Genomic DNA, 288,358 nt, shown 5'->3' with positions numbered 1-288,358 from the left:
CTGTCTAAGAATCTGTGGTGAATTTCTGCAGTGCATCTTGTAGATAGTACACACTGCTGCTACTGAGCACCAGTGGTGGTGGGATTGGATACTTGTGGATGTGGTGCCAATCAAGTGAGTTGCTTTGTCCTGGATGATGTCAAGCTTCATGAGTGTTATTAGAGCTGCACCCATCCAGGCAGATGGGGAGTATTCCATCACCCTCCTGACTTGTGCCTTGTAGATGGTGGACAGACTTTGGGGAGTCAGGGGGTGAGTTATGCACTGCAGGAAAGCTCTGGGCATAGTTCTTAGGCTTAAAGAGAACGGGGGACTGAGTGAAATGATCATATTGAATGGCAGAGTGGGCTTGAGGGGTTAAGTGGCCTCTCCCGCTCCTGCCCCATATGTTGCAATGTTTCTGTGAGATGACTTCCAAAAAGCTTTTGATACAGTCACACACAGACCTGAGAGGAAAGTTACCCTACATTGTATAAAAGGGACAGGAGTAATGTGGGTGCCAAACGAGGCTGAGAGATACAGATCAGAGCGGAATGGTCAATGGGTACTTTTCAGGCTGGAAAAAGGTTTCTCACGGAGTTCCACAGGGGTCAGTAGTGGGATTCTTTCAATTCTTGGTTACATGGTGATGATTTGGATCTTGCTGTGCTTGGCGACAATTTCCGGATGACGCTGAACTTGGAAGAATTGTAATCTGTGAGGATGACAGTGTGTAACTCCTAAAGGACATTGAGAAGTTAGTGGAGAGGGCAGGCAGGAGACAGGTGGAGCTCAATGCAGAGAGTGAGAGGTGATGGACTTTGATCGGAAGAAGATTGAAAGACAATAGGAACTAGAGGGTACAATTCTAAAGGGGGTGCAGGAGCAGAGGGAGTTGGGGGGGTACATGTGCACAGACCATTGAAGGCAGCTGGACAGGTGGAGAGCAGTTAATAAAGCATCCAGTACCCTTGGCTTCATTAATAGGGACAAACAGTACAAGAGCAAGGTGGTGATGTTGAACTTATACAGACGCTAGGGAGACCTTAACTTGGGTGTTCTGCACAGTTGTGGGCACCACATTATAGGAAGGATGTGAATGCATTGGAGAGAGGGTGGAATAGATCCACGGATGAGAAACTTCAGTGATGCGGTTAGATTGAAGAAGTTGGAACTGATGATTTGGAGACTGGGGTGTTGGACAGGGGTGGACAAAGTTAAAAACCACACAACACCAGGTTACAGTCCAACACGTTCATCAAGTGGTTGTGAAGAATAAGATTGTAAGACACAGAATTTATAGCGAACGTTTGCAGTGTGATGTAACTGTGTTAAATTTCCTTTTGTTTCAAAGTATGATTTCAACCTTCAGTCAGGCTGTGCTATACTTTGCATCAGACATTTGATGGTTTTTGAGCGATTGTGAGTGATTTTTTTTTCATTGGTCTGCCCCTAAACCCACTTTTCCCACACCCCATTATTTCCATGAAGCGAGGCTTAGCTGGAATGCAACTATGGCCTTATAGGAGAGCTACCTGGATGGAGCTGCAATAACTCAAGGCAACAAATGAGTTGTATACAAACACACAGAAGAGGAAAATTTACACAGTGATGTGCATTGAATGTCTGTTTCCAAATTTAAACAATTAGAAGATCTTAAACAACAAATGTTTATTTATAGGTAAGGAAAAGCCATTCTTGGTCCAAACTTCTTCATAATTTCTGGTTGTCGATAAAATACGCGGGATAGCTTTTCGTCAATAAAGGTAATCAGTTTGCATTTATTCTGCAAGTCTTATTTTGGTTGTTTTTCAGAAATAGATATAGGCTTTAATGTATGTCACAGAGTCATAGAGATGTACAGCACGGAAACAGACCCTTCAGCCCAACCCGTCCATGCCGACCAGATATCCCAACCCAATCTAGTCCCATTTGCCAGCACCCGGCCCATATCCCTCCAAACCCTTCCTATTCATATACCCATCCAAATGCCTCTTGAATGTTGTAATTGTATCAGCCTCCACCACTTCCTCTGGCAGCTCATTCTACACAAGCATCACCCTCTGCGTGAAAACTTTGCCCTTTAGATCCCTTTAAGATTTTTCCCCTCTCACCCTAAACCTATGCCCTCTAGTTCTGGACGCCCCGACCCCAGGGAAAAGACCTTGCCTATTTATCCTATCCATGCCCCTCATGATTTTATAAACCTCTATAAGGTCACCCCTCAGCCTCCAATGCTCCAGGGAAAACAGCCCCAGCCTATTCTACCTCTCCCTATAGCTCAAATCCTCCAACCCTGGCAGCATCCTTGTAAATCTTTTCTGAATCCTTTCAGGTTTCATTCCAATAGGAGGGAGATCAGAATTGCACGCAATATTCCAACAGTGGCCTAACCAATGTCCTGTACAGCTACAACATGACCTCCCAACTCCTGTACTCTGACCAATAAAGGAAAGCATACCAAACGCCTTCTTCACTATCCTATCTACCTGCAACTCCACTTTCAAGGAGTTTTGAACCTGCACTCCAAGGTCTCTTTGTTCAGCAACACTCCCTAGGACCTTACCATTAAGTGTATAAGTCCTGCTAAGATTTGCTTTCCCAAAATGCAGCACCTCGCATTTATCAGAATTAAACTCCATCTGCCACTTCTCAGCCCATTGGCCCATCTGGTCCAGATCCTGTTGTAATCTGAGGTAACCCTCTTCACTATCCATTACGCCTCCAATTTTGGTGTCATCTGCAAACTTACTAACAATTCCTCCTATGTTCACATCATGTGGGTTGGCGTGGTGGCTCAGTGGTTAGCAGGGGCCTGGGTTCAATTCCCGCCTTGGACAACAGTGCAACTCCACACAGACATTCTCCCCGTGTCTGCGTGGGTTTCCTCCGGGTGCTCCGGTTTCCTCCCATAATCCAAAAATGTGCAGGTCAGGTAAATTGCCCATGGTGTTCAGCGATGTGTAGGATAGGTGCATTAGTCAGGGGTAAATGTAGGTGAATGGGTCTGGGTGGGTTACTCTTCAGAGGGTCGGTGTGGACTTGTTGGACAGAAGTTGAAACTTTATTGCTGGAACAGCACAGCAGGTCAGGCAGCATCCAGGGAACAGGAGATTCGACGTTTCGGGCACAGGCCCTTCTTCAGGATTCCTGAAGAAGGGCCTGTGCCCGAAACGTCGAATCTCCTGTTCCCTGGATGCTGCCTGACCTGCTGTGCTGTTCCAGCAATAAAGTTTCAACTTTGATCTCCAGCATCTGCAGACCTCACTTTCTCCTTGTTGGACAGAAGGGCCTGTTTCCATACTGTAGGGATTCTATCCTAATTATTTATATAAATGACAAAAAGTAGAGGACCCAGCACCAATCCTTGTGGCACTCCACTGCTCACAGGCCTCCAGTCTGAAAAACAACCCTCCACCACCACCCTCTGGCTTCTGCCTTCGAGCCAGTTCTGTATCCAAATGGCTAGTTCTCCCTGTATTCCATGAGTAACCAGTCTCCCATGGGGAACCTTGTCGAATGCCTTACTGAAGTCCATATAGATCACGTGCACTGCTCTGCCCTCATCAATCCTCTTTGTTACTTCTTCAAAAAACTCCATCAAGTTTGTGAGACATGATTTCCCACGCACAAAGCCATGTTGACTATCCCGAATCAGTCCTTGCCTTTCCAAATACATGTACATCCTGTCCCTCAGGATTCTCTCCAACAACTTGCCCATCACCGACGTCAGGCTCACCGGTCTATAGTTCCCTGGCTTGTCCCTTACCACTTTTCTTAAATAGTGGCACCACATTAGCCAATCTCCAGTCTTTCCACATGTCAGCTGTGACTATCGATGATCCAAATACATGTCTGAAAGACAATATTTAATCGAAGCTGTGGCTGTCGTTCCCTGGGACTCTATGTCTCAATTCTCACGTAATTAGTGAAGACACTTCCCGAGCACTTGCAGTCTGTTCTCCCACATTTGGATCCTCCTACACGAAATCTCAGAGACAGTTTGTATTCCTGTGCAGCTTAATCCAGATGATTAGAGGATATCAATGTCTACAAATTGTTACACAGTCATTAAGATTAATCCGATTATAACGGTTACATTTTGTCAATGAGCATACTATAATCCCTTAATAAAACTCGACAATCTTGAGAATATTGTGTCTCTTCTTTGACCTCGGAAGATCAAATAAATGCAGACTCTCAGTCTTGCAGCTGCAGTTACAACCTTAACTTGTCAACATTTTGCCTTCTATTTGCATGCTCGTAGTTGGTTTAAAATGGAATTTTGGTTCCCTCATGGGCTGTCTGTCCTCACTGGGTTTAAATTGCCTGTTCGGGTTCTGAGCTATCTCATATATTCTGTTGCATTAAGATTGGAGGATCTTAATGCAAATGGCTTTATTCTGATTCCACTGACTCGACTTTCGATGTGATTTCATCCACTTTCCCTTTACTTTGTATGATAACCCACATTCAGTCATTTCACTGGTGTTACTGTAACTGCTGAGCAAGTCGCTGAGCTTATTCTCATTGTTACGAGATGAAATCAAATAATTTTCTGAGTTACAAATTGTCTTTACAACCTGAGCGAGTTTTAAATGAGACTTCCTTGGAACTGTCAGCTGTTCCAGCATACGACCTTACAATCTCACTGTCGTCATATAATAGTTCTGTCACCCTTTCTGTAATCTTTTAGTGTGATGTCCTGCTCAAATTATGGACATTTATCTTTTTTGCTGTTGATCTACTCTCATAATTTGTTCTACAATTTACCATCTTCTATTATCCATAATCTCCGAATAATGCCAACTCAGGTTTCTGCTCCTTAATTTGGTCTGTTGTTCTCAGATTCTCTACCTGCTCATCACTTCACTCAATCACACTTAAATAACGTCACATATAAGACATAGGAGTGGAAGTAAGGCCATTCAGCCCATCGAGTCCACTCCGCCATTCAATCATGGCTGATGGGCATTTCAGCTCCACTTACCCGCATTCTCCCCATAGCCCTTAATTCCTTGTGACATCAAGAATTTATCAATTATGAACTTAATATTCTCCGCTCTCTTTATATGTATCCAGCTTACTAAGTGTTCCTGTTCCAAAGCCCTTGTTTAATGTGTTATATACCCCAAGCCCACCTGACCTATACTAACCCACTATCCTCCATATACCTATCCAATGCCCGCTTAAATGCCCATAAAGAGGGAGAGTCCACCACTGCTGCTGGCAGGGCATTCCATGAACTTACGACTCGCTGAGTGAAGAACCTACCCCTAACTTCAGTCCTATATCTACCCCCCCTTAATTTAAAGCTATGCCCCCTTGTAATACCCGACTCCATACGCGGGAAAAGGTTCACACTGTCAACCCTATCTAACCCCCTAATCATCTTGTACACCTCAATCAAGTCACCCCTAAACCTTCTTTTCTCTAATGAAAACAGCCCCAAGTGTCTCAGTCTATCCTCATACGATCTTCCTTCCATACCAGGCAACATCCTGGTAAACCTCCTCTGCACCCGTTCCAGTGCCTCCACATCCTTCCTATAGTATGGCGACCAAAACTGCACACAATATTCCAGATGCGGCCGCACCAGAGTTTTATACAACTGCATCATGACCTCAGGACTCCGGAACTCAATTCCTCTACCAATAAAAGCCAGTACGCCATATGCCTTCCTCACCGCACTATTTACCTGGGTGGCTACTTTCAGAGATCTGTGTACATGGACACCAAGATCCCTCTGCTCATCCACACTACCAAGTATCCGACCATTAGCCCAGTACCCCATCTTTTTGTTATTCTTCCCAAAGTGAATCACCTCACATTTAGCTACATTGAATTCCATTTGCCACCTTTCTGCCCAGCTCTGCAGCTTCTCTATATCCTGCTGTAACCTGCCACATCCTTCCTCACTGTCAACAACTCCTCCGACTTTCGTATCATCCGCAAACTTGCTCACCCAACCTTCTAACCCCTCTTCCAGGTCATTTATAAAAATGACAAACAGCAATGGTCCCAAAACAGATCCTTGCGGAACACCGCTAGTGACGGCACTCCATGAAGAAACTTTGCCATCAACTACTACCCTCTGTCTTCTTCCATCCAGCCAATTCCTAATCCAAACCTCCAACTCACCCTCAATGCCATATCTCCGTATTTTCTGCAGTAGCCTACCATGGGGAACCTTATCAAACGCCTTACTAAAATCCATATATACCACATCTACCGCTTTCCCCTCATCAACCTCCTTCGTCACCTTTTCAAAGAATTCAATAAGATTTGTGAGGCACGACCTGCCATTCACAAAACCATGCTGACTATCCTTGATCACATTATTCCTATCCAGATGTGCATAAATCCTATCCCTTACAATTCTCTCTAAGACTTTGCCCACAACAGAAGTGAGACTCACCGGCCTATAGTTACTAGGGTTATCCCTACTCCCCTTTTTGAACAAGGGAACCACATTTGCTATCCTCCAGTCTTCTGGCACTACTCCTGTAGACAAAGAGGACATAAAAATCAAGGCCAATGGCTCTGCAATCTCCTCCCTTGCTTCCCAGAGAATCCTAGGATAAATGCCATCAGGCCCAGGGGACTTATCTATTTTCACCTTTTCCAGGATTTCCAACACCTCTTCTCTACATACCTCAAAGCCATCCATTCTACTTATTTGTGACTCAGTATTCACATCGACGACAATGCCCTGTTCCTGAGTAAATACTGAAGAAAAGTATTCATTCAGTGTCTCCCCAATCTCTTCCGCCTCCACACGCAACTTCCCACTACTATCCTTGACTGGACCTATTCCTACCCTAGTCATTCTTTTATTCCTAACATACCTATAGAAAGCCTTAGGGTTTTCCCTAATCCTACCGACTAAGGACCTTTCATGTCCCCTCCTTGCTGCTCTTAGCTCTCTCTTCAGGTCCTTCCTGGCTACCCTATAACTCTCAATCGCCCCAATTGAACCTTCACGTCTCATCTTGAGATAGGCCGCCCTCTTCCATTTAACAAGGGATTCCAATTCCTTATTAAACCACGGCTCCCTCGCACGACCCTTTCCTCCCTGCCTGACAGGTACATAATTATCAAGGACATTCAATAGTTGCTCCTTGAACAAGCTCCACATATCATTTACACTCTTGCCTTGGAGTCTACTTTTCCAAGCCACACATCCTAAGTCATGCCTCACCGCATCATAATTTCCCTGACCCCAGCTATAACTCTTGCCCTGTAGTGCACACTTATCCCTCTCCATCACGAGAGTAAAAATCACCGAATTATGGTCACTATCCCCAAAGTGCTCACCTACCTCTAATTCTAACACCTGGCCTGGTTCGTTACCCAGAACCAAATCCAGTATGGCCTCACCTCTTGTTGGCCTGTCTACATATTGTGTCAGGAAACTCTCCTGCACACATTGAACAAACACTGACCCATCTAACGAACTTGAGCTATAGCTTTCCCAATCAATATCAGGAAAGTTAAAGTCCCCCATAACCACCACCCTATTACTGTCACTCATCTCCTGAATCACCTTCCCTATCCTTTCTTCTACGTTTCTAGGACTATTGGGAGGCCTGTAAAAGACTCCTAACAGGGTGACCTCACCTTTCCTATTCCGAACCTCAGCCCAAACTACCTCAGATGGCAAGTCCTCATCCATCGTCCTTTCCACCACTGTAATACTAAAATTTATCCTGCTTCAGGAAGAACCGGTTGATCAATCCAAAACCAACCCTGCCAATTTTAAAAAATGATAACGCATTGAGCATTATAAAGTCTCAAAGCTTGTGCAGTCAGCTTAAGCTAGCAGTCAAGATTCGAGTGGTGCTGGAAAAGCACAGCAGGTCAGGCAGCATCCGAGGAGCAGGAAAATCGATGTTTCAGGCAAAAACCCTTCATCAGGAGTTCCCCCTGACCTGCACATCTTTGGACTGTGGGAGGAAACCCAGGCAGACACAGGGAGAATGTGCAAACTCCACACAGACAGGCAGGAATCGAACCCAGGACCCTGGTGCTGTGAGGCAGCAGTGCTAATGACTGAGCCACTGTGCCACCCATGGTCACGACGGAACAGTGATGAATGGAAGGTTCCAGAAACATTGAGGAGGTTATGGTGATGGTGTTGATGGTGATGACAAAATGTTGCACAATTTCCAACATGCAGAATCAAACAGAAAATAAATCTTCTTGGTAAACCTTTTCACACACAGGGTGGTTTGCATGTGGAACGAACTGCCAGAGGAAGTGGTAGAGATGAGTGCAAATAGAATAGTTAAAAGACATTTGGAGAGGTATATGAATAGGAAAGGTTTAGCGGGATACAGGCCAAATGCTGGGAAATGGGCCGTGATTAGTTTAGGGAGCCTGGCTGGCATGGACTGGGTAGACTGAAACTCTCCCTGTTTCCATGCTGTTGAATTCTGTAACTATAATTGAGCTCTTTTTGCGAATAACCCAGTAGCCCAGTGGTTGCCAGGGGCTCTGAGGTATTTATTGGCTCTTCCAAACCCTGTAGCAGCTGGCTCCATGTGCGATGTTGGGCGTCTGAGAGGAATGTAACCTAGTCTGAGGGGTCTAGCCCAGAATCCATCAGCTCTATCCAACACTGTGAATGTTGGATAACTGGGTGCCATGCTATTAACAACAGAGTGACAGAGAAATAGGACCATTCAGCCCATCGAGCCCACTCCACCATTCAACATGAGCGTGGGTGATCTTTCAACTCAGTCCCCTGTTTCTCCCCCATACTGTTTGTTCCCTTTAGCCCTAAGAGCTATATCGAACTCCTTTTTGAAAACATTCAATGTTCTGGCCTCAACCACTCTCTGTGGCAGAGAATTCCATAGGCTCCCCACTCTCTGGGTGAAGACATGTCTCCTCATCGCAGTCCTAAAGGGTCTACCCTGTAGCCTTAGACTGGTTCTGGACTCCCCAGTCATAGAGTCATAGAGATGTACAGCATGGAAACAGACCCTTCAGTCCAACCTGTCCATGCCAACCAGATATCCCAACCCAAACTAGTCCCACCTGCCAGCACCCGGCCCATATCCCTCCAAACCCTCCCTATTCATATACTCATCCAAATGCCTCTTAAATGTTGCAATTGTACCAGCCTCCATTAGTTCCTCTGGTAGCTCATTCCATACATGTACCACCCTCTGTGTGAAACATTTGCCCCTTATGTCTCTTTTGCATCTTTCCCCTCTCACCCTAAACCTATGTCTCTCTAGTTCTGGACTCCCTGACCCCAGGGAAAAGACTTTGCCTATTTATCCTATCCATGCCCTCATGATTTTATAAACCTCTATAAGGTCACCCCTCAGCCTCCAACGTTCCAGGGAAAACAGCCCAGCCTGTTCAGCCTCTCCCTGTAGCTCAAATACTCCAACCCTGGAAACATCCTTGTAAATCTTTACTAAACCCTTTCAAATTTCAAAACATCTTTCTGATAGGAAGGAGACCAGAATTGCACGCAATATTCCAACAGTGGCCTAACAGCTGCAACATGACCTCCCAACTCCTCTACTCAATACTCTGACCAATAAAGGAAAGCATACCAAACGCTTTCTTCACTATCCTATCTACCTGCGACTCCACTTTCAAGGAGCTATGAACCTGCACTCCAAGGTCTCTTTGTTCAGCAACACTCCCCAGGACCTTACCATTAAGTGTATAAGTCCTTCTCTGATTTGCCTGTCCAAAATGCAGCACCTCACTTTTATCGAAATTGAACTCTATCTGCTGCTCCTCAGCCCATTGGTCCATCTGATCAAGATCCTTTGTTGTAATCTGATGTAACCCTTTTTGCTGTCCACTACACCTCCAATTTTGGTGTCATCTGCAAACTTACTAACCATACCTCCTTTGTTCACGTCCAAATCAGTTGTATAAATGACAAAGCGTAGTGGACCCAGCACCGATCCATGTGGCACTCCACTGGTCACAGGCCTCCAGTCTGAAAAACAACCCTCCACCCCCACCCTCTGTCTTCTACCCTTCATCAGGAACTTCCTGTCTAATCCTGCTTGAGGTTTCGAGGTGTTTGTGAGATTCCCCTGTTGTTCTGGTGCAAATAACAGCAATAGGGGGAGGTGGGTGTCTGTCAGGGTTAACTTCCTGCTGTTCCTCGTTGGTCACACCAGGGTGTTGGTGTTTACTGGGATGGGGGGGGGATGCAGGACCCTTCTCTGTTCCATGATCTTTTGGAGGATCAGGATGGTTGCTTCCTGGGCTTGAGTCTTTACTGGATATTGTCGGTGTGGCCTGTCAGTGGGACAGATTTGTATCATCCTTAAGCACCCACCATCTTGTTTACCCTGTACCCACACCCTGGGCACATCCTGGCCAATCAGGCTCCTTCTCCTCCCAGTCCACATCGAGGAGGCTGGCTACACCTCCCGTCCTGAGTGAATACACCCCTGTCACAATGGGATCTTTCTGTCGCTGAGGAGTGGCCACTTTGTCTCTCTCTCTCTATACTTCAAGGTTGTCTCACTCAAGTAGGCTGTTATTATCACGTCCACCCAGGCCTCTTCCTCGTACAATAGAGCCAAAGAGTCAGTACATAGTCAGTGGTGGGTAAGCAATGGCGGGTTACGGGGAAGCGATGACCAAATGGTATTATTAATCTGACCATTAATCTGAGATCCAGGCGATATTCTGGGATCTGGGTTCGAATCCCACCATGGTCAAATTTGCACTGAATGAAAATTTGGATTTAGGAATCTAATGGTGATCTAAGGGCAGCACGGTGGCTCAGTGGTTGGCACTGCTGCCTCACAGCACCAGAGGACCCAGGTTCGATTCCAGCCTCGGCCACATTCTCCCCATGTCTGTGCAGGGTTTTCTCCGGGTGCTCCACTTAAGTCCTACGATCCAAAGATGTGTAGGTTAGGTGAATTGGCCACACTAAATTGCCCGTAGTGTTCAGGGATGAGTAGGTTAGGTGCTTTAGTCAGGGATAAATGTAGAGCAATAGGGGAAATGGCTCTGGGTGGGTTACTCTTCAGAGGGTCAGTGTGGACTAGATGGGACAAATGGCAGTTTCCATACGGTAAGGATCCTATGATAATTGAACTATTGTCAATATTTGTAAAAACTGGATTAGAGTGGTGCTGAAAAAGCACAGCCAGTCAAGCAGCTTCCAAGGAGCAGGAAAATCGATGTTTTGGGCAAAAGCCCTTCAACAAGAACGTTTGCCTGAAACGTCGATTTTCCTGCTCCTCGGATGCTGCCTGACCTGCTGTGCTTTTCCAGCACCACTCTGATCCAGACTCTGGTTTCCAGCATCTGCAGTCCTTGTTTTTACCTTCGTAAAAACTGGTCTAGTTCACTTCAAGGAAGGAAATTTGCCATCTTTATGTAATCTGGCCTACACTTGACTCTTGACCTTCTGTAATGTGGTTGACTCTTAACTGCCCTCTGTGGCAATTAGGGATGGGGTGATATATGCTGGTCTGGCCAGTGATGCTCACATCCCGTCATCAAATACAGAAATGGACAGAAGTCCCAGTTGGTATTGATAACCCATAATGCTCAGCCCCTTCACAACACATCAATGCTCACCCTGGGATCACCAAGACTCCCTGCTTCCGGGTGTTATCCAATTCAGAGAGCCACCACGTTTGTCTCATGTCCATTTTTGTCAGGGTGTGAGGTGGGAGGTGTTGGGAGATGTCTCGGTTACCCCCGCGCCGCCCCCACCTCCCCAATCACCCTTCTCACCGTGGTGACCTGTTGGTGCTCCCACAATGCACTTCTCTCACTCTGCCTTCTCACTTTTCTCTGGTTTGCTGTCTATCTCCATCTTCCACTTGGCTACACCCAAGGTAACCGTGTCTTGAGGATGTGGCTGGTGGTGGTGGTGCCCTTTGGTGTTCCCCACTGGACCCTCCCTTCAGCTTGTTCAAGAGCACAGCATCAGCCCAGCCCCAATCATTCACCTTGCTGGGGGAAGGGGGGAGGGGATTGTGGTACTTTCTGCCTTTCTCAGATGTACACGCGGACCCTTTTTCTCCCAGTTTGCCCCCAGTGTGACTGAACCCTCCTGGGCCCTCTTTGGCAGGTAAGTTCCAATCTCTGACATGGAATTTTCCCCTCCCCCACACACTCTTTTTGCCCACCTCCCACGCGTCAGTAGAGAGCTGACCTCTGACCTCCGAGTCTGGTCCCCTTGGGCTGGAGCAGGATGGCAATGTCCGCTCCTGGATGTTGGTGGCCATTGTCACACCATATCCCCCCTTCCCCCACTATCGCCACTCATTGTCCCATCATACCCTCTTGCTTCATTGTCTACACCAGCCTGTAGCCTTGTCTACTGTGGCATTACAAATTACCAGCCAATTAAATCCCACATGTCTTCATGCTTCACATCTCTCCCACTCACTGGGACAGTGAGTTCCAGGCACTCACATTCTTTCCTTTCTCTTACCCACCATCGTTATTGACGTCTTGCTCTTTCTATCAACTAAATGCTTTGATTTCCTTCACTTAAATCTCTCCCCCCACCCCCTCCCCCCCAAGGAACGACGTTTCTTCCTGTTGAACCTATCCATGCCCCTCAATCATTTTATCCATCTCAATCACGTCCCCTCTCAATCTCCTCTGCTGCAAACAATCCCAGGCTGTTCAATCTCTCTTTGAATCACAGAATCCCCACAGTGTGGAAACAGGCCCTTCGGCCCAACAAGTCCACACTGACCCTCCGAAGAGTAACCCACCCAGACCCATTCCCCCTACCCTATTACCCTCTATTTACTCCTGACTAATGCACCTAACCAACACATCTCTGGACACTACGGGCGATTTAGCATGGCTAATTCACCACAACTTGCACATCTTTGGATTGTGGGAGGAAACCGGAGCATCCAAAACTCTCCAGCCCAGGCAACATCCTGGTTAATCCCCTCTGCACCCTCTCCAGTACAATTCCATCTCTCCTATCATGTCGATTCAGAACTGTAGGACTGAATTGGTGACATTTCAAGGGGGTTTGAGTGCAGTCATGTCAATCCCCAGTAAGGAAACAGCTTATCTCTGTCTCTCGTAAGATCACCTCTCATTTTTCAAAACTCTCATGAATGCAAGGCTCAGATTGCCCAATATCTCTTCATCGGATGGCTCTCTTCATCCTGGGATCATGTCTAATAAACCTTCATGTTCTGTATTATTCCAGGGGCTGGTGGACATGCAGAGGCCTGTGTGACCCTTAACCTCCAATCTTCTGATCATGTCACATTGAGTCACATGACAAACTGTTCAGCATTCATTTGGGTTTGTACAGACCCGCCTGATTCAGGGGGGACAATTGATCATGTGGCATCTGATCTAGAGGCATCTGATCACAACAACACCAATTCACAAACGATAACACCCTGGGAGATCCCGTGACCAACTCATCACAGACCATTAGATCGTGAGACCCCAGAGTTCGATCCAATCAGATTGTACGCCTCCGGATCAAGCAACTGAAGCCCGTGTCACCAAGTCTCATCTCAACTGACCATGAGACAGGGCTACAAGTCATCAGGGCACGAGACAGCCCCATCGTCCGGCTGGACCCCAGCTTGGTGGGAATTGAAAACTGATTTAATCACAGCACGCTCTGTCCAAAGCCCAGTACATAACCCTCAGCACAGTCAGGGTCACATCTAGAGGGATGTATCTAACCCCATGCAGTCGCTGTCCTGGGAATGCTCACTGGGTATAAAGTGAGGGACACCCTGTCAGGATAAAGTGCAGGCAACCCCACTCTGTCCCTGTCCTGGTGCAAGGTGCTGCGTTAAGAATTCGAATACATGAGGCAGAAGAGAATCTTTACCATTTTATTTGACAGAGGACAATTATAGACAATAGGTGCAGGAGTAGGCCATTCGGCCCTTCGAGCCTGCACCACCATTCAATATGATCATGGCTGATCATCCACAATCAGTATCCTGTTCCTGCCTTATCCCCATAACCCTTGATTCCACTATCTTTAAGAGCTCTATCCAACTCTTTCTTGAAAGTATCCAGAGACTGGGCCTCCCCTGCCTTCTGGGGCAGAGCCTTCCATACACCCACCACTCTCTGGGTGGAGAAGTTTCTGAAAGGTGTAATTCACACATTACCCCTGCCAGAAAGGGACATAAGAGTCATGTGATTGGACGCAAGTCTCAGTTAAGCCCTACATAACTGTCCTGCAGGTTATGACCGAGGACAGAGCTGGCACACGGGGAGAGACGCGCTGTTTGAAGTCAGCTAGCCCTAAGATTGTTTGCCTGACATGTAACCCCACCTCATCTCTTGACGACATACTACAGAAAGATACCAGAGTGTGTCCCAGAGAGAGGTGCGAATTACTGCTGGAAGTGATGCACACTCCTGGCTAATATCCTTCCCTCACGGCTTCAATCTGGCCAGCATTACACAGTGTGTTCACGCGATCAAAGCTGTTGATCCTTTGTCCTGTTGAAGTGAAGACAGTCGCTCACCAGCCACTGACCATCTGATAATGAGGCACTCCCGCAGTGCTGACTATCTACATCAATGGCACACCCTCAATTCTGACCCCATTACATTGAGGAACTGCCTCAGAATGGACCCTCTGACAGTGAGTCTCTCCCTCAGTGTGGACCCTCCGACAAGAGGCATTGCCTCAGAACTGACCCTTAAACAATGAGGCACTGTCTCGGAACTTCCCTGTCGATGATAGTGCAGTCCCCTTGTGCTGACCTGCTGACACTGAGGCCCTCGCTCAATGCTGATCCGCTTACAAGAAGCCCGTACCTCAGTCTGACAATAATGAGCTCCCACAGTTCTGCCCCTTTGACAGTACCTCAGTCCTGACCCTTTAAGGATGTGGAACTCCCTCAAGGTGAGTTGAAAAAGAGGTACTGCCTCAGAACTGATAAGAAATGCATTCCCGCACACTCACTGTCTGATGATGAGGCCCTCTCGCAGTGCCGACACTCTGACAATGCTGCACTGCCTCAGTACTGTCCCTCTGCACACCCTCAACTCTGACTACATTTCACTGAGGCACTGCCTCACACAGCACCCCTGACAGTGTGGCACTCCTCAGTACATACCTTCTAATAAAGCTGCACTGCTTCAGAACTAACATTCTCACAACGAGGCAATCCATCTGACTAAGCGGCACTCCCTCAGGATTGCAATCAGTCACTTCCTCAGTCCTGACCCTTTGACAATCAGGCACTTCCTCAGTCCTGACCCTCTGACAATCAGGCACTTCCTCAGTCCTGACCCTCTGATCGTGTGGCCTTCCCTCAATTCTGACCCTATTACAATGAGGTACGGTCTCAGTACTAACCATCTGACGATGATCCGCACCTTTCAGTCCTGACCCTCTGACAAAGAGACACTGTCTCAGCACTGGGCGAAAGTGAGGACTGCAGATGCTGGAGATCTGAGTCTAGATTAGAGTGGTGCTGGAAAAGCACAGCAGGTCAGGCAGCATCCGAGGAGCAGGAAAATCAACACTTGGGGGAATGATGAAGGGCTTTTGCCCGAAGCATCGATTTTCCTGCCCCTCGGATGCTGCCTGACCTGCTGTGCTTTTCCAGCACCACTCTAATCTAGACTGTCTCAGTACTGACCCTCTGATTCTGAGGCAGTCTCTCAGTGCTGACCCTCTGGCAGTGCTGCACTATCTCAGTTCCAAATGAGTGGCACTCCCTCACTTCTGACCCGAATAAAATTAGGTAGCGGCTCAATTTGATCCTCAAACAATGATACTCAGCCTCAGGGCTGACCCTCTGGCAATGGAGCACTACCTCAGGACTGACCTGCTGACAGTAAACACACCCCTTCAGTAATGATGATTTGACACTCCTTCACCTCCTCTGTAGTGACCCTCTGACAATGAGGCACTCCCTCTGCACACCCACAGACACGAAAACAGAAATTGCTGGAAAAGCTCAGCGGGTCGGGAATGTCTGTGGAGAGAAATCAGAATGACATTTCGGGTCCAGTTGATGGTAGCTAGTAATCTATCATATTTAAGCAGAAGATAGAGTGGTGGGAGGTGGGGAGGAGTAAACAGTAGATTAGATTCTCTACAGTGTGGAAACAGACCCTTCAGCCCAACAACTCCACACCGACCCTCTGAAGAGTGACCCACCCAGACCCATTCCCCTACATTTACCCCTTCACCTAACACAATGGGACAATTTAGCATGGCCAAACCACCCTGACCTGCACATCTTTGGACTGTGGGAGGAAACCGGAGCACCCGGAGGAAACCCACGCAGACACGGGGAGAATGTGCAAACTCCACACAGTCAGTCACCCGAGGCAGGGATTGAACCTGGGTCCCCTGGCGCTGTGAGGCAGCGGTGCTAACCACTGTGCCACCGTGCCGCCCCAGGAGCCCAAGGAGAGAGAAGAACAGTCAAAGGAGTGGATAATGATCATCAAGCAGAAAATGAGATGCTGCCAGAGGATCCAATGTGAGGCAGTATCTCAATGTAATGGGGTCAGAATTGAGGGAGTGCAAGACGTTTCGAAGGTCAGTACTTGGGGATTGCAGCACTGTCAGGGAATAGGTCCTGAGGGAGTGCATTACAATCAGAGTGTCACGCTGAGTCATGGCCTTATTGTGAGGGAGTCAGAATTGAGGGAATCTATCACGTTTAGAGAGTCATTACTGAGGGAGGGCCTCATGGTCCGCTGGGCAGTAGAAAGGGACTGCCTTATTGTCACTGGGTCAGTCCTGAGGCAGTGCCGCATTGTTAGAGGTCAGCACTGAAGGAGTGCCTCATTGTCAGAGGGGTCAGTACTGAGGCAGTGCCTCAATGTCAGGGGGTCAGACATGAGGGAGTGCCTCACTGTCAGAGGATCAGTACAGAGGTAAAAACATTGACTGCAGATGCTGGAAACCAGATTCTGGATTAGTGGTGCTGGAAGAGCACAGCAGTTCAAGCAGCATCCAAGGAGCAGCGAAATCGACGTTTAGGGCAAAAGCCCTTCATCAGGAATGATGTGCTCTTCCAGCCCTTCCAGCTGTGTTCTTCCAGCACCACTAATCCAGTACTGAGGGGTTGAAGCCCTATCAGAGGGTCAGAAATGGACTGTGTTATTGTCAGCGGGTCAGTTCTGAGGCAGCACCTCATTGTTGTAGGTTCAGTCCTCAGGGAATGACTCGCTGTCAGAGGGTCAGTCTAGATGGAGTGCCTCAATGAAATGGGGTAAGGGCTAAAGCAGTGCAACATGATTAGAGGCTGAGTGCTGACCTCATTGTCAGAAAGTCTGTTCTGAGGCAGTGGCATTTTGTCAGAGGGTCTGTTCTGCCCTGATTTGCCTTTCCAAAACTATAGCCCCTCACATTTATCTAAATTAAACTAAATCTGCCAATCCTCGGCCCATTGGCCCATCTGATCAAAGTCCCGTTGTGCTCTAATATTGGTAGGTAGGGGACGATTGCCACATTTGCAGATGCCATTAAACTTGGGAGGATTGTAAATTGTGAGAAAAATAGTGTGGAATTCCAAAATGACATCGACAAGTTGGTGGAATGGGCAGATAGGTGGAGGAAGAGGTTTCGTGCACTCTAGTGCAGCCGCACTTGGAGTATTGTGTCCAGTTCTGGTCACCGCATTATAGGAAGGATGTGGAAGCTTTGGAAAGGGTGCAGAGGAGATTTACCAGAATATTACCTGGTATGGAGGGAAGGTCTTATGAGGAAAGGCTGAAGGACTTGAGGCTGTTTTCGTTAGAGAGAAGAAAGTTGAGAGTTGACTTAATTGAGTCTTACAAGATATTCAGAGGGTTAGATAGGGTGGACAGTGAGAGCTTGGATGGTGGTGGCTAGCACGAGGGGACATAGCTTTAAATGGATGGGTGTTGGATATAGAACAGATGTCAGAGGTAGTTTCTTTACTCAGAGGGTAGGGTGGGCGTGGAACGCTCTGCCTGCAGCAGGAGTAGACTCGCCAAATTTAAGGGCATTTAAATGGTCATTGGATAAACATATGGATGAGAATGGAATAGTGTAGGTTAGATAGGCTTCAGATTGGTTCCACAGGTTAGTATCGAGGACTGAAGGGCCTGTACTGCGCTGGAATGTTCTATATTCTAAGGGTGAGGTGATGTACTTTGGTTAGAAGAAGACTGAAAGGCCATGTAAAATAGGAAGGACAAAGCTAAATGGGGTACAGGAGCAGAGAGACCTGAGAGTGTATGTGCACACATCAACTGAAAGTAAAGTACAGATAGAGAGAGCAGAAAATAAAACATACAGTGCTCCAATTCCTGATGAATGGCTTACCCCGAAACTGACGTTTCCTCCGCCTCCGCCGTATCTGCTTCCAGGAGGAGCAGTTCCACCATAGAACACACCAGATGGCCTCCTTCTTTAGAGACCGCAATTTCCCTTCCCACGTGGTTAAAGATGCCCTCCAACGCATCTCGTCCACATCCCGCACCTCCGCCCTCAGACCCAACCCCTCCAACCGCAACAAGGACAGAACGCCCCTGGTGCTCACCTTCCACCCTACAAACATCCGCATAAACCAAATCATCCGCCGACATTTCCGCCACCTCCAACAGACCCCACCGCCAGGGATATATTTCCCTCCCCACCCCTCTCCGCCTTCCGCAAAGACAGTTCCCTCCGTGACTACCTGGTCAGGTCCACGTCCCCCTACGACCCACCCTCCCATCCTGGCACTTTCCCCTGCCACCGCAGGAACTGTAAAACCTGTGCCCACACCTCTCCCTCACCTCCATCCAAGGCCCTAAAGGAGCCTTCCACATCCATCAAAGTTTTACCTGCACATCCACTAAAATCATTTATTGAATCCATTGCTCCCGATGCGGTCTCCTCTACATTGGGGAGACTGGGCGCCTCCTAGCAGAGCGTTTTAGGGAACATCTCCGAGACACCAGCACCAATCAACCAAACCGTCCCGTGGCCCAACATTTCAACTCCCCCTCCCACTCTGCCGAGGATATGGAGGTGCTGGGCCTCCTCCACCGCCGCTCCCTCACCACCAGACGCCTGGAGGAAGAATGCCTCATCTTCCGCCTCGGAACACTTCAACCCCAGGACATCAATGTGGACTTCAACAGTTTCCTAATTTCCCCTTCCCCCACCTCATCCTAGTTTCTAACCTCCAGCAACACGATCCCCTTGACTTGTCCGGACTTGTCCGACCTGCCCAGCTCCTTTTCCACCTATCCACTCCACCCTCTCCTCCCTGACCTATCACCTTCATCCCCTCCCCCACTCACCCATTGTACTCTATGCTACTTTCTCCCCACCCCACCCTCCTCTAGCTTATCTCTCCACTTCAGGCTCTCTGCCTTTATTCCTGATGAAGGGCTTTTGCCCGAAACGTCGATTTTGCCTGTCCTCTGATGCTGCCTGAATTGCTGTGCTCTTCCAGCACCACTGATCCAGAATCTGGTTTCCAGCATCTGCAGTCATTGTTTTTATCCCCGAAACGTCAATTTTCCTGCTCCTCGGATGCTGCCTGACCTGCTGTGCTTTTCCAGCATGTGGGAAAAGATCTGCCACCCTGCCTCCCCACAGCATAGACACAGGGAACACAGAAAATCAAGCCTGTCCAAACCATACAAGAAATACCCAGAATGCCTCAGCTTTGACCAAACAAGCTGACAAGAGAAACCAGACATGGCCACAGTCACTCCCAATACACTTCCCAAGACAAACTAACAATAAGCTTCCTGGACCCGATCAACGCAGCTGTCCCAAAGCCTTAAGGGCAGTCTCATACCTCAGTGATATCAAAGCCACACAAAGGACAGTTCAGACGGAGAGGCACCAGAATATCTCGCTCACGGGAGAGAAACAGTGGAAACACCTTACTGCCAAGAAGATATCACCCCCCTCGAAGAGAACTGGAATTTCCTGATCCCACTAAAAACTGTTTGATGCTGCTAGGATGCTTCATTGTATCCACGCTCAGGACATTCTTCTGATAACTGCTTTGTGATTATCCCCATTGCAACTGCATTACTTGACTCTCTTCCACCTTGGAACACTTCAACCACTTTGTGGGCGGCACGGTGGCACAGTGGTTAGCACTGCTGCCTCACAGCGCCAGAGACCCGGGTTCAATTCCCGCCTCAGGCGACTGACTGTGTGGAGTTTGCACATTCTCCCCGTGTCTGCGTGGGTTTCCTCTGGGTGCTCCGGTTTCCTCCCACTCGGGAGTATGTCCAAAGATGTGCAGGTCAGGTGAATTGGCCATGCTAAATTGCCCGTAGTGTTAGGTAAGGGGCAAATGTAGGGGTATGGGTGGATTGCGCTTCGGCGGGTCGGTGTGGACTTGTTGGGCCGAAGGGCCTGTTTCCACACTGTAATCTAATCTAATCTAATCTAACCCCAGGGCATCAATGTGGACTTCACCAGTTTCCTCATTTCCCCTCGTCCCATCTCACCTCAGCACCGTCCCTATGACCTGTCCTACCTGCCTATCTTCCTTTCTCCCTATCCACTCCACCCTCCTCTCTGACCTATCACCTCCATCCCCACCCCCATTCACCCACTGTACTCTTTGCTACCTTCCCCCACCCTCCCCTCTAACCTATCACCTCCGTCCGCACCCCCCATTCACCTGTTGTACTCTTTGCTACCTTCCCCCCATCCCCACCGCACCCTCCATTTCTCCTCTCCACGCTGGAGGCACCCTGCCTCTATTCTCTGCCGTCCTCACTTTTGCCTACTTGATTATCAAGACCAGAGTACATTCACTATTTTTAATTAGCATCATTGCACAATATTCCTATAAAAACTGGCTTGATTCTCTGCTCAGGGAAAGGAACCCTTGATCCACCTGTACAGACGGTCAGTTCTGTATCAGCCCAGCCGATTTCTCTCCCAACAATATCGCTTGTAATAAACAGCTTGTCAATTTCACCCGATCTGGCTTGTCTGATCTCTGTTCAATTGGGCTCAACTCTCCACTCTGCTCGCCAGTATCTGCAGTCCTAACTCTCTCCATACAGTGTTCTCAGTTTTATGAATAGGGGCACAGAGCAGAGGGGTAAGAAGCTGACATTGAACTTGTGCGAAGTACTTGCTAGGCCTCACCTGGCTGATTGTGTCCAGTTGTGGGCTCCACGTTGGAGGAAAATGGCAAACGCATTGACATCCCGAACAATATCAATCGAATGGTTCCAGGTATGATAAAGCTTCAGGTACCAGAATCGACTGAAGACGTCGGGAACTGTTCTCTCTCAAGGGCAAGGGCAAAGTGAGGACTGCAGCTGCTGACGATCAGAGTCGGAGAGTGTGGTGCTGGAAAAGCACAGCAGGTCAGGCAGCACCCGAGGGGCAGGAGGGTCAATGTTTCAGGCAAAAGCCCTTCATCAGGAATGAGGTTGGGAGCCTCGGGGGTGGAGAGATAAATGGGAGGGGTCTGGGGCTGGGGGGAAGGGAGCTGAGAGTGTGATAGGTCGATGGAGCTGGGGGTAGTGGTGATAGGTCAGAGAGGAGGGTGGAGTGGATAGGTGGGAAGGAAGGTGGGCAGGTAGGACAGGTCATGAGGGCAGTACCCAGTTGGAAGGTTGGATCGGGGATAAGGCGGGGGGGAGGGGAGATAAGGAAACTGGCGAAGTCCACATTGATGCCATGGGGTTGGAGGGTCCCAAAGCAGAAGGATCAGTACTGAGAGAGTGTCTCATTATAAAGGGGTTAGAATTGAAGGAGGGCAGCATAATTCAAGGGTCAGTACTGAGGGAGTGCCTCACTGTCAGAGGGGTCAGAATTCCATGTATTTAGACAGTCCTGAGGCAATGCAGCAGTGTCAGCAGGTCAGTACTGAGGCAGGGCCACATCGTTACAGGGTCAGGAGACAGGGTGGGCCTCTGTGGCACAGCGTCAGTTCTGAGGCAGGCGTTTCTTGGTCAGGTGGTCGATACTGAGCCGATGCCTTATTTAAATCGTGTCAGTTTAAAGGGTGTGCCTCACAATTAGTGGGTCAGGCCTGAGGTATTCCAGCCGTATCAGAGGGGAACATTTGAGGTAGCACCTCATTGTGAGAAAATACCTCAATGTAATCAGATCTGAATTGTCAGTGTGCATCATGATTGCTAAGAAATTGCATCTCTGTCAGAGGATCAGTGTGAAGGGTGTGTCATTGTCAGAGAGACAGTTATAAGGACTGCCTCACTGTCGGAGAGACTGTGCGAGGGAGTGCCTCATTGTCAGAGAGACAATACTGAGGGAGTGCCTCATTCTCAGAGGGACAGTTATAGGGAGTGCATCATTGTCAGAGAGACAGTACTGAGGGAGTGCCTCATTGTCAGAGAGACAGTTCTGGGGGAGTGCCTCATTCTCAGAGGGACAGTATTGAGGGAGTGCCTCATTCTCAGAGGGACAGTTATAGGAAGTGCATCATTGTCAGAGAGACAGTACTGAGGGAGTGCCTCATTGTCAGAGAGACAGTACTAAGGGAGTGCCTCATTGTCAGCGAGACAGTTATAGGGAGTGCATCATTGTCAGAGAGACAGTTATAGGGAGTGCCTCATGGTCAGAGAGACAGTACGGTGGGTGTGCCTCATTGTCAGAGAGACAGTTACAGGGGCTGCCTCACTGTCAGAGAGACAGCTATAGGGACAGCCTCATTGTCAGAGTGACATTATGAGGGACAGCCTCATTGTCAGAGTTACAGTATTGAGGGAGTGCCTCATTGCCAGAGAGACAGTACTGAGGGAGTGCCTCATTGTCAGAGAGACAGTTCTGAGGGAGTGCCGCATTCTCAGAGGGACAGTACTGAGGGAGTGCCTCATTCTCAGAGGGACAGTTATACGGAGTGCATCATTGTCAGAGAGACAGTATTGAGGGAGTGCCTCATTCTCAGAGAGACAGTATTGAGGGAGTGCCTCATTGTCAGAGAGACAGTACTAAGGGAGTGCCTCATTGTCAGAGAGACAGTTATAGGAAGTGCATCATTGTCAGAGAAACAGGACTGCAGGAGTGCCTCATTGTCAGAGGGACAGTTATAGGGAATGTCTCATTGTCAGAGAGACAGTAATGAGGGAATGCCTCATTGTCAGAGGGACAGTACTGAGGGAGTCCCTCATTGTCAGAGAGACAGTACTGAGGGAGTGCCTCTTGTCAGAGAGACAGTTATAGGGATTGCCTCATGGTCAGAGAGACAGTACGGTGGGTGTGCCTCATTGTCAGAGAGACAGTACTGACGGAGTGCCTCATTGCCAGAGAGACAGTATTGAGGGAGTTCCTCATTGTCAGAGGGACAGTTATAGGGAGTGCCTCATTGTCAGAGAGACAGTTCTGAGGGAATGTCTAATGGTCAGAGAGACAGTACTGAGGGAGTGCCTCATTCTCAGAGAGACAGTTCTGGGGGAGTGCCTCATTCTCAGAGGGACAGTATTGAGGGAGTGCCTCATTCTCAGAGGGACAGTTATAGGAAGTGCATCATTGTCAGAGAGACAGTACTGAGGGAGTGCCTCATTCTCAGAGGGACAGTACTGAGGGAGTGCCTCATTGTCAGAGAGACAGTACTAAGGGAGTGCCTCATTGTCAGAGAGACAGTTATAGGGAGTGCATCATTGTCAGAGAGACAGTTATAGGGAGTGCCTCATGGTCAGAGAGACAGTACGGTGGGTGTGCCTCATTGTCAGAGAGACAGTTACAGGGGCTGCCTCATTGTCAGAGAGACAGCTATAGGGACAGACTCATTGTCAGAGTGACATTATGAGGGACAGCCTCATTGTCAGAGTTACAGTATTGAGGGAGTGCCTCATTGTCAGAGAGACAGTACTGAGGGAGTGCCTCATTGTCAGAGAGACAGTTATAGGGGCTGTGTCATTGTCAGAGTGACAGTTATAGGGATTGCCTCATTGCCAGAGAGACAGTACTGAGGGAGTGCCTCATTCTCAGAGGGACAGTTATAGGGAGTGCATCATTGTCAGAGAGACAGTATTGAGGGAGTGCCTCATTGTCAGAGAGACAGTACTAAGGGAGTGCCTCATTGTCAGAGAGACAGTTATAGGAAGTGCATCATTGTCAGAGAAACAGGACTGCAGGAGTGCCTCATTGTCAGAGGGACAGTTATAGGGAGTGCCTCATTGTCAGAGAGACAGTAATGAGGGAATGCCTCATTGTCAGAGAGACTGTTACAGGGACTGCCTCATTGTCAGAGTGACAGTACTGAGGGAGTGCCTCTTGTCAGAGAGACAGTTATAGAGATTGCCTCATGGTCAGAGAGACAGTACGGTGGGTGTGCCTCATTGTCAGAGAGACAGTACTGACGGAGTGCCTCATTGCCAGAGAGACAGTATTGAGGGAGTTCCTCATTGTCAGAGGGACAGTTATAGGGAGTGCCTCATTGTCAGAGAGACAGTTCTGAGGGAATGTCTAATGGTCAGAGAGACAGTACTGAGGGAGTACCTCATTGTCCGCGGGAAACTTAGAGGGAATGCCTCATGGTCAGAGAGACAGTACTGAGGGAGTGCCTCATTGTCAGAGAGACAGTGATAGGGAATGCCTCATTGTCATAGAGAGAGATATAGGGACTGCCTCATTGACAGAGAGACAGTACTGAGGGAATGCCTCATTGTCAGAGAGACAGAACTAAGGGAGAGCCTCATTGTCAGAGAAACATTATAGGGACTGCCTCATTGTCAGAGAGACAGTTATAGGGAATGCCTCATTGTCAGAGTGACAGTGCGAGTTAGTGTCTCATTGTCAGAGTGAAAGTTATAGGGACTGCCTCATTGTCAGAGAGACAGTTATAGGGTCTGCCTCATTGCCAAAGAGACAGTACTGAGGAAATGCCTCATTGTCAGACACACAGTTATCGGGAGTGCCGCATTGTCAGAGAGACAGTTATAGGGACTGCCTCATTGTCAGAGTGACAGTACTGAGGGAGTGCCTCATTGTCAGACACACAGTTATCGGGAGTGCCTCATTGTCAGAGAGACTTTTTTTTTATTTCAAAAATATACTTTATTCATAAAATAATTTGATGGTCTGTACAGTTGGTCATGCCATACATATGTAAACATGTACATACACAGATCAGAATTTATCATTTTTATACAGGTCTGTACATTTTTCAATCATATGCCCATATAATTAGCTGAGGCGTCAGCGGAGCCCAAATGACTGCATGGGCCCCCTGTTCTTCGTTAGGCAGGCAGACTTTACACAGTGGTCTTTCCCCACCGCGCCTTGGCGGCAGCTGCCCCAAGCTTCAGCGCGTCCCTCAACACGTAGTCCTGGACCTTGGAATGTGCCAGTCTGCAGCACTCAGTCGGGGTCAACTCCTTCAGCTGGACGATCAACAGGTTTCGGACCACCCAGAGAGCATCCTTCACCGAGTTGATGATCCTCCAGGCACAGTTGATGTTCGTCTCGGTGTGCGTCCCGGGGAACAGACCGTAGAGCACGGAGTCCCGCGTCACGGCACTGCTCAGGACGAACCTCGACAAACACCACTGCATTCCTCTCCAGACTTCCTCTGCGTAGGCACATTCTAGAAGGAGGTGTGTGACAGTCTCGTCCCCCCCGCAGCCGCTTCGAGGGTAGCGTGCGGTGCGGCTGAGAGTCCGGGCGTGCATAAAGGATCTCACAGGCAGAGCCCTTCTCACCACCAGCCAAGCCATGTCTTGGTGCTTGTTGGAAAGTTCTGGCGATGAGGCATTCTGCCAAATGGCTTTGACAGTCTGCCCAGGGAACCGCTTGATAGGATCCGCCCTCTCCTTTTCCCGAAGGGTCTCAAGGACACTACGTGTTGACCACTTCCTGATGGACTTGTGGTCAAAGGTGTTTTTCTTCATAAACTTCTCCATGAAGGACAGGTGATACGGAACGGTCCAACTACTCGGAGCGTTCCGCGGCAGCGAGGCCAGGCCCATCCTTCGCAACACCAGGGACAGGTAGAACCTCAGTATGTAATGACACTTGGTGTTTGCGTACCGGGGATCCACGCACAGCTAGATGCAGCCACACACAAAGGTGGCCATCAGGGTGAGGGTTGCATTGGGTGTGTTTTTCCCCCCATTGCACCGCTCTTTGTACATTACATCTCTTCGGACCCGGTCCATCTTTGATCTCCACACGAAGTGGAAGATAGCCCGGGTGACTGCAGCGGCACAGGTTCTGGGGATAGGCCAGACCTGTGCCACGTATAACAATACTGAGAGTACCTCACACCTGATGACCAGGTTCTTACCCGCGATGGAGAGCGACCGTTGCTCCCATCTGCCCAGTTTCTGTCTCACCTTCCTGATCCGCTCCTCCCAGGTCTTGGCGCACGCCCCAGCCCCCCCGAACCAAATACCCAAATACCCAGCACCTTCAGGTGGTCGGTCCTGACGGTGAAGGGGATCGAGGATTGGTTGGCCCAGTTCCCGAAGAGCATGGCTTCACTTTTGCCTCGGTTTACCTTGGCCCCTGAGGCCAGTTCGAACTGGTCACATATGCACATGCACAGGGAGGCCTTAACCTGCAGGCCCCCGCTGCCAGGAATAGTCACCCCTCTCAGGCTCGCATCCTTCCTGATGGACTCGGCAAATGGCTCTATGCAGCACACAAACAAGGCAGGAGAGAGGGGGCAGCCCTGCCTGACTCCAGATCTGACTGGGAAGCTATCTGATTCCCACCCATTGATTGAGACTGCACTGACAATGTTGGTGTAGAGCAGTCTGATCCAATTAGCGATTCCCTCCCCGAAGCCCATTTTGGAGAGGACATCCCTCATATATGTATGCGATATCCTGTCAAAGGCTTTCTCCTGGTCCAGGCTGATCAGGCAGGTGTCCACCCCCCTGCCTGCACGTAGGCAATTGTATCCCTGAGGAGTGCGAGACTCTCAGCGATCTTCCTGCCCGGTACAGCACAGGTTTGGTCAGGGGGAATCACTGACCCCAGAGCAGACCTGACCCGGTTGGCGATGACCTTTGACAAGATTTTGTAGTCTGTGTTTAACAGTGAGATCGGTCTCCAATTTCTAATTTCCTCCCTCTCCCCCTTCCGCTTGTAGATGAGGGTGATGATGCCTTTCCTCATGGATTCGCTCATGGTACTTGCCCGAAGCATACTGACATCCACCTCCAGCAGGTCCTGGCCAATCAAGTCCCACAGAGCGGAATAGTGCTCGACCGGTAAGCCGTCGCTTCCGGGAGTTTTATTCTTTTCGAAGGACTCGAGCGCCTTGGTCAGCTCGTCCAGAGATAGCGACTGGTCCAGCCTCTCCCGTGTTCTGTTGTCTAAGACCTCCATGATAGAGGACTGGGAGGCTGTGCTGTCGGTTGGCTTCGCGTCATATAGACTGGTATAGAAGGATTTGCTGCTCCTCATGATGTCAGCCTGAGATGACGTTACCGAGCCATCTTCTTCCTTCAGGCTGCTGAGCACGGAGCTCTCTTTGTGCACCTTCTGGAAGAAGAAACGTGAGCACGTCTCGTCCTGCTCCACCGAGCGGACCCTGGACCGGAAGATTATCTAGGAGGCCTCCGAAGCAAAGAGCGAGGCGTGCTGGCCCTTCACCTCCTTGAGGTCCTCCGTGACATCGACCCCCATCGTCTGCAGCAGGAGCAGGTTCTGCATACTTTCCTGGAGCTGGGACAGTTTTCCCTGCCTCTCTCTCGCCTCCTGAACACCTTTGAGGATGAAGAACCTCTTGATGTTCCCTTTTACTGTTTCCCACCAGTCCGCTGGGGACTCAAAGAGGGGCTTCACGGTTCTCCAACCTGCGTAGTCTCTCTTGAGCTCCTCAATGTTTCCCGGGGTCAATAGCTTTGTGTTCAGCTTCCACGTTCCCATACCAGCCCGCTGCTCATCCTGTAAGTGACCGTCGGCCAGCAGGAGGCAGTGGTCAGAGAAGAACACCGGCTCGACGTCGGTGGATCTGACTGAGAGCGTTCGGGACACAAACAGGTAATCTATCCTTGAGCGGATACACCCGACAGTGCGAGGGAGTGCCTCATTGTCAGAGGTACAGTACTGAGGGAGTGCCTCATTGTCAGAGAGACAGTACTGAAGAAATGCCTCATTGTCAGACACACAGTTATCGGGAGTGCCTCATTGTCAGAGTGACAGTACTGACGGAGTGCCTCATTGTCAGAGAGACAGTACTGACGGAGTGCCTCATTGTCAGAGAGACAGTTATAGGGAGTGCCTCATTGTCAGAGAGACAGTACTGAGGGAGTGCCTCATTGTCAGAGAGACAGTACTGAGGGAGTGCCTCATTGTCAGAGAGACAGTACTGAGGGAGTGCCTCATTGTCAGAGTGACAGTACTGAGAGAATGCCTCATTGTCAGAGAGACAGTACTGAGGGAGTGCCTCAATGTCAGAGGGACAGTTACAGGGAGTGCCTCATGGTCAGAGTGACAGTACTGAGGGAGTGCCTCATTGTCAGAGACAGTACTGAGGTAGTGCCTCAGTATCAGAGAGTCAGTACGAGGGAATGCCTGATTGTCAGAGACACAATACTGAGGGAGTGCCTCATTGCCAGAGAGACAGTACTGAGGGAGTGCCTCATTGTCAGAGAGACAGTAGTGAGAGAGTGCCTCATTTTCAGAGTGACAGTAGTGAGAGAGTGCCTCATGTCAGAGGGATAGTTATAGGGAGTGCCTCACTGTCAGAGAGACAGAACTTAGGGAGTGCCTCGTTGTCAGAGAGACAGTAGTGAGGGAGTGCCTCATTGTCAGAGAGACAGTTATAGGGTGTGCCTCATTGTGAGAGTGTCAATGCGAGGGAGTGTCTCATTGTCAGAGAGACAGTACTGTGGGAGTGCCTCATTGTCAGAGAGACAGTTATAGGGAGTGCCTCATTGTCACAGAGAGAGGACGAGGGAGTGCCTCATTGCCAGAGAGATAGTTATAGGGACTGCCTCATTGTCAGAGAGACGGTACTGAGTGTGTGCCTCATTGTCAGAGAGACAGAACTAAGGGAGTGCCTCATTGTCAGAGAGACAGTTATAGGGAGTGCCTCATTGTCAGAGAGACAGGACTGAGGGAGTGCCTCATTGTCAGAGAGACAGTTATAGGGACTGCCTCATTGTCACAGAGAGAGGACGAGGGAGTGCCTCATTGTCAGAGAGACAGTACTGAGGGATTGCCTCATTGTCAGAGAGACAGAACTAAGCGAGTGCCTCATTGTCAGAGAGACAGTAATGAGGGACTGCCTCATTGTCAAAGTGACAGTGTGAGGGAGTGCGTCATTGTCAGAGAGACAGTACTGAGGGAGTGCCTCATTGTCAGAAAGACAGTTATAGGGACTGCCTCATTCAGAGAGACAGTACTGGCGGAGTGCCTCATTGTCAGAGAGACAGTTATAGGGAGTGCCCCTTTATCAGAGAGAGCGTTATAAGGACTTGCTCATTGTCAGAGTGACAGTACTGAGAGAATGCCTCATTGTCAGAGAGACAGTACTGAGCGAGTGCCTCTTGTCAGAGAGACAGTACTGAGGGAGTGCCTCATTGTCAGAGAGACAGTACTGAGCGAGTGCCTCTTGTCAGAGAGACAGTACTGAGGGAGTGCCTCATTGTCAGAGTGACAGTACTGAGCGAGTGCCTCGTTGTCAGAGAGACAGCACTGAGCCAGTGCCTCATTGTCAGAGAGACAGTACTGAGCGAGTGCCTCGTTGTCAGAGAGACAGAACTGAGGGAGTGCCTCATTGTCAGAGTGACAGTACTGAGGGAGTGCCTCATTGTCAGAGTGACAGTACTGAGGGAGTGCCTCATTGTCAGAGAGACAGCACTGAGCCAGTGCCTCATTGTCAGAGTGACAGTACTGAGCGAGTGCCTCGTTGTCAGAGAGACAGTACGAAGGAATGCCTGATTGTCAGAGTGACAGTACTGAGGGAGTGCCTCATTGTCAGAGTGACAGTACTGAGGGAGTGCCTCATTGTCAGAGAGACAGCACTGAGCCAGTGCCTCATTGTCAGAGTGACAGTACTGAGCGAGTGCCTCAATGTCAGAGGGACAGTTACAGGGAGTGCCTCATGGTCAGAGTGACAGTACTGAGGGAGTGCCTCATTGTCAGAGAGACAGTACTGACGGAGTGCCTCATTGTCAGAGAGACAGTTATAGGGAGTGCCTCATTGTCAGAGTGTCAGTACTGAGGGAGTGCCTCATTGTCAGAGAGACAGTACTGAGGGAGTGCCTCATTTTCAGAGTGACAGTACTGAGTGAGTGCCTCGTTGTCAGAGAGACAGTACTGAGGGAGTGCCTGATTGTCAGAGAGACAGAACTTAGGGATTGCCTCATTGTCAGAGAGACAGAACTGAGGGAGTGCCTGATTGTCAGAGAGACAGAACTGAGGGAGTGCCTCATTGTCAGAGAGACAGAACTGAGGGAGTGCCTGATTGTCAGAGAGACAGAACTGAGGGAGTGCCTCATTGTCAGAGAGACAGTACTGAGGGAGTGCCTCATTGTCAGAGTGACAGTACTGAGGGAGTGCCTCATTGTCAGAGAGACAGTACTGAGGGAGTACCTCATTGTCAGAGAGACAGTACTGAGGGAGTGCCTCATTGTCAGAGAGACAGTACAAGGGAGTGCCTCATTGTCAGAGGGACAGTACTGAGGGAGTACCTCATTGTCAGAGGGACTGTCATAGGGACTGCCTCATTATCAGAGTGACAGTGCAAGGTAGTGCCTCATTGTCAGAGAGACTATACTGAGGGAGTGCCTCATTGTCAGAGAGACAGTTATAGGGACTTCCTCATCGTCAGAGAGACAGTACCGAGGGAGAGCCTCATTGTCAGAGAGACTATACTGAGGGAGTGCCTCATTGTCAGAGAGACAGTTATAGGGACTTCCTCATCGTCAGAGAGACAGTACAGAGGGAGTGCCTCATTGTCGGAGAGACAGTTATAGGGGCTGCCACATTGTCAGAGAGACAGTACTGAGGGAGTGCTGCACTGTCAGAGGGTCAGTACTGAGGGAGTGTGGCACTGTCAGAGGGTCAGTACTGAGGGAGTGCTACACTGTCAGAGGGTCATTACTGAGGGAGTGCCGCACTGTCAGAGGGTCAGTACTGAGGGAGTGCCGCACTGTCAGAGGGTCAGAACTGAGGGAGTGCCGCACTGTCAGAGGGTCAGTACTGAGGGAGTGCTGCACTGTCAGAGGGTCAGTACTGCGGGGGTGCTACACTGTCAGAGGGTCAGTACTGAGGGAGTGCTGCACTGTCAGAGGGTCAGTACTGAGGGAGTGCTGCACTGTCAGAGGGTCAGTACTGAGGGAGTGCTGCACTGTCAGAGGGTCAGTACTGAGGGAGTGCTGCACTGTCAGATGGTCAGTACTGGGCTGTTGTTACGCTGTCGGAGGGTCAGTACTGAGGGAATGCTGCACTGTCTGAGGGTCAGTACTGAGGGAGTGCTGCACTGTCTGAGGGTCAGTACTGAGGGAGTGCTGCACTGTCAGATGGTCAGTACTGGGCTGTTGTTACACTGTCGGAGGGTCAGTACTGAGGGAATGCTGCACTGTCTGAGGGTCAGTACTGAGGGAGTGCTGCACTGTCTGAGGGTCAGTACTGTGGGAGTGCTGCACTGTGAGAGGGTCAGTACTGAGTGAATGCTGCACTGTCAGAGGGTCAGGACTGAGGGAGTGCTGCACTGTCAGAGGGTCAGTACTGAGTGAATGCTGCACTGTCAGATGGTCAGTACTGGGCTGTTGTTACGCTGTCGGAGGGTCAGTACTGAGGGAATGCTGCACTGTCTGAGGGTCAGTACTGAGGGAGTGCTGCACTGTCTGAGGGTCAGTACTGAGGGAGTGCTGCACTGTCAGAGGGTCAGTACTGAGGGAGTGCTGCACTATCTGCGGGTCAGTACTGAGTGAATGCTGCACTGTCAGAGGGTCAGCACTGGTGTGCAGCTACACTGTCAGACGGTTGGTACTGGGATGTTGCTACACTGTCAGAGGGTCAGTACTGAGGGAGTCCTTCATTGTCAGAGGTCAGTATTGAGGGAGTGTGGCACTGTCAGAGGATCAGTACTGGGGTGTTGTTACACTGTCAGAGGGTCAGTACTGGAGTGTTGTTACACTGTCAGAGGGTCAGTACTGAGGGAGTGCTGCACTGTCTGCGGGTCAGAACTGAGGGAGTGCTGCACTGTCTGCGGGTCAGTACTGGGGTGTTGTTACACTGTCAGATCGTCATTACTGGAGTGTTGCTGCACTGTCTGAGGGTCATGACTGAGGGAGTCCCACACTGTCGGAGGGTCATTACGGATGGAGTGCTGCACTGTCGGAGGGTCAGAACAGAGGGAATGCTGCACTGTCAGAGGGTCAGTACTGAGGGAATGCTGCACTGTCAGAGGGTCAGTACTGGGGTGCATCTGCACTGTCAGAATGTCAGTACTGGGGTGTTGCTGCACAGTCAGAGGGTCAGTACTGGGGTGTTGTTACACTGTCAGATTGTCAGTATTGGAGTGTTGCTGCACTGTCTGAGGGTCATGACTGAGGGAGTCCCACACTGTCGGAGGGTCATTACGGATGGAGTGCCGCACTGTCGGAGGGTCAGAACAGAGGGAATGCTGCACTGTCAGAGGGTCAGTACTGAGGGAATGCTGCACTGTCAGAGGGTCAGTACTGAGGGAGTGCTGCACTGTCAGAGGGTCAGTACTGAAGGAGTGCTGGAACTATCAGAGAGTCAGTACTGAGGGAGTGCTGCACTGTCAGAGGGTAAGTACTTGTGTGCTGCTACACTGTCAGTTGGTCAGTACTGGGGTGTTGCTACACTGTCAGAGGGTCAGTAGTGAGTGAGAGCTGCACTGTGAGAGGGTCATAGAACATAGAAAAATACAGCGCAGTACAGGCCCTTCGGCCCTCGATGTTGCGCCGATCCAAGCCCACCTAACCTACACTAGCCCACTATCCTCCATATGCCTATCCAATGCCCGTTTAAATGCCCATAAAGAGGGAGAGTCCACCACTGCTACTGGCAGGGCATTTCATGAACTCACGACTCGCTGAGTAAAGAATCTACCCCTAACATCTGTCCTATACCTACCCCCCCTTAATTTAAAGCTATGCCCCCTCGTAATAGCTGACTCCATACGTGGAAAAAGGTTCTCATGGTCAACCCTATCTAAACCCCTAATCATCTTGTACACCTCTATCAAGTCACCCCTAAACCTTCTTTTCTCCAATGAAAACAGCCCCAAGTGCCTCAGCCTTTCCTCATACGATCTTTCTACCATACCAGGCAACATCCTGGTAAACCTTCTCTGCACCCGTTCCAGTGCCTCCACATCCTTCCTATAGTATGGCGACCAAAACTGCACACAATATTCCAGATGCGGCCGCACCAGAGTCTTATACAACTGCAACATGACCTCAGGACTCCAGAACTCAATTCCTCTACCAATAAAAGCCAGTATGCCATATGCCTTCTTCACCGCACTATTGACCTGGATGGCAACTTTCAAAGATCTGTGTACATGGACACCAAGATCCCTCTGCTCATCCACACTACCAAGTATCTGACTATTAGCCCAGTACCCCATCTTTTTGTTACTCTTACCAAAGTGAATCACCTCACACTTACCGACATTGAACTCCATTTGCTACCTTTCTGCCCAGCTCTGCAACTTATCTATATCCTACTGTAACCTGACACATCGTTCCTCACTGTCAACAACTCCACTGACTTTCGTATCATCCGCAAACTTGCTCACCCAACCTTCTAGCCCCATCCACCAGGTCATTTACAAAAATGGCAAACAGCAATGTCCCAAAACAGATCCTTGCGGAACACCGCTAGTACTGAGGGAATGCTGCACTGTCAGAGGGTCAGTACTGGGGTGTTGTTACACTGTCAGAGGGTCAGTACTGGGGTGTTGTTACACTGTCAGAGGGTCAGTACTGGGGTGTTGTTACGCAGTCAGAGGGTCAATACTGAGGGAGTGCTGCACTGTCAGAGGGTCAGTACTGAGGGAGTGCTGCACTGTCAGAGGGTCAGTACTGGGGTGGTTGTTTCACTGTCAGATGGACAGTAATGGGGTGTTGTTACACAATCAGAGGGTCAAACTAGAGTGTTGTTACACTGTCAGAGAGTCAATACTGGAGTGTTGGTACACTGTCAGACGGTCAGTACTGAGAGAGTGCTTCACTGTCAGAGGCTCAATACTGAGCGAGTACTGCACTGTCTGAAGATCAATACTGTGCGAGTACTGCACTGTCAGCCGGTCAGTCCTGCGGGAGTGCCGCACTGTCAGAGGGTCAGTACTGTGTGTTGCTACACTGTCAGAGGGTCAGTACTGTGTGTTGGTACAGTGTCAGAGGTTCAGTACTGAGGGAGTGCTGCTCTGTGAGAGGGTCAGCACTGAGGGAGTGCCGCACTGTCAGAGGGTCAGTACTGAGGGAGTGCCACACTGTCAGAGGGTCAGTACTGAGGGAATGCTGCACTGTTTGAGGGTCAGTACTGAGGAAATGCTGCACTGTTAGAGGGTCAGTATTGAGGGTGTGCTGCTACACTGTCAGATGGTCAGCACTGGGGTGGTGCTACACTGTCAGAGGGTCAGCACTGAGGGAGTACTGCTCTGTCAGAAGATCAATACTGTGGGAGTGCTGCACTGTCAGCCGGTCAGTACTGCGGGAGTGCCGCACTGTCAGAGGTTCAGTACTGAGGGAGTGTTGCACTGTGAGAGGGTCAGTACTGAGGGAGTGCTGCACTTCCAGTGGGTCAGTACTGGGGTGTTGTTACACTGTCAGAGGGTCAGTACTGAGGGGGTGCCGCACTGTCAGAGGGTCAGTACTGAAGGAATGCTGCACTGTTAGACGGTCAGTAATGAGAGAGTGCTACTCTGTGAGAGTGTCAGTACTGGGGTGTTGCTACACTGTCAGAGGATCAGTACTGAGGGAGTTCCGCACTGTCAGAGGGTCGGTACTGAGGTGTTGTTACATTGTCAGAGGGTCAGTACTGAGGGGGTGCTGCGCTGTCAGAGGGTCAGTACTGAGGTGTTGTTACACTGTCAGAGGGTCAGTACTGAGGGAGTGCCACACTGTCAGAGGGTCAGTACTGGGGTGTTGTTACACTGTCAGAGGGTCAGTACTGAGGGGGTGCTGCACTGTCAGAGGGTCTGTACTGAGGGGGTGCTGCACTGTCAGAGGGTCAGTAATGGGGTGTTGTTACACAGTCAGAGAGTCAGTACTGAGGGGGTGCTGCACTGTCAGAGGGTCAGTACAGGGGTGTTGTTACATTGTCAGAGGGTCAGTACTGAGGGGGTGCTGCGCTGTCAGAGGGTCAGTACTGAGGGAGTGCCACACTGTCAGAGGGTCAGTACTGGGGTGTTGTTACTCTGTCAGAGGGTCAGTACTGAGGGAGTGTCGCACTGTCAGAAGGTCATTACTGAGGGAGTGCTGCACTGTCAGAGTGTCAGTACTGAGGGAGTGCCACACTGTCAGAGGGTCAGTACTGGGGTGTTGTTACACTGTCAGAGCGTCAGTACTGAGGGAGTGTCGCACTGTCAGAAGGTCATGACTGAGGGAGTGCTGCACTGTCAGAGTGTCAGTACTGAGGGAGTGCCACACTGTCAGAGGGTCAGTACTGAGGGAGTGCTGCACTGTCAGAGGGTCAGTACTGAGGGAGTGCCGCACTGTCAGAGGGTCAGTACTGGGGTGTTGTTACTCTGTCAGAGGGTCAGTACTGAGGGAGTGTCGCACTGTCAGAAGGTCATTACTGAGGGAGTGCTGCACTGTCAGAGTGTCAGTACTGAGGGAGTGCCACACTGTCAGAGGGTCAGTACTGGGGTGTTGTTACACTGTCAGAGCGTCAGTACTGAGGGAGTGTCGCACTGTCAGAAGGTCATGACTGAGGGAGTGCTGCACTGTCAGAGTGTCAGTACTGAGGGAGTGCCACACTGTCAGAGGGTCAGTACTGAGGGAGTGCTGCACTGTCAGAGGGTCAGTACTGAGGGAGTGCTGCACTGTGAGAGGGTCAGTACTGAGGGAGTACTGCTCTGTCAGAAGATCAATACTGTGGGAGTGCTGCACTGTCAGCCGGTCAGTACTGAGGGAGTGCTACACTGTCAGAGGGTCAGTACTGAGGGAGTGCTACACTGTCAGAGGGTCAGTACTGAGGGAGTACTGCTCTGTCAGTAGATCAATACTGTGGGACTGCTGCACTGTCAGCCGGTCAGTACTGCGGGAGTGCCGCACTGTGAGAGGGTCAGTACTGAGGGAGTGCTGCACTTCCAGTGGGTCAGTACTGGGGTGTTGTTACACTGTCAGAGGGTCAGTACTGAGGGGGTGCCGCACTCTCAGAGGATCAGTACTGAGGGAGTGCTGCACTGTGGGAGGGTCAGTACTGAGGGAGTGCTGCACTTCCAGTGGGTCAGTACTGGGGTGTTGTTACACTGTCAGAGGTCAGTACTGAGGGGGTGCCGCACTGTCGGAGGGTCAGTACTGAAGGAATGCTGCACTGTTAGACGGTCAGTAATGAGAGAGTGCTACTCTGTGAGAGTGTCAGTACTGGGGTGTTGCTACACTGTCAGAGGATCAGTACTGAGGGAGTTCCGCACTGTCTGATGGTCAGTACTGAGGGAGTGCCGCACTGTCTGAGGGTCAGTACTGGGGTGTTGTTGCACTGTCGGAGGGTCATGACTGAGGGAGTGCCGCACTGTCTGAGGGTCAGTACGGAAGGAGTGCTGCACTGTCTGAGGGTCAGTACTGAGGGAATGCTGCACATCAGAGGGTCAGTACTGGGGTGTTGTTACTCTGTCAGAGCGTCAGCAATGGGGTGTTGTTACACTGTCAGAGGATCAGTACTGGGGTGTTGCTGCATTGTCTGAGGGTCATGACTGAGGGAGTGCCGCACTGTCAGAGGGTCAGTACGGATGGAGTGCCGCACTGTCTGAGGGTCTGAACTGAGGGAATGCTGCACTGTCAGAGGGTCAGTACTGGGGTGCTGCTACACTTTCAGAGGGTCATTACTGAGGGGGTGCTGCAGTGTCAGAGAGTCAGCACTGGGGTGTTGCTGCACTGTTAGAGGGTCAGTACTGGGCTGTTTCTACACTATCAGAGGGTCAGTACTGCGGTAGTACTGCACTGTCAGAAGATCAGTAACGAGGCAGTGCTGCACTGTCAGAGGGTCAGTACTGAGGGAGTGCTGCACTGTCTGAGCGTCAATACTGGGGTGTTGCTACACTGTTAAAGGGTCAGTACTGAGGGAGTGCTGCACTCTCTGAGGGTCAGTACTGGAGTGTTGTTACACTGTCAGAGGGTCAGTACTGGGGGAGTGCCGCACTGTCAGAGGGTCAGTACCGAGGGAGTGCTGCACTGTCAGAGGGTCAGTACTGGGGGAGTGCTGCACCGTCAGAGGATCAATCCTGAGGGAGTACTGCACTGGCAGCCAGTCAGTACTGCGGGAGTGCTGCACATTTAGAAGGTCAGTACTGGGGTGTTGCTACACTGTTCTAGGGTCAGTACTGAGGGAGTGCTGCACTGCCTGAGGGTCAGTACTGAGGGAGTGCTGCACTGTCTGAGGGTCAGTACTGAGGGAATGCTGCACAGTCACAGGTTCAGTACTGGGGTGTTGTTACTCTGTCAGAGGGTCAGTACTGGGGTGTTGTTACACTGTCAGATTGTCAGTATTGGAGTGTTGCTGCACTGTCTGAGGGTCATGACTGAGGGAGTGCTGCACTGTCAGAGGGTCAGTACGGAAGGAGTGCCGCACTGTCAGAGGGTCTGAACTGAGGGAATGCTACACTGTCAGAGGGTCAGTACTGGGTGTCCTTCCAGTGTCTGAGGGTCAGTAGTGAGGGAGAGCTGCACTGTCTGAGGGTCAGTACTGAGGGAGAGCTGCACTGTCTGAGGGTCAGTACTGAGGTGCTGCTGCACTGTCAGAGGGTCGGTACTGAGGTGTTGTTACACAGTCAGATGGTCAGTACTGAGGGGGTGCTGCACTGTCAGAGGGTCAGTACTGAGGGAGTGCCGCACTGTCAGATGGTCAGTACTGAGGGAGTACTGCTCTGTCAGAGGATCAGTACTGCGGGAGTGCCACACTGTCAGAGGGTCAGTACTGAGGTGTTGTTACTCTGTCAGAGGGTCAGTACTGGGGTGTTGTTACTCTGTCAGAGGGTCAGTACTGGTGTGTTGTTACGCTATCAGATGGTCAGTACTGCGGGAGTGCCGCACTGTCAGAGGGTCAGTACTGAGGGAGTGCCGCACTGTCAGAGGGTCAGTACTGAGGGAGTGCTGCACTGTCAGAGGGTCAGTACTGAGGGAGTGCCACACTGTCAGAGGGTCAGTACTGGGGTGTTGTTACACTGTCAGAGCGTCAGTACTGAGGGAGTGTCGCACTGTCAGAAGGTCATGACTGAGGGAGTGCTGCACTGTCAGAGTGTCAGTACTGAGGGAGTGCCACACTGTCAGAGGGTCAGTACTGAGGGAGTGCTGCACTGTCAGAGGGTCAGTACTGAGGGAGTGCCGCACTGTCAGAGGGTCAGTACTGGGGTGTTGTTACTCTGTCAGAGGGTCAGTACTGAGGGAGTGTCGCACTGTCAGAAGGTCATTACTGAGGGAGTGCTGCACTGTCAGAGTGTCAGTACTGAGGGAGTGCCACACTGTCAGAGGGTCAGTACTGGGGTGTTGTTACACTGTCAGAGCGTCAGTACTGAGGGAGTGTCGCACTGTCAGAAGGTCATGACTGAGGGAGTGCTGCACTGTCAGAGTGTCAGTACTGAGGGAGTGCCACACTGTCAGAGGGTCAGTACTGAGGGAGTGCTGCACTGTCAGAGGGTCAGTACTGAGGGAGTGCTGCACTGTGAGAGGGTCAGTACTGAGGGAGTACTGCTCTGTCAGAAGATCAATACTGTGGGAGTGCTGCACTGTCAGCCGGTCAGTACTGAGGGAGTGCTACACTGTCAGAGGGTCAGTACTGAGGGAGTGCTACACTGTCAGAGGGTCAGTACTGAGGGAGTACTGCTCTGTCAGTAGATCAATACTGTGGGACTGCTGCACTGTCAGCCGGTCAGTACTGCGGGAGTGCCGCACTGTGAGAGGGTCAGTACTGAGGGAGTGCTGCACTTCCAGTGGGTCAGTACTGGGGTGTTGTTACACTGTCAGAGGGTCAGTACTGAGGGGGTGCCGCACTCTCAGAGGATCAGTACTGAGGGAGTGCTGCACTGTGGGAGGGTCAGTACTGAGGGAGTGCTGCACTTCCAGTGGGTCAGTACTGGGGTGTTGTTACACTGTCAGAGGTCAGTACTGAGGGGGTGCCGCACTGTCGGAGGGTCAGTACTGAAGGAATGCTGCACTGTTAGACGGTCAGTAATGAGAGAGTGCTACTCTGTGAGAGTGTCAGTACTGGGGTGTTGCTACACTGTCAGAGGATCAGTACTGAGGGAGTTCCGCACTGTCTGATGGTCAGTACTGAGGGAGTGCCGCACTGTCTGAGGGTCAGTACTGGGGTGTTGTTGCACTGTCGGAGGGTCATGACTGAGGGAGTGCCGCACTGTCTGAGGGTCAGTACGGAAGGAGTGCTGCACTGTCTGAGGGTCAGTACTGAGGGAATGCTGCACATCAGAGGGTCAGTACTGGGGTGTTGTTACTCTGTCAGAGCGTCAGCAATGGGGTGTTGTTACACTGTCAGAGGATCAGTACTGGGGTGTTGCTGCATTGTCTGAGGGTCATGACTGAGGGAGTGCCGCACTGTCAGAGGGTCAGTACGGATGGAGTGCCGCACTGTCTGAGGGTCTGAACTGAGGGAATGCTGCACTGTCAGAGGGTCAGTACTGGGGTGCTGCTACACTTTCAGAGGGTCATTACTGAGGGGGTGCTGCAGTGTCAGAGAGTCAGCACTGGGGTGTTGCTGCACTGTTAGAGGGTCAGTACTGGGCTGTTTCTACACTATCAGAGGGTCAGTACTGCGGTAGTACTGCACTGTCAGAAGATCAGTAACGAGGCAGTGCTGCACTGTCAGAGGGTCAGTACTGAGGGAGTGCTGCACTGTCTGAGCGTCAATACTGGGGTGTTGCTACACTGTTAAAGGGTCAGTACTGAGGGAGTGCTGCACTCTCTGAGGGTCAGTACTGGAGTGTTGTTACACTGTCAGAGGGTCAGTACTGGGGGAGTGCCGCACTGTCAGAGGGTCAGTACCGAGGGAGTGCTGCACTGTCAGAGGGTCAGTACTGGGGGAGTGCTGCACCGTCAGAGGATCAATCCTGAGGGAGTACTGCACTGGCAGCCAGTCAGTACTGCGGGAGTGCTGCACATTTAGAAGGTCAGTACTGGGGTGTTGCTACACTGTTCTAGGGTCAGTACTGAGGGAGTGCTGCACTGCCTGAGGGTCAGTACTGAGGGAGTGCTGCACTGTCTGAGGGTCAGTACTGAGGGAATGCTGCACAGTCACAGGTTCAGTACTGGGGTGTTGTTACTCTGTCAGAGGGTCAGTACTGGGGTGTTGTTACACTGTCAGATTGTCAGTATTGGAGTGTTGCTGCACTGTCTGAGGGTCATGACTGAGGGAGTGCTGCACTGTCAGAGGGTCAGTACGGAAGGAGTGCCGCACTGTCAGAGGGTCTGAACTGAGGGAATGCTACACTGTCAGAGGGTCAGTACTGGGTGTCCTTCCAGTGTCTGAGGGTCAGTAGTGAGGGAGAGCTGCACTGTCTGAGGGTCAGTACTGAGGGAGAGCTGCACTGTCTGAGGGTCAGTACTGAGGTGCTGCTGCACTGTCAGAGGGTCGGTACTGAGGTGTTGTTACACAGTCAGATGGTCAGTACTGAGGGGGTGCTGCACTGTCAGAGGGTCAGTACTGAGGGAGTGCCGCACTGTCAGATGGTCAGTACTGAGGGAGTACTGCTCTGTCAGAGGATCAGTACTGCGGGAGTGCCACACTGTCAGAGGGTCAGTACTGAGGTGTTGTTACTCTGTCAGAGGGTCAGTACTGGGGTGTTGTTACTCTGTCAGAGGGTCAGTACTGGTGTGTTGTTACGCTATCAGATGGTCAGTACTGCGGGAGTGCCGCACTGTCAGAGGGTCAGTACTGAGGGAGTGCCGCACTGTCAGAGGGTCAGTACTGAGGGAGTGCTGCACTGTCAGAGGGTCAGTACTGAGGGAGTGCCACACTGTCAGAGGGTCAGTACTGGGGTGTTGTTACACTGTCAGAGCGTCAGTACTGAGGGAGTGTCGCACTGTCAGAAGGTCATGACTGAGGGAGTGCTGCACTGTCAGAGTGTCAGTACTGAGGGAGTGCCACACTGTCAGAGGGTCAGTACTGAGGGAGTGCTGCACTGTCAGAGGGTCAGTACTGAGGGAGTGCCGCACTGTCAGAGGGTCAGTACTGGGGTGTTGTTACTCTGTCAGAGGGTCAGTACTGAGGGAGTGTCGCACTGTCAGAAGGTCATTACTGAGGGAGTGCTGCACTGTCAGAGTGTCAGTACTGAGGGAGTGCCACACTGTCAGAGGGTCAGTACTGGGGTGTTGTTACACTGTCAGAGCGTCAGTACTGAGGGAGTGTCGCACTGTCAGAAGGTCATGACTGAGGGAGTGCTGCACTGTCAGAGTGTCAGTACTGAGGGAGTGCCACACTGTCAGAGGGTCAGTACTGAGGGAGTGCTGCACTGTCAGAGGGTCAGTACTGAGGGAGTGCTGCACTGTGAGAGGGTCAGTACTGAGGGAGTACTGCTCTGTCAGAAGATCAATACTGTGGGAGTGCTGCACTGTCAGCCGGTCAGTACTGAGGGAGTGCTACACTGTCAGAGGGTCAGTACTGAGGGAGTGCTACACTGTCAGAGGGTCAGTACTGAGGGAGTACTGCTCTGTCAGTAGATCAATACTGTGGGACTGCTGCACTGTCAGCCGGTCAGTACTGCGGGAGTGCCGCACTGTGAGAGGGTCAGTACTGAGGGAGTGCTGCACTTCCAGTGGGTCAGTACTGGGGTGTTGTTACACTGTCAGAGGGTCAGTACTGAGGGGGTGCCGCACTCTCAGAGGATCAGTACTGAGGGAGTGCTGCACTGTGGGAGGGTCAGTACTGAGGGAGTGCTGCACTTCCAGTGGGTCAGTACTGGGGTGTTGTTACACTGTCAGAGGTCAGTACTGAGGGGGTGCCGCACTGTCGGAGGGTCAGTACTGAAGGAATGCTGCACTGTTAGACGGTCAGTAATGAGAGAGTGCTACTCTGTGAGAGTGTCAGTACTGGGGTGTTGCTACACTGTCAGAGGATCAGTACTGAGGGAGTTCCGCACTGTCTGATGGTCAGTACTGAGGGAGTGCCGCACTGTCTGAGGGTCAGTACTGGGGTGTTGTTGCACTGTCGGAGGGTCATGACTGAGGGAGTGCCGCACTGTCTGAGGGTCAGTACGGAAGGAGTGCTGCACTGTCTGAGGGTCAGTACTGAGGGAATGCTGCACATCAGAGGGTCAGTACTGGGGTGTTGTTACTCTGTCAGAGCGTCAGCAATGGGGTGTTGTTACACTGTCAGAGGATCAGTACTGGGGTGTTGCTGCATTGTCTGAGGGTCATGACTGAGGGAGTGCCGCACTGTCAGAGGGTCAGTACGGATGGAGTGCCGCACTGTCTGAGGGTCTGAACTGAGGGAATGCTGCACTGTCAGAGGGTCAGTACTGGGGTGCTGCTACACTTTCAGAGGGTCATTACTGAGGGGGTGCTGCAGTGTCAGAGAGTCAGCACTGGGGTGTTGCTGCACTGTTAGAGGGTCAGTACTGGGCTGTTTCTACACTATCAGAGGGTCAGTACTGCGGTAGTACTGCACTGTCAGAAGATCAGTAACGAGGCAGTGCTGCACTGTCAGAGGGTCAGTACTGAGGGAGTGCTGCACTGTCTGAGCGTCAATACTGGGGTGTTGCTACACTGTTAAAGGGTCAGTACTGAGGGAGTGCTGCACTCTCTGAGGGTCAGTACTGGAGTGTTGTTACACTGTCAGAGGGTCAGTACTGGGGGAGTGCCGCACTGTCAGAGGGTCAGTACCGAGGGAGTGCTGCACTGTCAGAGGGTCAGTACTGGGGGAGTGCTGCACCGTCAGAGGATCAATCCTGAGGGAGTACTGCACTGGCAGCCAGTCAGTACTGCGGGAGTGCTGCACATTTAGAAGGTCAGTACTGGGGTGTTGCTACACTGTTATAGGGTCAGTACTGAGGGAGTGCTGCACTGCCTGAGGGTCAGTACTGAGGGAGTGCTGCACTGTCTGAGGGTCAGTACTGAGGGAATGCTGCACAGTCACAGGTTCAGTACTGGGGTGTTGTTACTCTGTCAGAGGGTCAGTACTGGGGTGTTGTTACACTGTCAGATTGTCAGTATTGGAGTGTTGCTGCACTGTCTGAGGGTCATGACTGAGGGAGTGCTGCACTGTCAGAGGGTCAGTACGGAAGGAGTGCCGCACTGTCAGAGGGTCTGAACTGAGGGAATGCTACACTGTCAGAGGGTCAGTACTGGGTGTCCTTCCAGTGTCTGAGGGTCAGTAGTGAGGGAGAGCTGCACTGTCTGAGGGTCAGTACTGAGGGAGAGCTGCACTGTCTGAGGGTCAGTACTGAGGTGCTGCTGCACTGTCAGAGGGTCGGTACTGAGGTGTTGTTACACAGTCAGATGGTCAGTACTGAGGGGGTGCTGCACTGTCAGAGGGTCAGTACTGAGGGAGTGCCGCACTGTCAGATGGTCAGTACTGAGGGAGTACTGCTCTGTCAGAGGATCAGTACTGCGGGAGTGCCACACTGTCAGAGGGTCAGTACTGAGGTGTTGTTACTCTGTCAGAGGGTCAGTACTGGGGTGTTGTTACTCTGTCAGAGGGTCAGTACTGGTGTGTTGTTACGCTATCAGATGGTCAGTACTGCGGGAGTGCCGCACTGTCAGAGGGTCAGTACTGAGGGAGTGCCGCACTGTCAGAGGGTCAGTACTGAGGGAGTGCTGCACTGTCAGAGGGTCAGTACTGAGGGAGTGCCGCACTGTCAGAGGGTCAGTACTGAGGGAGTGCCGCACTGTCAGAGGTTCAGTGCTGAGGGAGTGCCGCACTGTCAGAGGGTCAGTACTGGGGTGCTGCTACACTTTCAGAGGGTCTGTACTGGGATGTTGCTACACTGTCAGATGGTCAGTACTGGGGTGTTGTTACACTGTCAGAGGGTCAGTACTGAGGGAGTGCCGCACTGTCAGTAGGTCAGTGCTGGGCTGTTTCTAAACTATCAGAGGGTCAGTACTGCGGTAGAACTGCACTGTCAGAAGATCAGTAACGAGGCAGTGCTGCACTGTCAGAGGGTCAGTACTGAGGGAGTGCTGCACTGTCTGAGCGTCAATACTGGGGTGTTGTTACGCTGTCAGAGGGTCGGTACTGAGGGAGTGCCGCACTGTCAGAGGGTCAGTACTGAGGGAGTGCCGCACTGTCAGAGGGTCAGTACCGAGGGAGTGCTGCACTGTCAGAGGGTCAGCACTGAGGGAGTGCTGCACTGTCAGAGGATCAATCCTGAGGGAGTACTGCACTGGCATCCAGTCAGTACTGCGGGAGTGCTGCACATTTAGAAGGTCAGTACTGGGGTGTTGCTACACTGTTATAGGGTCAGTACTGAGGGAGTGCTGCACTGTGAGAGGGTCAGTACTGAGGGAGTGTGTGGCACTGCCTGTGGGTCAGTACTGAGGGAGTGCTGCAGTCACAGGTTCAGTACTGGGGTGTTGTTACTCTGTCAGAGGGTCAGTACTGGGGTGTTGTTACACTGTCTGAGGGTCATGACTGAGGGAGTGCTGCACTGTCAGAGGGTCAGTACGGAAAGAGTGCCGCACTGTCAGAGGGTCTGAACTGAGGGAATGCTACACTGTCAGAGGGTCAGTACTGGAGTGTCGTTCCAGTGTCTGAGGGTCAGTAGTGAGGGAGAGCTGCACTGTCTGAGGGTCAGTACTGAGGTGCTGCTACATTGTCAGAGGGTCAGTACTGGGGTGCTGCTGCACTGTCAGAGGGTCGGTACTGAGGTGTTACACAGTCAGAGGGTCAGTACTGAGGGGGTGCTGCACTGTCAGAGGGTCAGTACTGAGGTGTTGTTACACTGTCAGAGGGTCAGTACTGGGGTGTTGTTACACTGTCAGAGGGTCAGTACTGGGGTGTTGTTACACTGTCAGAGGGTCAGTACTGAGGTGTTGTTACACAGTCAGAGGGTCAGTACTGGGGTGTTGTTACACTGTCAGAGGGTCAGTACTGAGGTGTTGTTACACTGTCAGAGGGTCAGTACTGGGGTGTTGTTACACTGTCAGAGGGTCAGTACTGGGGTGTTGTTACACTGTCAGAGGGTCAGTACTGGGGTGTTGTTACACTGTCAGAGGGTCAGTACTGGGGTGTTGTTACACTGTCAGAGGGTCAGTACTGAGGTGTTGTTACACTGTCAGAGGGTCAGTACTGGGGTGTTGTTACACTGTCAGAGGGTCAGTACTGGGGTGTTGTTACACTGTCAGAGGGCCAGTACTGGGGTGTTGTTACACTGTCAGAGGGTCAGTACTGAGGGAGTGCCGCACTGTCAGAGGGTCAGTACTGGGGTGTTGTTACACTGTCAGAGGGTCAGTACTGGAGTGTTGTTACACTGTCAGAGGGTCAGTACTGAGGGAGTACTGCTCTGTCAGAGGATCAGTACTGAGGGAGTGCCGCACTGTCAGAGGGTCAGTACTGGGTGTCCTTCCAGTGTCTGAGGGTCAGTAGTGAGGGAGAGCTGCACTGTCTGAGGGTCAGTACTGAGGGAGAGCTGCACTGTCTGAGGGTCAGTACTGAGGTGCTGCTGCACTGTCAGAGGGTCGGTACTGAGGTGTTGTTACACAGTCAGATGTCAGTACTGAGGGAGTGCTGCACTGTCAGAGGGTCAGTACTGAGGGAGTGCCGCACTGTCAGATGGTCAGTACTGAGGGAGTACTGCTCTGTCAGAGGATCAGTACTGCGGGAGTGCCACACTGTCAGAGGGTCAGTACTGAGGTGTTGTTACTCTGTCAGAGGGTCAGTACTGGGGTGTTGTTACTCTGTCAGAGGGTCAGTACTGGTGTGTTGTTACGCTATCAGATGGTCAGTACTGCGGGAGTGCCGCACTGTCAGAGGGTCAGTACTGAGGGAGTGCCGCACTGTCAGAGGGTCAGTACTGAGGGAGTGCTGCTCTGTCAGAGGATCAGTACTGCGGGAGTGCCACACTGTCAGAGGGTCAGTACTGAGGTGTTGTTACTCTGTCAGAGGGTCAGTACTGGGGTGTTGTTACACTGTCAGAGGGTCAGTACTGGGGTGTTGTTACACTGTCAGAGGGTCAGTACTGAGGTGTTGTTACACTGTCAGAGGGTCAGTACTGGGGTGTTGTTACACTGTCAGAGGGTCAGTACTGGGGTGTTGTTACACTGTCAGAGGGTCAGTACTGGGGTGTTGTTGCACTGTCAGAGGATCAGTACTGGGGTGTTGTTACACTGTCAGAGGGTCAGTACTGAGGGAGTGCCGCACTGTCAGAGGGTCAGTACTGGGGTGTTGTTACACTGTCAGAGGGTCAGTACTGGAGTGTTGTTACACTGTCAGAGGGTCAGTACTGAGGGAGTACTGCTCTGTCAGAGGATCAGTACTGAGGGGGTGCTGCAGTGTCAGTGAGTCAGCACTGGGGTGTTGTTACACTATCAGAGGGTCAGTACTGAGGGAGTGCCGCACTGTCAGAGGGTCAGTACAGGCTGTTTCTACACTATCAGAGGGTCAGTACTGCGGTAGTACTGCACTGTCAGAAGATCAGTGATGAGGCAGTGCTGCACTGTCAGGGGGTCAGTACTGAGGGAGTGCTGCACTGTCAGAGAGTCAGCACTGGGATGTTGCTGCACTGTCAGCTGGTCAGTACTGGGGTGTTGTTACACTGTCAGAGGGTCAGTACTGGGGTGTTGTTACACTGTCAGAGGGTCAGTACTGGGGTGTTGTTACACTGTCAGAGGGTCGGTACTGAGGGAGTGCCGCACTGTCAGAAGGTCAGTACTGGCTGTTTCTACACTATCAGAGGGTCAGTACTGCGGTAGTACTGCACTGTCAGAAGATCAGTGATGAGGCAGTGCTGCACTGTCAGGGGGTCAGTACTGAGGGAGTGCTGCACTGTCAGAGGGTCCGTACTGAGGGAGTGCTGCACTGTCAGGGGGTCAGTACTGAGGGAGTGCTGCACTGTCTGAGCGTCAATACTGGGGTGTTGCTACACTGTCAGAGGGTCAGTACTGGGGTGTTGCTACACTGTCTGAGGGTCCGTACCGAGGGAGTGCTGCACTGTCAGAGCATCAATCCTGAGGGAGTACTGCACTGACAGCCAGTCAGTACTGCGGGCGTGCTGCACATTTAGAAGGTCAGTACTGGGGTGTTGCTACACTGTCTGACGGTCATTACTGAGGGAGTGCTGCACTCTCAGAGGGTCAGTACTGAGGGAGTGCTGCACTGTCAGAGTGTCAGTACTGAGGGAGTGCTGCACTGTGAGAGGGTCAGTACTGAGGGAGTGTGGCACTGCCTGAGGGTCAGTACTGAGGGAGTGCTGCACTGTCTGAGGGTCAGTACTGAGGGAATGCTGCACAGTCACAGGTTCTGTACTGGGGTGTTGTTACACTGTCAGAGGGTCAGTACTGGGGTGTTGTTACTCTGTCAGAGGGTCAGTACTGGGGTGTTGTTACTCTGTCAGAGGGTCAGTACTGGGGTGCTGCTACACTTGTCAGAGGGTCAGTACTGGTGTGTTGTTACGCTATCAGATGGTCAGTACTGAGGGAGTGCCGCACTGTCAGAGGGTCAGTACTGAGGGAGTGCCGCACTGTCAGAGGGTCAGTACTGAGGGAGTGCCGCACTGTCAGAGGGTCAGTACTGAGGGAGTGCTGCACTGTCAGAGGGTCAGTACTGAGGGAGTGCCGCACTGTCTGAGCGTCAATACTGGGGTGTTGTTACGCTGTCAGAGGGTCGGTACTGAGGGAGTGCCGCACTGTCAGAGGGTCAGTACTGAGGGAGTGCTGCACTGTCAGAGGATCAATCCTGAGGGAGTACTGCACTGGCATTCAGTCAGTACTGCAGGAGTGCTGCACATTTAGAAGGTCAGTACTGGGGTGTTGCTACACTGTTATAGGGTCAGTACTGAGGGAGTGCTGCACTGTGAGAGGGTCAGTACTGAGGGAGTGTGGCACTGCCTACGGGTCAGTACTGAGGGAGTGCTGCACTGTCTGAGGGTCAGTACTGAAGGAATGCTGCACAGTCACAGGTTCAGTACTGGGGTGTTGTTACTCTGTCAGAGGGTCAGTACTGGGGTGTTGTTACACTGTCTGAGGGTCATGACTGAGGGAGTGCTGCACTGTCAGAGGGTCAGTACGGAAAGAGTGCCGCACTGTCAGAGGGTCTGAACTGAGGGAATGCTACACTGTCAGAGGGTCAGTACTGGAGTGTCGTTTCAGTGTCTGAGGGTCAGTAGTGAGGGAGAGCTGCACTGTCTGAGGGTCAGTACTGAGGTGCTGCTCCATTGTCAGAGGGTCTGTACTGGGGTGTTTTTACATTGTCAGAGGTTCAGTACTGGGGTGCTGCTGCACTGTCAGAGGGTCGGTACTGAGGTGTTACACAGTCAGAGGGTCAGTACTGAGGGGGTGCTGCACTGTCAGAGGATCAGTACTGAGGTGTTGTTACACTGTCAGAGGGTCAGTACTGGAGTGTTGTTACACTGTCAGAGGGTCAGTACTGGGGTGTTGTTACACTGTCAGAGGGTCAGTACTGAGGGAGTGCCGCACTGTCAGAGGGTCAGTACTGGAGTGTTGTTACACTGTCAGAGGGTCAGTACTGAGGGATTACTGCTCTGTCAGAGGATCAGTACTGAGGGAGTGCCGCACTGTCAGAGGGTCAGTACTGGGGTGTTGTTACACTATCAGAGGGTCAGTACTGAGGGAGTGCTGCACTGTCAGAGGGTCATTACTGTGGGGGTGCTGCAGTGTCAGAGAGTCAGCACTGGGGTGTTGTTACACTGTCAGAGGGTCGGTACTGAGGGAGTGCCGCACTGTCAGAAGGTCAGTACTGGCTGTTTCTACACTATCAGAGGGTCAGTACTGCGGTAGTACTGCACTGTCAGAGGATCAGTGATGAGGCAGTGCTGCACTGTCAGGGGGTCAGTACTGAGGGAGTGCTGCACTGTCAGAGGTTCAGTACTGAGGGAGTGCCGCACTGTCAGAGGTTCAGTACTGAGGGAGTGCCGCACTGTCAGAGGGTCAGTACTGAGGGAGTGCCGCACTGTCAGAGGGTCAGTACCGAGGGAGTGCTGCACTGTCAGAGGGTCAGCACTGAGGGAGTGCTGCACTGTCAGAGGATCAATCCTGAGGGAGTACTGCACTGGCATCCAGTCAGTACTGCGGGAGTGCTGCACATTTAGAAGGTCAGTACTGGGGTGTTGCTACACTGTTATAGGGTCAGTACTGAGGGAGTGCTGCACTGTGAGAGGGTCAGTACTGAGGGAGTGTGTGGCACTGCCTGTGGGTCAGTACTGCGGGAGTGCTGCACATTTAGAAGGTCAGTACTGGGGTGTTGCTACACTGTTATAGGGTCAGTACTGAGGGAGTGCTGCACTGCCTGAGGGTCAGTACTGAGGGAGTGCTGCACTGTGAGAGGGTCAGTACTGAGGGAATGCTGCACAGTCACAGGTTCAGTACTGGGGTGTTGTTACTCTGTCAGAGGGTCAGTACTGGGGTGTTGTTACACTGTCTGAGGGTCATGACTGAGGGAGTGCTGCACTGTCAGAGGGTCAGTACGGAAAGAGTGCCGCACTGTCAGAGGGTCTGAACTGAGGGAATGCTACACTGTCAGAGGGTCAGTACTGGAGTGTCGTTCCAGTGTCTGAGGGTCAGCAGTGAGGGAGAGCTGCACTGTCTGAGGGTCAGTACTGGGGTGTTGCTACATTGTCAGAGGGTCGGTACTGAGGTGTTACACAGTCAGAGGGTCAGTACTGAGGGGGTGCTGCACTGTCAGAGGGTCAGTACTGAGGTGTTGTTACACTGTCAGAGGGTCAGTGCTGGGGTGTTGTTACACTGTCAGAGGGTCAGTACTGGGGTGTTGTTACACTGTCAGAGGGTCAGTACTGAGGGAGTACTGCTCTGTCAGAGGATCAGTACTGAGGGAGTGCCGCACTGTCAGAGGGTCAGTACTGGGGTGTTGTTACACTGTCAGAGGGTCAGTACTGGGGTGTTGTTACACTGTCAGAGGGTCAGTACTGAGGGAGCGCCGCACTGTCAGAAGGTCAGTACTGGCTGTTTCTACACTATCAGAGGGTCAGTACTGCGGTAGTACTGCACTGTCAGAAGATCAGTGATGAGGCAGTGCTGCACTGTCAGGGGGTCAGTACTGAGGGAGTGCTGCACTGTCTGAGCGTCAATACTGGGGTGTTGCTACACTGTCAGAGGGTCAGTACTGGGGTGTTGCTACACTTTCTGAGGGTCAGTACCGAGGGAGTGCTGCACTGTCAGAGGATTAATCCTGAGGGAGTACTGCACTGACAGCCAGTCAGTACTGCGGGAGTGCTGCACATTTAGAAGGTCAGTACTGGGGTGTTGCTACACTGTCTGACGGTCATTACTGAGGGAGTGCTGCACTCTCAGAGGGTCAGTACTGGGTGTTGGTACAGTGTCAGAGGGTCAGTACTGAGGGAGTGCTGCACTGTGAGAGGGTCAGTACTGAGGGAGTGTGGCACTGCCTGAGGGTCAGTACTGAGGGAGTGCTGCACTGTCTGAGGGTCAGTACTGAGGGAATGCTGCACAGTCACAGGTTCTGTACTGGGGTGTTGTTACACTGTCAGAGGGTCAGTACTGGGGTGTTGTTACACTGTCAGAGGGTCAGTACTGAGGGAGTGCTGCACTGTCTGAGGGTCAGTACTGAGGGAGTGCTGCACTGTCTGAGGGTCAGTACTGAGGGAATGCTGCACAGTCACAGGTTCAGTACTGGGGTGTTGTTACTCTGTCAGAAGATCAGTACTGGGGTGTTGTTACACTGTCAGATTGTCAGTTTTGGAGTGTTGCTGCACTGTCTGAGGGTCATGACTGAGGGAGTGCTGCACTGTCAGAGGGTCAGTACTGGAGTGTAGTTCCAGTGTCTGAGGGTCAGTAGTGAGGGAGAGCTGCACTGTCTGAGGGTCAGTACTGAGGGAATGCTGCACAGTCACAGGTTCAGTACTGGGGTGTTGTTACTCTGTCAGAGGGTCAGTACTAGGGTGTTGCTGCACTGTCTGAGGGTCATGACTGAGGGAGAGCTGCACTGTCAGAGGGTCAGTACTGGAGTGTAGTTCCAGTGTCTGAGGGTCAGTAGTGAGGGAGAGCTGCACTGTCTGAGGGTCAGTACTGTGGTGCTGCTGCACTGTCAGAGGGTCGGTACTGAGGTGCTGCTGCACTGTCAGAGGGTCAGTACTGAGAGAGTGCTGCACTGTCAGAGGGTCAGTACTGAGGGAGTGCTGCACTGTCAGATGGTCAGTACTGGTGTGTTGTTGCACTGTCAGAGGGTCAGTACTGAGGGAGTACTGCTCTGTCAGAGGATCAGTACTGCGGGAGTGCCGCACTGTCAGAGGGTCAGTACTGAGGGAGTGCCACACTGTCAGATGGTCAGTACTGAGGGAGTGCTGCACTGTCAGAGGGTCAGTACTGGGGTGTTGTTACACTGTCGGAGAGTCAGTTCTGACGGGGTGCCGCACTGTTGGAGGGTCAGTACTGAGGGAATGTTGCACTATCAGAGGGTCAGTACTGGGGTGTTAGAACATAGAACATAGAAGAATACAGCGCAGTACAGGCCCTTTGGCCCTCGATGTTGCGCCGATCCAAGCCCACCTAACCTACGCTAGCCCACTATCCTCCATATGCCTATCCAATGCCCGCTTAAATGCCCATAAAGAGAGAGAGTCCACCACTGCTACTGGCAGGGCATTCCATGAACTCACGACTCGCTGAGTAAAGAATCTACCCCTAACATCTGTCCTATACCTACCCCCCCTTAATTTAAAGCTATGCCCCCTCGTAATAGCTGACTCCATACGTGGAAAAAGGTTCTCACAGTCAACCCTATCTAAACCCCTAATCATCTTGTACACCTCTATCAAGTCACCCCTAAACCTTCTTTTCTCCAATGAAAACAACCCCAAGTGCCTCAGCCTTTCCTCATACGATCTTCCTACCATACCAGGCAACATCCTGGTAAACCTCCTCTGCACTCGTTCCAGTGCCTCCACATCCTTCCTATAATATGGCGACCAAAACTGCACACAATACTCCAGATGCGGCCGCACCAGAGTCTTATACAACTGCAACATGACCTCAGTACTCCGGAACTCAATTCTTCTACCAATAAAAGCCAGTACGCCATATGCCTTCTTCACCACACTATTTACCTGGGTGGCAACTTTCAGATATCTGTGTACATGGACACCAAGATCCCTCTGCTCATCCACACTACCAAGTATCTGACCATTAGCCCAGTACCCCATCTTTTTGTTACTCTTATCAAAGTGAATCACCTCACACTTACCTACATTGAACTCCATTTGCCACCTTTCTGCCCAGTTCTGCAGCTTATCTATATCCCGCTGTAACCTGCCACATCCTTCCTCACTGTCTACAACTCCTCCGACTTTCGTATCATCCGCAAACTTGCTCACCCAACCTTCTAGCCTCTCCTCCAGGTCATTTATAAAAATGACAAACAGCAATGGTCTCAAAACAGATCCTTGCGGAACACCGCTAGTAACTGCACTCCAAGATGAACCTTTACCATCAACTACTACCCTCTGTCTTCTTCCAGCCAGCCAACTCCTAATCCAAACCTCCAACTCCCCCTCAATGCCATACCTCCGTATTTTTTGCAGTAGCCTACCATGGGGAACCTTATCAAACGCCTTACTAAAATCCAGATACACCACATCTACCGCTTTCCCCTCATCAACCTCCTTAGTCACCTTCTCAAAGAATTCAATAAGGTTTGTGAGGCACGACCTGCCCTTCACAAAACCATGCTGACTATCCTTCATCACATTATTCCTATCCAAATGTTCATAAATCGTATCCCTTACAATTCTCTCTAAGACTTTGCCCACAACAGAAGTGAGACTCACCGGCCTATAGTTACTAGGGTTATCCCTACTCCCCTTCTTGAACTGGGGTGTTGTTACACTGTCAGAGGGTCAGTACTGGGGTGTTGTTACACTGTCAGAGGGTCAGTACTGGGGTGTTGTTACACTGTCAGAGGGTCAGTACTGAGGGGGTGCTGCACTGTCAGAGGGTCAGTACCGGGGTGTTGTTACACTGTCGGGGGGTCAGTACTGAGGGGGTGCCGCACTGTGGGAGGGTCAGTACTGAGGGAGTGCTGCACTGTCTGAGGGTCAGTACTGGGGTGTTGGTACACTGTCGGAGGGTTGGTACTGAGGGAGTGCCGCACTGTCAGAGGATCAATCCTGAGGGAGTGCTGCACTGTCAGCCAGTCAGTACTGCGGGAGTGCCGCAATTTTAGAGGGTCATTACTGAGGGAGTGTTACACTGTCAGAGGGTCAGTACTGAGGGAGTGCTGCACTGCCTGTGGGTCAGTACTGAGGGAGTGCTGCACTGTTAGACGGGCAGTACTGAGGGAGTGCTGCACTGTTAGAGGGTCAGTACTGGGGTGTTGCTACATTGTTAGAGGGTCAGTACTGAGGAAGTGCTGCATTGTCAGAGGGTCAGTACTGAGGGGGAGCGGCACTATGAGAGGGTCAGTACTGAGGGAGAGCGGCACTGTGAGAGGGTCAGTACTGAGGGAGTGCTGCACTGTCATAGGATCAGTACTGGGGTGTTGCTACACTGTCAGAGGGTCAGTACTGGAGTGTTGCTACACTGTCAGAGGGTCTGTACTGGGGCGCTGCTGCACTGTCAGACGGTCAATATTATCGGAGTGCTGTGCTCTCAGAAGGTCAAAATAAAGGGAGTGCTGCTCTGCCAGAGCATCAGTACTGAGGAGTAAAGAACTGTCAGAGATTCACAAATGAGGGAGTACTGCGCTGTTGGTGGGTCAGTACTGAGGGTGTGCTGAAACTTTATTGCTGGAACAGCACAGCAGGTCAGGCAGCATCCAGGGAACAGGAGATTCGACGTTTCGGGCACAGGCCCTTCTTCAGGAATCCTGAAGAAGGGCCTGTGCCCGAAACGTCGAATCTCCTGTTCCCTGGATGCTGCCTGACCTGCTGTGCTGTTCCAGCAATAAAGTTTCAACTTTGATCTCCAGCATCTGCAGACCTCACTTTCTCCACTGAGGGTGTGCTGCACTGTCATTGGGTCAGTACTGAGGGAGTGCTGCGCTGTTGGAGGGTCATTAGTAAGGGAGTGCTGCACTGTTGGAGGGTCAGTACTGAGGGAGTGCTACCCTGTTGGAGGGTCAGTACTGAGGGAGTGCTGCGCTGTTGGAGGGTCAGTAGTGAGGGAGTGCTGCACTGTTGGAGGGTCAGAACTGAGGGAGTGCTACCCTGTTGGAGGGTCAGTACTGAGGGAGTGCTACCCTGTTGGAGGGTCAGTACTGAGGGAGTGCTGCACTATCAGAGGGTCAGTACTGAGGGAGTGCTGTGCTGTCAGAGGGTCAGTACTGAGGGAGTGCTGCAGTGGCTGTGGTTCAGTACTGAGGGAGTGCTGCACTGTCAGAGGGTCAGTACTGAGGGAGTGCTGCACTGTCAGAGGGTCAGTACTGAGTCAGTGCTGCACTCTCGGAGATCAGTATATATCGGTGCATTCTAATCATACGGCCTGCCTTCAATTCTGACACCTGCATAATGAGGTATTGACTCAGTACTGACCTCTGAAAATAATGCACTCCCACAGTACTGACCTCCTGACAATGTGGCACTCCCTCAGTGCTGACCCCCTGACAATGTGGCACTCCCTCAGTGCTGACCCCCTGACAATGAGGCCCTCCCTCAGTGCTGACCCTCTGACAATGAGGCCCTCCCTCAGTGCTGACCCTCTGACAATGAGACCCTCCCTCAGTGCTGACCCCCTGACAATGAGGCCCTCCCTCAGTGCTGACCCACTGACAATGAGGCCCTTCCTCAGTGCTGACCCTCTGACAATAAGGCCCTCCCTCAGTGCTGACCCTCTGACAATGAGGCCCTCCCTCAGTGCTGACCCACTGACAATGAGGCCCTCCCTCAGTGCTGACCCACTGACAATGAGGCACTCCCTCAGTGCTGACCCTCTGACAATGAGGCACTCCCTCAGTGCTGACCCACTGACAATGAGGCACTCCCTCAGTGCTGACCCTCTGACAATGAGGCACTCCCCCAGTACTGACCCACTGACAATGAGGCCCTCCCTCAGTGCTGACCCTCTGACAATGAGGCCCTCCCTCAGTGCTGACCCTCTGACAATGAGGCCCTCCCTCAGTGCTGACCCTCTGACAATGAGGCACTCCCTCAGTGCTGACCCACTGACAATGAGGCCCTCCCTCAGTGCTGACCCTCTGACAATGAGGCCCTCCCTCAGTGCTGACCCTCTGACAATGAGGCACTCCCTCAGTGCTGACCCACTGACAATGAGGCCCTTCCTCAGTGCTGACCCACTGACAATGAGGCCCTCCCTCAGTGCTGACCCACTGACAATGAGGCACTCCCTCAGTGCTGACCCTCTGACAATGAGGCACTCCCTCAGTGCTGACCCACTGACAATGAGGCCCTCCCTCAGTACTGACCCACTGACAATGAGGCACTCCCTCAGTGCTGACCCTCTGACAATGAGGCACTCCCTCAGTGCTGACCCTCATAGGCAAAAGCGAGGACTGCAGATGCTGGAAATCAGTCTAGATTAGAGTGGTGCTGGAAAAGCACAGCAGGTCAGGCAGCATCCGAGGTGCAGGAAAATCGACGTTTCGGGCAAAAGCCCTTCATCAGGAATCAGCTATCCACCTTCATCATTCCCTCAGTACAGACCCTCTGACAGTGCAGCACTCCCTCAGGACTGACCTTCTGACAGTGCAGCACTCCCTCAGGACTGACCCTCGGACGGTGCTGCGCTCTCTCAATACTGTCCCTCTGACAGTGCAGCACTCCCTCAATACTGTCCCTCTGACAGTGCAGCACTCCCTCAGTACTGACCCTCTGACAGTGCAGCACTCCCTCAATACTGTCCCTCTGACAGTGCAGCACTCCCTCAGTGCTGACCCTCTGACAATGAGGCCCTCCCTCAGTGCTGACCCACTGACAATGAGGCACTCCCTCAGTTCTGACCCTCTGACAATGAGGCCCTCCCTCAGTGCTGACCCACTGACAATGAGGCCCTCCCTCAGTGCTGACCCTCTGACAATGAGGCACTCCCTCAGTGCTGACCCACTGACAATGAGGCCCTCCCTCAGTGCTGACCCTCTGACAATGAGGCCCTCCCTCAGTGCTCACCCTCTGACAATGAGGCACTCCCTCAGTGCTGACCGTCTGACAATGAGGCACTCCCTCAGTGCTGACCGTCTGACAATGAGGCACTCCCTCAGTGCTGACCCTCATAGGCAAAAGCGAGGACTGCAGATGCTGGAAATCAGTCTAGATTAGAGTGGTGCTGGAAAAGCACAGCAGGTCAGGCAGCATCCGAGGAGCAGGAAAATCGACGTTTCGGGCAAAAGCCCTTCATCAGGAATCAGCTATCCACCTTCATCATTCCTGATGAAGGGCTTTTACTCGAAACGTCGATTTTCCTGCTCCTCAGATGCTGCCTGACCTGCTGTGCTTTTCCAGCACCACTCTAACTATGACCCTTTCAGAGAGCTGCAGTACTTTGTTACTGACAAACTAAATGTGTGGCAACCTCTCAATTCTGACACAATTACATTGAGGTACTGATCCAGAACGGATCCTCTGGCAACGAGGAACTGCCTTAGAACTGACCCTTAAATAATTAGTCACATCCTCAGTATTTATCCTCTGACAAGGACTCACTCCCTTCTTCTAACCCTCTCACAGTGCTGTGCTACCTCAGCATTGTGCCTCTAATCTTCGGAGACTCCCTCAATTCTGACACCACGAGGATTAGGCATTGCCACAGCATTGATTGTGTGAAAATAGTGCACTCCCACAGTTCTGGGCAATACCTCTAATACCTCAGACTGACCCTCCAATTGTGAGGAACATACTCAAATCTGATAATATTAAGATGAGACATCTGCTCAGTATTGACCCTCTGACGAATAGGCACTGCCTCAGGACTGAACCTGTGACAATGAGACACTCCCTCAGGACTGACCTTCTGACAGTGCAGCATTCCCTCAGGACTGACCCTCTGACAGTGCGGCACTCCCTCAGGACTGACGTTCTAACAGTGCAGCATTCCCTCAGTACAGACCCTCTGACAGTGCAGCATTCCCTCAGGACTGACCTTCTGACAGTGCAGCATTCCCTCAGGACTGACCCTCTGACAGTGCAGCACTCCCTCAGGACTGACCCTCTGACAGTGCAGCATTCCCTCAGGACTGACCCTCTGACAGTGCAGCACTCCCTCAGTACTGACCCTCTGACAGCGCAGTACTCCCTCAGTTCTGACCCTCTGACAGTTTGGCACTCACTCAGGACTGAACCTCTGACAGTGTAGCACTCCCTCAGTACTGACCTTCTGACAGTGCAGCACTCCCTCAGTACTGACCCTCTGACAGTACGGCACTCCCTCAGGACTGACACTCTGACAGTGCGGCACTCCCTCAGTACTGACCCTCTGACAGTGCGGCACTCCCTCAGGACTGACACTCTGACAGTGCAGCACTCCCTCAGGACTGACCCTCTGACAGTGCAGCACTCCCTCAGTACTGACCCTCTGACAGTGAGGCGCTCCCTCAGTACTGACCCTCTGACAGTGTGGCACTCCTCAGGACTGACCCTCTGACAGTGCGGCACTCCCTCAGTACTGACCCTCTGACAGTGCAGTACTCCCTCAGGACTGACCCTCTGACAGTGCAGCACTCCCTCAGGACTGACCCTCTGACTGTGCAGCAATCCCTCAGGACAGACCCTCTGACAGTGCAGCATTCCCTCAGGACTGAACCTCTGATGGTGCTGCACTCCCTCAGGACTGACCCTCTGATGGTGCAGCATTCCCTCAGTAAGGGCCCTCTGATGGAGCTGCACTCTCTCAGGACAGACCCTCTGACAGTGCGGCACTCCCTCAAGACTGACCCTCTGACAGTGCAGCACTCCCTCAGTACTGAGCGTCTGACAGTGTAACAACACCCCAGTCCTGATCCTCTGACAGTGCAGCACTCCCTCAGGACTGACCGTCTGACAGTGAGGCGCTCCCTCACTACTGATCCTCTGACAGTGCAGCACTCCCTCAGTACTGACCCTCTGACAGTGTGGCACTCCCTCAGTACTGACCCTCTGACAGTGCAGCACTCCCTCAGTACTGACATTCTGAAAGTGCAGCACTTCCCTCAGTACTGACCCTCTGACCGTGCGGCACTCCCTCAGTACTGTCCCTCTGACAGTGCGGCACTCCCTCAGTGCTGACCCTCTGACAGTGCGGCACTCCCTCAGTGCTGACCCTCTGACAGTGCAGCAGTCCTTCAGTGCTGACTCTCTGACAGTGCAGGACTCCCTCAGTACTGACCCTCTGACAGTGTGGCACTCCCTCAGTACTGACCCTCTGACAGTGCGGCACTCCCTCAGTACTGACCCTCTGACAGTGCCACACTCCCTCAGTACTGACCCTCTAACAGTGCAGCACTCCCTCAGTACTGACCCTCTGACAGTGCGGCACTCCCTCAGTACTGAATCTCTGACAGTGCGGCACTCCCTCAGTGCTGACCCTCTGACAGTGCAGCACTCCCTCAGTGCTGACCCTCTTACAGCGCTTTACTCCCTCAGTGTTGATCCTCTGACACAGCGGCACTCCCTCACTACTGACCCTCTGACAGTGCAGCACTCCCTCAGTACTGACCGTCTGACAGTGTAACAACACCCCAGTCCTGATCCTCTGACAGTGCAGCACTCCCTCAGGACTGACCGTCTGACAGTGAGGCGCTCCCTCACTACTGATCCTCTGACAGTGCAGCACTCCCTCAGTACTGACCCTCTGACAGTGTGGCACTCCCTCAGTACTGACCCTCTGACAGTGCAGCACTCCCTCAGTACTGACATTCTGAAAGTGCAGCACTTCCCTCAGTACTGACCCTCTGACCGTGCGGCACTCCCTCAGTACTGTCCCTCTGACAGTGCGGCACTCCCTCAGTGCTGACCCTCTGACAGTGCGGCACTCCCTCAGTGCTGACCCTCTGACAGTGCAGCAGTCCTTCAGTGCTGACTCTCTGACAGTGCAGGACTCCCTCAGTACTGACCCTCTGACAGTGTGGCACTCCCTCAGTACTGACCCTCTGACAGTGCGGCACTCCCTCAGTACTGACCCTCTGACAGTGCCACACTCCCTCAGTACTGACCCTCTAACAGTGCAGCACTCCCTCAGTACTGACCCTCTGACAGTGCGGCACTCCCTCAGTACTGAATCTCTGACAGTGCGGCACTCCCTCAGTGCTGACCCTCTGACAGTGCAGCACTCCCTCAGTGCTGACCCTCTTACAGCGCTTTACTCCCTCAGTGTTGATCCTCTGACACAGCGGCACTCCCTCAGTGCTGACCCTCTGACAGTGCGGCACTCCCTCAGTGCTGACCCTCTTACAGCGCTTTACTCCCTCAGTGTTGATCCTCTGACACAGCGGCACTCCCTCAGTGCTGACCCTCTGACAGTGCCGCACTCCCTCAGTACTGACCCTCTGACAGTGCCGCACTCCCGCGGTACTGACCCTCTGACAGTGTGGCACTCCCTCAGTACTGACCCTCTTACAGTGTGGCACTCCCTCAGTACTGACCCTCTGATAGTGCCGCACTCCCTCAGTACTGACCCTCTGACAGTGCAGCACTCCCTCAGTACTGACCCTCTGAAAGTGCAGCATTCCTTCAGTACTGACCCTCTGACAGTGCGGCACTCCCTCAGTACTGACCCTCTGGCAGTGCAGCACTCCCTCAGTACTGACCCTCTGACAGTGCGGCACTCCCTCAGTACTGACCCTCTGACAGTGCGGCACACCCTCAGTACTGACCCTCTGACAGTGCAGCACTCCCTCAGTACTGACCCTCTGACAGTGCGGCACTCCCTCAGTACTGACCCTCTGACAGTGCGGCACTCCCTCAGTACTGACCCTCTGACAGTGCAGCACTCCCTCAGTACTGACCCTCTGACAGTGCGGCACTCCCTCAGTACTGACCCTCTGACAGTGCGGCACTCCGTCAGTCCTGAACTGGGATTATCAGGTTAGATTTTGCACTCAAGGATTTTGCATGGAACTGAACCCCGTAATCTTCGGTTACAGATGCCAGACCCGAGAGTGCTAAATGCCAGCCGTTCCTGATCTGAGAGGGGTTTGGTGATTGCAGCTTGGTCAATCTCCAGTCCCTGTGATTGGGGAAGCCCTTAGCCAGAGCACTGTTATGAGTGTCCTGACCATGTACCTTTTGACCATGGGCAGGGCTATGAGTGCAGAACCATGCTTATCTCCACGTTGTTAACATATTGTTGTCACCTCCAGCCTGAGTCTGATGCCAGTACCACCTTCGAGGAGAAAGTGAGGGCTGCAGATGCTGGAGATCAGAGCTGAAAATGTGTTGCTGGAAAAGCGCAGCAGGTCAGGCAGCATCCAAGGAGCAGGAGAATCGAGGTTTCGGGCCCTTCCTCAGGAATGAGGAAAGTGTGTCCAGCAGGCTAAGATAAAAGGTAGGGAGGAGGGACTTGCCAATTCGGGAGCCCCACATCAGAAGCAAAAATTACCAAAAAACAAGGCGTTTCTGAAAATTCAGAGCATTTGTTTATTTTTTAAAGCTTAATCTCTAAGATAAGATCTTTTTAATCCAGCATTCTCTCGTTTCCAACTGTTTTCTGTATACAATTCAGAGTAAAGGAATACATCATAATTACATTGGTAAACAAACAAGAAGCAAACTTCAGTCGCATCAAGTGCAAAATATCACTCCGTTTCAATCTAATGTCTGTTTGTCGGCGATGAGGAGCCTCCTACTGGCTAGGCAGAGAGATCAGGCTCCATTTGCCCCCAAGTCAATTACTGAAAGACACAATTTGAATGCCTTCCGTTGCCAAGACGTCAGGAGATTTTCATATGTATTGTCAAATTCTTCGCATTGCACAAAGGGTCAAGGGTCAATTTGCTTCTCTCTTGGAGGGCCGACCCTTCCCTGTTGTCTTAATGCACAGCAAATGGAATGGGGAAAGGCCAAGGAGGACAGACACCTGGGATGACGCGAAACCAAATTGAAGAAAGCGTCAGAGACAACCAGCAGTCGAGCGGAATGGCATGCGGAGCGCAAGGAACTCTGCTCCATCTTTTCAGCCATGTTGGTTCGGACAGCCCTAGTGATGCTGACAAAAGTAAGTGGTTTTATCACGAACATACTGAGAATTACCTCGACCAGGCCATTCACAGGCATCCCATCAACACAAAGGGGATATGACCTTGGGGCTGAAACTGTATCCCAAATCCAGCTGGGACACCAGCTTCCTGTGGAGTGCTCTGAGTTCCAGTTCATTTTCACGGTGAAACTGATTCCTTAACAATTTCAAATCGGCGCAATTTTAATAGTTTTGAAAAGGCTCAGCAGATTCAGGCCAGACAGCGAGAGTCACTTTTAATTAGTGTTAAAATAAATTTCTGTGCTGACATAGCCAATAATATCCCTGCCCGAATGCCAGAGTAAGAACTGACACTGCAGATTAGAACAAATCCAGGCTGTCTCTAAGTGAGCCACTGCCTGATTTCCAATGATGCGCAGTTGGGTAGGTCCAATAGATCTCTTGGCTGTAATTCATCAAGATTGTCAAAATCCCACTTGCAGTCAAAAATACCCCGATTCCTCCAGATGGAGTAATGCAGCCATTATCCTTTGATAATGGGAATGGGGCATCAGTATTGTTCCTCCCTAACTGCCCCTGAACTGAGCAGCTTGCTTCCCCATTTCAGAGGGCAGTTAAGAGAGAGGTCTGGAGTCACATGGAGGCCAGGCTCGGTAAGGAAATTTCCTTTAGCAAACCACGCGGGATTATATGAGAATCAATAATAGCTTTGCAATAGAGTCATAGAGATGTTACAGCAGGAAAACAGAGCCTTCAGTCCAACCCATCCATGCCGACCAGATATCCCAACCCAATCTAGTCCCACCTGCCAGCACCCGGCCCATATCCCTCTTAACCCTTCCTATTCATATACCCATCCAAATGCCTCTTAAATGTTGCAATTGTACCAGCCTCCACCACGTCCTCTGGCAGCTCATTCCATACACGTACCACCCTCTGAAAAAGTTGCTCCTTAAGTCTCTTTTATATCTTTCCCCTCTCACCCTAAACCTATGCCCTCTAGTTCTGGACTCCCCAATCTCAGGGAAAAGAGTTTGTCTATTTATCCTATCCATGCCCCTCATAATTTTGTAAACCTCTATAAGGTCACCTCTCAGCCTCTGACGCTCCATGGAAAACAGCCCCAGCCTGTTCAGCCTCTCCCTGTAGCTCAAATCCTCCTACCCTGGCAACATCCTTGTAAATCTTTTCTGAGCCCTTTCAAGTTTCACAGCATCCTTCCAATTGCACACAATATTCCAACAGTGGCCTAACCAATGTCCCGTACCGCTGCAACATGACCTCCCAACTCCTGTACTCAATACTCTGACCAATAAAGGAAAACATACCAAACACCTTCTTCACTATCCTATCTACCTGCGACTCCACTTTCAAGGAGCTATGAACCTGCACTCCAAGGTCTCTTTGTTCAGCAACACTCCCTTAGGAGCTTACCATTAAGTGTATAAGTCCTGCTAAGATTTGCTTTCCCAAAATGCAGCACCTCGCATTTATCTGAATTAAACTCCATCTGCCACTTCTCAGCCCATTGGCCCATCTGGTCCAGATCCTGTTGTAATCTGAGGTAATCCTCTTCGCTGTCCACTACACCTCCAATTTTGGTGTCATCTGCAAACTTACTAACTGTACCTCTTATGCTCGCATCCAAATCATTTATGTAAATGACAAAAAGTAGAGGGCCCAGCACCGATCCTTGTGGCACTCCACTGGTCACAGGCCTCCAGTCTGAAAAAACAACCCTCCCCCACCACCCTCTGTCTTCTACCTTTGAGCCAGTTCTGTATCCAAATGGCTAGTTCTCCCGGTACTCCATGAGATCTAACCTTGTTAATCAGTCTCCCATGGGGAACCTTGTTGAACGTCTTACTGAAGTCCATAGAGATCACATCTACTGCTCTGCCCTCATCAATCCTTTGTTACTTCTCCAAAAAACTCAATCAAGTTTGTGAGACATGATTTCCCACGCACAAAGCCATGTTGACTATCCCGAATCAGTCCTTGCCTTTCCAAATACATGTACATCCTGTCCCTCAGGATTCCCTCCAACAACTTGCCCACCACCGAGGTCAGGCTCATTGGTCTATAGTTCCCTGACTTGTCTTTACCGCCCTTCTTAAACAGTGGCACCACGTTTGCCAACCTCCAGTCTTCTGGCACCTCACCTGTGACTATCGATGATACAAATATCTCAGCAAGAGGCCCAGCAATCACTTCTCGAGCTTCCCACAGAGTTCTCGGGTACACCTGATCAGGTCCTGGGGATTTATCCACCTTTACCCATTTCAAGACATCCAGCACTTCCTCCTCTGTAATCTGGACATTTTGCAAGGTGTCACCATCTATTTCCCTACAGTCTATATCTTCCATATCCTTTTCCACAGTAAATACTGATGCAAAATATTCATGTAGTATCTCCCCCATTTTCTGTGGCTCCACACAAAGGCCGCCTTGCTGATCTTTGAGGGGCCCTATTCTCTCCCTAGTTACCCTTTTGTCCTTAACGTATTTGTACAAACTCTTTGGATTCTCCTTAATTCTATTTGCCGACGCTATCTCATGTCCTCTTTTTGCCCTCCTGATTTCCCTCTTAAATATATTCCTACTTCCTTTATACTCTTCTGCCACCTTCTCTAGTAGTACATCCACATACTGAATCAGAAAATTGTCTTGTACACACTTAACAAATTCCTCTCCATCTAAACCTTTAACACTATGGCAGTCCCAGTCGATGTTTGGAAACTTAAAATCCCCCAACTATAACCATCCTATTATTCTTACAGATAGCTGAGATCTCCTTACAAGTTTGTTTCTCAATTTCCCTCTGACTATTTGGGGGTCTATAATACAATCCCAATAACAATGACTGAGACTAGATTTCAATTCCAGATTCAATTCCAGTTTACTCAATGTGGATTCCTCCAGCATGCGCTGAAGCCTTGGGCTGACTAGTCCAGCAACATTACCACCACACCACCATCTCCCCAAATGCAAAGAGACTTGTCAATACCATCAAGGAAGCTGGTTAAGGGTGCCTTCTCAACTCTTCTGCTGCCACTGAGCATCTACCTAGAGTAGCATGTTGGAACAAGCACCAGTGTGTGCGTGTGTCTATGTGTGAGATGTGTGTCTGTGTCTGGGTGTGTGTGTCTGTGCGTGTATGTGTCTGAGTATGTGTGAGATGAGCGTCTGTGTGAGGTGTGTGTGTCTGTGAGGTGTGTGTGTCTGTGAGTGTGTAGGTGAGGTGTGCGTGTCTGTGAGTGTGTCTGTGAGGTGTGCGTGTCTGTGAGGGTGTGTGTGTCTGTGAGATGTGTGTGTCTGTGAGGGTGTGTGTGTCTGTGAGATGTGTGTGTCTGTAGGTAAGGTATGCGTGTCTGTGAGGTGTGTGTGTCTGTGAGTATGTCTGTGAGATGTGCGTGTCTGTGAGTGTGTATGTGAGGTGTGCGTGTCTGTGTGTGTCTGTGAGGTGTGCGTGTCTGTGAGTGTGTCTGTGTGGTGTGCGTGTCTGTGAGATGTGCGTGTCTGTGAGTGTGTATGTGTGGTGTGCGTGTCTGTGTGTGTCTGTGAGGTGTGCATGTCTGTGAGTGTGTCTGTGAGGTGTGTGTGTCTGTAGGTGAGGTTTGCGTGTCTGTGAGGTGTGAGTATCTGTGAGGTGGGTGTGTCTGTGAGTGTGTCTGTGAGATGTGCGTGTCTGTGTGTGTCTGTGAGGTGTGTGTGTCTGTAGGTGAGGTGTGCGTGTCTGTGAGGTGTGAGTGTCTGTGAGGTGGGTGTGTCTGTGTGTCTGTGAGGTGTGTGTGTCTGTAGGTGAGGTGTGCGTGTCTGTGAGGTGTGAGTGTCTGTGAGGTGGGTGTGTCTGTGAGTGTGTGTGTGAGGTGTGCGTGTCTGTGTGTGTCTGTGAGGTGGGTGTGTCTGTGAGTGTGTATGTGAGGTGTGCGTGTCTGTGTGTGTCTGTGAGGTGTGCATGTCTGTGAGTGTGTCTGTGAGGTGTGTGTGTCTGTAGGTGAGGTGTGCGTGTCTGTGAGTGTGTATGTGAGGTGTGCGTGTCTGTGTGTGTCTGTGAGGTGTGCATGTCTGTGAGTGTGTATGTGAGGTGTGCGTGTCTGTGTGTGTCTGTGAGGTGTGCATGTCTGTGAGTGTGTCTGTGAGGTGTGTGTGTCTGTAGGTGAGGTGTGCGTGTCTGTGAGGTGTGAGTGTCTGTGAGGTGTGAGTGTCTGTGAGGTGTGCGTGTCTGTGAGTGTGGAGGTGAGGTGTGTGTGTCTGTGAGGGTGTGTGTGTCTGTGAGGTGTGTGTGTCTGTGAGGGTGTGTGTGTCTGTGAGTGTGGAGGTGAGGTGTGCGTGTCTGTGAGGTGTGTGTATCTGTGAGGTGTGTGTGCCTGTGAGTGTCTAGGTGAGGTGTGCGTGTCTGTGAGTGTGTCTGTGAGGTGTGTGTGTCTGTAGGTAAGGTGTGTGTGTCTGTGAGTATGTCTGTGAGATGTGCATGTCTGTGAGTGTGTATGTGAGGTGTGTGTGTCTGTGGGTGAGATGTGCGTGTCTGAGATGTGCGTGTCTTTGAGTGTGTATGTGAGGTGTGCGTGTCTGTGATGTGTGCATGTCTGTGTGTGCGTATGTGAGGTGTGTGTGTAGGTGAGGTGTGGGTGTCTGTGAGGTGTGTGTGTCTGTGAGTGTGTCTGTAGGTGAGGTGTGTGTGTCTGAGAGTGTGTCGTGTGCGTGTCTGTGAATGTGTATGTGAGGTGTGCATGTCTGTGTGTGTGTATGTGAGCTGTGTGTGTCTGTGAGTGTGCATGTCTGTGTGTGTGTATGTGAGCTGTGTGTGTCTGTGAGTGTGCATGTGAGGTGTGCGTGTCTGTGTGTGTGTATGTGAGGTGTGCGTGTCTGTGTGTGTGTCTGTGAGCTGTGTGTCTGTGAGTGTGTCTGTGAGCTGTGTGTGTCTGTGAGTGTGCATGTGAGGTGTGCTTGTCTGTGAGGAAGAAGATTGCAGGTCAAGAAGGCGGTGCTGAGTCCGAGGGAAGAGCTTCAGGGCAGCATCTGCAGTCCTCACTTTCTCCTAGTTGATTTTAACCTACTGCGAATCCTCATGCAAGGATGTCTTCCTTGAAGTAGCTCTCTTCCTCCCTCTACAAGGATTTCAGTGAGTGCCTCTCTCACTGCACCCCCCCCAGGTCATCTCCTCTGCCCTGAAGTTCTTCCCTTGGACTCAGCACCGCCTGCTTGACCTGCAATCTTCTTCCCGACCTCTTCGCCCCCACCCCCTCTCCGGCCTATCACCCTCACCTTAACCTCCTTCCACCTATCGCACTCCCAACGCCCCTCCCCCAAGTCCCTCCGCCCTATCTTTTATCTTAGCCTGCTTGGCACACCCTCCTCATTCCTGAAGAAGGGCTTATGCCCAAAACGTCGATTCCCCTGCTCCTTGGATGCTGCCTGACCTGCTGCGCTTTTCCAGCAACACATTTTTCAGCTCTGATCTCCAGCATCTACAGTCCTCACTTTATCCTGCTGGGGTCTACCTCAAGCTTCCCTGGGGAGGGGAAGGGGAGCCTTTTCCTGTCCTGTGGTAGCCCTAATCCATAGAGAGTCCCCCCCGCCACCCAGTACCAATGGCCTCTTCCAGTGTCACTGCTGGAGGGCCCCGGGTTACTGCCTGATCATTACCGGCATCCTCATCCAACCCCTCACCCCCCCCCCCACCACACAAACCCCTAAGACCACAAGTTATTCAGCGCATCAAGGCTGCTTCCCTATTCAGAAGCTTTCAACCCCATTTTCCCGTAACCTTTGATCCCCTTGGATCTTATCTATCTCTGTTTCAAAGATACTCAATGACCTGGCCTCCTCGGCCCTCTATGGCAATGAGTTCCACAGAGTCACCTCTCTCTGGCTGAAGACGCTTCTCCTCAGCTTCGTTCTAAAGGGGTGAAGGCTGTACCGTCGGATCCTCGTCTCTCCTGCCAATGGAAATATCTTAGAGACAGAAAGACTGCAGATGCTGGAAACATCTTCCCAACACCCACTCTATCCAGGTCGTCAGTATCTGGTCGTGTGTATAGTCCCAGGGTCCTCACACATTCCTCATATGTTAAGCCTTTCATTCTCGTGAACCTCCTCTGGACCCACTCCAGGGTCAATACATCCTTCCTGAGGAATGGCGCCCAAAATTGCTGTCAATACTCAAGATGTGTTCTGGGCCAGAGCTGATAGATCCTCAGAAGTATATCCCTGCTTTTATATTCTAGTCCTCTTGAGATGAATGACAACATTGTATTTGCCTTCCTAACTACCAACTCAACCTACAAACTCACCTGAACAGAAACCTGGACTAGGACTCCCAAGTCCCTTTGTAATTCAGATTTCTGAATTTTTCTCCCCAGTTAGGAAAAAGTCCATGCCTCGATTGTTCCTACAAAAGTGAATGACCTCAAACCTTGCCTTTGCATTTCATCTGCCACTTCTCTGCCCCCGCACTGCTAACCTGTCCAAATCCCCCTGCAGCCTCATCACCTCCTCAATGATACCTGCCCCACTACCTATCTTTGCTTCATTTGCAAACTTAGCCAGAATGCCCTCAGTTCCTTCTTCTTGATATTTAATGCATCAAGTGAAAAGTTGTGGTCCCAACACTGAGCCTTGCGGAACATCATTTGTCACCGGCTGCCATCCTGAGAAGGACTCTTTCATACCCACTCTCGGCTTTCTGCCAGACAGCAGGGCTTCTATCCATGCCAGCACAATGTCTCTAACACCATGGGCTCTTATCTTACTCAGCAGCCTCCTATGGGGCACCTTATCAAAAGCCTTCCGGAAGTCTAGAAAGATAACACCCATTGGCTCTCCTTGGCCTAAACTGCGCGTTAACCTTGATCTAACCTTCCTCAAACAATTCTAGCAGATTTGTCAGGCATGACTTCCCATCGATGAAACCATGCTGACTTTGTCTATTTTATCCTTCACAATGGACTCCAAAACCCTACCAACCTGTACCCTCTAGCTCTAACCCATTGCAACACTCTCTGTCTGGAATGGTCCCTCTATTCTGCAAGGAGGTGGTGATGGTGGGGTCGGTGGAGTAGATGGTGGTGGTGGGGCCTGACTGGGGTGGGGATCATGGTGTTGGTGATAGAGGTAGTGATGGTGTGGATGGTGGAGTAGATGTTGGTGCTGGGTCTGGTCGTTGTGGGGAACATGGTGTTGGTGATGGAGGTAGTGATGGTGGGGACGGTGGAGTAGATGGTGGTGGTAGTGGAGCTGGTCGGGGTGGGGATCATGGTGTTGGTGATGGAGGTAGTGATGGTGGGGACGGTGGAATAGATGGTGGTGGTGGGGTTGGTCGGGGTGGGGACGATGGTGTTGGTGATGGAGGTGGGGGGAGATGGTGCTCTGGTAGGGGTGGGAGAGGACGGTGATGGGGGTGGGAGAAACTCAGTGATGGTGGGGGTATGGACAGACAGTGTTGGTGATGTTGAGGATGATGTGGTGACGATGGGGCAGGTGGTGGCAGTGGTCTGGGGGAGTGCTCTCATCATCCTTGCAGCTTCAGCAGAGGCTTCCTCGCTGGGGAAAATGCCCTCGGCCTGTTTCTTAATTCCACCTCCCCTCCCCTCACCACCCACTCTCAACAAGGTCTTCTCTCACAGGGCTGCCATTCCCCATTGCCACTCTGCTATCCCACTGGCGATGGATGGGTAGACTCCTGGTGCCTGTGTATGGGCCAGGAGTGACATTCACTCTGGGACATATAGATAGATGGCCCCACAGTGCTCCTCCATCAACTATGTCCTGTCCACCTGAGGTATTTCCAATGGGCAGCATCCTCACTTAGAAACTGCCTGAACAGTCCTTGCTCCGAACCCGTTCCTCCCCCTACCTAGCAACCAGCATCAACTGCATGCCCTGTTGTTGGGGAGCCTCAGGAAAGGGCCGAAGTCTGGGCTCTGATGGGCTAAATGGTGCATGATCGATGTCAATGAGGGATAAGCTGATAACGGACACAGAGGAAAAAAATTGTAGAGTCCCTAAGGTGTGGAAGCAGGCTATTCAGCCCATCTAGGCCACACTGACCTTCCAAAGAGTATCCCCGCCGAGACCTACCCACCTCCCACCTTGTAATCCTGCATGTCCCGTTGCCAATCCACCTAACTTGAACATCTTTGGATGACAAATTGAGTTTTCAGATCAGATGTGGTCTGATTGAACAGTGAAACAAACTTAACTGCCTGCTGTTTGTTACCCCAATAGCGCACCATCTTTATAAACGGAGTCAAAACAGAAAGTGCTGGAGACACTCAGCAGGTGGGCGGCACGATGGCACAGTGGTTAGCACTGCTGCCTCGCAGCGCCAGAGACCCGGGTTCAATTCCCGCCTCAGGCGACTGACTGTGTGGAGTTTGCACGTTCTCCCCGTGTCTGCGTGGGTTTCCTCCGGGGGCTCCGGTTTCCTCCCACAGTCCAAAGATGTGCAAGTCAGGTGAATTGGCCATGCTAAATTGTCCGTAGTGTTAGGTAAAGGGGTAAATGTAGGGGTATGGGTGGGTTACGCTTCGGCGGGTCGGTGTGGACTTGTTGGGCCGAAGGGCCTGTTTCCACACTGTAAGTAATCTAATCTAATCTAAGGTCTGGCAGCGTCCACGGACAGAGAAACAGGGCCGACATTTGGAGGTCAATATGACCCTTCTTTGGAATAGATGATCAAAACGTTTGATACCAAAGTTAGGAGGGTGAGACAGGGAGGAAGAATAAAAGGGGAAGTCTGGAAAATGGCAGAGGGAGCAGGAGAATTCAATTAACAAGGACGTCATGGAAATAAAACTGGAATGGAGTCGTTGAAGAGACAAAAGCGTGTGCCCAGAGCAAGTGGGAATGATAGAATGACAAACTGCGTTCCTGATGAAGAGCTTTTGCCTGAAGCGTTGATTTTCCTGCTCCTCGGATGCTGCCTGACCTGCTGTGCTTTTCCAGCGCCACTCTAATCTTGACTCTAATCTCCAGCATCTGCAGTGCCCACTTCTGCCCAGAACGACAAACGGCTCAGTCCGAAAACATTGTCAAGATTTAACCGGCACGTGGCAAAGAGGAAAAGAATCGAAATGGAGGACAGAGTGCCTGGGCGGTAATGGTTGAAAACTCAGTGCTGACGGGAGTTGTAGAAGTGCCCTTAACCCCTCCTCTCTGCAGATGCTGCTTTTCACTCATTGGGACATACTCTGTCAGGGATCTGATGATCCTAAGATTTCTGCCAGTGTCAGGTTTGCAGACAACGCTGTACCACTCCAGGCAGATTCTGAGCTGTGGGGAGGTGGGTTTTCCAGCCTTGGGTGACTGCCTGTGTGGGGTTTGCACATTCTCCCCGTGTCTGCGTGGGTTTCCTCCCACAGTCCAAAGGTGTGCAGATTGGGTGAGATGACCACACTAAATTGCCCATGTTAGGTGCATTGGTCAGGGGGGGGGGGGGGGGGTGGGTCGGTCTTTGGAGGGTCAATGTGAGCTTGTTGGGCCAAAGGGCCTGTATCCACACTGTAGGGAATCTAACTGAATCCACCGGTCACACAATTTCTCAGAGGATACTGGAACGGGCAGCAGTGGAGCTTTCGGAGCGCTGTTCCTTCATCAGGAACATAGGACACAGACGTTTTAGCAAAAGATCATAGTGTAATACAACTTTTGGGATATATTGAACAAACCCTAGATTGCCGTTAAGTCTTTCATCTTTTAGAATGAGTTGCAGGTTTCAGCTCATTAATATGTAAATCCCAGAACTTCCTTCATCCCAAGATAGCTTAAGGTTTTATAAAAAAGGTGACATTTTAGCTCAGGCAACGCATTGAAAGTGTGAGGTTAGAGTCTGTACATATTCCAATCTTGAGCCAGATTAGTTCTATTTCCAAAGTAAGAATTTATAAAATGTCATTTGGATTATAAAAAATATTGACTGCCTACAGATAGTGTGCTTTTTGAACAAAATATAATGTATCTGCAAATACAATTCTGCAAATGCAAATTCACCCGCTAGACTTATATGTGTGTGTGTGAGGGAGAGAGAGATAGTGTGTGAGAGAGAGTGTGTGTGCGTGAGTGTGATGGAGTATATGCCTGTGAGTGTGTGTATGACAGCATCTGCGTGTGTGCGTCTGAGAGAGTATGTAGTGCAATGGGGGTCACCTGTAATGTGACATGAACCCAAGGTCCTGGTTGAGGCCCTCCGAACACTGCTCGGCCACTCTGCGCTGTCACGTATCCTAAACTCCGCCTTGGATGACGGTCACGCGAAGATCTGAGGTCAAGTGACCCTGACCGCTGAAGTGTTCCGCGGGAAACTTGAAAGAAATCCTGGGATTCACATATTAATGAATCCAAACCTGCAACCCATTCTGAAAGATGAAAGACAAATCCCGGTTTGTTCAATATACCCGCATCGGTTGTTTTACATTATGGTTCTTTTGAAATAAATTCTGTGTCCTATGACCCCGCTCCACTAGCTACCTAGCGAAGGAGCAGCGCTCTGAAAGCTAGTGCTTCCAAATAAACCTGTTGGACTATAACCTGGTGTTGGGTGACTTTTGACTTCGAGAAAGTGAGGACTGCAGATGCTGGAGATCAGAGCTGAAAAATGTGTTGCTGGAAAAACGCAGCAGGTCAGGCAGCATCCAGGGAACAGGAGAAGAAGGGCTCATGCCCGAAACGTCGATTCTCCTGCTCCTTGGATGCTGCCTGACCTGCTGCGCTTTTCCAGCAACACATTTTTCAGCTCTGACTTTTAACTTTGTCCACCCCAGTCCAACCTCGGCATCTCTAGGAATGATCAGGGCCCGGAGAGGAGGGAGGGGAGACAGATGGAATCTGGGAGCTGGGTAGGATGGAGATGGAGGTGGAGGGGGGGGGGGGGAAGGATGGGCCTGGGGGAAGCACAGCTCTCCTCAACTGATATGGTAATTGAGCCCAGTCTGTTGGCATCACTCTGTATCTCAAACCATGGGATTGCCCCCCTGGCAGAATAAAACTGGGAAGGAACACTCTCTGTCCATTCTAATATGTTTTTGCCCCCTTCCAGTTGCCCCCTCCCTTCATCTGTCCACAGACCCCCTCCAGCCCTGAGTTGCATACATCAATGCTACTGTAAGGTATTAGCACCCTGATCTTTTATTTTTTTTTAATTTAACCTATTTTTCAAATCAAACTGTTCAGAGATGTTGTTATTACACACCTCCAGGGCAGGTCGGAATTTAACTTTGGGCCTCCCAGTCAAGAGGTAAGGGCACTGTACCACAAGAGGGCCCATATACTGTAGTGTGTACATTTTTTTATTAACTTATTTTTCGAGTCTACCTGCTCAGAGCTGTGATTACGCACCACTGCTGGCATGTGGGACTTACGTAGAACAGTACAGCATAGTGCAGGCCCTTCAGCCCCTGACATTGCACCGGCCACTCGAACCCAGGTCTCTGAGTCCAGAGGTAGGGACACTACCACTGCAACACAAGAGGACCCCCCCCCCCCACCCCAATGTTCTTTTCTAATCAACCTATTAAGAGATGTTATGACTCGGGCAGGTGGGATTTGAACCTGGGTCTCTCAGGAGCATGGACACTACCACTGCACTTCAAGAGAGCCCGCTAGGTCTGCATTTTTTAAAAATCCGGGTCCCTCGGTTCAGCAGGAGGGACACTACCACTCCACCAGAAGAGGCCATTGCTGACCTTTTACTCCCGAGTACTTTAATGCAGAGTTTGAGTCAGTGAGGGACTCTCCTTCTTAATCTCTCCCCTCAGCTGAGGCACGCCGACTCTCAGTTTAAACCACAACCTCTCTGTCCAACGAGAGAGTGAGACTACAGGCTGGTGAGCCGATGGTTATTTTACCTCGAGGTAAGCCCAACAGACCAGGATACCCTCACCAGCATCCTTGTTGTTCAAGAAGTCGTCTTCGCCAAACTTGTGAAAAAGATAGCCCAATGTTATTTTACGTACAGTGAAGGCATTAAATAAAGGCCTCGCCCTGACTCACTCCTGTGCATGCATTTGCACTTTGACATGTTAATCAGTTCCTCATCAGTCCTGAAGATGTGCAGGCAAGGTGGGTTAGCCAGGTTAGCAGAGTTAGCAGGTGGGGGGTCTTCGGAGGGTCGGTGTGGACTAGATGGACCAATTGGCCTGCTCCCACACTTGTAAGGATTCCAAGATTCGCAAACAGCTTGTTCCCTTCCAATGCTTTTCACTCGCGGTCACTTCAGTGAGTGCTGGGAGTCGGAGCAAAAAGCAGACTCAGCATCGAGAGGGGAGGCACGGGTCAGCTGCTGTGTAGGAAACATGCTACCCGCTCGCCCTCTCCGGAGAACGGACCGCAGTCGGCATTTTCCCAAATTGGGGAATTGCTCAGAGAGGGAACTGGGCTCCCGCTGTCCCCTGGGGGGCCATCCATTAGCCAGCCCAGTGGACAGAGGAGACGTTGACCCCAGAGAGGGGCTGTGGCGGGGTGGAAGAGCCCGAGATCAAAAATCAAATGCATTCGGCCTAAACTGCTGCTTTTTAACCTAAACCAGGGTGCGTTTGGCTTTTTACAAAGCTGGCTGAAGGATTACAGGACAGCAGAAGCGTGACTAGCTCTTGCTAACAGCCCACCAGGCAGCGTCACGGGTTTGATGAGTCTTTGAGGGTCATGTACTTATAGACAGTCTCGCGGAAACGCCGATCCCTGCTCAGCTTCCTGGCCGTCTCCTTTAGCTCCTCCATGTCCTCTTCCCCGTCACCTGAGGGGACGTTCAAAGAATGGGGATTGGTCACTGAAACAGAGGGGGACACGCAGGGTGTGAGAGTCATCTCGGAGCAGCCCAACAGTCCCGAGCAGGGGCTCCATGGCTTTTATTAACAACAACAATCGCTTGCGCCTCGCTAGCCGCCTATTGAGCGCAGCCACAGACGACTGCTGGTCTTCGGGGAAGCTTACAACCAGCTTCCTCCCACCCTCTATCATCTCCTGGCAAATCCTCCCTCAACTTCTTAAGCCACCTGCCTGTCAAAACCCTTCCATGATCTGAAACACCCTCAAGGAGGTCAACCCGGCTCCCTCCCCTTCCCTCAAGAGGGCAGGCCCAGCACTGGCTACCACCCCTCCTGAGATGCTACGCAAGAGCATCTCAAAGGAGAGGCACAGGGCCAAGGGTGGCTCAGTGGTTAGCACTGCTGCCTCACAGCGCCAGGGACCCAGGTTCGATTCCAGCCTCGGGCCACTGACTGTGTGGAGTTTGCACATTCTCCCTGTGTCTGCGTGGGTTTCTTCCAGGTGCTCCGGTTTTCTCCCACAGTCCAAAAGATGTGCAAGTTAGGGTGAATTAGCTATGCTAAATTACCCATAGTGCTCAGGGATGTGTAGGAGAGGTGCATTAGTCTGGGGTAAATGTAGGGGAATGGTCTGGGTGGGTTACTCTCCAGAGGGTCGTGTGGACCTTTTGGGCTGAAGGGCCTGTTTCCACACTCATAGAATCCCTACAGAGTTAGGAGCTTTTTCAAGACCATCTCAAGTCAGGTGAAGGAGGTCTGGCGATGCAGTGAGTAGTGTCCCCACCCCACGGGTCAGGATCTGGGGGGCCATGGATAGGGCATTTGGAGCCCAGTCAACCAGGTCACTAGGAGGCCTGGGACACTTTGCATTCTGCTTGACGGTGAGTGAGATAGCAACCGGGGTCAGCTGACCCTTTTGGAAGGCAATGATACATTACAGCAGTGTTGTTGGGGGGCACGGTGGCACAGTGGTTGGGGGCGGCACGGTGGCCCAGTGGTTAGCACTGCTGCCTCACAGCGCCAGATACCCGGGTTCAATTCCCGCCTCAGGCGACTGACTGTGTGGAGTTTGCACGTTCTCCCCGTGTCTGCGTGGGTTTCCTCCTGGTGCTCCGGTTTCTTCCCACAGTCCAAAGATGTGCAGGTTAGGTGAATTGGCCATGCTAAATTGCCCGTAGTGTTCGGTAAGGGGTAAATGTAGGGGTCTGGGTGGGTTGCTCTTTGGAAAGTCGGAGTGGGCTTGTTGGGCCGAAGGGCCTGTTTCCACACTGTAAGTAATCTAATCTAAGTCAAATGACAGTAAGCAAAGTGACTTTATTCAAGAAGAGGAAGACTTCATAGCAAGAATGTTCACTGAACCTAACTGACAATATGTACAGCAGTGTTGTGTGAGCCAGTCCAATGGAGACCCATAGCCTAACCCTTGGAGATGACGGGTCAGGGTGGCTGGGGGGAGGTGGGGTGGTCGAGTAAAGCTCAGCCAGGGGGATAAAGTGAACACTGTCAATGACACAGGATGGTTCAGCTACATGGTACTTTGCTTAAATATCCTTCAGCGCAGACCTCAATCTCCAACAGCTGAAAGCCTTTGGAAGCTGAGCCCTTTCCAGTCAATATGAGTGGTGCTTCAGGTTTGACGACAGGGTATTCTACCCCACCTCCCTTTGGGTGAGGAGTAGAGAAAAGGCAGGCATTGCCCCAATGGCTGGAGTTCATGTTCCATAACTCACAACCCTGGCATGGTGCCATGTGAACACTCCACTGTTTAATATAGAGTCACACAGTGTGGAAACAAACCCGTCCATGCCGAGCAGATATCCTAAACTAATCTTGTCCCATTTGCCAGCACCCGGCCCATATCCCTCCAAACCCTTCCTATTCATATACCCATCCAAATGCCTTTTAAATGTTGCAATTGTACCAGCCTCCACCACATCCTCTGGCAGCTCATTCCATACACGTACTGCCCTCTGTGTGAAAAAAGTTGCCCCTTAGGTCCCTTTTAAATCTTTCCTCTCTCACCTTAAACCTATGCCATTTAGCTTGGGATTCCCCTACCTTGGCTATTCCCCTTATCCGTGCCCCTCATGATTTTATAAGGCCAACCCTCAGCTTTCGAGACTGCAGAGAATATAGCTCCAGCCTATTCAGCCTCTCCCTGTACCACACACCCTCCAGTCTCAGCAACTACTTTGCAAAGCGTTTCTGCGCCCTTTCTAGTTTAACAACATCTTTGCTGTAGTCGGGAGACCAGAATTGAATCTGGTATTCTAAACGTGGCCTCACCGATATTCTGCACAGCTACAAGATGGTATCCCAATTTCTATATTCAATGCTCTGACCTATGATAACAAGTGTGCCAAACACCTTCTTCACCACCCCGTCTAGCCACTTTCAAGGAACTATGAACCTGCACTGCAAGGTCTCGTTGTTCAGCAACACACCCCAGGACCCGACCATTAAGTGTAAAGGGTCTGCCCTGAATTTCCTGATCAAGGGGCCTAACTGTGGTCTGCAGCCTGAGGTCAACCCACCACGACAGGCTCATTGCGGTTTCTAGAAGCATCCAAATCTGAGCACGCGGGCCAAATCAACATGAGTTTATTCTTGAAGAATTTATCCTTTCGGGACCCAGTGAAGTGTAAAGCCATCAGATCCAACAAGGTGAGGTAACCTCCTAATCATAGCTAATCAAACTCCATGCTGGGGAACATTGGGAGCAGTACTGAGGGTGGTAAGGGCATAGAGTGTACTCTTGAGTGGTGCATTTCAGTGACCACCACTAAGAGTGGCTCAGGAACAGCACCACGGAGATGTGGTTGTTGGAGGTCAGGCATCTCAGCTGCAGGACATCTCTACAAGAGTCCCTCAGGGTGGTGTCCTAGGCCCAACAACTGCTTCATCAATGACGTTTCCTCCATTACAAGGTCAGAAGTGGGCATGTTCACCCACGATTGCGCAGTGGTCGGCACCGTTCACGACTCCTCAGATACTGAAGCAGTCCACATTCAAACGCAGCAAGATCTGGACAATATTATCCAGGCTTGTGTCGACAAGTGGTAAGTAACATTCACGCCACAAATGCCAGACAATGACTATCTCCAGGAAAGGTGAAGCAAACCAGCACCTCGTGATATTCAATGGTATTACCGTTACTGAATCCCCCACTATCAATATCCTGAGGTTTACCAGAAACTGAACTGGACGCACTACACAAAGGCTACAAGAGAAGGTGACAAGGAATACTGCAGTGACAAACTCAGCTCCTGACACCCCAAAGCCTACCCCCCATCTAACAAGGTACAAGTCAGGAGTGTGATGGAATACTCCCTGCTTACCTGGATGGGTGCAGTTCCAACAACACTCAAGAAGCTTGACACCATCTGGGACGAAGCAACCCATTTGTAGATTGGCATCATATCTACAAACATTCAATCCCTCCACCACCAGCGCTCAGTAGCAGTAGTGTGTACTACCTAGACAATGCACTGCAGAAATTCACCAAACAGCACTTTCTAAACCCACGACCACTTCCATCTAGAAGGACAAGGGCAGCAGGTACTCGGGAACACCACCACCACCTGCAAGTTCCCCTCCAAGCCACTCTCCACCCTGACATGGAAATATACCATCGTTCCTTCACAGTCGTTGGTCAAGACCCTGGAATTCCCTCCCTTCCGGCATTCCGGGTCAACCCACAGCAAGGGGACTGCAGTGATTAAAGAAGGCAGCTCACCTCCACCTTCTCAAGGGCAAATAGGGATGGGCTATCAAAGCTGGCCAGCCAGCGACCCCCAAGCCCCACAAATGGATAACAAATCATTCACCTGCCTAGATTAGATTCCTTACAGTATGGAAACTAACAAGTCCACACCGACCCTCCGAAGAGTAACCCATCCAGACCCATTCCCCTACTCTATATTTACCCCTGACTAATGCACCTAACACTACGGGCAATTTAGCATGGCCAATTCACCCTGACCTCCACAAGTTTGGACTGTGGGAGGAAACCACAGCACCCGGAGGAAACCCACGCAGACACGGGGAGAATGTGCAAACTCCACACAGACAGTTGCCCGAGGTTGGAGTCGAACCCGGGTCCCTGGCGTTGTGAGGCAACAGTGCTAACCACTGAGCCACCGTGCCACCACACGGTCACCTCCCACAGCCATCCTGGTAAACATCTACCCCCACACTCATCACTGCTTGCCTTGTGTGCTGTTCCTCAGAGACCAATTCGCCAGTCAACTGGAATTTCTTGTTACCACTTAGAGTCATAGAGTCACATAGCATGGAACAGATCCTTCTGCACCAATGAGACATCCCTATCTGACCTAATCCATTTTGCCAGCATTTAGCCCATGTCCCTCTAAACCCTTTCTATTGACACACCTACCCAGATACCGTTTAACTGTTGTAATTGTAGCAGCCTCCACCACTTCCTCTGGCAGCTCATTCCATACACACACCACCGTCTGCGTGAAAAAGTTGCCCCTTAGGTCTCTTTTATATCTTTGCCTTCTCACCCTAAACCTGTGCCCTCTAGTTCTGGACTCCCCGACCCCAGGGAAAAGACTTTGTCTATTTATCCTATCCATGCCACTCATGATTTTATAAACCTCTATAAGGTCACCCCTCAGCCTCCGACGCTCCAGGGAAAACAGCCCCAGCCTGTTCAGCCTCTCCCTGTAGCTCAAATCCTCCAACCCTGGCAACATCCTTGTAAATCTTTTCTGAACCCTTTCAAGTTTCACAACATCTTTCCGATAGGAAGGAGACCAGAATTGCATGCAACATTCCAACAGTGGCCTAACCAATGTCCTGTACAGCTGCAACATGACCTCCCAACTCCTGTACTCAATGCTCTGACCAATAAAGGAAAGCATACCAAACGCCTTCTTCACTCTCCTATTTACCTGCGACTCCACTTTCAAGGAGCTATGAACCTGCATTGGCAAGATGACATCCCAACTCCTTTATTCATAATGTTCTGACCAATGAAGGCAAGCATGCCCAATGCCTTCTTTACCACCCCGTTGATAAAGGTATTTGGATCTGTAGGAGTGGGAAGGGTTTAGAGGGATGGGCCAATTTCTGACCAATGGGACTAGGGACTGGGATGGCTGGTTGGCATGGACCAGTTGGACCGAAGGGTCTGTTTCGGTGCCGTTTGGCTCTGTGACCAGATTGTCAATACTTTCTAACCAAACCTGCTCATGGATGGTATGGCAAAACTCTGCCCCCTGAAGCCGGGTGTCCTGTCTGAGGTGGGGGAGCTGTGCCTGGAGCTGTGACATGACACTTACTGCTGTCTGCTCCCACCAGAGGGTTGGAGATTGTTTCTGTAGTGACGGGCAACACCAAGAGCCTCTTGCGGCCTCTCTCCACACCTCCGAGTACTAACTGGGGCCCTTACAGACACACACAGACTGGCCGCCATACCGAGGGAGCTCTGCCCCATTGGCCCATCCACTTTTGGGACATTGACCAAAATCAGGGCACACTCTGGCCTCTTAGGGTTTTCTTAATTAATCAACAGGATGAGGCCAGCATTTATTGCCCATCCTTAATTGCCCAGAGGACTGTTAAGGGTCAACCGCGTTACTGTGGGACTGGAGTCACACACAGGCCAGACCAGGTAAGGATGGCAGCTTCCTTCCCGAAAGGGGATCAGTGAAGCAGATGGGCTTTTCTGATAAATGAAACGTTGAATTCAAATTCCACCGCCTGGGGTCCTGCAACATTCCCTGGAACATTCCTTGGTCCCTCGAACATTCCCTGGGTCTCCGGAACATTCTCTGGGTCCCTGGAACATACCCTGGGTCTCCAGAACATTCCCTGGGTCCCTGGAACATTTCCTAGGTCCCTGGAACATTCCCTGGGCCTCTGGAACATTCCCTGGAACATTTCCTGGAACATTCCCTGGGTTTCCAGAACATTCCCTGGGTCCCTGGAACATTCCCTGGGTCTCCAGAACATTCCCTGGGTCCCTGGAACATTCTCTGGGTCTCCAGAACATTCCCTGGGCCTCTGGAACATTCCCTGGGTCCCTGGAACATTTCCTAGAACATTCCCTGGGTCTCCAGAACATTCCCTGGGTCCCTGGAACATTCACTGCGTCTCCGGAACATTCCCTGGGTCCCTGGAACATTCCCTGTGTCTCCGGAACATTCCCTGGGTCCCTCGAACATTCCCTGGGTCTCCAGAACATTCCCTGGGTCCCTGGAACATTCCCTGGGCCTCTGGAACATTCCCTGGGTCCCTGGAACATTCCCTGGGTCTCCGGAACATGGCTAACAGCAGTACCTGGTGATTTTCTCCTGGCATCAGGAAACACCAGCAGAGGTCTCGTAAGATAACCCAGCACTGGACTGCTAATTCCCTCAGGGTGGGCTGTGTCCAGGCAATGGAATAATCTCCCGCTCTTTGTATCTGTGTACACTTCCTGAGTTGGATGTACCCTGGGCTAGGGGTAGCTTCTTACCATCTCCTCCACACCCCACCCCAATGTGTGAGCCGAACAACATCTTCTGAGGACGTTGGCTGCAGGAGACTAAGGGATAACAGCTAGCAGCTAACATTGTCTAATCGTGTCTCAGCAGTGTTCCCAAACCAAACTGTCACAAGGAGCCAGGTAAGGAGGGATAAGGGCCACTGACCAAAAGCATGGGCCTTGAAGGAGGAGTTAAAGATGACAGAGAAGCAGACAGGCACAGATATATTCAGGAGGATCTTACAAAGGTCAACGGGCAAGCACAGCCAACAATGCAATATTTTGTAGACCATCAGGGATCATATCAAAACTAGGGACAGTCAGAGAGAGAGAGAGGCAGATAGGATCATTAGCAACAGAGGAGAGGGAGAGAAAGAGAGGCAGACAGGAACGTATTAATACAGGAGAGAGAGAGAGAGAGAAAGAGGCAGACTGGAGTGAATTAATACAACCAGGATGTGAGGACATGTCAAAAGACAAATGATAACTGGATCTATGGGCCGGTCGGAGAGCTTGAGTAAATCAAAAGGTAAAAAGGATGAAGAAAAATGTCAAGCAGCAGTTTGGGGGTAAATGAGCGATTGAACACCTCACCGATCATGTCCCGGCCTTCTGTTGCACTAAACATCAAGCTCCCGATGACAGTACAGCAAGCTGATAGCACCGAAAACTGGCCATTCAGCCCCATTGCTGTTGATGCATCACAGAAACAGCCTCCCACTTCTTTGGAAACACCAACAAACCTTTTCTCCAGTGAGTATTGTTTCTCAGTCATTGCCAGTGCCCTGTTTGACCGGCATGAAGGCAAGAACTGGTCCCCCAGGGAGCAGGGCACCCATCCTAACCACTCTCTGTTGCCAAGCTATTTCTCCTCAATGCCCCAGTGAGTTACTGTGGGGGTGGGTGATCTGATATCGATAACCTCCTCCCACTCCCAGCGGTTTTTGGATGGACTGCAAGTGTTTCCTCCATACCCTTAATAGTATCATAGTACAGAAGGCCGCTTGGCCCATCAAGCCCATGCTGTACTTGAAGGGATCCTCTGTAAATGTGTTGAAGTGAGGGGTGGGGGTGCTATCCCCAGACCCCCTCCCCCGTAATCCCCTTCTCTTTAAAACAACTCCTCCGAGCTCAGCAGAGATGTCCCATACACCGCGGCCGCTCTCCAGTGAATGGACCGACCATTCCTCCTTCTGCCTTGCTCGAACCTTCCTCCCGGTTTCCAAATGGCGTCCTCGGTGCAGGGTGTGGACAGGAGACCATGCTGGTGGGGCCGGCGGGGGGGGGGCTTGTTCCTAGGGCTAGGCCGTAATCTGTCACAGGATGACGGGATGAATAGCCTCCCCACCCGTCGATGATGTGGGGTCCAGCCTAATCTGGGAACTTCCTCGGGAGGGGGGGGGGGGAGTGTTAGGTTGGAGATTCATTGGGCCACTCCACACTGCCCCACCCCTCCCAAAAAACATAGAAGACAAGTGCAGGGGTATGCCATTTGGCCCTTCGAGCCAGCACGGAGAAGCTCATGAGCCAGTGTCATCGTCAAAGCTTGCATTGTGATGGCGCCCAAATGTCCAACTCCCAAACCCCACCCCGGCCCCCGCTCCGACGCTTAGCACCTCACGACTCCGCGGCGACCCGCAGGGACCGGAACCTTCCGCACGCTGAGGGAAAGAAAGATGGCACCCGCCAGTGAGATCCCATCAGAGTTACTTCCCATTCCCTCCCTCCCATTTCACCAGCACAACGCCCTCAATGGGCCCCAGTCTCTGGGCCTGACCTTATTCCCTGAGTTGGGGGAGGGGAGGACAACTACAATTCCCCACCACCCCCATCCCCCAACACCACCACCACATGGCCTTAGAGATCATTCCAGCAACAGAGGGTCAAGATGAGCTGAGGCCTCAGTGTCAGTGTGAGTGTGTGTGTGACAGTGTGTGTCTGTGTGTGTGAGACTGTGTGTGTGTGTGTGTGTGTGTGTAAGTGAGACAGTGTGAGTGCCAGTGTGTGAGACAGTGTGAGTGTGTGTGAGATATGGGTGTGTGTATGACACAGTGAGTGTGTGTGAGAGTGTGTGTGTGTGAGACAGTGTGAGTGTATGTATGACACAGTGAGTATGTGTGAGACAGTGTGAGTGTGTGTGAGACAGTGTGAGTGTGTGTGAGACAGTGTGAGTGTGTGTATGACACAGTGAGTGTGTGTGAGACAGTGTGAGTGTTAGTGTGTGTGTATGACAGTGCGAGTGTGTGTGAGAGATAGTATGAGTGTGTGTATGACACAGTGTGTATATGAGGACAGTGAGAGTGCGAGTGTGTCTGTGTGTGGGGGGGTGTGATTATGTGCATGAGTGTCACTAGGTGAGAGTGTGAGCACGAGCAAGGGAGGGTCAGCTTGAGCTGGGGGTTGGGTGTAAACTGTGGGCGGTGAGTGAGAACTGGAGTAGGAAGTGAATGGCAGCTGAGGGGTGAAGCTGAGTTGGAACCCAGTGTGAACTGGTGAGGAGTAAGTGTGAACCAGGGGGGGGAGTCAGTGATAACTGGTTCAGCGAATGAAAACGAGGAAATAAATGTGGACTGTGGGGTGTGTGTGTGAACTGAGGGGAGTGAGTATGAGCATGCAGTATGTGTGTGAGAGAGTCTGAACTCTGGGGTGATGATTATGAACTGGGGGAGTGAGTGCAAACTGTGGGAGTGAGTGTGAACTGGGGGTGGTCAATTATAAGTTGGGACAGAGTGAGTATGATATTGGGAGGTGACCAAGTATGAACTGGGGGAGACTGGGTGAGAGTGGGGGTGAATGATTGTCTACGGGGGGGGGGGGGGGGGGGAAGGGTGAGGTGAGTGAGTGTGAGCTGAGGGGAGGGAAGAGTGTGTCGAATTGTTCTTATTGGATGCTGTGTTGGGATTTCCCCAGGGAAAATTCACCCACTTCCACCCAATTCTCATCTCAGAGCACACACACAGTCTTCAACATTGCTGTATCATAGTCCAGGGGAACTCAAGTGCCCACATTCTTGCATTTCTATGCAGCCCCCAGAGAAATCTCAGAGGCTGCTGAGGCCAAGGGAGATTTCAGAGCCGGAAATGCAGGGGATTATAAAAACAAGGCAGAGAGTGTTTAAGCCGCAGAATGAAACGAATCAGAAAGCCAATGGAAGAATAAAAATAATAAAATGGAAAGAGGTTTGTGGTCTGGAAGAAAAGGATGTCATCTTTTAATCTCTCATGGCGAGGGTTGTCTATCGTGGCCTGTCCTTAATTGCCCCTTTAACTCTGCTGGGCAGAGAGCAGTTAAGCATGTTGCTGTAGGTCTGGAGTCACATGGAGGCCAGACTGGGTAAAGGTAGCAGGCAGATTTCCTTCCTTGAAGGACGTGAGTGAGCCAGATGTGTTGGGACAACGGACGCATGATGGTTGGGTCTGTTCTCATTGGAAAGAAGGCGGCCAAGAGGGGACTTGATAGAGACATACAGGATGAGCAGAGGATTAGATAGGGTAGACAGTGAAAGTCTTTTTCCAAGGATGATGACGTCAACTTGTATGAGGGGGCATAACTACAAATTGAGGGGTGATAGATTTAAGACAGATGTTAGAGGCAGGTTCTTTACGCAGAGAGTGGTAAGGGTGTGGAATGCCCTACCTGCTAATGTAGGCAGCTCAGCCACATTAGGGAGATTTAAACAATCCTTAGATAAGCACTTGGATGATGATGGGATAGTATAGGGAGACGAGCTGAGAATGGTTCACAGGTCGGTGCAACATTGAGGGTCTGGGTGAGTTACTCTTCAGAGGGCCGGTGTGGACTTGTTGGGCCGAAGGGCCTGTTCTGTGCTGTATTGTTCTATGTTCTATGGCTACTGAAACCGGCTTTTTTTAAAATCAGTTGAATTTAGGTTCCACCCCTGTGCTTAAGGGGTGGAGGGGGGAGGTGGGGGGATGGTGGTGCTGGGGAGGGATTGAACCCACATTCCAGGGCAGGATCTGGGGGTTTCTCCAGATTACTCATCCAGTGAGATGACCACCATTGCAGCTCACCATGTACTCCCCCCTACCCCTTCACCATCGCTGACTGTCTTTTGCGGTCCCTCTCGCTGAGCACCCACCCCTCTTGGGACTCTTACCCATCAGGGCCAGGAAGGGGGTAAATCATCTTTTCGTCCAAAATACAGGGGCCTTTCCCACAAAATCAGTGGTTCTCGGTACTGAGGCCAATAATACAGAACCTCTCCCCCCCACCCCCACCCACCCCACCCGCTATGGGTGGCGAAACAAAACTCACAGCCATTTGGAATACTGCCAACAGCACCCACTATCCCGCCTGAAATGTCTTGCTAATTAATACTGCAACAGGCCGTGTAGGTTCCGTTCACCTCCCAGAGTCTGGACACTGGGGGGGAAAACGCCAACGGAACTGGGAGGGACACAACAGAGAGCTGGGATTCTGCACGGGTCACGGGCAAAGGAAGCTCTGAAAACATCATAAGCAGCAGCACCACAGCGTGCTGCGGTTCACTACCACAGGGGCTGCACTGAAAAACACCAAAGCCATCTTGACCCTGTTTCAGCCCCCGGTTAGACTGCAGTCAGAGCTTTGTCGGCAATGTTTTACCGAACCACACGGCAGGAGGGTTTAACATCAGGACAGAGTGGGCTTGGTGCTCATCCCTCTCAAGAAAGAGGCATGATGGCTCAGTGGTTAGCACTGCGGCCTCACGGCGCTAGGGACCTGGGTTCGATTCCAGCCTCGGGCAACTGTCTGTGTGGAGTTTGCATGTTCTTCCTGTGTCTGCGTGGGTTTCCTCTGGGTGCTCCGGTTTCCTCCCACAGTCCAAAGATGTGCAGGTCAGGGTGAGTTGGCCAGGCTAAATTGCCCATCGTGTTCAGGGATGTGTGGGTTAGGTGCATTAGTCAGGGGTAAATATAGGGTAGGGGGAATGGGTCTGGGTGGGTTACTCTTCAGAGGGCAGGTGTGGACTTGTTGGGCCGAAAGGGCCTGTTTCCACACCATAGGGATACTAATTCTACTCAAGGAAAGCATTGATTCAAACCTGAAGACTTAATGAAAATGCCACTGCGAACTGTTGTGCCAGTTCCCAGTAGGGTTGGCGCATAAAGAGACGGGCAACGCCGACCAAGTGGGACTGTGAATCCTCCGGCACCTCCTCGCGATTCCCATAAAGGTGAAGTGCCAGCCCGGCAGAAACAGAGCAAAGGCTTGTGGGTCTTTTTTTGCTCCCCTGGTCACCATTACCCCTTTGTGGGTGTGTGTGTGTTTATGTGGGGTGGGGGGAGGTTCTGACCTGTGGGCACATGGAAAAGCAGGCGGGTGAGTAGGCAAGGGCGAGGGCTAGACAGGGACAGACCTCCCCCCACAACTTGCCACCCCTCCTCTCGGATTGAACCGGCTGACTCAGCGAGCGGGAATCTCTCTCTCTCTCTCACACACACAGTGGACTTACCGAAGGAGTTCCAGACGGCGGTGGACTTCCTCCGGCGGAACCTGCAACTCTTGATCCTGCGAGCAGCCGCTCTTTGCACATAGACGGAGTTCTTCATGATGACCGGGAGGTTGGCCTCGATCTCGGCTTTCCTGATGCACTCCTCGAAGAACTCTGCCGGGAGACAAGGGCAGCAAAGCATTGAGGCATGCACCGCGCAGTGGTGGGACAACCCACAACCATCTCAGCCATCTCGCCCACACCAACACCGCGCAGACACCCCGCCAACGCATTATCCCGGTGTGTCAGCTCCCTCCTGCCTTCCCCACCGTTCAACATATTCATCCTGGAACTTCAGTGGGGGTGGCACGGTTAGCTCAGTAGTTAGCACTGCTGCCTCACAACACCGAGGACCTGGGTTCAATTCCCGCCTCTGTGTGATTTGGAGGTGCTGGTGTTGGACTGGGGTGGACAAAGTTAAACATCACACAACACCAGGTTATAGTCCAACAGGTTTAATTGGAAGGACCAGCTTTCGGACCACAACCACCTATTGAAGGAGCAGCGCGTGTTGGACTATAACCTGGTGTTGTGTGATTTTTAACTTGAGCGAGTTTTGAGAAGATTTGTTGCTCAGGTTGAGGTTCTGGATATAGGTTTGCTCGCTGAGCTGGAAGGTTCATTTTCAGACATTTCGTCACCATACTAGGTAACATCATCAGTGAGCCTCCGGATGAAGCACTGGTGGTGTAGCCCGCTTTCTATTTATAAGTTTGAGTTTCCTTGGGTTGGCAATGTCATTTCCTGTGGTGACATCATTTCCTATGGTGATGTTACTTCCTGTTCTTTTTCTCATGGGATCCAAGTCAATGTGTTTGTTGATAGAGTTCCAGTTGGAATGCCATCTTCTAGGAATTCTCGTGTGTCTCTTTGTTTGGCTTGTCCCAGGATGGATGCGTTGTCCCAGTCAGTCAGTGTCCTTCCTCATCCGCGTGTAAGGGTACTAGTGAGAATGTTTACATCTTTTTGTGGCTAGTTAACAAACCTTCCAGCTCAGCAAGCAAACCGACATCCATTTTTAACTTTGTAGCCTCTGTGTGGAGTTTGCACATTCTCCCAGGCTCTGCAAGCGTTTCTCCCCACAGTCCAAAGGTGGGAGATTGGCCGTGCAAAATTGCCCTTTGCCAAACATTGCGAAATATCATGTCCAGGGATGCGCAGGCTAGGCGGATTAGCCGTGGGAAATGTAAGGTTATGGGAAAAAGGGTGACTCTGGGCAGCCGGTGCAGAATTAAATGAACTTCTGAAACCCCACCTTCCAAAAGCGATAATTCCACCCACAATGCAATTGGAAAACATACACACATTGCAACTTTGCATGAATAAAGTGCCTCTTTCTGCACTGAACTGTGTCCAGTCATCGTTTTAGGACAAGGGCTGGTAGATTTAAAACACAGATGCGGAGGAATTACTTCTCTCGAAGGGTCGTAGATCTGTGAAATTCACAAACCCTGAGGGGGTTGGGGGCTGCGACATTGAGTAAATTTAAGGAGGGTTTTAAATCAGGTTTTTAAGTCAGTAAATGGGTTGAAGGGTTCTGGAGGGAGGGGAGGAAAGTGGAGTTGAGGTCAGGATAAGATCAGCCATGTTCCTACTAAATGATGGAGCCGGCTGGAGGGGCTGAATGGCCTACGGCTGCTCCTGGTTCCATAGTGTCCAGGGATGTGCGGGCACGGTGGGTTAGCCATGAGAAATGTGGGCTTAAGGGGTCTGGGTGGGATGATCTTCGGAGGGTCTGTACTGATCTGATGGGCCGAATGGACTCTCTGCACAATGTAGGGATTCTATGATCTGGTATAAGTGAAAAAACGGACTGAGACGTGTATGGAGTAAGCTGCCAGATGAAGTGGAGGAGGCTGGAACATTTAAAAGGCATCTGGATGGGTCTATGAATAGGAAGGGTTTGGAGGGATATGGGCCAAGTGCTAGCAAATGGGACTAGATTATGTTGGGATATTTGGTCGGCATGGACGGGTTGGACCAAAGGGTCTGTTTCCGTGCTGTACGATTCTATAACTCTAACTGTCTTCACTCAGAGAGTGGTTGGGGTATGAAATTCTCTGCCACAGACAGCAGTTGACGCTAAAAGATTGAATATTTTCAAGAAGGATTTTGATCTAATTCTTGAGGTTAAAGGGATCAAAGGGTTTGGAGACAAAGCAGGAGCAGGGGACTGAGTAGGACGATCAGCCATGATCATACTGAGTGGTGCAGCAGCGTCAGAAGGCTGAATGGCCTACCCAGCTCCTGGTTATCTATATCACTGGATCGAGCATTTCTTTGATCCTTTGCCAAACCTTGCAAAGTATCATTTCCTGCTTTGGCAATGAAGCCAAAACAAAGGATCCCACTGGAATAATCACTGTTTTAGCCTCAACTGTTGTCTGCGGCAGAGAATTCCACATGCTAACCACTCTCTGAGCGAAGACAGTTGGAGTTATAGAGTCTTAGAAATCGACAGCACGGAAACAAACCCTTCAGTCCAACCCGTCCATGCCGACCAGATATCCCAACCCATTCTAGTCCCACCTGCCAGCGCCCGGCCCATATCCCTCCAAACCCTTCCTATTCATATACCCATCCAAATGCCTCTTAAATGTTGCAATTGTACCAGGCTCCACCACATCCTCTGGCAGCTCATTCCATGCGTGTCTCAATGCGTTTTTCATTTATTCCAGATCACAGAATCCCTACATTGTCCAAAGAGTCCATTCGGCCCATCAGATCAGTACAGACCCCTTAAGCCCACATTTCTCATGGCTAACCCACCGTGCCTGCACTTCCCTGGACACTATGGAACCAGGAGCAGCAGTAGGCCATTCAGCCCCTCCAGCCGGCTCCATCATTTAGTAGGATCATGGCTGATCTTATCCTGACCTCAACTCCACTTTCCTCCCCTCCCTCCAACCCATTACCGACTTAAAAACCTGATTGCAAAGCCTCCTTAAATTTACTCCAAGCCCCTCTGGGCTGGTGAATTTCTTGGATTTCAGGCCTTTGTTCATTAGAGTTTAGAAGAATCTTCTCAAACCATCTACAATTCTTAGGGAACTTAACAGGGTAGATGTTGAGAAGATGTTTTCTACTTGTGAGGGAGCCTTGAAACTAAACACTGTGGGTCCCACAGTGACTCAGTGGTTAGCACTGCTGCCTCACAACGCCAGGGACCCCGGTTCGATTCCTGCTTTGAGCAACTATCTGGTTGGAGTTTGCAAATTCTCCCCGTGTCTGCTTGGGTTTCCTCCCACACTCAAAAAGATGTGCAGGTCAGGGGGATTGGTTATGCTAAATTGCCTAGAGCATCCCAGGATATGTAGGCAAATGGATTAGCCACGGGAAATGCAGGCTTACAGGGATAGGGTGGGATGCTCTTTGGAGGACCAGTGTGGACCTGATACCCCAAGTGGCCTGCTTCCACACTATAGGGATTCTATTCTCTAACCATGCCCTTTCATTATAATAATAAAGTGTCGCTCATATAAAACTGAGGGGGGAACAAATTACTCCCAGAGGGTGGTGAAGGTCTGGAAATCTCGCTCCCAGAGAGTTATAGAGGTGAACACTGAAAGTGTTTGAGGGGGGGTTCGATCAATTTTGGAAATATTTGGCAGGTGAGGGCTGTGAGAAGCTGATGATAAACAGGCTGGGGCCTGCAGCAGATCACCCATGAACGGTGGGGACATTAGCCAATGAAGGAGCGAACGGCCTACTCCTGTTCCTACGTCTTAGGTCGCTCTGTCAGCCAGCTCGGCAGCTTCGAGTGAACCCAATGTTGGTTTGTTTGGCTCCACTGGCTCTCACTGAACTGAGGCAAGCTTTCCCAAGTTGCAGGTGATCTCTCTGCCTCTTTTCGGAGCCCCTGGCCCTGTTGAGAGAGTGGGGGTTCCAACCTCCCAAACATGTCCTGAATTCGGCAGCGAGCAACCCTCTTCTGGATGAGCCTTGCAGTGTTGAGAGTGCGTTGCTGGAAAAGCAGGTCAGGCAGCATCCAAGGAGCAGGAAAATCGACGTTTCCGCCCTGACGAAGGGCTCCTGCCCGAAACGTCAACTCTCCTGCTCCTCGGATGCTGCCTGACCTGCTGTGCTTTTCCAGCGCCACAATCTCAACTCTGATCTCCAGCACCCGCAGACCTCACTGTCTCCTGGATGAACCTGCACTCCACCCATGACAACACACCCACCTGCCTTTAACAGGATAATGTGTGGGAGAAACCAGTGTTTGTCAGGATATTGGAGGTGGTGAGGTGAGTTTTGGGGAGGACCTAACTGAAGGGGAGTAAGGTGGAGAGATATGGAACGCCTAGGCTATTGGGATGGTCTTCTTCCAACAATAAAAGACCAAGTGTAGCCCCGAATCCCAGACACTCCAGGAATATATACACACATCCACTCCTCAACTGCCCTCACACCTTTCACCATGGACTTTACGTTGACCTGTATTGAACCCAGCCTCGATTCTCAAAACTATTGCCCTTGTTTTCACATTCAACCCATGGCCTCACCCCCTCCTCATTTTGCAAATGGCCTCCAATCTGACAGACGCTCAGAGCCTGTGGTCCTTCGATCCGTATCTGTCCAGTTGCCCATTCCCCTTCATCCCACCACCAGTGGCCATGTTTTCAAGTGCCTGGGCCTGAAACTCTCAAATTCCCTCCCTTAACCTCTCCCTTAAGACTTACCTCTTGACTAAGGGCTCGGTGAACCCTTCCTAGTATTTCTTGGCCAATGTTAACATTCTCTCCAACTTGGTGCTGCATCACTGCCATGGGATCTTTCTGTGTATGGGTTGGTGCCACGTTCCCAATGACTATCGAGAAGCCACAAAGTCTTGAACGTTGCTAGACAAATGCAGGTCCTTTCTTGCCGTGAATGTTATTTGCTAAATATTGACTGGGAGACTAGGGAATACCAACCTGCCCATCTTCCACTGACCACAGTCTCTCCATTGGGTGAGGTGAGACAGGACTTCAGTCTCCTATCTCAAACGAAAGACGGCAGCTCCTTCAACAGGGCAGCAATCCCTCAGTGCTGGGAGGGAGCGCCAGTCTCAATTCCTCACTCAGTGACTGCCCCTCAGCTACAGTCACCCTTCAGCCACCACTGTCACTTACTTCTCAATTCGCCCACGTCTCCTTTCATTCGCTCGTTTTTCTCCACCGTACGTTCAGCCGAGCTCAGGCCCTGCTCCAGCCTCTGCAAAGCATCCTCTGCCTCTTGCAGTCTCCGCTCCAACTCCGCACGGGATTTAATCTCCTCCTGGCAGGGGTTGGGGGGGAAGAAAAGGTCAACTTGCATAAGAGAGAGCTAATGACATCTGGCACCTACATGGTCCATTTTTCCATAGCTTTGTCTCAACTTAAGCTGGTGTCCTTAAGCTCTATCTGGGTTGATCCTCTTAGTTTTGACTCACCTGTCACTCAGGACTGCACTGGCAAACCCATGTTAAAGTTATAGAGTCACAGAGATGTACAGACCCTTCGGTCCAACTTGTCCATGTTGACCAAATATCCTAATCTAGTCCCATTTGCCAGCACCTGGTCCAAATCTCTCTAAACCCTTCCTATTCATATACCCATCCAGATGCCTTTTAAATGTTAGGATTTGGAGGTGCCGGTGTTGGACTGGGGTGGACAAAGTTAAAAATCACACAACACCAGGTTATAGTCCAACAGGTTTAATTGGAAGCACTAGCTTTCGGAGCGACGCTCCTTCATCAGGTGGTTGTGGAGTACACAATTGTAAGACACAGAGTTTATAGCAAAAGTTTACAGTGTGATGTAACTGAAGTTATACATTGAAAATACCTTGATTGTTTGTTGAGTCTCTTATCTGTTAGAATGACCATGTTAGATTCACTTCTTTCATATGTAAATCACAAAACTTTTTTTAAAAAGTTACATTCTCAGGTTAACTGTAACAATTGGTGTTACAGTTGGACCATAACCTGGTGCTGTGTGACTTTTAACTTTTAAATGTTGCAATTGTACCAGCCTCCATCACTTCCTCTGGCAGCTTATTCCATACACGTACCACCCTCTGCATGAAAATGTTGCCCCTTAGATCTCTTTTATATCTTTCCCCTCTCACCCTGAACCTCCGCCCTCTAGCTCTGGACTCCCCCACCCCAGGGAAAAGACCTTGTCTGTTCACCTGGTCCATGCCCCTCCTGATTTTATAAACCTCTACCACAGTCCCATGTTCCTAACCGTGCCTGGAGTTCATCTGCCTTCCCTGTTTGGCCTCTTGCATTGAAATAAATTCTGTTTATCAGTCCTACCTCGTTCTCTGCGTTGTTCCTGCCTGTTTGACTCACTCCTTTTCCCAATTGTACCGGTCTCAGATTGATCAATATCTCCCTGGGCCCCACTTCCTGAAAGGACCCAAAGCTCTGGGCAGTGTCTGCTTCCCAGACACAACACGAGTGAGCCGCTAACGTCTGATCTGCTGGCTCGTTTCCTTTCCGGAGTGCTGCCTGTATCCCAACAGCTTTGCATTTTACTGCTCCCACCTTGAAAGCCCAATCATTCCTTCCCCCTGGAACTTGGCTGATAGCTGTTGGCCTGGTAAAAATTGCACCGAGATCCAGAGATTCAACATCCTTGTCTTTTCGCCTCCCAAACTGTATCGCTGCACGACTCTTCCATGGAGCCAGTGCCTATCTGCGCGCCTCGCTCTGGTTGCTCAAGGGCCGGGTGTGGCTTTTCCCACCTTCTGCGTCACCGGGCTGTTCAACTGCACGGGGCATCACAGCAAAGCCTGATCTTGTGCCTAGCCACTTAGAGTCGCGCACTATTCACACGGTCAGGAAGGACAGATCGTACCCAGAGTGAGGCAGAGCCTGAACAAGTGTGTGTTTCGGGGATTCTGGAGTCATGTGGGAGTTCGGCACAGAGGGGAAGAGGTGCATTCTCCTCACCTCTTTTTTTTGGTGTTGATTCATCGATTGTAAAGTCTTTTTCAACAGGAAGAATCAAAGCCAAGGATCGGGAACCAAGCACAAGGAAGCCATACTGCAGAGTTGCTCATTGGGAATCAGACTGATGGAGTGCAGCCTGTGGGGAGGGAGGAGCTTATGCTGAGTGATAAAAATTAGGGTGGCATGGTGGCTCAGTGGTTAATACTGCTGCCTCACAGAGCCAGAGACCCGGGTTTGATTCCAGCCTCGGGCGACTGTCTGTGTGGAGTTTGCACATTCTCCTAGTGTCTCAGTGGGTTTCCTCCAGGTGCTCCGGTTTCGTCCCATAGTCCAAAGATGAGCAGGTCAGGTAGATTAGCCATGCTAAATTGCCCATAGTGTTAGGTGCATTGGTCAGAGGTAAATATAGGGTAGGGGAATGGGTCTGGGTGGGTTACTCTTCAGAGGCTCGGTGTGGACTTGTTGTCCCAAATGACCTGCTTCCACACCGTAGGGAATCTGATAAAAAAAATCACCTTGAACAGGGATAAACAGTTGGGGAAACTAGGAGGTGATTGGCTGCTTAGGAACCAGCTTTGGGGACTGAGAAAGTAGTACACAGTGTGAAATGGAGTGTATTTGTTGTGGTTTGTCACAAAAAGAGAGCGAGAAATCTGATTTGGTGAGTATTGGGTAAGGCTGAGTAGGTCGTTGCTTGTTTACTGTTTGTAGTTGGTAAAGGTCACAATGGCAGGACAGCTCGGCCCAGTGGGTTGCTTCGCCTGCAATACGTGGGAGATCAGGGACACTTCCAGTCTCCATGGCGACGATGTATGTCGAAAGTGGGGTTGAGCTCTTGATTTGCCGCTCCGAGTGCCCACAGCTGCAGATGGGCCCACTCTGGAGCGTCCTGACGAAACGCTCTTGCCCGAAACGTCGACTCTCCTGCTCCTTGGATGCTGCCTGGCCTGCTGCGCTTTTCCCAGCACCACGATCTCGGCTCGCTAAGGAGCGTCTATGAGAATGTCATGGATAGAGCATTTGGTCAGCTGGTGATGCCACCAGGAAGGGCTACACTGACAGCGAAGAGTTGGATGAACACCAGGAAGATGAGTAAGTGTGGGCGGGTGGCCCACTTTAACCATCCTCCCCTGAAGCGGATAGGCCAGCTTGGATACTGTCAGGGGGAAATATCCTGTCGGGGGAAAGCCAAGGTTATGGCACCAGCAGGGGAGGACAATGACTGGGAAACGTTTAGTGACGGGTGACCCGACAGGCAGTTCTGAGGCCACTCCCATATGGTGTGTTTCCTCCTTAATGCCTCTCAGAGTGGCCGCAGGACATCCTGAAGGGGGAGGGTGGACAGCCAGCAGTCATAGTGAAAGGTGGTGCCAGTGATATGGGTAATGGAAGCAATGAGAGCAGCCCTGTTGTCTGAAAGAACAGTGACAAATTTACCTTCAAACATGCAGCTCACCCACCCTGCTGAAACACAACTAGGAATGGGCCATAAATGCTGGCCAGCCAGTAATAGCCACATCCCACAGTGAATGAAAAAAAACAGTATTAGTATCATTCCAACTTGTCGAACCACCCCCAGAAACAGTCCCAATACCTCAGGATTTCCCCTTGCACCATCTCTCTACCTTACAGATTATTAGATTCCCTACAGTGTACAAACAGGCCCTTCGGTCCAGCAAGTCCACACCGACCCTCCGAAGAGTAACCCACCCAGACCCATACTCCTACCCTGTTACTCTACATATAGCCCTGACTAATTGCACCTAACCCACACATCTGAGAACACTATGTGCAATTCAGCATGGCCAATCCACCCTGACCTGCACATCTTTGGATTGTGGGAGGAAATCAGAGCACCTGGAGGAAACCCACGCAGACGCGGGGAGAATGTGCAAACTCCACACAGACAGTCACCCGAGGCTGGAATCGAACCCAGGTCCCTAGCGCTGTGAGGCAGCAGTGCTAACCACTGAGCCCACCATCCTTTTCTTTCTGAAATCATCTATCCTCCTGTGTGGCACTAGGGATTGATTTGGAGACTGCTACCTTTTCAAGTCTTCCTTTTTATTTTACCAGCTATCTCTCTAAAATCCGCTTTCAGGAGGATGTTTCCCTTCCTTCCTATGTCTTGGCCCCAGTGTAGACCACAACCTCTGGGCTTTGAGTTTCCACCACAGAGTGTCCATCAGCCGTTCTGTGATATCCTTGACTAGTGCACCCCGCAGGCAAGATACCGTCCTGGAGTCATAGAGATGGACAGCACAGAAACAGACCCTTCAATCCAACTCGTCCATGCCGACCAGATATCCCAATCCAATCTAGTCCCACTTGCCAGCACCAGGCCCATATCCCTCTAAACCTTCCCATTCATACATCCAGCCAGATCCCTTTTAAATGCTGCAATTGTACCAGCCCCCACCACTTCCTCAGGCAGCTCATTCCATACATGCACCACCCTCTGTGTGAAAAAGTTGCCCCTTAGGTCTCTTTTATATCTTTCCCCTCTCATCCTAAACCTATGCTCTCTAGTTCTGGACTCCCAGGGAAAAGACCTTGTCTATTTATCCCGTCCATGCCCCTCATAATTTTGTAAACCTCCATAAGGTCACCCCTCAGCCTCCGACGCTCCAGGGAAAACAGCCCCAGCCTATTCATCCACTCCCTATAGCCCAAATTCTCCAACCTTGGCAATATCCTTGTAAATATTTTCTGAACCTTTTCAAGTTTCACAACATCTTTCCGATAGGAAGCAGACCAGAATTGCACGCCTCCAGTCACATCTCCAGTGCCTGAAGCGCCTGTCTACTCCCCTCACTAACAACTACCTTTGGCCTTCCTCCAACTACTCGCTTCCCAGCAGCTCGGCCATCTCCTTGGCTTTGGTTGGCCTATGGGGCAGATTAAACATGCTCATTATTTTCCACTGGCTTCTCTTAGTAGCTACATGATCCCATCTTTCTGTTTGGTGGTCACCCATTTCTTCCTTGTTACATTCCCTTTAACAACACAGAGAGGGGATCCAAGATGGCGGCGACCCAGCAAGTCTGAGTCGAGAGTGCTCCTCCCAAGACTTGGACAAAGTGGGCCGCCCGCCTCCACCTCACTCACCAAATCATTTAAAATAGTTTTTACTTAATATAATTAGTTGCTCAGTACTGAATTTAAATAATCTAATCTCCTTTAAAAATGACAAAAGGGAAGGGAGCCCGCAGCTCTCAGCAGGTAGGAACCCACCCCCCCACCCTCCCCAGCTGCAGCAGAGGCGTCTGCAGCCGCCTCAGGGGACTTACCTATGGTGGCGAGCCTCATGGAAATAATCTCTAAACTTGACGCAAAGATTGACGCCTTCAACGAAGAGTCTCGGAACCGATGGGACTCACTCTCGGCCGCGCTGCAAAAGCAGGGCCGAGACATCGAGGAAATCGAGCGCTGAGTCAGAGGGGTGGAGCTAGAGGCCGCGACCTCCAAGACTACAGCACAATCGGCCGTGGATCAGGTCCGGATTCTCGAACAGCGAGTCCGGACCTTAGAGAATCACATCGACGACCTCAACTGAACGGGAAGAGAAAGGCCAGCTTACAGCATTCCTTGAACAGTGGCTTCCACAGCTGTTAAATCTGGAGGCTGGATCAGGCCAGGTAAGGGTGGAATGGGCCTACCGGGTCGCAATACGCGGGCCCGGCTCGAACCAGCGCCCCCGCCCGGTCCTGTTCCAGCTGCAAAGCTACAAGGAGAGGCAGATACTCTTAGAAGCCTCCAAAAATCTTGGAAAAGATCCCCAAGCTATGATCTATAAAGGATCTAAGATCATGTTATTCCAGGACTTTTCCCCAGCTCTGGTCCGAAAGAGGAAGGCATTTGACGAAGCGAAGAAGTGTTTAAGGGACCTAAATATTCAGTACTCCTTACGCTACCCAGCAACGCTACGCTTTAACCATGAAGGGTCCGTGTATAACTTCGGATCGCTGGAAAAGGCCAAGGAATTTTTGGACTTTCTTAGATAAATTGTAAGAGTTAATTGATGTTGGTTTGCTCTCCCCCCACTCCAGTTTACACCCCCTTTTTTTAATATTAATCCCTTTCTTTACTTTCTTGTTTAATATTATCTTCGGGGGATCGGGAGACGAGTTTATTTATTTGTTCTCTACTTAGCGATTTTCTCCCCCTTTTCTTATATATATATAGGCTGGGGGGGTCGAGTTAATGTTGATGGGGGGAGGTGGTTATCTTATCCTATTTTACCTTTATCTCTAGGAGCAGGGTTGTTTTCCCTTGTTATTTTGTATTATTATATTTAATTATTACTTGTTGAGATTGTAATTTTATAGTTATATATGTTTATACATGGTATTAATATTACCAAATATATCCAGGTGTTGGTGTGGGTTGGGGGGTGGGGGTAGGGTGCTCACTGTTAACTCTAGCTCTGTAGTATATTTGAATTTTCTTCATCCTATCGTGGGGCGCCTGGGTCAAGGGTGGGGCACTGGTTGGGAGAGGATACGATGGACTTTTGGAAAGGAAGTGATACCCCCTGGGAACAAGGGGGAAAATCTCCATTTAAATATGTTTTTTTTATTTAGAAATAGTTTTTTATTATACTGCTGTGAGTGTATTAGAGAGCCCTTATTTTTGTGAATTTTATATGCCGTATGCTCGGGATGTTCTGGATAGGGTTTCCCCTCCCGAGGGGTCTCGGATTTGCGCGGGCGATTATGGTTAATCTGTCGGTTAAGTGGAGCACCTGGAATGTCAAGGGGAGTAATTCACCAGTCAAAAGGACGAAAATATTATCAAACCTCAAGAAAGAAAGGGTTGATATAGCTCTCCTACAGGAGACACATCTGTTGGATAAAGAACAACTGAAATTACGACAGGGTGGATTTGATCAGGTCTTTTTTTCTTCTTTTAGCTCAAAAAGCAGGGGAGTTGTTATTCTTATTCGGAAGAATTTCCCTTTCAAAATCCTAAACCAGGTAAAAGATGAATCTGGACGATATATTCTGATTAAAGCCCTTATAAATAGAGAGGCATATGGGATTTTAAATTTGTATTGTCCCCCCGGCACACCCCTTTAAATTTATAACGGAAGCCTTCTCAAAATTGATGGCTCTCGGTGCTCGTCATACAATTATAGGGGGAGACTTTAATTGTATTGTGGATCCGGAAATAGATAGGATTCCCAAGAGTACTCCCAGATCTAGACAATTGGTAGATTTGAACAAAGAATTAGGATTAGTAGATGTATGGAGATGCCTTCATCCACAGGGCAGAGATTTTTCTTTTTACTCCAATCCACATAAATGCCAAACCAGAATCGATATGTTTTTACCCTCTCGATTTTTAAAAATTCCATATCATTCTGTAAAATAGGCAGTATAGCAATTTCCGATCACGCTGCTGTATGTATGGAAATCAAGGCGAGGAACAATGGGACATCCCCCCGGTATTGGCGTATGGACCCCTTCCTGATGATAGATAGTAAATTTGTAAAGTACTTCTCTCAAGAATTTAAAACTTTTTTAGAAATTAATTTAGGTATGGCTAGCAACCCATCAATGATATGGGAGACCATCAAAGCTTACACGTGAGGTTTGATCATCTCATACTGAGCGACCCAGAAAAAATTAAAGGGAGAACAACAGCGTCTGCTCGAAGCTCACTTAACAGCGGCTGAAACAGCATACGCTGACAGACCTTCTATTATCAAATTGCAAAGGATTATGGCTCTTAGGACAGCTCTAAACACTACGCTTACCCAAACGGCTAAGAGGGAAATATTATTTGCAAAACAAAGGTTATATGAATTTGGCGATAAACTGGGTAGATACTTAGCATTTCTTGCAAAGAAAAAAAAGCCCCTCAAACTATCACGTCTATCAAGGAAAGTACGGGTATTCTGACTCATGATCATAAAAGGATTAACGCAATCTTTAGAAACTTTTATTCTGATTTATATAAATCGCAGGATTGTGAAGACAGGACTAGGAGGATGCCATCATTTTTTAAAAATTTGACCTTTCTGGACATAACTCTGGAACAGGTATCGGTCTTAAATGTTCCCCTAACAATCCAAGAAATACTTGACGCAATCAGGCAACTTCAGAGTGGTATGGCGCCCGGCCCAGATGGTTTTCAAGCTGAATTCTATAAAGAATTTACAGAAATATTGGCTGGTCCACTTATGGACATGTATAACTACTCATACAGTCAGGGCTGTCTCCTGCCTTCGCTGAAAGAGGTAAATATCTCTCTTATCCTTAAAAAAAAGGACCCAGAAGATTGCGCGTCATACCGACCAATATCCTTGCTAAATGTAAATTTTAAAATCCTCTCTAAAACGTTAGCATTGAGACTAGAAAGAGTATTGCCACACATCATAAAGGAGGATCAGACGGGGTTTATTGAGGGCCGTAGATCATCCAACAATTTTAGAAGGGTTTTGAATATGATTCAAGCCTGCCATCAGGGAAAGATACCAGGAGTAGTAGTTTCATTAGATGCGGAAAAGGCATTCGATTGGGTTGAATGGTCATATTTGTTTTACACATTGGAAAGGTTTGGTGTTGGAAAGGTGTTTACCAAATGGGTCTCAACAATGTATAGTGATCCCAAAGCAGTTGTGATTACCAATGGATTAGGCTCAGATAGCTTCAGTGTGGGTAGGGGCTGCCGTCAGGGATGTCCTCTCTCGCCATTGTTATTTACGCTAATAATTGAGCCACTAGCAGAAGCTATATGGGCTGACCCTAATATAACGGCCCTGAGGATTGGTACAGGTAAACATAAAATTACCCTTTATGCAGATGATGTTCTCCTATTCATCAGTAATCCCCTGATGTCCGTGCCTCGCTTAATCCAAGTTATTAATACATTTAGTGCATTCTCAGGCTATAAAATTAATTTCTGAAAATCGGAGGCTATGCCAATGGGTGGCCTCGCTTAGTGAACGGATCCCACTTTCCCTTTCGGTGGTCCCTGGAAGGTTTCTTATACTTAGGCATTTTTATTACCCCAGTATTTGGTCAGTTATACAAGGGTAACTTTGTGCATTTACTGGAAAGGATAAGGCAGGACCTCCAGCGATGGTGAGACCTTCCAATTTCCTGGCTAGGTAGAATAGCACTAATTAAAATGAATGTCCTGCCCCGTCTCCTATACCCTATGAGAATGCTTCCGGTGATGCTGCCAAGGCTGGCACTATGTAAATTATATGGCTGGTTGGGTTCCTTTATCTGGAATCATAGGCCCCTCATTAAGCTGAAGAAGCTACAGCTTCCACAGACAAGGGGCGGATTGGACTTCCCAGATTTTAGGAAATATCAGTTAAGTTCCCTATTAAGTTACATAGCTGATTGGGTCTTGTCTGATCCACAATCAATCTGGCTGGACATCGAGGCTTCTCAAGTAAAATAGCCACTTATTAACCTTTTATTTTCAGACAAGAGGAAAATCATTACAGATCACTGTAAAAACCCTATAATACTAAACACAATTAAAGCTTGGAATATAATGCGGTAAAATGAGGGTAATTCACATAAAACATCCCCCTATGCACCGATAGTGGGAGCATGGGGATTCCAACCGGGGTTTACAGATGCCACTTTCAAACTCTGGAGATCCAGGGGTATCTCATGTTTAGGGGATCTGTTTCAAGAAGGGGTCCTGATGTCTTTTGAACAGAAATTTGGATTACCCAATGGAGACCTCTTTCGATACTTCCAAATTCGAGATTACATACAGAAGAAGACTACGTTATTAGATAGTCTTTATAAATCCGATAGAGAACGTAGAGTGCTATGGCTAATGGGGGTATCTTCCGTCAGTACTATATCATTTACTACATGATGAAGTATCGGGAGATACGGACAATCTGCTTAAAACATGGGGTCAGGATTTGGGACTGGAAATCTCTATAGGAATGTGGAATGACATTTGGGAAAATGCCAGAAGAATCACCATCTGCAACAGAACCCAGGCTATCCAGCTGAAGATACTCCATAGGGCCCATATAGCACCGGACCAATTGGCAAAATTTAAGGCAGGAGCATCTCCAATGTGTCCGAAATGTAAAATAGAGGTGGGCACTCTTGTACATTGCCTATGGATCTGTCATAAGATCCGTAGATACTGGACTAAAGTAGCAAGTACCCTAACAGAAATCCTAGGAACGGAAATGAGAGTGGACCCTGTATCTCTCCTTTTGGGCTTTTCGAACTTAACCTCCCTGGATATGCACGGGAAGAGACTATTTTCTATTCTCTCTTTCTGTGCAAGGAAAAATATTTTGGTAAACTGGGTGGCTGAGCACCTCCCTGGACTTTGAAATTGGCACAGACTAATTATGGAATGTATTCCCCTTGACTTCCTTACAAATATGGTGCACCGAAAGACCGAATTATTCCATAAAATATGGCAGCCCTTCTTGAATTATATAAATACAGATATCTCGGCTATCCTAACAAGGGCTTTTATTTAATTGAGATTATGAACCTGGCTGGTCTGGGGCCTCTTGGGAGAGGAATCCCACACGAATACAGGTTGTGTTACATTTGATGTTAATACATTCCAAGCATGTATCTCACTACCCAATTTCTGTGTTATCCATCGGTTCTTTTTTCTCTTATTTGAATAATGTAAGAGACTTAATTATACACTCTGGTTAGTTGTAGGTTAGATTAGTAGTTAGTCGAGTTTTGTTTTTTTCTCTCGGTATCTTTTTTTTTCTGTTTGATAAATTTTGGTTATTATTAAGATTTAATTGTATATCAATGTTTACACTTGGGGTCATTTTTTATTTGTAAACCTGTAAAAATATGTTAAATTTTCAATAAAAATATCTATTAGAAAAAAAACAACACAGGGTGACCATGTCCAAAAGCTTGTACCCATAAAACTCTCAGTCTCGTAAATGCACTGTAGCGCCTCCTAGCTGCCAAAACCTGGAGCACCTTCTGTCCACAGTCATCCAAATCACCAGGAGGGTCTACGGGTATCCAAGACAGACAGCAGGAGATGGACCTGGGATTCGATGTGGTAATACTGGGCATAGTCATTTAATCAGTAAATAATTCCAGTCACATGATAAACTTCATTCAACAAGAACTGTCTAGTTAGGCCAGAAAAGTGGCTTTCTGCATTAAACCAGAAAACGACACTGTACAAAGAACTCCTCCTAGAATTGAGATTCATTTCAGAGAGGATATTGCCAGGGTTGGAGGGTCTGAGCTACAGGGAGAGGCTGAATAGGCTGGGGCTGTTTTCCCTGGAGGCTGTGGGGTGACCTTACAGAGGTTTATAAAATCATGAGGGGCATGGATAGGGTAAATAGACAAGGTCTTTTCCCCTGGGGTGGGGGAGTCCAGAACTAGAGGACATAGGTTTAGTGTGAGAATATAATAACATTCCTGTCTACAAGAATAGTGCCAGAAGACAGGAGGATAGCAAATGTTGTCCCCTTGTTCAAGAAGGGGAGTAGAGACAACCCTGGTAATTATAGACCAGTGAGCCTTACTTCGGTTGTGGGTATGGTGTTGGAAAAGGTTATAAGAGATAGGATTTATAATCATTTAGAAAGGAATGAGTTGATTACGGATAGTCAACACAGTTTTGTAAAGGGTAGGTCATGCCTTACAAACCTGATTGAGTTCTTTGGGAAGGTGACCAAACAGGTGGATGAGGGTAAAGCAGTTGGTGTGGTGTATATGGATTTCAGTAAGGCGTTTGATAAGGTTCCCCACGGTAGGCTATTGCACAAAATACGGAGGCATGGGATTGAGGGTGATTTAGCAGTTTGAATCAGAGGTTGGCTAGCTGAAAGAAGACAGAAGGTGGTGGTTGATGGGAAATGTGCATCCTGGAGTTCAGTTACTAGTGGTGTACCGCAAGGATCTGTTTTGAGGCCACTGCTGTTTTCCATTTTTGTAAATGACCTAGAGGAGGTTGTGTAAGGATGGATTAGTGTCACCTGCAAATTTACTAAGGTCGGTGGAGTTGTGCATAGCGCAGAAGGATGTTGCGGGTTATAGAGGGACAGAGATAAGCTGCAGAGCTGGGCTGAGAGGTGGCAAATGGAGTTTAATGCAGGCAAGTGTGAGGTGATTCACTTTGGAAGGAGCAACAGGAATGCAGAGTACTGGGCCAAAGGTAAGATTCTTGGTAGTGTGGATAAGCAGAGAGATCTTGGTGTCCAGGTACATAGATCCCTGAAAGTTGACGCCCAAGTTGATAAGAAGGAGCGAGGGATTGAGTTCCGGAGCCATGAGGTCATGTTAGAACATAGAACATAGAAATATACAGCGCAGTACAGGCCCTTCGGCCCTCGATGTTGTGCCGATCCAAGCCCACCTAACCTATACTAGCCCACTATCCTCCATATGCCTATCCAATGCCCGCTTAAATGCCCATAAAGAGGGAGAGTGCACCACTGCTATTGGCAAGGCATTCCATGAACTCACGACTTGCTGAGTAAAGAATCTACCCCTAACATCTGTCCTATACCTACCGCCCCTTAATCTAAAGCTATGCCCCCTCGTAATAGCTGACTCCATACGTGGAAAAAGGTTCTCATGGTCAACCCTATCTAAACCCCTAATCATCTTGTACACCTCTATCAAGTCACCCCCAAACCTTCTTTTCTCCAATGAAAACAGCCCCAAGTGCCTCAGCCTTTCCTCATACGATCTTCCTACCATACCAGGCAACATCCTGGTAAACCTCCTCTGCACCCGTTCCAGTGCCTCCACATCCTTCCTATAGTATGGCGACCAAAACTGCACACAATACTCCAGATGCAGCCGCACCAGAGTCTTATACAACTGCAACATGACCTCAGGACTCCGGAACTCAATTCTTCTACCAATAAAAGCCAGTATGCCATATGCCTTCTTCGCTGCACTATTTACCTGGGTGGCAACTTTCAGAGATCTGTGTACATGGGCACCAAGATCGCTCTGCTCATCCACACTACCAAGTATCCGACCATTAGCCCAGTACCCCATCTTTTTGTTACTCATACCAAAGTGAATCACCTCACACTTAGCTGCATTGAACTCCATTTGCCACCTTTCTGCCCAGCTCTGCAGCTTATCTATATCCCGCTGTAACCTGCCACATCCTTCCTCACTGTCAACAACTCCACCGACTTTCGTATCATCCGCAAACTTGCTCACCCATCCTTCTAGCCCCTCCTCCAGGTCATTTATAAAAATGACAAACAGCAATGGTCCAAAACAGATCCTTGCGGAACACCGCTAGTGACGGCACTCCAAGATGAACCTTTACCATCAACTACTACCCTCTGCCTTCTTCCAGCCAGCCAACTCCTAATCCAAACCTCCAACTCACCCTCAATGCCATACCTCCGTATTTTTTGCAGTAGCCTACTATGGGGAACCTTATCAAACGCCTTACTAAAATCCATATACACATCTACCGCTTTACCCTCATCCACCTCCTTAGTCACCTTCTCAAAGAATTCAATAAGGTTTGTGAGGCACGACCTGCCCTTCACAAAACCATGCTGACTATCCTTGATCCCATTATTCCTATCCAGATGTTCATAAATCCTATCCCTTAAAATTCTCTCTAAGACTTTGCCCACAACAGAAGTGAGACTCACCGGCCTATAGTTACTAGGGTTATCCCTACTCCCCTTCTTGAACAAGGGAACCACATTTGCTAGCCTCCAATCTTCTGGCACTACTCCTGTAGACAATGAGGACATAAAAATCAAGGCCAATGGCTCTGCAATCTCCTCCCTTGCTTCCCAGAGAATCCTAGGATAAATGCCATCAGGCCCAGGGGACTTATCTATTTTCACCCTTTCCAGAATTTCCAACACCTCTTCTCTACATACCTCAAAGCTATTCATTCTACTTAATTGTGACTCAGTATTCACATCGGCAACAATGTCCTGTTCCTGAGTGAATACTGACGAAAAGTATTCATTCAGTGTCTCCCCAATCTCTTCAGCTTCCACACGCAACTTCCCATTACTATCCTTGACTGGCCCTATTCCTACCCTAGTTATTCTTCTATTCCTGACATATCTATAGAAAGCCTTAGGGTTTTCCCTAATCCTACCAACTAAGGACCTTTCATGTCCCCTCCTTGCTGCTCTTAGATCTCTCTTCAGATCCTTCCTGACTACCTTATAACTCTCAATCGCCCCAATTGAACCTTCACGCCTCATCTTTACATAGGCCGCCCTCTTCCATTTAACAAGGGATTCCAATTCCTTACTAAACCACGGCTCCCTCACACGACCCTTTCCTCCCTGCCTGACAGGTACATACTTATCAAGGACACTCAATAGTTGCTCCTTGAACAAGCTCCACATATCAAGTGCGCCCTTCCCTTGAAGCCTACTTTTCCAAGCCATGCATCCTAAGTCGTGCCTCACCGCATCATAATTTCCCTGCCCCCAGCTATAACTCTTGCCCTGCAATGCACACTTATCCCTCTCCATCACTAGAGTAAAAGTCACCAAATTGTGGTCACTGTCCCCAAAGTGCTCACCTACCTCCAATTCTAACACCTGGCCTGGTTCATTACCCAGAACCAAATCCAGTATGGCCTCACCTCTTGTTGGCCTGTCTACATATTGTGTCAGGAAACCCTCCTGCACACATTGGACAAACACTGACCCATCTAACGAACTCGAGCTATAGCTTTCCCAGTCAATATCTGGAAAGTTAAAGTCCCTCATAACAACCACCCTATTACTTTCACTCTTCTCCTGAATCATCCTCGCAATCCTTTCTTCAACGTTTCTAGGACTATTAGGAGGCCTGTAAAAGACTCCTAACAGGGTTACCTCACCTTTCCTATTCCTAACCTCAGCCCAAACTACCTCAGATGGCGAGTCTTCATCCATCGTCCTTTCCACCACTGTAATACTATCTTTGACAAGCAATGCCACACCTCCCCCTCTTTTACCCCCACCTCTGACCCTACTAAAACATTTAAACCCTGGAACCTGCAACAGCCAATCTTGTCCCTGTTCTACCCATGTCTCCGTAATAGCCACAACATCGAAGTCCCAGGTACCAACCCACGCTGCAAGTTCACCTACCTTATTTCGTATACTTCTTGCATTGAAGTATACACACTTCAAGCCACTTTCCTGTTTACAGGCACCCTCCTTTGACATTGATGCAATGTTCCTAACCTCCCTACACTCCAGGTCCTGCACCCTAAAGCTACAGTCTAGGTTCCCATGCCCCTGCAGAGTTAGTTTAACCCCCCCCCCAAGAGCACTAGCAAACCTCCCACCAAGGATACTGGTGCCCCTCAGGTTCAGGTGTAGACCATCCTGTTTATAGAGGTCCCACCTTCCCCAGAAAGAATCCCAGTTATCCAGATACCGGAATCCCTCCCTCCTGCACCATCCCTGTAGCCACGCATTTAACTGTTCTCTCTCCCTATTCCTCGACTCTCTATCACGTGGCACAGGTAACAAACCAGAGACAACAACTCTGTTCGTTCTAACTCTGAGCTTCCAACCTAGCTCCCTGAAAGCCTGCCTAACATCCTCAGCCCTCCTCCTACCTATGTCGTTGGTGCCAATGTGGACCACGACTTCAGGCTGCTCCCCTTCCCCCTTAAGGACCCGGAAAACACGATCAGAGACGTCACGTACCCTTGCACCTGGGAGGCAACATACCAAACATGAGTCTCTCTTGCCCCCACAGAACCGCCTATCTGTGCCCTGAACTATCGAATCCCCAATAACTATTGCTCTGCTCTTCTCCACCCTTCCCTTCTGAGTAACGGGGACAGGCTCCGTGCCAGAGGCCTGAACCCTATTGCTTACCCCTGGTAAGTCGTCCCCCCCACAAGTATCCAAAACGGTATACTTGTTCTTGAGGGGAACGGCCGCAGGGGGTCCCTGCACTGACTGCTTCCCCCCAGTCCCCCTCACTGTCACCCATCTGTCTGCAATCTTTGGAGTTACTACTTCCCTAAAACTCCGATCTATGACCCCCTCCGCCTCCCGAATGATCCTAAGTTCATCCAACTCCAGCTCCAGTTCCCTAACGCGGTCTTGGAGGAGCTGGAGATGGGTGCACTTCCTGCAAGTGTAATCAGCAGGGACGTCCATGGCATCCCTCACCTCAAACATGTTGCAAGAGGAACATTGCACTGCCTTCACTGCCATCCTTCTAAAAGTAACCTTTTAAAAAAAAACTAGGTCTAAAGAATAGAACAAGCAAAATACAGCACTTACCTACTTACCACAACGGGTCTTATTATTAGGTTAGAGGAGGAGGGCGGGTGGGAGGCACTACCTCTGTAGTGCTTCGGGTTCCTCTCCTGCGCGCTTTTATAGGGAAACAAAACCTACCCAGGTAAGCTTGTGTTACACCAGCTTCCGGGTCCGCTCCACGCTTCTTTTAAAAAAAAACTTTCAAATTTAAACCGTTAAACAAATGTCACCGAGCCTTCAAGCAGCCACTGCCAAACAGCCCTTACCTGCTCCGCTGAGAGAGTGTTGCTGCTGCACAAAACACTGATGCGGCCGAACTTGGAGTATTGTGTCCAGTTCTGGTCACCACATTATAGGAAGGATGTGGAAGCTTTGGAAAGGTTCAGAGAAGATTTACTAGGATGTTGCCTGGTATGGAGGGAAGGTCTTATGAGGAAAGGCTGAGGGACTTGAGGCTGTTTTCATTAGAGAGAAGAAGGTTGAGAGGTGACTTAATTGAGACATATAAGATAATCAGAGGGTTAGATAGGATGGACAGTGAGAACCTTTTTCCTCAGATGGTGATGGCTAGCACGAGGGGACATAGTTTTAAATTGAAGGGTGATAGATATGGGACAGATGTCAGAGGCAGAGAGTAGTAGGGGCATGGAATGTCTTGTCTGCAACAGTAGTAGACTTGCCAACTTGAAGGGCATTTAAATGGTCATTGGATAAACATATGGATGAGAATGTAATAGTGACGGTTAGATGGGCTTCAGATTGGTTCCACAGGTCGCTGCAACATCGGGGGCCAAAGGGCCTGTACTGGGCTGTAATGTTCAACGATCTATGTTCTATGTTCTATAAGAGCTAGGAGCAGGAGCAGGCTGTCCAGCCCCTTCGAGCCTGCTCCGCCACTCAATAAGATCGTGGCTGATCTTTTCATGGACTCAGCTCCACTAACCCGCACTCTCACCTTATCCCTTAATCCCTTTAGGGTTCAAAAGAAATCTACCTTTGCTTTAATAACGTTTACTGAAGTAGCGTCAACTACTTCCCTGGGCAAGGAATTCCATAGATTAGCAACCCTCTGGGTGAAGCAGTTCCTTCTCCATTCAGTCCTAAATTTGCTCCCTCTAATCTTGAGGCTATGCCCTCTTGTCCTAGTCTCACCTGCCAGTGTAAGCATCCTCTCTACTTCCATCTTATCCATTCCCTTCATTATTTTATATGTTTCTTTAAGATCCCCCCTCAATCTTCTGAATTCCATTGAATATAATCCCAGTCTATTCAGTCTCTCCTCATAAACCAACCCCTTCAACCCCAGAGTCAACCTAGTGAACCTCCTCTGCACCCCCTCCAGTGCCACTACATCCTTTCTCAAGTAAGGAGACCAAAACTGCACACAGTACTCCAGGGGTGGCCTCACCAGCACCTTGTACAGCTGCAACATAACCTCCCTGCGCTTAAACTCAATCCCTTTCGCAATGAAGGATAATGTGAGAGGGGAAAGATTTGAAGGGACCTAGGGGGCAACGTTTTCACGCAGAGGGTGGTACGTGTATGGAATGAGCTGCCAGAGGAAGTAGTGGAGGCTGGTACAATTGCAACATTTAAAAGGCATTTGGATGGGTATATGAATAGGAAGGGTTTGGAGGGATACGGGCCGGGTGTTGGCAGGTGGGACTAAATTGGGTTGGGATATCTGGTCGGCATGGACGGGTTGGACTGAAGGGTCTGTTTCCATTCTGTACATCTCTAAGACTCTATAATGGTAAACTGTCCTCACTCAGAGAGTGGTTAGCGTATGGAATTCTCTGCCACAGACAGCAGTTGAGGCTAAAACATTGAATATTTTCAAGAAGGATTTAGATCTAGTTCTTGAGATGCTGTACATCTCTATGACTCTACAACTGAACATTTTGGGGGAAAAAAGGCACAAAACTGAGGCTAGAGAGAGAAAGGAAGAGTTGCATTTGCATAGCGTCCTCAGAACATCCACAATGCTCCCCAGCTCACGTGGAGTTTGTAATCACGCAGCAGCCAATTTGCACTCAGTGAGTTCCCAGTGAGAGTGGCATGATAATCACTGTGTTCATGAAACTGATGGAGAGGTAGGGCACTGCGGACTACGTACCCCACTCTGCCTCTTCTCTACGTAAGTGATGGAGGATATCTCACCCTCTCCTGAGAGAGGAGGTATGACCTCGGTTATTCCTCTTATCTGAGTGAGGGGCCACACCTCTGGCCTCAGGAACCTGGCTTTGACTCTCGAATGGAATTGCTTTGTCATTGCTAACAATCAAGTCACGGGTGAGGGTGAACTCGTAACACTCACCAGAGGATGAAGAGCCGGCCGACTACTCGGTCCCCATGACAGAAAGAGCAGACCGAGTTTAGATTAGATTAGATTAGATTCCTTACAGTGCAGAAACAGACCCTTCGGCCCAACAAGTCTTCACCGACCCTCTGAAGAGTAACCCACCCTGACCCATTCACCTACTCCTTACTAATGCACCTAACACTATGGGCAATTTAGCGTGGCCAATTCACCCTGACCCGCACATCTTTGGACTGTGGGAGGAAACCCATGCAAACACAGGGAGGATGTGCAAACTCCACACAGACAGTCGCCCGAGGCCGGAATCGAACCCAGGTCCCTGGAGCTGCGAGGCAGCAGTGCTAACCACTGAGCCACTGTGCCACCCACCCACAACTGAAGTAAATGTGAGGTGTCACATTTCAATAAGACAAACCAGGGCAGGACTTAGGAGACAGTGAAGCCTGCAGATGCCAGAGATCAGAGTCGAGAGTGAGGTGCTGGAGAAGCACAGCCGGTCAGGCGGCATCCGAGGAGCAGGAAATATCGACGTTTCGGGCCGGAGCTCCTTCGTCGGGAATTTACTCAGTTAACAGTGGGGCCCTGGGCAGCGTCGTCGAACAGAAAGACCGAGGGGTGCAGGTGCATGGTTCCTGAGCGTGGCATCACAGGATGGTGAAGAAGGCCTTCATTAATCAGAGCATTGAGTGCAGGAGCTGGGCATCGTGTTACGGCTGTACGGGGCACCAGTGATGCCACACGTATTGCGTACGATTCTGGCCACCCTGCTTGAGGAAGGATGTTATTAAACTGGAAAGGGTGCAAACATAGATTAAGAAGGACACTCTTGAGATTGGAGGGCCTGAGCTAGAAGCAGATGGTCAATAGGCTGGGACTTTTGTCCCTGGAGTGTAGTAGGCTGAGGAGGGAGGGTAACCTTACAGAGGTTCATAAAATCATGAGGTGAATAGCCAAGGTCTTTTCCCCAGGGCATAGGTTCAGGGAGGGAGGGAAAAGATTTAAAAGGGACCTGAGGGTTAGCTTTTTCATGCAGAGGGTGGTGCATGTGTAGAACGCGCTGCCAGAGAAAATGGTGGGGGCTGGTGCAATGACAACAATTAAAATATGTTCGGACAGTACGTAGATAGGAAGGCAGATGCTGGAGATTAGAGTCAAGATTAGAGTGGTGCCGGAAAAGCACAGCAGGTCAGGCAGCATCCGAGGAGCAGGAAAAGGGCCAAACACAGGCAAGCGAGCCTCGTCCAGTTTAGGAAACGTGGTCAGCATGGATGAGATGGGCTAAAGGGTCTGTTTCTGTGCCGTATGACTCTATAAACGCAGGGTAACTGGGCCGCAAGCTGGGAAGGAAGGAAGCTCTTTACCCATTGGTGGTGGGTGTGGTGGTGTAGTACAGTTCATTCAGGGAACCAACACTTCCCTGGAGACACGTCTGAAATAGGAGCAGTAATAGACCATTCGGCCCCTGCTGAACTGTCCAATCAGACTGCGGCTGGTCTCGGAGGGAGGGGGATGCAGTCCCCTAGACTGGGTGGGACTGAGGGTGGGTAGACTGGGTGGGACTGAGGGTGGTAGACTGGGTGGGACTGAGGGTGGGTAGACTGGGTGGGACTGAGGGTGGGTAGACTGGGTGGGACTGAGGGTGGGTAGACTGGGCGGGACTGAGGGTGGTAGACTGGGTGGGACTGAGGGTGGGTAGACTGGGTGGGACTGAGGGTGGGTAGACTGGGTGGGTAGACTGGGTGGGACTGAGGGTGGGTAGACTGGGCGGGACTGAGGGTGGTAGACTGAGTGGGACTGAGGGTGGGTAGACTGGGCGGGACTGAGGGTGGTAGACTGAGTGGGACTGAGGGTGGGTAGACTGGGTGGGACTGAGGGTGGTAGACTGGGTGGGACTGAGGTTGGGTAGACTGGGTGGGACTGAGGGTAGACAGACTGGGTGGTCTCCCCAGTGTTTGCCATTTCAGTGCAGCGTCCTGCTGTCAAACCAGCCTGAGAGCCCAGCACTTTCACTCCCCACCCTGTAACTATTCCTCCCCCAACCCGAACGCCTGGAGCTGACTGACCCACCAGCAGCGCACTCTCACCTTCAGCTCGCTCTCCGTCTTCTGCTTCTCCACTGTCAGCTCCGAGAGGGAGGCCTGCAGCTCCTGGGACTGGGTGGAATAAAATTCGCGTTCCTCCTGCAGGGCACACGCTTTCTTTTCGTTCTCCTGTAGCCTGCAAGGGTTGGGGGGAGGGGGGGGAAGAGGAAGGCAGGCACGTGCATTGATATAGCGCCTTCACGTCGCACCTCAGGGCGTGCCGGAACGCTTGACGGCCGAGGGAGTCCTTGAAGGGAGGTAACAAACCATCGGGCGCTTTGCCAGTTTGGACTCACTACTGGAGTGCGGCAAATTCGGTTCCTGAGCGCCAGGGCCTCGTCAGAGCAGCAACAAAAATGGGGTGTATTTGTATAGCATCCTTAACGCAGCAAAGCGTCCTTCCCACACTCCCCACATGCTTCAAGGGAGAGAAAATGTGTTGCCCGGACTATTGAGAATGTCTGAGGAAACGGGGCAGGGAGAGGGTTTGAACGGCTGGGGAATTCCTGGGCGTGTTGTGCGAAGTGGGAGGGGGGGGGAGAGAGAGAAAGAGAGCCATCCCCGCTTGGAAAAGCCCCAGCGTCGCCCCCCCCATTCCTCACCTCTCCTCAGCCTGCTGTTTCTCGTCCTGCAGTTTCCTCATCTCCTCCTCGATCTGCTGGAGGATGGTCCTCAGGTTTCCGCTGGACTGGCAGAGGTGTTCGTTCTGGCTGCTCAGCTCCTGAGCCTGGTGCTCGCTGTCCTTCAGTCTGTCCAAGGTCCTCTGCTTCTCATGAGACAGCGCCTGGGCCGGGGGAGGGGGGGAGAAACGGAGAAACCAGCAGAGTTGGCAAAGCGAGGAAAGCTCCCCTTCCTCTTCTCCCCCTTCCCCCCTCTCCCCTCTCCCCCCTCTCCCCTCTCCCCCCACTCCCACTTCCCCCTCTCTCCCCACTCCCCCGTTCTCCTCTCCCCCCACTCCCCCCACTCCCCCTACTCCCCCTTCCCTGCCTCCCCCCACTCCCCCTTCCCCCTTCCCCCTCTCCCCCCACTCCCCCTTTCCCCCCACTCTCCCTTCCCCCTCTCCCCCCACTCTCCCCACTCCCCCTTTCCCCCCACTCCCCCTTCCCCCTCTCCCCCCACTCTCCCCACTCCCCCTACTCCCCCTTCCCTCTCTCCCCCCACTCCCCCTATTCCCCTTCCCTCTCTCCCCCCACTCTCCCTTCCCCCTCTCTCCCCACTCCCCCTACTCCCCCTTCCCTCTCTCCCCCCCTCCCCCTTCCCCCTCTCCCCCCTCCCCTTCCCCCTCTTCCCCCTCTTCCCCCCTCCCCTTTCCCCCTCTCCCCCCACTCCCCCTTCCCCCTCTCTCCCCACTCCCCCTTCCCCCTCTCTCCCCACTCCCCCTTCCCTCTCTCCCTTCCCTCTCTCCCCCCACTCTTCCTCTCCCCCCACTCCCTCTTCCCCCTGTCCCCCGACTCCCCCTCTCCCCCACTCCCCCTTCCCTCTCTCCCCCCCACTCCCCCTCTCTCCCCACTCCCCCACTCCCCCTACTCCCCCTTCCCCCTCTCTCCCCTCTCCCCCTACTCTTCCTCTCCCCCCACACCCCCTTCCCCCTCTCCCCCCACTCTTCCTCTCCCCCCACACCCCCTTCCCCCTCTCCCCCCACTCTTCCTCTCCCCCCACTCCTTCCCCCTCTCTCCCCACTCCCCCTCTCCCCCCACTCCCCCTCTCCCCCCACTCTCCCTTCCCCCGTCCCTCTCTCCCCCCACTCCCCCTCTCCCCCCACTCCCCCTCTCCCCCCACTCTCCCTTCCCCCTTCCCTCTCTCCCCCCACTCCCCCTCTCTCCCCACTCCCCCTCTTCCCCCAGTCCCCCCACTCCCCCTTCCCTCTCTCCCCCCACTCCCCCTCTCTCCCCACTCCCCCTCTCTCCCCACTCCCCCTCTCCCCCCACTCTCCCTTCCCCCTTCCCTCTCTCCCCCCACTCCCCCTCTCTCCCCACTCCCCCTCTCCCCCCAGTCCCCCCACTCCCCCTTCCCTCTCTCCCTCCACTCACCCCCCCCACACTCTCTCCCCCCCTCCACCCCCCGAGGAGGATGACCCCCTGAAGTGAGACAGTAGGCAGACCCCCTTCCCAAGCCTCACCTCCAGGTTGTTCTGCAGGGACTCTGAGAGATGGTGAAGCTGCTTCTTCTCCTCTTCCACCGCTGTCAGCGAGCTGACCGTCGCCTCCAGCTCCCTGAAACGAGCAACAGCCAAGTCAGCGCCGGGCAGCAAACCCCAGGCCGCCCTCACGCAAGCTCCCCCCCCAAAAGCCTTTGAGAAATCCCGGGCGTGCCTCCTTCCTCCCTGTTCCAGTGCTGCTGGAAAAGCACAGCAGGTCGGGCAGCATCCGAAGGGCAGGAGAATCGACGTTTCAGGCAGGAGCCCTTCATCAGGTATTCCTGATGCTGCCTGAGCTGCTGTGCTTTTCCAGCACCACGCACTCTCGACTCTGATCTCCAGTCCTCGCTTCCTCCCTGTTGTAGCGGGCAGAGTACCGGCCTCCTTATTTTGCCAAGGGTGGCACAGTGGTTAGCACTGCTGCCTCACAGCGCCAGAGACCCGGGTTCAATTCCCGCCTCAGGCAACTGACTGTGTGGAGTTTGCACGTTCTCCCCGTGTCTGCGTGGGTTTCCTCCGGGTGTTCCCGTTTCCTCCCACAGTCCAAAGATTTGCAGGTCAGGTGAATTGGCCATGCTAAATTACCCATAGTGTTAGGTAAGGGGTAAATGTAGGGGTATGGGTGGGTTGCGCTTCGGCAGGTCGGTGTGGACTTGTTGGGCCGAAGGGCCTGTTTCCACACTGTAATGAGGAGGTTCATACTGGGAACGAGTGGGTTATCTCACGAGGGAGGTTTGGTCACAAATGGGCTTGTTTCCACTTGAAGACAGAGGGATGTCTTTTCGTTCTGAAGAGAGAGGTCGGACAGACTGGGATGGGGGGGGGGGGTGAGAGAGGGATAGTATGAGATTGAGACAGCGAGAGTGTGTGAGATTGAGACTGAGAGGGGACATGACTGAGGTGTCCCTGATTATAAGGGGCGTAGCCGATGTAGTGATTGAAATGAGGTCAGCCTCACAGAGTATGGGTTCCCCTGGCTGGGCCTGTTAATCTGGTCCAATCCGGGAGCCCGGGCTGACAGTCAGAGATACTGACAGTTCATGAAACAGAGCTGACTCTGAGTGAGGCAGAGCTGAAGGCATGGGCTGCTTGTGTGTAAGTAAAGGGCGACTTGTTGACAGACACTGGCCTTTCTGGAGTTATTTCAAACAGGAAGAGACTCTTCCCCTTGATGGAGGGATGAATGACCAGGGGCATAGATTTAAGATAAGGGGGAGAAGGTTTAGAGGGGATGGGGGGGGGATCCTTTTCACCCAGAGGATGGTAGCAATCTGGAACCTACTGTCTGTGAGAGCATTAGAAGCAGAAGCCCTCTGGACATTGAAGAAGTATTTAGCACTCGTGATGTCAAGGCATACAAGGTCATAGGTCAAGTGTTGAAAGTGGGATTAGAATAGATCGGTGGGTTTTTCTGGCTGGCAGGTATCTTGTCTTGTAGGTATCTAGGACACAAAGACCCGACTGAAGTGTGGACAATCCTGATTGATCTTCTTGAGATGGACCTGGGAAAGATCTTTCCTCTTATGGGTCAGCCCAGAACTAGGGAGGGATTGGCTTGAAATTTGGGCTCGCCCCACAGTGGGATGGAGTTGAAGAGAATGTCTTCACTCAGAAAGTTGCGAGGTATTTGGGCTGCTCTACCTCAGAAGAGGTGGAGACGGGATCCCTGAATACTTTTTCAGGTGAGATGGAAAGGTTCGTGTTGGAGATAGGAAAATTGAATTCAAAGAGATCAGTCGTCATCTTATTAAATGGTGTAGCAGGCTTGAGGGGCAGAGTGGCCTACTCCCACTCCTTGTTGGAATGTAATATGGGGAATGGTGACAGCTAATTTCTGCACAGTAAGATCTTACAGTAAGGTAAGTGAAAGCTGTGTTTCGGTGGAGGAAGGTAACATTTTAATCATGGCCAGCAAAATAATCGTAGCTTCGAGATTCATAAATAGGACATGACTTAATTCAAATCAAGTCTTTAATATGATGAAAATGTCCCAAACCCACTTCACAGAGGTTCCCATTGGGGAAACACTGACACCAAGTCAAAGAAAGAATAATGAGGACAGGTTTTAGAAAGAAACAGAGAGAGAGAGAGTATGAGATTGAGACATAGAGAGAGAGAGTATGAGATTGAGACGGAGAGAGAGACTATGAGATTGAGACAGAGAGAGGGAAAGTGTGTGTGAGAGAGGGGCACAGAGTGTGTGTGTGAGAGAGAGAGGTAGAGAGTGTTTGAGAGAGAGAGACAGAGAGACAGAGAGGTTGGGGGGAAGAGAATGTGTGTGAGAGAGACAGATAGAGAGGGGCAGAGAGAGTGTGTGTGAGAGGGAGAGAGATAAAGAGGGCGTGTGTGTGTGGGAGAGAGAGACTGAGATTGACACAGAAAAGGGGATAGAGAAGGAGAGGGAGAGTGTGTGAGACAGAGGGAAAAGGGGCGAGAGAGGGAGCGTGTGAGAATGCGACAGAGGGAGACAGTGTGAGAGGGAGAGTATAAGATTGAGACAGAGAGAGGCCGTGAGATTGAGAGACAGAGAGCGAGTGATAGGGAAGTGGAGGAGAGAGAGAGAGGGTGAGTGTGAGAGTGAGACAGAGGGAGACAGTGTGAGAGGGAGAGTATAAGATTGAGACAGAGAGAGGCCGTGAGACAGAGAGACAGAGAGCGAGTGATAGGGAAGTGGAGGGAAGTGGAGGAGAGAGAGAGAGGGTGAGTGTGAGAGTGAGACAGAGGGAGACAGTGTGAGAGGGAGAGTATAAGATTGAGACAGAGAGAGGCCGTGAGACAGAGAGACAGAGAGCGAGTGATAGGGAAGTGGAGGAGAGAGAGAGAGGGTGAGTGTGAGAGTGAGACAGAGACATAGAGAAAAGGTGAGACAGAGAGAGAGGGAGAGAGAATGGGGTAGTTTAGAGAAATAATTCTTAACTTTAGCGCCCAGTCAGCTGAGAGCACAACTGCCCTGAGAAACATGAAAAGTAGGAGGAAGGAAGAGGCCACTCAGCCTTTCACACCTGCTACACCATCCAATCTGATCAGGGCTGATCATCCAATTCCTGTTCCTGCTTTCTCCCCATACCCTTTGATCCCTTTAGCCCGAAGAGGCTTGAAAACCTTCAAAGTTTTCGCCTGATCTGCTTTCTATGGCAGAGAATCATACAGACTCACCACTCTCTGGGTGACAAAATCTCAATCCGAAACAGTCTAAGCCCGTAGCCTTAAACTGTCACCCCTGGTTCTGAACTCCTAGTCTTCGGGAATATCCTTCCCGTTAAGAATTGTATAGGTTTCTATGAGATTCCTCCTCATTGTTCTAAACTCCAGTGAATAGAGCCCTAACCAATCCAGTATCTTTTCATACATCAGTACTGCCACGCCAGGATAAACGCTTGATACACTCCCTCCATCACCAGGAGAAAGTGAGGGCTGGAGATCAGAGCTGAAAAATGTGTTGCTGGAAAAGCGCAGCAGGTCAGGCAGCATCCAAGGAGCAGGAGAATCGACGTTTCGGGCATAAGCCCTTCTTCAGGAATGAGGAAGGTGTGCCAGGCAGGCTAAGATAAAAGGTAGGGAGGAGGGACTTGGGGGAGGGGCATTGGGAATGCGATAGGTGGAAGGAGGTTAAGGTGAGGGTGATAGGCCGGAGTGATAGGGGCAGAGAGGTCGGGAAGAAGATTGCAGGTCAAGAAGGCGGTGCTGAGTCCGAGGGTTGGGACTGAGAAAAGGTGGGGGGAGGGGAAATGAGGAAGCTGGAGAAATCTGCATTCATCCTGTGTGGTTGGAGGGTTCCTAGGGGGAAGATGAGTCGCTCTTCCTCCAGGCGTCATGTGGCCAGGGTCTGGCAATGGAGGAGGCCAAGGACCTGTATGTCCTTGGCGGAGTGGGAGGGGGAGTTGAAGTGTTGAGCCATGAGGTGGTTGGGTTGGTTGGTCCGGGTGTCCCAGAGGTGTTCTCTGAAATGTTCCGCAAGTAGGCGGCCCGTCTCCCCAATGTAGAGGAGACCACATCGGGTGCAGCGGATGCAGTAAATGATGTGTGTGGAGGTGCGCCCCCACGCCCAACTCCGTCCCCATGCCTAACTCCACCTACATGCCGAACTCCACCCCCACACATAAACCTGCCCCCCACTCCCAGCTTCAGCCTCACACCAGGTCCTAGCTCCCAACCCTGCCGTATTTTCACCATCCCTCCAGACCTCCCCCTCTCTGAGGATGAAAGATCAGTCCTCAGCAGAGGCCTCACCTTCATCTCCCTACGCTCCCGGATTAACAAATTCAACACACAGCGTGACATCGAACAATTCTTCCGCCACCTTCGCCTCCGTGCCTACTTCTTCAACAAGGATTCTCGCCCACCCTCTGACGACCCCTTCTCCCGCCTCCAACACACCCCATCCACCTGGACACCCCGTGCTGGCCTCTTACCTGCCCTCGATCTCTTCATATCCAACTGCTGCCGCAACATTAACCGCCTCAACCTCTCCACCCCTCTCACCCTCTCCAACCTCTCACCCTCGGAACGTGCAGCCCTCCACTCCCTCCGTTCCAACCCCAACCTCACCATCAAACCGGCAGACAAGGGAGGCCCGGTAGTAGTTTGGCGCACCGACCTTTATACCGCTGAGGCTAAACGCCAGCTCGCAGATACCTCCTCCTACTGCCCCCTTGACCATGACCCCACCCCCCACCACCAAACCATCATCTCCCAGACTGTCCATAACCTCATCACCTCGGGGGATCTCCCATCCACCGCCTCCAACCTCATAGTCCCACAACCCCGCACCTCCCGCTTCTACCTCCTGCCCAAAATCCACAAACCTGACTGCCCCGGCCGACCCATTGTCTCAGCCTGCTCCTGCCCCACCGAACTCATCTCCGCATACCTCGACACGGTTCTGTCCCCCTTAGTCCAAGAACTCCCCACCTACGTTCGGGACACCACCCACACCCTCCACTTCCTCCATGATTTTCGCTTCCCCGGTCCCCAACGCCTTATCTTCGCCATGGACATCCAGTCCCTGTACACCTCCATCCCCCATCACGAAGGACTCAAAGCCCTCCGCTTCTTCCTTTCCCGCCGTACCAATCAGTACCCTTCTACTGATACCCTCCTTCGACTGACTGAACTGGTCCACACCCTGAACAAGTTCTCTTTCCAATCCTCCCACTTCCTCCAAACGAAAGGAGTAGCCATGGGCACCCGCATGGGCCCCAGCTATGCCTGCCTCTTCGTAGGATATGTGGAACAATCCATCTTCCGCAACTACACTGGCCCCACCCCCCAACTTTTCCTCCGCTACATCGATGACTGTATCGGCGCGGCCTCGTGCTCCCACGAGGAGGTTGAACAGTTCATCCACTTCACCAACACCTTCCACCCCGACCTCAAATTTACCTGGACCGTCTCAGACTCCTCCCTCCCCTTCCTAGACCTCTCCATTTCTATCTCGGGCAACAGACTCAACACGGACATTTGCTATAAATCGACCGACTCCCACGGCTACCTGGACTACACCTCCTCCCACCCTGCCCCCTGTAAAAACGCCATCCCATATTCTTAATTCCTTTGCCTCCGTCACATCTGCTCCCAAGAGGTCCAATTCCAATACCGAACAACCCAGATGGCCTCCTTCTTCAAGGACCGCAATTTCCCCTCAGATGCTCTCCACCACATCTCCTCCACTTCCCGCTCCTCCGCCCTTGAGTCCCGCCCCTCCAATCGCCACCAGGACAGAACCCCACTGGTCCTCACCTACCACCCCACCAACCTCCATATACATCGTATCATCCGTCGTCATTTCCACCACCTCCAAACAGACCCCACCACCAGGGATATATTTCCCTCCCCTCCCCTAACAGCGTTCCGGAGAGACCACTCCCTCCGTGACTCCCTCGTCAGGTCCACACCCCCCACCAACCCAACCTCCACTCCCGGCACCTTCCCCTGCATCCGCAAGAAATGTAAAAATTGCGCCCATACCTCCCCCCTCACTTCCCTCCAAGGCCCCAAGGGATCCTTCCATATCCGTCGCAAATTCACCTGCACCTCCACACACATCATCTATTGCATCCGCCGCACCCGATGTGGCCTCCTCTATATTGTGGAGACAGGCCGCCTACTTGCGGAACGTTTCCGAGAACACCTCTGGGACACCCGCACCAACCAACCCAACCACCCTATGGCTGAACACTTTAACTCCCCCTCCCACTCCACCAAGGACATACAGATCCTTGGCCTCCTCTATCACCAGACCATGGCAACACGACGGTTGGAGGAAGAGCGCCTCATCTTCCGCCTAGGAACCCTCCAACCATAAGGGATGAACTCAGATTTCTCCAGCTTCCTCATTTCCCCTCCTCCCACCTTATCTCAGTCCCAACCCTCAGACTCAGCACCGCCTTCTTGACCTGCAATCTTCTTCCCGACCTCTCCGCCCCCATCCCCTCTCCGGCCTATCACCCTCACCTTCACCTTCTTCCACCTATCGCATTCCCAACGCCCCTCCCCCAAGTCCCTCCTCCCTACCTTTTATCTTAGCCTGCTTGGCACACCTTCCTCATTCCTGAAGAAGGGCTTATGCTCGAAACATCGATTCTCCTGCTCCTTGGATGCTGCCTGACCTGCTGCGCTTGTCCAGCATCACACTTTTCAGCTCCCTCCATCACCAGAACGTCTTCCTCAGATAAGGAGATCAAACTGCACACACAATACTCCAGAGTGCGGTCTCACCAACAACCCTGTATAATAGCAGCAAGACCTCTCCTAACTGATGGGCAAAGGGAGTCTGGGGTTAGAAGGAGGCAGAAATTTCACCAAGATGGTGGGAGCATTCAAAAGGGAGGTATTTGAAAAATATGGGTGAAAACCATGAATTTAGCATAGAACATAGAGCATTCCAGTCAGTACAGGCCCTCGATGTTGCACCAACCTGTGGAACCAATCTGAAGCCCATCTAACCTACACTATTCTGTCACAAATCTTGTCCCTTTTTTCCCATAAGCTGTTCCTTGACTCAAGGAGACTCTGTCCTTGATTTTTTTCAGAGGGGTAATAAACTGGGCCGGGCTCTGATCAGTCTGACATGGAAAGGATTTTGAGAGGCCTTTTGTTTATATGTAAACAGATGAGACTTCAGGCCAAAGTGGTCATGTTTTAGAGGGGAGTGGTCAGCTCTTGAGCTGAGCTGAGCAGTTTAGTTCAGTCTTGAACTGGGGAGTTCAACAGGGAGCTGTGTGGAAACTCTCTCTCTCTCTCTCTGTCTCTTTCTGCCCTTCAACTTCAACCTGTAAGCATGTGTTCCATGCATACTGGGTTTTAAAGGGAGATTGCTTGTTGGGACTGTTGCGTGTATTCAGAACAGCATAATGAAGTCTCGTTTGGATAGACTGAGTTCTGTAGGGGTTCTTTGTATTTCCTTACGTAACTTTGTGAATAAATTTTTGCCTGTTTTAAAATCTAGTAGTCAACCGAGCTATCTTAATCTGGGTAATTTTCACCGTGCACTTACCAAAACAAATTGCAAAGTTATTGTCTGGGGCTGCCTGTTTAAGAATGTTTCCAGTGGTCTGGCCTAGCCCATAACAATTCCATTCTTGTCCATATGTTTATCCAATGACCATTTAAATGCCCTTAAAGTTGGCGAGTCTCCCACAGTTGCAGGCAGGGCATTCCACACCCCTAATACTTTCTGAGTAAAGAAACTACCTCTGACATCTATCAGTTTAAAGCAATGATAGAGAGAATGGGTGAAGGCAGGTCTTGATGCTGACTGGAGGTAGGAGGGCACCGGAAGGGCATTAAAGGTCAGAGGGTATAGCTTACTGATTGGTTATCCTTCCAGCTCTCCTCACCCCATCGCAATGGATGCAGCCTTGGGAGTGGTCAAAAACGTAGGGTTGCGTTCCCACGGTCGGGAAGAGGCCAGAGTGTAAAGGCTGAAGCAAAAAGTCCAAATGGGGAGGGAAATGGAGGCTGAGAAGGACCAGGCCCTTCTAACAATACTAGCACTTCTCCCCAACCCTGACCAATCAGAATGAACAGAACAGGGCCATGCTAATTTGCAACAAGGCCCAAAGCTGCTCCTGACACCATCCAGGGGCTGACTGACTCCCTGCAGTGGCAACCAAGGGCACAGTGAGGGGTCTGGATGGTTTGTCCAGAAAGGTGGGGGGGGAAACAGGGTGAACACCCACTTGCAGGATTGACCCAGGCCAGGGGTTTGCCCCCCAATGGGGCCACAGGCTGACACTGGAGGGTTCACAAGCTCTGAGTCCATTCCGAGTGAGTTGTGAGCTGTTCCCCCTCTCCTACAGGCTCCAAATCTCTCAGCTCTGACAGGGAGGCCTACAAACCTCAAACTGGGGCAACCGCGGGAAACGGTCTGGAGAGCCAGGATTGAAAGGCGTTCCAGGATAATCCACAGGAGAATGGAAGAAACCGTCTTCTGGAACATTTTCTATCAACACAAGGGTTGATCAGCTACAGGTTGGACTGAGGGTCAAGAAGTATCCAACAGGTCATGGAGGATCCACGCCCTTAGCCTGACCCCATCCCCCTCCACCATCTCCTCTTCTCTAGCCTTCCCCATATAGCCCTCTCTCTCCCCCCCTGCCCCATTCCCTGGCACTAAATGCCCACCCCACCCTCAACCCCCTCCCCCAAACCCTCCCTACCCTCTCCCTCTGCCCTTCCCCCAGTGATGCTGATCCTGCTCCCAGGGCTAACTGACTAACTGTCCATGCCTTCTGCACTCCCTCCTTCACCCGACATTTTACCTCTTTATCTGTTCCTGCTCTGATTTCAAATCCTGGACCATTTCCTCAATCCTGTTCTTTTCCACCTCCAGGACCTGATTCAGCCGTTCCAGCTCCTGCAACGAGATTAAAATGGATGTAGGTTTGCTCGCTGAGCTGGAAGGTTCGTTTTCAGACGTTTCGTCACCATACGCGGTAACATCATCAGTGAGCCTCCGAATGAAGCCTCATCCAGATCCTTAACCTGAGCTATAAATCTTCTCAAAACTCGATGAGATCAAAATGGTGCACCGACATCAGATCCCCCACAGCACTTCCACCCCATTCCTTTCACCCACCTGCTGAGGAATAGAAAAAATACCCGTTGCACAAAAAAAACTTGCCTTCTCCTGCCGGACGATTGTCAGAAAATGGACAATTGGCACGGTGTCTGAAACCTGAACTCAAAATCAGACTGAGTGAGAGGGTTAGGGAGCTGACTGTGTGACTGATCTTGTCATCTCGAGCCCAGGCTGATGTTTTGGGGACATGGGCTTGATGGGCAGGTGGTGAAATGTGAATTATGCTTTTAAAACTCTATTTATTCTGAAAACAAAGTGGCGAGCGTAACAATTGTCGATTATTACGTGTGGTCCTGTACGGAAGGAAATCTGCTGTTGTTACCTGGTGCGGCCTACACATTACAGCAATGTGGTCAACTCCTAACTACCTTCTGGGCTATAAATGCCAGCTCAGCCAGCGATGCCCAGATCCTGCGAACAAATAAAAATAAATCACTGTGGAAACAAAACACATTTTGATGAAGCCTTGCCCTCTTGCACTCATCAGGACAATTCACAAGAATGCCAATTCAAGGAGAAACAAACAACCCTTTGGGGACAGTGCAGATTGGTTGGCAGGTGGGCTGTAGCCATGGGGAATGCATCCACAAAATGCTGATTTTCGGTTAACAGCAGGCTCTGCTGAATTCAGAGACAAAATGTCTGGCTTGGGAATTTAAATTACCCTTATATCATTTCTCAGCAATGCTCAAGTTCTGCCCTACCAAATGACTATTCAAAATGATGTTAAGAGAAGTAAAGACAGAGAGATAGGAAAGGAGAGTAACAACGGTGAAGGAGGGGCTGAATATTGGCATTGCCAAGGGGTCAGGATATGAGTTGACGGTTATACGGGCCCCTTTGGGCAACTCCGCCATCTTAGCTACACTTACCGCCTTCTGTTCTCTCTGCAGACAAAGTTCTTCCGTCTCCTCCATCAATTTGTCTGGGGAAATAAAAAATCCGAGTCCACATTACAACTCATTAATTAATTAGTATCCATTATCCAGAAAGCCAACCCATTAGCTGCACAGTCCCATCAACAGAGTCTCGGCTAGCATTTTTACAGAGTAAGCGAGACTCCGGGGAATTCCGAACGTGGCGGACAGGACCGCATTCTGGGATTTCTGCTCCCATTCCCGGGCTTCCCGATTTGTTTGACGGCATGGGGAAAGTGGGGGACAGGCGGTGAGGCCTGTATTCCCGATTCGGCTGACCCCACAGTGAGATTAGACTCCTCGTAGCTCCTGCAGGGTTCTTGGAATGAGGCTGGTTGCTCACTGTCCCTCAGATTCATTGCCTGAATACAGCGAGCATTCCAAAGGTGAAAGATGGCCCAGAGTAGCACCTTTGTTGACCAGCATGAACACGATGGGCCAAGTGGCCAGTTTCTGTGCTGTCAACGTCAAACTTCAAAAGGCCTTACCAAGCCAACCCATGCCCCACCAGTCTATTCTCGATCATCAGTAAACTGTGGGCACAGTGGCTCAGTGGTTAGCACAGCTGCCTTGCAACGCCAGGGACCCGGGTTCGATCCCAGCCTCAGGCGACTGTCTATGTGGAGTTTGCGCATTCTCCCCCGTGTCTGGGTGGGTTTCTTCCAGGTGCTCTGGTTTCCTCCCACTGTCCAAAGATGTGCAGGTCAGGGTGAATTGGCCATGGTAAATTGCATATAGTGTTCAAGGATGTATAAGTTAGATGCATTAGTCAGGGGTAAATGTAGAGTAGTAGGGGAATGGGTCTTGGTTGGTGGGTTACTCTTCGGAGGGTCGGTGTAGACTTGTTGGACTGATGGGCCTGGTTCCGCACTGTGGGGATTCTCTAATTCCATGACCCACAAGGCCATCGCAGCTGGGGTTCCGACTGAGAGCTGACCTAAGTACTCCTGCTTCTCCTTGGCCAGTTGTAGGCCTTGGGCCTCCAGGCTGCCGATCATCGCCTCCCCGAGCTGGGCATTCTGCCAGGTTCTGTGGACAGACAGAGACACAGAGAGAGGGGAAAGGTCAGTGCAACAGCATGGACTGAAGGCAGTGGCCTCTCAGTATTATCACTGCAGTGTAAATCGAGGGGCCCAGGGAACGCTGTGGGGACCTAAGTTGCCATTCTGTTGTGTAAAACTGGAATTCAAATCCAGAACTGAGTGTCCAATTGTGGGGGAAGAGGCCATGCAGCTTGCTAACAGCTTCAAAGGGAGGAATTTCATAGACACAGGGAGAATGTGCAAACTCCACACAGACAGTCGCCCGAGGCTGGAATCGAACCCGGGTCTCTGGTGCTGTGAGGCAGCAGTGCTAACCACTGACCCACCGTGCTGCCCGTTCTGGCCTACTCCAGGGCCACAGCATTGTGACTGAATATTAACTGCCGTCTGGGTGGTTAGGGGTGGGCAGCAAAAGCTGGGCCTAGCCAGAGATGCCCACAACCCGTGGGTGAAATAATCTAAAACTAAAAACTGTCGGTTCACTGAGAATCGAACGATCCTTCAGTGTGACTGGCCGCTGTCCAGAACACTCAGACTGAGATCTCTCCATGGCCAGTCTAATTGCTGCAATAGATGGAATACAGTGCCGACACTCCGGGAGGTGTGACGGAGGTTGAAGCTGTCAGTGTGGTGTACCGCAGCCTGTTGTGTTTCTGCCTGCAGTGAGGAACACGGGTGGTCAGACTGAGGCCACAGTCACCCCATATCCCAGCACCCTGGCCTTCCTGTCCCTTTTGTGGTGGGTCTGTCTGGATCTGATAACCACCCCCCCCCCCCGGCTCGGTTTGCAGCGAGCGGTCTGTGGTACTTACACCTTCCCAGATTCCTGCAGCATCTCGAGCCAGTGCTGCTGGTCAAACTCTGTCTCGGCTGCAAGCAGTATGTTCCCCTGAAGAGAAAGTGCAGAGAGTTCACGTTAACCCTTCCTCTCATCACCGGGGAATGGGGGGACGGGAGGCTGAAATCCCGGTGACGCACGCACCAATGGGCGATCAGATCATGGAGTCACAGAATTGCTAACAGTGTGGAACAATACCATTCAGCCCACGGTATCTGTGCTAGCTCTCAGAGCATTTTAGCTGAAGAGTCATTCTGGTGCTTCTTGCATCATAACCCTGCATCACGTTTCGATTTAAATAATCCTCTGATACCCCTCTTGAATGCCACAACTGAACCACACCGCATAACCTTACATTATGATCCATCTGCCAAGTTTTCCTTCAAGCTGCCCCTACCCCACTGCAGACTGTTTACATCAATCTCACCATTTGACTTCCCACCTATTTCTGTGTCATCCACAAACGTAGCCACAGCACATTCACTTTCCTTAGACAAGTCATGAATACATGTTGCAAACAATCGTGGTGTGTGCACCTCACATACTCACTGGGTGAGAAAGGTTTCTTCCTCATCTTGCATTCGCTTCTTCCGCACAGCACTTCAATTCTGCACCCTCTGTTTCTCAACTGATTACTGAGTCGGAACAGTTTCTTCCTACGCCCTCTACCCAGATTGGGAAAACTCAATCAAATCTCCTCTTAACCTTTCCCTCTCCGTGGAAAGCCAGACCTCGTTGCGCCAATCTCTCCTCACCCCTGCATTCTCGAGGGTAATGAAATGTATCAACGGGAAAGTGTTTCAATTGAGCATGTCTGGGAGGGCTAGAGGCCAGGATTCCGGTCTAAGGAACAACAGGAAGTTGAATTGAGAGACATTCCCTGGTTACGGAGTAGAGAGATTACTGGAACCAGACCTGGGTTCACCCGCTTCCTGAGCAAAACAAACCACACACCAATCAGGCCTAGCCCTGCTTCTCTCTCCACTGGTGTGCTTTCTCCAGCACTTTCTGTTTTTAAACGAGTCATTGATATATGTTGCAAATAATTGTGGACTCGGCACTGCTCCCTGTGGAACTCCACAGATTGCCATCCTGAAAATACCCCCTTTTCCCAAACTCTATTCTTTCTATGAGTTAACTAATCCCGTATCCATGCTAATATGCTACCACCTACACAATGGGCTCTTACGTTATTAAGGAGCTAATGTGTGCTATCTTATAAACCGACTATGAATCCAAATATATTATATCGACTGGTTCCCCCCTTATGTGTCCTCCTCAAGTAATGTGTTTCTGAGGCCCATTTCTCCTTCAGGAAGCCATGCTGACTCTACACCAGTTGCAGTCAGCAGTGCCCTGGAAGAGCACTCAATATCGCAGAGCAACCCTGGTCAAAGGTCAATGATTTTGTCCAAAGCACTTCTTCACTTTAACAAGTAACTTAATCTTTTAGCTGTGTGTGTGTGAAATTGATGCCACTCGCAAACATCTGGCCTCCTCAGAGAGAGACAATTAGTTATGTGCACATTGTCGGGATGACTACTCGACAGTGAGGTGAGGAGACCATAAAATGTACAGGTATTGTGATTCACCTGTGCTGTTGGGTTGATTCTGTATCGTTCTAATCCAGCCAACTGAGCTAACCCGTCCCCATGGTTTCTACATGATACAGAGTCATTAGATTATACTGTCATATAGCACAGAAACAGAGCCTTTGGGTCCAACGTATCCACACTGACCAGGTTTCCTAACCTGAACTAGTTCCATTTGACTGCGTTTGTCACAAAACCCTCCAAACCTTTCCTACTCATATACCCATCCAGATGCCTTTTAAATGTTGTAATTGTACCCACCTCCGCCACCCCCTCTGACAGCTCATCCCATACACGCACCACCCTGTGTGTGAAAAAGGTTGCCCCTCAGGTCCCTGTTAAATCTTTCCCCTCTCACCTTAAACCTACGCCCTCTACTTTTGGACACCCTTACCCGGGGGAAAAGCTATTCATGTAATCTATGCCCCTCATGATTTTATCAACATCAATAAGGTCACCCCCTCAACCTCATATGCTCCAGGGAAAAATTCCTAGCCTCTCCATATAATTTAAATCCTCCAGTCTCGGTAACATCCTTGGAAATCTTTTCTGCACCCTCTCCGGTTTAATAACATCCTTGCTATAGCAGAGATGTATTAGTCTGGGGTGAATATAGGGTAGGGGAATGGGTCTGGGTGGGTTACTCTTCAGAGGGTCGGTGTGGACTTGTTGGGCCGAAGGGCCTGTTTCCCACAATGTAGGGATCTTAATTCTAATTCTAGCTGAACGCAGTCCTCCAAATGCGGCCTCACCAATATCTTGTATAGTCATAACATGATGTCTCAACTCCTGTACTCAATGCTCTGACTAAAGAAGGCAAGCATGCCTAACACCTTCTTCACCATCCTGTCTGCCCGCGATGCCACTTCCAAGGAACCGTGTAGCTGCACCTCTAGGTCTCTTTGTGCGACAACACTCCCCAGAGCCCTATCATTAACTGTTTGAGTCCTGCCCTGGTTCCTCTCACAAAGTGCAACACCTCATGTTTATCTAATGGCTGTGACTCCTCTTTCGAAGCACCAAAATTGGAAGTGAAGTACTTTCTGACGTTTTACGACTTGACGACACGGTGCCATTTCCGCCAGGCCACTTTCTGAGATTGGCTGCGGCAGCCTTCCAGAAGCTTCCGTGAGGACGGTGCCCATTTCTGGAGCTGGGGGCCTCATGGAGCTAGGGAGCGGGTTCAGGAGAGCAGGCCGCAGTTGGCGGAGGTAAAACGCGGAGACAATATTTAAGAAAGGACACGTAGGGAGTAATGGGGAGGGAAAAGGGCATTAGATTAGATTAGATTAGATTAGATTAGATTAGATTAGATTAGATTAGATTAGATTACAGTGTGGAAACAGGCCCTTCGGCCCAACAAGTCCACACCGACCCGCCGAAGCGAAACCCATCCATACCCCTACATTTACCCCTTACCTAACACTAGGGGCAATTTAGTATGGCCAATTCACCTGACCCTGCACATCTTTGGATGGTGGGAGGAAACCAGAGCACCCGGAGGAAACCCACGCAGACACGGGGAGAACGTGCAAACTCCACACAGTCAGTCGCCTGAGGCGGGAATTGAACCCGGGTCTCTGGCGCTGTGAGGCAGCAGTGCTAACCACTGTGCCACCGTGCCACCCTAAAGTCCGTAAACCCCACATTTGCTGCATGTGGGGTTAATGAATATTTAGGGAACTTGACTGAAAGGAATCAGCCAACACCATCAGAGAGATAGTAAAATATTTGTTTTCCATTCAATGAATCATGATCGATTCGACTGCACTCTGGGTAATTAGATTCCATCAATTATGGGTCCATAACATTATTGCTTGATGTTTTATTCATGTAAATTTACCTTTTCTGGTTTGAAGGACCGTATTGATTCATTCCAAACATTTAATTCATTTGCTGCATTCATTTTACGGACTTATAATTTGTTTTGCGTCCGTTGATACTGTGGAACTGAACAGAAACTGTGTGATGAGATAGCAGTGACTTGATGTAGCAACTTGTAACCTCATTCACGCAGAGGGTGGTACGTGTATGGAATGAGCTGCCAGAGGAAGTGGTGGAGGCTGGTACAATTGAATCATTTAAGAGGCATCTGGATGGGTATATGAATAGGAAGGGTTTGGAGGGATATGGGCCGGGGGCTGGCAGGTGGGATTAAATTGGGTTGGGATATCTGGCCGGCATGGACAGGTTGGACCGAAGGGTCTGTTTCCATGCTGTATGTTTCTATGATTCAGCCACTCAGTTGTACAGTTATTCAATCACAGAGCCGTACAGCACAGAAACAGACCCTTCGTCCATGCCAACCTGATTTCTCAAACTAGATTAGTTCCATTTGCCTGTTTCTGGCCCATATCCCTCATTCCTGATGAAGGGTTTATGCTCAAAATATCCATTCTCCTGCTCCTCGAATGCTGCCTGACTTGCTGTGCTTTTCCAGCACCACACTCTCGACCCATATCCCTCTGAACCTTCCTATCCATGTATCTGTCCATACCTTTTAAATGCTGTAATTGTACCAGCCTCTACCATTCCCTCTGGCAGCTCATTCCATACACGCACCACCCTCTGCGTGAAAAAGCTGCCCCTTAGGTCTCTTTTATATCTTTCCCCTCTCACCCTAAACCTATGCCCTATAGTTCTGGTCCCCCCAACCCCAGGGAAAAGACCTCGGCTATTCACCCTATCCATGCCCCTCATGGTTTTACAAACCTCTATAAGGTCACCCCTCAACCCCTGGTGCTGCGGGGAGAAAAGTCCTAGCCTATCCAGCCTCTCCTTAAAACTGAAACCCTCCAATCCCAGCAACACCATGGTCAATCTTTTCTGCACACCCCCCCCCCGCCCCCCCACCGCCCCCGTACAGTTTACTAATAGCAGAGCAACCAGTACAGTTCAGCAAAGCTAAAGAGAAGAGGGAGGAGGAGAAGGAGGCCAAGTCCATGGGAGCAAAGCTAGTCTTACAGTAATGGTGCTGTAAAACTACTCTTGATTGTTAAGACCATGATATATGGCAGCACGAATAGGCCATTCAGCCCATCAATGAAATGATGGCTGATCTAATCATCCTTAACTCCATGTTGTGCCCGTTCCACATAACCCTCGATTCCCTTACCGATTAAAAATCTGTCCCTCAGCCTTCTATATACGGAACGGGCCAGTCTCGGTAGCCCTCTGAGGTTAAAAATCCCACAGATCCATCACCATCTGAGAGGACGCGTTCCTCCTCCTCTCTGCCTTAAATGGGTGACCCGTCATTCTGAGATCAGGCTGTCTGCTCCAAGACTCTCCCACAAGGGGAAACAACCTTTCTGCATCTCCCTGGTCGAGTAAGTTTCAATAAAGTTGCCTCTCATTCAGCGAAACCTCCAGGCCCAAACAACTCACCCTCTCCTCATAAGACAGTCCCTCCACAGCCGGGATCAGCCAAATGAACGTTCTCTGGACTGTCTCAAAAGTTAGTCTATCTTTCCTTAGGTAAGGGACGCAAAACAGTTCACAGTATTCCAACTCTTGTCTGACGAGTGCCTTGTCTAGGTTCAGCGAAAGCTCCCTACTTTGATATTCCATTCCCTTTGAAATAAAGGCCAACATTCCATTTGCCTTCCCTATCACTCGCTGGAATATGGATGTTAGTTTTTTTGTGTTTCGTGGATGAAGACGCCAAGGAGATAGCCCGAGGTGCAGGCTACTAGACTAGATAGGATTGAGGTTTGCAAAGAGGAGATGTTAGCAATTCTGGCAAGTGTAAAAATGGATAAGTCCCCTGGGCCGGATGCAATTTACCCGAGGTTTCTCTGGGAAGCCAGGGAGGAGACAATAGACAATAGACAATAGACAATAGGTGCAGGAGTAGGTCATTCAGCCCTTCGAGCCTGCACCGTCATTCAATAGAATCATGGCTGATCATTCCTAATCAGTATCCTGTTCCTGCCTTATCTCCATAACCCTTGATTCCACTATCTTTGAGAGTTCTATCCAACTCCTTCTTAAATGAATCCAGAGAGTGGGCTCCACTGCCCTCTGGGGCAGAGCATTCCACACAACCACCACTCTCTGGGTGAAGAAGTTTCTCCTCATCTCTGTTCTAAATGGTCTACCCCGTATTTTTAAGCTGTGTCCTCTGGTTCGGCACTCACCCATCAGTGGAAATATGTTTCCTACTGCCAGAGTGTCCAATCCTTTCATAATCTTATATGTCTCAATCAGATCCCCTCTCAATCTTCGAAACTCAAGGGTATACAAGCCCAGTCGCTTCAGTCTTTCAGTGTAAGGTAATCCTGCCATTCCAGGAATTGATCTCGTGAACCTACACTGCACTCCCTCAATAGCCAGAATGTCTTTTCTCAAATTTGGAGACCAGAACTGCACACAGTACTCCAGGTGTGGTCTCACCAGGGCCCTGTACAGCTGCAGAAGAACCTCTTTGCTTCTATACTCAATTCCTCTTGTTATGAAGGCCAGCATGCTATTCGCCTTCTTCACTACCTGCTGTACTTGCATGCTTACCTTCATTGACTGGTGTACAAGAACACCCAGATCTCTCTGTACTGCCCCTTTACCAAAATTGATTCCATTGAGGTAGTAGTCTGCCTTCCTGTTCTTGCTACCAAAGTGGATAACCATACATTTATCCACATTAAACTGCATCTGCCATGCATCTGCCCACTCACCTAACTTGTCCAGGTCACCCTGTAATCTCCTAACATCCTCATCACTTTTCACCCTGCCACCCAGCTTTGTATCATCAGCAAATTTGCTAATGTTATTGCTGATACCATCTTCTATATCATTAACATATATTGTAAAAAGCTGTGGTCCCAGCACGGATCCCTGCGGTACCCCACTGGTCACTGCCTGCCATTCCGAAATGGAGCCATTTATCACTACCCTTTGTTTCCTATTAGCCAACCAATTTTCAATCCAATCTAGTACTTTGCCCCCAATACCATGCACCCTAATTTTACTCACTAACCTCCTGTGTGGGACTTTATCAAAAGCTTTCTGAAAGTCCAGGTACACTACATCTACTGGATTTCCCTCGTCCAACTTCATAGTTACATCCTCAAAAAATTCAAGAAGATTAGTCAAGCATGATTTCCTCTTCATAAATCCATGCTGACTCTGTCCTATCCTGTTACTACTATCCAGATGTGCAGTAATTTCATCCTTTATAATAGACTCCAGCATCTTTCCCACCACTGAGGTCAGACTAACTGGTCTATAATTACCTGCTTTCTCTCGCCCACCTTTCTTAAAAAGTGGTATAACATTAGCCACCCTCCAATCCTCAGGAACCGACCCCGAATCTATTGAACTCTGGAAAATAATCACCAACGCATCCACGATTTCCCGAGCCACCTCCTTCAGTACCCTGGGATGCAGACCATCAGGCCCCGGAGACTTATCAACCTTCAGACCTAACAGCCTCTCCAACACCAAATCCTGGCAAATATAAATTCCCTTAAGTTCAGGAGATTGCAGAGCCTTTGGCTTTGATCTTATGTCATCATCGTCTACAGGAGTAGTGCCAGAAGACAGGAGGGCAGCAAATGAAGGGGAGTAGATTAGATTAGATTACTTACAGTGTGGAAACAGGCCCTTCGGCCCAACAAGTCCACACCGACCCGCCGAAGCGCAACCCACCCATACCCCTACATTTACCCCTTTACCTAACACTAGGGGCAATTTAGCATGACCAATTCACCTGACCTGCACATCTTTGGACTGTGGGAGGAAACCGGAGCACCCGGAGGAAACCCACGCAGACACGGGGAGAATGTGCAAACTCCACACAGTCAGTCGCCTGAGGCGGGAATTGAACCCGGGTCTCTGGCGCTGTGAGGCAGCAGTGCTAACCACTGTGCCACCGGGCCGCCCACAACCCAGGAATAAAGAGTAGAGACAACCCTGGCAATTATAGACCAGTCAGCTTTACTTCAGTTGTGGGTAAAGTTTGGAAAGGTTGTAAGAGATAGGATTTATTATAATCTAGAGAGGAATATTTTGATTAGGGATAGTCAACACAGTTTTGTGAAGGGTAGGTCATGCCTCACAAACCTTATTAAGTTCTTTGAGAAGGTGACCAAACAAGTGGATGAGGGTAAAGCAGTTGATGTGGTGTACATGGCTTTCAGTTTGAGATAAGGATCCCTACAGTAGGCTATTGCAGAAAATACGGAGGCATGGGATTGAGGGTGATTTAGCAGTTTGAATCAGAGATTGGCTAGCTGAAAGAAGACAGAAGGTGGTGGTTGATGGGAAATGTTCATCCTGGAGTTCAGTTACTAGTGGTGTACCACAAGGATCTATTTTGGGGCCACTGCTATTTGTCATTTTTATAAATGACCTGGATGAGGGCAGAGAAGGATGGGTTAGTAAATTTGCAGGTGACACTAAGGTCGGTAGAGTTGTGGATAGTGCTAAAGGATGTTGCAGGTTACAGAGGGACACAGATTAGCTGCAGAGCTGGGCTGAGAGGTGGCAAATGGAGTTTAATGCAGAAAAGTGTGAGGTGATTTACTTTGGAAGGAGTAACAGGAATAAAGAGTACTGGGCTAATGGTAAGATTCTTGGTAGTGTAGATGAACAGAGAGATCTCAGTGTCTATGTGCATAGATCCCTGAGAGTTGCCACCCAAGTTGATAGGGTTAAGAAAGCATACAGTGTGTTAGCTTTTATTGATAGAGGGATTGCGTTTCGGAGCCATGAGGTGATGCTGCAGCTGTACAAAACTCTGGGTGCGACCGCACTTGAACTATTGCGTACAGTTCTGGTCACCGCATTATAGGAATGATTTGGAAGCATTGGAAAGGGTTCAGAGGAGATTTACTAGGATGTTGCCTGGTATGGAGGGAAGGTCTAATGAGGAAAGGGTGAGGGCCTTGAAGCTGTTTTCGTTAGAGAGAAGAAGGTTGAGAGGTGACTTAATTGAGATATATAAGATAATCCGAGGGTTAGATAGGGTGGACAGTGAGAGCCTTTTTACTCGGATGGTGGTGGCTAGCACGAGGGGACATAGCTTTAAATTGAGGGGTGATAGATATAGGACAGATGTCAGAGGTAGGTTCTTTACTCAGAGAGTAGTAAGAGTGTGGAACATACAGTAGTAGACTCGCCAGCTTTAAGGGCATTTAAGTGGTCATTGGATAAACATATGGATGTAAATGGAATAGTGTAGGTTAGCTGGGCTTCAGATTGATTTCACAGGTCAGTGCAACATCGAGGGCCGAAGGGCCTGTACTGCGCTGTAATGTTCTATGTTCTGTATGTTTTTCTGTTCTGTTTTTGTTAAAACCCGTCTGATTCACTAATGTCCCCTCGGGAAGGAAATCTGCCATCCTTACCTGGTCTGGCCTACCCGTGACTCCGAACCCACAGCAATGAGGTTGGCTCTTCGCTTCCCTCTGGGCAATTAAGGAATGTGCAATAAATGCTGGTTTTGCCAGAGATTATTACAGCCAATATAGGATGAAAGATGATTCGGGAGCTTAAAGTGGAGGACCCAGTGACCAGAATTTGATAGAACTCGCCCTGCAGTTTGAAGGGGGAGAATTTGCATCAGATGTAATGGTGTTACAACTGAGTAAACGTAACTACAAAGGCACAAGGGAGGAGCAGGTCACAGGTAATTGGAAGGGGAAGCCTAGCTGGGAAGACAGAGGAGGAGCAATGGCAGGAGTTACTGGGGGGTCATTCGGGAGGTAAAGCAGAGATTCATCCCAAGCAAGAAGACACCTATTAAGGGGAGAATGAGGCAACTACAGCCAACGAGGGAAGAGAGAGGAGTGGCCGAAAAGCAAAAGTATACAATGTGGTGAAGCCAGAGAGACTGGGAAGCCTTGAAAAAGCCAATAGAGAATATGTTTAAAAAGTAATGGGGGGGGGGGGGGAGGAAGAAGATGAAAGGTAAGAGTAAGCTACGTAGGAATATAAGAGAAGTTTGCAAGAGTTTTTTTTGTTTCGGTACGTGAAAAGTAAGGGAGAGGCAAGAGGGATCGCTGGGAAATGAGGCTGGAGAAGAAGTAATGGGGAATAAAGAAATTACAGACCAACTGAACAGGCACTTTGTATCAGTTTTCATGGTGGACGACACCAGCAGCGTATCAGAGTGTGGGGACCAGAGGTGAGTGCAGTGGCCATCTCTAAGGACAAGGTGCTAGGGAAGCTGAAAGGTCTGAAGGTGGACTTATCACCCAGGCCAGATGGAAGCTACTCCCCAGGGCTCTGAAGGAGATAGCCAAGGAGATAGTAAAGCCATTGGGTGGTGATCTTTCAGGAATCACTGGAATCAGGGAGGACTGGAAAATGGCTAACGTAACACTCCTTTTTAAGTGAGGCAGAAGACAGGAAACTATAGGTCCGTCAGCCTATCTCAGTTGTGGGTAAGATTTTAGAGTCCATTATTAAGAATGAGAATGTGGAACACATGGAAGTGTGCTGAGTCAGGGCTGAGTCAGTACGGCTTCATCAAGGGGATGTCACGCCTGATAAATCTGTTAGAATTCTTTGAGGAGCTAACGAGCAAGTTAGACAAAGGAGAGCCAGTGAATGCTTGTGGCCTTATGAAAGGGGGAGAAAGCGAGGCTGATCAGTGAAGAGAGACACAGGCAGCACTTTGCAATGTCTTAGCACAGGGGGAAAAGACAGATTTCCTGATCCAGCAGTTCACAAAACCACATAATAAAGGAGCGTTAGTCTGCTTTGTGCAGCGAGTCAAAGGACAAAGGCGAGTGATTAGGCGTAGCAGAGACATGGAGCTGGGAAAGCACAAGGATGGAGCTGGGCTGGGACTAGAATAACTGGTTCAACAGTCCGGTTCAACAGTCTGTCTAATGGCGTCCTGTTGGACTATAACCTGGTGTTGTGTGATTTTTAACTTTGTCCATCCCAGTCCAACACCGGCACCTCCGAATCATAATGGCGTCAAGATCTTCAACGGGCCAACACTGTTAAAACTCAGAAGGAACCAGACTCTAACCAAGCTATTGTGAAGACATTGTGACGCAACTCAGCACGGCCTGATATTTCTCCCACATCAACTTACCTGAAAGCCCTCACCCATTCCTTTATTATCTCTTCACTGAACTTTTCCAAACTTCTTCCACCTGGCATCCCCACGTTCCCATGCCTTAGTGAGCCTGAGGTCGTTCAAACCTCGCCCTGGCTGATCCTTTCTCCTGACAATCCCGCTCAGCTCCAGACTCTGTCAGTTCCGGTTCGGCAAAGTCTCGCTTTTAAAACTCCGGTCCCCGTTTTTCAAATCCCCTCCAAGCTTCATGGTTTGGATGTTAATATAGGAGGGAATGGTTCGTAAGTTCGCAGGTGACATCAAAATTGGAGGTGTGGTGGACAGCGAAGGAGGTTAGAGCTTAAAAATGTGGTGCTGGAAAAGCGCAGCAGGTCAGGCAGCATCAAAGGAGCAGGAGAATCGACGTTTCGGGCATGAGCCCTTCTTCACGAGCGAAGGAGGCTACAATGGGATCTTGATCAGACGGGCCAATGGGCCGAGGAGTGGCAGATGGAGTTTAATTTAGACAAATGCAAGATGCTGCATTTTGAAAAGGCAAATCAGGGTAGGACTTACACATGTAATAGTACGGTCCTTGTGAGTATTTGCAAACAAAGAGATGAACAGGTTTATAGTCCCTTGATAGTGGAGTCTCCGGTAGACAGGGTGGTGAAGAAGGCATCCGGCATGTTTGCCTTCATTGGTCAGTGCTTTGAGTAAAGGGTTTGGATGTCATGTTGCAAGTGTATTGTTTAGGCCATTTTTGGAATAATGCGTTCAAATCTGTACTCCCTACTACAGGAAAGATGCTGTGAAACCTGAAAGGGTTCAAAAAAGATTTACAAGGATGTTGCCAGGGTTGGAGGGTTTGAGCAGAAAGTGAGGTCTGCAGATGCTGGAGATCAAAGTTGAAACTTTATTGCTGGAACAGCACAGCAGGTCAGGCAGCATCCAGGGAACAGGAGATTCGACGTTTCGGGCACAGGCCCTTCTTCAGGAATGAGCAGAGAGTGTTCAGCAGGAGAGGATAAAAGGTAGGGAGGAGGGACTTGGAGGAGGGGCGGAGAGGCGGAGGCGGAGGCGGAGGCCTTCCTTGAAGAAGCTCTCTGCCTCTCTCCGCCTCCATCCTACTCCGACCCATCACCCTCACCTTGACCTCTTTCCACCTATCACATTTCCAACGCTTGGTTTGAGCTACAGGGAGAGGCTAAATAGGCTGGGGCTGTTTTCCCTGGAGCGTCGGAGGCTGAGGGGTGACCTTATAGAGGTTTACAAAATCATGAGGAGCATGGATAGGGTAAATAGACAAGGTCTTTTTCCTAGGATCGGGGAGTCCAGATCTAGAGGGCATAGGTTTAGGGTGAGAGGGGAAATGATTTAAAACTGACCTAAGGGGCAATTTTTTCACAAAGAGGGTGGTATGTGTATGGAATGAGCTGCCAGAGGAAGTGGTGGAGGCTGGTACAATTACAGCATTTAAAAGGCATCTGGATGGGTATATGAATAAGAAGGGTTTAGAGGGATATGGACTGAATGATGGCAAATGGAACTAGATTGGGTCGGGATATCGGGTCGGGATATCTGGTCGGCATGGACGAGTTGGACCGAAGGGTCTGATTCCGTGCTGTACATCTCTATGATTCTACCCCACCCCAGTTCCTGTCTCTATAATCTCCTTCAGCCCCCCCCACATCTCACTCTCTAGTCTCCTGAGCCTTCTCAGTTTTCATCGTCCCTGCCACTGGTAACCTAAATTCCCCCTGAATTCTTCCCCTGAGATTCATGTGCGCCAGTGACATCCCCAACCCAAATCCGGACCCTTCCTGCTTCTGCAAATCTGACCCTGGTGAGGGAATAACAAACCTGAGAATTGTGTCTCCTTTCTGGCTGGCCAATGAGAGTAAAACACAAGAAATATCTCTCCCCCATCCAGCCCTCAGGCACTTTCTCATGTCCCATCCGCACCAACCTATGCCACCCCCACTCCACCACCCATGACCCCTCATATCCTCTCTGCCATCCTAAGCCATCTACACATCCTCAATGCCTCTTTCTAGCCCCTTAGTTATGGGTCACATCAGTCCATGACCCACCCCCACACACCATCCCTTACTTTAACAATATCTATACCATACGTTCAATAAGGACCAACCTCGGGATCCACACTGAATTTTTTTTTAAATTAAAGTTCTATTGATCAATTAACTATTTTAAAAAATGCTTTCCTTGATTAAAAACTCATTGACTATATTCCTCATAAGAACAAACGTTTGTGTTCATTATCTTACCTCGAAACCTTAATAAGCATTTGGAGCTGTCAAACAAATTGTGAATGAAAAGGCCACACACTGTGATAATGATAGGTTGTGAAATCAGGCATACAGCACTAATCCTTTAATGATAGCCCTTGGGTATTGTCCAACAGAGTAAGTGAAGTGGCAAACACTTTTTAAAAAAAGTTGTGGATAATTGTTCTTTCAATATTTAACGTAAAGTTAAATGAATTGTTAAATAACTTCACAGCTCTCAGCAATTCTTTTTCATGACGCTAAAGAGGTTGACAGTGCCAACGGGTTTAACACTCAGTCATGTCTACTCTTAACAAACTCGAAGCACTCTTAATCTCAAACAGTAGGCTCTTGACTGTTCCCAAAAATGTCCCATGAACTGTATCGAAAAAAAGTACCTCTGTCTCAAAATACCTCCACCAGTTTCGGAACTTTTACTCCCCTTGAAGTTGTGCTCTGGTCAGCCCAAGAGTAAGCTCAACTCTCTCCCAATCTCCCACTGCAAAAATGGTGGAGTCGGGGGTTGCGATGGGGGGATTTCTGGATTTGCCCCAACAGTGTCATTTTTGCTCACACAAACAACTCTGATTTTTATGCAAAACTTCAGGTCTATGGGTTTCTCCGTATTGACAAAGGGAAAGAGTAATTAAAGCAAGTGGTTCCTCTACAGAGTGAGTTTGAGGAATTAATAATGGGATATAAGGAACTGGTGGATGAGTTGAGCAGACACTTCACCGTAAACTATACAAAAGACAGCTCAGTGATAATTGTAAGTCAAGAGTTGAAAGAAAGGGAGGGACTTAAATCACAATCACCAGGGAAAAAGGTACAGGGAAACTATTGGACCAATCCCCAGGTCCCGATAGACTTCATCGGAGGGACTGGAATGAAATGCCTGGTGAGATAACAGCTGCACTGGATGTAATCTTCCCTGGATTACCATCTTGACTTGGAAATATATCACCATTTCTTCACCTTCGCTGGGTTAAACTTTGGAATTCCCTCCCTATGGTTACTGTGGGTCTACCGATAGCACGTGGACTGCTGCGGTTCAAGAAGGCAGCTCACCACCACCCTCTCAAGGGGGCAACTAGGGACGGACAATAAATGCTGGCCCAGGTGGTGACACCCACATCCCAAGAGAGATTAAAAGAAAGATGATTGTGGAAAGGTCCCATCAGATTGAAAATTGATAACCATAATTTTTTAATTCAAGGAAGCCTCCGAGGGAGGCAGAAAGTAACAATTAGCCCCCACTTCGGTCATAGGGAAAACGCTGAAATCTATTATTAAGAGGGTTCTGGCAGCTTGCTTCGAAAATCATAACACATTCAGGTAGAGTCAACATGGAGTTTCAAAATGGAAACCATGTTTGACTAATCTGAGGAAGCAGGGAGCAAGGTGAATAAAGGGAAACTTGTGAACGATGGATTTCCAAACGGCTGCAAGATGTCAAAATAGAGCGGCACGGTGGCTCAGTGGTTAGCACTACTACCTCACAGCACCAGGGTCCCAGGTTCGATTCCAGCCTCGGGCAACTGTCTGTGTGGAGTTTGCACATTCTCTCCGTGTCTGCGTGGATTTCCTCCGGGTGCTCTGGTTTCCTCCCACAGTCCAAACATGTGCAGGTCAGGGTGAATTGGCCATACTAAATTGCCCATAGTGTTAGGTGCATTAGTCAGAGGGGAGTGGGTCTGGATGGGTTACTATTCGGAGGGTCGGTGTGGACTGGTTGGGCCGAAGGGCCTGTTTCCACACTGTAGAGAATCTAAAAAAAACTACATTGACAACTCACAGTCTAGGAGGGTAAATATAGGAAACGGGAGATGGAGTCGTTACAAATGGGGCACCTTGTATTAGCAAGAGGCAGTGACTGCAGTACCACAGGGATCAGTGCTGGGTCCTTAACTATTGACTTTTTTTAAGATTAGATTCCCTACAGTATCAGCCCAACAAGTCCACACCAACCCTCCGAAACGTAACTCATCCAGACCCATTCCCCCTACCCTATATTTACCCACTAATGCAGTGGGCTGTACCCACTGGAATCTGGAAGAATGAGAGGGGGCCTTATTGAGATTTAAGATCATGAGAAATGCTGACAGGCTAGAGGCTGAGAGGGACGGAGGGAAACCAGAACTAGGGGACACCGAGACGAGCGGGAATTTCTTTTCCTCTCAAGAAGGTTGTAGGGAGTCTCCAGCACAGAAAGCAGTAGAGACAGGGTCATTGAGTCTTTGTCAGACCAATCAGGTAATGTCACCATAGTCCCACTCTCTGATTAGTGAGCCAGGGGGTAGTTTAACCTGAGAGTCATCATGTCCTAGGCGAGGAGAGCTCTTTGTGGTAACCTCAGCAGGTGCGGGAATCGAATCTGCCCTGTTGGGTCAATATAGGGTAGGGGAATGGGTCTGGGTGGGTTACTCTTTGGAGGGTCGGTGTGGACTCGTTGGGCTGAGGGGCCTGTTTCCACACTGTAGGGAAAACCAGTCAAGCAGCCAACTGAGCTGAGCTTGTTAAAGCATTGACTGACAAAGGAGTCAACGGTCGCAGTGTGTGGATAGGCAGGCCACACAACCATGCCTGCCATGATCTTAATGAATAGCGCAGCAGGTCCAAGGGGCTGAGTGGCCTCCTCTCAATGCGCGTGCTTGTTTAACACGTACACTGTTAGGTGTTGGTTCCCATTGATGACAGCACTGAGAGTACAACAGCTTTTGAAGCAGAGGTTGTGGGAGTGAGAGGGGCAAGTCCAGCCACTGAGGGGTCCTATCAAAGGAGAGGAAATGAACACACAGGGGTGTACCCAGACTGAGCACAACAGTGCATTCTCATTGGGAAGGTCAGGGAAAACGCTCCGAAATAAAGCTTGGAAGGGAGCTGATGTCATGGAGCCTGACTGACAGGCAAGATTATACTTAGTGACATGGTCCAACGTTGGTGTACAATGTGGATCCAATGAGGGAATATGTCAACTCGAAAAGGTCTCTGACAACCTCACACCTTTCCCAAACAACAGAAGCAATGTGACACTTGTTGACCATTTCTCCATGGAAACCATTCATAGAATCATAAAATCCCTGCAGTGTGGAAACAGGCCCTTCAGCCCAACAAGTCCATACCGACTCTCCGAAGAGTAACCCACCCAGACCCATTCCCTTACCCTATATTTACCCCTGACTAATACACCTAACCTTCACATTCCTAAACACTATGGGCAATTTACCATGGCCGGTTCACCTAACCTGCACATCTTTGGATTGTGGGAGGAAACCGGAGCACCCGGAGGAAACCCACGCAGACACAGGGGAGAATGTGTAAACTCCGCACACAGTCACCCGAGGCTGGAATCAAACCCAGGTCCCTGGCACTGTGCGGCAGTAGTGCTAACCACTGAGCCACTATGCTGCCCATTGTCAAAGGCTTGACCATCTGTGGATGCCCTCCGTTTGCCCTTTCAACTCTGAACCCAGGTAGGCCTCGGTCTACCCCTGTTACTGTGGTTTGGAAACCTCCTCTGACATGGGGAGGGCTGGAGGGAGCGAACATTGTCCTGGTATGTCGGAGTCTTACTGCCCCAAGGGCAGCTCTTACTTACGTGGAAGTCCTCGTGGGAAATCTTCATCACAAATGGCATGTTGGGCTCTTCCTTTGCCTCCACCACACATCCTCCCAGCGGTATCACACCCTGCCAAGCAAACACAACAAGGTTGATGGACTTTGCAAGCTGATGGCCAGCTCTCGTCACCCTCCGTGTCACAAGATATTGGCGTAGGTCACCCCTTACCCTACAAACTGAAGATTGCAACTTTACTCCTTCACCATTCTGATGTCTGATTGAAACGTGGGCCAAGCCTTCTACTCCAATTAGATATCAGTAAATCTACAGCCAACGTGGTGTCATAAAATCGTAGAGATGTATAGCATGGAAACAGACCCTTTGGTCCAACTCATCCATTCCGTCCAGATATCCTAACCTCACCTAGTCCCATTTGCCAGCACTTGGCCCATATCCCTCCAAACCCTTTCTATTCTTATACCCATCCAGATGCTTTTTTAATGCTGTAATTGTACCAGCCTCCACCACTTCCTCTGGCAGCTCATTCCATACACATGCCATCCCCTGCGTGAAAATGTTGCCCCTTAGGCCCCTTTTATATGTTTCCTCTCTCATCCTAAACCTAAGCCTCCTAGTTCTGGACTCCCTGACCCCAGGGAAAAGACCTTGTCTATTTACCCTGCCCATGCCCCACATGATTTTATCTTCAGGGTTGACCTACTCCTAATGAGTGACTGTATCCTGCTCTCTCTCAGGAAATTGGCTGGCTTGTTTCCAATTGTGGTGTCATGTCTGACACAGAGGTGAATGACCAACCCTCTATTTGCACCAAGAAAGGCCATTTTCTTTTCAATAACTTCATCCGAGTCCATCTCACTATCTCCTTCACGTCTCAGTTACCTCTTGACCTAACTATTCCAACACTCCCTGGGCTGGCCTCCTGTATGCCTCTACCTCGAAACTTGTACCTTCTAAATTTCCATCGCCTGTGTTTTCACTCGTACCTCCCCGTTAGTAGCTGAGGAGCCACTGTCTTGACGTGCTGCAGGAAATTTCGTGCTCGCGATGTCTCCCAACAGAGCAGAATTATGGTTTTAAAATCCACGTACGCATTTCCAAAACCACCCGAGGCCTTGCCATCTTTGTCATCAAAACATAGAAAATAGTAGCAGGCATAGGCCTTTCAGCCCTTCGAGCCTGCTCCGCCATTCAACGTGAACATGGCTGACTATCCAACTCAGTATCTGTTTCTGCTTTCTACCCTGTGCCCTTTGATCCCTTTCGCCCCATGAATTAGGTCTAACTCCTCCTCGAAAACCTTTCGTGCTTTCGCCTCAACTTGCAGAGGATCTCACAGGCTCATCACGGCCTGGGTGAAGAAATTTCTCCTCATCCCAGTCTCAAATGGCCGACACCGTATCCTAATTCTGAACTCTCCAGGTCATCAGAAACATCCTTCCTGCGTTTACCTGTCTAGCCTTGTTAGAGGTTTAAGGGTTTCTAGGCGAAACCTCCCCTCATTCTCCAGTGAATATCGTCCTAATCGATCCAGTCCCTCTCATACATTAATCCTGCCTCAAAACCATCTGTCCTCCACCGATTCTGGCCTCTAATTGATTGTTAATTTAAATCACCCCACCAGTGGTGACCGCACTTCCAGTTGCCTGGGACTCAAGTTCAGGAAATCCCTCTAGACACCTCACCTTGCCAGTCTCACCACGCTTCCCCCTAAAACCCTCCCCACCCAACTCCTTCCAATTAGTGGTTGATCAAATGTTCTAACATTTCCTTCTGAGGGCCAGTGGCTATACTCTGCGTTACTGCCTTCCTATTCTGCCAGTTGAAGGCACGATATAAATGGAGATTGTTGTTGTTAGAAGCAACCGGACGAACACAACGGAATTCGGGATCATCTTTTGACTTTGACTGTGTGGTTTTTTTTTTTAAAAATTGCAATTCTTGAAATGCACTGAGGTCAACAGATTTATATACAGTATGTTGACCAACAAAATGGAAAAAAGTTAAAAAGATGGACCAGCAGTAATGATTTACAAAGGCTCCTCACATGGCACTGACCAAACTTAAGACCACTTCCCTCTAGAAGGACAAAGGCAGCAGTTACATGGGATTGCCAACCCCGACAAGTCCCCAACTAAACCACTCACCATCCTGACTGGGAAATGCAGCAGTGTTCACCAACCCGACTGGGAAATACAGCACTGTTCACCATCCTGACTGGGAAATGTAGCACTGTTCACCATCCTGACTGGGAAATGGAGCACTGTTCACCATCCTGACTGGGAAATGCAGCACTGTTCACCATCCTGACTGGGAAATATAACACTGTTCACTATCCTGACTGGGAAATACAGCACTGTTCACCATACTGACTGGGAAATGCAGCACTGTTCACCATCCTGACTGGGAAATGCAGCACTGTTCACCATCCTGACTGGGAAATATAACACTGTTCACTATCCTGACTGGGAAATACAGCACTGTTCACCATACTGACTGGGAAATGCAGCACTGTTCACCATCCTGACTGGGAAATATAGCACTGTTCACCATCCTGACTGGGAAATACAGCACTGTTCACCATCCTGACTGGGAATTATAGCACTGTTCACCATCCTGACTGGGAAATATAACACTGTTCACCATCCTGACTGGGAAATCTCGCAATGTTCACCATCCTGACTGGGAAATATAACACTGTTCACCATCCTGACTGGGAAATATAGCACTGTTCACCATCCTGACTGGGAAACGTGGCACTATTCACCATACTGACTGGGAAACGTGGCACTGTTCACCATACAGACTGGGAAATGCAGCACTGTTCACCATCCTGACTGGGAAATACAGCACTGTTCACCATCCTGACTGGGAAATATAACACTGTTCACCATCCTGACTGGGAAATATAGCACTGTTCACCATCCTGACTGGGAAATGGAGCACTGTTCACCATCCTGACTGGGAAATACAGCACTGTTCACCATCCTGACTGGGAAATATAACACTGTTCACCATCCTGACTGGGAAATACAGCACTGTTCACCATCCTGACTGGGAAATACAGCACTGTTCACCATCCTGACTGGGAAACGTGGCACTGTTCACCATACTGACTGGGAAACGTGGCACTGTTCACCATACTGACTGGGAAATGCAGCACTGTTCACCATCCTGACTGGGAAATATAACACTGTTCACCATCCTGACGGGGAAATATAGCACTGTTCACCATCCTGACTGGGAAATATAGCACTGTTCACCATCCTGACTGGGAAATATAACACTGTTCACCATCCTGACTGGGAATTATAGCACTGTTCACCATCCTGACTGGGAAACGCAGCACTGTTCACCATCCTGACTGGGAAATGTCGTACTGTTCACCATCCTGACTGGAAATTACAACACTGTTCACCATCCTGACTGGGAAATACAGCACTGTTCACCATCCTGACTGGGAAATATAGCACTGTTCACCATCCTGACTGGGAAATATAACACTGTTCACCATCCTGACTGGGAAATGTAGCACTGTCCACCATCCTGACTGGGAAATACAGCACTGTTCACCATCCTGACTGGAAAAAATGGCACTGATCACCATCCTGAATGGGAAATACAGTACTGTTCACCATCCTGACGAGGAAATATGGCACTGTTCACCATCCTGACTGGGAAATATAGCACTGTTCACCATCCTGACTGGGAAATGTAGCACTGTTCACCATCCTGACTGGGAAATGTAGCACTGTTAACCATCCTGACTGGGAAATGTCGCACTGTTAACCATCCTGACTGGGAAATGGAGCACTGTTCACCATCCTGACTGGGAAATATAGCACTGTTCACCATCCTGACTAGAAAATATAGCACTGTTCACCATCCTGACTGGGAAATGTAGCACTGTTCACCATCCTGAAAGGGAAATACAGCACTGTTCACCATCCTGACTGGGAAACGTGGCACTGTTCAACATCCTGACTGGGAAATGCAGCACTGTTCACCATCCTGACTAGGAAATATAGCACTGTTCACCATCCTGACTGGGAAATGTAGCACTGTTCACCATCCTGAAAGGGAAATACAGCACTGTTCACCATCCTGACTGGGAAACGTGGCACTGTTCACCATCCTGACTGAGAAATGTAGCACTGTTCACCATCCTGACTGGGAAATGTCGCACTGTTAACCATCCTGACTGGGAAATATAGCACTGATCACCATCCTGACTGGGAAATGCAGCACTGTTCACGATCCTGACTGGGAAATATAACACTGTTCACCATCCTGACCGGAAATTATATAACTGTTCACCATCCTGATTGAAAAATGTAGCATTGTTCACCATCCTGACTGGGAAATATATCACTGTCCACCGTCCTGACTGGGAAATGTGGCTCTGTTCACCATCCTGACAGGGAAATACAGCACTGTTCACCATCCTGACTGGGAAATATAGCACTGTTCACCATCCTGACTGGGAAATATAACACTGTACACAATCCTGAATGGGAAATATAGCACCGTTCACCATCCTGACTGGGAAATGCAGCACTGTTCACCATACTGACTGGGAAATATAGCACTGTTCACCATCCTGACTGGGAAATGTAGCACTGTTCACCATCCTGACTGGGAAATACAGCACTGTTCACCATCCTGACTGGGAGAAATGGGACTGTTCACCATCCTGACTGGGAAATATAGCACTGTTCACCATCCTAACTAGAAAATATAGCACTGTTCACCATCCTGACTGGGAAATGTAGCACTGTTCACCATCCTGAAAGGGAAATACAGCACTGTTCACCATCCTGACTGGGAAACGTGGCACTGTTCACCATCCTGACTGGGAAATGCAGCACTGTACACCATCCTGACTAGGAAATATAGCAATGTTCACCATCCTGACTGGGAAATGTAGCACTGTTCACCATCCTGAAAGGGAAATACAGCACTGTTCACCATCCTGACTGGGAAACGTGGCACTGTTCACCATCCTGACTGGGAAATGCAGCACTGTACACCATCCTGACTAGGAAATATAGCAATGTTCACCATACTGACTGGGAAATGCAGCACTGTTCACCATCCTGACTGGGAAATGCAGCACTGTTCACCATCCTGACTGGGAAATACAGCACTATTCACCATCCTGACTGGGAAATATAACACTGTTCACCATCCTGATTGGGAAATACAGCACTGTTCACCATCCTGACTGGGAAATGGAGCACTGTTCACCATCCTGAGTGGGAAATACAGCACTGTTCACCATCCTGACTGGGAAATATAGCACTGTTCACCATCCTGATTGGGAAATATAGCACTGTTCACCATCCTGACTGGGAAATATAACACTGTTCACCATCCTGACTGGGAATTATAGCACTGTTCACCATCCTGACTGGGAAATATAACACTGTTCACCATCCTGACTGGGAAATATAACACTCTTCACGATCCTGACTAGGAAATACAGCACTGTTCACCATACTGACTGGGAAATGCAGCACTGTTCACCATCCTGACTGGGAAATGCAGCACTGTTCACCATCCTGAGTGGGAAATATAACACTGTTCACCATCCTGACTGGGAAATATAACACTCTTCACTATCCTAACTGGGAAATACAGCACTGTTCACCATACTGACTGGGAAATGCAGCACTGTTCACCATCCTGACTGGGAAATGCAGCACTGTTCACCATCCTGAGTGGGAAATATAGCACTGTTCACCATCCTGACTGGGAATTATAGCACTGTTCACCATACTGACTGGGAAATATAACACTGTTCACCATCCTGACTGGGAAATCTCGCACTGTTCACCATCCTGACTAGGAAATATAACACTGTTCACCATCCTGACTGGGAAATATAGCACTGTTCACCATCCTGACTGGGAAATATAGCACTGTTCACCATCCTGACTAGAAAATATAGCACTGTTCACCATCCTGACTGGGAAATGTAGCACTGTTCACCATCCTGAAAGGGAAATACAGCACTGTTCACCATCCTGAATGGGAAACGTGGCACTGTTCACCATCCTGACTGGGAAATGCAGCACTGTTCACCATCCTGACTGGGAAATGCAGCACTGTTCACCATCCTGACTGGGAAATGTAGCACTGTTCACCATCCTGACTGGGAAATACAGCACTGTTCACCATCCTGACAGGGAATTATAGCACTGTTCACCATCCTGACTGGGAAATATAACACTGTTCACCATCCTGACTGGGAAATATAACACTGTTCACCATCCTGACAGGGAAATGGAGCACTGTTCACCATCCTGACTGGGAAATATAGCACTGTTCACCATCCTGACGAGAAAATATAGCACTGTTCACCATCCTGACTGGGAAATGTAGCACTGTTCACCATCCTGAAAAGGAAATACAGCACTGTTCACCATCCTGACTGGGAAACGTGGCACTGTTCACCATCCTGACTGGGAAATGCAGCACTGTTCACCATCCTGACTCGGAAATATAGCACTGTTCACCATCCTGACTGGGAAATGTAGCACTGTTCACTATCCTGAAAGGGAAATACAGCAATGTTCACCATCCTGACTGGGAAACGTGGCGCTGTTCACCATACTGACTGGGAAATGCAGCACTGTTCACCATCCTGACTGGGAAATGCAGCACTGTTCACCATCCTGACTGGGAATTAGAGCACTGTTCACCATCCTGACTGGGAAATATAGCACTGTTCACCATCCTGACTGGGAAATGGAGTACTGTTCACCATCCTGACTGGGAAATACAGCACTGTTCACCATCCTGACTGGGAAATATAGCACTGTTCACCATCCTGACTGGGAAATATAGCACTGTTCACCATCCTGACTGGGAATTATAGCACTGTTCACCATCCTGACTGGGAAATGCAGCACTGTTCACCATCCTGACTGGGAAATGTCGTACTGTTCACCATCCTGACTGGGAATTACAAAACTGTTCACCATCCTGACTGGGAAATACAGCACTGTTCACCATCCTGACTGGGAAATATAGCACTGTTCACCATCCTGACTGGGAAATATAACACTGTTCACCATCCTGACTGGGAAATGTAGCACTGTTCACCATTCTGATTGGGAAATACAGCACTGTTCACCATCCTGAAAGGGAAATACAGCACTGTTCACCATCCTGACTGGGAAATACAGCACTGTTCAGCATCCTGACTTGGAAAAATGGCACTGATCACCATCCTGAATGGGAAATACACTATTGTTCACCATCCTGACTGGGAAATGGAGCACTGTTCACCATCCTGACTGGGAAATATAGCACTGTTCACCATCCTGACTGGGAAATACAGCACTGTTCACCATCCTGACTGGGAATTATAGCACTGTTCACCATCCTGACTTGGAAATGCAGCACTGTTCACCATACTGACTGGGAAATATAGCACTGTTCACCATCCTGACTGGGAAATACAGCACTGTTCACCATCCTGACTGGGAAATATAACACTGTTCACCATCCTGACTGGGAAATGTAGCACTGTTCACCATCCTGACTGGGAAATACAGCACTGTTCACCATCCTGACTGGGAGAAATGGGACTGTTCACCATCCTGACTGGAAAATATAGCACTGTTCACCATCCTAACTAGAAAATATAGCACTGTTCACCATCCTGACTGGGAAATGTAGCACTGTTCACCATCCTGAAAGGGAAATACAGCACTGTTCACCATCCTGACTGGGAAACGTGGCACTGTTCACCATCCTGACTGGGAAATGCAGCACTGTTCACCATCCTGACTAGGAAATATAGCAATGTTCACCATCCTGACTGGGAAATGTAGCACTGTTCACCATCCTGAAAGGGAAATACAGCACTGTTCACCATCCTGACTGGGAAATATAGCACTGTTCACCATACTGACTGGGAAATGCAGCACTGTTCACCATCCTGACTGGGAAATGTAGCACTGTTCACCATCCTGACTGGGAAATGTAGCACTGTTAACCATCCTGACTGGGAAATGTCGCACTGTTAACCATCCTGACTGGGAAATATAGCACTGTTCACCATCCTGACTGGGAAATGCAGCACTGTTCACCATCCTGACTGAGAAATGTAGCACTGTTCACCATCCTGACTGGGAAATGTCGCACTGTTAACCATCCTGACTGGGAAATATAGCACTGATCACCATCCTGACTGGGAAATGCAGCACTGTTCACGATCCTGACTGGGAAATATAACACTGTTCACCATCCTGACCGGAAATTATATAACTGTTCACCATCCTGATTGAAAAATGTAGCATTGTTCACCATCCTGACTGGGAAATATATCACTGTCCACCGTCCTGACTGGGAAATGTGGCTCTGTTCACCATCCTGACAGGGAAATACAGCACTGTTCACCATCCTGACTGGGAAATATAGCACTGTTCACCATCCTGACTGGGAAATATAACACTGTACACAATCCTGAATGGGAAATATAGCACCGTTCACCATCCTGACTGGGAAATGCAGCACTGTTCACCATACTGACTGGGAAATATAGCACTGTTCACCATCCTGACTGGGAAATATAGCACTGTTCACCATCCTGACTGGGAAATATAACACTGTTCACCATCCTGACTGGGAAATGTAGCACTGTTCACCATCCTGACTGGGAAATACAGCACTGTTCACCATCCTGACTGGGAGAAATGGGACTGTTCACCATCCTGACTGGGAAATATAGCACTGTTCACCATCCTAACTAGAAAATATAGCACTGTTCACCATCCTGACTGGGAAATGTAGCACTGTTCACCATCCTGAAAGGGAAATACAGCACTGTTCACCATCCTGACTGGGAAACGTGGCACTGTTCACCATCCTGACTGGGAAATGCAGCACTGTACACCATCCTGACTAGGAAATATAGCAATGTTCACCATCCTGACTGGGAAATGTAGCACTGTTCACCATCCTGAAAGGGAAATACAGCACTGTTCACCATCCTGACTGGGAAACGTGGCACTGTTCACCATCCTGACTGGGAAATGCAGCACTGTACACCATCCTGACTAGGAAATATAGCAATGTTCACCATACTGACTGGGAAATGCAGCACTGTTCACCATCCTGACTGGGAAATGGAGCACTGTTCACCATCCTGACTGGGAAATACAGCACTGTTCACCATCCTGACTGGGAAATTTCGCACTGTTCACCATCCTGACTGGGAAATATAACACTGTTCACCATCCTGACTGGGAATTATAGCACTGTTCACCATCCTGACTGGGAAATATAACACTGTTCACCATCCTGACTGGGAAATATAACACTCTTCACCATCCTGACTGGGAATTATAGCACTGTTCACCATCCTGACTGGGAAATATAACACTGTTCACCATCCTGACTGGGAAATATAACACTCTTCACGATCCTGACTAGGAAATACAGCACTGTTCACCATACTGACTGGGAAATGCAGCACTGTTCACCATCCTGACTGGGAAATGCAGCACTGTTCACCATCCTGAGTGGGAAATATAACACTGTTCACCATCCTGACTGGGAAATATGACACTCTTCACGATCCTGACTGGGAAATACAGCACTGTTCACCATACTGACTGGGAAATGCAGCACTGTTCACCATCCTGACTGGGAAATGCAGCACTGTTCACCATCCTGAGTGGGAAATACAGCACTGTTCACCATACTGACTGGGAAATGCAGCACTGTTCACCATCCTGACTGGGAATTATAGCACTGTTCACCATACTGACTGGGAAATATAACACTGTTCACCATCCTGACTGGGAAATCTCGCACTGTTCACCATCCTGACTAGGAAATATAACACTGTTCACCATCCTGACTGGGAAATATAGCACTGTTCACCATCCTGACTGGGAAATATAGCACTGTTCACCATCCTGACTAGAAAATATAGCACTGTTCACCATCCTGACTGGGAAATGTAGCACTGTTCACCATCCTGAAAGGGAAATACAGCACTGTTCACCATCCTGAATGGGAAACGTGGCACTGTTCACCATCCTGACTGGGAAATGCAGCACTGTTCACCATCCTGACTGGGAAATGCAGCACTGTTCACCATCCTGACTGGGAAATGTAGCACTGTTCACCATCCTGACTGGGAAATACAGCACTGTTCACCATCCTGACAGGGAATTATAGCACTGTTCACCATCCTGACTGGGAAATATAACACTGTTCACCATCCTGACTGGGAAATATAACACTGTTCACCATCCTGACAGGGAAATGGAGCACTGTTCACCATCCTGACTGGGAAATATAGCACTGTTCACCATCCTGACTAGAAAATATAGCACTGTTCACCATCCTGACTGGGAAATGTAGCACTGTTCACCATCCTGAAAGGGAAATACAGCACTGTTCACCATCCTGACTGGGAAACGTGGCACTGTTCACCATCCTGACTGGGAAATGCAGCACTGTTCACCATCCTGACTAGGAAATATAGCACTGTTCACCATCCTGACTGGGAAATGTAGCACTGTTCACCATCCTGAAAGGGAAATACAGCACTGTTCACCATCCTGACTGGGAAACGTGGCACTGTTCACCATACTGACTGGGAAATGCAGCACTGTTCACCATCCTGACTGGGAAATGCAGCACTGTTCACCATCCTGACTGGGAAATACAGCACTGTTCACCATCCTGACTGGGAATTAGAGCACTGTTCACCATCCTGACTGGGAAATATAGCACTGTTCACCATCCGGACTGGGAAATGGAGTACTGTTCACCATCCTGACTGGGAAATACAGCACTGTTCACCATCCTGACTGGGAAATGTCGTACTGTTCACCATCCTGACTGGGAATTACAACACTGTTCACCATCCTGACTGGGAAATACAGCACTGTTCACCATCCTGACTGGGAAATATAGCACTGTTCACCATCCTGAGTGGGAAATACAGCACTGTTCACCATACTGACTGGGAAATGCAGCACTGTTCACCATCCTGACTGGGAATTATAGCACTGTTCACCATACTGACTGGGAAATATAACACTGTTCACCATCCTGACTGGGAAATCTCGCACTGTTCACCATCCTGACTAGGAAATATAACACTGTTCACCATCCTGACTGGGAAATATAGCACTGTTCACCATCCTGACTGGGAAATATAGCACTGTTCACCATCCTGACTAGAAAATATAGCACTGTTCACCATCCTGACTGGGAAATGTAGCACTGTTCACCATCCTGAAAGGGAAATACAGCACTGTTCACCATCCTGAATGGGAAACGTGGCACTGTTCACCATCCTGACTGGGAAATGCAGCACTGTTCACCATCCTGACTGGGAAATGCAGCACTGTTCACCATCCTGACTGGGAAATGTAGCACTGTTCACCATCCTGACTGGGAATTATAGCACTGTTCACCATACTGACTGGGAAATATAACACTGTTCACCATCCTGACTGGGAAATCTCGCACTGTTCACCATTCTGACTAGGAAATATAACACTGTTCACCATCCTGACTGGGAAATATAGCACTGTTCACCATCCTGACTGGGAAATATAGCACTGTTCACCATCCTGACTAGAAAATATAGCACTGTCCACCATCCTGACTGGGAAATATAACACTGTTCACCATCCTGACTGGGAAATATAACACTGTTCACCATCCTGACTGGGTAATATAACACTGTTCAACATCCTGACAGGGAAATGGAGCACTGTTCACCATCCTGACTGGGAAATATAGCACTGTTCACCATCCTGACTAGAAAATATAGCACTGTTCACCATCCTGACTGGGAAATGTAGCACTGTTCACCATCCTGAAAGGGAAATACAGCACTGTTCACCATCCTGACTGGGAAACGTGGCACTGTTCACCATCCTGACTGGGAAATGCAGCACTGTTCACCATCCTGACTAGGAAATATAGCACTGTTCACCATCCTGACTGGGAAATGTAGCACTGTTCACCATCCTGAAAGGGAAATACAGCACTGTTCACCATCCTGACTGGGAAACGTGGCACTGTTCACCATACTGACTGGGAAATGCAGCACTGTTCACCATCCTGACTGGGAAATGCAGCACTGTTCACCATCCTGACTGGGAAATACAGCACTGTTCACCATCCTGACTGGGAATTAGAGCACTGTTCACCATCCTGACTGGGAAATATAGCACTGTTCACCATCCGGACTGGGAAATGGAGTACTGTTCACCATCCTGACTGGGAAATACAGCACTGTTCACCATCCTGACTGGGAAATGTCGTACTGTTCACCATCCTGACTGGGAATTACAACACTGTTCACCATCCTGACTGGGAAATACAGCACTGTTCACCATCCTGACTGGGAAATATAGCACTGTTCACCATCCTGACTGGGAAATATAACACTGTTCACCATCCTGACTGGGAAATGTAGCACTGTTCACCATCTTGATTGGGAAATACAGCACTGTTCACCATCCTGAAAGGGAAATACAGCACTGTTCACCATCCTGACTGGGAAATACAGCACTGTTCAGCATCCTGACTTGGAAAAATGGCACTGATCACCATCCTGAATGGGAAATACACTATTGTTCACCATCCTGACTGGGAAATGGAGCACTGTTCACCATCCTGACTGGGAAATATAGCACTGTTCACCATCCTGACTGGGAAATACAGCACTGTTCACCATCCTGACTGGGAATTATAGCACTGTTCACCATCCTGACTTGGAAATGCAGCACTGTTCACCATACTGACTGGGAAATATAGCACTGTTCACCATCCTGACTGGGAAATACAGCACTGTTCACCATCCTGACTGGGAAATATAACACTGTTCACCATCCTGACTGGGAAATGTAGCACTGTTCACCATCCTGACTGGGAAATACAGCACTGTTCACCATCCTAACTAGAAAATATAGCACTGTTCACCATCCTGACTGGGAAATGTAGCACTGTTCACCATCCTAACTCGAAAATATAGCACTGTTCACCATCCTGACTGGGAAACGTGGCACTGTTCACCATCCTGACTGGGAAATGCAGCACTGTTCACCATCCTGACTAGGAAATATAGCAATGTTCACCATCCTGACTGGGAAATGTAGCACTGTTCACCATCCTGAAAGGGAAATACAGCACTGTTCACCATCCTGACTGGGAAATATAGCACTGTTCACCATACTGACTGGGAAATGCAGCACTGTTCACCATCCTGACTGGGAAATGCAGCACAGTTCACCATCCTGACTGGGAAATACAGCACTGTTCACCATCCTGACTGGGAATTATAGCACTGTTCACCATCCTGACTGGGAAATATAACACTGTTCACCATCCTGACTGGGAAATATAGCACTGTTCACCATCCTGACTGGGAAATACAGCACTGTTCACCATCCTGACTGGGAAATATAGCACTGTTCACCATCCTGACTGGGAAATATAGCACTGTTCACCATCCTGACTGGGAAATATAACACTGTTCACCATCCTGACTGGGAATTATAGCACTGTTCACCATCCTGACTGGGAAATATAACACTGTTCACCATCCTGACTGGGAAATATAACACTCTTCACTATCCTGACTGGGAAATACAGCACTGTTCACCATACTGACTGGGAAATGCAGCACTGTTCACCATCCTGACTGGGAAATGCAGCACTGTTCACCATCCTGAGTGGGAAATATAACACTGTTCACCATCCTGACTGGGAAATATAACACTCTTCACTATCCTGACTGGAGAATACAGCACTGTTCACCATACTGACTGGGAAATGCAGCACTGTTCACCATCCTGACTGGGAAATGCAGCACTCTTCACCATCCTGAGTGGGAAATACAGCACTGTTCACCATACTGACTGGGAAATGCAGCACTGTTCACCATCCTGACTGGGAATTATAGCACTGTTCACCATCCTGACTGGGAAATATAACACTGTTCACCATCTTGACTGGGAAATCTCGCACTGTTCACCATCCTGACTCGGAAATATAACACTGTTCACCATCCTGACTGGGAAATATAGCACTGTTCACCATCCTGACTGGGAAATGTAGCACTGTTCACCATCCTGACTGGGAAATGCAGCACTGTTCACCATCCTGACTGGGAAATGCAGCACTGTTCACCATCCTGACTGGGAAATACAGCACTGTTCACCATCCTGACTGGGAATTATAGCACTGTTCACCATCCTGACTGGGAAATGTAGCACTGTTCACCATCCTGACTGGGAAATACAGCACTGTTCACCATCCTGACAGGGAATTATAGCACTGTTCACCATCCTGACTGGGAAATATAACACTGTTCACCATCCTGACTGGGAAATATAACACTGTTCACCATCCTGACAGGGAAATGGAGCACTGTTCAGCATCCTGACTGGGAAATATAGCACTGTTCACCATCCTGACTAGAAAATATAGCACTGTTCACCATCCTGACTGGGAAATGTAGCACTCTTCACCATCCTGAAAGGGAAATACAGCACTGTTCACCATCCTGACTGGGAAACGTGGCACTGTTCACCATCCTGACTGGGAAATGCAGCACTGTTCACCATCCTGACTAGGAAATATAGCACTGTTCACCATCCTGACTGGGAAATGTAGCACTGTTCACCATCCTGAAAGGGAAATACAGCACTGTTCACCATCCTGACTGGGAAACGTGGCACTGTTCACCATACTGACTGGGAAATGCAGCACTGTTCACCATCCTGACTGGGAAATGCAGCACTGTTCACCATCCTGACTGGGAAATACAGCACTGTTCACCATCCTGACTGGGAATTAGAGCACTGTTCACCATCCTGACTGGGAAATATAGCACTGTTCACCATCCTGACTGGGAAATGGAGTACTGTTCACCATCCTGACTGGGAAATACAGCACTGTTCACCATCCTGACTGGGAAATATAGCACTGTTCACCATCCTGACTGGGAATTATAGCACTGTTCACCATCCTGACTGGGAAATGCAGCACTGTTCACCATCCTGACTGGGAAATGTCGTACTGTTCACCATCCTGACTGGGAATTACAACACTGTTCACCATCCTGACTGGGAAATACAGCACTGTTCACCATCCTGACTGGGAAATACAGCACTGTTCACCATCCTGAAAGGGAAATACAGCACTGTTCACCATCCTGACTGGGAAATACAGCACTGTTCAGCATCCTGACTTGGAAAAATGGCACTGATCACCATCCTGAATGGGAAATACACTATTGTTCACCATCCTGACTGGGAAATGGAGCACTGTTCACCATCCTGACTGGGAAATATAGCACTGTTCACCATCCTGACTGGGAAATACAGCACTGTTCACCATCCTGACTGGGAATTATAGCACTGTTCACCATCCTGACTTGGAAATGCAGCACTGTTCACCATACTGACTGGGAAATATAGCACTGTTCACCATCCTGACTGGGAAATACAGCACTGTTCACCATCCTGACTGGGAAATATAACACTGTTCACCATCCTGACTGGGAAATGTAGCACTGTTCACCATCCTGACTGGGAGAAATGGGACTGTTCACCATCCTGACTGGGAAATATAGCACTGTTCACCATCCTAACTAGGAAATATAGCACTGTTCACCATCCTGACTGGGAAATGTAGCACTGTTCACCATCCTGAAAGGGAAATACAGCACTGTTCACCATCCTGACTGGGAAACGTGGCACTGTTCACCATCCTGACTGGGAAATGCAGCACTGTTCACCATCCTGACTAGGAAATATAGCAATGTTCACCATCCTGACTGGGAAATGTAGCACTGTTCACCATCCTGAAAGGGAAATACAGCACTGTTCACCATCCTGACTGGGAAATATAGCACTGTTCACCATACTGACTGGGAAATGCAGCACTGTTCACCATCCTGACTGGGAAATGCAGCACTGTTCACCATCCTGACTGGGAAATACAGCACTGTTCACCATCCTGACTGGGAATTATAGCACTGTTCACCATCCTGACTGGGAAATATAACACTGTTCACCATCCTGACTGGGAAATATAGCACTGTTCACCATCCTGACTGGGAAATGGAGCACTGTTCACCATCCTGACTGGGAAATATAGCACTGTTCACCATCCTGACTGGGAAATATAGCACTGTTCACCATCCTGACTGGGAAATATAACACTGTTCACCATCCTGACTGGGAATTATAGCACTGTTCACCATCCTGACTGGGAAATATAACACTGTTCACCATCCTGACTGGGAAATATAACACTCTTCACTATCCTGACTGGGAAATACAGCACTGTTCACCATACTGACTGGGAAATGCAGCACTGTTCACCATCCTGACTGGGAAATGCAGCACTGTTCACCATCCTGAGTGGGAAATATAACACTGTTCACCATCCTGACTGGGAAATATAACACTCTTCACTATCCTGACTGGGAAATACAGCACTGTTCACCATACTGACTGGGAAATGCAGCACTGTTCACCATCCTGACTGGGAAATGCAGCACTGTTCACCATCCTGAGTGGGAAATACAGCACTGTTCACCATACTGACTGGGAAATGCAGCACTGTTCACCATCCTGACTGGGAATTATAGCACTGTTCACCATCCTGACTGGGAAATATAACACTGTTCACCATCTTGACTGGGAAATCTCGCACTGTTCACCATCCTGACTCGGAAATATAACACTGTTCACCATCCTGACTGGGAAATATAGCACTGTTCACCATCCTGACTGGGAAATATAGCACTGTTCACCATCCTGACTAGAAAATATACCACTGTTCACCATCCTGACTGGGAAATGTAGCACTGTTCACCATCCTGAAAGGGAAATACAGCACTGTACACCATCCTGACTGGGAAACGTGGCACTGTTCACCATCCTGACTGGGAAATGCAGCACTGTTCACCATCCTGACTGGGAAATGCAGCACTGTTCACCATCCTGACTGGGAAATGTAGCACTGTTCACCATCCTGACTGGGAAATACAGCACTGTTCACCATCCTGACAGGGAATTATAGCACTGTTCACCATCCTGACTGGGAAATATAACACTGTTCACCATCCTGACTGGGAAATATAACACTGTTCACCATCCTGACTGGGAAATATAGCACTGTTCACCATCCTGACTGGGAAATATAACACTGTTCACCATCCTGACTGGGAAATATAACACTGTTCACCATCCTGACTGGGAAATATAACACTGTTCACCATCCTGACTGGGAAATGGACCACTGTTCACCATCCTGACTGGGAAATATAACACTGTTCACCATACTGACTGGGAAATATAGCACTGTTCACCATCCTGACTGGGAAATACAGCACTGTTCACCATCCTGACAGGGAATTATAGCACTGTTCACCATCCTGACTGGGAAATATAACACTGTTCACCATCCTGACTGGGAAATATAACACTGTTCACCATCCTGACTGGGAAATATAGCACTGTTCACCATCCTGACTGGGAAATATAACACTGTTCACCATCCTGACTGGGAAATATAACACTGTTCACCATCCTGACTGGGAAATATAACACTGTTCACCATCCTGACTGGGAAATGGACCACTGTTCACCATCCTGACTGGGAATTATAGCACAGTTCACCATCCTGACTTGGAAATGCAGCACTGTTCACCATACTGACTGGGAAATATAGCACTGTTCACCATCCTGACTGGGAAATACAGCACTGTTCACCATCCTGACTGGGAATTATAGCACTGTTCACCATCCTGACTTGGAAATGCAGCACTGTTCACCATACTGACTGGGAAATATAGCACTGTTCACCATCCTGACTGGGAAATACAGCACTGTTCACCATCCTGACAGGGAATTATAGCACTGTTCACCATCCTGACTGGGAAATATAACACTGTTCACCATCCTGACTGGGAAATATAACACTGTTCACCATCCTGACTGGGAAATATAGCACTGTTCACCATCCTGACTGGGAAATATAACACTGTTCACCATCCTGACTGGGAAATATAACACTGTTCACCATCCTGACTGGGAAATGGAGCACTGTTCACCATCCTGACTGGGAAATATAGCACTGTTCACCATCCTGACTGGGAAATACAGCACTGTTCACCATCCTGACTGGGAATTATAGCACTGTTCACCATCCTGACTTGGAAATGCAGCACTGTTCACCATACTGACTGGGAAATATAGCACTGTTCACCATCCTGACTGGGAAATACAGCACTGTTCACCATCCTGACTGGGAAATATAACACTGTTCACCATCCTGACTGGGAAACGTGGCACTGTTCATCATCCTGACTGGGAAATGCAGCACTGTTCACCATCCTGACTGGGAAATGCAGCACTGTTCACCATCCTGACTGGGAAATACAGCACTGTTCACCATCCTGACTGGGAATTATAGCACTGTTCACCATCCTGACTGGGAAATGTAGCACTGTTCACCATCCTGACTGGGAAATACAGCACTGTTCACCATCCTGACAGGGAATTATAGCACTGTTCACCATCCTGACTGGGAAATACAGCACTGTTCACCATCCTGACTGGGAGAAATGGGACTGTTCACCATCCTGACTGGGAAATATAGCACTGTTCACCATCCTAACTAGAAAATATAGCACTGTTCACCATCCTGACTGGGAAACGTGGCACTGTTCATCATCCTGACTGGGAAATGCAGCACTGTTCACCATCCTGACTGGGAAATGCAGCACTGTTCACCATCCTGACTGGGAAATACAGCACTGTTCACCATCCTGACTGGGAATTATAGCACTGTTCACCATCCTGACTGGGAAATGTAGCACTGTTCACCATCCTGACTGGGAAATACAGCACTGTTCACCATCCTGACAGGGAATTATAGCACTGTTCACCATCCTGACTGGGAAATATAACACTGTTCACCATCCTGACTGGGAAATATAACACTGTTCACCATCCTGACAGGGAAATGGAGCACTGTTCACCATCCTGACTGGGAAATATAGCACTGTTCACCATCCTGACTAGAAAATATAGCACTGTTCACCATCCTGACTGGGAAATGTAGCACTGTTCACCATCCTGAAAGGGAAATACAGCACTGTTCACCATCCTGACTGGGAAACGTGGCACTGTTCACCATCCTGACTGGGAAATGCAGCACTGTTCACCATCCTGACTAGGAAATATAGCACTGTTCACCATCCTGACTGGGAAATGTAGCACTGTTCACCATCCTGAAAGGGAAATACAGCACTGTTCACCATCCTGACTGGGAAACGTGGCACTGTTCACCATACTGACTGGGAAATGCAGCACTGTTCACCATCCTGACTGGGAAATGCAGCACTGTTCACCATCCTGACTGGGAAATACAGCACTGTTCACCATCCTGACTGGGAATTAGAGCACTGTTCACCATCCTGACTGGGAAATATAGCACTGTTCACCATCCTGACTGGGAAATGGAGTACTGTTCACCATCCTGACTGGGAAATACAGCACTGTTCACCATCCTGACTGGGAAATATAGCACTGTTCACCATCCTGACTGGGAAATATAGCACTGTTCACCATCCTGACTGGGAATTATAGCACTGTTCACCATCCTGACTGGGAAATGCAGCACTGTTCACCATCCTGACTGGGAAATGTCGTACTGTTCACCATCCTGACTGGGAATTACAACACTGTTCACCATCCTGACTGGGAAATACAGCACTGTTCACCATCCTGACTGGGAAATACAGCACTGTTCACCATCCTGAAAGGGAAATACAGCACTGTTCACCATCCTGACTGGGAAATACAGCACTGTTCAGCATCCTGACTTGGAAAAATGGCACTGATCACCATCCTGAATGGGAAATACACTATTGTTCACCATCCTGACTGGGAAATGGAGCACTGTTCACCATCCTGACTGGGAAATATAGCACTGTTCACCATCCTGACTGGGAAATACAGCACTGTTCACCATCCTGACTGGGAATAATAACACTGTTCACCATCCTGACTTGGAAATGCAGCACTGTTCACCATACTGACTGGGAAATAAAGCACTGTTCACCATCCTGACTGGGAAACGTGGCACTGTTCACCATCCTGACTGGGAAATATAACACTGTTCACCATCCTGACTGGGAAATGTAGCACTGTTCACCATCCTGACTGGGAAATACAGCACTGTTCACCATCCTGACTGAGAGAAATGGGACTGTTCACCATCCTGACTGGGAAATATAGCACTGTTCACCATCCTAACTAGAAAATATAGCACTGTTCACCATCCTGACTGGGAAATGTAGCACTGTTCACCATCCTGAAAGGGAAATACAGCACTGTTCACCATCCTGACTGGGAAACGTGGCACTGTTCACCATCCTGACTGGGAAATGCAGCACTGTTCACCATCCTGACTAGGAAATATAGCAATGTTCACCATCCTGACTGGGAAATGTAGCACTGTTCACCATCCTGAAAGGGAATTATAGCACTGTTCACCATCCTGACTGGGAAATGTAGCACTGTTCACCATCCTGACTGGGAAATACAGCACTGTTCACCATCCTGACTGGGAGAAATGGGACTGTTCACCATCCTGACTGGGAAATATAGCACTGTTCACCATCCTGACTGGGAAATATAACACTGTTCACCATCCTGACTGGGAAATATAACACTGTTCACCATCCTGAGTGGGAAATGGAGCACTGTTCACCATCCTGACTGGGAAATATAGCACTGTTCACCATCCTGACTGGGAAATACAGCACTGTTCACCATCCTGACTGGGAATTATAGCACTGTTCACCATCCTGACTTGGAAATGCAGCACTGTTCACCATACTGACTGGGAAATATAGCACTGTTCACCATCCTGACTGGGAAATACAGCACTGTTCACCATCCTGACTGGGAAATATAACACTGTTCACCATCCTGACTGGGAAATGTAGCACTGTTCACCATCCTGACTGGGAAATACAGCACTGTTCACCATCCTGACTGGGAGAAATGGGACTGTTCACCATCCTGACTGGGAAATATAGCACTGTTCACCATCCTAACTAGAAAATATAGCACTGTTTACCATCCTGACTGGGAAACGTGGAACTGTTCATCATCCTGACTGGGAAATGCAGCACTGTTCACCATCCTGACTGGGAAATGCAGCACTGTTCACCATCCTGACTGGGAAATACAGCACTGTTCACCATCCTGACTGGGAATTATAGCACTGTTCACCATCCTGACTGGGAAATGTAGCACTGTTCACCATCCTGACTGGGAAATACAGCACTGTTCACCATCCTGACAGGGAATTATAGCACTGTTCACCATCCTGACTGGGAAATATAACACTGTTCACCATCCTGACTGGGAAATATAACACTGTTCACCATCCTGACAGGGAAATGGAGCACTGTTCACCATCCTGACTGGGAAATATAGCACTGTTCACCATCCTGACTAGAAAATATAGCACTGTTCACCATCCTGACTGGGAAATGTAGCACTCTTCACCATCCTGAAAGGGAAATACAGCACTGTTCACCATCCTGACTGGGAAACGTGGCACTGTTCACCATCCTGACTGGGAAATGCAGCAATGTTCACCATCCTGACTAGGAAATATAGCACTGTTCACCATCCTGACTGGGAAATGTAGCACTGTTCACCATCCTGAAAGGGAAATACAGCACTGTTCACCATCCTGACTGGGAAACGTGGCACTGTTCACCATACTGACTGGGAAATGCAGCACTGTTCACCATCCTGACTGGGAAATGCAGCACTGTTCACCATCCTGACTGGGAAATACAGCACTGTTCACCATCCTGACTGGGAATTAGAGCACTGTTCACCATCCTGACTGGGAAATATAGCACTGTTCACCATCCTGACTGGGAAATGGAGTACTGTTCACCATCCTGACTGGGAAATACAGCACTGTTCACCATCCTGACTGGGAAATATAGCACTGTTCACCATCCTGACTGGGAAATATAGCACTGTTCACCATCCTGACTGGGAATTATAGCACTGTTCACCATCCTGACTGGGAAATGCAGCACTGTTCACCATCCTGACTGGGAAATGTCGTACTGTTCACCATCCTGACTGGGAATTACAACACTGTTCACCATCCTGACTGGGAAATACAGCACTGTTCACCATCCTGACTGGGAAATACAGCACTGTTCACCATCCTGAAAGGGAAATACAGCACTGTTCACCATCCTGACTGGGAAATACAGCACTGTGCAGCATCCTGACTTGGAAAAATGGCACTGATCACCATCCTGAATGGGAAATACACTATTGTTCACCATCCTGACTGGGAAATGGAGCACTGTTCACCATCCTGACTGGGAAATATAGCACTGTTCACCATCCTGACTGGGAAATACAGCACTGTTCACCATCCTGACTGGGAATAATAACACTGTTCACCATCCTGACTTGGAAATGCAGCACTGTTCACCATACTGACTGGGAAATATAGCACTGTTCACCATCCTGACTGGGAAACGTGGCACTGTTCACCATCCTGACTGGGAAATATAACACTGTTCACCATCCTGACTGGGAAATGTAGCACTGTTCACCATCCTGACTGGGAAATACAGCACTGTTCACCATCCTGACTGGGAGAAATGGGACTGTTCACCATCCTGACTGGGAAATATAGCACTGTTCACCATCCTAACTAGAAAATATAGCACTGTTCACCATCCTGACTGGGAAATGTAGCACTGTTCACCATCCTGAAAGGGAAATACAGCACTGTTCACCATCCTGACTGGGAAACGTGGCACTGTTCACCATCCTGACTGGGAAATGCAGCACTGTTCACCATCCTGACTAGGAAATATAGCAATGTTCACCATCCTGACTGGGAAATGTAGCACTGTTCACCATCCTGAAAGGGAAATACAGCACTGTTCACCATCCTGACTGGGAAATATAGCACTGTTCACCATACTGACTGGGAAATGCAGCACTGTTCACCATCCTGACTGGGAAATGCAGCACTGTTCACCATCCTGACTGGGAAATACAGCACTGTTCACCATCCTGACTGGGAATTATAGCACTGTTCACCATCCTGACTGGGAAATATAACACTGTTCACCATCCTGACTGGGAAATATAGCACTGTTCACCATCCTGACTGGGAAATGGAGCACTGTTCACCATCCTGACTGGGAAATACAGCACTGTTCACCATCCTGACTGGGAAATATAGCACTGTTCACCATCCTGACTGGGAAATATAGCACTGTTCACCATCCTGACTGGGAAATATAACACTGTTCACCATCCTGACTGGGAATTATAGCACTGTTCACCATTCTGACTGGGAAATATAACACTGTTCACCATCCTGACTGGGAAATATAACACTCTTCACTATCCTGACTGGGAAATACAGCACTGTTCACCATACTGACTGGGAAATGCAGCACTGTTCACCATCCTGACTGGGAAATGCAGCACTGTTCACCATCCTGAGTGGGAAATATAACACTGTTCACCATCCTGACTGGGAAATATAACACTCTTCACTATCCTGACTGGGAAATACAGCACTGTTCACCATACTGACTGGGAAATGCAGCACTGTTCACCATCCTGACTGGGAAATGCAGCACTGTTCACCATCCTGAGTGGGAAATACAGCACTGTTCACCATACTGACTGGGAAATGCAGCACTGTTCACCATCCTGACTGGGAATTATAGCACTGTTCACCATCCTGACTGGGAAATATAACACTGTTCACCATCTTGACTGGGAAATCTCGCACTGTTCACCATCCTGACTCGGAAATATAACACTGTTCACCATCCTGACTGGGAAATATAGCACTGTTCACCATCCTGACTGGGAAATATAGCACTGTTCACCATCCTGACTAGAAAATATACCACTGTTCACCATCCTGACTGGGAAATGTAGCACTGTTCACCATCCTGAAAGGGAAATACAGCACTGTACACCATCCTGACTGGGAAACGTGGCACTGTTCACCATCCTGACTGGGAAATGCAGCACTGTTCACCATCCTGAGTGGGAAATATAGCACTGTTCACCATCCTGACTGGGAAATACAGCACTGTTCACCATCCTGACAGGGAATTATAGCACTGTTCACCATCCTGACTGGGAAATATAACACTGTTCACCATCCTGACTGGGAAATACAGCACTGTTCACCATCCTGACAGGGAATTATAGCACTGTTCACCATCCTGACTGGGAAATATAACACTGTTCACCATCCTGACTGGGAAATATAACACTGTTCACCATCCTGACTGGGAAATATAGCACTGTTCACCATCCTGACTGGGAAATATAACACTGTTCACCATCCTGACTGGGAAATATAACACTGTTCACCATCCTGACTGGGAAATATAACACTGTTCACCATCCTGACTGGGAAATGGACCACTGTTCACCATCCTGACTGGGAAATATAGCACTGTTCACCATCCTGACTAGAAAATATAGCACTGTTCACCATCCTGACTGGGAAATGTAGCACTGTTCACCATCCTGAAAGGGTAATACAGCACTGTTCACCATCCTGACTGGGAAACGTGGCACTGTTCACCATCCTGACTGGGAAATGCAGCACTGTTCACCATCCTGACTAGGAAATATAGCACTGTTCACCATCCTGACTGGGAAATGTAGCACTGTTCACCATCCTGAAAGGGAAATACAGCACTGTTCACCATCCTGACTGGGAAACGTGGCACTGTTCACCATCCTGACTGGGAAATGCAGCACTGTTCACCATCCTGACTGGGAAATGCAGCACTGTTCACCATCCTGACTGGGAAATACAGCACTGTTCACCATCCTGACTGGGAATTATAGCACTGTTCACCATCCTGAATGGGAAATATAGCACTGTTCACCATCCTGACTGGGAAATGGAGCACTGTTCACCATCCTGACTGGGAAATACAGCACTGTTCACCATCCTGACTGGGAAATATAGCACTGTTCACCATCCTGACTGGGAAATATAGCACTGTTCACCATACTGACTGGGAAATATAACACTGTTCACCATCCTGACTGGGAATTATAGCACTGTTCACCATCCTGACTGGGAAATGCAGCACTGTTCACCATCCTGACTGGGAAATGTCGTACTGTTCACCATCCTGACTGGGAATTACAACACTGTTCACCATCCTGACTGGGAAATACAGCACAGTTCACCATACTGACTGGGAAATATAACACTGTTCACCATCCTGACTGGGAATTATAGCACTGTTCACCATCCTGACTGGGAAATGCAGCACTGTTCACCATCCTGACTGGGAAATGTCGTACTGTTCACCATCCTGACTGGGAATTACAACACTGTTCACCATCCTGACTGGGAAATACAGCACAGTTCACCAACCTGACTGGGAAATATAACACTGTTCACCATCCTGACTGGGAAATGTAGCACTGTTCACCATCATGATTGGGAAATACAGCACTGTTCACCATCCTGACAGGGAAATACAGCACTGTTCAACATCCTGACTTGGAAAAATGGCACTGATCACCATCCTGAATGGGAAATACACTATTGTTCACCATCCTGACTGGGAAATGGAGCACTGTTCACCATCATGACTGGGAAATATAGCACTGTTCACCATCCTGACTGGGAAATACAGCACTGTTCACCATCCTGACTGGGAATTATAGCACTGTTCACCATCCTGACTTGGAAATATGGCACTGTTCACCATCCTGACTGGGAAATGTAGCACTGTTCACCATCCTGACTGCGAAATGTAACACTGATCACCACCCTGACTGGGAAATATAACACTGTTCACCATCCTGACTGGGAAATAAAACACTGTTCACCATCCTGACTGGGAAATGTAGCACTGTTCATCATCCTGACTGGGAAATACAGCACTGTTCACCATCCTGACTGGGAGAAATGGGACTGTTCACCATCCTGAATGGGAAATACAGTACTGTTGACCATCCTGACAGGGAAATATGGCACTGTTCACCATCCTGACTGGGAAATATAGCACTGTTCACCATCCTGACTGGGAAATGTAGCACTGTTCACCATCCTGATTGAAAAATGTAGCATTGTTCACCATCCTGACTGGGAAATATATCACTGTCCACCATCCTGACTGGGAAATGTGGCTCTGTTCACCATCCTGACAGGGAAATACAGCACTGTTCACCATCCTGACTGGGAAATATAGCACTGTTCACCATCCTGACTGGGAAATATAACACTGTTCACCATCCTGAATGGGAAATATAGCACCGTTCACCATCCTGACTGGAAGATGTAGCACTGTTCACCATCCTGAATGGGAAATATAACTCTGCTCACCATCCTGACTGGGGAATATAACACTGTTCACAATCCTGACTGGGAAATATAGCACCGTTCACCATCCTGACTGGGAAATATAGCACTGTTCACCATCCTGACTGGGAAATACAGCACTGTTCGCCATCCTGAGTGGGGAATATAACACTGTTCACCATCCTGACTGGGAAATGTAGCACTGTTCACCATCCTGACTGGGAAATATAACACTGTTCACCATCCAGGCTGGGAAATGTAGCACTGTTCACCATCCTGGCTGGGAAATACAGCACTGTTCACCATCCTGACTGGGAAACGTGGCACTGTTCACCATCCTGACTGGGAAATGCAGCACTGTTCACCATCCTGACTGGGAAATACAGCACTGTTCGCCGTCCTGACTGGGAAATACAGCACTGTTCACCATCCTGAGTGGGAAATGTCGCACTGTTCACCATCCTGACTGCGAAATATAACACTGTTCACCATCCAGACTGGGAAATGTAGCACTGTTCACCATCCTGGCTGGGAAATACAGCACTGTTCACCAACCTGAATGGGAAATGTAGCACTGTTCACCATCCTGACGGGGTAATATAACAATGTTCACTATCCTGACTGGGGAATACAGCACTGTTCACCATCCTGACTGGGAAATGTAGCACTGTTCAACATCCATTCTGGGAAATATAGCACTGTTCACCATCCTGACTGGGAAATGCAGCACTGTTCACCGTCCTGACTTGTAAATATGGCACTGTTCACCAACCTGACTGGGAAATGTAGCACTGTTCACCATCCTGACTGGGAAATATAACACTGTTCACCATCCTGACTGGGAAATGTAGCACTGTTCACCATCCTGACTGGGAAATACAGCACTGTTCACCATCCTGACTGGGAAATATACCACTGTGCACCATCCTGACTGGGAAATACAGCACTGTTCACCATCCTCACTGGGAAATACAGCACTGTTCACCATCCTGACTGGGAAATACAGCATTGTTCACCATCCTGACTGGGAAATATAGCACTGTACACCATCCTGAATGGGAAATGTAGCACTGTTCACCATCCTGACTGGTTAATGCAGCACTGTTCACCATTCTGACTGGGAAATATAGCACTGTTCACCATCCTGATTGGGAAATGCAGCACTGTTCACCATCCTGATTGGGAAATGCACCACCGTTCACCATCCTGACTGGAAAATGCAGCACTGTTCACCATCCTGACTTGTAAATATAACACTGTTCACCATCCTGACTGGGAAATATAGCAATGTTCACCATCCTGACTGGGAAATGCGGCACTGTTCACCATCCTGACTTGTAAATATGGCACTGTTTACCATCCTGACTGGGAAATGTAGCACTGTTCACCATCCTGATTGGGAAATACAGCACTGATCACCATCATGACTGGGAAATACGGCACTGTTCAATATGTTGACTGGGAAATACGGCTCTGTTCACCATCCTGACTGGCAAATATAACACTGTTCACCATCCTGACTGGGAAATATAGCACTGTTCACCATCCTGACTGGGAAATGTAGCACTGTTCACCATCCTGACTGGGAAATATAGCACTGTTCGCCATCCTGACTTGGAAATGTGGCACTGTTCACCATCCTGACTGGTAAATGTAGTACTTTTCACCATCCTGACTTGTAAATATGGCACTGTTCACCAACCTGACTGGGAAATACAGCACTGTTCACCATCCTGACTGGGAAATATAACACTGTTCACCATCCGGACTGGGAAATATGGCACTGTTCAGCATCCTGACTGGGAAATGTAGCACTGTTCACCATCCTAACTCGGAAATGGAGCACTGTTCACCATCCTAACTCGGAAATGTAGCACTGTTCACCGTCCTGACTGAGAAATATAACACTGTTCACCATCCTGACTGGGAAATATAACACTGTTTACCATCCTAACTTGGAAATACAGCGCTGTTCACCATCCTGAGTGGAAAATATAGCATCGCTCACCATCCTGACTGGGAAATGTAGCACTGTTCACCATCCTGACTGGGAAATATAACACTGTTCACCATCCTGACTGGGAAATGTAGCACTGTTCACCATCCTGACTGGGAAATACAGCACTGTTCACAATCCTGACTGGGAAATATAACACTGTTCACCATCCTGACTGGGAAATGTAGCACTGTTCACCATCCTGACTGGGAAATATAACACTGTTCACCATCCTGAATGGGAAATGTAGCACAGTTCACCATCCTGACTGGGAAATAGAACAAGGTTCACTATCCTGACTGGGAAATATAGCACTGGTCACCATCCCGACTGGGAAATATAGCACTGTTCACCATCCTGACTGGGAAATGCAGCACTGTTCACCATCCTGACTGGGAAATATAACACTGTTCACCATCCTGACCGGAAATTATATAACTGTTCACCATCCTGATTGGAAAATGTAGCATTGTTCACCATCCTGACTGGGAAATATATCACTGTCCACCATCCTGACTGGGAAATGTGGCTCTGTTCACCATCCTGACAGGGAAACACAGCACTGTTCACCATCCTGACTGGGAAATATAACACTGTTCACAATCCTGACTAGGAAATATAGCACTGTTCACCATCCTGACTGGGAAATATAACACTGTTCACCATCCTGATCGGAAAATATAGCACTGTTCACCATCCTGATTGGGAAAGACAGCACTGTTGACTATCCTGACTGAGAAATACAGTACTGGTCACCATCCTGACTGGGAAATACAGCACTGTTCACCATCCTGACTGCGAAATATAACACTGTTCACCATCCAGACTGGGAAATGTGGCACTATCCAGCATCCTGACTGGGAAATACAGCACTGTTCACCATCCTGACTGGAAAAAATGGCACTGATCACCATCCTGAATGGGAAATACAGTACTGTTCACCATCCTGACGAGGAAATATGGCACTGTTCACCATCCTGACTAGGAAATGTAGCACTGTTTACCATCCTGACTGGGAAATATAGCACTGTTCACCAACCTGAATGGGAAATGTAGCACTGTTCAACATCCTGACGGGGTAATACAACAATGTTCACTATCCTGACTGGGAAATACAGCAATGTTCACCATCCTGACTGGGAAATACAGCACTGTTCACCATCCTGACCGGGAAATGCAGCACTGTTCACCATACTGATTGGGAAATGTAGCACTGTTCACTATCCTGACTGGCAAATATAACACAGTTCACCATCCTGACTGGGAAATGTAGTACAGTTCACCATCCTGACTGGGAAATATAGCACTGTTCGCCATCCTCACTGGGAAATATAGTACTGTTAACCATCCTGACTGGGAAATATAGCACTGTTCGCCATCCTGACTGGGAAATACAGCACTGTCCACCATCCTGACTGGGAAATATAACACTGTTCACTATCCTGACTGGGAAATATAGCACCGTTCACCATCCTGACTGGGAAATATATCACTGTTCACCATCCTGATTGGGAAATATAGCACTGTTCACCATCCTAACTGGGAAATGTAGCATTGTTCACCATCCTGACTGGGAAATATATCACTGTCCACCATCCTGACTGGGAAATGTGGCACTGTTCACCATCCTGACAGGGAAATACAGCACTGTTCACCATCCTGACTGGGAAATATAGCACTGTTCACCATGCCAACTGGGAAATGTGGCTCTGTTCACCATCCTGACAGGGAAATACAGCACTGTTCACCATCCTGACTGGGAAATATAGCACTGTTCACCATACTGACTGGGAAATATAACACTGTTGACAATCCTGACCGGATAGTATAGCACTGTTCACCATCCTGATTGGGAAAGACAGCACTGTTCACTATCCTGACTGGGAAATACAGGACTGTTCACCATCCTCACTGGGAAATATAGCACTGTTCACCATCCAGACTGGGAAATGTGGCACTGTTCACCATCCTGACTGGGAAATACAACAATGTTCACTATCCTGATTGGGAAATGCAGCCCTGTTCACCATCCTGACTGGGAAATACAGCACTGTTCACCATCCTGACTGGGAAATACAGCACTGTTCACCATCCTGACTGGGAAATATAACACTGTTCACCATCCTGTCTGGGAAATGTAGCACTGTTCACCATCCTGACTGGGAAATACAGCACTGTTCACCATCCTGACTGGGAAATGTAGCACTGTTCACCATCCTTTCTGGCAAATATAGCACTGTTCACTACCCTGACTGGGAAATACAGCACTGTTCACCATCCCGACTGGGAACTACAGCACTGTTAACCATACTGACTGGGAAATGTCGCACTGTTAACCATCCTGACTGGGAAATATAGCACTGGTCACCATCCTGACTGGGAAATGCAGCAGTGTTAACCATCCTGACTGGGAAATATAGCACTGTTCACCATCCTGATTGGAAAATGTAGCATTGTTCACCATCCTGACTGGGAAATATATCACTGTCCACCATCCTGATTGGGAAATGTGGCTCTGTTCACCATCCTGACAGGGAAATACAGCACTGTTCACCATCCTGACAGGGAAATACAGCACTGTTCACCATCCTGACTGGCAAATATAACACTGTTCACAATCCTGACTGGGAAATATAGCACTGTTCACCATCCTGACTGGGAAATATAACACTGTTGACAATCCTGACCGGAAAATATAGCACTGTTCACAATCGTGATTGGGAAAGACAGCACTGTTCACTATCCTGACTGGGAAATACAGTACTGTTCACCATCCTGACTGGGAAATACAGCACTGTTCACCATCCTGACTGGGAAATATAACACTGTTCACCATCCAGACTGGGAAATGTGGCACTGTCCACCATCCTGACTGGGAAATACAGCACAGTTCACCATCCTGACTGGAAAAAATGGCACTGATCACCATCCTGAAAGGGAAATACAGTACTGTTCACCATCCTGACTAGGAAATATGGCACTGTTCACCATCCTGACTGGGAAATGTAGCACTTTTCACCAACCTGAATGGGAATATAGCACTGTTCAACATCCTGACTGGGAAATACAGCACTGTTAGCCATCCTGACTGGGAAATACAGCACTGTTCACCATCCTGACTGGGAAATGTAGCACTGTTCACCATCCTGACTGGGAAATATAACACTGTTCACCATCCTGACTGGGAAATGTAGCACTGTTCACCAACCTGAATGGGAAATGTAGCACTGTTCAACATCCTGACAGGGTAATACAACAATGTTCACAAAAGTGATTGGGAAATGCAGCCCTGCTCACCATCCTGACTGGGAAATACAGCACCGTTCACCATCCTGACTGGGAAATACAGCACTGTTCATCATCCTGACTGGGAAATATAGCACTGTTCACCAACCTGACTGGGAAATACAGCACTGTTCACCATCCTGACTGGGAAATACAGTACTGTTCAACATCCTGACTGGGAAATACAGCACTGTTCACCATCCTGACTGGGAAATACAGTACTGTTCAACATCCTGACAGTGTAATACAACAATGTTCACTATCCTGATTGGAAAATATAGCACTGTTCACCAACCTGAATGGGAAATGTAGCACTGTTCAACATCCTGACGGGGTAATACAACAATGTTCACCATCCTGACTGGGAAATATAGCACTGTTCACCATCCTGACCGGGAAATGCAGCACTGTTCACCATACTGATTGGGAAATGCAGCACAGTTCACTATCCTGACTGGCAAATAGAACACAGTTCACCATCCTGACTGGGAAATGTAGTACAGTTCACCATCCTGACTGGGAAATATAGCACTGTTCGCCATCCTCACTGGGAAATATAGTACTGTTAACCATCCTGACTGGGAAATATAGCACTGTTCGCCATCCTGACTGGGAAATACAGCACTGTCCACCATCCTGACTGGGAAATATAACACTGTTCACTATCCTGACTGGGAAATATAGCACCGTTCACCATCCTGACTGGGAAATATATCACTGTTCACCATCCTGATTGGGAAATATAGCACTGTTCACCATCCTAACTGGGAAATGTAGCATTGTTCACAATCCTGACTGGGAAATATATCACTGTCCACCATCCTGACTGGGAAATGTGACTCTGTTCACCATCCTGACAGGGAAACACAGCACTGTTCACCATCCTGACTGGGAAATATAACACTGTTCACAATCCTGACTAGGAAATATAGCACTGTTCACCATCCTGACTGGGAAATATAACACTGTTCACCATCCTGATCGGAAAATATAGCACTGTTCACCATCCTGATTGGGAAAGACAGCACTGTTGATTATCCTGACTGAGAAATACAGTACTGGTCACCATCCTGACTGGGAAATACAGCACTGTTCACCATCCTGACTGCGAAATATAACACTGTTCACCATCCAGACTGGGAAATGTGGCACTGTCCACCATCCTGACTGGGAAATACAGCACTGTTCACCATCCTGACTGGAAAAAATGGCACTGATCACCATCCTGAATGGGAAATACAGTACTGTTCACCATCCTGACGAGGAAATATGGCACTGTTCACCATCCTGACTGGGAAATGTAGCACTGTTTACCATCCTGACTGGGAAATATAGCACTGTTCACCAACCTGAATGGGAAATGTAGCACTGTTCAACATCCTGACGGGGTAATACAACAATGTTCACTATCCTGACTGGGAAATACAGCAATGTTCACCATCCTGACCGGGAAATGCAGCACTGTTCACCATACTGATTGGGAAATGTAGCACTGTTCACTATCCTGACTGGCAAATATAACACAGTTCACCATCCTGACTGGGAAATGTAGTACAGTTCACCATCCTGACTGGGAAATATAGCACTGTTCGCCATCCTCACTGGGAAATATAGTACTGTTAACCATCCCGACTGGGAACTACAGCACTGTTAACCATACTGACTGGGAAATGTCGCACTGTTAACCATCCTGACTGGGAAATATAGCACTGGTCACCATCCTGACTGGGAAATGCAGCAGTGTTAACCATCCTGACTGGGAAATATAGCACTGTTCACCATCCTGATTGGAAAATGTAGCATTGTTCACCATCCTGACTGGGAAATATATCACTGTCCACCATCCTGATTGGGAAATGTGGCTCTGTTCACCATCCTGACAGGGAAATACAGCACTGTTCACCATCCTGACAGGGAAATACAGCACTGTTCACCATCCTGACTGGCAAATATAACACTGTTCACAATCCTGACTGGGAAATATAGCACTGTTCACCATCCTGACTGGGAAATATAACACTGTTGACAATCCTGACCAGAAAATATAGCACTGTTCACAATCCTGATTGGGAAAGACAGCACTGTTCACTATCCTGACTGGGAAATACAGTACTGTTCACCATCCTGACTGGGAAATACAGCACTGTTCACCATCCTGACTGGAAAATATAACACTGTTCACCATCCAGACTGGGAAATGTGGCACTGTCCACCATCCTGACTGGGAAATACAGCACAGTTCACCATCCTGACTGGAAAAAATGGCACTGATCACCATCCTGAAAGGGAAATACAGTACTGTTCACCATCCTGACTAGGAAATATGGCACTGTTCACCATCCTGACTGGGAAATGTAGCACTTTTCACCAACCTGAATGGGAATATAGCACTGTTCAACATCCTGACTGGGAAATACAGCACTGTTAGCCATCCTGACTGGGAAATATAGCACTGTTCACCATCCTGACTGGGAAATGTAGCACTGTTCACCATCCTGACTGGGAAATATAACACTGTTCACCATCCTGACTGGGAAATGTAGCACTGTTCACCAACCTGAATGGGAAATGCAGCCCTGCTCACCATCCTGACTGGGAAATACAGCACTGTTCACCATCCCGACTGGGAAATACAGCACTGTTCATCATCCTGACTGGGAAATATAGCACTGTTCACCATCCTGACTGGGAAATACAGCACTGTTCACCATCCTGACTGGGAAATACAGTACTGTTCAACATCCTGACAGGGTAATACAACAATGTTCACTATCCTGATTGGAAAATATAGCACTGTTCACAAACCTGAATGGGAAATGTAGCACTGTTCAACATCCTGACGGGGTAATACAACAATGTTCACTATCCTGACTGGGAAATACAGCAATGTTCACCATCCTGACTGGGAAATATAGCACTGTTCACCATCCTGACCGGGAAATGCAGCACTGTTCACCATACTGATTGGGAAATGTAGCACAGTTCACTATCCTGACTGGCAAATATAACCCAGTTCACCATCCTGACTGGGAAATGTAGTACAGTTCACCATCCTGACTGGGAAATATAGCACTGTTCGCCATCCTCACTGGGAAATATCGTACTGTTAACCATCCTGACTGGGAAATATAGCACTGTTCGCCATCCTGACTGCGAAATACAGCACTGTCCACCATCCTGACTGGGAAATATAACACTGTTCACTATCCTGACTGGGAAATATAGCACCGTTCACCATCCTGACTGGGAAATATATCACTGTTCACCATCCTGATTGGGAAATATAGCACTGTTCACCATCCTAACTGGGAAATGTAGCATTGTTCACCATCCTGACTGGGAAATATATCACTGTCCACCATCCTGACTGGGAAATGTGGCTCTGTTCACCATCCTGACAGGGAAACACAGCACTGTTCACCATCCTGACAGGGAAATATAACACTGTTCACAATCCTGACTCGGAAATATAGCACTGTTCACCATCCTGACTGGGAAATGTGGCTCTGTTCACCATCCTGACAGGGAAATACAGCACTGTTCACCATCCTGACGGAAATACAGCACTGTTCACCATCCTGACTGGGAAATATAGCACTGTTCACCATCCTGACTGGGAAATATAACACTGTTCACAATCCTGACTGGGAAATATAGCACCGTTCACCATCCTAACTGGGAAATATAACACTGTTGACAATCCTGGCCGGAAAGTATAGCACTGTTCACCATCCTGATTGGGAAAGACAGCACTGTTCACTATCCTGACTGGGAAATATAACACTGTTCACCATCCTGATCGGAAAATATAGCACTGTTCACCATCCTGATTGGGAAAGACAGCACTGTTGACTATCCTGACTGAGAAATACAGTACTGGTCACCATCCTGACTGGGAAATACAGCAATGTTCACCATCCTGACTGCGAAATATAACACTGTTCACCATCCAGACTGGGAAATGTGGCACTGTCCACCATCCTGACTGGGAAATACAGCACTGTTCACCATCCTGACTGGAAAAAATGGCACTGATCACCATCCTGAATGGGAAATACAGTACTGTTCACCATCCTGACGAGGAAATATGGCAATATTCACCATCCTGACTGGGAAATGTAGCACTGTTTACCATCCTGACTGGGAAATATAGCACTGTTCACCAACCTGAATGGGAAATGTAGCACTGTTCAACATCCTGACGGGGTAATACAACAATGTTCACTATCCTGACTGGGAAATACAGCAATGTTCACCATCCTGACTGGGAAATATAGCACTGTTCACCATCCTGACCGGGAAATGCAGCACTGTTCACCATACTGATTGGGAAATGTAGCACTGTTCACTATCCTGACTGGCAAATATAACACAGTTCACCATCCTGACTGGGAAATGTAGTACAGTTCACCATCCTGACTGGGAAATATAGCACTGTTCGCCATCCTCACTGGGAAATATAGTACTGTTAACCATCCTGACTGGGAAATATAGCACTGTTCGCCATCCTGACTGGGAAATACAGCACTGTCGACCATCCTGACTGGGAAATATAACACTGTTCACTATCCTGACTGGGAAATATAGCACCGTTCACCATCCTGACTGGGAAATATATCACTGTTCACCATCCTGATTGGGAAATATAGCACTGTTCACCATCCTAACTGGGAAATATAGCATTGTTCACCATCCTGACTGGGAAATATATCACTGTCCACCATCCTGACTGGGAAATGTGGCACTGTTCACCATCCTGACAGGGAAATACAGCACTGTTCACCATCCTGACTGGGAAATATAGCACTGTTCACCATGCCGACTGGGAAATGTGGCTCTGTTCACCATCCTGACAGGGAAATACAGCACTGTTCACCATCCTGACGGAAATACAGCACTGTTCACCATCCTGACTGGGAAATATAGCACTGTTCACCATCCTGACTGGGAAATATAACACTGTTCACAATCCTGACTGGGAAATATAGCACCGTTCACCATCCTAACTGGGAAATATAACACTGTTGACAATCCTGACCGGAAAGTATAGCACTGTTCACCATCCTGATTGGGAAAGACAGCACTGTTCACTATCCTGACTGGCAATACAGTACTGTTCACCATCCTGACTGGGAAATATAGCACTGATCACCATCCTGACTGGGAAATATAGCACTGTTCACCATCCAGACTGGGAAATGTGGCACTGTTCACCATCCTGACTGGGAAATACAACAATGTTCACTATCCTGATTGGGAAATGCAGCCCTGTTCACCATCCTGACTGGGAAATACAGCACTGTTCACCATCCTGACTGGGAAATACAGCACTGTTCACCATCCTGACTGGGAAATATAACACTGTTCACCATCCTGTCTGGGAAATGTAGCACTGTTCACCATCCTGACTGGGAAATACAGCACTGTTCACCATCCTGACTGGGAAATGTAGCACTGTTCACCATCCTTTCTGGCAAATATAGCACTGTTCACTACCCTGACTGGGAAATACAGCACTGTTCACCATCCCGACTGGGAACTACAGCACTGTTAACCATACTGACTGGGAAATGTTGCACTGTTAACCATCCTGACTGGGAAATATAGCACTGGTCACCATCCTGACTGGGAAATGCAGCAGTGTTAACCATCCTTCTGGGAAATATAGCACTGTTCACCATCCTGATTGGAAAATGTAGCATTGTTCACCATCCTGACTGGGAAATATATCACTGTCCACCATCCTGATTGGGAAATGTGGCTCTGTTCACCATCCTGACAGGGAAATACAGCACTGTTCACCATCCTGACAGGGAAATACAGCACTGTTGACAATCCTGACCGGAAAATATAGCACTGTTCACAATCCTGATTGGGAAAGACAGCACTGTTCACTATCCTGACTGGGAAATACAGTACTGTTCACCATCCTGACTGGGAAATACAGCACCGTTCACCATCCTGACTGGGAAATATAACACTGTTCACCATCCAGACTGGGAAATGTGGCACTGTCCACCATCCTGACTGGGAAATACAGCACAGTTCACCATCCTGACTGGAAAAAATGGCACTGATCACCATCCTGAAAGGGAAATACAGTACTGTTCACCATCCTGACTAGGAAATATGGCACTGTTCACCATCCTGACTGGGAAATGTAGCACTTTTCACCAACCTGAATGGGAATATAGTACTGTTCAACATCCTGACTGGGAAATACAGCACTGTTAGCCATCCTGACTGGGAAATATAGCACTGTTCACCATCCTGACTGGGAAATGTAGCACTGTTCACCATCCTGACTGGGAAATATAACACTGTTCACCATCCTGACTGGGAAATGTAGCACTGTTCACCAACCTGACTGGGAAATGTAGCACTGTTCAACATCCTGACAGGGTAATACAACAATGTTCACTATAGTGATTGGGAAATGCAGCCCTGCTCACCATCCTGACTGGGAAATACAGCACTGTTCATCATCCTGACTGGGAAATATAGCACTGTTCACCATCCTGACTGGGAAATACAGCACTGTTCACCATCCTGACTGGGAAATACAGTACTGTTCAACATCCTGACAGGGTAATACAACAATGTTCACTATCCTGATTGGAAAATATAGCACTGTTCACCAACCTGAATGGGAAATGTAGCACTGTTCAACATCCTGACGGGGTAATACAACAATGTTCACTATCCTGACTGGGAAATACAGCAATGTTCACCATCCTGACTGGGAAATATAGCACTGTTCACCATCCTGACCGGGAAATGCAGCACTGTTCACCATACTGATTGGGAAATGTAGCACAGTTCACTATCCTGACTGGCAAATATAACACAGTTCACCATCCTGACTGGGAAATGTAGTACAGTTCACCATCCTGACTGGGAAATATAGCACTGTTCGCCATCCTCACTGGGAAATATAGTACTGTTAACCATCCTGACTGGGAAATATAGCACTGTTCGCCATCCTGACTGCGAAATACAGCACTGTCCTCCATCCTGACTGGGAAATATAACACTGTTCACTATCCTGACTGGGAAATATAGCACCATTCACCATCCTGACTGGGAAATATATCACTGTTCACCATCCTGATTGGGAAATATAGCACTGTTCACCATCCTAACTGGGAAATGTAGCATTGTTCACCATCCTGACTGGGAAATATATCACTGTCCACCATCCTGACTGGGAAATGTGGCACTGTTCACCATCCTGACTGGGAAATATAGCACTGTTCACCATGCCGACTGGGAAATGTGGCTCTGTTCACCATCCTGACAGGGAAATGTGGCTCTGTTCACCATCCTGACAGGGAAATACAGCACTGTTCACCATCCTGACAGGGAAATACAGCACTGTTCACCATCCTGACTGGGAAATATAGCACTGTTCACCATCCTGACTGGGAAATATAACACTGTTCATAATCCTGACTGGGAAATATAGCACCGTTCACCATCCTAACTGGGAAATATAACACTGTTGACAATCCTGACCGGAAAGTATAGCATGTTCACCATCCTGATTGGGAAAGACAGCACTGTTCACTATCCTGACTGGGAATACAGTACTGTTCACCATCCTGACTGGGAAATATAGCACTGATCACCATCCTGACTGGGAAATATAGCACTGTTCACCATCCAGACTGGGAAATGTGGCACTGTTCACCATCCTGACTGGGAAATACAACAATGTTCACTATCCTGATTGGGAAATGCAGCCCTGTTCACCATCCTGACTGGGAAATACAGCACTGTTCACCATCCTGACTGGGAAATACAGCACTGTTCACCATCCTGACTGGGAAATATAACACTGTTCACCATCCTGTCTGGGAAATGTAGCACTGTTCACCATCCTGACTGGGAAATACAGCACTGTTCACCATCCTGACTGGGAAATGTAGCACTGTTCACAATCCTTTCTGTCATATATAGCACTGTTCACTACCCTGACTGGGAAATACAGCACTGTTCACCATCCCGACTGGGAACTACAGCACTGTTAACCATACTGACTGGGAAATGTCGCACTGTTAACCATCCTGACTGGGAAATATAGCACTGTTCACCATCCTGATTGGAAAATGTAGCATTGTTCACCATCCTGACTGGGAAATATATCACTGTCCACCATCCTGATTGGGAAATGTGGCTCTGTTCACCATCCTGACAGGGAAATACAGCACTGTTCACCATCCTGACTGGGAAATGTAGCACTGTTCACAATCCTTTCTGTCATATATAGCACTGTTCACTACCCTGACTGGGAAATACAGCACTGTTCACCATCCCGACTGGGAACTACAGCACTGTTAACCATACTCACTGGGAAATGTCGCACTGTTAACCATCCTGACTGGGAAATATAGCACTGGTCACCATCCTGACTGGGAAATGCAGCAGTGTTATCCATCCTTCTGGGAAATATAGCACTGTTCACCATCCTGATTGGAAAATGTAGCATTGTTCACCATCCTGACTGGGAAATATATCACTGTCCACCATCCTGATTGGGAAATGTGGCTCTGTTCACCATCCTGACAGGGAAATACAGCACTGTTCACCATCCTGACAGGGAAATACAGCACTGTTGACAATCCTGACCGGAAAATATAGCACTGTTCACAATCCTGATTGGGAAAGACAGCACTGTTCACTATCCTGACTGGGAAATACAGTACTGTTCACCATCCTGACTGGGAAATACAGCACCGTTCACCATCCTGACTGGGAAATATAACACTGTTCACCATCCAGACTGGGAAATGTGGCACTGTCCACCATCCTGACTGGGAAATACAGCACAGTTCACCATCCTGACTGGAAAAAATGGCACTGATCACCATCCTGAAAGGGAAATACAGTACTGTTCACCATCCTGACTAGGAAATATGGCACTGTTCACCATCCTGACTGGGAAATGTAGCACTTTTCACCAACCTGAATGGGAATATAGCACTGTTCAACATCCTGACTGGGAAATACAGCACTGTTAGCCATCCTGACTGGGAAATATAGCACTGTTCACCATCCTGACAGGGAAATGTAGCACTGTTCACCATCCTGACTGGGAAATATAACACTGTTCACCATCCTGACTGGGAAATGTAGCACTGTTCACCAACCTGACTGGGAAATGTAGCACTGTTCAACATCCTGACAGGGTAATACAACAATGTTCACTATAGTGATTGGGAAATGCAGCCCTGCTCACCATCCTGACTGGGAAATACAGCACTGTTCATCATCCTGACTGGGAAATATAGCACTGTTCACCATCCTGACTGGGAAATACAGCACTGTTCACCATCCTGACTGGGAAATACAGTACTGTTCAACATCCTGACAGGGTAATACAACAATGTTCACTATCCTGATTGGAAAATATAGCACTGTTCACCAACCTGAATGGGAAATGTAGCACTGTTCAACATCCTGACGGGGTAATACAACAATGTTCACTATCCTGACTGGGAAATACAGCAATGTTCACCATCCTGACTGGGAAATATAGCACTGTTCACCATCCTGACCGGGAAATGCAGCACTGTTCACCATACTGATTGGGAAATGTAGCACAGTTCACTATCCTGACTGGCAAATATAACACAGTTCACCATCCTGACTGGGAAATGTAGTACAGTTCACCATCCTGACTGGGAAATATAGCACTGTTCGCCATCCTCACTGGGAAATATAGTACTGTTAACCATCCTGACTGGGAAATATAGCACTGTTCGCCATCCTGACTGCGAAATACAGCACTGTCCTCCATCCTGACTGGGAAATATAACACTGTTCACTATCCTGATTGGGAAATATAGCACCGTTCACCATCCTGACTGGGAAATATATCACTGTTCACCATCCTGATTGGGAAATATAGCACCGTTCACCATCCTAACTGGGAAATATATCACTGTTCACCATCCTGATTGGGAAATATAGCACTGTTCACCATCCTAACTGGGAAATACAGCACTGTTCACCATCCTGACTGGGAAATATATCACTGTCCACCATCCTGACTGGGAAATGTGGCACTGTTCACCATCCTGACAGGGAAATACAGCACTGTTCACCATCCTGACTGGCAAATATAGCACTGTTCACCATGCCGACTGGGAAATGTGGCTCTGTTCACCATCCTGACAGGGAAATACAGCACTGTTCACCATCCTGACAGGGAAATACAGCACTGTTCACCATCCTGACTGGGAAATATAGCACTGTTCACCATCCTGACTGGGAAATATAACACTGTTCATAATCCTGACTGGGAAATATAGCACCGTTCACCATCCTAACTGGGAAATATAACACTGTTGACAATCCTGACCGGAAAGTATAGCACTGTTCACCATCCTGATTGGGAAAGACAGCACTGTTCACTATCCTGACTGGGAATACAGTACTGTTCACCATCCTGACTGGGAAATATAGCACTGATCACCATCCTGACTGGGAAATATAGCACTGTTCACCATCCAGACTGGGAAATGTGGCACTGTTCACCATCCTGACTGGGAAATACAACAATGTTCACTATCCTGATTGGGAAATGCAGCCCTGTTCACCATCCTGACTGGGAAATGCAGCACTGTTCACCATCCTGACTGGGAAATACAGCACTGTTCACCATCCTGACTGGGAAATATAACACTGTTCACCATCCTGTCTGGGAAATGTAGCACTGTTCACCATCCTGACTGGGAAATACAGCACTGTTCACCATCCTGACTGGGAAATGTAGCACTGTTCACAATCCTTTCTGTCATATATAGCACTGTTCACTACCCTGACTGGGAAATACAGCACTGTTCACCATCCCGACTGGGAACTACAGCACTGTTAACCATACTGACTGGGAAATGTCGCACTGTTAACCATCCTGACTGGGAAATATAGCACTGTTCACCATCCTGATTGGAAAATGTAGCATTGTTCACCATCCTGACTGGGAAATATATCACTGTCCACCATCCTGATTGGGAAATGTGGCTCTGTTCACCATCCTGACAGGGAAATACAGCACTGTTCACCATCCTGACAGGGAAATACAGCACTGTTCACCATCCTGACTGGCAAATATAACACTGTTCACAATCCTGACTGGGAAATATAGCACTGTTCACCATCCTGACTGGGAAATATAACACTGATGACAATCCTGACTGGAAAATATAGCACTGTTCACAATCCTGATTGGGAAAGACAGCACTGTTCGCTATCCTGACTGGGAAATACAGTACTGTTCACCATCCTGACTGGGAAATACAGCACTGTTCACCATCCTGACTGGGAAATATAACACTGTTCACCATCCAGACTGGGAAATGTGGCACTGTCCACCATCCTGACTGGGAAATACAGCACAGTTCACCATCCTGACTGGAAAAAATGGCACTGATCACCATCCTGAAAGGGAAATACAGTACTGTTCACCATCCTGACTAGGAAATATGGCACTGTTCACCATCCTGACTGGGAAATGTAGCACTTTTCACCAACCTGAATGGGAATATAGCACTGTTCAACATCCTGACTGGGAAATACAGCACTGTTAGCCATCCTGACTGGGAAATATAGCACTGTTCACCATCCTGACAGGGAAATGTAGCACTGTTCACCATCCTGACTGGGAAATATAACACTGTTCACCATCCTGACTGGGAAATGTAGCACTGTTCACCAACCTGAATGGGAAATGTAGCACTGTTCAACATCCTGACAGGGTAATACAACAATGTTCACTACAGTGATTGGGAAATGCAGCCCTGCTCACCATCTTGACTGGGAAATACAGCACTGTTCACCATCCTGACTGGGAAATACAGCACTGTTCATCATCCTGACTGGGAAATATAGCACTGTTCACCATCCTGACTGGGAAATACAGCACTGTTCACCATCCTGACTGGGAAATACAGTACTGTTCACCATCCTGACGAGGAAATATGGCACTGTTCACCATCCTGACTGGGAAATGTAACACTGTTCACCATCCTGACTGGGAAATGTAGCACTTTTCACCAACCTGAATGGGAAATATAACACTGTTCACCATCCTGACTGGGAAATATCGCACTGTTCAACATCCTGACTGGGAAATACAGCACTGTTCGCCATCCTGCCTGGGAAATATAGCACTGTTCGCCATCCTGAATGGGAAATGTAGCACTGTTCACCATCCTGACTGGGAAATATAACACTGTTCACCATCCTGACTGGGAAATGTAGCACTGTTCACCATCCTGCCTTGGAAATACAGCACTGTTCACCATCCCGACTGGGAACTACAGCACTGTTCACCATCCTGACTGGGAAATGTAGCACTGTTCACCATCCTGACTGGGAAATGTAGCACTGTCCACCATCCTTTCTGGCAAATATAGCACTGTCCACCATCCTGACTGGGAAATGCAGCACTGTTCACCATCCTGACTGGGAAATGCAGCACTATTCATCGTCCTGACTTGTAAATATGGCACTGTTCACCAACCTGACTGGGAAATGTAGCACTGTTCACCATCCTGACTGAGAAATATAACACTGTTCACCATCCTGACTGGGAAATGTAGCACTGTTCACCATCCTGACTGTGAAATGTAGCACTGTCCACCATCCTTTCTGGCAAATATAGCACTGTTCACCATCCTGACTGGGAAATACAGCACTGTTCACCATCCTGACTGGCAAATATAACACTGTTCACCATCCTGAATGGGAAATGTGGCACTGTCCACCATCCTGACTGGGAAATATAGCACTGTTCACCATCCTGAATGGGAAATGTAGCACTGTTCCCCATCCTAGCTGGGAAATACAGCACTGTTCACCATCCTGAATGGGAAATATAGCACGGTTCAACAACCTGAATGGGAAATGTAGCACTGTTCCCCATCCTAGCTGGGAAATATAACACTGTTCACCATCCTGACTGGGAAATACAGCACTGTTCACCATCCTGACTGGGAAATATAGCACTGTTCACCATCCTGACTGGGAAATATAGCACTGTTCACCATCCTGACTGGAAAATATAACAGTGTTCACCATCCTGACTGGGAAATATAACACTGTTCACCATCCTGACTGGGAATTACAGCACTGATCACCATCCTGACTGGAAAATATAGCACCGCTCACCATCCTGACTGGGAAATGTAGCACTGTTCACCATCCTGACTGGGAAATATAACACTGTTCACCATCCTGACTGGGAAATGTAGCACTGTTCACCATCCTGAATGGGAAATATAGCACAGTTCACCATCCTGACTGCGAAATATAACAATGTTCACTTTCCTCACTGGGAAATACAGCGCTGGTCACCATCCCGACTGGGAAATATAGCATTGTTCACCATCCTGACTGAGAAATGTTGCACTGTTCACCATCCTGACTGGGAAATGTCGCACTGTTAACCATTCTGACTGGGAAATATAGCACTGGTCAGCATCCTGACTGGGAAATGCAGCACTGTTCACCATCCTGACTGGGAAATATAACACTGTTCACCATCGTGATTGGAAAATGTAGCATTGTTCACCATCCTGACTGGGAAATTTATCACTGTCCACCCTCCTGACTGGGAAATGTGGCTCTGTTCACCATCCTGACAGGGAAATACAGCACTGTTCACCATCCTGACTGGGAAATATAGCACTGTTCACCATCCTGACTGGGAAATATAACACTGTTCACCATCCTGACTGGGAATTACAGCACTGTTCACCATCCTGACTGGAAAATATAGCACCGCTCACCATCCTGACTGGGAAATGTAGCACTGTTCACCATCCTGACTGGGAAATATAACACTGTTCACCATCCTGACTGGGAAATGTAGCACTGTTCACCATCCTGAATGGGAAATGTAGCACAGTTCACCATCCTGACTGGGAAATATAACAATGTTCACTTTCCTCACTGGGAAATACAGCGCTGGTCACCATCCCGACTGGGAAATATAGCATTGTTCACCATCCTGACTGAGAAATGTTCGCCATCCTGACTGGGAAATATAGCACTGTTCACCATCCGGACTTGGAAATGTAGTACTTTTCACCATCCTGACTTGTAAATATGGTACTGTTCACCAACCTGACTGGGAAATGTCGCACTGTTCACCATCCTGAATGGGAAATATAACACTGTTCACCATCCTGACTGGGAAATACAGCACTGCTCACCATTCTGACTGGGAAATGTAGCACTGTTCACCATCCTGACTGGGAAATATAGCACTGTTCACCATCCGGACTGGGAAATATAGCACTGTTCACCATCCGGACTGGGAAATGTAGTACTTTTCACCATCCTGACTTGTAAATATGGTACTGTTCACCAACCTGACTGGGAAATGTCGCACTGTTCACCATCCTGAATGGGAAATACAGCACTGCTCACCATTCTGACTGGGAAATGTGGCACTGTACACCATCCTGACTCGGAAATATAACACTGTTCACCATCCTGACTGGGAAATATAGCACTGTTCACCATCCTGACTGGGAAATGCAGCACTGTTTACCATCCTGACTGGGAAATGCAGCATTGTTCACCATCCTGACCGGGAAATATAACACTGTTCACCATCCTGACTTGTAAATATGGCACTGTTCACGAACCTGACTGGGAAATGTAGCACTGTTCACCATTCTGACTGGGAAATGTAGCACTGTTCACCATGCTGACTGGGAAATATAGCACTGTTCACCATTCTGACTGGGAAATGTAGCACTGTTCACCATGCTGACTGGGAAATATAGCACTGTTCACCATCCTGACTGGGAAATATAGCCTGACTGGGAAATGTAGCACTGTTCACCATCCTGACTGGGAAATATAGCCTGACTGGGAAATGTAGCGATGTTCACCCTCCTGACTTGTAAATATGGCACTGTTTCTTCACTGCCGCTGGGTCAATGTCCCCATATTGCCTCCCCAAAGGCATTGTGGGTCTCCCCACAGCAGGTGGACTATGGTTCACGAGGCAGCTCACCAATAAGTAAGATTGAGTAATAATGGGGCTGCACTGTGATTAGCGTTGCTGCCTCATGGCACCAGGGACCCGGGTTCGATTCCCACCTCTGGCAAATGTCTGTGTGGAGTCTGCATGTTGTCTGCATGTGATCCCTCCGGGTGCTCCGGTTTCCTCCCACTATCCAAAGATGTGCAAGTTCGGTGGATCAGCCAGGCTAAATTACCCACATTCCAAGGATGTGCAGGCTAGGTGGGTAAGCCATGGGAAATAGTTAATACCTTGAATGTACAGGTGAGGGGCTGGGCAATGGTGGTACAGTCGGGGGGTTGGACGTAGGTGTACGGTCGGGGGGGCTGGGCCGTGGGGTACAGTCAGGGGGGGATGGGCGGTGGGGTACAGTCGGGGGCTGGTGTTGGGTACAAGCGAGGGGGTGGGCCGTGGGCTACAGTCCGTGGTCTGGACGTTGGGGTACAAGCGAGGGGGTGGGCGGTGAGCTACAGTTCAGCACCTGGGCGGTGTGGTACAGTCAGGGTCTGGCCAGTGGGGTACAGTCAGGGGTGCTGGGCGGTGAGGTACAGTACGGGGGCTGGGGAACAGTCCGGGAGCTGGGCGGTGGGGTACAGGCGAGTGGCTGGGTAGTGTGGTACAGTCGGGGGGGGCTGGGCGGTGGGGTACAGTCGGGGGGCTGGGCGGTGGGTACAGTCAGGGTCTGGCCGGTGGAGTACAGTTGGGGGGGCTAGGCGGTGGGCTACAGTCGGGGGGGGGGGCTGGGCGGTAGGCTACAGTATGAGGGGCTGGGCAGTGGGGTACAGGCGAGGGGCTGGGCGGTGGGGTACAGTCAGGGGGCTGGGCGGTGGGGTACAGTCAGGGGGGAAGGGCGGTAGGGTACAGTAAAAGGGGCTGGGCGGTGGGGTACAGGCGAGGGGCTGGGCGGTGGGGTACAGTCGGGGTCTGGGCGATGGGGTACAGTCAGGGGGGAAGGGCGGTAGGGTACAGTAAAAGGGGCTGGGCGGTGGGGTACAGTCGGGGGTGGGGGGGGCTGGGCGGTAGGCTACAGTATGAGGGGCTGGGCAGTGGGGTACAGGCGAGGGGCTGGGCGGTGGGGTACAGTCAGGGGGCTGGGCGGTGGGGTACAGTCAGGGGGGAAGGGCGGCAGGGTACAGTAAAAGGGGCTGGGCGGTGGGGTACAGGCGAGGGGCTGGGCGGTGGGGTACAGTCGGGGTCTGGGCGATGGGGTACAGTCAGGGGGGAAGGGCGGTAGGGTACAGTAAAAGGGGCTGGGCGGTGGGGTACAGGCGAGGGGCTGGGCGGTAGGGTACAGTCGGGGTCTGGGCGATGGGGTACAGTCAGGGGGCTGGGCGGTGGGGTACAGTCGGGGAGGCAGTGCGGTGGTGTACAGTCGGGGGGCTGTGCGGTAGGGTACAGTAAGAGGGGCTGGGCGTTGGGGTACAGTCGGGGTCTGGGCGATGGGGTGCAGTCAGGGGGCTGGGCGGTGGGGTGCAGTCAGGGGGCTGGGCGGTGGGGTACAGCTGGGTGGCTGGGCGGTGGGGTACAGTCGGGGAGGCAGTGCGGTGGTGTACAGTCGGGGGGCTGTGCGGTAGGGTACAGTAAGAGGGGCTGGGCGTTGGGGTACAGTCGGGGTCTGGGCGATGGGGTGCAGTCAGGGGGCTGGGCGGTGGGGTGCAGTCAGGGGGCTGGGCAGTGGTATACAGTTGGGGTCTGGGCGGAGGGGTTCAGGCGAGGGCCTGGGTGGTGTAGTACAATCAGGGGTTTGGGCGGCGGGCTACAGTCGGGGTGGTTGGACGGTGGGGTACAGCCGAGAGGCTGGGCGGTGGGGTACAGGCCGAGGGTTGGACGGTGGGGCACAGTCGGGGGCCTGTGCTGTGGGGCACTGGCGGGGGGCTGGGCGGTGGGGTACAATCCGGGAGCTGGGCCGTGGGGTGCAGTTGGGGAGGCTAGGAGGTGGGGTACAGTTGGGGTCTGGGCAGTGGGGTCCAGGCGAGGGGCTGGGTGGCGGAGTACAGGCCGGGGGCTGGGCAGCGGGCTACAGTCTGAGGGTTGGACAGTGGGGTACAGGCGAGAGGCTGAGCAGTGGGGTACAGGCCATGGGCTGGGCGGTGGAGTACAGGCGAGAGGGTGGGTGGTGGGGTACAGTCGGGGGGCTGGGCTGTGGGGTACAGGCCGGGGGCTGGGCGGTGCGGTACAGGCTGGGGGCTGGGCGGTGGTGTACAGTCAGGGTCTAGGCGGTGGGGTACAGTCGGGGGGCTGGGCTGTGGGATACAGGCGAGAGGCTGGGCAGTGGGGTAACAGGCCAGGGGCTGGACGATGAGCTACAGTCTGGATCTGGGCGGTGAGGTACAGACGAGAGGCTGGGAGGTGGGGTGCAGGCAAGGGGCTCGGCGGTGTTGTACAGTCCGGGGGCTGAGCATTGGGGTATAGTCGGGGCGGCTGTGCGGTGGGGTATAGTCGGGGAGCTGTGCGGTGGGGTACAGGCGAAAGGCTGGGTGGCCGGGTATAGTCGGGGGGCTCGGTTGTGGGGCAGAGAGTGTGGTACAGTCGGGGAGTTGGGGCACAGTCGGGGGGCTGGGCGGTTTGGTACAGTCAGGGGGTCTGGGCGGTGGGGTACGTCGAGGGGTAGGGTGTTGGGGCACAGGCCGGGGGATGGGCAATGGGGTACAGTTGGGGTGTTTGGTGGTGGGGTACAGGCAAGGGGCTGGGTGTTGGGGCACAGTCGAGAGGTAGGGTGGTGGGGTACAGGCAAGGCGCTGGGTGTTGTGGTACAGCCGAGGGGTAGTATACAGCCCAGGGGCTGGGCATTGGTGTACAGTCCGGGGGCTGGGCGGTGGGGTATAGTCTGGGGGGGGGGGGGGGGGCGGTGCGGTGGTGTACTGGCGAGGGGCGAGGTGGTGTGGTATAGTCGGGGGGCTGGGCGGTGGGGTACAGGCGAGGGGCTGCGCAGTGTGGTACAGTCGAGGGGCTGGGTGGCATGGTACAGTCGGGGGGCTGTGTGGTGGGGTACAGTCAGGCGGGGCTGGGCGGTGGGGTACAGTCGGGGGGCTGTGTGGTGGGGTACAGTCGCGGGGGCTGAGCATTGGGGTACAGTCAGGCAGGGTTGGGCGGTGGGGTATAGTCAGGGGACTGGGTGGTGGGGTACAGGCCCGGGGACTGGGCAGGGGGGTACAGTCGGGGGCTTGGGCGGTGGGGTACAGTCCGGGGGCTGGGAGGTGGGGTACAGTCGGGGGGTCTGGGCGGTGGGGTACAGTCGGGGGGCTGGGCGGTGGGGTACAGTCAGGGGGGGCTGGGCGGTGGGGTACAGTCGGGGGGCTGGGCGGTGGGGTACAGTCGGGGGGCTGGGCGGTGGGGTACAGTCAGGGGGGGCTGGGCGGTGGGGTACAGTCGGGGGGCTGGGCGGTGGGGTACAGTCGGGGGGCTGGGCGGTGGGGTACAGTCAGGGGGGGCTGGGCGGTGGGGTACAGTCGGGGGGCTGGGCGGTGGGGTACAGTCGGGGGGCTGGGCGGTGGGGTACAGTCGGGGGGGCTGGGCGGTGGAGTACAGTTGGGGTCTGGGCGGTGGGGTACAGGCGAGGGGCTGGGTGGTGTGGTACAGTTGGGGGGCTGGGCAGTGGGGTACAGTCGGCGGGCTGGGCAGTGGGGTACAGGCGGGAGGCTGGACAGTGGGCTACAGTCTGAGGGTTGGACAGTGGGGTACAGGCGAGAGTCTGGGCGGTGGGGTACAGGCCAGGGGCTGGGCAGTGGGGTACAAGCGAGAGGCTGGGCAGTGGGGTGCAGGCCAGGGGCTGGGCAGTGGGGTACAAGCGAGAGGCTGGGCAGTGGGGTACAGGCCGGGGGCTGGCGGTGGGGAACAGTCTGAGAGCTGAACGGTGGGGTACAGTCGGGGGGGCTGGGTGGTTGGGTACAGTCGGGGGGCAGGGTAGTGGTGTACAGTCGGGGTCTGGGTGGTGGGGTACAGTCGAGGGGCTGGGTGGTGTGGTATAGTCGGGGGGATGGGCGGTGGGGTACAGTCGGGGGGCTGGTTGGTTGGGTACAGTCGGGGGGCAGGGTGGTGGGGTACAGTCGGGGTCTGGGTGGTGTGGTATAGTCGGGGGGATGGGCGGTGGGGTACAAGCGAGGGGCTGGGCGATTTGCAACAGTCCGAGGTCTGGGCGTTGTGGTACAGTCGGAGGGCTGGTGGGGTACAGGCGAAGGGCTGAGCGGTGTGGTACAGTCGGGGGTGCTGGGCAGTAGGGTACAGTACGGGGGCTGGGCGGTGGGGTACAGTTCAGGAGCTGGGCGGTGGGATACAGGCGAGGGGCTGGGCGGTGGGGTACAGTCGGGGGGCTGAGCGGTGGGGTACAGTCAGGGTCTGGCCGGTGGAGTACAGTCGGGGGGGGGGGGCGGTGGAGTACAGGCTGGGGGCTGCACGGTGGGGTACAGTCGGGAGGGCTGGGCGGTGAGGTACAGTCCAGGGGCTGGGCAGTGGGGTACAGGCTGGGGGCTGGGTGTTGGGGTACAGTCGGGGGGGGCTGGGCAGTGGGGCACAGTCTGGGGGCTGGGCGGTGGAGTACAGTCCGGGGGGCTGGGCAGTGGGGTACAGTCCGGGGGCTGGGCGGTGGGGTACAGACAGGGGGGGGCTGGGTGTTGGGGTACAGTCGGGGGTCTGGGCAGTGGGGTACAGTCCGAGGGCTAGGCGGTGAGGTACAGGCTGGGGGCTGGGCGGTGGGGTACAGTCCAGGGGCTGGGCGGTGGGGTACAGGCTGGGGGCTTGTGTTGGGGTACAGTCTGGGGGCTGGGCAGTGGGGTACAGTCAGGGGGGGCTGGGCGGTGGGGTACAGTCTGGGGGCTGGGCAGTGGGGTACAGGCTGGGCGGTGGGGTACAGACAGGGGGGGCTGGGTGTTGGGGTACAGTCAGGGGTCTGGGCAGTGGGGTACAGTCCGAGGGCTAGGCGGTGAGGTACAGGCTGGGGGCTGGGTGGTGGGGTACAGGCTGGGGGCTGGGCAGTGGGGTACAGGCTGGGCGGTGGGGTATAGTCAGGGGGCTGGGCGGTGGGGTATAGTCAGGGGGCTGGGTGGTGGGGTACAGGCTGGGCAGTGGGGTATAGTCAGGGGGCTGGGTGGTGGGGTACAGGCTGGGCAGTGGGGTATAGTCAGGGGGCTGGGTGGTGGGGTACAGGCTGGGCAGTGGGGTATAGTCAGGGGGCTGGGTGGTGGGGTATAGTCAGGGGGCTGGGCAGTGGGGTATAGTCAGGGGGCTGGGCGGTGGGGTATAGTCAGGGGGCTGGGCAGTGGGGTACAGGCTGGGCAGTGGGGTACAGTCTGGGGGCTGGGCGGTGGGGTACAGTCTGGGGGCTGGGCGGTGGGGTACAGGCGAGGGACTACATCACCTTGCTCCTGTGAACTCGCAGTGTCCTGCTCCAGTGTGAACACTCTGTTTTGTGAGCCTGATGATCCTGCGATTTGGTTGATTTTCGATGTGCTGCTTGTTTTCACAGGGAGGAGACTGTCCAACCTTGACCGTGTTCTGCCTTCGCAAGGCCAAAACCTGCAGCGGAGCGAGCCTCCGATTAATCTGAAGGTTCCTACTAGTTTAGTCTCCACCTGAGCTAACGCCTCCGCAGTTTTGCTCTGGCACTGGGATAGCAGCGCCAATTCTTTTCAGTCATTACCTGTTCAGATGGTGTGCCTTTGAGAGGTACCCACTGCGCAGTAAATGAAGTGGTGGTGAAACCCGAGCCACTGTCAACTCAGCTCCAATTCAGCCTTGAACTGTACCACACTGTGGTGGTCTCCCTGAGGATGAGAGACTGGCTCTGTACCATTGCAGTCACACCGAGAATCTGAGGCTAACTTTCCCTTCAGCTTGCAGTCTGGCTGGTGAGGAGGGGCGGGGGCAGAATGGTGTTCCCTGGAGCTTCTTGCTGGTTTCAGCGGCGTCCTAGCGCCCAGGTCTAGCAGTAAGTGACGTTCGTGACCAAACAGCCTCTTGTGGCACTTTTCGGTGTTCCAACAAACACTATTCCAACCTGTGACGTTGTTCAATACTTACCAGCCCCCAGAACCGGCCTCTTTCAGTACTGCATACTCATCAACTGCACAAAACCGGCCATTCGGCCCAACTGCCCATGTTGGCTTTTCTGCTTCACACTTACCTCTCGTTGTCCTGTTCCATCTCAGTGTGTCCTCCTGTTCCTTTCTACCTTGTGTCCAGAGCCAGGTTCCCCTTAAACGTATCGATGGTGTCAAACTCAGCGACTCCCTGTCTTAGTCAGCGCCAAGCTCAGAGCGCTCTGTCTCAAGATGTTTCACTTGATTGTAGCGCCCAGTCTTGTACAAGTGGCCTTTATTTACAGCTCCACAAGAGGGTGGAGATTAGATTCAATTCCCTACAGTGTGGAAACAGGCCCTTCGGCCCAACAAGTCCACACCAACCCTCCAAAGAGTAACCCACCCAGACCCCCTTTTCTCTGACTAATGCACCTAACATTATGGGACAATTTAGCATGATCAATCCATCTACCCTGCACATCTTTGGACAGTGGGAGGAAACCGGAGCACCCGGAGGAAACCCACACAGACATTGGGGGGGGGGGATGTGCAAACTCCACACAGACAGTTGCCCGAGGTGGGAATCGAACCCGGATCCCTGGCGCTGAGAGGCAGCAGTGCTAACCACTGAGCCACTGTGCCACCCCTATCAAGGTTGGATGTGGTGAGGGTGGGGTGTGTGTGCCGGGAGCTGGCTAATATTTCCACAAGAATGTGTGCTCAAGGTGATTGGGTGAGTTGGGACAGTGATTGACGATGCACAGAGGGGAATCCGTAACCAGGAGCAGCAGCGAGGAATGCAAATAAGCAGCAGAGACAGAAAGCTGAAGGGTCAGCGGCAGGATAGCAGTTTTGATTGGCTGGTGAGTCATTATTTCACCTTTTAGAGATTTGGAAACATGGCTGTCACATTATTAAAGCAATAATTTAAATTAGATAAACTAATAAAACAAAAGAAAAGCTAAGAAAACCTCAGCTAATGAAATATAGACAACACAAGTCAGGGCAGGTAGTGAGCTCTATATCTGCCCCCAGGTTACAGAGGTCTGAGTGGGGAATACTGCAGGGACTTAGCAAGGAAGGATACATTACCTGGAGGCTTTGTCCTGGGAGGCAGTGCCACTCCTTAGTGGCTGGCTATTTGTGTGGCACGAACATTTCTTGCCTGTTGTCGGCTCGAACCTGGATACTGTCCAGAGCTGGTTGTTTTTGGACATGGACTGCATCAGTATCTGAGGAGCTGAACACTGTGCGATCATTGGAAAACGTCCCCAATTTTGACTTGATGATGGAGGGAATACCATTGATGAAGCAACAGTCATAGACTCGCCAACTTTAAGGGCTTTTAAATGGTCATATGGACAAAAATGGAATAGTGTAGGTTAGGTGAGTGTAGGATCAATTCCGCAGGTCAGCGCAACATTGAGGGACCGAAGGGCCTGTGCTGCGCTGTAATGTTCTAACTGACGACGTTGGGCATGGGACACTCCCCTGAGGAACAGAGATGTCCTGGAGCTGAGATGATCGACCTCCACAACCAGCTTCCTTTGTGCCAGGTATGACTCTCAGCAGCTGAGGGTTTTCTCCCTGATACTCACTGATTCCAGTTTTGCCAGGGCTCCTTGATGCTATACTCGGTCAAATGCAGCCTTGATGTCAAGGGGCTGTCACTCTGACCTCACCTCTGGAATTCAGCTCTTTTGTCCATGTTTGAACCAAGGCTATAATGAGATCAGGAACTGACTGAACCTGGCGAAATCCAAACTGGGCATCACTGAGCAGGTTATTGCTGAGCCGGTGCTGCTCAATAGCTCTGCCGATGACCCCTTCCATCACTTTGCTGATGAATAAAGTATATTAATAATCAACACAAATTTCAGGGGAGATGGGTCATAGAGTCATAGAGTCATAGAGATGTACAGCACGGAAACAGACCCTTCAGTTCAACCCGTCCATGCCGACCAGATATCCCAACCCAAACTAGCCCCACCTGCCAGTACCCGGCCCATATCCCTCCAAACTCTTCCTATTCATATACCCATCCAAATGCCTTTTTAATGTTGCAATTGTACCAGCCCCCGCCACTTCCTCTGGCAGCTCATTCCATACACATACCACCCTCTGCGTGAAAATGTTGCCTCTTAGGTCTCTTTTATATCTTTCCCCTCTCACCCTAAACCTATGCCCTGTAGTTCTGGACTCCCCGACCCCAGGGAAAAGACTTTGCCTATTTATCCTATCCATGCCCCCTCATAATTTTGTAAATCTCTATAAGGTCACCCTCAGCCTCTGAGGGATATTATTATAACTGAAACTTTCGACCTAAGGTGAGGCCAATCGGTACGAATGCACTCAACGCAATCAGAAAAACACTGCAGTGTTTTAAAAAGATTAAAACATCACTTTACAGAATCAGTCTCTTGGAAGCGAGTGAGCCAACACATTAATCAGTCGGCGACTTGAATTAGGACACTGTAGCATTTGTCTGCAGTAAGAGCTAAAGGGGTCAACCAACGTTCACACATCTCCCAAGTGCTCTCCTGAGCAAAAACTCCAAAGATGGAAAGCTCGCTCTTTTTTCCCTCTCTGTTTTACATGGTATGCTATAAATAGAGCTCTGCCATAAAATGTGCTGCTCATCACTTCGACCTTGTTCACTCACGATCTCTTCAAAGCTGCTGCACTCTAATGTTCAGCCACAACGGTCCTGCGCTTCACAGGCAGGTGGGACTAGAGTTTGGGATCATGGTCAGCATGGACTGGAAGGACTCTATGACTCTATTACTGCCTGCTGCAGGGCCCTGACCCACTGCCCAACTGTGTGGCAGCAGGCCATTCAGCCCTTCGAGTCCACACCGACTCTCTGCAGAGCATCTCACCAAGACCTGCACCCTACCCAGTCCTTGTAACCCTGCATTTCCCATGGCTAATCCACCTAACCTACACATCCCTGAACACTACGGGCTAATTTGGCGTGGCCAGTCCTCCTGACCTGCACATCTTTAGACTGTGGGAGGAAACAGGAGGAAACCCACACTGACACAGGGAGAATGTGCAAACTCCACACAGACAGTTGCCCGAGGCAGGAATCAAACCCACGTCCCTGGTGCTGTGAGGCAGTGGTGCTAACAACTGAACCACCAGACCACCCCAATGGGAGCACAGTAATTGGTTGCAGGCTCCCAGGACAGTATATCCTGCTTCAAAAGTGCTTAGTGACTGACCAGAGGGGAGCATTGGGAACCACTGGGAGATACCCACCTTGCCTTGCTTCTGAATCTACTCCCCCATCCCCCATGCCCAGTCCTGGGTGCAATACCAACAGCAGCCATGAGACTCCCAGTGGTGTCATTGAGCAACGCAGAGTTGCCAGCTTCTTCTCGGCCAACAGCTCTGAGGGTGGGACATGCAAATGCACCCTCCCTTGGCCATCCAGTTAGATGCCCAATTGACGCTTAATTTCCCAGAAAGTGCTGCGCTGCCCGTCTCTCCAGCTGGTGGGGAGTTCAGCATCGCCTGAGGGTGACCATCTCTTGGCGAAGAGTATTGTGGGGGTGCAGGGTGTGAAGGTGCTGCTGGAGCTGTCACAGTGGGTGGGTGGGCAGAACTCAATGGGCTAAATGGCCGACTTCTGCTCCTAGCGTCGTGGGGAAGAACAAACAATTGAGGCTCGCCCTCCGGTGTAGTACTGAACAAGCGCCATCCTCTTTCCCACGTTACAGCAGCGTCTACATTTCAAAAGCCTAACTACAACAAAGCATTTTGGGAAAGCAAATCTTAGCAGGACTTATACACTTAAGGTCCTAGGGAGTGTGGCTGAACAAAGAGACCTTGCAGTGCAGGTTCAAAACTCCTTGAAAGTGGAATCGCAGGTAGATAGGATAGTGAAGGTGGCGTTTGGTATGCTTTCCTTTATTGGTCAGAGTACTGAGTACAGGAGTTGGGAGGTCATGTTGCAGCTGTACAGGACATTGGTTAGGCCACTGTTGGAATATTGCATGCAATTCTGGTCTCCTTCCTATCGGAAAGATGTTGTGAAACTTGAAAGGGTTCAGAAAAGATTTCCAAGGATGTTGCCAGGGTTGGAGAATTTAAGCTACAGGGAGAGGCTGAACAGGCTGGGGCTGTTTTCCCTGGAGCGTCGGAGGCTGAGGAGCGATGTTACAGAAGTTTATAAAATCATGAGGGGCATGGATAGGATAAATAGGCAAAGTCTTTTCCCTGGGGTTGGGGTGTCCAGAACTAGAGGGCATAGGTTTCGGGTGAGAGGGGAAAGATATAAAAGAGATCTAAGGGGCAACATTTTCACGCAGAGGGTGGTACGTGTATGGAATGAGCTGCCAAAGGAAGTGGTGGAGGCTGGTACAGTTACAACATTTAAGAGGCATCTGGATGGGTATATGAATAGGAAGGGTTTGGAGGGATATGGGCCAGGTGCTGGCAGATGGAACTAGATTGGGTTGGGATATCTGGTCGGCATGGACGGGTTGGACCGAAGGGTCTGTTTCCATGCTGTGCATCTCTATGACTCTAGTTGTCTGTGAAGCGCTTTGTGACATCTGGTGCTCCACGTAACCTATTTGTGCTGCCATTTAAAAATAAAAATCAATGACGTGGTGAAAGAGAACTTAAACGTCTCTGTAAAAGCAGACACGCTGACACATTGCTTCATCGTCTCCTCGTCAGGACAATGTACAAGAATGCCAAATCTCAAAGGGAACAACAACTTGTACTGCAGGAGGAGACTGGTTAGCAATGCAGTCATGGAGAATGTGCTGGGGAAAAGCTGCTTTTGCTGAATTTAATCCGAAGTCCCGGACGCATCAAACAATGAGGTGATCATTGACTCTCATAACAACCCATCTGGTTCAACAATGTCCTTTAGAGAGGGAAATCTTTACCTGCTCTAGCACATCCGCGTCTCCAGACCCACAGCAAAATAGCTAACACTTAACTGCTCCCCGACATAGCCCTAGTAAGAGACTCAGTTCAAGGGCATTTACAGATAGGCCATAAATACCACCCTTGTCGACGCCACATCCCATCAAAAGGAACTTTTTAAAAAGCATCAAACTTTTACCAGCACCCAACAGCTGAAAGGGGATTGTCTGGCTGTTTTAATACAGCAAATCAGTTTGCAAAGTATCCCAGTGTAAACTGCTCCCTCTGAAATTTGGCATTCTTGTTCTGATGTGTCCTTTCACAGAAACACTCACGCTCTCTTTCACCGTGTGACAATTGATTTTTTCTTTAACATATAAGCGCACTGCTTTGTGACTCTGCACGACAGATGGCGCCTGCATTTCAACAGTGCAGCACGGGCTACAAAGTACCTTGAGACAATCCAGGGCTGTGACAGGTGCTAGATAAATGCAAGGTGTCCTTATTTCACGATGTCAGACACTGCCTTCCACACCCCAGAGGGGGCAGTGTAATCTCCTGAGAGAGTGCTGCAAAAGGAAGGGCTTTTGCCCGAAGCGTGGATTTTCCTGCTCCTCGGATGCTGCCTGACCTGTTGTGCTTTTCCAGCATCAGTTTTATACATTACCTGGTAGCAAGGGGAGGGGAGGCAGTGGTTGATATTTTGGGTCAGTTCTTTATTTTTAGCCATAAGTAATAACTGGAAAACGATGCGTTTTGTAGGGCATGTCACAAGAGGCAAGAGATACTTCAAGGTACTCGGAGATTCGAAGAATCTGAGAGGAGACCTTATTGAAACGTGCAGTGTTCTGAGGAGACGAGGCAGGGTATGTTGTGGGCTGGGGGGTGTTCCCATCGCGTGTGCAGGGGTGTGAGGGTGGGGGGTGTTCCCATTACGTGTGCAGGGGTGTGAGGGTGGGGGGTGTTCCCATCACGTGTGCAGGGGTGTGAGGGTGGGGGGTGTTCCCATCGCGTGTGCAGGGGTGTGAGGGTGGGGGGTGTTCCCATCACGTGTGCAGGGGTGTGAGGGTGGGGGGGTGTTCCCATCGCGTGTGCAGGGGTGTGAGGGTGGGGGGTGTTCCCATTACATGTGCAGGGGTGTGAGGGTGGGGGGTGTTCCCATCGCGTGTGCAGGGGTGTGAGGGTGGGGGGTGATCCCATTACGTGTGCAGGGGTGTGAGGGTGGGGGGTGTTCCCATGACGTGTGCAGGGGTGTGAGGGTGGGGGGTGTTCCCATTACGTGTGCAGGGGTGTGAGGGTGGGGGGTGTTCCCATCACGTGTGCAGGGGTGTGAGGGTGGGGGGTGTTCCCATGACGTGTGCAGGGGTGTGAGGGTGGGGGGTGTTCCCATTACGTGTGCAGGGGTGTGAGGGTGGGGGGTGTTCCCATCACGTGTGCAGGGGTGTGAGGGTGGGGAGTGTTCCCATTACGTGTGCAGGGGTGTGAGGGTGGGGGGTGTTCCCATTACGTGTGCAGGGGTGTGAGGGTGGGGGGTGTTCCCATTACGTGTGCAGGGGTGTGAGGGTGGGGGGTGTTCCCATTACGTGTGCAGGGGTGTGAGGGTGGGGAGTGTTCCCATGACGTGTGCAGGGGTGTGAGGGTGGGGAGTGTTCCCATGACGTGTGCAGGGGACTGTGGGTGGGGAGTGTTCCCATGACGTGTGCAGGGGTGTGAGGGTGGGGGGGTGTTCCCATGACGTGTGCAGGGGTGTGAGGGTGGGGGGTGTTCCCATGACGTGTGCAGGGGTGTGAGGGTGGGGGGTGTTCCCATGACGTGTGCAGGGGTGTGAGGGTGGGGAGTGTTCCCATCGCGTGTGCAGGGGTGTGAGGGTGGGGGGTGTTCCCATCGCGTGTGCAGGGGTGTGAGGGTGGAGGGTGTTCCCATCGCGTGTGCAGGGGTGTGTGGGTGGAGGGTGTTCCCATCGCGTGTGCAGGGGTGTGAGGGTGGGGGGTGTTCCCATTACATGTGCAGGGGTGTGAGGGTGGGGGGTGTTCCCATCGCGTGTGCAGGGGTGTGTGGGTGGAGGGTGTTCCCATCGCGTGTGCAGGGGTGTGAGGGTGGGGGGGTGTTCCCATTACATGTGCAGGGGTGTGAGGGTGGGGAGTGTTCCCATTACGTGTGCAGGGGTGTGAGGGTGGGGGTGTTCCCATCGCGTGTGCAGGGGTGTGAGGGTGGGGGGGGTGTTCCCATTACGTGTGCAGGGGTGTGAGGATGGGGGGGGTGTTCCCATTGCGTGTGCAGGGGTGTGCGGGTGGGGGGTGTTCTCATCGCGTGTGCAGGGGTGTGAGGGTGGGGGGGGTGTTCCCATTACATGTGCAGGTGTGTGAGGATGGGGGTGTTCCCATAACCTGTGCAGGGGTGTGAGGGTGGGGGCTGTTCCCATGACGTGTGCAGGGGTTTGAGGGTGTGGGTTGTTCCCATCGCGTGTGCAGGGGTGTGAGGGTGGGGGGGTGTTCCCATTACATGTGCAGGGGTGTGAGGGTGGGGAGTGTTCCCATGACGGGTGCAGGGGTGTGAGGGTGGGGGGGTGTTCCCATTACATGTGCAGGGGTGTGAGGGTGGGGAGTGTTCCCATCACGTGTGCAGGGGTGTGAGGGTGGGGAGTGTTCCCATTACGTGTGCAGGGGTGTGAGGGTGGGGGTGTTCCCATCGCGTGTGCAGGGGTGTGAGGGTGGGGGGGGGTGTTCCCATTACGTGTGCAGGGGTGTGAGGATGGGGGGGTGTTCCCATTGCGTGTGCAGGGGTGTGCGGGTGGGGGGTGTTCTCATCGCGTGTGCAGGGGTGTGAGGGTGGGGGGTGTTCCCATGACGGGTGCAGGTGTGTGAGGGTGGGGGGGTGTTCCCATCGCGTGTGCAGGGGTGTGAGGGTGAGGGGGTGTTCCCATCGCGTGTGCAGGGGTGTGAGGGTGGGGGGTGTTCCCATGACGGGTGCAGGGGTGTGAGGGTGGGGGGGTGTTCCCATGACGTGTGCAGGGGTGTGAGGGTGGGGGGGTGTTCCCATCGCGTGTGCAGGGGTGTGAGGGTGGGGGGTGTTCCCACCACGTGTGCAGGGGTGTGAGGGTGGGGAGTGTTCCCATCGCGTGTGCAGGGGTGTGAGGGTGGGGGGTGTTCCCACCACGTGTGCAGGGGTGTGAGGGTGGGCACCCCTAACTGCTCATTACCACGGGGTGAGTGTTTGCTCTGATTTTGATAATCCTCCCCGCTCAGAGAACAAATGATCACAGCTTCCCCCATCTGGGACCACTCTGGGACCACTCCATCGCTCTCCGCCTCTTCATGACTGCCCAGGCCTGGCGAAGCAGTGCTGGCCAGGATTGGGCACAAACCCTGCCAACCCCTCCCTCCACCCCCACACCACTGGGGAATGGGAACACCCGCATCTCCCCCACCCCCACACCCCTGCACACGTAATGGGAACACCCGCATCTCCCCCACCCCCACACCCCTGCACACGTCATGGGAACACCCCCATACCCCCACCCCCACACCCCTGCACACGTAATGGGAACACCCCCATACCCCCACCCCCACACCCCTGGGGGATGGGAACACCCGCATCTCCCCCATCCCCACACCCCTGCACACGTAATGGGAACACCCGCATCTCCCCCATCCCCACACCCCTGCACACGTAATGGGAACACCCGCATCTCCCCCACCCCCACACCCCTGCACACGTAATGGGAACACCCCCATACCCCCACCCCCACACCCCTGCACACGTCATGGGAACACCCCCGCACCCCTGCACACGTAATGGGAACACCCCCATCCCCCACCCCCACACCCCTGCACACGTCATGGGAACACCCCCATCCCCCACCCCCGCACCCCTGCACACGTAATGGGAACACCCCCACCCCCACACCCCTGCACACGTAATGGGAACACCCCCATCCCCCACCGCCACACCCCTGCACACGTAATGGGAACACCCCCATCCCCCACCCCCGCACCCCTGCACACGTAATGGGAACACCCCCATCCCCCACCCCCACACCCCTGCACACGTAATGGGAACACCCCCATCCCCCACCCCCGCACCCCTGCACACGTAATGGGAACACCCCCATCCCCCACCCCCGCACCCCTGCACACGTCATGGGAACACCCCCATCCCCCACCCCCGCACCCCTGCACACGTAATGGGAACACCCCCACCCCCACACCCCTGCACATGTAATGGGAACACCCCCATCCCCCACCCCCACACCCCTGAACACGTAATGGGAATTCCACCCTCTCCCCCCACCCCACACCCCTGCACACGTAATGGGAACACCCCCCATCCCCCACACCCCTGAACATGTAATGGGAACACCACCGTCCCCCCAACCCCCACACCCCTGAACATGTAATGGGAACACCACCGTCCCCCCAACCCCCACACCCCTGAACACGTAATGGGAACACCACTCTCCTCCCCCCCCCCCCCCTCCCCCCTGCACATGCAATGGGAACACTGCAGTGTTCCACTTGCGTGACCCTGTGCCAAAACCTGGGACATCAGAACTGGAGTGGGGGGTGTGATTCACCCACAATGAGCTTTCAATCCATACGCTCCACTAATAGCCCAGCAGTCGAGAGTGTGGTGCTGGAAAAACACAGCAGGTCAGGCAGCATCCGAGGGGCAGGAGAGTCAATGTTTCAGGCAAAAGCTTTTCCTCAGGAATGCATCAGCCCCTCCCTCTCGACCCTGACCCTCAGCCGCTCCCTCTCGACCCTGACCCTCAGCCGCTCCCTCTCGACCCTGACCCTCAGCCGCTCCCTCTCGACCCTGACCCTCAGCCCTGCCCTCTCGACCCTGACCCTCAGCCCCTCCCTCTTGACCCTGACCCTCAGCCCCACCCTCTCGACCCTGACCCTCAGCCCCACCCTCTCGACCCTGACCCCCAGCCCCTCCCTCTCGACCCTGACCCCCAGCCCCTCCCTCTCGACCCTGACCCTCAGCCCCACCCTCTCGACCCTGACCCTCAGCCCCACCCTCTCGACCCTGACCCTCAGCCCCACCCTCTCGACCCTGACCCCCAGCCCCTCCCTCTCGACCCTGACCCTCAGCCCCTCCCTCTCGACCCTGACCCTCAGCCCCTCCCTCTCGACCCTGACCCCCAGCCCTGCCCTCTCGACCCTGACCCCCAGCCCCTCCCTCTCGACCCTGACCCTCAGCCCCACCCTCTCGACCCCGACCCTCAGCCCCACCCTCTCGACCCTGACCCCCAGCCCCTCCCTCTCGACCCTGACCTTCAGCCGCTCCCTCTCGACCCTGACCCTCAGCCCCACCCTCTCGACCCTGACCCCCAGCCCTGCCCTCTCGACCCTGACCCCCAGCCCTGCCCTCTCGACCATGATCTCCATCATCTGCAGTCCTCGCCTCTCCTGCCCCTCAGATGCTGCCTGACCTGCTGTGCTTTTCCAGCCCCACACTCTCGACTCTGACCCCCAGCCTCTTGAGGTCCTCACTCTCTCGTTATCGCCCAGCAGATAAGTTGAGCTTCTACTTCAGAAAGCCCTGGGTGAATACACGATAAGGGACTCCATGGTCTGTTATCTGGGGTTACCACAGCTCACATCTAATACTGGCCCACCAGCATCCCATCTCCCCGGTCCCGATCTACAGAACATTCGTCCAAGAAATCAAACCGGACAGATCATCTGGGCGTGAATTTAGGCACCAGAACAGATAATGGCAGAAGGGCCCATCGCAACAACCAAAGCACAGCCTGTAATAGAAGCAGGAACTGGACTGGAGTGAAATGCAGACAGAATCTCGCTTTCAAAACGGTCAAGGAGCTGGTGGACTATCCTTAGGGGCAGGTGGGAGTCCAGTTAGCTGGGGAGTCCTCAAGAGCCATGGTAGGACTGTACATCATTGTGTGGGAGCAGTGATAACAAGGGACTCTTCTGTGTGTGTTTTTTAATCTAGCTGTGAGCTATACTGAGTGGGTTGAAACCATGCATCTCAATGAGAACGTTGCAGGTTCAGCGCCCACTCCAGAAATCTGCGCACGTCATCAAGGTCAATACCGTGGGGAATGTCACCATCCCAGTTCATAGGATGGGAATTGAAGAGAAGCCTCGTGTTCCCTCACGCGTGGATGGAAACGATCTTAGCACGAGTTCAGAGACGACTCAGGAGCTCTCTTTGGTACCCTGAGCCAGTACTTGTCCCACCATCAGCATCACTGATTGATCTGGTTTTTATTTTTGTCTCTTTGCTGGCTTGCTGCACTTGTTACAGCACAACAGGGGCTCCTCCGGCGTTTCATTGGCTGTGAAGGGGATTGGCAGGTCCTGGGATGGGCCAGGTGCTATATAAATGCAGGTCCTTCCTTCGGGCATGTGACAGTGCGGTCAATAGCGTGGAAACCGGCTGCCCCTATCCTGAGCAGGTATCTCCTGCAAAATCAGGAACTGGTTGCCTCAGAATCCAGCTGCGACTGGAAACAGCCAACTGGGAAATACGTCGCCACCAGAGAAATTCCAGGCCACGACCAGTTTAACTTTTAAAACCAGAACAGCACAAGAGGTAATGTCACCTGTGAGGCTGAGGAAGAGCCGACTGTTCCCCGCACAGCCCATGTCTCCCTGAAAGCCTTGACAAGCCTACCCTTCATGGGTGGAATGGAATGTCCCCAATTCCCCTGGGGGGTTTGGTGACTGGGGAGGATTTTATCCGGTGGGGGGGGTTTGGTGACTGGGGAGGATTTTATCCGGTGGGGGGGGGGTTTGGTGACTGGGAGGATTTTATCCGGTGGGGGGGGGGTTTGGTGACTGGGGAGGATTTTATCCGGTGGGGGGGTGTTTGGTGACTGGGAGGATTTTATCCGGTGGGGGGGGGGGTTTGGTGACTGGGAGGATTTTATCCGGTGGGGGGGGGGGGTTTGGTGACTGGGAGGATTTTATCCGGTGGGGGGGGGGTTTGGTGACTGGGAGGATTTTATCCGGTGGTGGGGGGGGGTTTAGTGACTGGGGAGCATTTTATCCGGTGGGGGGTTTGGTGACTGGGGAGGATTTTATCCAGCGGGGGGGGGTTTGGTGACAAGGGAGCATTTTATCCAGCGGGGGGTTTGGTGACTGGGGAGGATTTTATCCGGTGGGGGGGGGGGTTTGGTGACTGGGGAGGATTTTATCCGGTGGGGGGGGGGGGGGTTTGGTGACTGGGGAGGATTTTATCCGGTGGGGGGGGGGTTTGGTGACTGGGGAGGATTTTATCCGGTGGGGGGGTTTGGTGACTGGGGAGGATTTTATCCGGTGGGGGGGTTTAGTGACTGGGGAGCATTTTATTCAGCGGGGGGGTTTGGTGACTGGGGAGGATTTTATCCAGTGGGGGGTTTGGTGACTGGGGAGCATTTTATCCAGCGGGGCGGTTTGTGGAGTTGTGAACGTGTCATTGGTTGGTGAGCTTGTTGACTGGGGTACATTTCATTAGGTGAAGTGACTGTGCTTGGGGCGTCACCATACAGGGGGCACAGCCAGCAAACCTGACAGCCTACATTCCTGGTGGCCTCCTGAGAGTGGGGAAGGGAGGGTGGTCTGTCCCTGATTCAAAGAGACTCCAAACATCTCCTGATCTATGTTGCCACCGCTCCTTCAAGTTTATTCGGTGCTTGCTGATCGACACTAGCTTCTGGTTAAGTGATGCCGCGATTTCTGAAATTCGGATCCTTGCGTTTAAACCGCAAATACAACCCCCCCCCCCCCCAAAGCCTCACTCCTCCATATCTTTGTGCTCTCCTTCAGCCCCTCAACCCACCAACAAACCTGTGCCCATCAAATCACCTGACCTGATGATCAATCATTCCTGAAGTCAGACGTCCCACCGTTGGTGACCACATTTTCAGCCATTCTGTCAAGCTCTGAACTACCTCCCTCACTATCTCCGCCTCATTTGTCCTCCTGTAACACACTCCTTTATATCCCCTTGACCAGATGTTTAGACACCTGCTCTCTTATCAAAGATCGAATTTGAATGCAGAGTACTGGGTTAAAGGTAGGATTCCTGGCAATGTAGAGGAACAGCGGGATCTTGGGGTCCATGTCTATAGTCCCTCAACGTTGCTACCCAGGTTGATAGGGTTGTTAAGAAGGCATATGGTGTGTTGGCTTTCATTTGCAGGGGGATTGAGTTTAAGATCTGCTAGGCTATGCTGCAGCTCTGTAGAGTCCTGGTTAGACCACACTTGGGATATTGTGTTCAGTTCTGGTCACCTCATTATCGGATGTGGAAGCTTTCGAGAGGGTGCAGAGGAGGTTTACCAGGATGTTGCCTGGACTGGAGAGCATGTCTTATGAAGAAAGGTTGAGGGAGCTAGGGCTTTTCTCATTGGGGTGGAGACGGATGAGAGGCAATTTGATAGAGGTGTACAAGATGATGAGAGGCATAGACAGAGTGAATAGCCAGAGACTTTTTCCCAGGGCAGAAATGGCTATCACAAGGGGGCATCATTATACGGTGATTGGAGGTCGGTTCTTTACACAGAGTGTGGTGAGTGTGTGGAATGCACTGCCAGCAGTGGTAGGAAAGTCAGATACATTAGGGATATTTAAGCGACTCTTGGATAAGCACATGGATGATAGTGAAATGAAGGGTATGTAGGTTAGTCTGAACTTAGAGTAGGATAAAAGGTTGGCTGAAGGGCCTGTACTGTGCTGAACTGTTCCATGTTCTGTTATTTCATTCAGGTCTCCTGCTCCTGTGAAGCACTTTGGGTCATTTTACTGCTTTTTTGGACAGTTTATAATACACGTGGATCGCTGGCGGTGACTGACCCAGTTAAGAAGCAGAAGACTCAGATTGACTGGTTTTCTTGGAGAGACGTTTAAAAAGCTACCCTCTGACATGGTTACAGTCCCAGCCACTGTCCTGAACTAGAAAGTCAACACAGCAGGATTATAAGCGGGAGGTCTGGTACCACTCAAGGACAGAATTTCAGCAGTGAAGCAGATAAGTTAAAAAGAACAAAATCGACTCATTGGAGCAAAACACCTGGGATTTCTCTTAATGGCCAATGTGATTCATTTGTCCTTTGATAAAGTGTTATTTCAAAAGATGTCATTAGAAAGAAGCTCATTAACTGCAAGCGAATATGGAACACAGTCAGAAGCTTTAACAGTGGCAGCCATGAGAATTTTATGTAAAATACGTTGGTTTATATTCAGTCAGAGACAGTCGGTGTAACCTCAGCAGGTTACTTACTGCATGGTCCAAAGCGCTCATTACCGGTGAACTAATTTTAAAATGTCATCGCTGCTGCTGACATGCAGCAGCTAATTCATACACGGCCGAGTTGGACCGAAGAGTCTGTACAGCTCTATGACTATGACACTGACCCTCTGAAGAGCATCCCACCCAGAATCCCTGTAACCCTGCACATTCCAAGGCTAATCCATCTAGCCTGCACATCCCTGGATGCTAGGGACAATTTAGCATAGTCAATCCATCTAACCCACACATTTTTGAACAGGCATTGAACAGGCGATTCGTTTTAGTCATATTGGCTGAGGGGTAAACACCACCCAAGGGGAACCAGGTGAATTCTCCTTTATACAGTACTCTGATCTCTTCTAACATCTACCTGAGATAGCAGGTGGACTCAAAATAATGACACAGCACTCTGTTAGCACTCAAGTCTCTGGAGAGAGAGATGAATCATAATACTCTGATGGACTGCAATAGCAGAATCAGAACAGACGATATTTTTGGAAATTTGCAGTTTTCCTTATCCTCCGACAGCGGCGCGCTGAACTGACCTTGGGATGTATGTTGAAATATCTGTTACTCTCAAAGTTTTTTCTTTCGTTCTCAGCATAGTACAGTAAGAAGCTGTCCTTGATGAGGAAGAATCTGTGAAAGAGGAAAGGACTCAGTACATCAGGTCACTGTCGCGTTGTCCTGAACTAACTTAAACCAGAGCCCACTCAGCGATCAATCGGGTGATATTGCAACCGAAATTCTGTCTGCGCTGGATGATGTACAATTAAACACATGACGTACAAGGATGAAACTGACTGCTAACAGTGAGACAAACAACACAGTGTCACTGTGCCTCAGGATGACTATACAGGCATGGAGTGGGTGTAATGCAGATTCACCAGTGCTGCCATTATAGAATGAGGACACATTATATAATCTAGACTAGTGTTTATTCAAATGTGGAAGTTCAAGAGTGATCAAATTGAGGTGTTAAATCATTGAATCTGAGAACCCCTACAGTGAGGAAGCAGGCCATTCAGCAACTTTTTCACACAGAGGGTGGTACGTGTATGGAATGAGCTGCCAGAGGAAGTGGTGGAGGCTGGTACAATTACAACATTTAAAAGGCATCTGGATGGGTATATGAATAAGAAGGGTTTAAAGGGATATGGGCCAAGTGCTGGCAAATGAGACTAGATTAGGATAACTGGTCGGCATGGACGAGTTGGACCGAAGGGTCTGTACAGCTCTATGACTATGACACTGACCCTCTGAAGAGCATCCCACCCAGAATCCCTGTAACCCTGCACATTCCAAGGCTAATCCATCTAGCCTGCACATCCCTGGATGCTAGGGACAATTTAGCATAGTCAATCCATCTAACCCACACATCTTTGAACTGTGGGAGGAAACTGGAGCGCCCGGAGGATTGTAAGGAGGTCATTAAAGAATTTAAAAGGGTGATTCCTCTGGCAGGAGACATCCAACCCAAAGTAGTGTCACTTCCAAATGAAAGCCCAAGCTCATTCTCACCCTGAGAGGTGTATGCAAATCCAGACCCCTTCTTCAAAAACCCTATCAAGGTTGGGATTGATTAAATATTTCAATAACTGAGATGAGCATCCTTCCCAAGCAGAAAGCCAGGGTGGGTTAGCACAGCAACCTTGATCTGATCAATCCGAGGTCACCGGACTCAACACGTTACCTCTGTTTTTCTCTCTTCCCACAGATGCTGCCAGACCTGCTGAGTTTCTCTTGTTTTTGTTTCAGATCTGCAGGATTTTGCTTTTAGATGATCTAACTGATTGGTCAAAGTGGCTAGAAGGGGGCCGAATGTCCTCCCATTGTCCCTCTGTTTCTATTAAAGCACTCTATTAAAGTCATTATTTCACTAGGAGTCAGTCCAATTCAAACTCAGTTAAGTGTGACAATGGCAAGTGATTCTGCCAGAAATTTACACAGTCACTATAACATCCTTGGTCACTATGGGATAATGCAATGTCGTGCACATTACCAATAAACTGTGTTGCTAAGTACTCACTGGCACCCGAAAATGATGGTTATTTAGATACAGAGCAAATCCTGCCAATATCACAATGTTTTCATTATGGTATTTGTTCAGTCTTAAATAACAACTCTGTTAAACATGTCATGAAAGGTCTAAATCCCTCACATCCGACAGCCCCTGCAGTCCAGCTCTCAGCTATTCAGAACAGGGTTCTGGTAATCGATCACCAGCATTAAGCATGTTGCTCCCATGGCATAACCTGCCCAGGTCTGTGGCGTCTGACTGGTTCTTCCTGTACTTATTTCAGATTTCCTGTGACTGCACAATTATTCCTTCCTCTCACCAAGCATCATACAATATCATTATTAGTGGAGCAATTTCTAAAAATATTCATCAAAGGAATTGCAGCATTTATTGCCCATTCTTAGTAGCTCTAGAGAAGGTGGTGGGAGTCACCTTCTTGAACTACTGCAGTTCGTGGGCTGTAGGGAGACCCACCATGCCGTTAGGGAGAAAATTCCAGCATTTTAACCCACTGACAATGAAGGAACAGCATTATATTTCCAAGTGAAGATGGTGAGTGGCTTGGAGGCAAATTTGCAGCTGGTTGTGTTCCCTCATATCTGCTGCCCTTGTCCTCCCAGATGGAAGTACTTGTGGGTTTAGAAGGTGCTGTCTGAGGATCTTTGGTGAATTTCTGCAATGCTTCTTGCAGATGGTACACACTGCTGCTTTCTGAGTATCGGTGGCGGAGGGAGTGGATGTGGTGCCAAGCAAAGTGGGCTGCTTTGTCCCGGATGGTGTCAAGCTTATTGAGTGTTGTTGGAGCTGCACCCATCCAGGCAAGTGGGGAGTATTCTATCACACTCCTGACTTGTGCCTTGTAGGTGATGGACAGGCTTCGGGGAGTCACGAAGGGAGTTACTCACCTAGCTTCTGACTTTAGCAATATGGTGGCACAGTGGTTAGCACTGCTGCCTCACAGCGCCAGGGACCTGGGTTCGATTCCAGCCTCGGCTGACTGTGTGTGTGGAGTTTGCACGTTCTCCCCGCGTCTGCGTGGGTTTCCTCCGGGCGCTCCGGTTTCCTCCCACAGTGCAAAGATGTGCAGGTTAGGTGAATTGGCCATGCTAAATTGCCCGTAGTGCTAGGTAAGAGGTAAATGTAGGAGTATGGGTGGGTTGCGCTTCGGCGGATCGGTGTGGACTTGTTGGGCCGAAGGGCCTGTTTCCACACTGTAATGTAATCTAATGTAATCATTGCATCCTTTTAGAAATGGTTATACATGATTATTATTTGACACAAGTCATCCACTACTTGAATATTCCAAAATTACCAACTTAACTCCTTATTAGACCTACTGGAGAGGAATCTGGGAGCCAGGCATTAGTTAGGGCATACAACCTGACTTCAAATTCCTACTTGGTAAAATACTCATGACCTGGTGTCACCAGCGGTTAGGGGTTATCCAAGCTCCCGTGGATTTGGTAATGTGTTAGCCACATTAACCTTTTGAAGGGGCAGTTTAAAAAAAAGGGGGTATGATACAGGGGGTCACCCCCTCCTCCTGAAATGAGTTTCTCCAGGCTCTGAGTAGAAATCTGTTAAAGTGGGGCCGGAATTGGATTCCAGCTTGCAATCTCACCCCCCTCTTCCATGTCCCTCTCAGAGAGGTGGGACCTGTTTGGACAGTGCTGGGGAGGCGGTGAGGGGGTGTCATAGAGACGGAAGTGATCTGAAAAAAAAATATGCAGCAGGAGCTGGGTTTCCGTGAAAGTCGACCTTGCTATTTGCATCTGGAGGTTTTAAATGGGGGAGGTGGGGATGAGGGAAAATCAATTGTTTTGTATTTAAAGGCTGCCTAAGAATTCTCAACCCCCGAGGGGACGGCAGAGATTTGCTGAGCTGACGAATGCTTTTTTAAAAAAAATAATAAGGACAGATTTCAAACGCTGCTGTTGTTTTTTTTTATTTCTCCGACACTAAAGGTGCAGAGAGAAAAGCGAGAGGGAGAGAGGCGCCTGACACACAGACAAACCAAAACTAAAAGAAAAAAAGAATGCAACAAGAGAAAACAAAACAAAAAGCGAGGTTGAAACAAAATATTTCCCGAGGGTTGAGCTGTGTGCAGAGTTGCCCAGGTATCAAGCGGAACAAACAGCAAACACACTCAGACACATACATACAGACACATAGAGACACACACAGACACATACATACAGACACATAGAGACACACACAGACATACATACGTACCGACACACTCAGAGAGACACAGACACTCAGAGACATACATACATACAGACACACTCAGAGAGACACACAGACACATACATACAGACACAGACACACACAGAGACACACACAGACACATACATACATACCGACACACTCAGAGACACACAGACACACAGAGACATACACACAGACACATACATACATACCGACACACTCAGAGAGACACACAGACAAACACATAGATACACACAGACACATACATACATACCGACACACTCAGACAAACACACAGACACACACAGAGACATACACACAGACACATACAGAAAATGTCAGTCACCTTTTGGACCACTTGGCCGACTGTCTCCCGAAGGGTCTCTTCCACAGGACCCCGTGCAGTTGGACTTTGGTGCTAATGTCCAGCTTGTCCGCTGTCTCGGGGTACTCACTGAAATAGGACGGGAGGATGGCTGCTGACTTGGAGCTGAACATAGCCTAGCAGTGCAGAGAGAGACAGAGTGAAGGGATGGTGCGAGGAGGAGGGAACTGAACCTGGGAAGATGGGCAGAGGGAGGAAGGGAGGGAGACGCTGCTTACACAGCCAGCCCAAGCCCCTCCCTCCCCCTTGCATTCCCCCCTCCCAGTCACAGGAAGGTCAGGAGGGCCATTCACTGAGGGTTGCCTCTGAACCTCACTTCTAGCTGGCCAACTCTGTCAATATCAACGTGGATATTTCTAAAAGGAACCCCAATCACAACCCCCACCAGGTTTGGTTTTTTTTGGGGGGGGGGGGGGGTGAACCCTTTTGTATGAAGAAACGCTTCTGTAGTCCTGTTTCAGTTCCGATTCCAATGTCTTAGTCCTGATTTCCCTCAACCAATTTCTCTTTCTCGACCCTTCAGACCTTCAGTACATTATCCAGGCTGACATGACACCAATTGTTAAAGTTCACTTGAGAATGTAACTTTAAAAATGTTCTGCGGTTTAACTATGAAAGAACTGAAACCAACATGATCATTCTAAAGAGACTTAAATCCAGGTCTTTTTCAATATATAATTTCAGTTACATCACACTCTAAACTTGTGCTATAAATTCTGTGTCTGATGATCTTATACTGCACATGCACTTGATGAAGGAGCAGCGCTTCGAAAGCTAGTGCTTCCAAATAATCCTGCTGGACTATAACCTGGTGTTGTGTGATTTTTAACTTCAAACCTTGACTCATCACCACCTCAGTTGTCCAAACACGAGCAAATGCAGGCCTGGTCTGTGCAAACATTCTTTACAATATCATCCTTTCAGTTTGGGTATTAAACATTTTAGTTGGGGCACGTCATTGGCTGCATTCATGGTCCATCCCTAATTGCCCCTTGAGAAGGTGGTGAGTTGCCTTCTTGAACCATTGCAGTCCATGCCCACTGACGATGCCCTGAGGGAGGGAATTCCAGGCCTTTGGTCCAGCGACAGTGAAGGAATGGCCACAGCTGGCGAAATCTGCACGGCAGGTGGAGCGGGGTGTGTGTAGAATAGCAGCTCCTCCCGGCATTAGCGGAGGCAGTAGGGGACCCGGCTCCTGACGGTGACTGGGATGTCCTCCCGGTATTCGGGCGGCTGGTGCAGACAAAGCTCCTGCAGCGATCAGAGGCGGTGGTGGCAGTGGACTTTTTCAAGATGGCGGCACCGGCAAGATGGCATCTCGGAGGAGGGTGGCCGAAGCAGGACTCTTGGTGAGACTGCAGCGGTGGCATGGCATGGCAGCAGAAGAAAGGACTCCTGGCTACAGTCGGCCCAGAGCAAGGACCCCTGGCATTGGCGAGGTAGCGGCTCGGTACACCCAGAGCCAGAATTCACGGCATCTTCAAGATGGCAGTAGAGCTGGGGACTCCTGGTTGCCAGTGTGGGTTCTGCACAGGATGGTGTCAGCATAGATGGCATGAGGTGGGCCCAGCAGTGAAGAGATGGCATCTAAAGAGTGGCAGCAGCCAGCAAGGGAGGAGGGATGGTTTCGTCAGTGAGCTCGCTCAGGGCTCTCATTCAGTTATATCTTTCTTTTATTCTCAGACTATTCAAAATGTTGGCAGATTGAGGCAACTGTTGAATGCAAGTGACAATAAATACACAAACCGTTCATAGCACGGAGTCAGGATGGTGAGTGGCTTGGAGAGAAACTTGCAGGTGGTGGCGCCCTTCTAGATGGAAGTGGTCATGGGGTTGGAAAGTGCTTGTCCAAGGATCTTTGGTGAATTTCTACAGTGCATCTTGTAGATGGTACAGAGCATTAACGGCCGAGGGAGTGGATACTTAGGGAGATGGTGCCAATAGTAACCCCCCAGGATGTTGATAGTGGGGGGATCCAGCGATGGTAACATGGGGAGATGGTTAGATCCAATGTTACTGGAGATGGCATTTTGTGGCGTGAATGTTATTGGCCTCTTTTCAGCTCAAGCCTGGATCTAGTCCATGCAATTGAACATGGACTGTGCCAATACCTGAGGATTCGCAAATTGTGCTGAACATGCCCACGTCTGACCTTACGATGGAAGGAAAGTCATCAATGAAGCTGCTGCAGATGCTTGGGCCGAGGACATTACCCTGAGGAACTCCTGCAGCTATGCGGCTGAGATAACTGACCTCCAACAACCGCGACCATCTTCCTGTGTGCTTTCTCTCCAATTCCCATTCATTTCAGTTTCCCGAGGAATCCTTGATGCCACATTTGTTTAAACCACATTTTCTCATCAACCTGCTCAGCGATGTTGCAATTCACCTCTGGAACAGGTGGGACTTGAACCCTGACCTCCTGGTTCAGGGACACTACCACTGTGCCTTGATATCAAGGACGATTATTCTCACCTCCTGAATTCAGTTAGACCGAAAGATATAGGAACATAAATAGACCATTCAGCCCACTGGGTCTACTTGCGATCTGGCAATCTTTAACTCTACTTCCCCCTGTCTTATCTCCAAAACCCTCTATTCCCTTACTGTTTAAAATTCCGTCCATTGCAGCCGTAAATATACTGAATGACCTCCACAGCCCTCTGTGGTCAAGAATTCCACAGATTCACTCCCCTCATCTCTGCTTTAAACGAGTGACCCTTTATACTGAGATTCTCCCACAAAGGAGGAAAACAACCGCCCCACATCGACTCTGTCAAGACCCCTGAGAGTCTTGTACATTTCAACAAGACCACCTCTCATTCTTCTAAGCTCCAACGGTTATGGGCCCAATCTACTCAACCTCTCCTCCTAAGATCTCCCTACCTGACTGAGGTGTCCAAGATTATGAGGGGCCCAGACAGGGCCAGTAGGAACAAGCAGAGCTAGCAGGGGGGGGAAGTAACCAGGGGGCACATACAAGATAAGGGCCAGGAGAATTTAAGGAGAAATGTTCTTAGCCAGGGATATCTGGAATTCACTGTCTGAGGAAGTGGTAAAGGCAGGAACCTTTAAGATATTTGGGAACTTTTTGGGATGAGCTTTTGTATCACCACGACGTACAAGGCTACAGTCCAAGTGCTGGGAAACAGGATGAGACGAGAGGGGTGCTTCACGACTGGGACAGGCAGAAAGGGGCAGTTGAAAAGCACATGATTAGTAAGCTTCCCCATGGTGAGAAAGGAGCGGTCCCATTCAGAGTGAGACACAGTCTCAGTGAGTGTACGGTTCACGGAATTGGAGGCACTGTGGGAATTCACTGCGGGGTGCAGAAAGAGTTGCTTCTTGCTCGGGTTTTTCTGGCTCATAGCGTGTAAGGTGCGTACTTTTAAACAGAACAAATTGAAGCCCAGGATCAGGGCCTAGTGCAAAAGAGTGATATCACAAGTAAGCTAAGTTTGCTGATAGTTACTCTGATTGTTAAAGATTACTTTCAGATTGAATGTAAATAGGAGAAATATTTACAGGCTACAAAGTAAAAGATCAGTATGATTTTTTTTTAAAAGAAGCAAATTAAGAACTGAGTCATTAAAATGGAGATGCCAAATCAGGCAATATGTTATACCTGCATGAAGTGGGAGTTAATGGATCCCATTGTGCTTCACAGTGACCAAATCTGTAGCAAGTGTTGGTTGCTTAAGGAACTCTGCCTTAAGGTCAATGAGCTGGAGTCTGAGTTTCAAACACTGATACCTGAGGGAGGGGGAAGAGTTACCTGGACGTAGACAGTCACATCACTTAGATTAACTCTCATGAAATCAGTCAGTGACAGGAGGGTGTGACGTCAAGCGTGGAAGGTAGAGAGATCCAGGAGGTAATGTTGAAGGAGTTTCAGTCCCTGACGACAGGGAGGATGAGCAAACTGATCATAGCACCATGGTACAAGGACCCATGCAAAAGGTGGGAGAAAAGAGGGCAGCACAGTGGCTCAGTGGTTAGCACTGCTGCCTCACAGGGGGAGGGGGAGGGGGAGGGAGAAGGGGAGAGGTGGGGGGGTGGGGGCGAGGTGTTTGGGGGGGGTGGGGGTGGGGGGATGGGGAGGGGAGGGGTGTGGAGGGGGTGGGGGAGGGGGAGGGAGGTAGCTGAGAGGGCGATAGGTGGATGGAGGTGGGGGTGAAGAAGGTGATAGGTTGGAGGAGAGTGGAATGGATAGGTGGGAAGGAAGACGGACAGGTGGGACGGGTCATGAGGATGGTGCTGAGTTGGAAGGTTGGAACTGAGATAAGGTGGGGGGAGAGGAATTGAGGAAACTGGTGAAATCCACATTGATGCCCTGGGGTTGGAGGGTCCTGAGGCGGAAGATGAGGTGTTCTTCCTCCAGGCGTCCGGTGGTGAGGGAGAGGCGATGGAAGAGGCCCAGGACCTGCATGCCCTCGGCAGAGGGGGAGGGGGTAGTTGAAATGCTGGGCCACAGGGCGGTGGGGTTGGTTGGTGCAGGTGTCCCAGAGATGTCCTCTGAAGCGCTCTGCGAGTAGGCATCCTGTCTCCCCAGTGTAAAGGAGACCGAATCGGGAGCAACGGATACGGTATATGACGTGTGTGGAAGTGGAGGTGGACGCTAAATTAAATTGTTGGGAGAGTGGGTTCAGTCACATGGAAAATTATGGAAGACTTTAAAGGTAGTGGGTTAAGGGCAGGTGATTAAAGTTTCCAGAATAACTAATAGATCAGAGAGTAGCTCAGGAATCTAACTTCAGGCACAACAGATAAGGGGATGAGAAGGGGGGCAGTCAACGCAGGGCTGTGGGTGTTGTACTTAAATGAACCGAACATCCAAATCAAGGCAGAAAATGGCGGGTACGAGGTTGTGGCTACCACAGAGATGTGGCTGCAAGGGGTTCAGGACTGGGAAGTAAATACTCATGTATTGGAAGGTCAGGCAAATGAGCAGGGTGGGGTAGGGTTGCCTTATCCGTTAAAAAAAATGAAATTACATCGACAGCAATTCATACAGAATCGGAAGGCGTAGATTCCGTATGGGTGGAGCTGAGGAACTGCGAAGGGGGAAGAGAAAAAAAAAAAGCCTCCGAAGGGAGTCGTGCACACGCCTCCGAGCAGTGGTCAGGATGTGGGGAAGAAAATAAATAAGAAATACACAGTCACAATAATCATGGGGAGGGGGCTTCAATATGCAGGTGGACTGGATTGGTAGGGGACCACAAGAGAAGGAATTTGACGATCCGTAAGTCGGCTCTTTAGAGCAGCTTGTGGTAGACCCCCCCCCCCCACTAGGAAACGGGCAACTCTGGATTTGGTGATGTGTAACGAGGCAAACTTGATTAGGGAGCTTAAGGTGAAGAGGAGACAGTGACCATAATATGATAAAATTCACCCTGCAGTTCAAAGAGAGAAGCTAAGAGTCAGAGAGAAGGGGATTCCAACTGAGTAAAAGGTGAATAGAAAGACATGAGGGAGAAGCTGGTCACAGTTGACTGGAAGGGGAGACTCACAGGGAAGCCAGCAGAGTAGCAATGGCAGGAGTCTCTGAGGGTAATGGGGAGATGCAGCAGAAATTCATCCCGAGGACAAAGAAGCATCCTCCCCCTGGTATCAGGCAATCATGGCTGACAAGGGAAGGGAGGACAGGCAAAAGAAAATAAACATACAACGTGGTGAAGATTCGCGGGAAGCCTTTAAAAAACCAGCAGAGGACAATTCAAAACAAAAAGGGGGAGATGAAATATGAGAGTTAGCTACCTCGTCATATTAAAGATTGCAGGAGATTTTTTTTTTAAGAAAGATATCTGAAAGGTAGAAGAGAGAGGCAAGAGTGGACTTGGACCACTGGAAAATGAGACTGGAGCAGTACTAATGTGGGACAAAGTAGTATCAGAGGAACTGAATAGATACTGTGCATCGGTGGAAGACACAGTACTTCGAGAGTCGGGGGCAGAGTGAGTGCAGTTGCCATCACTCAGGACAAGGTGTTGGGGAAGCTGAAAGGTGGATATATCACCCAGACCAGATAGACTACACCCCAGAGTTCTGAAGGCTGAGAAGATTGTGGAGGCGTTGATGGTGATCTTTCAGGAATCACTGGAGTTAGGGAGGATCCCAGAGGACTGGAAAATGGCTAATGTAACACATTGAGGAGGAGGGAGGTAGAAGACAGGCAAGTATCACACCGGTTAACCGGACGTTGGTTGTTGGTATGATCTGAGAGTGCATTGTTCAGGATGAGATTGCGCAGTACTTGGAAGCGCCTGGTAAAATAGAGCTGAGTCAGCACAGCTTCATCAGAGGGAGGTCATGACCGGCTAGAACTCTTTGAGGTGGTAACGAGCAGGTTAGACAAAGGAGAGCCAGAGGACATGAATTATTCGGATTTGCAGAAGACCTTTAACAGGGTGCCGCACAGGAGTCTGCTACATAAAATCTCATGATGTGAGGGGCAAGGTAAAAGGGGAGGCAACCCATCATCCTGAACTCTTAATCCAGAGAGACCGTGAGGACTGCAGATGCTGGAGATCAGAGTTGAGTGCGTGCTGTTGGAAAAGCACAGCAGGTCAGGCAGCCTCCGAGGAGCAGGAAAATCAACGTTCTGGCCCGAAACATCGATTTTCCTGCTCCTTGGATGCTGCTTGACCTGCTGTGCGTTTCCAGCCACACACCCTCAACTCTCAATCCAGAGAGCCAGGTAACATTCTGGGGACTTGAGATAAATCCATCCATGGCTAATGGTGGAATTTGAATTCAATAAAACTCTGAAATTAAGAGTCCAATCACGACCATGAGTCCATTGTCGGAAAAAATTCATCTGGTTCACTAACGTCCTTTAGGGAAGGAAACCGCCATCCTTACCTGGTCTTGCCTACATGTGACTCCTGACCCACATCAATATGGTTGACTCTTAACTGTCCTCTAGGCAATTAGGGATGGACAATAAATGCTGGCCTAGCAAGCGGCGTCCACATCCCATGAAAGAATAATGGAATAAGACATTGGCATGGATAGAGGATGAGCTGACAGGCAGAAGGCACAGAGTGCAGATAAAGGGGTCTTTTTCAGGATGGCAACTGGTGACTAATGGAGTTCCACACGGATCAATATTGGGACCGCAACCATTCACATTATACGTTAACAATCTGGATAAAGAAGCAGAAGGCATTGTTGCTAAATTTGCAGATGACACAATGATAGGTGGAGAGACAGGTGATGTGGAGAAGGCGGGGAGATTGCAGAAGGAGCACGGGCAGACAGATAACAATGTGGTTAAAAATGCGTTGCTGGAAAAGCACAGCAGGTCCGGCAGCATCCAAGGAGAAGGAGAATCGACATTTCGGGCAAAGGGCTTATGCCCGAAACGTCGATTCTCCTGCTCCTTGGATGCTGCCTGACCTGCTGCGCTTTTCCAGCAACACATTTTTAAGCTCTGATCTCCAGCATCTGCAGTCCTCACTTTCTCCTAGATAACAATGTGGGACAGGATGTGCCAAAGCACACCCTTCTCTGCCGGGAATCAGTGACGGCAGTCTGCAGTGTAGATAATTCCAGTTGATATTTAAAACTGACAGAAAATAAACAGGTAAAGCTTTCAAATTTCTGACATCCTCGACGCGATCCGAGCCCAGGGGGAGCTTACATGCATTGAAGCATCGATGCAGTGAGTACCTGAAGCCTTTCTCTATCTCTCAAGTGGAAAGGTAATGCTGAACAGTAAAAGTCCCCAGTGGACCGGGACGATTTGTTAGGGGTCTGCCGACAGAGCCTTCTCTGGGCAACATGCCAGTCCCCAGTGAGGGAACGTGGCAAACTACTATACCACCTACTGGGCAAGAGCTGCAACAAAATGTAAGAACTACCAGACGCCGAGAGATTCTGCTGGGTGAATGAAAATTTTGCAGCGCTCAGCAAAGAAAACCAACCTTCGACGTTCCTGGAACTTGCTGATACGGGCACTGCTGCAGTGATTAAATGTTTAATGACAATTCCTAATTGCCCTGGAGACGCGGGTGGGCAGCTGCCTTTCTGAAACTCTGCAGGCAAAAGGGGATGGGGTGTTGAACAGGGGTCAGTGACTGTGAAACTAGAGGGGGTGGTGAATGGGATTGAGTGAGAGAGAAAGGGGAAGGGCTGTTCAATGAGTGTGAAAGGGGAGGGAGTGTTGAACAGAGATCACTAGGTGAGAATGTAGTGGGGCTGAACAGTATTCAGTGCGTATGACATTACTAGCAATTGGACGTAGATGTAAAATTATAGACATTTGATCCTCTATCAGAACAAGAGTCATCAACATGAACCTTGAAACCTATTTCCTTCATAGAATGCCACTTGCCCTACTAAGTGCTTCCACACTGTTATGTGTTTTTAACACTTAATTTGAGGTTTGGACCAAAATATGAAACATTACAGCTGGTTAAATCCGAGTATATAAATTCATGTCTTAAAAATACAAGCATTTAACAGACACGTAACCCTGACTTGCGGCTCACTCCCACATTCACACTCCTTGCATTTTAACTTCTTCTGTACATTGTGACATCGTTATATCGTGCCCTCTCCAAAACAAATTAAGGCACGCCTTGAAAAACTATCCGTTTGACTAGAATGCCTGCATAAACGCTGGTTTCTGCATTCCAGTGTTATTACAGGCTTTTTTGTTTGCTAAACCCATTTCTGGTTGGGGTGGAGGTTGGCACAATTGCAGCACGGGCGGTACAGTGGCTCAGTGGTTAGCACTACTGCCTCACAGCACCAGGGACCCAGGTTCAATTCCCGCCTTGGGCAACTGTCTGTGTGGAGTTTGCACATTCTCCCCGTATCTGTGTGGGTTTCCTCCGGGTGCTCCGGTTTCCTCCTACAGTCCAAAGATGAGCAGGTTAGGTGAATTGGCCAGGCTAAATTGCCCATTGTGTTAGGTGTAGAGGAATGGGTCTGGGTGGGTTGTTCTTCGGAGGGTAGGTGTGGACTTGTTGGGCCGAAGGGCCTGTTTCCACACTGTAGGGAATCCAATCTAATCTTAAAAGGCATCTGGATGGGTATATGAGCAGGATGGGCTTGGTGGGATATGGGCCAGATGCTGGCAGGTGGGACTAGATTGGGGTGGGATATCTGGTTGGCATGGACGGGTAGAACCAAAGGGTCTGTTTCCATGCTGTGCATCTCCAAGACTCTATGGTTGCCTTCTGGCAGGTGTATTTAGTTGACGTGCATTTGGATGAAATGCCAGGGCCACATCAAACAGAAAGCACTTGGTTACTGTTAAAGGCAGGCCTGCAAATGAAGCCAGCTTACATCGAGGGATTGAGTACAGTGGGAGCAGGGTATTTGGAGCTGGAGGACAAATACACAGGATGATCTAATGATCTACTCGTTCGACTAGGGGTGGTCCACTCTTTTCTTAAGAATAAAAAAAATCACGAGCTGAGACTGGAAGTGTGTAAATTGACAAGGTACTGTTCAACATTTGAATTGCAAAATATAATCTTAAAATGAAGAAAGCCGACCTTTACCTTTATTTCGAGGTAAAACATGACTTTTCTTTTTAAACCTCTCGTTTCCTCTGCTTTGTGTTTCCACCCTTCGATGCCTAGTCCCTTTCTCAGGGCCCTCCACTTCCTGGCTGTCGCTGAGCCCATTAGGTCTGAATTAAAAGGATCCTTGACCACTTTACCAGGCCGCCTGGACCCACCACCCCTAGCCCCTGATCCTGGTTCTTCACAGCAGCTTTCCTCCAGCTGCCAGCACTGCTTCTGCCCCTCCTGCCCAGCCCTTTGGTCCCTGATGCCCCTGGCAGCTGGAAAATGGTGGCCACCCTGTGTGGCCATGAGCTGCCAATTACTCACGACTGACCTCTGCTCTAAAGGCGGAAAAACAGGAGTCGTCCATTTGGCCCTTTGACCCTGCTCCACCATTCAATATGATAATGGCTGATCATCCAACTGAGCCCCCCCGCTCCTGCTTTGCCCCCATACCCTTTAGCTCTAAGAACCAGATCTAACTCCTTGGAAATATTCAATGTTTCAACCTCAACCCCACTTTCGGTGATTGAGGATTCTACAAGCTCAGCACACTCTGGGCGAAGATATTTCTCCCCATCTCAGTCTCAAAGGGTCTATCCCCATATCCCTAGACCGGGAGCCCCGGTTCTGAAATAAACTGAAAGCACAGACGATACCCTGTCGTTAAAATCTTGTGAAACGACATTGCTCATCGATCCAGGAAATGAGAGACAGAGACAGGCTCCTTCGGGAGAAGTACCGGGATGCATCATCCCACAACCAGAAAATGCACAATTAAAATAAAAGAGGGACGACGGAGTTAGTAAGGAAAGAAAGCCCTTTCATTGATAAAGTATGCACGTACAATGCGACCAGCATTTTGATCACCCATTTTCTCAAGAAGCTTTTGAGTTTGAAGAGAGATGTTTACGTGATATTCATGACGGAATAAAAATAAATACTGTACAAAAATAAAGGATTGGCCACTTATTAAAAATTTATTTATAGATAATTTATCTTAAAAACAAAAAAAAAAATTGCAACATCTGTTAATGTGCACAAAGAGAGTTGGAATAATAAGGCAATCATCCATGGAATGATTTCAGTTCACATAAAACAACTGAAGCAATAGAACATGGTTCAGAACAAGAAATAGTCACAACTCAGCACAGTCATACTAATTATATTTCACTCTTCCCACATTTTTAACTACCAGTGAGCTGGGCATAGACAGTTACCAAGACCACCATCTGCCACGCCAGTCCTCCCACCAACTTCTAGAGCATTCCTTGCTACCTGATCACCTCATCTTCCCCCCTGACAAGTTAAACGTCATTCTGATGAAGGGTCAAAGGTAATCCCACAATTGTACTTCCATACCTATAGACCATCCAACACCACACCCACTCTTCAAACTTTATCCCATCCAATTCCCCATCCTTAACTCAGCACAGAGTGTTACCCTTTCTTTCAACCCAATCCAATTTTACCTTTTGGGTGCTTCCACCATCATCATCCCTCCACCTGTGGTGTGATATGGTTAACCATTTAAAATCAAAATCCAGGCTATATTCTCTTTCCCCATTTACATTAAAGTACTCTTAAACAAAAACATCTCCGTGTACAGGAGCCCCTCAAACTCAGATTATCGAGCACACAAGACACTGAACTAGCAGGCGAAACGTACAGGCTACAAACTTGAAGACCGCAGCTGAATGTGAAGACTCTACACACTTATGAATAAAATTCAGTAAAAATTATATGTCACAAATCATGTACCAAACCCGGTGTTAATTCCCTTGGCTTGATTAATGCCATGGATTATCTCTAATGCACCCCAAGTTCTTCATTAATTTATTAAGTGGCTGAATTCTGTCCTTTGCACCAAGACACTATTTGGTTAAGCTTGCAACTCCCTCATTTGGCTGGGCTGGGAACTAACAGATGTTTGACTTCGTCATGGAGGCAAAGATAAAACGCAATTACCTTTTCAAAAAGACTACACGGTGGGAATTCTTCCGGACTTTCTGGTTGCAACCTAGCCAAATTTTATTACAATATACTTCATCTTTCCAATGCCATTTCATTGGGAATTCCACGCAGTTAAAGAAAAAAACAAACCGAAGGAGGGGAAATCCCAAAGCCTGCAGCAATCAGGCTCAGCCGCAATGGGATTACTGTCAGACCGTCATTATCCACGCTCCTCCTTGCTCCGATGCTGGTTAGTGCTGGTGACCCACGGAGAGGACCAATGGAATCAAGCAGCCCACGACCAGGGTGCAAACCTCGAGCCGAGTGAGTCCCTTGCCGCCGGACTCGGCCTTGTGACTGTGGCCGCTGCCTCCCACCTCTGGGAGCACGTGCACTGTGGCTACGTACAGGAAAGTCCCTGCCGAAAACAGCATGGCTATTCCGGTGGCGTTCACGTCCGAAAGTGCTTCCTTACTGCTCTGCAATCAGATAACAAGAGAAGAGAAGAGAAGAGAACACACGTTATTAATTCAGCGGACACTTATTATCCAGTGGGTGTCACTGGCTGGGCCAGCATTAAGTTTTTTTTTGCCTGACCCTAATTGCCCTCGAGGTGGTGATGGTGAGTTATTGCTTTGAATTGCTGCAGCCCACAGTATGTGTGGACACCCAAAATGCCATTGGGGAGGGAGTTCCAGGAATTTGACCCAGTGATACTGAAGGAACAATGATATATTTTCAAGTCAGGATGGTGACTGGCTTGGAGGGGAACTTGCAGGTAGTGGTGTGTATCTGCTGCCCTTATCCTTCTAGATGGAAGTGATTGTGCAGTGTAATAAATACCCTCTCGTTCTAAAAACCACAGCAAATATCCTTGGTTTTTGATTTCAAAATTGATTGGTATTAGGTAAAATTAGCAGTCACATGGAAAAGGGTGCACTTGTCAGGAAGAGACAGCATGGATTTCTAAAGGGGAAATCACGTTTAACCGACTTGAAGTTTGTTTGAAGAGGTAGTGGAAAGGGTTGGTTAAGGTAACGTGGTTTACACGGATTTCCAGAAGGCATTTGATCCAGTGCCTCACAACAGACTGGAGGGAAGCTGTGGACCATGGAATGAAAGTGACAGTGCCAGTGTGGATACAAAATTGGGCGGTGACAGAAAACAGAGGAATGGTCAGTGGATATTTGTGAAGCTGAAGGAATGTTTGCGGCCACATTCCCCAGAGGTCAACACTGGAACCGTCAATTTTCTTGATAGGTGTTAACGTTCTAAATCGTGGTGCGAAGGGAACAATTCTGAAGAACCTGTAGAGAGGAGGACAGCGTCGAGCTCCAAACGAGCACTGACAAATTGGTGGTGTGGGTGGACAAGGTGGCAGACAGGGCTCACTGCAGAGAAGTGTGACCTGGTGCACTTTGGTTTGAAGAACAACAAAAGACAACATAATGTAGGGAGTACAATTCTGAAGAAGTTGTAGAAACTGATGTGAAGGTTATTGAAGGTTATGGCAGTAAACAGAGCAGTTAATAAAGCAGACAGCATTCCTGACTTTGTTAATAGGGGCACAGAGTACAAGACACTTGTTAGAACTCAGCTGGAACACTATATACAGTTGTGGGAGCCGCATTCTAGGAAAGAGGTGAATGGATTGGATATAGTTTACAAGAATGTTTCTCATACCTGGAGTCATTAGCTGAGGGTACACTGAAGAGTCTGGGACTGATCTCCCTGGATAGGAGGCTAATAGGAGGCCTGATTTCAAAATCCTGACTGGACTGGATAGAGCAGACAGGGTGAAATTATTTACATCCTAAAAGATCAAAGAACGAGAAGACGTAGAAGGCAAAGTGATGTGCAAATGAAGCAAGGTTGATGTGAGAAAATACTTTTCCACATGGAGTTTGGAATGCACTGCCTGAGAATGTGGCAGAGGCTGGTTCATTTGAGGCATTCAAGAGGGTACTGGGTGGTTATATGGATGGAAATAAGGCACAAGGATTGGGATAAGCCAATAGAACAGACGCAGGTGCCATGGGCTGAATAGCCTCCTTCTGCACTGTAATAATTCTGAGAGGGGGTGATCAAATGCAGTTGGACAGTTTCAAACCAGATTCTAAGCACACAGCTACCTCTTAATAGCATCATTAAATTAGCAGCATTGGTCAGCAATTCGCACTTGCCACACAACCAAACCCTAACAGTTATTTTCCACTTGCAGCCTGTGAAATGGCTGGTGATCAGTTTGTTGGTGCTGCTAACCGATAGAGGGAACTGGGCCAGAATGCCAGGAGAATGGCCCTCATCTGCGAATTGTGCCATTGAGTCTTTAATGCCCACTTTGGTGTGAATGGGTCTGTGGTTAAAAGTCCTATCTGAACATGCCCTCTCACCACAGCGGACCCTTGCAACTTCACTGGAGTGCCAAGTCCATTAGTGAACTCGGGTGAAAATGTGAGCACTGGGGGTCAGGCTGACCTTGTCCTGGATAGAAATCTTTAGATGGCAATCAGGGGAGGAAAATTGCACTTTTTCTCTATTCTGTCATGGGACCAAAAGGTGGCCATTCAGCACTTCAACCCTGTTCTGCTATTCTTTTCGATTTATAGCTGACCAAAACCTCACTCTGCTTACCTGCTTTGATTCAAAACTTTTCATATTCTCATCTAATAATCTCATGTTTGAAATTTCAATTGACTGTGGAAGGAAATTTGATTAGATTCCCTACGATGTGGAAACAGTCCCTTCAGCCCAATAAGTCCACGCTGACCTTCTGAAGAGTAACCCACCAAGACCCATTTCCTTCTGACTAACGCACCTAACACTATGGGCAGTTTAGCATGGCCAATTCACCTAACCTGCATTTCAGAAGGTAATCTGTTGGGTGGAAACTTCCTGAGCTTGTTCTGATATCCCTGCTGGAAGGTATACACGCAGTCGTTAGGATAGAACAGATTGGAGTTTGGTTGCTTATCACACAGGAAGAACTAGCAAGAGGATAAGGTAACCGAGATCTCCCAGTCTATACTGCTCTAAAAATACATTTCAGCAAGTGTTGTGAATGGGTCCTTTAGACAATAGATGGTAGGAGAATGACTTTGAGACCACCATTGCCACAGAGGGACTAAGATAACACACACAGCTAAAGCTCTCAGCATTCCCAAACAATCTTACGATAGGAATTCAGCTTCTCTGCAGAGTCAGGTCAATAATCCCTGAAGATCAGTGTTACTTAGTTAGACCAGGCAAGTTTAACATTCCAGAACCAGAAGAGACTGACAGCCTCATTATCAGTTTTGCCCACATTCAACTTGTACAATCCAGTTTATGACTCAGGTGCATAGTTCATTCAAGATGGCAGGACACCTTGAGAGAGTGATTCGCAAAGTAAAAGGGATCTTGGACTTTACAAGTAATAGGCATGTACTACAAAATCAGAGAGGCAATACTGCACATGTTCAGCTCTGGTGAGGATACAAGAAGATTATTACATCCAGTTTTGGTCACCTCAGGAGGAAAATGAATGTCCAGAGTGTGCCAAAACAATTGACCCGAACAGCTCACACGATAAGGGACTGCAGATGCTAGGTTAGGCTCAAGTAGTTCAGGGCTGTTGGTCTTAGCGTAAAAACGACTGAGCAGAAATTTGATCGAGGTGCACAAAGTTATAACAGGGTTAGATAAGGTAGTCAACGAAACACATTCCCATGAACTGTTGGCAAAGGACAAGGGGAACATAAGCTTGGGGTTCTCAGCAAGAGCTGCAGGGAGATGTGAGGAAAAAACATGTTTTCTGTGCAGCGAGCAGTAATTACTTACGGTGGTGGAAGGGGCGAGCACGGGACAGCACGCAACCAAACGATGCCAAAAGAAAACTGGAGACACACTTGAGGGGAATATATTTGCACGGCTACAGGGAATGGGACTGACAAGATTACGAGGTAGGATGGACATGACGGCCCAAATGGCCTTTTTCCATGCCATAATGCCTGCGAGCAGAAACGCTCTCTGCCCTTCCAACAAGAGCCTTTTTCGGTCCAACAATAATCAACCACATAGCCCAAAAAGATGAAGTTGAATGTATTTGTACTCTTCTACCTTATAGGTAGCATGTGCATTTGAAAACTCCCAGTTAATCAGCATCCTTCCTCCGTGTTAGAGTACACTGCACATCATGCTGGGTGGTGGAGATGCTAAACTTCTGTGTTTTTACCATAGAGTCATAGAGATGTACAGCACGGAAACAGACCCTTCAGTCCAACCCGTCCATGCCGACCAGATATCCCAACCCAATCTAGTCCCACCTGCCAGCACCCAGCCCATATCCCTCCAAACCCTTCCTATTCATATACCCATCCAAATGCCTTTTAAATGTTGCAATTGTACCAGCCTCCACCACTTCCTCTGGCAGCTCGTTCCATATATGTACCACCCTCTATGTGAAAAAGTTGCCCCTTAGGTCTCTTTTATACCTTTCCCCTTTCACCGTAAACCTATGCCCCTCTAGTTCTGGACTCCCCAACCCCAGGGAAAAGACCTTGCCTATTTATCCTATCCATGCACCCTCATGATTTTGTAAACCTCTATAAGGTCACCCCTCAGCCTCTGACACTCCAGGGAAAACAGCCTCAGCCTGTTCAGCCTCTCCCTGTAGCTCAGATCCTCCAACCCTAGCAACATCCTTGTAAATCTTTTCTGAACCCTTTCAAGTTTCACAACATCTTTCTGATAGGAAGGAGACCAGAATTGCACGCAGCATTCCAACAGTGGCCGAACCAATGTCCTGTACAGCTGCAACGTGACCTCCCAACTCCTGTACTCAATACTCTGACCAATAAAGGAAAGCATACCAAACGCCGCCTTCACTATCCTATCTACCTGCGACTCCACTTTCAAGGAGCTATGAACCTGCCCTCCAAGGTCTCTATGATCAGCAACACTCCCTAGGAGCTTACCATTAAGTGTATAAGTCCTGCTAAGATTTGCTTTCCCAAAATGCTGCACCTCGCATTTATCTGAATTAAACTCCATCTGCCACTTCTCAGCCCATTGGCCCATCTGGTCCAGATCCTGTTGTAATCTGAGGTAATCCTCTTCGCTGTCCACTATACCTCCAATTTTGGTGTCATCTGCAAACTTACTAACTGTACCTCTTATGCTCGCATCCAAATCATTTATGTAAATGACAAAAAGTAGAGGACCCAGCACCAATCCTTGTGGCATTCCACTGGCCACAGGCCGCCAGTCTGAAAAACAACCCTCCACCACCATCCTCTGTCTTCTACCTTTGAGCAAGTTCTGTGTCCAAATGGCTAGTTCTCCCTGTATTCCATGTGATCTAACCTTGTTAATCAGTCTCCCATGGGGAACCTTGTCGAACGCCTTACTGAAGTCCATATGGATCACATCTACTACTCTGCCCTCATCAAGCTTCTTTGTTACTTCTTCCAAAAAACTCAATCCAGTTTGTGAGACATGAGTTCCCATGCACAAAGCCATGTTGACTATCCCTAATCAGTCCTTGCCTTTCCAAATACATGTACATCCTGTCCCTCAGGATTCCCTCCAACAACTTGCCCACCACAGAGGTCAGGTTCACCGGTTTATAGTTCCCTGGCTTGTCTTTACCGCCCTTCTTAAACAGTGGCACCACGTTTGCCAACCTCCAGTCTTCCGGCACTTCACCTGTGACTATCGATGATACAAATATCTCAGCAAGAGGCCCAGCAATCACTTCTCTAGCTTCCCACAGAGTTCTCGGGTACACCTGATCAGGTCTTGGGAATTTATCCACCTTTAACCACTTCAAGACATCCAGCACATCCTCCTCTGTAATCTGGACATTTTGCAAGATGTCACCATCCATTTCCCTACAGTCTATATCTTCCATATCCTTTTTCATAGTAAATACTGATGCAAAATATTCATGTAGTATCTCCCCCATTTTCTGTGGTTCCACACAAAGGCCGCCTTGCTGATCTTTGAGGGGCCCTATTCTCTCCCTAGTTACCCTTTTGTCCTTAATATATTTGTAAAAACCCTTTGGATTCTCCTTAATTCTATTTGCCAAAGCTATCTCATGTCCCCTTTTTGCCCTCCTGATTTCCCTCTCAAGTATACTCCTACTTCCTTTACACTCTTCTAAGAATTCACTCGATCTATCCTGTCTATACCTGACATATGCTTCCTTCTTTTTCTAAACCAGACAGGAATATACTTTCTCTGGATTCTTGTTATCCCATATCTGAAGGCTTCCCATTTTCCAGCCGTCCCTTTACTTACAAACATCTGCCTCCAATCAGCTTTCGAAAGTTCTTGCCTAATACCGTCAAAATTGGCCTTCCTCCAATTTAGAACTTCAATTTTTAGATCTGGTCTATCCTTTTCTATCACGATTTTAAAACGAATAGAATTATGGTCACTAGCCCCAAAGCGCTCCCCCACTGACACCTCAGTCACCTGCCCTGCCTTATTTCCCAAGAGTAGGTCAGGTTTTGCACCTTCTCTAGTAGGTACATCCACATACTGAATCAGAAATTTTTCTTGTACACACTTAAATTCCTCTCCATCTAAACCTTTAACACTATGGCAGTCCCAGTCTATGTTTGGAAAGTTAAAATCCCCTACCATAACCATCCTATTATTCTTACAGATAGCGGAGATCTCCTTACAAGTTTGTTTCTCAATTTCCCTCTGACTATTAGAGAGTCTATAATACAATCCGAATAAGGTGATCATCCCTTTCTTATTTCTCAGTTCCACCCAAATTACTTCCCTGGATGTATTTCCTCAAGGTGAGGGTGATAGGCCGGAGTGGGGTGGGGGCGGAGAGGTCAGGAAGAAGTTAGCAGGTTAGGAAGGCGGTGCTGAGTTCGAGGGATTTGACTGAGACAAGGTGGGGGGAGGGGAAATGAGGAAACTGGAGGTGTGGACTAGTTGGACCAAAGAGTCTGTTTCCATGCTGCGTGACTATGACTCTATTACTTGGACTGAAAATCAGCTAGTACCTGAAAGGCTCCCAGAAGTCACACAGCTCTCTTAACTGACTTGGCAATATTCCTACATCTGCATCAGAGTCACGGGTTGAAATATTCAAGCATCAGGCTAAAACCTGGCTAACATCTTCAAGAGCAGTTTCGGGAGGGTCGAGGAGACTCTATCCTATGGGAGGAGATGTTAAAACACAGACCCCGACTGCCCATTCAGGTTGGTTATTAAAGACAACAGCAAGGAGTTCTCCAGGGATCCTGGCCAATCCCTTATCAAGTGATGCAGAAAAGCAGATCGATTGACTCGGAACCTCAGTGGCTGCAGCACACGGCTGACAGGGTAGTCATCATATTGTAGTATTTTGACATCCAAGCCGCAATACACTTTCACCCGGCAAATGAACATGTCACGACCTCAGCATACATACCTTACTCAGGCCCAGGTAAGTGACCATGGAGAGCAGAGGCGCTGCCAAAGCAAACACCAGAAGGTGTTTCCTGATTCGGTTCCTTTCGAGACCTGCATGCATAAGGAACGAAACCAGACCAAAAGCAGCAGGAGCCTAAAAACAAGAGGAGAGGAGAGGAATACTGGGATGGATTAAGTATGCTTTCCTACAATTCCATCATTTTACGCCTCATCCAAAATGCCGACCCAGGTTCCCATGCTTGATTATTAACCAATGACGTCTGGCAGCAACTGCACGTGACCGTGCAAACTTTGCCTGCGGGTGTAGTACGGTGTCAGCTGTGACTCAATTGCTAACACTCAAGTGCTACAGGCTCGAGACCAATCCTAGAAACACCAGCACAAAACCTAGAGGGAACCTCCTATGCAATACTGTGCGAATGTCGCTCTACTGAAGCAGCTGTTTTGATGGATGAGGAAGTAGAGATCCTAAACACGGTTTAGCATGAATATAACATATTTCACAATGCTTTATTGAACTAGTTACCCGTTGTTAGTGTCTGTGGCCTCTGTACAAATAGGATTATTCTTCATTAGTTGAGAAGTGTTTCTGCATGGGGTCTGAAACAGTGGATGGTTTATATAAATTCACAGTCAACACCTCCCAACATGTATATTACAAAAGGGTTGCTGGATGAAGATGACAGAGGATTGCAGTCATACAGGAGTTCTACCTCATTCCACGAGAAAAATATTGACAGTTGGCAGGAGGCCTTCATGTCATTTTTGAAGAATTTTGGACTGTGTCAAAAACGAGAATTCTGAGGAACATACTGTTTGTACGTACTGCACACAGTGACTTTGTATAATATCAATTATCTATAGCGGAAAATCCATTAAAGTTTGCACATCACTTTTAAATGAGAAATGGGAATGAACAGGTTAGTGATAAAGTAATTAGTAAGAAAACCTTGGATTTATGTTGTGCTTTTCACTACCTTACAACATTCAAAAACATTTCACAACCAATAAAGTCAGTTTTGAAATTTCAGCTGAATTGCACAGCCCCAAAGGGTAGAGGTGAGCTGGGGTTGCCAGATAATTGATGCTTTCATTGATTTACAGAAATGCACTTCTGCAGCAAACATTACGTTCGCAGGAGGAGCCCCAAATAAAATGAGCTGAAACAACTGGTTGAGGATGCTGCAAACAGGCCAAGTCAGGTGCTGACAGGTCATGGGTGGCACTATCAGTGTGCGCTCCCACAGGGCCATTCTGTTCAACCACAAGTTCTGGGTTCCTGCACCAGTCAGCTCCCTGGAGCTTGGCGTTCCACAACAACTGTAACAAACCACTCAATAGTTGTTGTTATTGGGGCCGGAAGATCTGAATGACTAATGATGGAGGAGGCTGGGATACTGCTACACTCTCAGAGTACGTATGTATAGCAGACTCTTTGCTATTCTTGATTAGAATCTCTATAGATTGAAAACAGGCCCTTCGGCCCAACAAGTCCACACTGACTATCCAAAGAATAACCCACCCAGACTCACTTCCCCACATTTTACCCCTGACTAATACATCTAACATTGTGGGCAATTTAACACGGCCAATTCACCTAACCTGCACGTCTTTGGATTGTGGGAGGACACCAAAGCACCCAGAGAAAACCCACGCAGACACAGGGAGAATGTGCAAACTCCACACAGACAGTGGCCCGAGGCTGGAATCGAACCAGGGACCCTGGCGCTGTGAGGCAGCAGTACTAACCACTGAGCCACCGTGTCGCCCCTCTAATAGTTTATGGAATGGCTCTCCTAATTGTTGCAATCTTTCAGGCTAACCAAGCTTGGCGTGCTCTTGTTAAGTCTGGTGGCTAGATCAATGTGCATTTATATTCTTACTGGACGTTTCTTTTTGCAATGCTGGCTACAAATGAGTGGCTTGCTCAGAGGACACTGGGTGGGGAGCCACTTGTAAGCCAAGCCAGGGATGAACGGCAGGTTTCCTTCCTAAAAAAGGGCAGTTGCTGGGTTATCTCAAACCGTTTTTAAAAATACAGCAGAGTTTAATTGCATAACCTTCCTCGATAGGATTGAAACATCTCAGCCACAGGCAATTCCAGAACGGTAGCCACTACAGTGCAAGACAGGGCTCAAATGATCAGTCAATGAGAGAGAAAGAGAAATATGGTACACCTTAAACAAAAACTAGGAAATTCAAGCTGTGGAGACTTACTTTGTGCAACATAATAGCTACAAATACAATCAGCTGTACACTCGTCTGAGAGGTGGAAGCTGCTGCACCCAATGCAATGCCATCCGCTATAAAGGGAAAGGAAGAGGTAAGACTGGGTACTGCAGGGGAACACAGAAATCAAATCACTGCTTCAAACCCAATAACTGTTTGCAGCAGGCAAGCCTGCAATGGAAATGGCTCATTTTACTTCCAGTTACTCAATTTTTTTAAAAAAACAACTGGATGATTAGAAAGCTAAACTGTTTTTGAAATCGCATGTTCAATTAAGAGGCTGTACTGTGCGGTCAACTACACAGGACAATGTACAAATAGTACAAAACTGCAAAAATTAGATTGAAAGGTCTTTTCCCTGGGGAGAAAAGGGGGGGGGGGGAGGAGCGGAGGAGGAGGAGGAGTCCAGAACTAGAGGGCATAGGTTTAGGGTGAGAGGGGAAAGATATAAAAGAGACCTAAGGGGCAACGTTTTCACACAGAGAGTGGTACGTGTATGGAATGAGCTGCCAGAGGAAGTGGAGGAGGCTGGTACAATTGCAACATTTAAAAGATATCTGGATAGGTATATGAATAGGAAGGGTTTGGAGGGGTATGTCCGGGTGCTGGCAGGTGGGAATAGATTGGGTTGGGATATCTGGTCAGCATAGACGAGTTGGACCGAAGGGTCTGTTTCCATGCTGTACATCTCTATGACTCTAATGGCTTAGAATACCCCAATAGGCACAATTTGTAGTGGATATCCTGGGCTGTCTTTTCCACAAGCCTTGTCCACAGCGAAAGGTAAACAGAGCCTGTGGTAAAATAGCACGTTTTTGGACTTAAAACCGTGCACTACCTGCACCACTACATCAAGCAGGAGTGACAAACAGTCAAGTTGATACGAATTGTCTGCAACAAGACAAGGTTAGCAGAACGGGTGGACAAGTGACAGATGGAACCTGATGCAGTACAGAGATGCTCAGGGTCAGGTATGTTGGCAGAAGGAATTGGGAGAGGCATACTGACTTATCGGCACAAGCTCAAAGTATGAGCAGGAACAGAGGGACTTGTGGTGCATGATCACTGATTTTTTTTTTAAGGTGACAAGGCACACTGTGAGAGCAGCTAGTGAAGCATATGGGGTCTTGGTCTTCATAAATAAAGGCACCAAGTACAAAAACCAGAGAAGGCACGCTGAACTATTACTAAGCTCTGATTAAGCTGCAACTGGAGTATTGCATACCGCTCTAATCACAACACTGTGAGAGGGATGCAAAGGTCTTTGAGGGGTTGACTTGGATGAGAATGTTTGTCACAAGGTTAGACTGGTGAAGGTGGGTTTGTTTTCCCTGCAGCAAAGGAAATTGAAGGGAGATTGGACAAGGTTATGACACGTTTGAATAAGGTTTGCGAGGAATCCAGGTTTCCATTAGTTCACAGCAAAAGTATTCAAGGACACAGAATTAGGTTTGGGAAAGAGTTGAAGGTGAGGAAGAGCTATTTCACACGAGGTAATAACCTAGAACTTGCTGCTCACAACAGTGGAACTGACTGGATTGCTTCTCAGAGAACCAGTATACCCGATGGACCAAATACTGTCCTTCTGTTCCAAAAATAAATGACGAGTAAGGTTGTGGATTTGATCCAGTCAGCAAGGTCTAATTTAGTTACATCAATTTGAGATTGCTTAGTCCAATGCAACCCGAAAAAGAACCTGTTCAAAATTGCTTTGTGGACTCAAACTGTATCTAAGCTGCGAGCAGAAAACTCTTCCATTAGTTGTGAGACGAAGAAATCGAAGGGAAATTAGGTTCCATAAGGAATAATAGCAGGCCCAGTGCAGGTTAAAATAAATTTAAAATGCTCAGTATCGACATTTCAGCAGCATCAAACAATAAGGACAAAATGGGGTGGAAAAGGGCTATCACAAAAGGCTGTATAATAACAGCCACTTTAAAAACCAGTTTGTACTGTCGGACAACATTTTGATCAGGTAGCTGATACAAGGGGCAGTGGACTGGAAATATTTTGGCATGTTCCAAGCTTAGATTCAGTTCATGATTTGTTTGAATAGATGACATGTCAGTAGTCGGCACAATGAGAGCTACGAGAGTGCCCTCTCAGCTCTGGAGATTGCACCACCAGCTGCTTTGATTCGAAACGTTTCAGACGTAACATGGGCAATGCTGACGTGGTGCTGATAAACGTCATCGCACAACATGAGAAATTTAGTGTTACCTGCTGCATGGACCACCAGTCCGAGTGTGGTGGTGATCTTGGTGTTGGCAGTTCTTGCAGCTTCTGGATCTGAAAGACAGATCAGAAACAAAATAAATTGTGCAGAGAGCTCCTCAAAATCTAACTGCAGTCTCTATTATTTCAGTTGAATACCTTCATTTTCATAAAGGAACCATTGCATTGATCTATCTGCCCTTCTGCCTATTTAGATGCCACTGGTGTCTATGAACTGTTCTGGTTTCTCCAAACTGGATTCCATGCTATGTTTCGGTCCTGTTATACCACTGGTGTCTAACCTCTTAGATAAGACATTTACTTAAATTCCAAAGTGCAGGAGGAGGTGTGAATGGTGCATAAACACCAGTATGGACTAGCTGGGAGGAATGGTCTGTTTCTATGTAAGATACACTCTGTAAACCATTCAAGAGTTTGCAACCGCAGAGTCAGAAATGTTGCTATTCCAGAGACTACTGCATACATATTGTCTGTCTTACAACTGCTATTACAAATTATTTTTCCCAACGCAGCACCAGTTGTAATTAGGTTTTTCTCTGTGTAATGGAGCTAACATTAATTTTCGGAATTTAGAGAAAAATTTAGGGGCGGCACTGCTGCCTCACAGCACCAGGGTCCCAGGTTCGATTCCAGCCTCGGGCAACTGTCTGTGTGGAGTTTGCACATTCGCCCCATGTCTGCATGGGTTTCCTCCCACAGTCCAAAGATGTGCAGGTCAGGGTGAACTGGCCATGCTAAATTGCCCATAGTGTCTGGTAGTCAGGGTCTGGGTAGGTTACTCTTCGGAGGATCGGTGTGGACTTGATGGGCTGAAGGGGCTGTTTCCACACGGTAGGGAATCTAACCTAATCAAAAATCAGTTGTGCCTGTCCTGAAGACCAGAAATTAGAAACGTCCTGAAATAATCTCAGGTCTACTTGCCCAGTGCAGCCTGCAGCTGGGTGGACTACTGGTTCACCTCTCCTAGCTCAATATGACAGAGTAGGCCGCTTCACAAATCCACAAATAAGGCTAACAGCCACACAGGCGCTAGTATTTTGCAGGAGTTTTGATGTGTGGAAGGGGAGAAGTGTTACCCAGATCTTGGTTAGAAGGCACCTAATGAACTGTGTTCAGTTCTTGAGACTGCACTTAGAACATAGAGACCTTGGAGGGCATGTAGTGAAGATTCATTAGAACGATACCAGAGATTTAAACTATTAAGCAATGCGAATGGTTCGTGTGAATGTTTTATCCCCTTGAGTTTGGGCGACTATAGAATGACCTAAGTCAGCTGTTTGAATCAATATCGTATTTATAAGGTAAATGCAGAAAAACTATTTCCTCGTGTGGGTGAATACAAAGTCAGTACAAGTAATTTGAAAATTAGAGTAGGCTACTTAAGAGCAAAATCAAATATTTTCATACGAGGAAGGCAGGTTAAAAAAAAAGTCTTCAAATGCAATACACAGGGAGAAAGTGAAGACTGCAGATGCTGGGGATCAGAGGTGGGAGTGTGCTGTCGGAAAAGCAGAGCAGGTCACGCAGCATCTGAGGAGCAGCAGAATCAACATTTCGGGCACAAGCCCTTCATCAGGAATGCAATACAGAGTCTTCCGAATGTTCAAACCCTTTCCATTGTAGAAGAAACAACTTCCTGGAGTCAGGTGGAAGGACATTTCTTGTTGGTATACGTCAATAAGTTCAAAGGTTGCACATGAAACTCAAATACAGTTAGATGAGAGAAGCATCATGTGAGACATCGAGAGAGCAGAGATAGACTGGTGAAGTGGATAGAAACACCAGATAAAATATAACACACACCGAAGGGCGAAGTGATTCACATTGGTAGGAATACTGAGGACTTCTAGCCAGAAGTCACAAATTTAAAGTAATTGGTAAAAGCAGGAGTGAATTGAGGAGACATTTTACTGTACAGGAGTTGTCATAATCTGGAATGCTGGATCAATGGTGCTGGAAGAGCACAGCAGTTCAGGCAGCATCCGAGCAGCTTCAGCAAAATCTGGAATGCACTGATTTAAAGGATGATGCCAACAGATTCAAATAACTCACATGGTTTTGGGGAACAGACAGGGGAAGGGAACCAGATGCTCTGAATCAGTGTTTGTAATGTTATTTGGTTCGGTTACATCCATACCTTCACATCAGAATCAAACCACAATGCAAGAAATCTGATTCACTCAAGGTGATTTTTGGGAACACGGGTAACATTTGGGAAAAACACTGTTGCTGTAACTTTAAAACACGACTTTACAAAGCTGTGGTAAAGGTGGCAGCAAGACTGCATTAAATATACGCTGACCTGGGCACAGTTAGTTGACAAAAGTCAGAGGGGTTGAAATGTGCTCCTACTGACGGCTAACTATAAAACTGGCCACTTCACTAGCCTCCTGGTCAGATCATCCTCTAGTCTAACCAGATCCAATTCCTCCACCTTCCTTCTGGTAGGATCCCCACCAATTCTGATTCGACACTCCTCTGCCCCAATCTCACCCACCTCCTCACTCCGACACAAACCCCCTCCCTCCCCACAAGGCTCCCCTTCAGAATCCCCCCCAATGCTCCTCTATCCTCCACTCCTGGCCAAAGTGCCTCCCCTCCCCCTCCTTTCACCCCAGCGGCCCAGCAATACTCCTCTTCCCCCGCCCACCGAGGCGAGCGGCCAGCGTTCTGTCACAAGTAGGGATGCCAACCAAGATCAAAAGAGTCAAGCCTTAGGTGGTAGCTCACTGGGTCTCTTGCATTTTGTGGAAAAAATGAGCGAGTGAGATTTGAAGTGTCTCTTACCCTCACTGGAGTGCATGTGAGAACTGCCTATTTGGTCAACCAGCAGCATAAAAACAAAGCCCAGGACCAGCGAAACCCCAATGCAGGCGTGCAAAGCAATATGCTCGTGATCATGCTCAGTCTCTGCTGACTGTCCTGTCTTTAACGAATCCTCCACCTTCTCTGCTTCACCTCCATGGGTGTGTTTATCTGAGGGAGTAGAAAGAAAATAGATTAAACGAGAGTGGGAACCTTCCTGCAGCCCGTATGCTGCAATGTTCAAAGCCTACACGGCCTCACGAACCACAGGTCACTGCTGAGTCACGCTGATTTGGCACATCTTCAATCACACCCGATGACCAGAGATGTAGTCGTTGCGAATCTCAGCAAACTTGCCCTGCTACCTTTCTGTCGTGAACACTGCTGTCTGTAGCAGGGCTTTGAGTCTCATCATTTGACTTGGCACCAGGCAATTCACTGAGGGGACATGGGCAACTCCAAATACCTGCCAGCGCACAAAACATTCCTACAATTCGCACCATCCTCATTATGATTAGCCTCCATCATCATATCCATTTTATAATGTCAAGAATAACATTCAAATTAAAAGAGAAACATTTGCATCGCTGTGGAGGAAAAAAAAGTTAGAGTTTGACCTGTTGAATAGCTGTTTCAAAAGAGACATCTTAGACAAAGGGGGTGTTGCTGGAAAAGCACAGCAGGTCAGACAGCATGCGAGGAAGCCGGTCCTGATGAAGGGCTCTTGCCCGAAACATCAATTCTCCTGCTCCTCGGATGCTGCCTGACCGGCTGTGCTTTTCCAGCACCACACTGTCAACCCTGGTCTCCAGCACCTGCAGTCCTCACTTTCTCCCAGATTAGACTAAGGGTTGAGTGGCCTCTTTTTGTGATTCTGCAAGTGCTGTTAGACGTTTTAAATAATTAAAACAAAAGGCCCCACTTTCAGAAACTACAGAACCAGTTTAGTCCACTGCAGTGCTATTAGCCATGCTCTCCTTCCCCTGAAGCATTGCATATGTACCCAGAATCATAGAATCCCTACGGTGTGGAAGCAGGCCATTTGGCCTATCGAGTCCACACCAACCCTCCGAAGAGCGACCTATCCTATCGCTGTAACCCTGCACTGACCATGGCTAATGCATTAGCTTGTACACCTCTGGACACTGAGCAATTTAGCATGGCCAATCCACCTAACTTGCACATCTTTAAACTACAAGGGGAAACCTATGCAGACACAGGGAGAAGGTGCAAACTCCACACAGACAGCCACCAGGTGGTGAAAGCAAACTCAACTCCCTGGCAGCTGTGAGGCAATGATAACCAACTGTGCCATCGCGTCATCCATATCGATACGAGATTGTTCTTTTTCCAATTCTTGTTCTTCTCTTACTGAGTGTGAACTGATGGTTTCTCAGGCCATTTCAGAGGGCTATTAAGAGTTAACCACAGTATAATAGATCTGAAGTCATGCTTGGATCAGACCGGGAAAGGATGGCAGATTTCTTCTTCCCTAAGATTTCTTCTTGCCTTTATGGGTAGCACTGCTGCCTCACAGCATCAGGGTCCTGGGATCGATTCCCGCCTGTTTGCGAGGAGTTTGCACATTCTCCCCGTGTCTGCGTGGGTTTCCTCCGGGTGCTCCGGTTTCCTCCCACAATCCAAAGATGTGCAGGTCAGGTGAATTGGCCATGCTAAATTGTCCGTAGTATTAGGTGTGTTAGTCAGGGGTAAATATAGAGTAGGGGAATGGGTTTGGGTGGGTTTCTCTTCAGAGGGGCGGTGTGGACTTGTTGGGCCGAAGGGCCTGTTTCCACACTGTAGAGAATCTAATCTAATCTAAAAAGGACTTCAGTGAATCAGATTTTTTTAAATTAAAAAACAATAATAAAATCACCATTTCTGAGTGCGACTTTCAATTTCCAATTTTATTAATTGAACTTAAACTGCAACAGCTGCCGTGGTGGGATTTGAACCTATGCCCCCAGTGTATAATCGTGTCCCTCTGGTTTACTAGTCCAGTGACATTACTGCCAGGTCACCTGTACCCCTTCAGCAATTCAGGAGGGCAGCTCGCCACGATCTTTTCAAGGGCACTGGGGATAGCCAATAAATTCTGGACTTGCCGGCAACACTCAGGTCACCAAGGACGGAATTACTTTTTAAAAATGGAAAATAAAGACTAGCCACTAGCTCATGAACCACCTGTTTTAAAGGCCAAAGGATGAAGACCAGCTGGAATGGGATCATTCTCAGCTCACAGCTCCTCGTACCATTTCCCTTGTGATTGCAAATTCACGATAAATTCCTCTCTTCTTTTCATCTCCTGATTTAAAGATATTACTGGGGATTTTGTTGTGTCCTTCATTGTGAAGACAAGAGGCAAAATGTGTCCAAAGTTAACCAGTGATTTCCTTACAACCTACAATCAACTCCCCATTCCCACCCTCCAGGGAATCAATACTCATCTACTCTTTTCCTTTTAAAATATTTGTATAAAACTACCCATTCCGAGCTCGCTCCCTCTCATGGTCTAATTTCTTCCTTGATTAGCCTTATAACCTTTATGCCATACTCTTATTCTGACCAATCATCTGACCTGCCACGCATTTTTGCACAGCTAAGGAAAAGCATTCAAGTGTGACACTTTCTCTAATTACTTCATTAGTTAACCACAGATGACGTGTTCTCTTATCTTTATAGTGGAACATATTTATTTAGAGCTAAGAGCAGCCAGGAGGGGACATGAGAACTCATTGACAGACAGGATCAAGGAAAATCCTAACACTTTCTATCGGTATATCAGGGATAAAAGAATAACTAGAGTAAGATTAGGGCCAAGTCCCACTATTTACCAGTCCCAGGTAAATAGTGCGGTGAGGAAGGCACCCAGGTAAATAGTGCGGTGAGGAAGGCACCCAGGTAAATAGTGCGGTGAGGAAGGCACCCAGGTAAATAGTGCGGTGAGGAAGGCATATGGCGTACTGGCTTTTATTGGTAGAGGAATTGAGTTCCGGAGTCCTGAGGTCATGATGCAGTTGTATAAGACTCTGGTGCGGCCGCATCTGGAATATTGTGTGCAGTTTTGGTCGCCATACTATAGGAAGGATGTGGAGGCACTGGAACGGGTGCAGAGGAGGTTTACCAGGATGTTGCCTGGTATGGAAGGAAGATCGTATGAGGAAAGACTGAGACACTTGGGGCTGTTTTCATTAGAGAAAAGAAGGTTTAGGGGTGACTTGATTGAGGTGTACAAGATGATTAGGGGGTTAGATAGGGTTGACAGTGTGAACCTTTTCCCGCGTATGGAGTCGGGTATTACAAGGGGGCATAACTTTAAATTAAGGGGGGGGTAGATATAGGACTGAAGTTAGGGGTAGGTTCTTCACTCAGCGAGTCGTAAGTTCATGGAATGCCCTGCCAGTAGCAGTGGTGGACTCTCCCTCTTTATGGGCATTTAAGCAGGCATTGGATAGGTATATGGAGGATAGTGGGTTAGTATAGGTTAGGTGGGCTTGGATCGGCGCAACATCGAGGGCCGAAGGGCCTGTACTGCGCTGTATTCTTCTATGTTCTATGTTCTAAGTAGCGGGAAGTTGTGTGTGGAGTCAGAGGAGATGGAAAAGTACTAAATGAATATTTTTTGTCTTTTTCCAGTATGAATACCAACAATGTTGTTGAGGAGAATATCGAGATACAGGCTACTAGACCAGAATGGGATTGAGGTTCACAAGGTGGTGGTGTTAGCAATTCTGGAAAGTGTGAAAATAGAGGAGTCCCCTGGGCCGGATGCAATTTATCCTAAGAGTCTCTGGGAAGCCAGGGAGGGAGGAGATTGCAGAGTCTTTGGCTTTGATCTTTATGTCATCGTTGTCTACAGGAATAAAGCCAGAAGACCGGAGGATAGCAAATGCTGTCCCCTTGTTCATTTGTGCACTACATGAATAGATTGCAGATATGGGAATAAGCAAGCAGCATTCCATCAAAAACATCCCCCTGGATAATGTCAACATTTCTGCTGTAGAATTTTTATTCCTGAGAATTGGCAAGATTGATACACTATTGGTAAAGTATATCTATCAAATTTTTTTCTAAAACCGTCCTGAAAATTATCCTACACATAGTTTCTGGCACCAGCTGTCTCTCAGGAATTCACAGCGGTAAAATTTACATCAAATTTACTGAAATATTGTATGTTACCTTGTTGGATGGTGCAATTACTAGTGATAACTGGTGGTACCCAGTTTAGCCCTTGTGCCAATACATCTATGAAATAATCCAGGTCCATAAACTCCATTTCTCTAGGGGCATTACACTTTTTCTATCCGAACTATAATTCAGACAAAGCACCATGCAAAAATGAAGGAGAAAATGTTCCAACTTGAAAATGTTGACCGAGTAACATTATGTACCCTGATCAGATTATTCATTGCTCTCTTAGCCTGTGTCATTGCTCAAGATGCACAAGTCTTGAACTCTGCACAGTGTCCAAGTAATTCAGAGAATTGGATTTTAAGTGCTCCAATTAACCTGTACCAGCTCTCATGATGTTTTGAGCCAAAAAACTGTCATCTAAATTATGGCGATCAGAAGAATGCGGTCATGAACAGAGAACGGCTTTGCTTGCCTTAGGGTGGACAAGGTGCCACGTTGCTTTTATTCTGTGCTCTGCAGGGCTTTCAAACAAGACTGGGACATGGATCTCTCTCTTACCATGCAGAGCATCCTCATAGAGTGCATGAACCCCTTCCGGAACAATGACGGCTAAAGCTGTGCCACACAGAAGTCCAGCGCCAAGAACCGTTACCAACTTCAACCTTTCCTGGAGAGGAATAAAAACAAAGAAACACTTTCAATTTTTGAATTACAATAGGGAAGAGTGAGAGGAGATCTAGATTAGATTCCCTGCAGTGTGGAAACAGGCCCTTCGGCCCAACAAGTCCACACCCACCCTCCAAAGAGTAACCCACCCAGAACCACTCCTTCACATTTACTCCTGACTAAAGCACCTAACACTAAGGGCAATTTTTAGCATGGCCAATTCACCTAACTGGCACATCGTTGGATTGTGGGAGGATACCGGAGCACCCGGAGAAAAGGAAATTGAAAACACAGGTAGGGAATTTCTGCCACAAAGAGGTCATTGTGCGCACCATCTCTTACTGGAATTGGACTTTTTTTAAAAATAGTTAGTCAGTTCCTCTTTAAACATTACAAAAGTAATTCAACTTCCAAAGCAATCAATTTTAAGACTCTGTGATCTAATATAAACCAAAGAACTGCAGATACTTGAAATCTGAAACAAAACCAGAAATTGCTGGAGAAACCCGAGGTCTGGCAGGATCTGTGGAAGGAAAGAGTTAACATTTCAAGTATTTCAAACCAATAGCCCTTTAAGTCAAGCAGTTCCTCCACAAAGCCCTTTAACATTCGTGGATTCATCAGGAGTTTGTATCCTTTGCTCAATTCACCAACTTGGCAACCAATGGAAATAACAGATGGTAAGCAGAAAATGTACTACGCCACGGGGTTGCTCTAAATATGACTGAAGCAGTCGCTCAAACAAGCCAAGCAGGAAGTAACAGCTTCATAGACAACTCATGTCTTTAACAGTCTGAATCACAACCTAGTTCCAAGCACTGTATTAATCCATTCAGAAATTAACAGCATCGGCCGTTTCTCTTTGGATTGCATTGTGAACGATAACGGGCAATTCACCGCCCCACTGCTGTTTGAGAGACCTAGCTGCTTGCAAATTAACTGATGCGTTTTCTACATTAAAATGGCAACTACATTGCAAATGTAATGAACTGGTTGAAAAATCAGTTTGGGACATTGTCACGTTGCAAAACACTGTGGAAATGTATATTCTTTCAGATGATATCCCACAGAGAAATTACAAATAAATTGGGTCTGCCATTAGATTGCCACACTGGAATATCAAGGGGATTTTGAGATCCTCAGATTTAAGAGTTCAGTTAAAAAAAAATCTCGAGCTGGTCATTTTGTTACCTTTTCTGAATAATAATGCTCTCCAATGACAAAAACACTTTACTTGAATTGCTGGCAGTGCCACTGGATGTTGGAAGAGGGTTAACATTGAGTATGGAGCTTCGAAATCGACGTTTCGGGCAAAAGCCCTTGACGACCGACTTGACTCTGACATTTTTTACAAACCCACAGACTCCCACAGCTACCTGGATTACACCTCTTCCCACCCTACCTCTGGCAAAAATGCCATCCCATATTCCCAATTCCTCCGCCTTCTCCGTATCTGCTCCCAGGAGGACCGGTTCCACCACAGAACACACCAGATGGCCTCCTTCTTTAGAGACCGCAATTTCCCTTCCCACGTGGTTAAAGATATCCTCCAACGCATCTCATCCACATCCCGCACCTCTGCCCTCAGAACCCCTCCAACCATAACAAGGACAGAACGCCCCTGGTGCTCACCTTCCACCCTACCAACCTTCACACATAACAAATCATCCGCCAACATTTCCACCACCTTCAAATGGACCCCACCACCAGGAATATATTCCCCCCCCCCCCTGCTTTCCGCCTTCCGCAAAGACCATTCCCTCCGTGTCTACCTGGTCAGGTCCACGCCCCCCTACAACCCACCCTCCCATCCTGGCACTTTCCCCTACCACCGCAGGAACTGTAAAACCTGCGCCCAAACCTCCTCCCTCATCCCTATCCAAGGCCCGAAAGGAGCCTTCCACATCCAAAGTTTTACTTGCACATCCACTAATATCATTTATTGTATCCGTTGCTCCCGATGCGGTCTCCTCTACATTGGGGAGACTGGACGCCTCCTAGCAGAGCGCTTTAGGGAACATCTCCGGGACACCCGCACCAATCAACCACACCGCCCTGTGGCCCAACATTTCAACTCCTCCTCCCACTCTGCCGAGGACATGGAGGTCCTGGGCCTCCTTCACCGCCGCTCCCTCACCACCAGATGCCTGGAGGAAGAACGCCTCATCTTCTGCCTCGGAACACTTCAACCCCTAGGGCATCAATGTGGACTTCAACAGTTTCCTCATTTCCCATTCCCCCACCTCACCCTAGTTCCAAACTTCCAGCTCAGCACTGTCCCCATGACTTGTCCGGACCTGTCATACCTGCCTATCTCCTTTTCCACCTATCCACTCCACCCTCTCCTCCCTGACCTATCACCTTCATCCCCTCCCCCACTCACCCATTGTACTCTATGCTACTTTCTCCCCACCCCCACCCCCTCTAGCTTATCTCTCCACGCTTCAGGCTCACTGTCTTTATTCCTGATGAAGGGCTTTTGCCCGAAACGTTGATTTCGAAGCTCCTTGGATGCTGCCTGAACTGCCGTGCTCTTCCAGCACCACTAATCCAGAATCTGGTTTCCAGCATCTGCAGTCATTGTTTTTACCTCGTTGATCTTAACATTGAGTATGCCAATACATACTGAGGTTCCTGTCAGGAACGTGTAAAATAACTACAGTCTGCTCTGATAACGCGATAGCTCCATTCCCACATGATACTGCATTATAGGAAAATCACGTAATAACACCACCATTTAAACTAACGGGACAGGAATCAGGTTATACTCAACACAAGCAAGGAAGGTTCACCTTCAATAAATAATGGTATAAACTTAGCTGGCTCGTTGGTCAAGTGGTAGGATTCTCAGGGGCAGTACGGTGGCTTAGTGGTTAGCACTGCGGCCTCACAGCGCCAGGGACCCGGGTTCGATTCCAGCACTGGGCGACTGTGTGCAGAGTTTGCACATTCTCCCCATGTCTGCGTGGGTTTTCTCTGGGTGCTCCAGTTTCCTCCCACAATCCAAAGATGTGCAGGCCAAGCGAGTTGGCTGGGCTAAATTGCCCAAAATGTTCAGGTCCTGTATAGGTTAGGTGCAGGAGTCAGGGGTAAATAATGTAGGTGAATGGATCTAGGTGGGATACTCTTTGAAGGGTCGGTGTGGACTTGTTGGGCCAAAGGGCCTGTTTCCTGACAGTAGGGATTCTAATTCTGAATTCTTCAATCACATTATAGCTAATTCGCATTGAAGAAATGTGTATTATAGCAGAACCAACCGTACGCGTTTAATCCTTTATAACATATCATCAGGTAATAAAAACTTCAACCACCCTAGTTTGATTTGGAATCATTCATGATACAGGATACATCTTGTATCAACCCACAATGTAGGTGCTTGTCTCCTCAAAACATGGGCCATTGAGGGGAGATTTGACTGACAGATTGGAATAAGGTAGATAAACAAACACTGTTCCAATTAGCTTTTAATACAAGAAAAAGATGGCAAAAATTTCAAGATTTGGGCAAAAAGATTAAGGGTACTGAGAAAACGACTTCTTTAAAAAAAACAGCATGTGGTAATAACCTGGAACTCTTTGTCCACAAAGGTGCTGGAATCAGAAATGATTAATGATTTCAAGAGAAATTTGAGCAGGTGCTAGAAGGACACTAACTTGTAGGACTACAGATGGAAAAACAGGATTGAATGGATTTTTTTTTTTTAAAAAGAAAAGCTTTGCCAACTGGGCCAGCATTTATTGCCCATCCCGAGTTACCATTGGCAAGTTCCTGTGAACTACTGCAGTGTATTTGGTAATGGCAGACCCACAAGGCCAGTAGGAAAGAGCTCCAGGAACTGACCCAGTGACGGTAAATGGTGCTATATCAGGACGGTGAGAGATGTGGAGAGGAATTTGCAGGTATCATGGTAATAGTAGCAGGAGTAGGCCTTTTGGCCAGTCAAGCCTGCTCTGCCATCCATTAAGACCATGGCTGATCTATCCCATCGTCTCAGTGATGTTCAGACCAGTCATGCTGACTGCAGTGTCATCTCTCAGAATGCCTCTCAGTGACGTCTCGGCTGCAGTCTGACTCGAGGAGTGAAGTTGTCCTGCAGAGGTCTCCTATACAGTCAACAGACAATAGGTGCAGGAGTAGGCCATTCTGCCCTTCGAGCCTGCACCATCATTCAATATGATCATGGCTGATCATCCTTAAGGCAGAACAGGATACTGATTATCTCCATAACCCTTGATTCCACTATCCTTGAGAGCTCTATCCAACTCTTTCTTAAATGAGTCCAGAGACTGGGCCTCCACTGCCCTCTGGGGCAGAGCATTCCACACAGCCACCACTCTCTGGGTGAAGAAGTTTCTCCTCATCTCTGTCCTAAATGGTCTACCCCGTATTTTTAAGCTGTGTCCTCTGGTTCGGCACTCACCCATCCTGCCTCCAGAGTGTCCAATCCTTTAATAATCTTATATATCTCAATCAGATCCCCTTTCAGTCTTCGAAACTCAAGGGTATAAAAGCCCAGTCACTCCAATCTATCAGCGCAAGGTAGTCCCGCCATTCCAGGAATTGACCTCGTGAACCTACGCTGCACTCCCTCAATAGCCAGAATGTCTTTCCTCAAATTTGGAGACCAGAACTGCACACAGTACTCCAGGTGTGGTCTCACCAGGGCCCTGTACAGCTGCAGAAGAACCTCTTTGCTTCTATATTCAAACCCTCTTGTTATGAAGGCCAGCACGCTATTAGCCTTCTTCACTACCTGCTGTACCTGCATGCTTACCTTCATTGACTGGTGTACAAGAACACCCAGATCTCTTTGTACTGCCCCTTTACCTAAATTGATTCAATTTAGGTAGTAATCTGCCTTCCTGTTCTTGCCACCAAAGTGGATAACCATACATTTATCCACATTAAACTGCATCTGCCATGCATCTGACCACTCACCTAACCTGTCCAGGTCACCCTGTAATCTCCTAACATCCTCCTCACATTTCACCCTGCCACCCAGCTTAGTATCATCAGCAAATTTGCTAATGTTATTACTAATACTATCTTCTATATCATTAATATATATTGTAAAAAGCTGTGGTCCCAGCACTGATCGCTGCGGTACCCCACTGATCACTGCTTGCCAAACCGAAATGGAGCCGTTTATCACTACTCTTTGTTTCCTGTCAGCCAACCAACTTTCAATCCAAGTTAGTACTTTGCCCCCAATACCACGCGCCCTAAGTTTGCTCACTAACCTCCTATGTGGGACTTTATCAAAAGCTTTCTAAAAGTCCAGGTACACTACATCTACTGGATCTCCCTCATCCACCTTCAGAGTTACACCCTCAAAAAATTCCAGAAGATTAGTCAAGCATGATTTCCCCATCATAAATCCATGCTGACTCTGACCTATCCTGTTACTACTATCCAGATGTGTCGTAATGTCATCCTTTATAATAGACTCCAGCATCTTTCCCACCACTGAGGTCATGATGACTGTGGAGAAGTCTCCCAGAACTCTGCTGTGATGACTCTACCTGCGACGCATTTTCAAAGAACTGTGTACCCAAACCCTAACACACTGTTTGACAACGCTACCCAGGGCCCTACTATGAACTGTATAAGTCCTGCCCTTGTTCACTTTACTAAAACACAGTACCTCGTGTTTATCCAAATCAAACTCTATCTGCTACTCTTCAGCCCATTGGCCCAATTGATCAAGATCTGTTTGTAATCTTAGATAAGCAAACATTTTCTACAAATATTAATTTCCACCTTTCGCTACCCAGAAGCAACACCTTTTTTAATCATTCAATTGTGGAGCATTGGTATCGCTGGCTAACCAACATTGATTTTCCATGCCTAGTTGCCCTTGTGAAAGTGGTGGTGAGCTACCTTCATAGAATAGAATCAAAGAATTCCTGCAGTGCAGGAGGCCATTCAGCCCATCAAGTCCACACTAACCCTCCAAAGAGCATCCCACCCAGATGCATTCCCTATCGTATCCCTTTAACCCTTCATTTCCCACAGCTAACCCACCTAGCCTGCACATCCCTGAACGTTATAGGCATCCCTAACACGGCCAATCCACCTAACCTGCACATCTTTGGACAGTAGAGAACGTGCAAACTGCATACAGACAGTCGCCCACAGATGGAACCAAACCCAGATCCCTAGTGCGGTGAGGCAGTGGTGTTCACCACGCCATCCATTTCTTAATAGAAATCCATAAAGATAATTTAATATTCATACATTCTTCCAGAATGCAGAAACAATTGAACCATTTCTGCCTGTGGTTTTGGGTTCCACACGGTCAAACTGACAGTCAACAAATAAAAAGAAAGAATCACTGGTTAAAATGATTCAGAACCACTGCAATCCATCAGTTATTAGGGTGGGAATTCCAGGATTTTGATCTCGTGACATTGAAGGGATGGCGATACCTTTCCAAGTCAGGATGGTGAGTGGGTTGGAGGGGAACTTCCAGGCGTTGGTGGTGTTCCAATGTATCTGCTGAGCTTGTCCTTCCAGATGGAAGTGGTCGTGGGTTTGGAAGGTGGTGTCCGAGGATCTTTAGTGAATTTCTGCAGTGCATCTTGTAGATAGTACACACTGTTGCTAATGAACGTCGATCGTGGAGGGAGTGGATGCTTATGGATGCATGCCAATCAAGTGGACTGCTTTGTCCTGGATAGTATCAAGCTTCTTTCGTGTTGTTGGAGCTGCATCCATCCAGGCAAATGGGGATTATTCCATCACACTCCTAACTTATGCCTTGTACATAGTGGACAAGCTTTAGGGAGACAGGAGGCAGGTGACGTGCTGCAGGATTCCTAGTCTCTTATCTACTCTCGCATTTATGCTGTTGGACCAGTTCAGTTTCTGGTCAATGGTGGTCCCGAAGATATTAACACTGAGGCAATCATTGGTGGCAACGCTCTTGAGTGTCAAGGCCAATGGTTAATTGTTCTCCCGTTGGAGATGCTCAATGTTTAGCCCTTGCTATTTGCCACTTATCAGCCCAAATCTGTGTAATGTCTAGGGCTTGCTGTACTCTGAAATGGACTGCTTCTGGTGAATACAGAACGTTAAAGCACAGAACAGACCATTCAGCCCAGCTGTGAATGAACTGGCCCATTTATCCCACTCGCCCTGTAACATTAATGACAACTACACACTATAGGAACGGAGAACTGATGGAAACCAGCCATCAGACTCCAAAGTGTTTTAAAATGGACGACAAAATCATTTGTTTACAAGCAAAATTACTACTACTGCCACAGCGAAACCAGGCATTGGGTATTAGATACCAGGCAACATACTTGCAGACAAATTTCATAAGCTATTAAGCTACTACGTCATTAAGGAATATGGAGACAGTGTAAGAAAATGCCACTGAGATGATCAGCCATGACCTAGAATGGTTAGGTAGGCTCGTATCATTGCCCACCTTTCCCTCCGCTACATTGATAACTGCATCAGCACCACCTCATGCTTCCACGAGGAGGCTGAACAGTTCATCAACTTCACCAACACTCCAACCTTAAATTCACCTCGACCATCTCAGACCACCTCCCTCCCCTTCCTGAACCTCTCCATCTCCATCAACGGGGACTGGCTCAACACTGACATCTTCCACAAACTCACTGACTCCCACAGCTACATGGACTACACCTCCTCCCACCCTACCTCCTGTAAAAACACTATCTTTTATTCCCAAGTCCTCCGCCTCCACCATATCTGCTGCCAGGAGGACCAGTTCCACCACAGAACACACCAGATGGCCTCCTTCTTTAAAGAGTGAAATTCCTCTTCACACGCGGTTGAAGATGCCCTCAACGCATCGTATCCACGTCCCGCACCTCCGCCCTTGAACCCCACCCTTCCAACCGCAACAAGGACAGAACCCCACAGTCCTTACCTTCCACCCCACCAACCTCTATATACATCGCATCATCCTCTGCCATTTCCACCACCTATAAATGGACCCCACCAGGGATATATATCCCTCCCCACCCATATCCACTTTCACTAAAGACTGTTCCTTCCCTCGTCAGGTCCACACCCCCCACCAAACCCCCTTCCCACCTGGCACCTTCCCCTGCCACCGCAGGAATTGCAAAACCAGCGCCCACACCTCCCCCCTCACCTCCATCCAAGGCCCCAAAGGAGCCTTCCACATCCAAAGTTTCACCTACACTTCCACACGTCATTTACTGCATCTGTTGCTCCCGATGTGGTCACCTCTACATTGGGGAGACAGGACACCTACTCCCAGAGCACCTTAGAGAACATGTTCAGGACACCCGCACCAACCAACCCCACCGCCCCATGGCTGAACATTTCAACTCCCCCTCACACTCCACTACGGACATGCAGGTCCTGGACCTCTTCCATCATCACTCCTTAACCATCCTAAGCCTGGAGAAAGAATGCCTCATCTTCCGTGTTGGGACCCTCCGATCCCAGGGCATCAATGTGGATTTCACCAGTTTCCTCATTTCCCCTCTCCCCCCACCTTCTCACAGTTCCAACCTTCCAATTCAGCACCGTCCTCATGACCTGCCCATCTTCCTTCCCACCTATCCGCTCCACCCTCCTGTCTGACCTATCACCATTGCCTCCACCTCCATCCACTATCACACTCTTAGCTACCTTCCCTCCCAGCCCTACTGCCCTCCCATTTATTTCTCCACCCCTGAGGCTCCCAGTCATATTCCTGATGAAGGGAATAGGCCCAAAACTTCGATTCTCCTGCTGTGCTTTTCCAGTACCACATTCTAGGATCAATGAGCTGACTGGTCTACTTTTTGAGAGGCATCTTCGCCCATCACTAACATTGCCTGTAAATATTGCATGGACAGGCAACAATAAATGTATTACTGCTAGCGTAAAACCTACTCTGAAAAGTGCAGTTATGATAAGAGAGTTCCTCAGGAGAACTGAAAGATGTGCTCTTTGGTTAGAATACATCACAATGTCTGTAGAGATGATTAGAATAGGCACAACAATAGTGGATGATGGGAACATTGTCAGGATTATATTGATGAGCTAGCCTATCATGTTTAAATGAACATATGAGCAAGAAACAGGAATAGGCCACTCAGCCGTCGAACCTGTTCTATTATTCAATAAGACTACAGCTCATCTGATTTTGACCTCATCTCTACTTCCTGTCTATCACTGATAGCCTTTCATGCCCATGGTAATCAGGGATCTACCTACCTCTACCTGAAAAATGTGTGACGACTCTGCATCCACTGCCTTTTGAAAAAGGGAATTCCAAAGACTTTCAACCTTCAGAGATAAAAAAAAGTTTCCCCGTCTCAGTCATAAATGGGTGACCCTTTACTTTTAAACTATGACCCTTAGTTCTAAAGTATCTCAAGTGAAAACAGATTTTTTGCATCCACCTGGCCAAGTCCCCTCAGGAACTTGTGCATTTCGATAAAAAGAACTCCAAACCTTTTGGAGAGTTGTAGAGGATGACTGCAGAATTCAAGGGTGCAGAAGGATTTATATGTTTTGATGCATAACTTACAAATAGTACGTAGGTATAGCACATAATCAAGAGGAGCAGAGAGTGTGGTGCTGGAAAAGCACAACCGGTCAGGCAGCACCCGAGGAGCCGGAGAGTCGACATTTCGGGCATAAGCCCTTCATCAGGATTCCTTATGCCTTAAACATCGATTCTCCTGCCCCTCGGATGCTGCCTGACTGGCCATGCTTTTCCAGCACCCCACTCTCGACTCGGATCTCCAGCATCTGCAGTCCTCACTTTCTGGATAATCAACAGGAGTTATGGGCTGCTAGTTTCTCTTACAAGAGGAGCTGAAATAAAAGGATATTATGTGCTGCAGGGCATTCAAGAGAGAACATCTCGAACGTTGTGCAGTTTTGATCTCCTCAGTTAAGGATGGATAAAAATATGTTTGGGATGGTTCTGAGGATTAGACTGGAACAAGCAGGTTGTCTCAGAGAAAAGATTAGACAGACTGGTTTGTTTCCAGTAGAATTTAAAAGAAGGGGTGAATTGATTGAAGTGCAGAAAATTCTGAATGTTCTCAAATGGTTGCCATGGAAATGGCTCCTGCTGTGGGTGAGCTCAGAACCGGAGGCACTGTTTAAAAGTTAGGAACAGCCGACATATTTGAGGACAGAGGGGAGTCTTCATTTTCTCTCGGTTGTCCAATACTTCCCAGGAGCTGAACAATGATGCCATGCCCTTCGTAGCCGGCAACACATTATCGATGAGGATGAGCACCTCACCAAGCTCTTCCCCATGCCTCCACTTCTCGCCTTTAAACCACCAAACTTCAAACAGATCGTTGTTCGCAGCAAACTGCCCAGCTTACAGGGTAACATCAACCACAACACCATAAACCCCTGTCACAGCAGCCACTGCAAGACGTGTCAGAGTGTCGACACAGATACCACCATTACACATGGGGACACCTCCCACCATGTACGCGGCAGGTACTCGTGTGACTCGGCCAATGTTATCTATCTCATTCGCTGCAGGCAAGGATGCCCTGAGGCATAGCGCATTGGTGAGAGCGAGCAGAGGCCAAGACAACTGATGAGTGGACACCGCACAACCATCACCAGGCAGGAGTGTCCCTTCCCAGTCGGAGAACATTTCAGCAGTCCGAGACATTCGGCCTCAGACCTCCGGGTGACCATCCTCCAAGAGACTTCAGGACGAGCAATTACGCAACGTGGCCGAGCAGAGGCTGATACCCACAGGAAGGCCTCACCTGGATCCTTGGGTTTATGTCACACTACAGGTGACCCCACTGCACTATACACTCTCTCTCACACGCGCGCACACACACACAAGCACGCACACAGTCCGACATATACTCACGCAGACCCTCTCTCATATGCGCATACATGCACTCCCCACACACACATCCTCTCACAGGCTTATACCCCATCACTCATACACGTACACACACTTCCACACACACACACCCACACCATGTCTCTCCTGCATGCGCACACATAAAAGTTTATGGGGTGAATTTGTATTCGCAGGATTACATTTTATTTTATTCAAAAACTGCATAAACCCATGGAAGGATATAGGTTTGCTCGCTGAGCTGGAAGGTTAGTTTTCATGAAAATGAACCTTCCAGCTCTGTGAGCAAACCTACAACCAGAACATCAACCTGAGCTACAAATCTTCGCAAAACTCGCTAACACCCATGTAAGATTCTATAAGCCCCACTTTAGGAATAGAATTGACTCAACGTTGGTACAGACTTTACCTTCACCCATTTAATGCATTGTCTGAGCTGAGATAACACCTATTAGATAAGCTGATGCCACTTTGAGAATGTAATTCTGGGATTTATATATTAAAGAACCTAAAACAGCATTTCCCATTCTAAAAGATGAAAGACTCAATCTAAATTTGTTTAAGAACTGTAACTTGGTGTTGTATGATTTTTAACCAAAGTTGTTTAATATATCATTACAGCTCCATGACAGTGTAAACCCTTTTGTTATAAATCTTGCGTCATATGGTCATGTTCCACAACCACCTGAAGAGGCAGTGCCTTGAAAGCTAGTGCGCCCAAATAGACCTGTTGGACTATAACCTGGGGTAGCGTGATTTTTAAACTTTGTCCACCCCAATCCAACACCAGCTCCTCCAAATCTTGCCTCTTAGTTGAGAGACTTTGGAATCCTGCTTTAGGTGCCAATGGAAGTGGGGTCATTGAGTATTTTTAAGACAGATGGATAGATTCTTGCGAGGCAGGGAATGCAGGGTTGGAGGGGTAGACGGGAATATGGAATTCTAAACACAAACAACTCAATTCTTACCTTATTAAAAAGCAGACAAGACTCAAGGGGTCAAATGGTCTACTTCTGCTTCACTGCGTATATTCATATGCAAAAGGCAGAGGCACCTGTGCTCCTGTGCCCTGGGACCCCTTGCTTGCCTCAGTCACACAGTCCTGTCCCTGATGCCTGACAATAAGATCCTATCTAAAGATGTTCCACCGACACTCTCATTCGTTTGGCCGAACTGGTCCTCACCCTTAACAATTTCTCCTTTGAATCCTCCCACTTCCTCCAGACCAATGGGGTACCCATGGGCACACGTATGGGCCCCAGCTATGCCTGTCTCTTTGTTGGCTACGTAGAGCAGTTGATCTTCCGTAATTACACCGGCACCACTCCCCACCTCTTCCTCCGCTACATTGATGACTGCATTGGCGCCACCTCATGCTCCCGCGAGGAGGTTGAGCAATTCATCAACTTCACCAACACATTCCACCCTGACCTTAAATTTACCTGGACCATCTCTGACACCTCCCTCCCCTTCCTGGACCTCTCCATCTCCATCAGTGACGACCGACTTGACACTGACATTTTCTGCAAACCCACCGACTCCCACAGCTATCTGGATTACACCTCTTCCCACCCTACCTCTGGCAAAAATGCCATCCCCCGTATTCCCAATTCCTCCGCCTCCGCTGTATCTGCTCCCAGGAGGAGCAGTTCCACCATAGAACACACCAGATGGCCTCCTTCTTTAGAGACCGCAATTTCCCTTCCCACGTGGTTAAAGATGCCCTCCAACGCATCTCATCCACATCCCGCACCTCCGCCCTCAGACCCAACCCCTCCAACCGCAACAAGGACAGAACGCCCCTGGTGCTCACCTTCCACCCTACCAACCTTCGCATAAACCAAATCATCCGCCAACATTTCCGCCACCTCCAACAGACCCCACCACCAGGAATATATTTCCCTCCCCACCCCTCTCCGCCTTCCGCAAAGACAGTTCCCTCCGTGACTACCTGGTCAGGTCCACGCCCCCCTACGACCCACCCTCCCATCCTGGCACTTTCCCCTACCACCGCAGGAACTGTAAAACCTGTGCCCACACCTCCTCCCTCACCTCCATCCAAGGCCCTAAAGGAGCCTTCCACATCCATCAAAGTTTTACCTGCACATCCACTAATATCATTTATTGTATCCGTTGCTCCCGATGCAGTCTCCTCTACATTGGGGAGACTGGGCGCCTCCTAGCAGAGCGCTTTAGGGAACATCTCCGAGACACCCGCACCAATCAACCACACCGTCCCGTGGCCCAACATTTCAACTCCCCCTCCCACTCTGCCGAGGATATGGAGGTCCTGGGCCTCCTTCACCGCCGCTCCCTCACCACCAGACGCCTGCAGGAAGAACGCCTCATCTTCCGCCTCGGAACACTTCAACCCCAGGGCATCAATGTGGACTTCAACAGCTTCCTCATTTCCCCTTCCCCCACCTCATCCTAGTTTCTAACCTCCAGCAACACGATCCCCTTGACTTGTCCGGACTTGTCCGACCTGCCCGCTCCTTTTCCACCTATCCACCCCACCCTCTCCTCCCTGACCTATCACCTTCATCTCCTCCCCCACTGACCTATTGTACTCTATGCTACTCTCTCCCCACCCCCACCCTCCTCTAGCTTATCTCTCCACGCTTCAGGCTCACTGCCTTTATTCCTGATGAAGGGCTTTTGCCCGAAACGTCGATTTCGAAGCTTTTCGGATGCTGCCTGAATTGCTGTGCTCTTCCAGCACCACGAATCCAGAATCTGGTTTCCAGCACCTGCAGTCATTGTTTTTACCATGGGATACTTTGCTACGCAGTGAGTTTGGCAGAAATCACTGCTCCTTTAAAGAGAAAGCTGGGTCAGGTATGAAGATCCAAACACTAAACTAACAACGGTTCAGTCTTCAGATCCTATCAAAGCAGGGACGAGGAGCAGGAGTAAGCCGTCCGGCCCCTCGAGCCTGCTCCGCCAGTCAATAAGACCATGGCTGATCATTTCATGGACTCAGCTCCACTTACCCGCCCTCTCACCGTATCCCTTAATTCCTTCCTTGTTCAAAACAAAACTGATCTTTAAAAACATTTACTGAAGGAGCATCAACAACTTCCCTGAGCAAGGAATTCCATAAATTAACAACCCTCTGGGTGAAGCAGTTCCTTCTCCATTCAGTCCTATATCTGTGGCCTCTAATCTCGAGGCTATAGCCTCATGTCCTAGTCTCACCTACCAATGTCAGCATCCTCTCTATTTCTATCTTATCTATTCCCTTCATAATTTTATACGTTTCTATAAGATTCCCCTCTCAATCTTCGGAATTCCAATGAATATAATCGCAATCTACTCAGTCTCTCCTCATAAGCCTACCCCCTCAACTCTGGAAGCAACCTAGTGAACCTCACTAGATCTTGAAGATCAGAGTCCAAGTGTTCATTGAACCACTCAGCCCATTGAGCATTGGTGGGATGCTGCATTATAAATTGAGCCCTCGTCCTTACCAGCACAATAACAGGATCCCTAACCTTCCCAGTTGTCCTCTCCAATATTCCATTTCTAAAAAAACATTGCAGGAAATGGGTCTCGCTGGCAAGGTCAGCATTTGTTGTCCTTCTCTAACTGTTCTTGAACTGAGTGGATTGCTAGGGCCATTTTAGAGACTAGTTAAAGGTCAGTCACAATCCTGAGTAAGTAAGGTGTCATTTAAAATAGTGTTATTTTGGTGTTTGATGTGGAAATGATTGTGCAGTGAGAAATACATTTCAACATTTGGACTGGTTAGATTTTTCCACAGCCTAAAATAACCTCTATTTGCTTCAAAAACATAGCAATGCTAATGATGTGACCAGTCCTCTGAACGCACCTTAAAGCCAACTAAACATTTATTTTAGATGCAGATAAACCACAAAGAGCACGGCAATATCACGGCATGGAAAGCACTTTACCAGATACCACGAGCTAGACATTATACCTGACAGACAGATTCTGTTGGTCAGACAGGAAAGAATCAATGTTGTGGCAAGCACCTGACATCTTTAGTTAACCCAAAGAATTATGTATCAAAGGCTCTTGGGGCACAGTGATAGCATCCCTGTTGCTGAGCCAAAAGTTCAAATTCCACCTCAGGATGTGAAGTCATGGAGGTGTGTCATAACACATCCAAACAGCTTGATTAAAACAACAGGAAAAGAACAATTGGAATAGATTGGGATTTGCAGGGACTGGCATAATACATGCATTACTGGTGTAGCTTTCAAGGAAAATGAGAGAAGACTTCAGACAGATAGGGAAACTATCCCTGGCCCACTCTCTTCATTGTAAAGATGTAAAGGAGTACAGTGGTATGTCGCTGAATTTAGCAATCCAAAGCCCCTGAAAAACGTTCTGGGCACTTGGGCTCAAATTGGTTTTGAATTTTTAAGAAAATCTAAGAAGATCTACTGACCACTCTGCGTAGCCATCAGATTGTTTCACATATGTACGGAACGGGCTGCCTGAGGAAGTGGTGGAGGCAACATTTAAAAGGCATTGAGAGGGACATAGGCCAAGTGCTGACAAATGGGATTAGATTAATTTAGGATATCTGGTTGGCATAGACAAGTTGGACCGAAAGATCTGTTTCCATGCTGTACAGCTCTAGGATTCTATGTTGTAAACATGGAATCTGTTTCACTGATTTGCTTTAGGGAAGGAAATCTGTCAAATGGACCCAGTCTGGCCTACATGTGACCCCGAATATGCAAGTGTGGTTGACTATTCACTGCTGCCTGAAATAGCAGAGAAAGCTATTCAGTTTAAGAGTAACGCGCGCTGGCCAACAAGACACTGACCATACCTGGAATGCTAACATTATAGAAGAATAGTTTTCCTTTTAGCCCAAGTTAAAGTCGATTCACAGCCTGAAACTGATTCCCTACTGAAGAACTTCAATTTGCCTTTTTGAAAATTGCTTCAAAGTTAAAGCAGCACAAGACAAGGGAGAGGCAGGGCATTCAGCTCATCACGTCTGCTCTGTCATTCAACAAAATCACACCTGATTTTCTAATCCATAACTCCACTTTCCTGCTTTTCCCTAGAATCCTCGATTCCCTTACTGATTAAAAATCTGCCTTTCTCAGCCATGAATCCACTTAACCACCCAGCTTCTAGTCTTCTGCATTAAATAATTCCACAGGTTCACTGCCCTCTGAAGGAATTCTTCCTCAACTCTTACTCTTGAGATTATGCCTCTGGTCCTAAACAAGGGGAAACAACTTTTCTACATCTAGGCGAAAGTGAGGACTGCAGATGCTGGAGATCAGAGCCGAAGAGTGTGGTGCTGGAAAAGCGCAGCAGGTCAGGCAGCATCCAAGGAGCAGGAGAATCAACGTTTCGGGCATAAGCCCTTCATCAGGAATGGTGCTTTTCCAGCACCACACACTCAACCTTTCTACATCTACCCAGCCAAGTCCAAGAATTGTGCATGTTTCACTGCTCACTCCTCTGAAGTCCAGTGTGTGGAGGCCCAACCCTACTCAGCAGTCACTTCAGACTGCTGAAATCTTTCACATCTTCCTAAAGATTCCAGCCCAACAAACCTTCTCTACGAACTACCTTCAATGCCAGTACCTTTAGATGAGAGCCCAAAACTAGTGACAGTATTCCAGCTGTGGCCTGACTAGTTCATGACATAGCTTTACCAATACTTTCCTACCTTTATATACTCCATTCAATTTACCTTCTCGATTTCTGGAATCTTTTTTGCTAGCTTGCTAAAGATTTATGCTCGGGGACTCCAAAACCACTCTGTAGTTGTAGCTATCTGCGGTTCTTTCTCCATTTAAATAATACTCAGTTCTTCTGTCCTTCCTGCAAAATTGCACAAATACACATTTTCCCATATTATACTCCAGCTTTTTGCCCACTTACTCAACTTGCTTATACATCTCTGTAGACGAGGTCATTCTCACCACTTGCCTTCCCACCTAGTTTTGTGTCATCCACAAACCCGGCTATATACATTCACTTTCCCCATCCAAGTCATTAGTACATACTGTAAATGATCATGGCTGGAGAATCAAAATGGCGGCAACCCAGCAGCTCTGAGTCTGCAGAGCTGTGCCCAAGACCCCGGCAAAGTGTGGTGCCCACCCCTACCTCAGCTGTTAAATGACTTAAAATAGCTTTTGGCCCAGCACTCTTAGCCATTGTGCATCAAACTTTAACAGTTTGGTGTTTTTTTTAAAATGACTAACCCACCCCCTCCGGGGGCCGACCTGCAGAGGAGAGCCTGATCTCGGAGTTCGTTAAAACTCCAAGAGAAGATCGACGCGCCCATCGAGGAGACTCGGTCCAGGTGGGGGTCGATCTCAGTCACGCTTCTGCAGCATGACCGAGAAACTCAGGCAGCGTGTCGGAGGGGCGGAGCAACAGGCCACGGCCTCGAAGACTGCTGCTGAAACATCCGTGGGTCAGGTCAGGGCTCTGGAGTGGTGAGTCCGGACCCCAGAGGGGCATATCAACGAAAATCGAGGTCGCCGGAAAAACATTCAGTTGCTGGGCCTTCCCGAACGAGAGGAGTAAGGCCAGTTTGTGGATTTCCTGGAGCAATGACTCCCACAAAGACTGAAATTGGAGTTGGAGCTGGGCCGGGCTGAGTGCGGGCTGAGCGGACTCACTGGATTGCTGTGCGCCGGCCCGGGTCGGACCAACTCCCCCTCCCAGTCCTAGTTTGACTTCAATGTTACAGGGAAAAACAAATGCTGCTGGAGGCCTCCAGAGTCTTGGGGAAGGGTCCCCATACCATGATGTACAAGGGCTCCAAGATAATGTTGTTTCAGGACTTTTCTCCAGTCATGGTCCACAAGAGGAGGGCATTCAACGACGTGAAGTGTCTGAGAGACTTAGATATTCAATACTGCATGCAATATCCGGCAACGCTGCGCCTCAGTCATGGAGGATCTTTATATAACTTTGGATCACCGGAGAAAGTAAAAGAATTCCTGGAGGCTCTCAAATAGACTGCGGGACTTGAACTGTATGGATAATGACTTTATTTGCACCCCCCCACCCCCCTTGTCTACCTATCTTCCTTTCTCCATCTTTCTTTTGGGGGTGGACGGGGCTTGTTCCTTATTCTTTCTTTGGTCTCCTATCTATAGCTTGTGCGGTTTATTTGATTATTGGGGGATGTCTCAGAGTGGGAGTTTTTTCTTATTTAGTTGCCTAATACTGGCTGGGATTGTAATTTTGTAATCTTACATATTTCTACCCTGTGTTGTTTTGTTAAGCGTATCTAAGTGATAGTGTGGGGGAGGCGGGGGGGGGGGGGGAGGTCGCCCATTTTTAACTCCTGTTTTATAAGATACTGGAATTTATTTACTCCATTTTGTAATGCCTGGGCCGAGGCCTAGCTGTTTATGGTGGGGTTATTGGAAGGTAGTAGTGCCCCCTGTGAGTAAGGGGGAAAGACTCCTTTTAAATATGCTTTCTGTTATTTTTATTCAGGAGTAGTTGTTAATAGTTTTGATTTAACTGTTTTAAAGAGTTTTTTTTTAAAATATGTGAATTGTTTTTGGTCTTTATTCAATGTCTTTTGGTTGGGGTTCTTCCTCCTGAGGGGTCTCGGGCCTGCCTGGACGATCATGGCTAGCCATTCGCTTTGGTGGTGTACCTGGAATGTCAAAGGGAGCCACTCGCCAATCAAAAGGAAAAAGATATTATCAAGTCTTAACAAAAGGTTAATGCAGCCCTTTTACAGGAACACATCTACTTGATAAGGAGCGCTCGAAGCTGCGACAGGGTGGGTTTGGCCAGGTGTTCTTTTCACTTTTCAGCTCACAAAGTAGGGGAGTAGCCATCCTTATTCAGAAGGATCTTCCCTTCCAAATGCTAAGCCAGATAAAAGATGAGTCTGGACGATATATATTGATTAAAGCCCTAATATATAGAGAGGAATACAGGATTTTGAATCTTTATTACCCCCCAGCACACCCTTTTAAATTTGTAACAGAAGCATTCCCTAAGTTGATGGCTCTCAGGGTCCGCCACACAATTATGGGGGAAGATTTTAATTGTACCATTAACCCAGAGACGGGTAGGATACCTAGCAGCTCTGCAGGCATATCTGAGATCAAAGCAACTGGCGGATCTGAACAGGGAGCTGGGGCTGATAGATGTTTGGAGGTGTCTCCACCCTGAGGGTAGAGACTTTACTTTCTCTTCTAACCCACACAAGTGCCATACCAGAATCAACATGTTCTTTGTCCCCTCGACCCTTTTGAACTCGATATTGTCTTGTAAAATAGGTAATATAACTACTTCTGATCACACTGCAGTATACTTGGAAGTTAATACTAGTGATGATGGGATAGGTCCCCGACATTGGCATATGGACCCTTTCTTACTGAAGGATAGCAAGTTCATGAAATATTTCTCGCAGGAATTTAAAATCTTCTGGGATACCAACTCAGGCATGGCCAGTAACCCTTCGACGATGTGGGAGACTGCGAAGACATACGCGCGAGGCTTGGTTAGCTCATATTCTGCGACCCGGAAAAGACAAAAGGGAGAGCAACAGGGTCTGCTCAAGGCTCGCCTGAAGGCAGCTGAAACTGTGTATGTTGATAGGCCCTCCATTACTAAGCTACAGAGGATCACAGCCCTTAGGGCAGCCGTGAATATCGCACTTACCCAAACAGCAAGGAGGGAGATATTATTTGCGAAGCAGAGATGATTTGAATACGGTGACAAGCCTGGCAGGTATCTAACATACCTTGCCAGAAAGAAAAAGGCTCCCCAAGCCGTTACGTCTATTAGAGAGTGTGCTGGTACCCTGACCTGTGATCGTAAAATGATCAATGCAACCTTTAGAAAGTTCTATTAGAACATAGAACATAGAAACATAGAACATAGAAGAATGCAGCGCAGTACAGGCCCTTCGGCCCTCGATGTTGTGCCGATCCAAGCCCACCTAACCTATACTAGCCCACTATCCTCCATATGCCTATCCAATGCCCGTTTAAATGCCCATAAAGAGGGAGAGTCCACCACTGCTACTGGCAGGGCATTCCATGAACTCACGGCTCGCTGAGTAAAGAACCTACCCCTAACATCTGTCTTATACCTACCACCCCTTAATTTAAAAGCTATGCCCCCTCGTAATAGCTGACTCCATACGTGGAAAAAGGTTCTCATGGTCAACCCTATCTAAACCCCTAATCATCTTGTACACCTCTATCAAGTCACCCCTAAACCTTCTTTTCTCCAATGAAAACAGCCCCAAGTGCCTCAGCCTTTCCTCATACGATCTTCCTACCATACCAGGCAACATTCCTGGTAAACCTCCTCTGCACCCGTTCCAGTGCCTCCACATCCTTCCTATAGTATGGCGACCAAAACTGCGCACAATACTCCAGATGCGGCCGCACCAGAGTCTTATACAACTGCAACATGACCTCAGTACTCCGGAACTCAATTCCTCTACCAATAAAAGCCAGTACGCCATATGCCTTCTTCACCGCACTATTTACCTGGGTTGTATTCTGAATTGTGTAAGTTGCAGGACTGTGAGGATAGAACTAGGAAGATGGAGTCTTTCTTTAAAAATCTGGCCCTCCTGGGCCTAACCTCAGGGCAGGTGTCGATCTTGAATGCCCCCTGACAACCCAGGAAGTACAGGAGGTGGTGAGGCAGCTTCAGAGTGGCAAAGCGCCCAAACCAGATGGATTCCAGGCTGAGTTCGATAAAAAATTTATAAGGGAACTGGCCGGGCCACACATAAACATATATAAAACTGTTCATATAGTCAGGGCTGCCTCCCACCTTCGCTGAGAGAAGCAAATATTTCTCTCATTCTTAAGAGAAAGGCCCCAGAAGACTGCTCTGCATATGGACCCAAATCCTTATTAAATGTGGATTTTAAATTCTCTCAAAAATGTTAGCATTAAGATTGGAGAGGGTTTTACCATTCATGATAAAAGAGGACCAGACGGGGTTTATAAAGGGTCACAGGTCAACTAATAACATTAGAAAGGTCTTAAAAAAGGTATAAGCCTGCTAGCAGGGAGCGATACCGGGTTTAGTTGTCTCCCTAGTAGGCATTCGATCGGGTAGAATGGTCATATCTTTTCAATGCGCTGGAATGGTTTGGTGTTGGAGAGGTCTTTACTAAATGGGTTTCAGTATTATATAATGATCACAAAGCAGCGGTGATCACCAATGGTGTAAGTTCAGATAGCTTTTGCGTTGGCAGAGGTTGTCACCAGGGATGTCCTCTCTCACATTATTTACACTAGTGATTGAACCACTGGCAGAAGCCACATGAACTGACCCTAAAATAACAGCTCCGGAGGTTGGATCAGGCAAGCACAAATTTACGCTCTATGCGGATGATGTCCATTTCTTAAGTGATCTTTTGACATCAGTGTCCCGCTTAATTTAAGTGGTATGTTTTCAGGTTACAAAATCAGTTGTGTGAAATCGGAGGCCATGCCATTGGAAGGCCTTGCCAGTATATCCAATTTTCCGGACGGATCTGGTTTTCCCTTTCGGTGGTCACTAGTAGGTTTCTGTACTTGGGTATTTTCATTACTCCGGCATTTGGTCAGCTATATAAAACCAATTATACACACTTATTATAAGTGACCTTCAATGCTGGTCCTTCAATGCTGGGAAGATCTCCCCAATATCCTGGCTAGGCAGAGTGGCCTTAGTTAAGATGACTATCCTACCTCGTCTTTTATATCCTATGAGAATACTCCCCCTGATGCTGTCGAGGCAGACGTTGTGTTAGCTTTACGGTTGGTTTGGCTCCTTTATTTGGAGTCCTAGACGGCCACTTATTAAATTAGAAAAGTTGCAGCTCCCACAAGCAAGGGGAGGACTGGACTTTCCGGATTTCAGGGGGTACCAACTGAGCTCCCTATCATCTTTTGCAGCTGATTGATTGTGGGTCACAAGAGACCCAATCTGGTTAGATATTAAGACTTCCCAAGCAAAATATCCCCTCATCAATCTACTATTTATGGACAAGATGACGGTTACTACGGACTATTGTTAAAAACCCTATTGCATTAAATACAATCAAAGCCTGGAGGATAATGCAACAAGATGAGAGTAACCTGCAAAAAGCCTCCCCTTATACCCCTACAGTGGGAACATCAGGATTCCAGCCAGGGCTGACTGATGCTACTTTCAAAACTTGGGAGTCCAGAGGTATCTCCTGTTTGGGAGACCTGTTTGATGGGGAGGTCATGATGTCCTTCCAGCAGCTGCGCCAGAGGTTTGGACTGCCCATCAAGGACCTCTTTCGGTATTTTCGAATGCGAGACTTTATACAGAAGAAGACCACACTGATAGTCAATCCTTATAAACCAGACAGGGAAAGGAGAGTGCTTTGGCCGATGGGTCCGCCCTCCAGTCAGTACTCTCTACCACCTATAATGCAATAAGGTATCGAAGGACATGGAACAGTTATATAAAACCTGGAACCATGCATTAGAGTTGGAAATCTCTTTAGAAATGAGGGAGAACGTCTGGGAAAATGCCAGGAAGATCTCTATCTGTAACAGAACTCAGGCTACTCAATTGAAGATGCTTCACAAGGCTCACGTGGCACCAGAACGACTCGCAAAGTTCAAGGCAGAAGAGTCCCCAGTGTGTCCTAAATGTAAAATCGAAGTTCGCACTCTCACGCATTGTCTACGGACATGCCACAAGATCCACAGGTACTGGGACAGAGTAGCGAATGCCTTGGCAAAGATTTTAGGTACGGAGATTGGATTACTTTTGGGCTCCCCAAATTTTCCCTCTCTGGACGTATACGGGAAGAAATTATTTACTATCCTTTCCTTTTGTGCGAGGAAAAATACTTTAGTGAACTGGGTATTCGAAGGTCCCCCGGGACTTTCAAATTGGCACAGGATAGTCATGGAATATATCCCCCTTGACTTCCTCAAAAATATGGTGCACCAAAAAACAGTATTATTTTATAGAACATGGCAGCCCTTTTTGAACTACACCGACACAGATATTTCGGCCATATTGTCCAGGGTTTTTGCTTAGCCGTGGTAATGGTTCCAGCTGGTTCGGGGGCCCCCGAGAGGAGGAAGCTCGTATAAATACGGGTTTTGTTATCACTTGATATAAATCTATTTTGAGCTGTATCTAGTTATTTATTTACCTTCTTGTTTATTGTTAGTAATGTATGATATCCATCGATTCCAGCCTCAGGCGACTGTGTGGAGTTTGCACATTCTCCCCGTGTCTGCGTGGGTTTCCTCCGAGTGCTCCGGTCCAAAGATGTGCAGGTCTGGTGAATTGACCATGCTAAAATTGCCTGTAGTGTTAGGTGTGTCAGTCAGAGGGAAATGGGCCTGGGTGGGTTACTCTTTGGAGGGTCAGTGTTGGGCCGAAAGGCCTGTTTCCACACTGTAGGGAATCGAATCTAACCTATTTTATGCTTTGGTAGTTTGCACAATAGATTAGTAGTTAGATTTTTTTGTAATTTTATATTGGTGTTGTTATTATATTGTAAAGTGGAATACACTAGTTTGTATTATTTTTGTAATTTTGTCAAAAATCTTAAAACTTTTCCTTTTCAATAAAAATATCTATAAAAAATGATTGTGGCCCCACAATTCCATTAGAAGCTCTAAAAACTGAGCAGGTTTCTCCTTTGTTATTTTAAATAACATACTGTTTTAAGAAAATGCTGCCACCTCACTTCCAGTGAGTAAAACTGTCAGTAGGACACAAGTGCTGGAACTATATCCAAACAGTTGAACACTGAAGCCAGCACACTATTTGACTGTACAAGGCATTACAAGCCAAGTATCAATACCCACACTTTGAAGCACATCTCACTGGTTTAGCAGTTCAGGACAATGCAAACATGCACACGTCTATACCAATAATTAAGTATGATACTTCAACAAAGTGCAGCACCAAGACAAAAAGGGAAGCCAAGCTGAAGTTCGATTTGGACAAACGGTAAATGTAACTGAACAGCATTCAAATACGAACATCCAGGTTCCTAATTTCCGGTGCCACTTTAGCCCACGGTCGCAAATATAAAGATTCAAAGGCCACTGGCACATGTACACATACCATCATACAAACATGTGGAGGCGTTTCACTATATTGTAAGGGACTGAGTGCATTTTGAGTCAGTCGGACAAAGATTAAATCTACTTAACTGCAAGCTCAAAACTGGTTTCAAATCAAAAAGCAAACAATGCTTTTTTGCTTGTGGATTCCTTCGGCCACAGTTCCTTAGAATTTAACAGTGCTTCCAACCAGGTTTCTAGCACCACTGTTATAATCCAGTAAACTCTTTACGTGGCCCGCCCAGTCTTAGTTGCAGATGAGTTATAGGTAAAGGCAGAACTGTCACAACATACCAGTTTGAAAAAGGAACAAAACCTTTGCTAATTACACGTTATACTGAAACCGGGTAGATAATATTTCCTAAACTAGGAGGTAATTAACCAGATTGATTTTATAAAATCAAACATTTTCACAAAGAAATAGGACAGTGAAGCAGCCTTGAAAAAGCAGTGGAGAGAGAAGAGAGAGTTAAACGGCAGTGAATGGTTCATGGAGTGAGAAGACAGCCAGGCCCTCTGCTTACCTCAGAGAAGTTGAATGCCAAGGGGATAGTGCCTGCCACGTAACAGCCGATTAGCATGGCCAAGGAGAGAAGGCTGATGGTGCTGAGGTCATCCATCCTGCCCTGGGGAAAGGGGGTGGGGAGTACGCTACACAGAGAGAGATTGGGGGAGAAAGGGGAGTGCAGCAGTGAAATACAGACTAAGTGGTGGAAAGAGAGAGTGGGGGCAAGGTTTGTTTTGGGATGGGGGGGGGGGGGGGAAGTTGGCAAGCGCGGGAAATGCAGATTGGGGAAAGGAGGTTTGGGGGTGAGGGGAACAGAGGTGAATTACGGGTTTGGAGGAGTGTTTGGGCAAGGGAAGAGATCTAGGATGCTGAGGCAGGGGGGAACAGGGAGAACGATGGAGCTGGAGTGTTTCGGTGTGGGGGGGGTAGGAAGGAGTGAAGGGTCTTGGAAGTTTGGTGGATGTGGGATGGGGGTGCAGAGGAGGGACAGCACAGGGTATTGGGTTGGGTGGGAGGAGAGGTATCTGGGGTGCAGGGAATACAGAGCCTGGGATATTCGGAGAAAGTGGGGTGCACGTTATCTGGAGGGAGTCTGGAGTATTGGGGGAGGAAGAGGGACGCAGTCTGGGGTATTTGGGAGGAAGAGGGGGTCTGGGGTATTTGGGGGAGAGAGGGAGGGAGTCTGGGGATTTTGAGAAGGAGGGAGTCTGGGGTATTTGGTGGAGGGGGAGTCTAGATATTGGGGAGGAAGTCTGAATATTTGTGTGGGGGGGTGGTCTGGATATTTGGAGGATTGGGGGTGGTTGGGGGGGGTTTAGGGTGTGGGGCAAGAGGGAGTCTGGGAAATTTGACGGGAGAGGGGGAGGGAGTCTGGGGTAACGGGGGGGGGGGGGAGGTAGGAGGAGTGTGAGGTATATGGAGGGGAGGGGAGAGAGGGGCCGATCGGTCGCTAACGAAGGGCCCTCCGCCGCCGCCTGGAACCGTCCCCTTTTCTTGTTGTTGTTTTCAATTGTTCAACTCCTTGAAGAGCCGAGCTCCATGTTGACTGGGCCCCGCACCGACACGGTCACACACAGATCCCAGTCCCCGGCCCCACCGGCCGCTCGGCCCATTCACCCAGCACCGCTGACTTCCGGCGCCACCGTCACATCCGGGTCAAAGATCAACCGCCAACGGCTGCACCGACGACAATACACCCTCTCCCCTCCCCCTCCCCCTCCCCTTCGCCGAGCGGTGCCGCTGTGAATCAAACAAAAAAAAAGAACAAGGTCTTCCTCTTTCCCCACACACTGTCTCTCTCTCTCTCTCTGTCTGTCTGACGCCGGGTGTTAAATTGACGCTCGTGGAGCCACGGTTGCCCCGCACAAACATGGAGACCGCCAGCGGCTGTGGGGAGGGGGGGGGGAAAAGGGCATTCGCTTCCGCCCAACGGCACGACTCCAGGCGTCGGCTGGCCAACGGTGACCGATTTTGCGTCAAACTCGGTGCGGCGGCGAGAAAGCGCCCCAGGGGAAAGGTAAATGTCTCTCCTGAGCCACGGTAGCGTTTGCGGGTTCCCCTCACAAAGATGGCCGCGGGAGGGAGGGGCTGGGCCCCCTTGGTGAGAAGGCCCCGCCCCCCTTGGTGAGAAGGCCCCACCCCCCTTGGTGAGAAGGCCCCGCCCCCTTTCCTCCTTCCCTCCCTCCCTCTGGGACACTAATGTTGGTAGTGGAAAGTCTAAGGGTAAACCTTGTGGGTAATATCTGGGACTCACTCATGGTGTTCATGCATGTCTGAGATGATTTGGAAAGGAAGAGGATAAGTCATTATGTGTGTGTGTGAGTGAGATTGACTCAACAGCACTGGTTTAATATGACTCTGAAGGAGAAAGTGAGGACTGCACATCAGAATCAGGAATATGACTGTCCGACTCAACTATTGCAGAAAGTTGCCAGTCAATAATTCTGTACTTAATAGCAAGACTAGTGCTTTTGTTTTAAAATGCAGAAAGTATGTACAAGACATTGGTTAGGCCACTGTTGGAATATTGTGTGCAATTCTGGTCTCCTTCCTATCGGAAAGATGTTGTGAAACCTGAAAGGGTTCAGAAAAGATTTACAAGGATGTTGCCAGGATTAGAGGATCTGAGCTACACGGAGAGGCTGAACAGGCTGGGGCTGTTTTCCCTGGAGCGTCGGAGGCTGAGGGGTGACCTTACAGAGGTTTACAAAATCATGAGGGGCACGGATAGGATAAATAGACAAAGTCTTTTCCCTGGGGTCGGGGAGTCCAGAACTAGAGGGCATAGGTTTAGGGTGAGAGGGGAAAGATATAAAAGAGACCTAAGGGGCAACTTTTTCACGCAGAGGGTGGTATGTGTATGGAATGAGCTGCCAGAGGATGTGGTGGAGGCTGGTACAATTGCAACATTTAAGAGACATCTGGATGGGTATATGAATAGGAAGGGTTTGGAGGGATATGGCCCGGGTGCTGGCAGATGGGACTAGATTGGATTGGGATATCTGTTTGGCATGGACGGGTTGGACCGAAGGGTCCGTTTCCATGTTGTACATCTCTACGACTCTATGAGCATACCGGGTTAGAAGCAAAAACTGAAATTGGTGGAAAAACTCAGCAGATCTGGCAGCATCGGTGGAGACAAGCTGAATTAACACGAAACCCTCACGCGTATTTCTGCATGCTGTCCATTAGTAAAGAAGGCGAGAATCACACGCTGTAACAAGATCTTTGACGGTTGGACATCAATACCAAGAACAGAGATTGATGGGCCCTGACGGTTCTTTTTGGAAGCCGGACATAATATACAGGGAAGATAATACAGTAGTTGTTGATATCACCATGAGGGTGACAACAAGGTGCTCAAGAAGGTGTGGTTAGAAAAATGTCAGAATTACCAACGTCTTAACCACAAACAAAATAATTATTATGAGGCCTCAAAGTTTGTTGTGGGAGCAAGAGCAAAGTGGTTGGAGCTCAGCAACACACTGATGGACTTCCTCAATATAGAGAGGTATAAATCTTTCTCACAACAAATCTCAAAACTGACAACCTGAGCTACTTGAAATCTTCACCAGCTGGTGGATTGAATCATAAATCGTCAGAGTCATTTATTGACTCTGGTTTCCAACATCTGCAGTCCTTTCTGTCTCCTTAACCTTTCAGTTCCCTTCTTCAGAACTGGGTAGGGTTTGCCCTTTTCCATTAGATGTTGATGTGTAACGACTTCATTGATACAAACTTCACAGCTAGGTAAAGTAATGTGGAATGTTTCTTTTTTCATATGTGATGTGTTGATTTGTTTACCCAAAACAAAGTTCTCAGTTGTTTTGTGGATTCACTGAAAATGTTTTTTTTTGTGCAATTGGTCCATTAATCAGCAACGGGCATTTGTAAAGCAGAATTTTATTCAGTCACAATCTGCAACCTTGACGACTACTATATCCCCACTTAACCATTAGCCAGAAGATCAACTCCAGTTGAATGAAGCGAAGAATGGAGGAAACACTAGGAAAGCTGAAAAATAAGGTCATGATGTGGAGATGCCAGTGTTGGATTAGGGTGGCCAAAGTTAAAAATCACATGTTTATAGGATAAATAGGATAGGATCCTACTATACAGGATCCAACTCCATTAGCTATGTGATGAAGGAGCAGTACCCCAAAAGCTTGTACTTCCAAATAAACCTGTTGGACTATAACCTGGTGTCATTTTTTTTTAAAATAAAGGTGTCAACCTGGTGAAGCTACAAAATAGGACTAGAGGCAATCCCTAGGTTGCAACTGGGATCCATTTTTGAGATTCCATTAGCAAGTTGGAACATATTGCAGGACAGTATAAAGTAGCCATCCTTAAGTACAGGATCTTTTTTATAAATATTTTTATAAATTTAAGTTTTTACAAAATTACAAAACCAGTACAAAATAGTGTAACAACTTTATAATATGAAAACAATAATAAGAAACAAATTACTACTAAACTTCACAAACTATTGAAACACGAAAGAAAAGCAAAAAAAACTCTACAAAAACTACAATCCAATAAATAACCAAGGGAAAAGAAGAAGAAAAATAAATAAACAAACAAAATAAAATTAAAACAAGTTATAGCAAGGTAACTTAAATTATATTCAATTAAATTACTATACTCAGCGCAATCGCCTCACCAACGGGAGCATTGAGTTTAATTCAGATAAATGCGAGGTGCTGCATTTTGGGAAAGCAAATCTTAGCAGGATTTATACACTTAATGGTAAGGTCCTAGGGAGTGTTGCTGAACAAAGAGACCTTGGAGTGCAAGTTCATAGCTCCTTGAAAGTGGAGTCGCAGGTAGATAGGATAGTGAAGAAGGCGTTTGGTATGCTTTCCTTTATTGGTCAGAGTATTGACTACAGGAGTTGGGATGTCATGTTGCGGCTGTACAGGACATTGGTTAGGCCACTGTTGGAATATTGCATGCAATTCTGGTCTCCTAAACTTGAAAGGGTTCAGAAAAGATTTACAAGGATGTTGCCAGGGTTGGAGGATCTGAGCTAATGGGAGAGGCTGAACAGGCTGGGACTGTTTTCCCCGGAGTGTCGGAGGCTATGGGGTGACCTTATAGAGATTTACAAAATTATGAGGGGGCATGGATAGGGTAAACAGGCAAAGTCTTTTCCCTGGGGTCGGGAAGTCCAGAACTAGAGGGCATAGGTTTAGGGTGAGAAGGGAAAGATATAAAAGAGACCTAAGGGGCAACGTTTTCACACAGAGGGTGGTATGGGTATGGAATGAGCTGCCAGAGAATGTGGTGGAGGCTGGTACAATTGCAACATTTAAGAGGCATCTGGATGGGTATATGAATAGGAAGGGTTTGGAGGGATATGGGCCGGGTGCTGGCAGGTGGGACTAGATTGGGTTGGGATATCTGGTCGGCATGGACGGGTTGGACCGAAGGGTCCGTTTCCATGCTGTACATCTCTATGATTCATTAGTAAGTAAACCCATATTTGTTCAGAATTCTTCCCCCATGGCCCCCCAGACCGCAAGACACAACCCTCACGGCTACACAAAAGCCCTGAACAGTATAGCTGACAAGTCTGCATCAGTATAATTCAGAAAGGGCCATCATGTTCTATAAAACAATTCCCTTTTCTGGTGCACCATACTCGTAAGTCCAGGGGGATGTGTTCCATGACTAACCTACGCCAGCTCGAAGGTCCCGGGGAATTCTCTGACACCCAGCTCATTAGAATGTTCTTCCTCATACAGAATGAAAGAATATTAAACAATTTCTTCCCATGCACATCCAAAGAAGGAGGATTTGGAAGACCCAGGAGGAGGGACACTGGATCCAACTTAACCTCAGTTCCCAAAACCTCTTCCAAAACACTCGTTATGGCATCCCAATGCCTGCGAAGCTTGGGGCATGACTATAAGTGATGAGTAAGAGGACCAACCTCCATTTTAAACTTGGGCACATTGGGGACACTCCTGTCTTGAATTTCACAAGCCGTTCCGGTGCCAAGTGAGCCCTGTGGCGTACCTTCAGTTGAAATGCCTGAGTCCTATTGCAAATCGAAATCTTCCAAATATTTTCCCAGATATCCTCCCACATCTCTGATGAGATTTCCACCCCCAATTCTTGAGTCTAGGTTCTGCATAGCCGCTCAGTGTCCTTCGAAACATTATTTCCTAACAAGTGATAGAGAGTGCTAACCGAGAGGGCTTCGTAGACCAGAGCACTCTCCTGTCCATGTCCAAGTTGTAGAGGCTAACCATCAATGTAGTCTTTTTTTGTATGAAATCTCTAACCTGGAAGTAATGAAAGAGGTCTCTCCTAGGTAGCTCGAACTTCTGACTCAGCTGCTTGAAGGACATCATGACCTCCCCATCAAATAGATCTCCCAAACAGGAGATTCCTCTGGACTCCCAGAACTTAAAGCCAGAGTCTATCAACCCCGGCTGGAATCCTAACATTCCATTATGGGAATAGAACATAGAACCTAGAACATAGAAAAGTACAGCACAGAACAGGCCCTTTGGCCCACGATGTTGTGCCGAGGTTTAATCCTAATGTAAAATATAGTAACAACCTACACACCCCTCAACTCACTGCTCTCCATGTGCATATCTAACAGTCACTTAAATGTCCCCAATGACTCTGCTTCCACCACCACCGCTAGCAAGGCATTCCACGCATTCACAACTCTTTGTGTAAAAAACCTACCTCTGATGTCTCCTTTATACCTTCCTCCTAATATCTTCAAACTATGACTTCTCGCACCAGTCAATCCTGCCCTGGGGAAAAGTCTCTGGCTATTGACTCTACCTATCCCACTCATTATTTTGTACACCTCGGTCAGGTCTCCTCTCTTCCTCCTTCTCTCCAGAGAGAAAAGTCCGAGCCTATTCAACCTCTCTTAATAAGGCAAGCCCTCCAGTCCTGGCAGTATCCTGGTAAACCTTCTTTGCACCCTCTCCAAAGCCTCTGTGCGAGCAGCAGCTAAGGTAAGACTGTTTGTTTTAAAATTACTTACCGGTAGCGGGCAGCGGTGTTTTTTTTTCTCTCTTTTACAGAAAGAGCGGGAGCAGCAGGGGGAAGTGACGAAGACCGGAGGGGCAGCCGGGTAGGTTTTTTCCTATAAAAGCGAGCAGGAGAAGAACCCGAGGCACTACAGAGGTAGTGTCTCCCACCCGCCCTCCTCCTCTAACCTAAATAATAAGACCCGTTGTGGTAAGTAGGTAAGTGCTGCATTTTGCTTGTTGTATTCTTTAGACCCAGTTTTTTTTTATATAAAAGGTTACTTTCAGAGGGATGGCAGTGAAGGCAGTGCAATGTTCCTCTTGCAACATGTTTGAGGTGAGGGATGCCATGGACGTCCCTGCTGATTACACTTGCAGGAAGTGCACCCATCTCCAGCTCCTCCAAGACCGTGTTAGGGAACTGGAGCTGGAGTTGGATGAACTTAGGATCATTCGGGAGGCAGAGGGGGTCATAGATCGGAGCTTTAGGGAAGTAGTAACTCCAAAGATGGCAGCTAGATGGGTGACAGTGAGGGGGACTGGGAGGAAGCAGCCAGTGCAGGGACCCCCTGCGACCGTTCCCCTCAAGAACAAGTATACCGTTTTGGATACTTGTGGGGGGGACGACTTACCAGGGGCAAGTAACGGGGCTCAGGCCTCTGGCACGGAGCCTGTCCTCGTTACTCAGAAGGGAAGGGTGGTGAAGAGCAGAGCAACAGTAATTGGGGACTCAATAGTTCGGGGCACAGATAGGCAGTTTTGTGGGAACGAGAGAGACTCACGTTTGGTATGTTACCTCCCAGGTGCAAGGGTACGTGACGTCTCTGATCGTGTTTTCCGGGTCCTTAAGGGGGAGGGGGAGCAGCCCGAAGTCGTGGTCCACATTGGCACCAACGACATAGGTAGGAGGAGCGCTGAGGATGTTAGGCAGGCTTTCAGGGAGCTAGGTTGGAAGCTCAGAGTTAGAACGAACAGAGTTGTTGTCTCTGGTTTGTTACCCGTGCCACGTGATAGAGAGTCGAGGAATAGGGAGAGAGAACAGTTAAATGCGTGGCTACAGGGATGGTGCAGGAGGGAGGGATTCCGGTATTTGGATAACTGGGGTTCTTTCTGGGGAAGGTGGGACCTCTATAAACAGGATGGTCTGCACCTGAACCAGAGGGGCACCAGTATCCTTGGTGGGAGGTTTGCTAGTGCTCTTGGAGGGGGGTTTAAACTAACTCTGCAGGGGCATGGGAACCCAGACTGTAGCTTTAGGGTGCAGGACCTGGAGTGTAGGGAGGTTAGGAACATGGCATCATTTTCAAAGGAGGGTGCCTGTAAACAGGGAAGTGGCTTGAAGTGTGTATACTTCAATGCAAGAAGTATACGAAATAAGGTAGGTGAACTTGCAGCGTGGGTTGGTACCTGGGACTTCGATGTTGTGGCTATTACGGAGACATGGGTAGAACAGGGACAGGATTGGCTGTTGCAAGTTCCAGGGTTTAAATGTTTTAGTAGGGTCAGAGGTGGGGGCAAAAGAGGGGGAGGTGTGGCATTGCTTGTCAAAGATAGTATTACAGTGGTGGAAAGGACGATGGATGAAGACTCTCCATCTGAGGTAGTTTGGGCTGAGGTTAGGAATAGGAAAGGTGAGGTCACCCTGTTAGGAGTCTTTTACAGGCCCCCTAATAGTCCTAGAAACGTAGAAGAAAGGATTGCGAGGATGATTCAAGAGAAGAGTGAAAGTAATAGGGTGGTTGTTATGGGGGACTTTAACTTTCCTGATATTGATTGGGAAAGCTATAGCTCAAGTTCGTTAGATGGGTCAGTGTTTGTCCAATGTGTGCAGGAGGGTTTCCTGACACAATATGTAGACAGGCCAACAAGAGGTGAGGCCATACTGGATTTGGTTCTGGGTAATGAACCAGGCCAGGTGTTAGAATTAGAGGTAGGTGAGCACTTTGGGGACAGTGACCACAATTCGGTGACTTTTACTCTAGTGATGGAGAGGGATAAGAGTGCACTACAGGGCAAGAGTTATAGCTGGGGGCAGGGAAATTATGATGCGGTGAGGCATGACTTAGGATGTGTGGCCTGGAAAAGTAAGCTTCAAGGCAAGGGTGTAATTGATATGTGGAGCTTGTTCAAGGAGCAACTATTGAGTGTCCTTGATAAGTATGTACCTGTCAGGCAGGGAGGAAAGGGTCGTGTGAGGGAGCCATGGTTTAATAAGGAATTGGAATCCCTTGTTAAATGGAAGAGGGCGGCCTATGTAAAGATGAGGCGTGAAGGTTCAATTGGGGCGATTGAGAGTTATAAGGTAGCCAGGAAGGACCTGAAGAGAGAGCTAAGAGCAGCAAGGAGGGGACATGAAAGGTCCTTAGTTGGTAGGATTAGGGAAAACCCTAAGGCTTTCTATAGGTATGTCAGGAATAAAAGAATGACTAGGGTAGGAATAGGTCCAGTCAAGGATAGTAGTGGGAAGTTGCGTGTGGAGGCTGAAGAGATTGGGGAGACACTGAATGAATACTTTTCGTCAGTATTCACTCAGGAACAGGACATTGTTGTCGATGTGAGTACCGAGTCACAATTAACTAGAATGGATGGCTTTGAGATATGTAGAGAAGAGGTGTTGGAAATCCTGGAAAGGGTGAAAATAGATAAGTCCCCTGGGCCTGATGGCATTTATCCTAGGATTCTCTGGGAAGCAAGGGACGAGATTGCAGAGCCATTGGCCTTGATTTTTATGTCCTCGTTGTCTACAGGAGTAGTGCCAGAAGATTGGAGGCTAGCAAATGTGGTTCCCTTGTTTAAGAAGGGGAGTAGGGATAACCCTAGTAACTATAGGCCGGTGAGTCTCACTTCTGTTGTGGGCAAAGTCTTAGAGAGAATTGTAAGGGAGAGGATTTATGAACATCTGGATAGGAATAATGTGATCAAGGATAGTCAGCATGGTTTTGTGAAGGGCAGGTCGTGCCTCACAAACCTTATTGAATTCTTTGAGAAGGTGACTAGGGAGGTGGACGAGGGGAAAGCAGTAGATGTGGTGTATATGGATTTTAGTAAGGCGTTTGATAAAGTTCCCCATGGTAGACTACTGCAAAAAATACGGAGGTATGGCATTGAGGGTGAGTCGGAGGTTTGGATTAGGAGTTGGCTGGCTGGAAGAAGACAGAGGGTAGTAGTTGATGGCAAAGGTTCATCTTGGAGTGCTATCACTAGCGGTGTTCCGCAAGGATCTGTTTTGGGACCATTGCTGTTTGTCATTTTTATAAATGACCTGGAGGAGGGGTTAGAAGGTTGGGTGAGCAAGTTTGCGGATGATATGAAAGTCGGAGGAGTGGTAGACAGTGAGGAGGGATGTGGCAGGTTACAGCGGGATATTGATAAGCTGCAGAACTGGGCAGAAAGGTGGCAAATGGAGTTCAATGTAGCTAAGTGTGAGGTGATTCATTTTGGTAAGAGTAATAAAAAGATGGGGTACTGGGCTAACGGTCGGATACTTGGTAGTGTGGATGAGCAGAAAGATCTTGGTGTCCATGTACACAAATCTTTGAAAGTTGCCACCCAGGTAAATAGTGCGGTGAAGAAGGCATATGGCGTACTGGCTTTTATTGGTAGAGGAATTGAGTTCCGGAGTACTGAGGTAATGTTGCAGTTGTATAAGACTCTGGTGCGGCCGCATCTGGAGTATTGTGTGCAGTTTTGGTCCCCATACTATAGGAAGGATGTGGAGGCTAAGGAACGGGTGCAGAGGAGGTTTACCAGGATGTTGCCTGGTATGGTAGGAAGATCGTATGAGGAAAGGCTGAGGCACTTGGGGCTGTTTTCATTGGAGAAAAGAAGGTTTAGGGGTGACTTGATAGAGGTGTACAAGATGATTAGGGGTTTAGATAGGGTCGACAGTGAGAATCATTTTCCACGTATGGAGTCAGCTATTACAAGGGGGCATAGCTTTAAATTAAGGGGGGGTAGGTATAGGACAGATGTTAGGGGTAGATTCTTTACTCAGCGAGTCGTGAGTTCATGGAATGCCCTGCCAGTAGCAGTGGTGGACTCTCCTTCATTATGGGCATTTAAACGTGCATTGGATAGGCATATGGAGGATAGTGGGCTAGTGTAGGTTAGGTGGGCTTGGATCGGCGCAACATCGAGGGCCGAAGGGCCTGTACTGCGCTGTATTCTTCTATGTTCTATGTTCTATCTTTCCTATAGTAGGGCGACCAGAACTGGACACAATATTCTAAGTGTGGCCTCACTAGGGGCTTGTAGAGCTGCAGCAAAACCTCACGGCTCTTAAACTCGATCCCCCTGTTAATGAAAGCCAAAACACCATATGCTTTCTTAACAACCCTATCCACTGGGGTGGCAACTTTGAGGAATCTATGTACTTGCACACCCAGATCCCTCTGTTCCTCCACACTGCCAAGAATCCTGTCTTTAATCCTATATTCAGCATTCGAGTTTGACCTTCCAAAATGCGTCACTTTGCATTTATCCAGATTGAACTCCATCTGCCATTTCTCAGCCCAGCTCTGCATCCTGTCTATGTCGCGCTGCAGCCTGCAGTAGCCCTCGATACAATCGATGACACCTCCAACCTTTGTGTCATCTGCAAATTTACTAACCCACCCCTCGACCTCCTCATCCAAGTCATTTATCAAAACTGCAAAGAGCAGAGGCCCAAGAACAGAATCCTGCGGGACACCACTCAACACTGACCTACAGGCAGAATACATTCCATCTACAACCACTCTCTGCCTTCTGTCAGCCAGCCAATTCTGAATCCAGATAGCCAAATCTCCCTGTATCCCATACTTCCTGACTTTATGAATGAGCCTACCATGGGGAACCCTATCAAATGCCTTGCTGAAATCCATATGCACTACATCCACTGCTTGACCGTCGACGACCTGTCTTGACACCTCCTCAAAGAATTCAATAAGATTTGTGAGGCGTGACCTGCCCCTCTCAAAGCCACGCTGACTGCCTTTAATCACACTATGCTTTGCCAAATAGTCATAAATCCTATCCTTCTGAATTCTTTCCAAACCTTTGCTGACCACAGACGTAAAACTGACTGGTCTGTAATTGCCGGGGATTTCCCTATTACCCTTCATCAAAGGGAGAATTCGCATGGAATACAATAAGTGAGGAAGAACATTCATCTTGACCACAGCTATTCTGCCTAACCAAGATTTTGGAAGATCTTCCCAGTACCAAAGGTCCTGCCTTATCTTCTGTAGCAACTGCCCATTGTTGGCATTGTATAGTTGATCAAAGATCGGGGTGATAAAAACACCCAAATACAGAAAACCTCCCCGTGACCACCGAAAGGGGAAATGGTTTCCATCCCCAAAATTGGATATACTAGTAAGGCCCCCCCTCCCAGGCATGGCCTCCGATTTCATGAAATTAATTTTAAATTCTGAAAACAAACCAAACAGATTAATCATTTGTAATAAGCGGGGTATGGATGTCATTGGATTGGTTAAGAAGAGGGGCAGCACGGTGGCTCAGTGGTTAGCACTGCTGCCTCACAGCACCAGGGATCCGGGTTCGATTCCCACCTTGGGCAACTGTCTGTGTGGAGTTTGCACATTATCCCCGTGTCTGTGTGCGTTTCCTCCCACAGTCCAAAGATGTGCAGGTTCGGTGAAATGGCCGTGCTAAATTGCCCGTAGTGTTAGGTGCATTAGTCAGAAGGAAATGGGTCTGGGTGGGTTACTCTTTGGAGGGTCGGTGTGGACTGGTTGGGCCGATGGGCCTGTTTCTACACTGTAGGGAATCTAATTAAATCATCCGCATAGAGGGTAATTTTATGCCTGCCCTACCCTATCTCCAGGGCAGTTATATTGGGGTCCGTCTGGATGGCTTCCGCCAGCAGCTCGATCACCAATGTAAATAATAATGGCAAGAGAAGGCACCCTTGATGGCAGCCTCTAAAACCATCTGACCTTCTACCATTAGTGGGAACTGCTACTTTCGGGTCACTAGACAACACTGCCACCCAACCGTTCCATGACATGAAAGAGGTACGGCCACTCCACCCAATCAAATGCTTTCTCTGCATCCAGGGAGACTACCAAACCTGGGATCGACCTTTCCTGGCATATTTGGAGCATGTTTAGTACTCTTCTAATAACGTTGGTAGACCTACGCCCCTTAATAAAACCTGGTCCTCCTTTTCAATAAAAGCCAATACCCTCTCCAGCCTTAACACCAGCATTTTCCACAGGATTTTAAAATCCACGTTCAGTGACGATATGGGCCTGTATGAAGTGGAATCCTCTGGGGCTTTTGCTTTCTTAAGAATAAGAGAGATATTTGCTTCTCTCGAAGAAGATGGGAGTTAGTCCTGACTGTATGAGTAAGTGATGGAAATGTGTTGCTGGAGAAGCGCAGCAGGTCAGGCAGCATCTAGGGAACAGGAGAATCGACGTTTCGGGCATTAGCCCTTCAGGAACACATTTCCATCTCTGATCTCCAGCATCTGCAGACCTCATTTTCTCTTGTATGAGTAAGTGTACATATCCAAGCGTGGCCTGGCCAGCTTGTCTATAAACTCCTGATAAAACTCACCTTGAAATCCATCTGGCCCGGGCGCTTTACCACTCTGGAGCAGCCTCACTGCCTTTTGTACTTCCTGAATTGTTAGAGGGGCATTCAGAATGGATGCTTGCTCTGAGGTTATATCCGGAAGGTCTAGGGTCTTAAAAAAGGATTCCATCTTCATCATTCCGTCCTCGCAGCCCTCCAACTGGTACAGCTCAAAGTAAAACTTTCTAAATGCTGCGTTAATTTTCTTAGCATTGCAAGCAAGAGTACCAGCATGCTCTCTGGTGGATATAATAAATTGCGGGGCCTTCTTCTTTCTGGCCAAGTGCGCTAGATATCTGCCTGGTTTATCACCATACTCAAATAACTGCCGTTTTGCAAAAGAAATTTCCCTCTTTGCTGTCTGGTTGAGTGTAGCATTCAAAGTAGCCCTAAGGGCTGTGATACACTGCAATTTGGTGACAGCCGGTCTGTCAAAGTATGCTAACTCAGCTGCCTTCAGGCCAGCCTCGAGCAAACGTTGTTCTCCCCTCTGTCACTTCTGGATCGCAGGGTAAGAAATAATCAAACCCCGTGCGTAGGCCTTGGCAGTCTCCCACAGCACCAGAATTAATATCCCAAAAGATTTTTAAACTCTCGCAAAAACTACTCTATAAACTTGCTGTCTTTCAGGAGGAAAGGGTCCACGCGCCAGTGTCAGGAGCCCGTCCCGCCACCACCGGCCTTGACCTCCATGTATCCTGCCGCATGATCAGAAATACGGAGGTATGGCATTGAGGGTGAGTTGGAGGTTTGGATTAGGAATTGGCTGGCTGGAAGTATACAGAGGGTAGTAGTTGATGGTAAAGGTTCACCTTGGAGTGCTGTCACTTGCGGTGTTCCGCAAGGATCTGTTTTGGGACCATTGCTGTTTGTCATTTTTATAAATGACCTGGAGGAGGGGTTAGAAGGTTGGGTGAGCAAGTTTGCAGATGATACGAAAGTTGGTGGAGTTGTAGACAGTGAGGAAGGATGTGGCAGGTTACAGCGGGATATAGATAAGTTGCAGAGCTGGGCAGAAAGGTGGCAAATGGAGTTCAATGTAGGTAAGTGTGAGGTGATTCACTTTGGTAAGAGTAACAAACAGATGGGGTACTGGGCTAATGGTCGGATACTTGGTAGTGTGGATGAGCAGAGGGATCTTGGTGTCCATGTACACAGATCTTTGAAAGTTGCCACCCAGGTAAATAGTGCGGTGAAGAAGGCATATGGCGTACTGGCTTTTATTGGTAGAGGAATTGAGTTCCGGAGTCCTGAGGTCATGTTGCAGTTGTATAAGACTCTGGTGCGGCCACATCTGGAGTATTGTGTGCAGTTTTGGTCGCCATACTATAGGAAGGATGTGGAGGCACTGGAACGGGTGCAGAGGAGGTTTACCAGGATGTTGCCTGGTATGGTAGGAAGATCGTATGAGGAAAGGCTGAGGCACTTGGGGTTGTTTTCATTGGAGAAAAGAAGGTTTAGGGGTGACTTGATAGAGGTGTACAAGATGATTAGGGTTGACAGTGAGAACCTTTTTCCACGTATGGAGTCAGCTATTACGAGGGGGCATAGCTTTAAATTAAGGGGTGGTAGGTATAGGACAGATGTTAGGGATAGGTTCTTTACTCAGCGAGTCATGAGTTCATGGAATGCCCTGCCAGTAGCAGTGGTGGACTCTCCCTCTTTATGGGCATTTAAATGGGCATTGGATAGGCATATGGAGGATAGTGGGCTAGTGTAGGTTAGGTGGGCTTGGATCGGCGCAACATCGAGGGCCAAAGGGCCTGTACTGCGCTGTATTCTTCTATGTTCTATGTTCTAAACGGCTATGTTCCCTATTCTGCAAGGCAGCACCGAGCTCAAAAAGGTCGATGGGACAAAAAACATGTCAATTCTAGTATAGCACTTATATGGCACGGTGGCACAGTGGTTAGCAGCGCCAGAGACCCGGGTTCAATTCCCGACTCAGGCGACTGACTGTGTGGAGTTTGCACGTTCTCCCCGTGTCTGCGTGGGTTTCCTCCGGGTGCTCCGGTTTCCTCCCACAGTCCAAAGATGTGCAGGTTAGGTGAATTGGCCATACTAAATTGCCCGTAGTGTTAGGTAAGGGGTAAATGTAGGGGTATGGGTGGGTTTCGCTTCGGCGGGTCGGTGTGGACTTGTTGGGCCGAAGGGCCTGTTTCCACACTGTAATCTAATCTAATCTAATCTAAAAAAAAAATCCCTACCTTTGGGGTGAATACATCCCCACAACCCCAACTCCCTGTTCAGGTCCACCAACTGTCTGGATGGCAGAGACATACCTGCAAGACTCCTATGCATCCTGTCCACCTCAGGGTCAATAACACGATTAAAGTCTTCCCCTTTAATTGTATGATGCTCCCCAAGGGCCATCAATCGAGACAGTGGATCCGTTAAGAATTTAAGGGGGTGTGCCGGGGGGGCAATATACATTCAGAATCCCATACTCTTCTCCATGTATTAAAGCTTTATGAATTATGAATCGCCCGCACTCATCCTTAATTTGGCCGAGCATTTGAAACGTGAGGTTCTCCCCGATGAGAATAGCCACTCCTCTACCTTTCGAATTAAAGGTTGAGAAAAACATCTGACCGAACCCTCCCTGTTGCAACTTCAAGTGCACCTTATTGGTTAGATGCAACAAGGCTACATCGACCCTCCCTTTTATCTAAGGCTTGACAGTAACCTCTTTCTCTTAATTGGTGAGTGACTCCCTTAACATTCCAGGAATGGCTAGACATGATCGTCCGAAACAGTCTGTGACCCCCCTCCTCAGGAGGAAGAACCCCACTCATAGCTCGCCGAGTGAAAACCATAAACAGTTCGTATAAATTTAAAAATCCAACTTCCATAACTATCAAATCAAAACTTCTAACAGCTACTTCTACAACATAGCAACATATAACTGAAAGGAGACTTCCCCCCCCCTTGTCCACAGGGTGCACTGATACCACCCATTAGCCCCTCGATGACACCTTCCAGCTAAAGCACAGAAAAAAAAATTACACACATCTTATAACAAGAAAGTTAAAAGTGGGCACTCAACCCGTCCCCTCCATACTATAATCCTATGCACTCCTGGTAGGACAACTAAAATATAACCTCTCCCCTCCCCCATCCCACACCAGAAAAGAAAAACGAAAGGAAGTAAATACGAAAAAAACCACCAAGGAAACAAAGGATGATGGGAATTGAGGAGAGGAGAGAAAAAGAGGAAATAATTATGACCCCAACATGTAGTTAAAAAAATCAAGACCCGCCCCCCCCCCCCCCCCCCCCCTCCAAACAACTAGGTAAACCGGGCAAATTACAGAGAAAAAAACAAAATAAACATAATTGTCTGTATTACTCAAGCCAGTCAGTCTATTTTAAAGCATCCAAGAAGTCCTTTGCCTTTTCTGGTGAGTGAAAATTGAACACGGACCTTCCGTGGCTGAAACACAGTATTGCCGGATATCTAACGGAATACTGGACTTTCAAGTCCCTCAGCTGCCTATTTAACCTCATCAAAGGCCTTCCTCTTACGGATCACGACCGGAAAGAAGTCCTGGAAAAGCATAGTTCGTGGTCCTTTATAAATCAGAGCCTGAGGGTGAGAGGCTTCCAGCACCATTTGTTTTTCCCTGTAGTACTGGAGTCACACGAGGACCGGGCGGGGGCGCTGGTCCAATCCGGGCCTACGCACTGCGACCCAGTGGGCCCACTCGACCCGCACCCGGCCCACTCCGACATTCAGCCTCACAAACTGCGGGAGCCATTGCTCCAAAAAGCTGACGAGCTGGCCTTCTTCCTCCCGTTCGAGAAGCCCCACCGAATGGATGTTCTTCCGGCGACCTCGATTTTCCAGGTCATTGACCTGCTCCCCCAAGGCCCCCACACTCGCCGTTCCAGGACCTGAACCTGACCGGTGAAGGATTCCGCCGCGGTCTCGGAAGCCACGGGCCGTTGCTCCGCCTCCCCGACACGCTGCTCGAGGCGCTGGGTCTCCTGGTCACGCCTCTGCAGCATGACACGAACTCTGAGATCAGGCTGTGCTCCACTGGTGAGTCCCCTGGGGTGGTCACGGAGGTTGACGCTGCAGTCATGGGTGTTGTCCTCATGTTCCCTTCCCTTTGGCCATTTTCTTAACAATTTCAAACTAATACTTGATAGTTCCTAAGGGTCACAAATGGTTATTTCCAGCACAGTAAGTAGTAAAGGGAGGGTGAGTGCCCCACTTTGCCTGGGTTCTGGTGCACAGCTCAGCAGACCCTACTGGGTCACTGTCATCTTGAATTCCCCCCAAGGACAGGATCTTTAAAATTACACCCCTGTATATGAGATCCTGTTCATAAGTATGAGCGTTTGTAAGTTGGATGTTAATAATTAGAGGACCCCTATACTTAAATGTCAAACAGCTGAAAATAGCATGCTATAGGCATGGTTAAGTGATTTTGCAACTAGTGGATCAGATCTAAGGTCTGCATTCTATCCCATCCAGACATAAAAGGTAGTCAACAATTAAACAACTTACAAATATCCCCATCTTTCAAATAATGGGAGCCCAGACCATTAATACAAAGGACATCTTCAGCCAGAAGTGAGATGTGGATGATCCATTTCATCTCTTCTTCAAGTCATATGAACATGAAGCTTAGAAAATAGGAGCAGTGATGCTCATTTTGCCCATTGATCCTCTCAACCCCACATTCCCAATCTCTCCTCATGTGCATTGATGTCTTTAAATTCTGGAACTCTATATTTCTTCCTTGAATCTATTTAATGATTTGGCCTCAGGGCCCCAGAGTCGTCAATCATGGAATTAAGAGGTTTTTCCTCATCTCAAACTTGAAAGATCCACCTTGTATCCTGAGACTATAACGCACCACTCTCTTTCCCCCTCCCCCATACTACATTATCAAGGCAGAGGAAGCATCATCCATGCATTTAGTCTGTCCAGTATGATCAGCATTTCATCCGTTTCAATGAGATTCCCTCTTCTAAACTCATGTGAATATAGGCCCAGGGTCAAGATAGTTCTAGGGGTCAAAAATGGTTATTTCCAGCACAGTAAGTAGTGAAAGGAGGGTGAGTGCCCCACTTTTTCTGGGTTCTGGTGCAGAGCTCAACAAAGCAGAGAACTACTGGGTCGCCGCCATCTTGAATCCACCCCCCCCCCCCCCCGCCAAGTACAGGATCTTTAAAATTACACCCCTGTATGAGATCCTTTTCATAAGTGGTGCTGGAAAAGCACAGCAGGTCAGGCAGCATCTGAGGAGAATATAGGCCCAGTTGAATCAGTCGATTCTTGTACAACAAACCCGCTAACCCTAGTGTCAGTCTAGTGAATGCTCGCTGTGCTCGCTGTAAGGCAACTATATGTTTTCTTAGACCAAACCTGTATACCAGGCTCCAGGTGTAATCTCCCCAAGGCCCTGTACAGTTTAAGTAAGATTTCCTTGCTCCTGTACTGAAGCCCCCTGGCAATGAAAGCCAATCTACAGTTTATCTTCCCAACTGCTTGTTCCATCTTGCTTTACCAGGACACCTGAGTCCCTTTCTACATTGACATTCCCTTATATGTCACCATTTTAAATAATCATTCTGACTTTTCCTACTGTCCCCAGCATAACAGTCTTCAACCAATCCAATGCAATCCACGCGATCTCAAGAAACAGATGGAGGCACTGGATACTGCATAGGCTGCGGACCCGACAATATTCAGCAATTTCACTGAAGACCTGAGCTCCAGAACTAGCTGCTAAAGGAACAAATCCATTCTGGGTAATTATTTCCCCATCAAAGTGATGGAAGAGTTATTGACAATGCTGTCAAGCAATACTTAGAAAGAGAATAAGTTGCTCAGTGACGCCCAGTTTGGGTTCTGTCAGGACCACTCAGTTTAGATTCGATTCCCTACCGTGTGAAAACAGGCCCTTCGGCTCAACCAGTCCACACCCACCCTCTGAAGAGTAACCCACCCAGACCCATTTCCCCCTGCCTAACGCACATAACACTGTGCAATTTAGCATGGCCAATTCACCCTGACCTGCACATCTTTGGACTGTGGGAGGAAGCCGGAACAGCTCGGAGGAAACCCACGCAGACACGGGGAGAATGTGCAAACTCCACACAGACAGTCAACCGAGGCTGGAATCGAACCTGGGACCCTGGTGCTGTGAGGCAGCAATGCTAACCACTGAGCCACTGTGCTGCCCCATCCTGCACAACTTTGAATTACTGTGAGAAAAATGTCTGTTATTTATCATTCTTCTATTACACTATAACTTGCATGTTTTGCACTTCTTAATGCATTTTATGCTGTGCACGATTATGTAGTTTGTAGCACCCTCGGACCTGGAGGAACACTGTCTTGTTTTTACTGTATCAGTTGTAAATGGCAGAAATAAAATCTACTCTAATCTAC

The 288,358-nt window shown here is 49.1% G+C and overlaps 2 protein-coding genes across 6 annotated transcripts; both read right to left on the bottom strand.

The window, feature by feature from the left end:
• Positions 1–60,665: 60,665 nt before the first annotated feature.
• On the bottom strand, positions 60,666–213,626 carry plekhd1 (pleckstrin homology and coiled-coil domain containing D1). Of its 5 annotated transcripts, none has more exons than XM_087989494.1 (13): positions 213,464–213,626; positions 209,435–209,528; positions 142,025–142,114; positions 125,511–125,587; positions 124,593–124,684; positions 123,611–123,663; positions 122,419–122,513; positions 113,639–113,732; positions 112,122–112,303; positions 111,523–111,655; positions 91,105–91,249; positions 85,955–86,107; positions 60,666–61,251 (listed from the first exon to the last, which is right to left on the bottom strand). In XM_087989494.1, the coding sequence occupies exons 1-13, from the start codon at positions 213,613–213,615 to the stop codon at positions 61,076–61,078; spliced, it is 1,536 nt and encodes a 511-aa protein (XP_087845620.1). In that variant the 5' UTR covers positions 213,616–213,626; the 3' UTR covers positions 60,666–61,075. The 5 variants fall into 5 exon arrangements, with proteins under 5 accessions (XP_087845620.1, XP_087845623.1, XP_087845621.1 ...); XM_087989495.1 differs by lacking the exon at positions 60,666–61,251 and adding an exon at positions 72,391–74,008; XM_087989496.1 differs by lacking the exon at positions 60,666–61,251 and adding an exon at positions 72,391–73,975.
• Positions 213,627–223,981: 10,355 nt separating this feature from the next.
• On the bottom strand, positions 223,982–269,966 carry slc39a9 (solute carrier family 39 member 9). The gene is made up of 7 exons (XM_043698406.2): positions 268,887–269,966; positions 244,354–244,462; positions 239,644–239,832; positions 236,842–236,910; positions 234,610–234,695; positions 232,391–232,525; positions 223,982–225,452 (listed from the first exon to the last, which is right to left on the bottom strand). Exons 1-7 carry the CDS (start codon positions 268,980–268,982, stop codon positions 225,225–225,227), a joined length of 912 nt encoding a protein of 303 aa, XP_043554341.1. The 5' UTR covers positions 268,983–269,966; the 3' UTR covers positions 223,982–225,224.
• Between the last annotated feature and the right edge of the window lie 18,392 nt (positions 269,967–288,358).

The sequence above is a fragment of the Chiloscyllium plagiosum genome, unplaced genomic scaffold (assembly GCF_037043375.1).
Source record: "Chiloscyllium plagiosum isolate Xiang-an unplaced genomic scaffold, Cpla_swu_hap1 HiC_scaffold_8, whole genome shotgun sequence".
Lineage (NCBI taxonomy): Eukaryota > Metazoa > Chordata > Chondrichthyes > Orectolobiformes > Hemiscylliidae > Chiloscyllium > Chiloscyllium plagiosum.
This window is presented reverse-complemented; position numbering and strand designations above follow the sequence as displayed.

Excerpts from the sequence above, each read along its gene's own strand:
- plekhd1 (XM_087989494.1), bottom strand. The coding sequence starts at position 213,615 with ATGTTCAGCTCCAAGTCAGCAGCCATCCTCCCGTCCTATTTCAGTGAG. Across the intron at positions 124,685-125,510 it reads CTGCAGGAATCTGGGAAGGT|AACCTGGCAGAATGCCCAGC; the intron begins GTAAGTACCACA and ends GTCTGTCCACAG. Across the intron at positions 112,304-113,638 it reads CCCTGCAGAACAACCTGGAG|GCGCTGTCTCATGAGAAGCA; the intron begins GTGAGGCTTGGG and ends CCCCCGGCCCAG.
- slc39a9 (XM_043698406.2), bottom strand. The coding sequence starts at position 268,982 with ATGGATGACCTCAGCACCATCAGCCTTCTCTCCTTGGCCATGCTAATC. Across the intron at positions 244,463-268,886 it reads TGGCATTCAACTTCTCTGAG|GAAAGGTTGAAGTTGGTAAC; the intron begins GTAAGCAGAGGG and ends ATTCCTCTCCAG. Across the intron at positions 239,833-244,353 it reads CTATGAGGATGCTCTGCATG|ATAAACACACCCATGGAGGT; the intron begins GTAAGAGAGAGA and ends CTACTCCCTCAG.